The 242,555-nt window shown below is 45.2% G+C and overlaps 2 protein-coding genes across 6 annotated transcripts; one reads left to right on the top strand and one right to left on the bottom strand.

Annotated features, from left to right (window-relative positions):
* Nucleotides 1-16,957: 16,957 nt before the first annotated feature.
* Nucleotides 16,958-162,398, bottom strand: GPC3 (glypican 3). 2 transcript variants are annotated; one of them, XM_032702407.1, is made up of 8 exons: nucleotides 162,239-162,398; nucleotides 153,183-153,344; nucleotides 97,586-98,280; nucleotides 76,339-76,472; nucleotides 73,412-73,537; nucleotides 62,229-62,349; nucleotides 43,540-43,693; nucleotides 16,958-18,130 (listed from the first exon to the last, which is right to left on the bottom strand). In XM_032702407.1, exons 1-8 carry the CDS (start codon nucleotides 162,396-162,398, stop codon nucleotides 17,955-17,957), a joined length of 1,728 nt encoding a protein of 575 aa, XP_032558298.1. In that variant the 3' UTR covers nucleotides 16,958-17,954. The 2 variants fall into 2 exon arrangements, with proteins under 2 accessions (XP_032558298.1, XP_032558299.1); XM_032702408.1 differs by lacking the exon at nucleotides 162,239-162,398 and adding an exon at nucleotides 153,440-153,472.
* A 52,849-nt stretch (nucleotides 162,399-215,247) lies between these two features.
* On the top strand, nucleotides 215,248-241,004 carry PHF6 (PHD finger protein 6). 4 transcript variants are annotated; one of them, XM_032701970.1, is made up of 11 exons: nucleotides 215,248-215,395; nucleotides 220,328-220,507; nucleotides 220,681-220,782; nucleotides 223,658-223,791; nucleotides 224,101-224,144; nucleotides 233,149-233,312; nucleotides 233,491-233,634; nucleotides 234,847-234,951; nucleotides 235,825-235,958; nucleotides 236,585-236,714; nucleotides 237,007-241,004. In XM_032701970.1, the coding sequence occupies exons 2-10, from the start codon at nucleotides 220,370-220,372 to the stop codon at nucleotides 236,712-236,714; spliced, it is 1,095 nt and encodes a 364-aa protein (XP_032557861.1). In that variant the 5' UTR covers nucleotides 215,248-215,395; nucleotides 220,328-220,369; the 3' UTR covers nucleotides 237,007-241,004. The 4 variants fall into 4 exon arrangements, with proteins under 4 accessions (XP_032557861.1, XP_032557860.1, XP_032557858.1 ...); XM_032701969.1 differs by having other exon boundaries at nucleotides 233,146-233,312; nucleotides 238,306-241,004; XM_032701967.1 differs by having other exon boundaries at nucleotides 233,146-233,312.
* The last annotated feature ends 1,551 nt before the right edge of the window (nucleotides 241,005-242,555 follow it).

Here is a 242,555-nt window from a genome sequence, read left to right as displayed (position 1 = left end):
GCCCCAGGTTTAATAGGTTCACTAAGCTGATGAATTTTGACATCGTTGTGACAGGTTTGAACTATGTGCGCAAAAGACTTGTCAAAACCAACTTTTTTTTTCACCAATCTTCTGTTTCCAAGACTTTAGCAGGACAGAGGCCTCACAAGCACATACACCAAGGTCCTCCAGTCACTCTGCTTTGTACCCCAGGCCCTGTACACAGACATGTGCATAGATGTAAACAAGCCCTGCTGAACCCTTGAACCCTTGGACCAGAGTCCAACAATTGCTCCTTGCTTCTGTTTACTGAAAATCACAGAAATCGTACTGCAAGAATGACAGGCACCATCATAATTTCAGGGACTGCAATGTCACTTAGTGGGGCTTTCTCCTTGTCTGGCATGGTCAGGTCTCGGTGTCCTTGTCCCCTGGGTGCGGGTGGTGTGCAGGGAGCTCTGCCCTGCTGCAGCATCCATGTCTGTGCCCAGTGCTGTGTCTCAACCCAGAGACATTTGCCCCAGGACAATGTAGTGGCCTGATGATAGCATCATTTAAGAAACAGAAATGTGCAGTGGTTTACGATACAATATGCTCCTTTGTTGTCCTCATTTCTCTCATTGCTGCACTGGGGAAGGACAGGCTGAAACAAGAGCAAAGGAAGTTGCCAGCTTCATCCCCTTGCTCCCAGGCTTTTGCCACCGAAACTCCAGGTGGGTTGAGAGGAAAAGCCCCTTTGTTCAATTCCCCAGTGAGAGCAAAGCTCAGCCATGCTGTCCTGCCAAGCACTTCTCCTGGGAACAAGATGCTCATCCAGTTCTGAGCTTTCCAGAGGTGACGCTGGCAGCTCACCACAGCCCTGGGGCAGCACAGGCTGCTGCAGTTGAGGAATCACACCAAAAGCAGGGGAAAACCACATTACCACAGCCTGGCCTGCACCAGCCACGATGGAAAGGCTGCTGCTGTGGCAGGACTTCCCTCTGCAGGGAGCATCCCCTGACTGCACAGCAAATGGGCCACACCATCCCCATGGCAAAAAAATTGAGTTTGCCTTATCATGGTTTAAAATGTCTCCAAAGACAAATCCAGCCATCCCAGTGGAAAGGGGTGTGGGGACCTCAGTCACCTTACCATCCGCTGGGGCCACTCACACTAAGCTGGTGAGACAAGCCAGGCCAGAAGTTCTCATGAAGTTATAAAGTGTCCTGAGAGAGAATAATCCTCTAGGATCTGGCCCTGCAATGTATGACTGAGTTCTGGTTTTCAAAGCACTACCTCACCCTCCCAGCCTTTATTTGAAGAGACAATGTGAATTTTAAAGAGAACTCAGCAGGGAGCACTGCATTTTTTATTCCAAAGTGAGAGAGAAAACGAGAGTGAGAATGTCTGTGGGGTTAGAGACAGCTTGCCATTTGTTGTTTCTCATAATCCCATACCTCGGCGGGATTTAAGAAACCTCCTGAAAAACACGAAGGGTTTTGTCAAATACTTGCTCAAGTAGTTAAATCAAAGGCTGCAGCAAAACAATGGAACTGCCTGAAATTTTTCATGAAAAACTTTTTCTTTTTTCTTTTTTTTTTTTAAGGAACAGAAAAGTAGCCTCTCTCAAAAGAGAAATTTTTCTCTGAGTTTTTTGCTTTCTCCAGCATTTTCACACATCTGGCAGACCCTCCCCAGCCCCCTCATCCCAAACCGCTCAAGCGATTTCCCTTCTCCACTTCTCTCCATTTCCCAGGAGAGAAAGACAGAGAAAAGCAAAGGGAAAAACTTGTCATTTAGTTTTAAAAAGACTGAAAACTTCTGACTTCCCACGACCCCCAAAACCCTCTTTTCTCTCCATTAGTTTCTGCCCCCAGACTGTTTCTTTTCCAGCCCTAGAAGATATTTCAAGGCCTGCTGTGGTGACGCAGGATGCTCCTCGATCCTAAGGATCACGTCCCCATTCCTACCTGGCAGAGGGCCCTTCTCATTCTGCCTGCAAGGCTCTCAGAGCCATTTTGGGTGTGCCCACTCACAATCAGCTGTGAGTCTCCTCTGTTGTTTGGGGGATCCCAATGTGTCACTAAGAGCAGTGTGGGCACCCCTGGCTGGGCAGAGCAGCAGCAGCGAGGACCTGCTGGCACAGCCATCACTGGCCCTGGTGCAGGAGACAGAGACAAGGTGACATCACCTGCATTGCATCTGCCCAGAGCCTCTTCCAGCGTATGCCACGGGCCTTGCACAACTTGGCATTTCAAATTTCTGTCATCTCATCCAGTGGAAAAGTTGCAGTGCTGCCAGCTTTTTGGAGAGAAGGAAGGGCAGAGAAGGAGAAGCCAGAGGAGACACATTTCTCCACAGTTGCTCTTCACCTTCCTCCAATGTGCCGCCTCTCCTCTCCAGCTCAGACCTCCAGTTGTACTGCTGCTGCCTGAGCCTTCATCCACACAGCAAAGACTACTTTGAATGTGCTCTAGAGGGATCAGCACAAACCCTTCCTGGGGGTGTGGTTAAAATACTACAAATCTAATTGGTATCAACTGAGTCCACATCAGTGATATACCAGCTTGCATTAAAAACTAATACAAATAATTGCCATCTGCACAGGATTCCCTGGATCAATTGTAACTTAAAGTTGGTGGGAATGGGGCAGTCCTCTAGCACTGGCAAATCTTGGCAGCAGAAAGGAATCCCAAGCCCAGCCACAGCACCAATTACATTCAAAAATCCCTCTGAGGTCCTATGAGTGCTTAAACTTTTGGTTTGATTTAATTCTGGTCCTGGCCAGAGGCCTGCCACAGCCCTGCAATGTTTCCAGTTGTCTGTCAGGGAGTTTACTAGGGGGCTGTACTTGGATAAAGATTTCAGATGTAGCCCTTTAGGAAAACCTGGCTGAATGCTATCCGTGGCCTGGCTATCATTAAGGATGATTAAGTCCTACTCTCTGGTAGGAAAGTCTGAGCCACAGGAAGGTTAGAAAGTGTTGAAAGGGAACTGGACAGGCACGTCTTCCCAGCTCAATCTCATCAGCAGGAGATGGCTTGTTGTAAACCTGAACCAGGCGTGTTTCTGCAGTGGAGCAGCCGGGCTGGAACGAGGGACGCTCGAGTGGAAACAGTCTCCTTTGATAAAACCCCAGATACCACAAATTTGGGGGTGTTTAATCCAGGGCATCTGTCACGAGGATGGGGGATTCCACTAGTTGCAAACTGAATCTGATTTTTGAATGTCAACAGCCAGATATTTTAGGGTGAGCGGATCCAGTGTTTCAGCATGGGCTGATGTCTCCATTTATTTTTATCACTTATTTTTATCCAAGGGCTCCTTGACCCCATCCAGTGAACAGAAAACTCCCACAGTAACTGCTTGGCTCTGGGGTAAGGGGTGGGTTAGCTCCTTATTGCCTTCTGCAGGTGGGCCGATGCCAGCAGAGTTCGAGGTGCCGTGCACACTGAGGTGAGATGGAAAAGTGCTAAACGGACATGGAGGATCAGGCCAGGAATGCAGTGAGGCTACTGCCAGGGTGTCACTCACCTTCCCGTGTCCAAACCAGCATGCAGTGCACTGGGCTTGCTGTGCAGAGTTCAACACCACCTCCATTTTACGGAACGCAAGAGTTTGTCTTTCCCCCAGCAGGACAAGAAGTCATCCCAGCTCTGTCCCCAGGTACCACAGGAGGAGACCTGGGGACGTACAGCTTTGAAGGGCACAGGAATGCACACACTTTCACAGATTTTCATGCCTGCACTTCCTAGCTCTCCCAAAAATGAATGTGTGGCAGATGGCTCTGACGTGTAGCACACTCACACCCAGCAGATAAAAATATTCCCCAACAGATTCCTGGTAAATGAATGTCAGTCACCATTGCTCCAGAGCTGGCCATGGCTTTCTCTCCTCCCCATTCTCCTATTTGGGGGTGCAGAGAGGGTCCCCAGGCCACTGTCTCCCCAGTGGCCACTACATGGCTCACTAGACTGATGCTGACAGCTGGGCTGGCATCCTGGATCCACACTGACTCACCTGCACCCCTTCCACAGTCCAGCATTCCTGGGGACACATCCTCATCCTACCTGACCCTGGTGGCCTTATGTCTGGCTGCCACCAAGGAGTATGGGAGGTGAGAGGGCAGGGGCAAGGGTGGAGGGGAAGCAGTGGTTCAGGGCAGGGGAGAAGATGAATAGCACAATTCAAGGATGACAGAGGAAAAAAGCCCACAGCTCATTCTTGCATTTCCATCCAGTCCAAACAGCATCCCATCCCTGCTCAGCCCTCCCTTGGACACTTTGGCTGTATTTACAGCAGGTATCACTGCCTGGGCTGATTTTTTTTGCTTTTATTCCCCTTTTAAGAGTTGGTTCAATGCCAGTGTAATCCTGGGACAGGGTGGGTGCTGGCAGAGCAGGGGCAGAGCAAGGTTTGTGGGTGCTGTGAGCAGTGGCCAGCCCACATGCTCCAGAATGTGCAGCCTCCTGGTCCACAGATAAGCTTGTCACCCACCTGCGGGGGGGTCACAAAACCCCAGAGCTGCAGAGATTAGAACTGGAAAAAGCTTCATACAACTGATGCCTCTCTCCTTGGCCCAGCAGGACCGACCTCAAGCTGTCCTCTCCCTGTCTGTTCTAAAAATCCCTCCTCAATCAAGCCTGCACAGTCTGTCCTAGCTACCAACACAGGATCTTATTGCACAAAAGCATTTCTTAATGGCTAACCTGAACCTCCCTGGCCACAATTCAAGCCAGCTATCTTTTCCTCCTATCTCCTGTACTGGAGAAACATACCCTCCTCTCATCAGAGCCCAGAGCTCTTGGCACGTGCAGCTGGCACAGCATGGCATGGCTGGAGATGGCCCCCTGTTGCTGTTGTTGGCCCTGCCGGCTGTGTGGCCTCAGTCCCTGCAGACCTGGGACAGAGGAAACAACCCCAAGCACTGTTTGGACCAGGAGGAAGTACTCTCCACCATGGAAAGGAGAGAGAGGGAGAGAGGCATGTTCAGAGCAGCAGATAACCCAGCCAGTTGGCACCACTTAGAAATGAGTAATAGTTGTGTATCACCTGAGCTCCTTTGTGCCAGCTAAAACACCATGGAGCCAAGCCAGGAGGAGAGGGAGCCGGTTGCTCCACAGTTGTCAGCAAGACTGTCCTGGTCCCCTCTGACACCAGGCATCACCAGTCATGGCAGCTGCTACCTCTGGGCAGGAGGCTGGTTTCCACCAGCAGTGCTGGTTTCCGTGATGCTCCAGGTCAAGCTGTGCTTGTCCAGGGATGGAGCTGCACCACGATGGTCAGCAGGGAGGTCAGAGTTTGTGTCTGAGAACTTGAAAAATCAGTGTGAGCTTGCCAGGGGGAGCTCCAGAGATCCTAATTACTGCAGCCAGCACTTCATCTGGGGCCTTTCATTCTCCTCAAAGCGCTTCCACCTGGGCACTGGTCCAGCAAGCGCTTCGTTTGTAGACATCTGCTTGTTCCAGCAGGGATGCACGTCACTGGCTTTGAGGTTTTTGTTAGTGGAGGGGAACAGAAGTGGCCAACCCCTTTAATATCACCTGGGACATGGGAGGCAAAACAGGTCAAAAGAGAGCAAGGGGAGCACCAGCTCTGAGCAGGACACATCCCATTCAGTACCGGGCTTCAGTATCAATAAAATAATTATATATAAAAATAAATAATGATTAAACAAATATTTTTTTTACCCTCAGGCACTCTTAATTCTGTTTAAAGGCTATTTCAAAAGAATTTGTAAACACAGAGTGGAAAATGGATATGTTTACAAAGGTGAAAGGAAACAAAACCTCCTTAAAATGCAGAAGGTACTGGCGGCACACAGCCTGCTTGCCCTCCAGAGCACCAGGCTGGCTGTCCAGTGTGAAGTGGCTTCTCTCCCAACAATGCCATGCTGAAGCAAAACCCGTGAAGGAGTAGCCCTGGGGGACAGGATGCAGGGTGAGTGTCAGCTGAAGTCCATTGCTTGAGGAGGATGACCAGAGTTTGCCTTGGACCAAAGTGGTCACAGCTTGTGTCCCCATTCCAGGTTTGATGCCAGGGTGCAATGTGGTTTCTAGAGGGTGCAACCTTCCCCACCATCCCACCCTAAAATGGATCAAGTACCATCCATACCACAGCAGGAATGTGCATCCCTTGCCCGTGTCCCCCCTAAATGGCAAATGCTTTGCCTTTGGCTCCATCCTCCTTGTCCAGCAGGGCTGGGGCAGCACATGGGCTGACAGACATTCATGGTTGTACCACTGCTCCTTGAGATCCTTCTTTTTTAATCTTTTTTCATTCCCCTCCACTCTTGCCTCTCACCCCCCATGGTTTAAAGTTTTCAAATGAAAATATGCGAGTTGTGACTTGCGGGTAGTAAGTTGGGGCTTGCAAAGAAAGCAGGAGGGAGGAGGGAGGAAAAGAAAGAGTGATCTGCTCAGAGTGCCAGCAATTGTTTTTATCCTTTCCAGATGAAGGAAAAAGATCATGTTATTTGTTCGGCATAAAGTTCCAGATTTTCAGGAATGAAATCTGAGAGCAACATGTCAACAGTCTGTCTTGAGAGCTGGGGTGGATGGCGGCCTTTGTGCTCCCAAACACCAGCCGGGCCAGTACGCTCTGCTGCGGAAAAAAAAGGCTCCATTCTCACACTCTGAAGTGGTGGCATTAGATATCAGCAAGATAATGGGCCCAGGGCCTGGCCCTATTTCTTCTCCCAACCCAACGGCCCCAGGCTGCTGGCTTTGATGTGCTCATTTATTTGCCTTTTCCTCTCACACATGATATTTTTAACCGATATTGTGGTTTGGGCACAGACTGTGCAGAAAAAAGGGGGAAAAAATGAAAGTAATTTTATTGCACTAGCTGATCAGGAGGGAAGAAAGAAAAGAAAAAAAAAATATCAGCCCGCAGGTCGATGTTTCCTGCTGTAAATCAGCCAGGACATGTGGTCTCGCAGCTGGAGGAGATCCCACATCAGCCCGGGCAGACCTTGAGGGCCGAGGCCAGTGGTAGGGGCTGTACAGCCCACGGCCTGAGGCATTTGCACTTGAATCCCAGGGGAAAAGGAGGGAGATAGTGGGGTCAGGGAGGTGGCCAGTGGCAGGATTCAGCCGGGGCTGATTGATGTGCAGGCGGTGTGGGTGGTCCCGCGCCACGGGGCCAGGAGCGTGTGCCCCACACGGGATGGGGATGGCGGGAGCACCACTGTCCCTTTGATGTGCTGCCCTGGCCGTCCTGCCATGGAGGTGTGGAGGGCTGTCTGGCAAGACTGCCCGTCCTGTGCCCTCCCATTCCCTGGAAATCCGGCAGGTGGGTTGGGAAAGCCCTTGGCCTCCAGACAAATCCAGGGCAGGATGGGGGAAGAAAAAAGAGAGGGAGAGAGAAAAAAAAAATAAAGGAGAAGAAGAAAGGATTTTCCTTGCTACCTTTTCCCTTCCCAGAGCCCATATGGAAGCAGTGCACAATACCCCCAGGTGTGGAAGAACCTCCCAGGATGACCAGTGCAAGGCTGTGTATCAGGGAAGGGTGACTTAAAGGAGGTGATGGGTCTGCAAAACACCAACTTCACTGGGGGACCTGGTGTCCTGCTGGCTGTTACGTCCACAGTTTGTACCCTGTTGGCTCCACCTTGGTCTGAAACAGCAGCTCCAGGGATGTCCCCTCTGTGCCATACTCATGTCTCGCTTCCAAAACTGCCTGTGTACAAAATTGCCATCTCTCCTCTTTGTAGCACTCTCACCACCCTGTCCCACCCAAAACAACCCTCAAAACAACCATTCCCCGTGGAGCCCGTGGTGCAGATTCTCACCACAGAATCATGGACATGGGGGGAAAAAAGCCAGTCAGCAGTTTTTTGTAATAACAGACAAAAAAATGTTCCTTGTGGAAAATTTCATTGTGACTCACATCTTTGTTTCGGTCGAGAAAGCAAACCATCAGGTAGCTGTGTGCCTGCTCCTCTTCTGCGACACGGGTCTGAAAGTAACCGTAAGCAATGCTGAGCTCCTGCAATTTAAGTTTCACAATACTCGGTGTAAGTGCCCGGCACTTGAAAGTGTTGTCTCAGCTCTTTAAAGAGATCGCTTTTTTTTTCCCAAGTCCCATGGCTGCAATGGGAAAACTGAAAACTCACACCCAAATCATGCAAAACCAGATGGCAGGAATGGAAATCCAAATTAATTATTTCTTAATTTAAAAATTCCTTTAAATTTAATTCGGTTTCTAAGGCAGGCCTGGCTCGTTCACCAGCTTGAACACTGCTGGGATGACATTTACGATGACACCAGCTCCTATGCGTGGTTTTTTCCAGAGCCCATAAGCTGGCACACATGTCCCAGAGGCACAGACATGCTCCCAAGTCACTTAAGCCACATCTCAACTGCAGGACTAGCACAGGATGGGCTCCTCCATTGCTGGGACGTGGTGCAGCTGCTGTCTGTGTCTTGCCAGAGGTGGGTTGTACAGACAAGAGGCTTGGCTTGGACCTTATGGGCAAGTTGCCAGCCCCCACTGTGTCCACCTCTCCCTCTGGTTGTGTTCCTTCATCTCCATCCCTGGCCCCACAAGCTGTCCCTCCTCTCCAGAGCATGTCCACCTTGCAGCTGGATGAGCAGAGGGTGTGGGAAGCCAGCCTTGTCCCAAAATAGGCTCACCGAAGGTGCACGAGCTGCAGCCCACATGAGCCCCTGTCACCAAAGGGCCAGGGAGCTCTGGCAGAGCCTTCACTGGCCACCCCTCACAGAGGGCAGCTTCACCAGCCTCCCCTCCTGCCTCCACACCCTCCTGTTGTTTGGAGCAATGACCCATTTACCCAGGTAAGGTGCCCTCCTGCGATAGCAACGCTGGGGCTGGGGATGTTCTCAGCCCCCAAGAGAAGTGTGCTTCTAAAGCAAGAGCATCTGGCCTCTCTCAGAGGGACACTTTCAAGTAGAAAAAATACAAAACAAAGGGCTTAATTAGCCTGGACATAAACGTTGGTGTGTACCTGCCCAGGACCCCATGGAAGGGAGGAGGCTGACAGGAAAAAGAGCATGGGAACATGATGGAAGTTGAAGCATCAGCACCTTTCCACACTGCGAACACCTCAGGGCTCATCACACAGTAACATCGAGCAAATTATTTTTTACTTAACACTTTGTCTAACTGTGACTCCTTTGGGATGGAGCACCACAAACTGCTCAAATCCCTTGGCCAAACATTACCTAGGGAGAAGCAGCTTTGGTGGACACCCCTTGAAAGAGGTAGAGCAAGTTTGGCCAGACTGACATGCACAGCATCCCCTTATCCCTCCTGCGTGTTCCAGACACCCTCTGAAAAACATGCTGGCCGTGCCTTGCTCTGACCTTCCTTTGCACCTCCGGCAGCAGTGATTTTATTGCCTGAGCCGCGGCTGCCCCTGCTCACGCAGCAAGCTCTTCCCTTGGGTTTCACAGCAGTAACGGGAACAAGCCAGGGGGGGCTCAGGATCCCAGAGCCTATCCAGGCACTCCCAGCAGCCCTGCAAACCATCCCCACGCCCATCCACACTGTCAGGAACAAGATCAAGAACCAAAATACCATGTGAGGCTGTGTAAAAGAGGTGGTAAAAGCCCTCTAAACAGCGGTCAGGGAATCCACTTATCCCACTGTCAGCAGACAGGAACATCAGGACCTTGAGTTACTACTTTAGGAATTGGATTAGCAGGTCAAGACCACAATGACCAGGAGCTTCTGCCAGACAGTCGCCAGAGCTGGAGTCTGGCAGCCCATCAGGCAGTGGGATCAATCAGTCTCCTTAAAAATAATTAAATGATCTGTCTATATCTTGCTTAAAATGATCATTCTTCAAAGGCTGTAAAAAAAGTTTCAGGCAAGAAGCACAGAAACCAGACAGAGGTTTGAGTAAGCATGCAGGATGAGCTAAAGAGCACCGCTTGTTGTTATTATTATTACCATTGTTATTATTATGGTTATTATTCCTGTTATGGTTATTATTATCATGCCCTCACATACAAGGGGTCTCTCCAAGGGTGAGTGACTGTTTTGGAGGTCTCTGCAGAGGGATGTGACACTAAGACAGTCCAACAGCCACATACAGAGCAGTTCGGGGTCCCCTCCTTCCCTCAGTGCTCACAGCCTATCTGCACCCAGTTCTGAGACCTCCCAGTGCTCCTGCCTCTCCTTCACCCCTTGCTTGGCCCTCCAAAACTGAGGACATTGGCTCATACCACCTTTGGCAGCTGCTGCCATCTCCCCCTGTGCCTGTCACCTGCACCCCACTAAGCAGAGGGACGACTTAGTCCCCAACTTCAGTAGGTTTGTTTGTCTGTCCTGAGAAAAGACATAAATTAACAGTAGTGAAATCCTTCAACCTCGTCACGCAGCAACAGCATGAGGGGAAGCAATAGGTTCACCTCGAGCAATGCCCCAGAGCAGGATGGGGCACTGGTGATGAGAGTTTTTTCTCCACTTCTCTGCTTTTTTTTTTTAAACTTTTTTTTTTTTTGTGGTCACACATTTGGTGTTTGCAGGGTGGTTTCCATAAGCACGGCACAGCTTTTACAATACCAAATAAAGCAGCATGCAAATCCCATCTCCGCTTTTGCAGTCCGCAGACTTGGAGTGTTTAAAAGGTGCAAGACCCACGTCTCTAGTTATTCTTTCACCAGCAAATATGCTGCTGCTAAACATTTGCCTCCAAGCTGTGGGATGCAGCCACCCTGTGCAGCCCAGCTCATTTCCCTGTCCGACCTTTCTGCTGGATCACCCCTAGTTTGAAGGCAATCCCTGTTCTGCTGATGGAATTTCTCCCTCCCAGAGCAGCCTTGCATTAGGGACCCCTGGACTTGCCCAGGCCCCAGCAGCATTGCTACTGGCCAGAGCACAGCCTGGAGCCATGGCTTTCCTTTCTGTTGTGCCTCTCAGAAAGGTGCTATCTCTGCCATGCTTGAAAAGGGGGTCACCATTTCCTAGCCCAGGCCTCGGTCTCCCTCGCTCTCTGCAGGAGCATCCTAAGGTAGTGAGAGGACAAAAACCTGAGTCCACGCAGCAGCTGTTGCCCCTCACCCCAGTGCCATGTGGAAACAAGACAGGGCTGCCCTGTACCCCAGCCTTGGGCACTGAAATGCATCTAGCTCAGAGCAAAGCACCCACTGGCTCCCCAAAAGCAGGCAGGCTGGCTGGTGGGAGCTCAGGGCAGCACCACCCCAAATCCTTTCAGAGCTGTGCCTTGTTAAGAGGCAGCAATTAAGGAAAGAGCTGCTGGTTACAGGAACAGAGCAGCCCCCTTGCTGCCATCGGTCCTTCATTAACAAACCAGTGTCCACCTGCAGACCTGATCTGACCCTCTCTGCAATCACCCAGGCCAATTAGCACCTCTGCTCCTCCATGAGACAGCAACTCCCAGCTCTGTGGTGCCCAGTCTGGCCCTCCTAGCCACCAGCATTTGCTGGAAGCACTGACAAAGGCAACAGTATCCCTCTCCTCTGATATGGTCACAGGAAGCCAAGCACAGCAAAGCCATCCCCGATGCCTGTGTGGCACCAGCACGGCAAAGTGTCTGTGCTGACTACCACACCCAGGACGTGTTTATCCCACACACACTGACAGGCAATAGCAGTAACTTATGCCACGGGTCTGGCACCTTGGGCCAAATCCTGGATCATTCCACAAGTTTCAGCTCAACATCATGAGTCACTAATGCCACCATCCTCCCTTTACTTGTTTTTTTTCCATAAAACTTTGTTTTTCCATCAAATGGGAACAAATACACCCAATACCAGGAATTTTGCTAGATAGAGTCCAGATGACAAGTTCTCAGAAAATGCTGTCAGCTGCTGAGATTCAGATTCAAGAGACATCATCCAACATTAACCATAAACAACAGGGGCAACAAAATGTCTGGCAGATCTTGAACTGACATGAGATGCCTGTGCTCCACAACAAACCCGTTTCACACCACGGGAAAGGTCACCACTTTAATCCACTTCTGGATGGAATGTACACAAACGTCATTCTTCTTCACATCTGTAATTAAACAGCCTCTTGCTTTGCTATCCAGCCCATGTTTATTTTCCCATTTGCTAACATGGTGGATGGTAATATAATATGACACTGAAGGGATACAGGCTGCTACAGGCAGGCTTTTCGACTTCTTTATGGTGATTTCCCTGCAGAGAGCTGGGTGCGAAGGGTGGTTGTGCTGCTTGGATCCAGCAGTGATTTCCTTTCTGGATGTGCAGCATCTTTGCATGCTGAAATAATAACAGCAAAGAAGACATGAAAGCAAACAAAAACCACTGGCAGAGATCCCCAAATGTGTTGACTCGTTGCAAGAAGTTGTTGAGGTCTCTGCTGGGCTCCTACAAGGGAGGAGACAGCCACTAAACTGGGAGGTTGAGGCTAAATCCGTACTTCTGCTATGAAAAATCTGGTTTTCAACACTGGTAATGTCCTGGATCATTTGGGAGAAGTCTTCTGTGTCCCTGTGGCCTCCAAGGAACATCTGAAATAACCCTGAATAGTCCCTAACGGGGCCCTTCCTTCCCCACAAAGTGCTCCTGGGTACTAGCGCCAGCTCCCACCACACCACACGGCGCCCAGCAGGAAAAACCCCACAGCAACAAGCATGTTTTCTCCTTTCCAAACCTTTTGGGCTGGAGGGCTGGCACATGCTCCATTGGGAGCCTCTCCAGGAGCCGGACACAGCAGCTTTCAAGGGAATGGCATTAGCCATTGGGAAGGACTGTGGGACACTTAGCTTTGCAAGCCCCAAGGCATGGATGTGTACTTCAGATCCTAGCATGCTCTCAGCAAAACAACACCAAGATGTTTATTTTCAAAAGGATGCAGTGTTTGACAAAATAAACTATATTTGATTAATACCGACTGCTTTTCTGTTTGGTTTTTTTGGGTTTTTTTTTTTTTTTTGACAGCAGTAAATTTGCTGACTCTATAAACAGCCCATGGCTGCTTCATCTGCCTATACCAAAATTTTAGTTACCTCATTTCCAGGGAATGTCCTTAGTAACATTTTGACAAGCTTATTTAGGGGGTTGTTTGTGGGTTTAGGTTGTTTTTTTCTTCTACTTCTTAGGGAGGTCTCCCATGAGCAAGCCACAGAATGGAGCTGAACAAAACCCACTGCTTCTCTTCATATGAAGAGTTTCACCACATCTCACACCATAACAGAAAAACCAAATTCCCATGCTGAAGACCAGCGAGCATCCTCCAGCAAGATGATTTCACTTCATTCTCCTCCAGCTGCAGATTCCATCCTCCTGATACCTCCATACCTAGCTCCTCGCTAAGGGAACAAATAACATACCGGGAGGATGACCAGCTGAGTCACCCCCAGCTGTGGAGCTCAAACTGAAAAATCCCTGGGTTTCTGGGAATAGACACCTGTTTCTAAGGTGTGTGGTGTATGATCTGGTAAAGCTTTAGCAGCATTTGTCAATCATTAAGCTGCAGTGCTGCTGGAAAGGTCAAGGAAATTCCCACCAAGGCACCCAAATGTTTGGGAACCAAATGATATTTCTGGGCTGCTTTCGTTCAGGTGAGCTGGAGTGCCTGCAGGGCAGGACTAGTCCGGTGGGCTTGGCCAGTCCCACCTCTGAGCTATGTGCTCCAATACTGGAAGGAGGTGTCTCAGCAGAATACTTGGCTGTTTTGAGCCTTTTGTGGCCTTTGTGTGGTTTCATATATTTTAGACACTTACGCAACATCCCACATGTGGTCCCCGACAGCAGCCTGCTCATCTCCCTGCTCCCTGTGCTCTTGGTGGGAACTGACCACCAGCACCATCTCCTGTGAGGCTGTGAGGATCTCACCAAGGACCAGCAGCTGTGAGAAAGCAGAGCAGGAGGCAGTGCAAGGCAGTCATCTCCTCCCCTCCCAATACAACAGTCCCCAGCATGCCACCCCACCAGGACCTGACCTGTGCACTAACTGAGCACCCTCCAAGGCTGGGGAATGTCCCCCCTATGCAGACCTACAGGAACACCTCTGTGTCCAGCTGCCATGTTTGCAGGCATGGCTGGTGCTCTCTGCATCCGCCTTGCAAGGGAGATTTTGTTTCCATTGGAAACCCCAGTGAATCCAGTCCCACATCCATGCTGAGTCCGTGCTCCAGAGTGCTTGAAGGCTTTGCTCATGGAGATGAACGAGCAATTCTGAAAATCGTCCTGAAAAATGAAACTGAGACACTCTAGATTTCACTTCCCCAAACAGCATGAGCCGTAAGCACCAGCTGTTTCTAGCAGCTGTTCAGTGAGTTAGATTTTGCCATTCCAGCACTAAACTATTAGTCAATTGATTAATGAACTAGGACTTCCCATCCAACAAAAATATTTTGGTTTTAAATTATAATTTGATGCATGGTTAGTGCAGAAATACGTTACACATGCTAAGCACATGTTTGCATCTCATCATCACTCTCAGACACAGGGAAAGGTGCTGGCTTCACCACCTTTCCAAGGCTGCTTGCAACCCCCCCCAGGGATGCAGTGCCTTCACATGCAGCATGATGCTGCTCACTCCTGCCTGCACATGTGATGTGCACAGGGCTGCAGGCTCCTGCCACCCCACTGCTGCCACCAGAACTTAGCAGAGGCTGCAGAACTGGCTGGGAAGCATTAAGGTTAACTGGCAGGGGTGACAGCTCAATCACCTGAGACTGGAAACCTTCCCAAGGTTGCTGGGCCTTTGGTTGGCACCAGCACAGGGTGCTGAGTCCACGATGCACCATTGGGACAAAGTGCTGGCAGACAGAGGGCAGGTGCAGAGCACAAGGAGACCGTGGTTCTGCAGAGGGAATCTGACTGGCTCTGGATTTCACTACAGAGCTAGAAATTCTCTCCAAAAGGACATTTTCCATTGTTTTGGTTTGTTGTTGGTTTTTTGGGTTTTTTTTGCAAAAGCACCTCCATGCCATAAACTCCTCTGTTCAGCTGTGTTTCCCACAGGTAGAAAACCAGGTATTTACTCTGGTGACACACCTTGCTGGCCAGATGCAGCCACTGCCAGTGCTGATCACTGTGTTATCACGGTGCTGCAAGCACAGCTGAGCTGGCTGCCCTGGCACCTGCCATCAGCTCAAGCCCCGCACCTCCTTGACTCAGATAAATATATTAACATATCTATGACATGTATACTCATTAATAATATATAATAATAATTATAAAAATAAAAATTGAAATAATCTCAACGGTGTATTAGCAGTTAAACCTGTGAGCCCTGGGACAAGGTGTGAAGGTCCAGGTACACATGCACAGGGGGAGGCGACAGTGCCCATCTCCTGATGCAGGGGTCCCATTCCATGGCAACACAGGTCACAGTACACAGAGTTGGTGTGGAGAAAAAAACAGGGAACAATTGTTCCTTATTTCTCATGACACGGGAATGAAACACTGCCTGATATTAAACACCAGCTTTAGTCCCCTTGGTGGCCATGGCATCCCTTGCAAACCCCTGGTTAAAACGTGCACAAACTTACAGCAGGGGAAAATTCAACAGCTGCTTTTTCAAGTTATAATCTGTTCTTTTATAAACTTGGCAGGTAGTGGGCTCAAAGGCTGGTTTTTGTGATCTCTGATCATAACAACATCTCCAAGAAGCACAGGTTTGCTAAACAGCGTGTCTGTGCAATGGGAAACCAGGCTCAGCGTGCCTCAGAGGGGTCTTCTGCTGAGAAGCGTCAGCATCATGCTGTGGTGATGCAGAGTGTGAGAACCCATCAGGCTTTGCGAGACACACAGCAAGGCACAGCCTGTGCCAGCTCCCTCAGAGAGAAAATACACTGGACTTGTACTGAAAAGCTGGTGCCATCATCCCATCCTGCTGCTTATCTAAGGAAGTAGCAGCACACAGAATATTTCTGACACAATATTAGAGGAGAGGATGTCCCTGTGCTGGTACCAGCGATACCTGGCAAGGCAGAGGCAGCACATCACCTCCGAATAAACCCAGCGGCCTGCTCCCACCCCCAGCACTCCCAGGGGATGAAAGGAAAAGGATCAGAAGGGAAGAAGTGATGGAAATTCAAGTGGCACTAATAAAATATTCCCTTTGGTGGAGCAGAGGCTCATGGGCTCAGCCAGCTGCAGCACAGAGAGCTGGGGTGATGGGGAGGGCTGGGCCAGAATGAGAACAAAGCAGCAGGAGGGTGAAGAAATACCTCTGCCAGCACTGCCAATGGCTGTCCCCTGCATCACCCTGTGCACTGGGACCCCTTCGACCTGAGGGCTCCCCAGCAAGTGTGATCCCAAGAGATGGAGAGGATTACAGTTTGGTTTGTGAACATGTAAAATACAAAACCTCATCACACCGCGTGCATGTAGAAATTCAGCCCTTACAGGAGTACTGCGTGTCACCAGCGCTGCCCAAACATCCCCAGCACTTACCCCAGTGCAGATGGGACATGAGGATTCTGAAACCCACTAACCAGCAGGTCATGCTGAGGCTCAGCCAAGATCTGCTCCTTTCCATCAGGAGTGGTGAATTGGGACTTAACATCTTCAGGCAGAGGAGTGGGTGAGCAACCTTCCTCTTCCACAATCCCAAAGCACTTCACGCAGTCCCAAGGCTTCAAATCAGGGTCAGCCAGATAAGCCCCACCACTCAGACTGAGCAAAGTTTCCACTCTCCAAAGCATATGACTGCATGGTTCAGATTTATCTACTTTCTCCTAAACACAAAGTTGCTGTAAAAAAAGGTCTGAGGCACACAAATATTCAGAGCATTCACATGCATGTGAGGGTGTGCGTGCACACGTACATGCACACACTGAGGCTTAAGATACTGTGGATATAATCACTCTAGTAAAGGCAGCCTGTTAAACAGAAATATGTAACCATCCTGGCCAGGAACCAAACCAAACCAAACACTCCCTGGCCCCAGCCCTTCCATTTAATCAGACCAAGCCAAGTCTTTCCATGGTGGCCCTGAGCCGGGCACAGTTGGCCTTCCCAGGCTGCCCACTCCAGTACAAGACTGAGTATCATCTCAAACCCATGTGAGATGACTTCCACTGCACCACTTATAGAGCAACCAATCTTTATTTTAGAGATAGCTTACGTAAAGTAACATGCAAAGAAACACATGAGTAAGAGTCTCATCTGCCTCAGGCTCTTACAAATCCTTTTCTTTTCCTCCTTCATAGCACAACACGTTGGACGCCCGTTATTCATCCCTGTAAAGCACAGCGTGTACATCCATGCCGTCTGTCCTTTGGCTGGAGCTGTGTTAGCAGATTTCCCGTGGGAAAGGAGGTGCTTCACTTCTGAAGAATAAAACCAGGGCATTGCATGGGCCACGAGGATGCTGGTAGGGACCAGCCACCTGAACTGACAAGCTTCAGGACCCTGCTGGGATGTGAGCAGCAAAGTCACCTGCAACTTGCCACGATGCAAGAGGGTTTTGTGCCCAGGGAAGCATGTCTCCATGATAATCCCAGTGCATGGCAACTTCTCATCCATAGCATCTTTCCTCCTGCTGTGTGTCTGATCTTCTCTCTTCCTTGTCTTCACATGCCCTCAGTATTTTGTCCTGGCCAGATTCCTAGGGGTGAGACTCGAATTTGGACTAAGTACAAAAACCGCTTGAACTACAGAAAAAATCTGTATTAAGTCACGTAGGATCAGGGGTCTGATATTTGCTGAGAGTATTTCATAAACCGTAGGTGTTCTGTACCCCATGCATGTTCGAACAACTCAAGATGAAATATGGTCTTCACCTTAACAGCAAGAGAGAATTCAGTCTTCAAAAACTGCGAGAAACACAGTTTAATATGAACCCACTCAGAGTAAATAGGATTATCTTTAAAAAGCACTGTTACCTATTTCATAGTCTGCCATGAAGCAACACTTTTTTAGTTTGGTTTTTTTTGTGTGAAGATACCATATTCTCATATAGAAGCGACTCAGGTCATTTGTCCTGTCTTCAGAAATGTGCATATATTTCAGAAGAAGTTCCAAATGTCTTCCTCATTAAAAAAAAAGGCATGGAGAGACACAAAGCAATGCCTCCAGCACCGCTCACAGCCAGTGGCCCAGCAATAGCAGCGGGACCAGGGCAATGGCAGAGGCAGGACTGGGGCAGGCAGCTGCACTCCCAGGGTCACTGCTGGGCACTGTGGCACCGTCTTTGTTTTGCTGATTTAGAAGCTGCTTATTTGCAGAGATGTCGTCCATATCCAGGTCATACGCCAGCTCTGAAAGCAGAAGGAGAGGGGTGGTTAGTAACAGGTGGTGTGTGTTAACATTCTGACACATGGCACCTCCAGCCTCCCCCAAAACTGGGGTCCTGGGGGCAGCCCGTGACACAGCTGAGGACAGCTGGGTCCAAGTACAGCCAAAGACATCATAGCAGGGCTGGATGGGCCAGAAGAGCTTAGCAAACATCTTGTCAGTCCTGCACCCACTGGTCCCAGAGTACCTCCCAGTATCCTATGTTTGGAGAGACCAAAACATCATAACTGTGCCCCTGTAAGAAAAAAAAAGAGATAAGGGGATCTGCCTTACTGGAGAGCTACTCCTAAAGAAAACCAGCTGAGCTTTGGAGCAGGTGTTTAGCAATGCAAATCATGTCTGCTCCCCAGGCACCACAAGAATGTGTGCAGGAGTGAGGAAATCCTGGCGAGCACAAACAGTTCCCCAAACCCAGAGTCAGCAAAAGGCTTTGCTCACCAAAACCTCCTGGTTGTAGGACCTGAGGAGCTCTGCATTTCTGCAATCTTACGTAAGAGTGTGTAAAATATGCTCCTTATAGCACAAAGAACACATCCCATTCCAGTTCCACCTCCTCAAAGCACTGGAGAGGAAGGAATGTGAATGGATCATGCACTCTGGGCATTCTGGTGTTGCAACATGTGGACTTTGAGATGAAGCACGTGTGGGTTCCAACCCAAGAAAATGTCCAGTACGAAAGTTTTGATAGTCCTGACAGAGGAGTGTGACATTAATAGGGGAAAAGCTTGTGGCAACCCATCACTGGCTGTGAGGGACCTGCTGAGCAGTAAGTCACAGTCACCCTTGTCTTCCTGCGACAGGGAAGAATAAAGTCCAAATAAACAATGTGGAAAGACTAACATCAGCAATCCTCAGGGCCAAGAACAAAAAGGAAAAGTTGCTTTAAGATGCCTTTAGCCAGATCCACCTGGGGCGATTGTCCCTGTCAATCAGCTGGACTGAGTGGGTGCACCCATGCTTGACTCAGGGCAATAGGTCCCTTGCTCCCCTGGGGTCCAGGTTTCTCACCCAGACAGGAATCACTTAAGCCTTTTCATCTTATCCCCAGACCCTGGCCTTTGGAAGTGGAGGAAACTGTTGGTTTCCATCAGAAGAGTCCCTGGCTCAAGCCTTTTACAAGCCTCCTGGATCACCAGCATGTTGACAGGTTTGGATCATCCCACCGCACCCCTGAGAAAGAATCCAAGAGGCTGAATAAACACTCTATCTAAAAAATGCCACATCAATCCAATGAACACCACTGCCAAGGCAAACAGGGAGTATTTCTTAATCAAAAAATACCCAAACATTGCAAAACAAAAGCAGAACAATATTAGCATGACAAGTGAGTCAGCCCAGGCCATCAAAGGGGGTCAGAAATGGCTCAAAGGAAGTAGTTTTCCATGCACACTAAGGGCCAGGTGCAAGCAAAACCCACTTGGTAAAAAGAAAGGTGCCACCTGGAAAGGAATGTCCTGGGAGGCCATCTCTGCCCACATTGGGCTGCTTTCCAAGCACAGACAGAACAAGTCCCTCTGGCACGAGGGATGCTCAGGCTTCAGGGCAGTTTGGGAGCAGCCTAGCTGCACCACCTTATTTTCCCAAGCTCATTTTTGCAAAATAAGTTAAGAGATTTGGAATTAATTAAATCCCAGCAGATTATTTCACAGTCTGTTGTTTTACACAAGACTCCTCAGCTGCCACAATGTTGGATCAGGGCAACGACGACCTGCCCTGTTGTGTTTTGGAAAGCATTTCCCCACATTCCAAAGGCTCCTAAAACCTAAAGGATGCTCTGTGGGGTCACAGTACCATCAGGCACCCACACGGCTCCAGGCCAGTGATCATCAGAGCTTTTGAGGCGGAATATTCTCATTGGACATCCTAGCAAAACTAAAAAAGATCCCCAGGAACTGAGTAACTACTCTTGCCTTCCATTTAGAAAAGAAATTTGAAACAAAAGAGTGTTTCAGCAAGGTCCTTAACAGCACAATGCGTTTTGACATCCCCATTTACAGTCTCATTCTGGGATGTAATTTATGAGATGAGAGTTCCTGCAGCAGCTGAATTGTGTTGGAAACGTTCAGCCAGAATGTACCAAAATGAACATTTCAGACATATTCTTCTCTGTGGGAAAATTTCAAATTCTGGGATTTCACCTCAGTTTGAGCAAGGTAGTTTTTTTAAATCATGGCATTTCACCCAAATGGAGATGATGATTCTCTCACTCATCCATTTTGACCAAATTAAAGAGAAGAGAACAGAAACCCTTTTGTCATCAGAGATTAGAGTGCTACTTTCTTTGTCTTGTTTAAATGCTTCAGCAGTTTAGCACCTGGGTGTGCCATTTGTTTTGACTGTTCTTTCCATTGTTTCCTACTCTGGGCTTATTTGTGCCCAACTGTATTTTTAGGCTTGATGGATTTAGCCAAACATCTTTTATTTTGTATTAATAATGGATCTGTAACTCTTGCAAATCCCTTTCACTTAACTTCTAATGAACTTTGGTACATCAGAGTAGAAGAAAGTAAAAAGTATGAGCCTCTAACAGACCTCAGACAGCTGATAACCAGGTCCAGGCAATAAGGACACCAAAAATACACATCACAGAAACACAGAATGAGTACAGTCAGAAGGGACCACAGTGGGTCATCTGGTCCAACATCCCTGCTCAAGTAGGGTTGTCCTAGAGCACATTGCACAGGATTGTGTCCAGACAGTTCTTGAGTATCTCCAGTGAGGGAGACTCCACATGCTCTCTGGGCAACCTGTTCCAGTGCAGAGTCATGAGCAGAGTAAAGTAGTTCTTCCTCGTATTGAGGTGGAACTTCCTGTTTATCAGCTTCTGCCTGTTGCCTCTGGTCTTATTGCTTATATTATTGATAATAATCATATTTCAAATCCTGGAATCCAAATATTCCTAACCTGGTACTTTTTGAGAGGGCTCCATTACAATTTCCAGCCTTTGCTAGGATCTCCAGTTAGTCCAGGTCACCACCACATCTCTGCACCTCCTCCTCCCACAGCTGCTGGGAGCGAAGGACCCCGGCAGCAGGGATGGGGCTGCAGGATGGCTGGTGGGGTAACAGAAACTAACCTTCCACATATTGTTCTGGTCACTTCCACCCAAAACTCTGCCCTTACACTGCAAAATAACCCAAGAGAAGTTGGTCCTCTGTCTCCCCTCTTGCCCAGCCACCTTCTTCATTAAACATCTCCACAGCCCCAGCTCTGATCACCCAATTCAATGGCATCAGTTTCTTAGTTTCTTTGGCCTGCAAAGACTTTTTTTGAGGGGCAGGAAACTAGAAAAATCTGTTTCTGTTTATAATCAGTTGGAGTCCAGGGGGTATTACCAACAATCTGCGCTAATTACAAATTCAGTCTTCACTCATTTTGCCCCCTCTTGTCCTCTGGACCGCAGATTAGATAATCCCCTTAAAATAATAGTCAATCATTAGCTCTGCTTTTTTATTCCCCCCTCACGCAAGCCGAGCGTGCTGTGCCGTTTCCCGGAATCCTCACACAGCTGGTGAAAGGTCTCCAGCCGCACACAAGCCGGTCCCTCCGGAAGCATCCTTTGTAACCAAAGCCCCTCTAACACAAAGCTGCTGCGCTGTGCTCCCAGGACTGCAACAGCTTCAATGGTCTCGCAGCGTGGATGACAAAACCTGGCGCCAGCTCTACAACACGCACTTTCCGCATCCACAGAATAAAGCGGCAGCATTTTTCCATGGATTAGGAATAGAATTGGGCATACTGACTCTGCACAAGCTTATTGGGCAGGAATCATTAAAAAGCTCTTCTTGCTGAACCACACCAGCTTTGGAGACAGCTACAAAAGACGGCTGTTTTGAGTTGGGATAATAAGTCCCATGGCAGCTGGCACAGAAGGAGCCGGGAGGATGAGTGGCACACAGGCCACTTAGAGCAGGCTTTCCTCTGCCAAATTCACTGCTGCCTACCAGAACACCCCTTTTCCCCCCTAAAAGGACAACACACCGCCTTTAGCAAAGAACCACTAGCAAATGCCACTCTGGCAAATGACCTCCAAGAGAACAGTCCCGCAGGCTGGTCTCGGCTGCTGCCCAGAGCCAGGGAATGTCATCTCGCAGGCAGGCATCTGGGCTGCCTGCCTGCCAAGCCTGCCCCGGCACATGGTTCCAGTGACAGCCCTAATATAGTAACAGAGCCATGATAGATGGCCATGCATGAAAACCCCCTCGCCGTGTCATCTGATAGCTCTGCCAGCACCCTGTGCAGCCATGATGGGTGCAAGGGGATCCCATCACAGGAGAAACCATCGTGCCCAATGCAGCGTGTTCACCAAACAGGGCTGCTGAGTGGGCCAAAGCACCTGTGGGGACGTGGTGATGGCCCTTGTTTGCAGATGATGGAAACTTGTGGCAGGAAGGGAATGGATTGTGGCCATGTGTTTCCAGTGAGTGCAAAACACATCAAGTAGAAATGTCAGTTTGGCAAGCTCCTGCATCTGCCAATGTCTGCCTGCATCTTTCCTTCAGGACTGGTTTAGGAAAGCACATGCTACCATTGCCAATGAGAATGACACTCTCCAGGGTGCGCTGCTCGGTTTAATTTTTTTAAGCAGCAAGCATCTTCATTGTGGGCAACAGTTTGCCAATAGATACGTTAGACTTGCTGTCTCCAAAACAGGACTGGACTTCTCAAAGAGAGAGATGTTTGAGTCAAGCCCAAACTGTTGACTCATTACAAGGTGAAGCATAAAACCCTGTGATTCCATAGACCAGGCTGCCTGAACCTGGCTCCCGACTCTTTCCATCTCTACAGTACCAACTGCTTCACTCTCACAGGTGTTTGCACCTGAAATTCAGAAGAACAGTCCAATTTCATCTCAAACTCTTCCTGTTGGAACACCAAAAGCTCTGCTCACCTCAACCTCCAGTTATCTGGCTTTCTCATGCAAACAGCTCATACTACAAACACACCTGTCTACAAAGGCAACACCTGAACCCATCCGTGGGGTCACATGGCACAAACAGCTGCAACTGCACAGATACAGCTGAGAACCCCAACCCTCTGCTTCTCCAAAATACCTTAAACTCTTCCAAACACCTAGCCAAGCATGGTTTCATCTCAACAGGGAGGTTTTGCCCTCTGGCTTATTACCGCTAAAATCCTGGAGCACCAACAGGTTTGCCAGTTGTCTTCTTGCACAACGAGCTGCAACAGCCCAGCCATAGGTGCGGCCGTGCCGGGGTGTAATTAAAGCGCTGAGCCAGGGCTGGCTGTGGTGCTTGTGTTGGCACAGCCACGAGATCACCGAGATGGATGTGCAGCATGTGCATGGTCTTGTGCCTCTGCTTTTCCACCTCCTCCACAGCAATTTAGGAGGTGCGGCTCTTGGCAATACAGATTTGGGGGAAAAAAAAAGAAAGAAGAAAAAAAGCTCAACACCATCCCGCTGCAACGTGGCTGAGAGAGCCTGGCGTGGCTCAGCAGCAAGTGGTAAAACCAACTTCCCAGGCAGAAAACCAAGGGAATCGGGTTTGGGATTGCTGATTTGCAAACCAAGACTTTTCTCCCTCACCTTGCCTCTTTGACAGCTCTTGGCTCCTGGTGTGCCACCGATGGCCCCCAGCCTGCAGCGTGTGTTCCCCAGTGACCCAGAGACTGCAGGCACCACCACAAAAACCACCACTGATTGGGGGTGAAGTTCCCCTAGGATCAAAGCTCCCTAGGAGGCAGTAAATAAATTGACTTGGGGGGATGAAGGGGTGAGAAAGGTCCATCTCACTCCCACACCAGGTGTGCAACCAGGTGCTGTTCAGGGTACACCAGGCAATGAGCTCTGCAAGGCAACCAGTATGCATGTCCTGGCTCCCTAACACCCAGTACTACTACGAAAGTGTCTCCACAGACGTCCTCAGGCTTTTGATGGGGTGAAGGGGCAAAACATCCTCAAAAACCGAATACATCATATGGTACAGGCAGAGGGGCTGCACCATGACCTCAATTCAAGCAATTGCTCCTCCACCCCACCTTGGCCAGAGGCTTGGGGTGAGGAAGGGCTATCATTTATGACCTGGGCCTATGTTTACTTCAAAAACATACTCATTAAATTCCTCTTTGCTCCTTGGTTTGTTCTAGATTTACCCCGAAGAGAATCTGGCGTCTGCAATTGCATTAATCATTTTCCCTTTGGCAGAGTGTGAAAGAGTTTCTGAACTACACTCACAGAGAGGAGCCACAAAAACGTGTTTAGCAAAATGCGCTCATGTAATCTATTAAAAATTAACAAATCTCATTAGCATTATTAATTGGAAGTGCCAGACTCCTTGTGTTTTGCTGATGAGGCAGCATGCCCTGGTCTCATATCCAGCTATAAGGTCCAGAAGAAGAGCTGCTACCTAAAAAAACCAAGGAGAGAAGCACTGAAAAATAAGGAGCTAAACATGTACAGCCGAAAACATTGACAAAGGCAGGAGTCAAGACAGAAAAAGACAAATAGTTGGAAACAGAAGAGTATGAATGGAAGTGAAGTGATTTATGTGGCAGCAATATAGGACTGGGTCAACCAATGCTCCTGCAGATCTCCCATGTACATCAGCCCAGCCAGATGTGGAGTCATCTTCTTCCTCTTTGTAGACCTTCAAGATCTAAACCACGAAGCGATCCCTTCTGAACACTCTGCTATCACCTGAGACATCTCAGGAACAGAACTGATTTTGGGAGGAATGGTTCCCACTGATAGAAGAGCAAAATGAAATGTTTCATATTCTAATAACTGAAAACAATATAATCACATCAAACTGAAATTTTGTCCTTCATCTTTTATCTCTCAAAAGCTCTTTGGATATGACCAGGACAGGTGGTTCTTGCTTGCTGCATGCTGGCCTTCAACTCTTCAAGCTCAGGACACTTAGTGACATTCAGGTGCTGGCTAAATGCAGTTCTAAGGGGAATGTGAATGGTTCCTGCCTTCCAGATGCTAGCCACTAAAACTAGCCCTCAAGGCAGAAGGGTATTTCTCAATGCTTGATTAGAAAAGTCATGGTGGTGTTACAGCACCCAGGAACATCTGACATTGTCCTTTGTGACTCACTGTGTGCAGAAACCAGACATGAACAGTGCCCAAGCCATGGAGACCAGGGGTTCGTGGCATTCATGCTCCAAGTGGGAATCCAGGCATGTGCCTCTTCAATCAAAAAGGACCAGGATTTTGTGCAACGTCTACATTCAGTCAAAAATCCCTGGACATCCATCAGGCCTTACTTACCTTTTAAGGAAAAAGAAAAAAAATCCAAGGCAGATGGTGTTTTGCTCCTTGAACACACATGTAAAGAAAGTGCTGAGCAGCACTCTCAGCTGGGGATCAAACTGACAGACTCCACCAGGCTCATGATACCAAGGGAAATATCTGGAGTGAGATTTCAGGTCATAACACTAGAATTTGGGTTGTGCATGGACAGACCTGCTCAGCACACAGGTAGAGCTGGCAGGTAGGCTCAGGCATGGTGGTACACCGTGCTCTTCTGCTCAGCCTGCCTCTGTTCCTGGAGAAACTCCCTGAGGTTCTGTGCTCTGACATTGCCTGGGATCACTGGCATGGATGGAGAGCAAGCTCCCCCTGTCCATGCTGGGGGAATGTTTGCATAGAGCATAGGCTGAGGTGAGAGAGCTGCCAAGAGAAGGGAGCCAAGAGGCTACAGCATCTCCTGGCTTTTCTAATTGTGTTAAGCTGCTAAAATAAATAAATAAATAAATAAATAAATAATAAATAAATAAAAACAAACCTGGACCTGCATTGAAACAACATAAAAGTGACTTCAGCCTATAAAAATGGGGTAATGCAGATGGCCCTGGGAAACATCACCATACCCAACTTTCCTAGTTTATATAGAAGAAGGTTTGGGTTCATAGGCTGGAACTCTTTAACAGCTTCAGGTCATGTTCCCTGTGCTGGAAGAAGCCCCAGAAACAGCCAGTGTAGTCTGAAAACAGGACCTGGCTTTGCACTGCCTTCTGCATGGCTGCAGAGAAAGACCCAAATTAAACCCAGCTGCTTACTGGGTGTGTGTAACATCTGATACAAATCCAGGCTGAGTCCTGCTCCCTGCCTCCGTCCCAGGCCAAGAGCAAACCCTAGTCCCAAAACACCAGTGGAATGATGGTGCTGAAAGCTGGATCCGGATGGTGGTCGCAGTTCCAATTGGAAACCCAGTGTCATCCCTGCTGAGCACCAGGACACTGTGGCAGCAGAGCTTGGGCTGTGTTGGACCCATGCCATGATACTTGCTCCTTCTGGAGGCCAAGGGTCTCCCTGTTATGCTTGGGGACCTACAGCTGGGAACATGTCGGAGCTCAAGGAGACCACCTTGACTGCCCCCACTCCAGCAGGAGGGAGCAAGGGATGGAGGGGATTGGGCCTGGACTTTTACTTGGCATCTCCCCCAGTCAGTCTGTATGGTGCAGCCACAAGAAGGTACTAGGGACAAGGACTCACTGCTCATTTGGTGGGAGCAAGCAAATTGCTCTGGAGACACCTCTATTGACCCAGCAAGCAGTGTAGGAAGGAGGTGACAACTCAGTAGGGCTCCAAGGTCCACAAATGCCTCCTTCTCCATGCTATCTGTAGCAATCATGGCTCACTCTCAGGAATGTCACAATCACAGTGGAAAATCAACATAAAAAGGCTACATAATCCAGTTTGAAAATCCCTTCAAAAACCACAAAATCTTCTCTAAAATGGATTACAGAGATTAGAGATAAGAGTTTCCTGGAAATCAAGAATTGTGTTTCAGCCTCCCCCCTCCACCCTCTCAGAAAAAAGAATCAGGCTCATGCCCCCCAACACCTCACCACACTCCTCCCCAGCCATCACTCCAGCCTTGGGGAGCAATAGCAGCTGCCTCCAGCCCCTAAAAACAGCAGAACTGTGTCTACCTGATTTTGCCCTAAGCACTATTTTGGGGCACAATCTGATGCATGTACCTGAGCCTATGGACAACATGCATCAGTGGGAAGAAATCTGCCAGGGAGAGGAGGGGATGACTGCCAGTCTCCTGCAAGCTTTTTGGTCCATCCCTTCTCCAAACAGGCTCCATGGGACTGTAAAATGTGCTGCCATGGTTTTGTGAGCTGCAGGAGGCTGCACCCAACCCTGTAGGTACCCAGCAGAAAAACATCCTCTTAAATCAAGGTGGTCTTGTAAAAAATCACGGATGTGCCAATGGTCACGATGATAGCAAGAGGAGAAAGGTCAAACACTCATGAGCCAATGATAAAAAAATATTTAGCAGCCACACCATTATTATTCTGATAGATTAAAATCAGCTTTTTGTTTAATATTTTGACTCAAGCATCTACAGTTGATGGTGGCAGGACAATCTTCTGTTGGGAATTTTTATTTTGTGAGAGTATTTGTGCTTGCTTTCTTATTTGGAACAACAACAACAAAAAAGGATTGCAATATTAGCATTCCCGGCAGAGCACACATTCAAGTTCCTGACCTGTTATTGCTCAAGGACTTCTGCAGCTGCAGATGCCTGTTTGGAGCTACAGTTAGGTCACTTTGAATGATGCTCACAGAATAAGGATCAAAACACTCACAGCTTGATCAAAAGGACATTTTATGAACATTGCAGCCCAAGTGCTGATGTGAATACTTACGTTCGCCCTTATATTACCTCAGCTCAGTTCTAATAAAATTAACACCCTTCTAAATAATGCACTCAATTTTTATATGTTTCATGTTTTTCTGCCTTATGGCTTTGAAAGCATGTTCTCAAAACCTTTACATCACTCGGGGAATGTTCAGTTGTGTTGGGATCTGAAAATCAACTTCTTGTCCAGAGGAATAACAGGGGTTGCAGCTTTGTATCATTGTTCCACCTGCTCTAACCTGAATTTATCCACTAAAGGCTGGGGGGGTTTCCCCCACAAAAGAGGGTAAGACAGTCAGACTCTTTCTTTTCCCAGTAGGAATTACCACCTGTAAATAAACAACCAAAAACTGAACTACAACCTCCAGCAGCATAAATGCTCCTTTGAAAAGAGACAACAGAAAAAACAAAGCAGGGAAAAATCCAGTCTCTTTCCTGCATTTCCCTTGCACATTAGAGGCAAAATGAACTTACCAGTCCAGGACAGGGGATGTCTTATTGGTGCAATACAGCTGCTTAACTGTTCTTTAGAGATATTCATCTCAAAAGCCAGAACAGAAAGAGCATTTTCCCCCCTTTTATTTATTTATCTTTTTTTGTGCCAACTCACCTTAGCTGAAAAGCGCATTGAGATTGTAATTGTGGGAAGGCCTCATCTAGTAGATTTGTAAACTCAGCTATCGGCTTGAATTACTGGAATTAGCAAGGCTAATTTAATGTCACTGTTCAAAATAGCTCAGATTTGGAATTTCTTAATGGCCTTAGGAAAAGGAGTCTTTATGCATACTGCAATCTAGGCTTCATTCTTAGACTAAATTCCTTCTCATAGATTTTGTGAATGCCCTGTTTTGTAGCCAACACAAACTCTGTCCAGTAAAATAATGTAAGGACTCAGAATGAAAAGAGATTAGCTGTTCCCTGCTCCTGTTATTTTAAAGCAGAAATAACTTTGGCTTCTACTGATTCATAGACAAAGCTTGAAATGCAAAGCATGCTCAACTCCAGATTCAGCATGAAAAGGACCTTAAAATATTCCCGAGTGCAAGTAATGGACTTATTAGAGGGATGAAAAGAGGCACTTTTCACAGAATCCCAAGCCCTTTAGTCCTGTCATATCAATAATCTTGCTTAAGAATTTCATTCTATTTACATTTCTTTCCCTTCCAAATATCCTGCCTGACTTCTGTGAAATACAACGTTTACACTTTTAAAGCGTTAATTTATTTCTGTTAATGCTTGGTGCTGAGTGGTGTAAAATGTCTGTGGATCACCCAGAGCGGGAGCAGCGTGTCACAATGGGGTGCAACAGGGAACAATTCTGTCCAACGTGCAGTTTTACACCTGACAACTGATAAATGGGGAGGGAATTTTAAAGACTTGCTAAAAGCATCTTCTTTAAATAGTGGCCAACAATTGAGCTAGAACTCAATATATCTGCAGTCTGTTATCCTCTCCTTCATGTTTAACACCCACAAAAACAATGCTAAAAGGAAAAAAAAAAAAAAGCTTTATAGGTATCAGGAAGGAAATTCACCTGGCTGTCCTTAAGTTGCCAAAATATATCAAATTTTTAATCCAGTTTGCTTAGTCTTTGCAAGATGGTTTAATCTAAAACCAGCACTAAGCAATTAGTGACAATTTTCCCCCTTTGTTTGAGGAAATGGCTGAAAAACAAAGGGATTTCAGGAACAAATCACAAAAGCCTGTGTGGGAATACCAGTAAAACAGATGGAGATGTCCCCTTTTTTAAGGAGTGAGGGGAAGCTTTTTCTCCATTCGGTTCCATGTCCCCAGGACAATTAGTACTGACTGGGGAGCATCATAGCATGGAGGGGACAGAAGATATTTTGGGCTACATTTGCCCATGGCCCTCCCTGAGACAGCACCAGCAGGGACCAAAAGACCCCCAAACACTGTGATAGGATGAGTGGGTGAGTGGCCACACTGGGATGGCCGTGCACAGCACGTGGTACCAGCCAGTGATGATTTCCACAGACCAAACCAGATTTCTCGCTGCCTTTCACCTAAGGGTCTCAAAGCTCAGCACAGGCATTAATTATGCCCTCTGCTTCACAGAGATTAATTAAGCACTGAAGCCTCACAGTCCCTGAGAGCCAAGCACAAGCCTCCATTCACCAACAGCTAAAACTGAGCCGAGGTTGTGATGAGGCTTCAGGAGCACTGATGGAAGAGCTGATAAAAGCACCTCTGAGTGCCCCAAGCTGCTCTGAAGTGGCAGCATCCTCCTCCCAGGATACTTCTAATTCCTCTGGACACATCCCAGCAAGTCCCCCTGAGAAGGCAGCCTTTCGAGGTTTGGCTCTGAAAACACTCTTTATGGCAAGACATGAAAAGCTGACACACCAGGGAGCCAGGAGGGCAAGGAGCAGTCCCATCCCACAGCCATCCTTCTGTGCATCCCCTCAGTTCCTATTCCTAAGGACACCCCAAGAGTCTCTGACATTAGCGGTCATTTTTCCTAATGATGAACTGGACAGCCCTGATAAGACATCCCATATCCATGTGCCAAGAAGTAATAGCAGCTCCTCACATCATCCTTGTTGCCTCCTCCTGTGCTGCTGGCTGCTGGGCTGCTGTGTCACCCCTCCCTGGGTGGGACAGGCTGCAGAGGATGAGCAGGCTGCCTTTTCCTGCCCCATCCTCCCAGCTCCTCCAGCTGCAAGAGGCATCCCCAGCAGTTCTGACAGCAGAGCCATGGGAAGGCACCACAACATGCCCAGGTGCTCTGAGATGCTCCAGAAACCACCCTGACTGCAGCACATGCAGAGCCATTATCCTTCACTGGGAAAAACCAACACAGATCACACAGGACTTGTGCAGCCTTGGTCACTCTGGAGGCAATGCTCTAGCAAAGAAGCAAAATCCTCTCTGCCTCCTGATCCCCGTTTTGCTCCATTCAGGCTTGCTGGATGCCTCCCTGTCTTTCCATCTGCCTGGATGACTTCATGTCCTCTCAGATGTTGATCGAGCCATTTGCCCAGGGCACACACAAGGGATTTAGATGAGCAGTCTGCCAACCCACAAACATCTGCTATCACTGTTTCTTTAGCAACAAATGCCTGGATGAAATAGGTGGCAAGTGCATTAAAAAAATATGATACCTGTGCTGCAAAGAGCTGGAAGGTAAAGGGGGATTGCCAGCCCCTGCAGCTAACAAAAAGTGGTGGCTGTGCTGTAGCTGCAGCCTGGGAAACCCATTAAGACCACATGGGGTGTCAAATTGTATGGAACGTGAGCGCTGGCCTTGCAGGGCAAGCAACGGAACCGGGTGGGAAGCTGGTCCAAAGAGACCAGAGGTAACATGAGCTTCTAAGAACACACCTGCCTTTGCCTCCCAAAAACTGAGAGGAACAGGTGAACAGGCGCAGCCTGAGCTGCCGGTCAAGACAGAGGCAGACAAAGTATCCCTTGTGCATCCCATCCTGCTGTGGGATGTAGCAGGGAAGATGCCCATGGAGGGACCCCTGGGAGCGAGGCTTGCTGTAGGAACTGCATCTTTTTGCTCTGCTTTAGGGGTTAGTGCCATCCTGCAGCCATCCAGTTCCCCAGTGTAGGTTTCAGTGGAAAACCTGGATTTAGGAACCTCCAGGTAATCCCACACAGTGATCCCAGTTACTCTGTATCCTACATAACAGGAGCTGGTTAAGTATTTTTACAGACAGGTTTCTGCTCCTTAATGTATGCAGCTGGTCAGGTGAACCTTACTGTTAATAGCAACCGAAATCACGTTCTAACCTCTTGCTTTCCGACCCAAGCACAGCAGTTCTTTTCATTCAGTGAGTAGCAATACCTCCTTGCTAAGTCCTTATTTTTGGATTTTTTTCTTTGGTACGCAGATCCATTTTTCTTTTTTCCACATTTTTAATGAGTTCTGGCAGTAGGAAGTTGTTTGTAAATCACACAAGTATTTGTTTTACTGGAAACATCTGCTTTAACACATTTGTCTTTTAAAAAAACATTTTTTTTTTAAACAAAGGTATTAAGCTGCAATGTAAATTGGGCACATCTGTTTATGAGTCACTGCAATAGCACTGCCTCTAATGCACCAGATCACATAGATCTCCAGGGGCCTGATCCAGCAGAAATTGGAAACTCACAGCTCGTTCTGCTCCCTTTTCCAGCACTCCTCTTCCAACAGCACTTTTGCCTGATTTAATAAATTAAGGCCACTAAATAAGAAAGACCTCTTTAGCATCTGCTAATAACATTAGGTGTCTGGCCCAGCAGTCACTTAAGTATCAACAAGATACTCAAGCTGGTGCCCAAGTCCACGGGCAACTGAGGACTAAGTTCAGTGGAATTATTTTTACCTGGGGGACACTCATAGCTGTGAACTCCAGGCTGCACCAGACCCACCTCTGCCCACGGTGCCATACTATCTCTGCTGCCTTCAGATATTCAGGGCTGCCGTAAAAAGAAATGTTTAGAGAAGCAAAGTAGAGGGAAAGACATCAGCTGAACCTCCAAGATCAAAACCTGACTCACCAGCTGGCATTTGTTCACTGGAAATGCAAGGGTTAGCAGACCTGGAGTGCTGGTCTGGGGCCCAGGACAAACCATTCAGCTTTTTTTACTGCAGTGGCTGGTAAGCATCCCTGATGCCTCTTGGGTAAATAAAGCTAATGAGGGGTGTGAAGGGGGAATCAAAACCAGCAAGGAGATGCTTGGAGCAGGCAGATTCAGGACCTCCATGTCCACAAGAGTTGCCCGACTCCAATTGTCCCAGGCACATGCACCTCACCCCACCAGGGCAAAGCTTTCTTACTGCCACCAAAGCCCACAGCCAGGCAGGAACATCCCACCAGAGCCCAGGAGGGGAATGCAGTGCGTGCAAAACCTTTGCTCCCTGCACCTGGCCGCAGTCCACCTATCTGGGACAAATGCCTACTCAAAACCATCAGACTGCCACCGTGACCCCCACACATCTGATATCTGCCACTGGCCCCACATTTGGAAAAACTGGTCCATTGGTGAAAGCACTCATAGACAAATGGCACAGCAGTCATGGTGGCTGTGCACTGCCTCATCTTAGCTACAAGGTGCTGGGCACAGCTGATAGAATCATAGAATGGTTTGGAATTATTTTGGGTTGGAGAGGACCTTGAAGCTCATTTTGTTCCAAACCCCCTGCCATGGGCAGGGACACCTTCCACTACACCAGGTTGCTCAAAGCCCCATCCAGCCTGGCCTTGAACACTTCCAGAGATGGGGCAGCCACAACTTCTCAGGGCAACCTGTGCCAGTGCCTCACCACCCTCACAGTCAAGAATTTCTTCCTAACATCGAATCTGTCAGTTTAAAGTCATTCCCCCTCATCCTGTCACTCCATACCCTTGCCAAAAGTCCCTCTCCAGCTCTCTTGTAGCCCCCTTAGGTACTGGAAGGCTGCAATAAGGTCTCCCTGGAGCCTTCTTTTCTCCAGGCTGAACAATCCCAACTTTCTCAGCCTGCCTCCACAGCAGAGGTGTTCCAGCCCTCAGAGCATCTTTGTGGCCTCCTCTGGACCTTGACCCTCTTTTAGTCTTTGCAATGGCAGAAATAAAGCCACAAGTGTCAGGAAGGGACATGGAAGGCAACAGTGAATCAGATGCTTCCTGACAACAGAAAATGGAGCACGAGTGGGTAAGTTTGCCTATAGAAGGAAGGGGAGAGGAGAGCGTTTTTGTGTCTAAACACATTCTTTCACATTCTCTGCACGTGCCTTAGCAGATTATTTATGTGGACAAAGGAAGAGGAAGAGATATTGCAGGCTGTGTTCTGCGATGACTTTGGGGAGCACACAAGTTTTTTTTTTTATTTACTTTTTACTGGAATGATCTACACAGAACCAGAAAAGGACAAGCAAATGTACCGAAGCTGCAGAGCAGCCGGTGGAGAGTTATCAAGGAGGCAGAGGATATTAGTCAGATTCTGATAATAACCACCGTCTCCCACCTGCCAACTGCAGTCTGCCTGACACAAAAAACTCCAAAAACAGGCTGCAGCAGATGTCTGCCTCCCCATGCAGGAAGCGTCTCCAGTATCCATGAGACACAAGCAGCTCCAAAATAGCTTCAAGTCGAACAATTTTACAGAGACTCAAGACACTAAATTCAAACAGGAAGGAGGGAGGAAAAAAAAAGTAAAGAAAAAGGATGTGTATCACATTGCAGTTGTAATTTACATTTTAGAAATCCTGCTGGGACTCCTGTGCTGGACTGAGGCAGTGACAGATGCCCCGGCAGTCTGTCCAGCTGCCAAACCTGATGCTCAGCAGCCAGCAGTACCTGCCACCACAAAACATCCGTCCCCACACATCACAGCACAGAACCACCAAGGGAGTTGCCAGCTAAGGGATGCAGCAGCATCCTGGGCACACAGGGACCCTCAGCATCCAGCAAAGTCTGCCCCAAGGCAGCACTTCAGGCACCAGCTCCTGGCTGCTTGGAGATGGGATATGCAGAAAGGGCCCTCCAAGGAAGGAAGGTGTGAGAAAGGAAAGGCGCTGCTGGGTTGGCATTCAAGATCCAGCTGGGCACAGACCCAGCCTCCTGCAGGAGGGAAGGGCAGAACATCGTCCCAGATCCCACGGGTAGCAAAGAGAGAACGAAAAGCAGGAACAGACAGTAAGATGTCATCAAGAGCCCCAAATACCACTGAAGACATTTTCTGAAACAACAGAAGCTGGTCAAAATGCCAGATTTCCATTCCCATAGAAAAGGGAGAATGTGCTACTGCTCCAAAGCAGAACAAAGGCAAAATGCTTCCAAATTTTCTGTTGCTTAAATAAAAAAATTTCTAAAAAGGCAAGTTTACATACCACTCCAACAAAGTCCAACCAATTCATTTTAATTTTATTTTTTTCTGTGTGTAATTATAAACATAATCTCAAGCAGACTTTTAGACAAGAAGCTGCTCTGGAGTGAAACCTAACAGGATTACCTTGCAGTACAGGCAAGCAGGCTGCTGCTGCTTCATTTCCCTGCTGCAAGAGCTGAGAAAGATGTTTCAGTTTATTCCAAAACAAGAAAATCCCATCCAAAACTCCAGCATGCTTCACTGGAGAGGCAGTTTGCAACACAGTCTCCCAGTCAGAAAGCTTCTGACCTGCCCTAAAAGCAACACAAGGGGAGGTTAAATTTTGAAGCCAGGGCACTTTTGCCCCAAGGAAGTTGCACCACAGACCCAGAAAAGCTGGCAAAGTCAGGAAACTTCAAAAGCACTTGGCTGCCTGAAATTTGTTCCTACAGAAAAAACCCATCTGGGCTCACTTTCAAGTTGTGAGACCCCCAGGGCCAGGAATGGAGGGAGAAGGCAGAGCACAGTCCGTGGCAGTCACTGCGTGGGAAGGAGGACATCTCTCCTCCAGTTCACAGCTCATCCATCCCAGCACGAGAGGGGTCGGGATCTGCTGGAAATACACCTGGGAACGAGGGGAGCCTGCGCTCAGGCAAACACACCTGGTTCAGTTCATGTTACTCCTGGTGTCAGCCCCGGCAGATGTGTGTGCACAGCTTGGGGCTAATGCACAACAGTCGAGGAGAGCTCCCGCCTGACGGATGATGGATCCCCCGTTTCTGGAGCGCACGGAGCAGTGTTGACTCAGTAATTGATCGTGTCCTGGTTATGCACAAACTGATGAGTGATTTGCAGGCCAGACCCGAATGCACACTATTTTCACTTGCAAAACAAGGCGTGAGAAGAGAGAAAGAAATGAGGATTAAACCCCTGGAATCCTAAGAGGTTTCTCTGGAGGAGCATCCTTCTTCCCCTTTCCAATATCTTTCTGGCAAGGACTTAAAAAACAGGCTGCTTTCAGGGCAGGTCTGTGCTTCCTTCTGCTGGAGACCAACAGCCACCAGCAACAGGCTCCATGATCAGGCCTGTGCACAAGTCCAGCATCGGCTGTCCACTGATTTAATCTCAAGCAATGCCTCTTCCTCCATCCAGGCTACATCCAGACATCTTCCAGATATTTAAGTCACAGCTTCATTTAATGAGGCTTGATTACATCATGGATACATACATTTATATTTATGGAAAGATGTAAAAACTAATTTTCAAGAATGCAATGCTGCTGTCTGCAGCAAGTAGGAACCTGTTGGATCCCAGAGATCGATGCCATGTGGACTCTCACTCAACCACATCTAAGCAAACACCAGCTCTAGAGAGCCATTGATTACTCACACAATGCGATGCCACAACTCTCACTGCCAGGTCATTGCCACAATAACCTGCATAAAAACAAACACATTTGTTCAAATTTGAAAGAGGGGAACTGAGAGGTCAAGCTTTTTAAGGCAGTCTGGAGAATTTTAGCATTTCCCATCTTCTTCCCTTTAGGGCTCAAAACTGCTCTGAAAGTTGCACCCACAATGTTTCCAGTAAGTAGTGGCTTCCATGGTCCACCTGAAACATCATCTGTTCTCTTGGACACCTCCTTCAGGGCAAGATGGACAGCAAAATGTAGCAGCCACAGCTGAGAGCCCAGGGCCCTCTCCCAGACACTTCCAATGAGACATGGCCACCTGCCTCAATGTTAACTGTGTCTCCAGTTATTGACATAGTTGTATTTCCCCAAGACACCTTTTGGGCAGACGCGTGTCAAGCTTATCTCGAGCCAAGCCGTGTTTTATAGTTCTTGATGGATGTTAGTTGTGTGAATTTGTCTAATTGTGCCTTTGACTGCACACAACCTTAGGGTGTCCCCACTGTGTGACACCCCTCCTGTTCATCCCTGTGATGTTTTACAGCTGAGTGCTGGCACACAAACACGAGTGCCAGGCACACACATCATCCCGTACGGCTGGGACACACTCCAGGGCCGGAGCCCTCTCCCACAGTGCCAAGCAGGGCTGTGCCCTACAGCCTCATTTATTACATCCCCATAATCACTCTTATCAGCTTACCTGCAGTAAGGCATTAGTAAAAGCCAAGCCACTCATGAAAGGGGCACCCTCTCCTATGTGAAAAGTCAATCAACATGTTATATTGTTATCGGGCTGGCAGACAAACCTCCCTTTGTATGACAGACTGTGCAGATATGATGCCTTGACTATCAGTGTAAGGTTATCTTGTCGGTCCTTTAGCAAGTAGCACCTGATCTGCTCCTGTCTGAAATATGCCTTTAGTGTTGTCCCTTAAAAAGAAAACCAGTTAAACTATTTTGTCTCTCCAAAACAAAAAATGACAAAAAAAGAAAACCAGGTTTGTATCCAAGTCAGGAATTGTGTTTCCCAACTTCATCAGCATTCATGTGTTTCAGCCACAAAAAACAGATTCATCATCCTTTAAAGATAAATATGGCCATCACTATTGCAACTGGGCAGATTTTTGCATACTTGAAATTGTTTTGATGTGTTCAGTCATGTAAAATGCTGCACTCAGTAACAATTTAAAGATACATTAGCTCCCAAATTACACTGCTGAAAAGCATCTCCTTACACACCCTGGCATAATACAAACTGTTATTCAAACTTGCAGCCTAACTAGAGGGTAAGCCTTTTGCCAGCAGACTGGCATTATAAACATCTGGGACTGATGAGCAATCATAGATTTCCAAAGACCTCCGTGCATTTGTACGGGTAACAGCAGAAGCATCATCTCATCTGACCATCAGTGTGTCTCCAGCCCTTCAGCCTCACCAAATCACCTTATGCTGAGCCCATGGACCAGCCCCATCTGCACTGATCTGGACTTCCAAAAGAAGGATTCAGACCAATGTCTGCTCACATTGGGAATGCAATGCATCGTGTGATTTATGATGCATCCACTGATTCTGCCTTAAAAAAACTGGTACATCATTCTTTGCTTTGAATCAGAATGGACTGAGGCAGTGGAAGTCAGGTCATAAAAATACAAGATACAAATTGCCCAGACTTGAATCTGTAAGCACAACACTGAAAAAGTTAAAAAACATTTAAAAATCGAAGTAAAATTGAAACCAGAAAAATAGGAGCATGGGATTAATATATCCAGTGGATTTACTTGCTGATTTCACAGATGTTTTTTGCAGATATGTGGCTTTTCTCAAAGTACAAATTCTGATAGATGACTTATTGGTTCTTCAGTGGCAGAACTTAGTGTTTCTTTGGAAGAACTCACAGCACAGAGGTTACAAGAACTCTTCAAAACATACACACTGTATACAGTGTGAGACCTGGAAGAGTCACAGCAGCAGAAACAGTTTATAGGACGCTATAAACAAACTCATCTCTGAACACCACCAATAATTTTCCCAGTCTGTCAATTAAAAAAAAATCATTTTTTGCTGACGTCAGAAGTTAATGAACTTGCCACTCAATTAGAGAATCAGCCAACTGCTACATGTGACTCCCATCTTTCAGCTTGTATTTGGACAGTGACAAAGAATTCTTGACTTTCAACCAAATCTTCATTAAAAGAAAAACTCAACAAACACAAACACTTGAAATATAAAAGCAATAATCAAGCTATTGCACTGTTTTAGTTGGTACAATTCCAGCTCTTCCATCAGGATAATCTAGCTGACACTTGGCCTTGTCATTTTTTCACCCTGTGACAGGATGTCTTGTAAAACAGCATGTTTCTGTTATCCTTGTTTCAGTCGAGCATTCAACAGCACCCTCTTTGGAAAAAAAAAGAAGTCAATAAAAAAAGTAAATTGCTGCTACAGAAAATTTTAGTTAAAAGTCTTCAAGCTTTTAGCAGAATAGAAAAACCCATCAGAAGGATGCTGTGTCAATCTGACCCAGCTCACCCCACTGCCTGAGCCAAGAACAGGGCACCTCTGCTGAAGGCTGAGCAGAACAACACACAGTAAATATTGATACTGTACACATGATATTTGTCAGTAGGACAATCCAAGCCTGCAGGCTGTACAGCAGGAAGGGACAACAGCCACGTGGCCCTGCACTGTCAGCAAAACCCACACAGATGGAGACATCTCTCACCTGTGGAAGGAGTATTTTTAGAAGTCAATCGGGTATTTCAAAACGTCTGTCTCAGCAGAGGGGTGAACATCCCAAGACCCAGCACTAAATGGAGCAGAGCAGCAGATACAGGTGCTGGGATAAGGACACACTGGAGGCATTGGCAAAGCAGCAATCACTATGATAAAGGATGGGAATACATGATCTTGTAAATATTTTAACAAATGTTGGTCTGTCTCTCAGCACGTGCATGGTGTGAGCCCCAGCAGACTCTCATCACTCCTCCCAGGTTGGGAGTGTCCCCTTTTTCAACACAAATACTCACTCGCACGGGGGTCCAACTCTGTGCCCACACAGGGCACAGCCAGCACACAAACACAGCAGCCCCTTCTCTCTGGAAAGGTGGCTGCTGGAGACCTCACCTGTTCTACAAGGTGCCTATGTTCCCATTTGGAAGCATCAACACCTTTGTAACGTATATAAAGGGGTTACAAACAAACAGCTTTTCCACCTGGGAAGAGGCCATGCTCGGCCAGCCCACAGGTGATACTCAAACCAGCCATTTGATGAGAGCACTCGAAAAAACCCTGCCAAGAGGATAAATCAGAGGCAAAGCAAGCCAGAACTTACTAAAGAGTTACAGACCTGGGTAAATCAAGGGGGACACCGTGCTGATCTTTCACAAAGCACCTGGGTGCTGTGTGAATCGCTGCAAACCCACACAGGAGTCCCACCCAGCCAGTGGGTCTGGCAGCAAATGGGCAGGGTGCAGGAAAACTCAGGGCTTCCTTCTCCCCCTTAGGAATAGCCAAGGGAGAGCAGAGAGGAAAAACTACCTGCAGGTTATGCAGCAGGAGCAGCCAGGCAGGAGAGCTCTTTTACACACACAAACTTCCAGAGCCATCTTTATATATCTTTATTGCACACATCTATCCTTACATATCTCATGGGATGGGGCCAACTTCCCTTCCCAGGACAAACTATTTCTACTTAATTCTGCCAAATCCATCTGTTCCCAAGACAACTTTTGTTACTGCCTAACACAGATATTTTGGAAGGGTAAATCTTCCCCTCAGCCTCCCAAACCCTTCCCCCACAGTTGCTGGTTTGTTCAGAACATTCCCTGGGTGCTTCAGCTACTAAAAGAGATATTTTCCTCCCAGAAAATCTTGTGAGATGCCCAGAGCACAGCCTACACGCATAGCTGAGCTGGACCACACCAGCTTAGTAAACCCCCCAAAAAGCCTGCACCTTCTCTCTCCCAGCACTTGATAAAGCTGCCCACATGGCACAGGAGCCTCTCCAGCACCCACATTTTATATCCAGGCTTCCTGGCAACGACCTTGTTGGTTGTAAGTAGCATCTGGAGTGAGCACACCAGAGGTGAGCTAATTAATGGGTGGCTGGCTGGAGCATCAGCAAAGCACCAGCCACCCTGGGCTCTGTTTGCTTTGGGTGCCCCAAAGGATGCAGGATGACTGATCCCAGTGGGCTGTGAGCACATGTTTGTGTCGTAGAGCCTGGAAGACATTTGCACTGACTCATAATTTGGGGGAAAATACTATAATTAATTCGCAGACATGATCTGCCATTGGTGTGGCAAAAATACATGTGTGTGTATGTACACAGCTCTATTTTTATAGCTGCATGGCCAGGGTGCCGGCTCCATCGGTACTCCATTGACAAACAGGATGCACTCTTCTCTGAGCTGGGAGGTTTTCAGTCCTCCCCCTTATTGTAAACATCATCTGCCTTCAAAACCCTTAATGTGTTGCAGATGTGACAAACAATAAAAGACCTATCATAAAAAAAAGCCTGCCATCTCCATGTTTCCCACTGGGGCAACATAATAATGAATTTATTAGCATATAGGGCTCACCAACATATGTTTATAGTCACTCACAAAGTTTTGACTTGACAGTTTACAAGTATGTTTAAATCATTAAAGTTCAAGTTGACTGTCCAGTTATTACAGGCTCATTATAAATAGGAAACAAAGGTTACATTTTATACAACAGGCGATAAATCAAAACTAGTCTGTATTTGAGACTGACTCTTTTTTTTCCTTTTGCTCTTTTTTTCATCTCCTTATTTCCAAGACCTTCTGAGGGGACATCTCAGTGAGGCCAGGACTCAGCAGATGTTTGTAGTGAGCTGGCAGGACCAGCAGCACCCACACTGGGGAGCAGGAGAAATTCCCACTGCATCCAAGAGATGCAAAGACCTGAGAGCTTTGCTAATGTTTTCACTCAACCGAGAGCCAAATTTGGTGCCAGCCCAAGGCATTCACCTCTCCTCCTCCCCAAGGCATCACCAAGCCCATCTGCAAGGCTTAGGAAACCCTTTGGAAGGCAGGAGTTCTCCACTGCCCTCATGGGGCCAAGGAAATTTCCTCCTAAGCTGAACAAAGCATCTAAGAAAAGGAAAGCAAAACCCCAAACTGCATTCCCTGACTGCAAACCTCTGAGGGTCAGCAGAGGCACTCAAACATGACCAGAGAGGGGGTTTGGGTTTGACCACTGCACTGACACAGACTCCCCCAGCCAGCCAGCCACGTTCCTGCCTTAACACTGCAGAGCATCCAGCACGGGATAAAACCACAGCCACTCCCAGTTCTGTCTGCCTCTATTACAGGGTAACTACCTTGGGAAGGAGAGAGATAAAGCCACATTAAATGTAAAAGTTCATTTTGCAAACTATTTCCAGATTCAAAGCCTGGCATCATTTCAAATAGGCATGCTACCCTAAAATTTAGAAATTGTGGAAAGGGGGGGAATGTGGAATGGTTTCTGGTCCCTTTTATTTCTTGCTATGTACATGTGGTATGATGGGAAAAAAATTTAATTGAAAAATATTCTTTCAAAGTAAAAAGAAATATCATTCTCAAAAATGTTGAAAGTGAGTATTTCCACACCATCAGCAACTTTTCCTGGGCTGGTTTCCAACATAAAACTTGAACAGAGTCACAGTTTATATCCAATACCAACCAAACAGGATTCTGTCACTGTCAGATCAGCTTCACCTTTCTGCTCTAAAGCAAAACACAAGAAAAGAGGATTATGGCATGGGCAAGCAAGAAGAAACCAGAAGGTCTCCCTGATGGCACAGCTCATGCCCTCTGAGCTCAGTCAGTGCCTTCAAGCTGTGCTGGACAAACCTCACACTCAGCAACCTGAAAGACTTAACTTGCCAGGAACACCATGCCCCAAAGACACTGCTGCCCTAAAGTTAATATTTACCCATCCTGTAGCAAAGGCAGCAACAAACACTCTCCAGCAGAGCAGCACAGGGAAGAAGGGAGGACTAGTCCTCTTTTCCTACTACCTGTTCGTGCACCACAGCGACAAGAGGGAGGGGTCTAAGTTGCCAGACAGGCAAGTTGTCAGGGAGATCAATACAGTGATTAAACTAGCCTAGAGAGACAGAAAAAGGCAGAAAGGATTATATATCCGGCTTCAGAGATCACTGATGATATTATGGGGAAGGTTTTAAGAGGAAATTAGAAACACATTAAAAAATAGCATCAAGGTGTGACACAAAGATCACGGAAAATGAAACACTTATCTCTGCTCTCGACACAGGACACTGTGAATCACCTGTATTTCTTTAACCTACACTTTGATATTTAGTTCTTGGATGAAATAAAGTATATTTTATTCTTCTCTGAATTCTGTATTTCTCTTTCAGACTTGGACTGGAGGACTTAAAAAGTCTTTTATTTCCCTTAGTCAATATTTGAATATATGTATTTTATGCACTTTACATAATGTGTCAATAATCTTTGATATAAGACTGGCATTTAATATTTCAGCTCTCACTTCATTAAGGATATTTTAATTATCCCAGACCAATGGAAGGGAATTTATAAACATCTGTGCTTCGTTTAGGAGCCCAAATTTGCCTCTTAAACTTCAAAGCTGTAAAGCTGATTTTATCCAGGTTCAGTTGTCTGGTCTCTCGAAGTGCACCACATAGCACAGCATTAATTGGGCCAAGCCTCCAGCCCACAGACCCGTGTCCAGCACAGTCATCCACCTTGGACACAGCCTCTATCAGCCTGGTTTTGCTCACACAACCAAACCAGATGATGCTGCTGAGCTCCACAGAGCCAGGAGCAGGATGACAGTGGTTAGTGGGTTGAGGTGAAGGCACACACCAACAAGCACGTGTGACTGCCCAAGTCTCAACTGGTCCTTTTCTTTCTCCTCCCGATGTGTGACCAGGGACTACTCATTAATAACACAGCCTCAAAGCACCAGGAGTGCCTCAGGGCCATTTTCAAAGCAACCAAAGACATGACTCATAGTGGCAAGCAATGCAATTTCAGGCTCCTGAGTACCTAAATCACTTCTCCAAAATGAGCCCGAGTTATTTGCAAAAAATTACCACAGTTTTCTAAAGCCTAGATCAGAAATACCCATCATTTGCTGCAGTCAAGCAAGCCTTCCCAACTTTCTGATGCCCTCCAGAAAGCTGAAAGGCTCGTCTCAAAGCTCATGACTGCAGGCTTGCATGAAGGAGAGAAGAAGGTGAGACTGGGACCTACATCAAGTTTGCAACTTGCCTCAAATCCTCTCCGATGGGTTGCCTGCAACACACCCCTGCAAAACCAACCTGGAAAAACAGCAGCATTCCTTCTCCAGCTGCTGCCTCGGCTGCCACCGAGGTCAGCTGGCACAATGCTGGGCATCATCAGCCTCTGGGCTGTGGCTGTGGAGGGCATCGGGGGTGTCTGCAGCAAGCAGACCTGCGCAGACCCCAGGGAGCAGCTCCCCACACCATCACCAAAACCTACAACACACAGAGGGGCAGCTGCTGTGGTACCACCATCCCCATCACCTGCTAAGAACCGGAGCTGGTTCCTCACTCGCAGCTCTCCATCCCCAGAGCCTCTGCCACAGTCATCTTCGTCGTCGCAGTCTCCGCTCTCCTCCTCCTCCTCCGAGGTTTTGCCTGGAGCTTTTCGGTGGGGCAAAGCCATCCCTCTGAGCAGCTGAAAGACAGGAGGTGCCACAGTCATTCAGCTGCTTCCCTCCACCCTTCCTGCTGCTCCACCCTATGCTTGCAGGGGGACAGGGTGACAAGAGGGGCACGGGGCTCAGTGGAGTCAGAACAGTGGGACAAGACCCCAGTGCACTCTTTGTGCCAAAGCACTGATGAGCTCAGGTTCATTCACAGACAAAGGTGCACACAGAACCTCAATGAAAGAAATAAAAGGAGGAGGAAAATCCACATTGAGTCATTTTATGCCCTTCAGCTTCTGCCCCATGAGCATTGAATGAGCTGCAGAGCATCAACCAGCCCTGAGAGACCCCAGTGTCATCAAAGTTCTGGGGTCACTACAAAACACGTGTCCAAAATTAGGCCAGATGCAGCAAAAAAACAGTAGCAAGAGGAGCCTTTGTTCAGGGGATTCTCACTGCTTTCAGGGACTATCTCCCATATGACAAGTAACACACATGGAAGGAAATGGCAGATCTCTTGGGTCTTTATGGCACCCCACAAACATAACCTAAAAAATCTCATTCCTCACTCTTGAAGCACAGAGTGTGCTAATCAAAGTTTTTGGGATAGCCAAGAGACACAACTGAAAGCATCTTTTAAATGATGTTTTAAAGCTGAGTCCTAAGTAAGGGTAAGAGGTTGCACATCCCTGAGATGGGGACTCGGATGCCTCCCCTGAGCACAGGGTCAGGACTACTTTCCAAACATGGGTGGGAGCTCCCCACACTCCCATCATGGCACATGGAGGGATTAGACACATTTTAAGCTACTGGCTTCCTCTTCCTGCTGACTTTTCTGATTTTGCTGTTGCTGAAAGCAACCAGCTATTTCATCATAAACCCAGATCCCCTTTGAAAAAGTGTGAGTCAGCCAGTTAATATATGCTGAAAATTTCTATCACTGCCACTCTGCTGTTAAAAGCCTTCTTGAATTTAATCTCAGCGCTAAAAAAAAAAATAATGAAAAGGATAAGTAACAGAGAAGATATTGCGAAATGGGAGCTTTCTGCATACTTCAGGGGTTCAGTTAGTTCCATCTCTTGCAGCAATATGCATGCCTTGCAAGGCATTTTTTAATATCTGGAATCTAGGTTATATTTTTAAACTATTAAGCTAGCCTTAGAAAACAGTTTCTAAAATATTTATCTGCTGAAGTTTATACAGCCTTGGAGGAATGCTTTTGGCATCTGGCTCGCCCTGTCCACAGCACTGTCCACATACCTTAGTGTTTATATTACAGGAGCATAACCTAATGAAAAACAAATGGCTCCATGTGAGACCCCTTTGGGTTCCCCAGCTGCATCAAGCAATACAGCAAACCTCTCCTTGGCACGTGCCAAAGCCTGCCCAGCGTGAGAACCATGCTGGGTCAGTCCCACACCCATGGTGGGCAGCAAAAGGCAGCTCATCGCCCCACAGATCACGGGGATGTGCTTCCATGTCCTTCAACAGGCTTTGACTCAGGCTGTTTAAGTTCACTTTTCAGGAATTTTGTTTTATTTAGACCTTTACAGGCCTCTCCAGAATCTAGTGTAATCACAAAAAAATGACAAACAAATGAAAGGGCAAGTGCAGTGCTGGGGTAGCAGGAGAAAGGCCTCGCACAGGAAGAGAACATGCCCAGTGCTTGAGCCTTTACACCATCCCCTGGACTTCTCTAAAGGAAGCCCAATATAGCAGCAGTCCTCAGCACAGAGTACCTCAGCTCAAGGTGAAATGAGGGTCTCCCTCACGCAGCAGCTAATTACCACACACACCAATTCAAATCCATTGCTAAAAAACCAAGCCCATCACTAAAACCCCAAGCCCATCATGGTGGAAGGGACCACAGCCACTCAGCAGCAGGATGCTCACTCCTCTGCAGGATGCTTGTTCCTCCACATCCAAGGCACAGAGCAAGCCAGACGGGACCCCACCACGCAGCCCAGCGGCACAACTTTCATGACTTACCCAAAAAAGCAGAGGAACTTTCTGGCGGAGAGAATTAAGCTTTGGGATATTTTCAGATTTAATAAGCTCAGCAGGGGGCAGGGGAAAATCAGGATTTTTCAATTGTGTCTTTTCAAACATTAAAATAACTGAGCATTTCTTGTATAACTACTTTTTTTCCTTGGCATGCCATAAATTAGCAGCTTAATTTCTCTGCCTTCGCAGGCACAATAAAAGAGGAACTTTCTGAGAAATGTCACGCAGGCCCTGACTTTGGATCGAGTGAACGTGACATCCCTGTGCCACGCTGCTCTTTCCTGTTCCAGGAGAAAACTCCATCCTCAGCCACGTACTCCCCAACTGCTGACAACCACAGGGAGGTTCGATTAGTCAAACTTCACAGCTGGCTCTGGGAGAAACAAAGCCTATGACACAAAACTACTGTAACAGTTAGCAGGAGACCAGGCAGGGGGTGGGAATCTCACCTCGCTCCCTTGGCGCATCCAGGCCCAGGAATGTTGCTGAATGTCTCAGCTTCGTCCGGAGCAGCAGCCATAGTCCCGCTCATCAACCATTCCACAACCTCCCTGATGGTCTGCACGTTTTATGAAATTATATTTGGTGGGCTGAACATAGATTCCCCATCCTTAAATAGCAAGCAGAGCTGACTGTACCCTAACATTACGGTTTATTCATGTCCTGTGGTTTAAAGTCCATGGTAAAAGGCAGGAAAATACACAGTCTGGTGATCACTAAAGTAGTATGTAACAGTGAGATAGTTTTAACTTAATCATAATTCACCCAGCTGTAAGAGTTTACTGTCATATCTACTCTTCTTTGCTAAACCGTAATGGCAAAACTACAGGGTAACGTACCCACTGTAAACTAGAGCTCTCATTGTGGGAGTCTGGGCACACGCACCTCCGAGGGGTCTGCAGGGCATTCATCTTCCATCTGTACAACCACCACAGCAAGAAACTTCCTTTGCTCCTGACTACAAGTTCTAATGGATAAGATGTCCCTCAGCTTTATTTATATTTATATTTTATTTATATTTATAAGCCTTTGGAAACCATGACCCTCTGGATGGGTAGGGCGGGCAGTGCCAGGGCACTGGCATGAGGGGCTCCAAGGGACACTGGGCAGCCACATCTGGTCTCCATACACATCTTTGTTGCTCGTCTTGTCTTGTGGTCTCCCCACAGCTTAAAAAACAAGGCAGACGGGAACGGTGTGCTGAGCCTTCCTGCAAGGAAAGCTCCCCAGGGCATCCCAGCGTGATTTACACAATTATTCATAACTGTACAGTGACCAGACAAAAACAGATGCAGCAACGCAGGGTAATGACTCAGCTGGACTTGGATGGGCCACCGTATGTTGAAATCTTTTTAACTCCTCATTCTTTACAACTGCTTTACTCAGAGCTCACCAGCCCACCAGCCCACTAAGCCACCTGGTCTTGTTTTTCCAATTTTAACACAAACAGTGGGAGCTGCAACATACTTTTTATCATTAATCTCCCATCTCAGAAAAGAACTCAGCATCGTGTTTCTTGGACTGCAGTTTAATAGCTGTTTTCTCTGTTCAGAAAGTAAGCCTGTGGTATTGCAAATATCAATTTGAGCAATACCCAAAATTGTGCCCACAAATTCAGATTAAATACTGTCAGCAAGCTACAAGCACTGTGCTCCTTTAGGGCAAAAATCATCCCTTTCAACACACTTCAAAAATATGTAAAGTAAAGAGAACAGCCAAAGAGATTATTATGGGGAAATAGAAGACTTTTAGAAAAACATTTAATTCCTTCATGAGTTTAGGGGAGAAGCCTGATTGATATTTGTAATCTTTTGGTGGACAGAGCTGTCATTTAATTTAGCTTGCATGACTGAAAGAATTTAACAAAAAGTGTTCCATAGAGTTTTGCTGAAATTCTTTGCATGTTTTTAGTAAGCCTCTGGAATATGATCAAACCTAAAAAGCTGGAGAGGATGGAGACTGAACTTGCAGCTAAAATAATATTAAAATTGTAATATATGCTTAATAATCAAGTATTCACATACAGCAGAAAAAGTGCCTCAGTGCAGAAATTACATTGGATCCCCAGCCGTGTTATCCATGTGCTGCTTGGCATCAAGAAAGGAATCCTGGGAACTGAACCCAGCAGTGAAAACCAACCCCTGGCTCTGCTAGAAACCTTCCAAAACTCAACCAAACCCACCAACTCATGACTACCTGCAAGATCTGGGATGCCTTCCTACAGAAGCCTCGTAAGGAAGAGTTTTTGTCACTCCAGCCCCACACTTCGGCCGCACACTTACAGGTACAGGACACAGATCCCGTGGTACTTCCCACACAACTCCCAAGATTCCCAACAGGTCAGGTTTTTCTATTTTAAATTCCAGCCTGCTGAAAACATGGGGTTCTGGGGGAGAAAAACTAGATCTTACGGCCAATGCTGACCTTGAAATCTGCAATACCAAATAATTTACGTGTGGCTTTTAAATCAGGGCAGCATCATGGGAAACGTGCAGATTTTCACACGATACTGTTCCCTGTTAACAGCTCATTACAATCTACAGAAGTATATTCCCATTATGAAATACAGCTGGGGTTGTTTTGCTTACGAAGGTCATTATCTGATCACAGGCAAGAATCGGGGAAAGGAACCCATTTTATAAGGCTGAAGTTGTGGACTTTTTGAAAACTCATGTGTTTTGAATTTGGTGGCCTGATCATACACAACCATGCACCAGCAGAATTGATTCTCTCCACTTCCTCTGCTTATTAGCCCTGGAAATAGCATGGAAAAAATTATCTTTTATTAGCAAATACTTTCTTTATTATTGAACCAACCCTCATGAGATTTGTTGGTGCCCTTCACACCACTTTCCTATTTCGCAGCTCTGTTCGGTTTATCCATTCTATGGACAGGGGCCTTGGTGGCACAGAAGCACGCACCAACACAAACCCAATGCAACATCAACAGCATCAATTTTTTGATTGCTTCTTTCCAAGCTACAGAGACCTTTCCCCCTCTTGGGTGGCAATGAAGTGCAACACATATTACAGAAAAACTCAATGTTCCCTGGCACCAAGCACCAAACTCCGTTTAAAAATAAGGATATTTAAAACTTTAAAAGTGTCTGTAAATAGCAGGATCTGTACTTCTGTCTTGCACGAGCAAACACATGTGCCTGTGCTCACAGGCAGGCATCACTGCCCTTCTGTACACAATGTTAGCCCATGGACAGAAGAGCCTGTTTTGTTAGGAGAACTGTGGTTTCTTTATGGCCCTTCCAGCTGGATGCACCTTTGCAGCAGAGACGTGGCAGAGAAGAAACCTGTTCCTATTTGAACTCCTATTTCAAGCTCAGCAGAACAAAGCGTGATCACTAATCAAATGTTAATAAAGTGGAAGCAGGCTCTGGAGCTGCAAAAGTATTTTTCCAAGCACTGAAAATTTATGAGTTGGACATGTTGGCTGTTTTATCAGCTGCTCTAAAAGACAATCCTGCATTTTCCCATGCTGCTTCCTTGGAGTCATCACAGGTTTTGTGCTGCTGGAGCTGAACTCAGCAGACCAAGCCCCAGGCAGCACACTTCCTGCCTGCTCTGGGCAAGGGACAGCCCTGGGATTCCCTCCCCACACATTGCTCTTGGGACATTATTGTTCTTGGGCTCCACACCAACCCATGGCAATGAGTGCCAAAAGTTGTGAACCATAGCTCTGAATTTATACTGGGGCTCCTTAGCCATAAAAATGTTTTAAGTCTTTAATTCTAGCACTCAAAACACCATCTCCTGGAACAGGAAAAATCCCTACCATGCATCACTTGGGGTCTGTCAGCACAGCAGGACCCACTTTACTGTCTTCACAGGCTGCAGAGGAGATGCTCTCAGCTGCCAGTAAATCAGTTTTCCTGGTCACTCTCCTGATAGCAAAAAGAAGCTGGTGACAGCAGTGAATTATTGACCAAAGGGTGGCCCTACTTTATGGATCATCAGCTTAATTCCAGATTAGCTATCCAAACTGACAACATCCCTATGGGTAAAGGAAGACAGATAAAGACGCCTAAGAGGTGGCAGTAATTAACACGAGTCAGCACCGGACAGTAAATCTCTTTCAGCAGCAGAAGGGGCTGCCAAGGCATTATGGATTGCTCTGGTTTGGTGAGGGCAGGCTGATGCCCGGGACAAGATGTTCCTGCAGGCTCAGAGGTTAAGCCCTGGCTGGCACCACGGCAGAGCAACGGGCTCCTGCCTGCTGTCCCCCAGGCAGGGGAGGTGTCACTTCCCCGGCCTGAACAAACGCTCATTCATCACCGGGCACATGTGAAAAAGAGATTACTCAGGCTTTATGATCAGCTCATTCACCTTATATCCAGTTCCTTCCCCTTCCACCCCCAGCTATTTATGGCTTGTTTTTACGCAGCAGTAGGAAGCAACAGGATAGTGTGGGTGCCAAGCAGGGCTGAGGGGTCCAGCCCAGCCTGATGGGCACCTGGGTAGTCCCCATCTGCTTCTGGCTCATCCCCTGAGTCCCACATCGATGGCAATGCTGGAGAAATGCTGCTTTCTTCTTTGAGCTGCTACAACCCCTTCTGTTCCTTTGCATTTTCAAGCCCAAGCTATCACCAGCCCTTCAGCATTCCCTTCCTACATCTACCTCCATCAAACACAGACATCTCTGAAACTCCAAAAACCCAACCATTAGACCAATCATCTAACATGTGGTTGGAGTAGGTAGTAGATAACACTTTCAGGACCTTGCTGGAGTCTGCCTGGACCTTTTACTGTCGGAATTAGAAAGACTTCCATGAGCTACCACTTCACTGGAAGCAACATGGGAATGCATCCATTTACTGCAAACACCCTTTGCCAGCTCTTCACTTTGCCTGAGCTGATCTGTATCATTTCCTCAGTCCTAGTCTCTTCCACAGGGCTCATAACTGCTCCAGATATGGTGTTACTCCTGCCAGAGCACCTCCTGAGGACATCTGGTGCACAACCCAGGAAACCTGTAGCTTGATAAAGGGGAGCAGAATGCCAAGTTAAAATCGTGGGTGCACTTTCAAACCTGCACCAGGGAAAGAGCTGGTATTTTAAGACCACTTGGGCTTTCAGATTGCATGGAAAAATTACATAAGGAAAGAAAGTCACCAACAGAGCAGTCCCCACCAGGCGCATTAACAACTCATGCCTGTCAGTGGTGGAAAAGGCATTGCAAAGATGCTTCCTTCCTTGCTACCTGCAAGGGCTATCTGCCTTGTCCCCTTTTCCACACCTTCCTTTCTCTGGCATCACAGCCCTGCTCCTTCTCCCCACAAAGTTTCTCAGTCTCCCTCCAGTAGCCCCAGCTGCCTTCCCCTCTCCTTTCCACCTGCTCTGTGTCGCTAGACATGAAAACCTGGACCAATTCCTCCACCTCTCCAAGCAGCCACCCCTCGGGGGCTTGGCAACTGAGTGAAGGAGGGGTGTGGGAACCTAAGTGGGCCAGGGCCCATCACTGCTATTATCCATATTTTCCGTATGTTTAGTTACATTGGAGCAGAGCCCTGCTCTGCCATCCAAACACCACTCAGGAAGGCCCAAAGCGCACGTCACCAGAAGACAGAACATGAGACAACAAGCAAAGTAAGAGCACAAGGAACAAGAAGACAACATGGCTAGAGGTGGAGCAATCAACCACCTCATTGCCATCACGTCCTTCAGGCATCTGAGCAGGGGTGGCCTGGGCAGAAAGTGCCCTAGATGCAAGAGCATCCAGAAGGACATGTAGGTATCACACCACCTCGAGCCATCTGCTAAAACAGCCCCAGGTTTCTGTAGAGGGAGATCAGTGTGACCCAGGCAGGGAGTGCAGCAGCCAGTGGGTCCTGCAGCCTCTTCCCTGCCCAGCTCAGCCCAGCCCAGTCAGAACGGCTGGGAGATTTCCTCTTGGCTCAGGCTCCGGCACACGTGGCGGCTTCCAGTTGTCAGCAACGTCTGCTGGGAGACAAACATCTCGTCCTTGGCACCAGGTAGGAAACAGCAAGCTGAGAGCTGTGCCGGGAGGATTTTTTTCCTCCTCTTCACCTTCTGCAACACAAACGAGAGGCAAATCCCTGCCCCAGCCACTTCCCTTTTCCCCTAAAAGCTCCCAGTGGAGAGGGACTTCTCAAATCATGTATTTTTGTGCATAGTGTTGTGTTGCAAAGAGATTTCTGCCAGAACAGCAGCCCAAGTCACGCTGGCTGCGCCCTGCCCTCACAGGGGCTTTCCAACCTTTACTTTTGCATTTGCTTCACCCCAAGGCACTGGAAGCCCAAAAAGCAACTGCAAGCAGTTCTGATGGATGTCCCCAGGTCTGCAGAGCTGTCACAGGGAACTGAACAGCCGCCTCACAAGCCACTTACCTCCCATCAGACAAGACAACCCCAGTGCGGGGTTAATTACTGAGCTATTGATTTCAGCAGAGACTTAAATCAGACAGGAGGAGGAAAACTCCATGGCAGACACCCCCAAACCTGTTAGCTAGAGAGGATCGAGCAGCTGGTCTCTAATTAATGGCTGATGGCTGGGCTGGCTCCTGGGTCAGGTCTCAGCTCTCCTCTGCATTCAGAGCATGGATGCTGCTTGCTAAAACCCAAAAAATGTCACAGACACAGCTTTTCCTGTGTCAATATTGTCACTTAGGATAGATCTACCAACAGGATAAGGAACCAATCATCCAGGCTCAGGCACTGCTGATATACTAGGGTGCAACTCATCACTGATACTGAATGTACCCAACAGCAACTGACCCTGCAAGGCTCAGGCCTCTGGAGCTGCAGGCAGGAGGTAAGGGGAGCCCTGCCCAGGATGGTTCTCCCACACACAGATGCACAGACGCCAACGGAGCAGCTGAAGCAACTCAGTGTTTAAATTAGGTTCAAAGCTGGTGACTTTATACCCTCCCCCAGTGAGACTCAACACTCATAGAGGAAGCCCAGAAAAGCACCTATATGAGTCTCACCCTCAGCAATTAGATGCTTATGAAAAGGTCAGTAAACTCCTTCCCCACTCACAGGCAGGAGGCATTCAAGTGATCCTGCCAAAAATAAAAAGTAACTTCCTGCCCATCACAATATTTGTTGATGGCTCGAACACCCACCCTGTGCCAGCTGCCTCCCATCCCCCTGCTAACTGTGCTGCACAGACCAGCATCTTCTTACATGTGTCCCCAGAAAGGCCAACCAAGCACATTTCCTTCTCTTAAATATCTCTCCCTAGCAATACAGCCAAGTGAGACCATAGGCAACAAATCCTGCTGCAACCTAAAGTTCCCACTTTGCTCTCAGTTTGATGGGCTGCAAGGGCCATTTCTCATCACATGGGCTCTAACAGCACGAGCACTAAAATGCAACCCAGCCTCTGCAGCCAGTTACATGTCAAAACCAAGGTAAGAAGTTTAATGAGCAACAGCATCAACTGAGAGTCCTCCTGAGCCATGAGGGGTATCAGACCTGCCCCAACACAGACAGGTCAATGTCTGACTGGGGATCGGGTTTGCCAGCACAGAAACCTGCCTCATTACAGACATCTGCTTCATCAGCAGGATAACAAAAGGAGCAAGATCAAAAATTATTCATTATTTAAAATGAATGAAACCTCTTGCACTTTCTGACAGCAGCACAGTTTGCACGAAAGCTGCAGTGTTCTGTGCCAGCCACTGCCTCCCGTGGCCACTGAGGTGGGATAGAGCATAAGGAGAAGTCCCAGGAGAAGCCAAACCAATGCTATAAAAAAAGGGACCACCCTGTCCTAGAGCAGGATGAAACAGCATGAAGTTGTGTCAGGGGAGGTTTAGGTTAGATATTAGAAAAAGGTTCTTCACCCAGAGGGTGGTTGGGCACTGGAACAGGCTCCCCAGGCAAGTAGTCACAGCACCAAGCCTGACAGAGCTCAAGAAGCATTTGGACAATGCTCTCAGGCACATGGTGTGATTCTTGGGATTGTCCTGTGAAGGGCCAGCAGTTGGATTCCATAAGCCTGCTGGGCCCCTTCCAACTCAGGATATCCTGAAATTCTGTTCAAGGATTGCTGAATGAGGTGTAGGTCCGATGTATCTCCTACTTCAGACCAGGGAAACTCTGGTGACACTTGTTGCAAGAACAAAGCTGCTGAGAGCATAAGATGAACTGTTTCAGCCAGCTAAATGCCTTGCTGCACACAGTAGTAAGACACCTTGCAATGCCATTCCCACCCAAAAGATGCCAAACCAACAAATGCTTTTGGTTCTTTCAATATACAACACACACAAACCCAGAGCAGTCTGAACAGGCAGGATCTAAAAGGACTCTCCCACTACCCATCCACAGCTGGTGGTGTGGACCAGATACAAATTAAGACCTCTGGGAATAAAAACATGCCACAAGTCTCCTTTGTTCCCACTACAGACATAGTCCTTTGGTGGAGTGGCAGAATTGCACTGGGGAAATCCCCAGCTCTAACCTTCTCAGCACGTGAAGCAGCTTGGGATGGAGTGGGAATCTCACAGGCATTCGGGCTCACAGCTGCACTGCCTGCACACCATGCCACAGCTGGGCACCACACTCCCACAGCACAGCCCAGGGGGTTGCAGAGGGGACTTCCCGCTGGAGCTGGCCCTCTCTGCCCACAGTGGGTCTGACAGCACTGCCTTTCTCCCCTGAGAACATCATGGCTAAGCAATCTTACACGACCTCAGTCTAGAATCAAAAGTAGCATTATTGCTAATGAGGCTTTCTCATGGGAACAAAAGCAGTTGGATTTGTTTTTTGGCCAAGAAGACAACAGGTTACCTTCTGGACAATGAAGATTAGCTCTCTGAATCCCAATCCCTTCTCAGTCTGGACCACATTATAAAAACCTTGATGTTAAGTCAAATTTTGGAGAAAAACATGAGAAAACTACCAATCAACCAACTAACACCAGAGAGCTGCATCCTTTACTAATGGGACCATCAGGGAGGACACCTACCTCAGACATCTACTGATTAAATTACAGCCTGAGTTACAGCACAGGTGACACTTGATACAATTAATGTGGCCCAGAATAACTGTAATTAACTGCTAATCTGGTATCAACAGCTCCACTTACACTGGGTTTTGCTGCACAAGGACTCCTTCAGATTTGTTTCCTTCAAAACAGGATAAACTCCAGCACTGGTACAGGATATCTGGTGTTTGTTTTAAGGCATCGCTGTGCATCAGCTGTATGTTTTGGACACAAAAGCAAATGAATCCCCTTTAAAGGTGTTAATTTGGTTTTTTCCCCAGCTGATTTCCACAGCATTGTTTGGAGGCTGGTCCCTGCAGGACACACCTGAGGCACCTGCCTGCCTGCAGAAGCTGAAGCCACAGGGACAAAGTTGAATCCCTTCTCATGCATAAGACCAGGGCAACCAGGGAATTTCACGGAAGGAGAGTGATAAAATGCTATTTATGTTACCCAAAGGTTACGGATGCCAGACAATAAACTGGTGTGGAAACCAGCCAAAACTGCTACCCATCTAAGTTCAGCCCCAGCAGCTTCCTGGTCTTGCAGAGAAAAGTCAAGGAGATGGATGTTAGGCACTGGAATAAGTTCCCCAGGAAAGCAGTGGAGTCACCATGCCTGGAAGAGTTCAAAAGGTGTGTGGATGTGGCACTTGAGGTCATGGTTTAGCAGTGAACACGGCAGTGATTGGTTAATTCTCTGGAATTGGGGTAGGTGGGATTAGCAAAAAGGAAGCACAGCTGAGATATTCCTTTCCATACTGATAAAGGAGATACATGGCTTCACAGAGGAATGCACCTTTCCCAGTCCTCCCATGTGTGTTCCTGAAATTCACTGCCAGGAAAAGCCAAATGAAAGTAAGGACAAGAAAACAGTGAATCTTGTCTCAAGAATGGCAGCTCTGGAGTCCCATTATTTAAACACCCCCCCCCCCCAAAAAGGATTGTATGGCTGTGGACCAAAGGATTTGGGTGTGCTGAGGAAAAGCCTACAATAAATTACTGAACTGTCTGATGTGAGGACTTTTGATATTGCCAGATGTTTTGGCACCAACATCAGCAAAACCAACAGGTCAGTAACAGACAGGGTTTGCTGGGTTTCCACAGCACACAGGAGGTGCTCAGGCCCTCAGCACACATTCACTGTCACTTGAGCAGTACCTGAAAAGTGCCTATTTACTGCCCTTTCCTTACTGACAATAGAAAATACCTCACATTCCACAGAAAATGTCACTGTACAGCGTGGATCTTAACTGTGCGCCCCTCACACTCCCTCTGTGTCGGGCAAGACCATGGTTAAAACAGGCAACAAACTCCAGCAAACACAGCCCAGGATACAACTCTGTTTGAAAACAGGCATGCAAACACAGCAGGTCCAAAAAAATCTCTGGCTGTTAGAGAAAACTCTTTTGGGTGACCTGTGGATACAGCATTCCCACAACAACCCTGATAAAGCCCGGAGGTTTGCGACAGGTCCCGGGCAATATATGGTGTGGGCAGGCACCGGCTCTTCCTGAAGAGGGGAAGGAGGGGTTTGGGTTTGAAAAGCCACCCTACAGTCAGATACCTCCAAATTTAATTATGTTCTCATTACCAAGGGTCACACATCCCCTGATTTAACTGCCCTGGCGAAATCCTGTCAATACCACTTGCACAGAGTGGGAGAGCATTTACCCAGCACGTTAATGGGAGCTGGGGCACAGCTAAAAGGATGATGGAATTAGTATTTAAATACCAGGCCTAGACTTGGTGGAGCTGTAGATTACTTTGTGTAGTAAAGAAGAATTAACTGATCCATTCCAAAATGCATTTATCATTAAAATAAAAATCTTCTGCCATTTTATTTAATAGCCTTAGTAAGAAATAATTGCAATGTCTGGTTGCTTTTCAACAACATGTGGTTTTAATATTTTAATTGTTACAAACTGTTTAATAATGGTGAACAAAAGGCATGTCCAAGTAATTATTGTATTTATTAACATTTCTTTTGAGGACTTGATAGATTATATTGCACACATAGAGCACTTCAGACATTGTAGTGTTAACTTATTAAATTTAAAGGTGGAAAAGGAGCCAAAAGTGACTTGCTTTGGTGCAATTTAAATATTGTGTTTTCAAGTGATTAGTGTTGTGCATCACATTATTCAACAATCTGGAAGTGTGCACATTCTTCTAATTATTATGCAGCTTCATCTGATCAGGGAATTAAAATACAGTGGGAATAATAAACCTCAGAGAGCCTAGCAGGCAGAGGGAAACGCTGTTCCACCAAATCCGTCAAAGTCGTGGATTTTTCTGACGGGGAAATATATTCCTGAAAAGTCCCCACCTCACCAGGCTCTCCCATAATAAACTTCATAGTTTTCCCTACTTCGAGCCACCCAGGTCAGGGTCTGGTGAGGTGGGTTCCCAGGACCTCATGTCTCCCCTGAGAGCCCCCACTGCACCACTGGGCAGCCTGTTTGCAGGTTTCCTGTATGCCCCGAGCAGGGTCTGAGTCCCTTTGCCTCCCCAAGCATCATTCCCCCATGGCGGGGTGAGACCCTCCTCTCTGGTCCCCAGTGCCCCACCACACTCTGTATTTTAAGCAGAGGGGTTGCAAGGGACTCTCAGGCACAAGGGCACCACACCGTTCCCAGGCCTATTTTGTTTACATTTGATTCAATCAAGTTGTGGCCTTTTGGCCTCTTTCCAAATTAACTTCTGGGTGACCTCCACCATGCCCTCTCCCAGCAGCCAGGCCGCCGGGAAACAGCCCATTAAACCTACAAACAAATACGGGACATATTGGTTGATCAAATCAGCTTCAAACACAGCTCTGGAAACGCCTGGTCTGTGCTTTTAATGCGAACTTCAAGTCTATTTTATCTTCGGTCATTCACACCTCTGAGCCTCCTGGCTTTTTTTTTGTTCTTCCCTTCCAGCTATAGCTCTGTGTTTTACTGCCTCATAAAATTTCTAAATTTTGTTCTCATCCTCCTGCAAACCCTGAGAAGAGCAATGTGAGGGTCTCTCACATGGGGCTCACCACAGGGCCCGAGTCTTTACACCAAGCACACAAAAAAAGGCAGTAAGGCCCTGCTTGGGGGAACAGCTGCAATATTCCAAGAAATTGTGTCTTCCCCTTATTTCCAAGGAAATAAATCAAAGGGAGTTTCTCAGGGTCTGTGAAAGCATATTGCCTGGATTCCCATCCCCAAAGGGTTTATTTTTTCAAGAGCTTATATGGTAGTTAGATTTCTGGCTAGCGAATATGCAATATGATAAAAACACAGTCCCTATATGGGGCAATAAATTACAGATTGTTTGATGTGGAAACCAAAGAACTGTCAAACTCCAGTATATCTGAAAAATTCTAAATGAACCCTTAACTCGAGTGTCTGGAAATGTACAGTATGTTTCCAGGCCATTCAATTTTGTAAAGACGTATCTCCCTCATTTAAGTTTCCTTTTATGGATTTTAGTATTAATTTTTGGTGTGGTCGTTCCCTCCTTTTGTTAAAAAATTGTGCTCTTCCTCCTCGAGACAGTACTATGATAAACACCAGGATTTAACTAAATATAAACAGGGATTGGAACTGGGCACAAGCTAAAAGAGGTAACTGCACTAAGGATGGGGTAAAGCATCTGCTGCAGTGGTGTCAGAGCCCCATAGGCACTGCAGAGGGCACAAAAGCCACCTCAGAACAGACAGGCACAGAAGGGAAGACCAAGAGTGTCATATCAGCTAATTTGGTACTGCAGATCCCTGCTCTGTCCTCACACCAGCATCACTCAGGTCCGCTCTCTGGAGCCTTTCATGGAGGAGGATGATCAATAGGAGGTCACCAGTGTGGCAGAGCTCCCAGGCTGTGGGGCATGGGACACCACAGCCCCCACACCTCCATGTTTATCTCTTAAAACTTGAAGCTCTTACCCATCTGTCAGCCATCCAAATGTCTCCCTGTGGTGGGAGGAAAATTGCATGACCAGAGGAAATAGCTCACCTCGCACACAGCTTTCTGCCTAGGGATGGTACCGAGTCACAAAAAAACTGAGCAAGACCTTGCGCTGACACCGAACAACCTTTCAGTTTCAATATACTTTTACGTGTGGGATGAGTGAAAACCCTTCTAGCTAGAAACAGACCCCATCCACTCTGGGAAATAAAAGTTAGGAACCAATTCCAACTCATTTTCCTGAAGGTGACCCTTAGCCTCCCAGCTGAGATAACAATGCTAATATTTATGGATGGGCTGTTCATGCCTCTGGGCACACAACAAAAATAACTCAAATCAAAACTTGGTAGACATCTAACAGAACTGGGGGAAAAAAAATTCTACTTCCAATATGGCAATAATAAACCATCTCAACCACCAATACACGAAAAATAGCATCAGTCACAATCACACATTTGGGTGAAACAAAAATGGTCTGATGTAATGAATTGGCATCACTGAAGGGGACTCATCCAGAAAGGGCTGACTTGAGACAGCACACTACTCAGGCACTGTGCTTTATTCATTTATTTAGTTCAGCTTGATAGAAGGTGCTCAAACCAAAAAAAAAAAAAAAAAAAAAATCAATCTGGGAAACCTTCACTTCCCTTTCTCTCTCAGTTAAGTTTTCTATACTCCTTTCAGTTCCCACAGGTTTAATTCTAATGCACAAACCCCATTCTCCTTTCAAACTGCAAATGTTTGATGAGAATTTCTCATGTGTATGTGTGCACATTTACCCAGATTTGGTTTGAGGAGACGTGAACTAAAGAACAAGCATGATTTCTACACACACCATATTCGCCAAACTCAAGCAAGCTCGAAAACGTGGCAAACTGCTGAAAGCAGACATTTTCAGCAGTGTGAGCAGCCTGGAATAAAGCAAAGCCAAGTCATCAGCAAATTACAGACATTTTAGCAAAAATCTACAAGTAAAAGCAAAAGCTCTGGGACTCTACGAAAATTGCACCAACTAGCATGGTTCCTGAGTCTGCCCACACCCACAAAATCCAGGCTGCATCTCTAACAACACACTGAGAGGAAGCCACAACATTGTACTATATTCCCAATTTATGGGTAGTCACATGGAGAATCCAGTTTACAGCTCTGAGCACTACAAAGACACTCTTTTCCCCAAAAAATCCTGAATATTGGAAAATCCTTAAAAGCCACTGTTGGCTTGAGCTTGGTGGATAAGGAGATTTTCACCCCACCCCAGCTCAGGAGTCCCCACTGCTTCGCAAATCTGAAGCCAACACCTGAAAAACAGAACTGTAATTCATCCAGACCTGCGGCTCCTTCCACATTTCCTACTCTTTGGCATTCAAGATGCATTCCACATATGAAAGAGAGCTCAAAACTTCCTTAGGTCAAGAAAATAAGTGTGATGGTGAGCTCTGGCACCCCAAATCCCAAATTTAAGTAACCTCTGCAGTTTCACGGTTTATAAGCTACTTATCATAGACTACAGACCCTCCACAGGAACAGAGTCATATCATAGAGTTACAGAATGGTTTGGGTTGGAAGGGATCTTATAGATAATATAGTTCCAGGGACATTTTCCTTACACCACTCAAAACCCTGTACAACCTGGCCTTGAACTTCCAGGGATGGGGCATCCACAGCTTCTCTGGGCAAGCTTCATAACTAATTTTCACAAATCACTTCCCATTTTCTCCTGATTTTATTCTCAATTCCTCCTCTTTCTCAAACACAACTTTACAAGAGTGTTCAACATTTTTCAGATTCTTAATTTACGCCATTCAAACCAAAAGACTTTATCTGCCCCCATAACATGTTCCAAACTGATCCTACAAGCCAAGAAGGGGAAGCACTGAAAGAGATCACAACTAAAGGTGACCATATTCACCCCCTTAACACTATTTTTCTCTGAGCAGCAGCTGACAAGAGACACTCTGCTGCTGCAAACAGCTGAATAGGGCTCAGCAGTGTTTACCCAGGGTCTCCCACTCCACAGATCTCCAGTCCTCAGCAGCCTGAGCTGTTCAGCAAAGACCTAACTTGACCCAGTCTGGCAGCCAGCATTTCACAACCACTTTATGTCAGCAGTTTCAAGTACACTAATAACCATGTTTTGTTCAGTGCGACTTTCTCACTGTGAACGGCAAAATATCATTATCACCTGCAGGTTGAAGCCTGCCCTCTACCCCATTTAATAGGGAGCTGATTATGCTATTCCCCCCCCTTTCCCCTTTTAATAATTATGGGCTGTTGGCAGATGGCACCGCTCGGCACGGGGAGGGTGCGGGAAGGCAGAGCAGGCTGCAGGGCCACTGCCCACATTGGCTCCCACATGGTGGGGCACTCCTGGGGACCCCGAATCCCTCCCTGCATCCCACTCCCAGACAGCACCTAATGAGGCGTGCCTGCATCGGAGGGCACTGGGGTTAAACCGGGAATGGCTATGAAAACAGTCCCTGGCAGTGGCAGGAGCAGGAAAGCAGAGGTTTGCAGAAAAGTTGCTAAGCCAGCAAGTCCAAACAGAGCCGCCCTCACAGCCCACCCAGCTGGGAAGCAAAGCTGGGCTTAACCCCAGGAACCCGCTGCTGCCCTAAGGCTCATGCCAGAGCGACCCTGGACAAGGTCCCCCACTGGTAAGAGCTCTCTCAGGAGAGACTGGGCAGCTCAGCTGCATTAACTGTGTTACCACCTGAGTGTGTGCCCTGTGAGTTCCCAGTAAAGTAGCAAGTCCAAGGTATCCACCTCCTGAAAAACACTGCCCCTTTGGGTTACTGCAACATCCCATACTCAGTGACAGAGAGGGGGGAGAGCAGTGTCCAGAGCTGAACCCCAGCCCACTGGCCAAAGGCAGTGCTGTGGGAGAGCTCTGGGAGGTGAACAGCCACAAGCTGAACGCTGTGCAGAGGTGCCACCTAACTTCCTGGCAGCAGTGAGGCTTGTTCACAGACCTAATCTGGCATGGCATGATGGGTAGAGACAAGATACTGCTTGTCCCAGTAAGAATGCCAGGTCTGAGGCAGTGGGAAGGAAGCTTCCTCCCCAGCAGAAAGGATCTCATCCAGCCCTGCCACTTCCCCCTTCAACAGTAACTAACTTGCCCCAGCAGTTGCTGGGAGTGGATGTCCAGGGAGATACAGCAAAGAAACAGGTGATCCTTTCTGCCAGCCACAAGCAATACCAAAGGGGATTTCTCTGACCAGAGGGGACATCAGGCACATGCCACACCAGCCCCTGCCAGCACCTTGTGCTCGGGGGGACCACAGCAGCTCCACCTTTCCTGGTCCTCCACTGCGCAGGGGACATATGCCCAGCAGAAGCACACTGCAGGGATGCATCCACACATTGGCCAGGCACAGGCTGAGCCCTGGAAGGCTGAAGTGCACGTACCCCACAGCTCCCACTGACCCACAGAGAACCATACCAGCATGTATCCAACAGGACCTGCCATGTGTGCCCTGTGAGCCTGATACCCTGCAGGGCTGAGGTGGCACTGGCTGCACACACAGGGCTCTGCACAGAGCTGCTGAAGATGGAGACACTCTGGGTTGTCTGGCTGAGCCCAAAGAAAGTGTGGGGGAGGCCAAACTGATTTGGAAACTACCCACTCCAGAGCCATCCCTGCTGGCACGTCTGCAACAAACCTGGTTGATGTGTTTCAGCTTGTCAATAATCTGGCTGATCACTGGCTCCAGACCTTTCATCTTCACCTCATGGTTGCCAGACTGAGCTTTTGCTCCATTCCTTGTGATCTGGGGACTGTACCTATAGGAGAGAGAACAGAAAAGACCATGATGTGATGGGCTAATACAGAGGAGATCTTTAAAGTTCAATACAAACAAAAGAAATCCCAAGATAAGCATAATCCCTTTCCAAAACAGAGAGCACAAGACAGTTAATAATGACAAAGAAAAGGCAGAAGATTCCTATAAAAATTTTTGCTTTGACTTTGCAAAGCAGCAAGATGATGTAGTTGTATCACTTGAGGACAATGAACTCCTTTCCAGTCCATTAGTAACCAAGGAAGACGTTAAACAGTATACAACAGGGATAAATATTTTCACATAACTTGCACCCAAGAGTCCTAAAAAAGCTGGCTCAGAAATTCTGGCTTGCTCATGTTTGTTTAAAATAAATCTTGGCAGACCACAGAGACTCCAGTACAAGAGTGGTAGTGTTGTGCCCATAGCCAAAAAAAATGAGTGGGATGACCCAGTTAACTGCAAGCTGATTAGCATAACATCAACCCCCTTGCAAAATAATGACTATCACTGATGTGTGATTTCAATAATAAAGAATTAAAGCACCAGAATATAATTAATGCTGTCAACATTGCTAATGGAAAATAGGTGTTGTCAAACAATCCTGATTTCAGTCTTTGATGAGATCCAGCCTTGGGGATCAAAGTAACTACTCAGACAGAACGTACCTTGACTTTGGTAAGGTGCTGGGCTCTGCACCATGGGGTATCTTGATTTACACAGGTACCATGCAAGTCAGCAAAGCCCCCATAAAGCAGATTAAGCTGCCAGGGCAACTCCGCAGAGGAGGGCAGCCAACCCCCAACTCAGCTTTTTCACTGGCAATTTGGAAAGAAATATACGTTCACTTGCTGCAAGATTTATGGAATGGCCAAGTTTATCAGAGTAATAAAAGTGAGGGGAAGAGGGACAGAGGGGTTGCTGTTCACTTGCCTGTGGAGGAACACATTCCTACACTCGGGACCTGGGTAACAGCTCGTGATGCTCCGGACATGAGACAAGCACGTCCGCGCCAACCTCAAACTCGGCTTCAGGACCAGAGCAATCGGCTGCCACCACTGCCTGCTGCAGACACAGCAGTGGCACAGAGCACACGGGTGCCTTCTCGAGCTGTGGGTTGTTGGTACTCATCACAGCCCCAGTGACAGGCCATGGTACTCTTCAAGCACAAAACAAGTCCTTGTCTCCAAGAACTGGCAGCCAGAACAGGCACTGCCAAACCCCGGCACAGCCTACGAAAGTGAGATCACTGAGACAACACCAGCACCAGTCTGCTTTACTGTACATCTGTTTTTCCGTGGGTAAACAGGATGAATATTCCTTTCTCCGTTCATCTCCTACACATCACATCTTTTACCAGCTCCCAGAACCAGCCCTAGTGGCTGCCTCCTTGTCTGTCAGCTCCCTGCTCCCCTGCCCAGCTAATCCTTCATCCCCACACTGCCAGGCAAGCTTGGGCAATGACAGTCAGCCCATTTCACATGTTTTGGGTTGAAAGTGGGACTTCAGCAGGCATTTAAAGAAGGGGAGGGAGACAGGAGGGATGGTGGGGCCAACTCAGGGAGAATGCCTTGCTAGGCGAGAAAGCAAGAGGCATGGGGACATTTGGCCACAAGAGCTGTCAGGGCACACTAAGGGTTTCAAGGATACACAGAGGCTTGGTTTAAGCTCTACTTAAACACTAAATTAGGAATGAGATTGACTCAGACATGTAGGAATGCAAAGGCAACCTCAAATCTACAGTGGTGCAGCAGGAATCTGCCCCTGACCTGAAATATTCACATAATGTAAAATAGAGAACTGAGGCTGATTTCCACTCCAAGGCAGTTCTATGTTCAGGAGCTCTCTGCATCTCCAGCCAGATCCCCAATGCTGGGCATTCCCCATACACAGCTCTGCTGATGGCTGACAAGCCTGTGAGGTGCTGCACTGAAAGAGATGACAGATGAAAAAGAGTGGGAGAAGGAGGTGTGTGTGCCTACAAGAGAGGAACACATGCCTGTGTTTATTCTTGTTTCCAGGCATAAACAGCTTGTCCAGGTACAAGTGTCACTGCAAAGCAGAGACATCAACTTGGGTCTCCCCAAGCCCCACCAGCTCCTCAACATGGGAGCAGCTGCCTGCACAGTCAGCCCCCTACCCTGCACTTTAGCACCAGCACCATAGTCAGAGCTCTGCTCTCTACACCTGTCCCCGTGCTGGGGCTTCCTGGTAGGACTCAGTATTTTGCAAAACACTTTTTTTTTTTTTTAATAGTTGCATTATCCTGTGAGGCACAAAACACAGTTTTACCTGAGACACAACAGCTCCCCGTTCAGAAAAGCCCTCACACGTGCAATGAGGTGGCTTGTTGTAGGCTGAAAGCTTAGTGACTGGGAGAAGTGGGGCCAGAGCAAGCCAGGCTGGGTGCCAGCCTGCAGAAGCCCATGCCCAGGACCGGGGCTGTGCTCCTGGCACAGCCGGGCCGCATGCTCCGAGCACCATCTCGTGGGAAGAGGCTGCTGCTGCCGCAAGCACAGACCTGCCCGGCTCTGCTAACACTTAGGCTGAACTTTTTGCAGGGGAACAAAGCACTGGGAGCAGCAAACCATTAATCCTGCTGCTTGTTTTTCACACAGTCACTTAATGCCACCGTGCCCACCTGACAAACACATCTGGAGACTGGATGTAAACATCCAAAAGGCACGTGACTTTTTAGATGCCGAAGAAATTACCGCCTTTGGTGTCACTGTAAATTTAATTTAAAACGCTAATGGAACTCAAAAGTGCATTGCTCAAAAGTCTCCTGTGGTTTCAGAAATTTAACAAGCAAACTCACACGGGTTTTAGCATGAGCAGAACCAAGCTCATTTGGTGCATACCTAAATTAATACAACCTTTCTCCTAAACAGTTTTATGTAAAGAAATACAATAGCTTGGGTCTGAGTGGGTGAAATCCCTTCTGAAATCCACGCAACGGCTGCCAGAGACAATTTCTGTAGCCTACGCATTGTTATACAGGAAGGAGGAACACAGTACTACAACAGTACTATACTGTAACTTCATGTCCAAAAACTGAAATTGTTCTCCAGAAAGTTCTACTGGGTGAGGACCTCAGATCACTCTTCCCAGGGGATTAAGTCTACTAGAGAAGGAAGCAACCCGAAAACATTTGCAGAAGGATCTGTCTCTAAAACACCGATGCTGGAGAAACAAAGTGTCACCACCTGGTACTTCCCACCTGGCCAGGTACAAGGGTATGTACTAGACCCAAAATGAACCATTTGCATCATTACACAGTTATCATTTGAAGCAGCAAGGCAGTGGGCAGTATAAGCTGCACATCTTTGAGCACGAATCACAAAAAAAGGAGATGCACAGGAACATGCTACATCCCAACAGCCAGAGACATGGTCCTGTGTGGCATGGATGCTTTGGGACACACTGCCTCTTTATGGCCAAGCTGAGACCTCCTGGCATGTTCAGGCATGAGGGGGGCACCAGCTGTGCCCCTCTCTGGGGTGGCCACACTCAGGCATGCAGGATGAAGCCAATGAAGGGTTAAAGGCTTTGAAATGTAGCTTCAGCCAGCGACCTGCATTCCTGAAATGCCAGAAAAGCTGGAAAAGGCAGCTGGCACCCCTCCCTGCAGCCTGGGCCAAGCAGCCAGGCCTTAATATGGCAGAGAGATGCCTTTCCAGCCCCCAACAAGCTGGAGAATGGGGGTCCCAGTACAGGCCCCACGCAGGCTCCTCGGCACCCCCACCACTCCAACCTGCTGCAGGGCTGGTGGGCTCGCAGGCAAAACAAAGCCAAAGCATCACCTTCCTCCCATGTTCTCCAGTCACAGTGCAGAAAAGGAAAAGTCTCAGAGCCATCTCAAGCTGCTTTCAACTTATGCCAATAAAACAGCCCTTCTGCAGGACACTTGTGCCACTCTACTATACCCATCACATACCCCTGCCACGGTCACTGATATCAGCATGGAACAGCAAATATGCACAGTGGATAAAGTCCACCCCACGGTCCCCGGGGGTCCCTGCGCCAAAGGGGTATCAGTGTTGCAACATGAGCATGGTTTGGCTTCCACTTCATAAGCAAAGCCCAAAATACTTTCCTCTTTGACGTGTCTCGACGTCAGTCAGCAGCATCTCCTTGCCTGGGCTCCCTGGGTATGGGCTCTTGCTGGGGCTGTGGTATTTTCCAAGGACAAATGTCACGTTTTAAAACGTGCTGATAAGTAGCCCTCATTAAAAACTACTTTAAAGACAACCATTTAATGAAAACACCAACAATCTGAAGTCTTCTGTGGGGATGGCACAACTACATACCCCTCCTCCTCCTTCTCATCCACCAGCCATAAATGCCCAAGTATGCTGTCAAATAAAGGGATTTTCCCCTCCTTTTCTCCCCACCATCCACAAAAGTCTCCTGTGAATGTTTGGTCTTTCCAGTCCAAATGCAGCTTGTTCCAAGCTTTCATTTCAGAGCAAAGAAGGCAAGATGACAAACGCTATTTAAATATATGGCAATGAATTTAAAACGTGTGTTCATCCTACTCTGCCATGTTAGGCTTTGAGATGAGTTACTGCAATGCCTGAAGTGTGATTTAGAGAAAGTAATCATGGAAGTCAAACATAAAGAATTACACCTTTTAGAAAAAGGAAAGTAAGTATGTCATTCAAATAACAATTAATTTATGCCTGCCGTCCAGTTGCAAATTATTTATTCAAACGCAGCTCCACGATTTAAACAGCACACTATCCCCTGCAGGCTCTTCCTCTACTATGTTCACTGGATCATACTTGTTTGAGAGAGTGCATGGGGGACAAACACAACAAAGACTGCTACAAGACAGGATTACAATGCTAGAGAAGAAGTTTCACTGCACAGGAGGTAATAGCTGAGCTCCAAGCTTGCCAGAGCAGCACTCCCAGCACCCACAATCCCACAAGGCTGCTCTGCATTTCAAGACATGACTTACTATAGACCATGTGGACTGGTGACACCGAGTCCTCAACACACAGAAGGCAAAAAGATATGAAAAAGGGGAGAAAGGAAAGAAAAGTTTCTCCCCCCACACTCCTGACAGGAACCCAGGTCTTATCTCCAGCTGGTTTTCATGGGTCAGTAAAGGTTGCAGTGGTGAAGTCAACATTTTACTCTCTGGCCCTGATAATTTTTGCTTTAGTGAGACAACCTTCATGTCACATCAGCAGTGCAAGCAGTGGGGCCCAAAAGGCTTGAAAAGCTGTTTCCAACCCACTCATCCTGCCCTGCAGCCAGGGTGTAACTCCTAGATGTGCCCATAAGCTGCCAAGAAGAGGTGAAAACATCTTCCCCTGATAGTTTCCTCTCTAAAGAGAGACTGTCCAGAGGTAACCTGGTCAGTCATACCAATTACCCCACCCCCAGCTGTCCTCTTCCATATGGGGTGCATGTTCCCTTGACAATATGCAGGCATCTGTTACACTGGGGTGCAAGTGGCAGGAGAGAGGTGGGGTGTATGGCTCTTGGGTGCCTTCCTGGCCTTCAACATGCACTCATTTGCTTGCTTACAGTGATTCCTTGCAGTCCCTGCAGAGCTCAAAATGCCACAGTCAATTTACACCACCAGCAGCTCCAAACAAGCTGCTTCAAAAGCAACCAGGAGGATCCAACACTCTCAGTGGGGAGTGTTCTCACCTAACTAAAAAGGAGCCATTTTCTGCTGGATTTCCAAATATCAACACCTTGAAGCCTGGTCCATGACAGCCCTCTCAGATCCTGCTGTATCTGTTCTCTGGCAAGGGAAGCGTCCTTCAGCTGACAGCTTGGTTATAAACATGAGGCATCAGGTAATCACCTGGTTCTAGGACACAGGACTTCAGAGGGGACAGCAAAAACTGTAATATTCATAGGAAAACAATGGGAGTTTGTACACAACCTGAAGTCTCCTTCCATTCTTATTTCAGTTGAAGTCAAGACAAACAGATTATGGAAAAATGGGCAACACCTGAGACGAAGCAGCAGGCTTAACAGAGGAAGATTCATGATCTTCATTTCTGAAATATTCTGGAAACAATTATGGCCACTCAATAACCCACAGAATTTGCCTACTATCCTTTCACTGCAGCTTACATTTGCTACAAAGCTGTGTTTTATGAGCTCGAAAAGTTATACAGCCCCCCTCTTTGGGGACTCCATTGTATCAGATATTTTGCAGTACTGCCAGAAATAACCAAACCCTTCATGAACTAAAGGGTTATTGCTGGCATGGAATTTCCTTTGTTCCAATTACAGAATCTCATTTTTCTGTCTTGCTTCCAATTGTGCTTTCATTGTTTATGATTTGTATGATTAAAACAAACCACAGTACGTTGGCAACAGCAGGGAAATTCGAGACTTCCAGCTTGAAGAAGAGATTTGGCAAGGTGCTAAAAATATATTAATTTTGAATTGGTACAAAGAGAACAAGAGTTATGCTGGTGATTTAGATTAATGTACACATTTGTCTTGAGAAATTTGAAAATGGCAATATCTAACAGTAATGCTTAATGTGCTTACAAGTTTTGCAGTGGGCAGATGTTGCTGTCATTCTATTCAGAACAGCTTGAAAGGAACATACTCGTGTAAGCAGATTATTAAACTCTGAGAATCTAGATTTTAATAGGCTTTTAGTATTAAATGCTGCAAAACCCTGATACTGTATATAAGGCTCAAATCACCTTTGAGATTCCGATGCCTAGCTCCCATAGGAACTGAGGTGAGTTTTATATCTTAGCACCTACTTGATCTAAGCTGAAGGCTTTAAATGAGCTAATTATTCAGTCGGGACTCCAGTGATAAGAATCACTCTCTGGTTTTTCTCTACACTGGATGGAGATAAGGGTAAGAGAGGCTGGACAACATCTCACCACCTCACCCCACCAGCATGAGGTGAGAGGATGGGGGATGAAGACAAACAGAGGCAAGGAGGGGCATTACAGAAACCCTCGTTTAGACAGCTTTAAGTAGTTGCACACCCACCCTGTCTACACGTCTGTCTCGGGGAATTGCCTGGAACTGAGCCCAGGAAAGCTGCAAAGAGGTGTACAGGGATGCAAAGAGACAGAAGAAGATCCAGCAGGTCTGGGCCCCAGCTACCACCAACACTCAAGTGCTGTGACCCCTCAATAAGCTCTTTGCAAGTGGTAAAATGTGCCATGTGTGGCATTTGCTGTGACTCTTTGTGGCATCCCATAAAAGCACAGTGTGTTTTTGCACACTTTGAAAAGTGTGAAAAGCAAGGATGTGCTGCCTTTTATTTTTTCTTCCCTCTTTGGCTTATCTTCTTCAACCACACAGCAACAGCACAGCAAAAGACACAGGTATTTCTCTGCCCAACCAGAAAAATTAACCTCCCTTGTACAATTCTTGCTGTTTGCAAGCCATTATTTCAAGGCACCATGTCCTAAATCCACAATAGGGATGGCAATCAAACTCTTAACCCAAAGATGAAACCTCAGGAAAGAGGATAAATTCTTGCCATTACACTGTCCAACGTGGAGAAGTAAGTGACCACAAAGGATCACAACATAAGACTCAGTAAAAGAAAATGAGGGATGAATCATATTAAAAAGGCTGGAATACACAAAGCAGGATGAGTGACCCATCAGCAGAGCACATTGCATGGCAGCCCCACCACAAGCCAAGGTGTAGGAAGTTCTCAGTCAAGTGGGTTCTCAGAGCTCTTCATCTCAGGGGGCTTGCAAGGGGCTGCACCAGGCAAGGAGTACAACCAGTGCATCATAAACTTTCTCCATCCGTGGGAAATCTCAGAGCCAGGGATGAAACGAGAACATAACTCTACAAGTAGAGTTGGACCTACTCTGCACAGGACTGCACAAAAATGGTTCTCTGTGTCAGGAGGAAAGCAGGATTAAATACTCCAGCCAGCTGCGTTGCACTGGAGCCCCAGACAAACATGGCACCTTCAATCAGGGCAGAGGGAGTTAAGGGCAAGGAGGAAACAGAGGACAGTTCAAGGCTCTAATTGGGAAATGAGACCCAGTGGAAAGGCATTGAGCGTGTCCGGCCTGTGGGGAGGAGGGACATTCTTACTGTCTGCGGATAACAAAGCACTGGCATAAACAGGATAGAGTAAATACTGATTCAGAAAAACCACAAGAGGAGGAGCACAGGGTGCAGAAGGGGCTGTTTGCGTCAAATAACAGGATACACATTGTCGGTATTATTTAGTACTTGAGAGCATTGGCAAGGGGCTGTGAAGTTGCTGTTCCAGGCATGACTTAATATGTTATTGGAAAAGGGCTTTGAATAACTAGCAAATTTTATTGTGACAGAGAGATCAGAAAACAGACAAACCAGTAGGGCTCCTCTTTAACTTAATGAACGCTCGGGTACCGCATTAAAGATTTAAGAGGTAAATAACCACAAACCCTTCAGGAACACCACCAAATACTAGACATGTCCATATGGATGCTCACACCAACACTGCAACGCTCAAGCAGTTTTATCCATCATCTGCACAGCACAAGACATTGAAACACATGGAAACACGTCATCCAGCCAAAACATCGCTCTCCCCTGGTCTTCACCTGATGCTGCAAAACTTTCAGCAGCTTTGGCAGGTGCTTTCTAATCAATCCAGGAACCTCCTACCCTGCTGTGTTGTCCCTCCAACATGCATCAGGTTGGCTGAAGCCCTCCATGAGGACCAGGGCTTGTGAACATGAGGCTGCTCCTGTCTGTCCATAGAGGGAGGGCCTCATCCACTCAAGTCTTCCAGGTCTGGTGGCCTGAAGCAGAGCCCGACTATATCACCACTGTCCCTGCCCTCCTTTTAATCCTGACTCAGTCAGCCCCTCATCCATTCCCAGGAACTCCATGTGCTCTAGCTGGTCACTCACATAGAGGGTGACACCCCCTCGTCATCTACCCTTCCTGTCCTTCCTAAAAAACTTGTATCCCTCCCTTCCAACACTCCAGTCATAGGAGCCATCCTACCACACCTCTGCCACCCTTCTTTCTGGGAACCACTACACATGTGGGGCAACTAGCGGCCCAGCACCCTGAAATTAATACTAGATATTCAAAACACAACAGATTTCTTGCAAAAAGTGGTAACGTGGAGTCTGGTGACCAACAAGCCCTCACCAGTCCAGCAGGAGAATTGCTGCAGCCAAGCCAGAAACGCTCCAGCACGTAACACACATTCTCAGAGCTGCTTGCATGAGAGCTCCCATGCCATGAACAGCTGCTTGGCTCCCTCTTGGGGAAAACACTGAAATAAAGGAACTGGCAGTTTGGGGTACTCGAGCACCGTTACCTTAAGTGCTCCTGATTTTCAGGAATCCTCCCAGACTCTCAGAAACAGATGCTAGGCTGGGAAGTCCAAGCACTCAAAGCAGACAGTTTTGACTCAGCATGAAGCAATGCAATTGGCTTTAGAGATCATTTTAACTACGTGTTTGCTTCTATTTGAAACGTTCCACAAATAGGTCCTGGGAGAGGAGCTCCCTGGACCATTACCTTAGCTCAGCTTTATTTAGCTGAGTTCTCCCAGTAGTTTCAGTGGCAAAAACACCAGCAGGTATGAGACACTTTCTCAGCCCATGGAGCAGAGGGAACACTTCCACCCTGGGAAGTGTTACAGTTGCAGATGCTAAAAACACAAGGTGGGAACTTATATTTGAGGGAGGATCTGGACTCAACACCTTTCCATTGCTACCATTTCACCCAGCTGTGGCATCAGCAGGACCTGGACCAGGGCCACTGGCCATGGCCCCAGCGAACTGTCGTAAGAAAAGATCTCACCCTAGGTCTTCCTCTCCAGAGCTGCAGTGTTTATAGCTCTGCTTGAGAAGTTCTAATTAACAGTCAGTGAGACAATATTGAAATAATCTTTTTTTTTCCAACTGAACTTCTCAGTTAGGCATGGAAACACGAGATTTTCCAGAAATAGGTACCAACAGAGGACACATTTTTCCTTAGGTAACGTAAGTACATTTTATTAAGCGTGTGATCTTAGATGCTTGAGTCATTTTTTTTCAAAATAGAGTTTGATGCTATTTTGGTCTATTCTGTGTTTCAGGTCAGTATTGCAAGTACAGGCTAATTACCACCTGAGGTTACTGATCAAGTAGTCATAATTAATATCTCAACATTTCACCACTTCTTGATTTTATTTCTATTTCTTCCCTTATGCAAACTACTTAATAGCGAAGGATGCTTTGCAAAGTAAGGTGATTAGAGGAGATTTATGTATAATTACAAAAAACATTTCCAAGTTCTATTTCCACATTATTTAACATTCCCGAGGGGCATTTTTTGCAAGAGAAATTTCCATTTCTGTTAACACTTCCTTCCCCTTTATGCTACGAATTCTGCATTTGCCTGTCTCCATTAATCTCACAGCTACCAGTAGAACATCCTCAGAACCAGTGAGTGGGGCAGGGAAAAGTGGCCAGGGCATGAGCTGGACCTTGGTGTGAATGGCTCAGTCCAGAGAGGACAGCCAGGACTTGGTGGTGGGAAGACAGTCAGATGGCAGCAGCTGCACCACCAGAGCTCAGTGGTCCTGACCTCCTCCAGCACTGAGACATGGCAAGGAGAAACTCAACAAGGTGGTCTTCCTTGTCCCTCTCTGGGTGGGGCAGGGGATGCCAAACATGCTGTGCTGCTACCACTGCATGGAACCAGGTTGGAGACACCCCTACCCCAGGCTGTGCATGGTGGCAATGCCCTCATTGGCTGCTCCAGAGGAGCCATCCCTGGCACTGTGGTGCACTTTCCCACGGGAGCATGGCTGTGTCAAGCTGCTGTTGCTCTCCTGTCTCTGGCCCACCACTGCCAACCCACCCTGACCTAAACCAGTCAAGGATGCAGGGTTTTCACTGAGCAGAAAACTCAGCGGAGGGCAGCACACAACCACTTCTCTCCATGAAGACTTTGCACATCCATCTGAGCTGCAGCACAGCTGGACACTTGCTCTGCACAAGGTTCTTAAGGGAGTGAGTAGTGTCCTGGTCACAGACTGCTCAGGCACCTGGTTAGGAAAAGATAAGCAGTGATGGGGAGAGGGAGGAAAGGGAGATGTGACTCACCTCTCCACGACTTCTTGTCCATTCCAGCAAAAGGTGTCATTCTGAACAGCAGAGCTGTGGTTGCAGATGTACTCTGGCAAGCTGCTGTAAAAACTGCTGTGAGACTTCAGCTTCGCAATGAGTTCCCTGGAAGAAAGGAGGGGAAAATGATGCTCAGTTAAAAGAGGAAGAGAAGATGGAGTTGGTGCATTTTAACCAGTGAAAGTAATCACACAAACGCAACAAGAAAGCAGCTGAGTGAAAATAAAGCATTAGGCATCAATTTTATTTCTGACCTCAAGTAGCTCTTTGCACTGTCCCCTCATGTTAGTCAGTCAAAGGCTGAATCTCTGTTTTCTAGGGCAAAATCTGCTGGTAATGGGGAGGGATACTGGGGCAGCAGAACCTCGGAGCAACCATGCTGCAGGCAAAAGCCAGACACAGTCTCTGCACTCTTCTGGTTCCTAAGGAAAGGTGCCACTGGCTGAGGCCATGAATATATGGGGTGCATCTGAGCAGCAAGTGCTCAGACTGCCAGCAGTCCTCTCCACTTTGCAGAAGGCAAGAGAGGTCCTTTAGGGACTTTGCCTGATGTTGGCCATCCAGCATCCCTGCAAAGGCAAGTAGCATTTCTGATGGCAGAGCAGGCACTCTCAGTACAAACCTGTACACACAGGTAACGCTGTGTCTCATGTTGCACCACCAAAAGTACACGATTTCAAGGTGTACACTGGGTTGGACATGGGGTCACAGTTGACATTCAAAGGGGCAGGTTACACTCACCAACATGGCTCTGCCCCAGGAAGGCAGAAAGAGCCACAGGAGCAGTGCTTGCACCAGACTGAGGGGATCTGAATCAGGCTGCACCCTGACCCTGCACCCTTCCTTCCCAGCACCAAGGACCTTTGTCCCCAGCCAGTCACCTTCAGCAGTGGTCCAGAGATGCCAGGACACAGGCTGACCCCAGGCACTCTGACAGTTGCCAGAAAGGGGACAGGGGCTGTGGTAGTGGGATGTAACATCCCCCCAGCCCAGTGTCCCCCTTAGGGACACTCAGCAGCTGTCACAAGGAAACACCAGCAGATTTAATTAGATAAACGGCACCAAAAGTATGATAATATGAATAGCAGGGACTGGAGGCAGTAAGACTTGGCCTCACAGTCTCCTTGCTTGGTTTCAGCATGTTTTCTCCTTTGGCAAAAGTTTATTTCTCACTCTCCTTCCTCTCTGGGGGGAGGATGAGGAATCAGCACCTGGAGCGCTCTTAGGGCCATCCCCCAGGTGCCGCAGTGGGGGGACCTCCATGCCCTGCCAGCTGGGGGGAGCTGCCCTGCAAGCTTAGGCAGTTTGGTGTGCAAAGGGAGTGCCCAGCTCCCTCTGTCCCTCTTTGCTTTGGGATTCCCTCTCCAGCTGAAGCCCTCGACAGCCAGCTGGGGGCAGGCGACACAAGGAGAAGCCGCGAAGAAGCCTGTGCTCTGTGCTGCCTTTTCACGGCCAAGGAGCCTGTTCCTGCCCTGGTGAGACCAGCACAGCCCCCACAGGCAAAGCTGCAGCCCATGGAGGCCAAAGGCCAGCCAAGGTCTCCCTCTGGCCACCACAGCACATCCTGCACGGGAATTGCAAACACTGACCAGTCTGTCACCGTCCATCACAACGAATAAGGGTTTGTCTGTTGAGTTGAAGCCCCTCCAAAGGGTGGGGCCCACAGCCTCCTGCACAGATCGGAGGGGTGCTTCAGATAGTCACCTCCTGCGTGAATCACCTCTGACATCCATCTCCTGCACTGGCCTTACAGCTGGGCAGGAGGTCCAACCAACACCATTTGGCAAGCCAGAATGAGGCAAGACGTGGGTCTTCAGTTAGGCCAAACCCTAAGCAGGACAAGCCTCACTGCCCATTGCACCCAGCTCCTTACATCCCAGGCACTGCCTTGCTCCCCTTCCACAAACCTCGGCAGCACTGTGGAGAGCAGATGGAACAGAACTTTCCTGGGGAGCAGAGTTTCCTGCTGGGCAGGGAGGGGGAGGGAAGGGAGAAACTCCTCTGTATCTGCAGGTATGAGCCCATGTAATTCATCTCAGCAGATTTCATTAGTCTTCAGATCCTCAAAAGACATCTCCATCAGAGCCTGGGCTATGTAACCTTCCAACATGTTGAGACAACAGAGGAATGCAAGCCCTGGTGTTGCATCTCCTGGGAACCATATCAAGAATGTGGCCCTGTAAGTTTTCAAAGAGAAATCCATCCAACTTACTCTATATCCTCAGTTTCAAAAATTGCCAAGCTTGCCTGTTTCTCTTCCACAGGGATTTTTCTTGTATTCAAGACAGCAGTAAAGGCACTGCTTATCTTCGGGTGTGCTTTCAGATGCAGTGGATAGATGCTGCTCCCTAACACACCAGCATGAGCCCACCTAATTACAGCTTCTGTGTACGGGGGGAAGGAAGCACAAGGTGCAGTGTCAGCATTGGAAGCACCTGCTTCACTTACAAAATACTCAGTAAAAGGCTGTTAACATTTCTGAACTGCCATAAAACACTACACAAAAAACCATGAAATGCACCCCCTTTACCTACACACACAGTGTAACATGCAACATTTCAGGTTGGAGAGACCATTTCCACCTGTAACTGTGAGTGTTTCTGGCACTATAGCAGTACCCAAGAAACCCAGACGAGGCATTTGGTGTATGAACCTGGGTGCCTGGTGGATTGCAAAAAGGAAAACGAAGATGGAAAACAGGAGGCAGTTTTATAGGTTAAAAAAGAATGCACTAGGTGAGAAAACCCATGTAGACACCTCACTGCACTTCAGAGCCAAAACCCATACCAGGTTTATGGGTAAGGGAAATAAGGAGCTCTCCCATCCACTTCCACAGGGCCATCCCATATGGTGACCACTCCTGCAGCCCATCCAGCAGGCACCACACTCAGCCTGAGTGTTCTCACCTCCTCCTGCTTGACAAAGTTTCTTCTTGCTCAATGTGAGTCACCTTCAGAACTTTCTTGTCAATGAAAAGGTCTTCAGGGTAATTAGCTGATCGAACCTGTCTCTGCTGAGCGTGGCCGCATAACCGGCTGATCTGGAAAACACAAACACAGCAGTGTGAGGAAGTGTTGAGACTCAAAGAACTCCAGGAAAATAGCCAAGATGCACCCTGGCACCTGCACAGGAGCTGGTCTGTCGTCCTGTCATCCCCATCTCGCCCACAGCTCACACACACATCTGAAAGCAAACTGCTGCCCTAAGGATACAACCTGGTTTTTGTACAAATACCTGTCCTGTGGGAAGGAATGCAGGAAGTTTCAGGAGAAATTTTTGGGCATCAAAATGCCCCTGTGGCTATCAAAACTCCTGAGCTGCCTCTGTGACCAGCAAGTCTTCCTGTGTCAGGTTAAACTCATGCTGGCAGGAGGGGTCTAGAGATGTTGCCTGCTCCTTCCTCGCAGAAAGCTGCAGCATCTCAACTCTACGCTCCATCTCTCCTATCAGACTTTTAGGAAACACTTCCCCTCTGAAGGTAAATCCTAAGACTCTGGTTCTGCATCTTGTGGCAGCTTGTCATCTGCACGGGCTGCACTGCAAATACCCAGGGATAAGCATCACACGCATCGTTACTAATTAAAAGACCCAGGGCCTAAAATACAGCAAGCATTGTGGCCACAGCCCAGTCATACCGTGGGAGGTCTTGATTAACAGGGCTCTGCTAATGGCACAAATTAGCTCATTAGCATACAGATGATTTGGTAAGTGGCTGCAGCAGGGAGGGAAGGAATCCCAACCACCTCGTTAAAGCTCTCTCGCATGGCCACCATCCCGAGACTCGTCCAGCAGCGCTGCGGCCGCCTCTGCAGTCCTTGCTGCAGGTGGATTTGCAGTCATCTCCCTCTCTGGGACACCACCAAGGGACAACTGTCCCCCCATGGCACCACTTGCCACTGTGATACTCACTTTTTGACTCACCCTGTGATGTTCTGTAGGACTCATCCATGTTGGGTTTTGAAGGGAGTTTGGCTGATTATTGGGACCACAAAGGCACCGCAGCTGACACCAACTTCTCTTTCTGTGAGCCTCATCCTACCTTATACATTCAGATTTGGGACCAAACATATACCCATAAAATGCCCGTTCCTTGCAGAACCTCATTTATCTCCATGCCACACTGAATCAAGGCAGTCAGCTAAACTCCCAGTTAGCTGCACACTGGAGGTTAAAAGCACACCCGCTGCCCAAAGCTACAGGCATCTGATGTGTAAAGAGAAGAGATTAATTCTGTTCTATTACATCCTGCATTTGGGTGGGCAAATAAATTAGTAATGTCACCTCTTTCATTATCAAGAGCAGCACAGTTTGTTTGCTCAGGCTGCCATACAACAAAGTAAAATAGAAACCTCCTGGGAGATGGGCACTGCAGTTTCTGGTTCACAGCACGGTGGGAATAGATGCTGCCACCAGTCCTTTTGCACCTGCAGTTCCCTCTGCCAAAGCAGCCCCTCCTGCAGCCGCCAAGTGAGCAGTTTCTGCAGCATCCTACCTGCGTTTTTCTCCTCTTCCCTCCCTTGGCTGTGTCTCCTCTCCACCATGCCAAACCCAAGTCTTGCAGAAGAATGTATCAGCCCTACTGCACTCCCTAAATCATGTAACAGGCTTCAAACACAGAGGGAGGGAGTCAGAAAAATGACCACATTTTGGCCTTCCTTTAGCACTCATCCCCCTCTCATAGGATTTGCAGGTAGTCCTCTGAAGCAAGCAGACAGGAATAGGAGGAAAACATGGGACAGCAGGAGACCTTGAAAAGGGCATTTGAGACCTGAGACTCCACCGCTGTGGAATGGGTCTGGACATCCCGTGCCCTCTGTGCTGGCTGGTGCCAATATCCCTGCAAAGGGCAGGTCAGCAGGAGAGTGTGAGGATGCACAGGGGGAGTCTGTGGACTTTTCCCCTCCAGACGTCAGAGTTGAGACTGGCCATGAAACCTCTCCAGGGAAACACAAGGTACACAAAAGCTCCAGGACAGCAGATAAAGAGGGAGCAATGCCACAAAGCAGCATCTTTGCACCCACACTCTGGATGGGCACGTAAAGTAGAGGAGAGAACTGGGAAAAGGTTGGATATTTAAGCTGCCGTTTGTGATCACTCCCTTTGATTCTTCCCAGCTCTTTCAAAGGCCCCTCCTTCCCCTTCCAAAGCCTGGCTTTCAGCTGGCAAAGCCTATTGAACTCCGAGAGAAGAGCAAGTCCAGGATCAAGGCTTTTTCCCAAGAATGCAGAGAGGTACTGAATGGGAGGGGAGGATTGGAGCGCAGTGCGAACAATGGCACCACCCCAGAGTGTGTTCAAATGGCAAAGCAGCCAGGCAGACCAGGGCTGCCTCATCTCCCACCCAGTACCAAAGGAACCTCAGCCCCTCTGCTCCCAACTCCTGCACAGGAGCTGCAGCTCAGCTGCATCCTCACAGCCCCACATGGCATCTGGATACCATGGGCTCCTAGAATTATGGGATCATTAAGGTTGGAAAAGACCTGCACAATCATCAAGTCCAACTGTTGATCATCAAGTCCAAGCATTGGTCACTGAATCCAACCATCCTTCCTGTGAGGGATGAAATCACAAACAGGATTGCGTTAGCTGTGGCATGGGACAGCAGATGAAATATTCATGGATAAAAGGTAGAAAGTTTGAGCAGTGCATCCAAGTTTTTACTTATTTATTTATTCAAGCACCAACTAACCTTTTCAGGAAAAAAAACCAACCTTGCAGCCCATCTTGTGAAGTCACAGTGAAATGGTTGTCACCTTTTAGTCAAACAAAAACCCGGCTGAGATTTGAACTTAAAATAAAGTGAGTGAATGTATAAGTAACAGATTGCCTGCTCATTTGCAGGGGCGGCATCCTGTGCACTTTTGGGGGGAGGGAAGGATTTCACAAACCATCTGCCAGAGTCTGCTGGGCCACAAGCGGTCCTAGGACAGCAGCTCAGAAATCCTATTTCCATCTTTCCCTCTTTTTGAGTCCCCACTGCAAGCTCAGGAACACATGAACACTGCTTCCCAGTCTCTTCCTAACCGTGGCTATTTTCAAGCAAGCTCCAAAAAGTCCAGAAAAATGCCACTGCAGAACAGTCAGAGAAGGGACAACACAAGCTCAGGCCTTGGAGAGAAAAAAAGTGTGATGCTTCAGCTCTGGAGGTATCACCTGCTCTGGCAGGAGCAAGGACAGTCAGCTCCACAGCACGGTGGTGTGCCTGCAAGAGGGGCAGCAATAGGAAGGCAGCATATCTGATGGCATGTCCCAAACCAATGTCAAGCCACAGTGGTTAATACGTGGTTTCCTCCCTTTTTATATTTTGCCATGCAAATATAAAATGCAAAATTCAAAGCCAATTGACAGAACGGAACTGCTGGCTCTTCTCCTCAGGCTCTGCACACTATCAGGGGCATTGTAAATATACACCAGCCCTTATCTAAAGTATAGTCACTGTGAGAGCTGTACAGTCTCTTAAGCCATGTCACAGATCAGGTTGAAGTTGACACACCAGACCACAAAAAAAATTGCATAAGTAAATCAAAGGGTAGTGTGTTTTTTAGGCAACAGGAGTTGGACTTTTTGTTTGTTTTTAAAAGAATCTGCCAGTCCATCGAAAAACTGCAGCAAGGGGACACCAGGCAAGCAAAACCCTCCCAAAGACCTGAGCTTTCACAAGCCCCCAAAGCCACCCATACCGTAACAGCCAAAGCAACATTTCCCTACCCCAGCTCATTAACAAACTCACTAATTACCCAATTTAATTAGCGTCCTCCATGCGAGTGTGACCCAGGCCACAAGGGGAACACTTTGCCTTCTGACAACCACTACCCAGTGCTCCATTTCTTTTATTCCAGCCACAGGGAGGGACCATCCTCACGTCAGGCACAGCTCCTCGGGCACTGCCTGTGGCCAAGGTCCCCGTGCCCGATGGGGAAGCAGCTGGCTCCCAACACCCTGGGGAGTCACACGCCGTGTAATGGCTCTGCTTTAGAGGGAACATTGATTTGAGAGGAGCACAGGGACAAAGCTAATGGAGTAGCACTATCAGCCCATTTTAACGCTTCCACATTAATTTAAGATAAGAGGTGCCTGAGGACTGCAGGGAACCTGAGGCTGTGCGGGAACAATGCGCGGGGAGCAGCCAGGGACCAGGTCTGCCACTGCAGCTGCTTCCAGCTGAGTTGAACCACATGGGTGTAAAGCACAATACTGATCCACTGGATACCTGCAAGCACTCGAAAACTGGGATGACTGAGATAAACTTAATTTATATTGAAGAAATAGTGCCCACAGTACCAGGTTCTGTGCAAGGATCAGAACTTCGGTGCAGTTGATAGAGGGCAGAACCCCCACAGGCACCTCCAGCCTGGCTATGGCAGGATGGCATCACTGATACCACTAAGGCTACAGATGGAACCTGCTCTGCTGCCCAGGCAGGAGGGAGTGGGTCCACACGGGGCAAAAACATCTTGCCCTGCCCAAAAGCAAGTAAATCCATGGGGGCAAAGGATTGGAAAGCAGCACATGTGATCCTCCTGCCAATCTGAGCATCGCTTTTAAGAATAAGAATGTTTTAAAGGTAATTTTCTAGATGATTAAAAAAAAAAGCTAATCAGCTTCCCCTTAGACAAGAAGAGAGTACATCAGACACTGCTGGATACCTGCTGCTGCCACTTTTCATTCAGCCCAGGAGCTCCACTCTGCTCTAAAGGAGAGCTTGCTGTATTTGACCTTTGCTTAAACTTTATATGGAGTTTCCATTTGTCTTGTCTATGAACTCTTCTACTTATAGATTCATTCTCCAGGAACAGACAGTATTTTTTTCCCCTCAAGGGGATGGCCTCATTTTTGAAGATTTCCTCCTGCAATCTCCTCTGCTCTCTGGAGTTCACATAAGTCATTTTATACCTATTCACAAGTTTCCTTTGGGAGAAGCCACACATTACACTGAAAAACGATTAACTGTTATAATTGATTTGAACACAGCCTCTAAAAGGGTGATTTGCTACAGTATGCACAGAACATCAAGAGACCATAGAAATCAAGAAAACATGCTGTCTTCAGAGGAACCAACTGGTGCCCACTAAATGCTGAGCATCCTTGAGTGATATATCCCAGTTTGACCAGTGAGGCTGAAAGCCTCAATACTGCAGCTACCTACATTGGTGCTTCTTCTCCAATTCTTTTAACAACCTACTCCGCTACACATCACAAGTATTATTAGCATTATAAAGATCACATTTGTGCCCTGTTTATCTTCAAAGTCACCATAAAAGTGATCCTGAAGTCTATTACTCAAGTGCTACTATAGAATTCCGCTTAATTAAATTCTAAAGGGCTTAAACCAAAAATATACATTGCGATGATGTGGGATAGAACATAAACTTTTTAATAGTAGTAACCAAGCCGATTTACCATTTCTACAGGTGTAATAAAAATGCTAATATATGTTAATGTTTAGTCTGTGGTTAATGTTTTGTCTTGTTAATTTCCCCAGGGCTTTTATTACTGATTTAAATCTGCCACACTGCCCCAGTGATTGCATCGCCTTCCACAAACGGCACCACGCTCTCAAACGAATGCTGATTAACAGGAGCGAAGAAACATTTGGCTAGGACAAACACTCTTATTATATGCTCCTAATCATTATATACATTTTGTCAGGAAGATGGGAAAGAGATAATTCCCAGCTCCCTCACTCTTCTCACAGCAGAAAAATATGATTATGGGCATAAAAATGAATTTACAAGCCTTTATTCTAAGAAGCACATCATTATTAACTAAGTAATGATTGTTCTTCTGGTTTCAGGCACTCAAGCAGAAAGAACAAACTGAGTATGGTAACACAGATGTCTTCTATGAGCACTTCACTAAAATTCCTCATTAATGGAGTACTAAATGTTATTAATCAGCTCTGTAGTATTACGATCGCCACTATTCAGACTGCAAGGATTACATAAGAGACAGCACCCTAACTCACTCATGCAGAGCAGCAGGAATCGTGGGAAGTGACCTACTCTCCACGCTGAGGAGAAGAGCGTTTAATAATGCATCACCCTTAAATAATGCAATGCTATAATGTGTAAAATGCACACAAACACTAATGCTTAAAATAACAGAGTGCCTGTCACACCAGTGCCCGCGGTGACGCCCAATACATGCTGCAAACACGCGCTACAAATGCTCAGAGACCCCTGCAGCCACCAGTCCAGGTTACACCAAAGGCCATCACCACCTGGTTTGAAGATCAGGTCTTCCAATTCTTGCAGACCTCGAAGGCATTATGGAGGCATTTTTAAAAGGAAGTATAAGTTCATATTTCAGAGAATCATAGAACAGTTTGTGTTGGAAGGGACCTTTAAGATCATCTAGTTCCAAATCACGATTCCCATCCTTCATGTAGAGCATCACAAGACATTTTGCAGAGGTTCAGTGTCACAGCAGGAACACAGGGCCCAGGGAGGACGGATAAGTGCTCCCTCCCTGGTCTCATTTCTTGTCTGCAAAGACAGCTGTGACCACCAAAGGAGAGAAAAACAAGAGATGGATCAAGATGCAATGGAAGAGGAGCTAACAGCCCAGCTGCCCTTGTACACCCCAGCTGCTGCTCAAGGCCCTCCCCATGCCCCAGTGTGACCCAAGGGATAACTGGGGCTGGTTCTCAGGCCAATGAACAGGATGTGCTCCCCATGCAGCCATGTGTATTGATGTGACAGAGGTGACACAGGAGCTGGAAGGTCTGACGCATCGCATGGTTACACAGTCACTCTACCCCAGAGCCTGCATAAGGGCAGCCCAGCAGGGCAGTGGGGAGCACGGGGGACTTTTAAAAGATTTCAGTTGATGAAGGTGCCAATTGCTGAAACTGAATGATTCCCATCTGCACTTTGCTCTGCTGTGCCAGGGTTCAAATGGCTTAAATCAGACAGAGACAAGCGCTGTGTTTCCAGTGGCTGCTCCCGCTAGGACACACCAGCCTGTCCCCAGGAGAACGTGATGCCCAGTGTACTGTTCATGTGCTGCAGCACACAAGGCACCTCCACACTGTCCCACCACCTCCACTGACTCAGCTTCTCCCAGTGCAGGATGCCCTTTCTCTCAAAGGAACCATGACCTCAGCTTGAGTCGAGCCCTTTCAAACCTACACAAAATAATGCAAACAAGATGTTTCTTCTTTCTGGCATCCCCAGCATGGAGCATTTAATCCACCAAAGAAAGCTGCTTTGTGTTTAAGCAAAAGGCTGTTTATTGTTATTTATAGGTAGAGAGGAAGTCAGACTAAATGATCACAGTTGTTCTTTCTGCCTTTATAATCCATGACATGTAATTAAAGCACAACTTTTCAAGTTAGCGTTTCCCTCCAGCATTTTGTTAATTCCATATTTAACAAAAAATTTGGTATTTCAGTTCGGATGGTTAGACTAGGCAGCTGGAGCCCCAGCTAGGGCTCAGACCCACCCAGCCAACCAACTGGGAGAGCCAAGAAAAAAAGCATTTTTTGCTTAATTTTCAGCATACACTTAAGCAGTTTTCCCAAGTGGAGATATTTCCTGGAACAAAGCCCCATGGCATACTAATGCACCATTATGGTTTCAAGTTGGATCTGTGCAATCTGATGTTTCTTAGACAACCAAACTAAGACTTTTCTTGGAAGGTGAAGTCAGCCTTGCCTGGAAAGTGACAACAGAGCAAAAGGGAAGATGTGGGAGCAAAATCCAGAGAAAAACAGGGCATGTTAGACTGACCAAAGCCAGTTCAGGAGCAAATAGTGACAGCACCCAGAGCCAAGCTCCTGGTGAAGTCCTGAGCCCCCAACACATTTCATGGCTAATGAGGTGGCATGGTTGCTTCTGACCCTGGGTTGCTGCTCTGCCTTTGGGACTGATTCCCCAAGGAGGCTGAAGATGCTCCAAACTCCAACAGCCAATTTCTACATTAGCACTGATTCATCTAACCTGACAGAAAATTTGGACTCAAGGCAATGAAGCCCATTTCTGCTAAGGGTGCTGAACACATTGCAATTATACAACTGCGTTTTGTGCACACTATAACACACAATTGCTACTACAGGTCCCTAGAAGACCTTCCTATTGCAGGCAATTAAATCTGCTCCATCCCAACAGACTGAGAAGCAGGGAATGGGCTTGAGGGATTACCAGCTCCAACCAAGACCTTAAAAAAAACCATCACTGGGCAAAGCCAGGCAGTACAACAGCTCCAGGCAATCGCCATGCGCTTGTTATTTTCCTGCCATGGGTTAATCGGTTTCCTTGGCAGATTTCTGTGGGTTTTAATATTGCGCCGTGTTTGTGCCTACGGCACTACAGAAAGGAGCAATCCAAGAGAAATAAATTCCTAGCAGCTTCATTTAGAGAGGAAAAACAGATACCTGCCATCAGTCTGGAATGTGAGCCAGCAAGCCGGAATCAGAGCCTATAACGGGGTATTTAACAGCAGCTGTGTCAGCTGGGTTGCAAATGTGGTCAATACCGACCAGTCCCTCTTCCCCCCTCCAGCCATGAGCACAGATTCAATTATACTTTGAGAAATACTTCATTAAATAATTAAAAAGCTACTGCATTACTTTTTCCCTTTTTTTTTTTTCTTAAACCAGACCGATTCAATTTTGGAAGTACAAAGCCATTATAATGTGTCAGCTAGCAATTAGCTACTGTACACTGTTTATTCTTTAATATAATCTTTGAGTAGAAGGACAATATTCTTAGAAACGCAGCATTAACTTGTTCCTCAATGACTTTAATATGGCTCTTTTCAAATTACTGCTCATAAAATCTCAGGGAAGAAAAATTTACTGATGATATCCCATCTCCTTAATTAGTTCTCTCTCTCTCTCAGCAATCCAATAGCAAGTGTAATATTTATTTAAAATAGAGCACACGGGGCTTACTGCTAAATCTGCTTTAACTGGTGATGTCAAAACAAGCAGGTAAATGCAGTGCCTGCTTTGCAATCTGCACAGACCGTGCTCACAGGTATACACAGCTTTTTAGATTTATATTTCAATAACTGCTTGCACTGAAACCATCCCAAAGGTTTTTACACCAAGTGGTTTTTTGCTATAAAATGCCCTTCTCCCTTCCTATGCTGAATGGAAAACTCTTCCAACCCCAAAGGATTTGGTACTCACCATTCCTTCCCACTCACCCATCCCTTACAAAGGATCATCACCCTACTTATTTCAACCTCCCCATAGGAATAAACCCCCCAGCAGCCACCTTTTGTTCCCTCCATCCACCCTTCTCTTTCCAAACACCTCTCTGCTAAAACAACAAAGCTAGAGTCACCAAAGCTCACCAAATCATTTGAACAGTTAAGCTGTTGAATTTCTTCAGCAGAAAAATTACAAGAATTTATTTTCCACCGAAGCCCAAAGCAACCCCACAGCACATTATCCAGCTCCAGGCAAGGGGGGCACGAGGCTCTCCCCATGGCCATGCTATGGACCTTCCCAAACAAAGCCAAAAATAGAAATGTAACAATTGTCATTAACGGAAAGCGGTAAAAGTATCTCTGCACAGCAGAGATTAGCTGCTGGTAACATTAATCTAGTCAAGGCCAACAAACAGCTTGGGAAGGCCTTGTTCTTTTTTCATTGTGTTTTTTCCTTCATCTGTTGAATTTTTCTTAGTTTTGAAGATGCCAGATGCATAGGAAGGTTTTTTTCCCTGACAGTCAGGCCTAACTTAATCCAATTAAGGGTCAACACCAAGATAATACACTAAAAACATGGCAAACAAGGTTAAAAGGCTCCCATTAGATTTTTGCCCAAGATCAAGGAATTACATTTTTCCCAAAGACAAATCAGGCTTATTGAAAATGTAAATCATTCTTTTCTATAAAGATATAAATATCTGCAGGGTTTTTATGAGATTTTGTTGTAAGACATCTTGTTTTCACATGTACTGCAGTTAGAACAATTGAATTACAGAATGACTTACAACGTTAGATTAGTTTCTGCTTGATTGAGAATATCTTTATAATGGAAATCGGTGTGCACTTTTAACCTCGTTACAATGCTACATGTCTGATTAATGTATTAAAGTGACACATTCGACAATAGGCTGTTTTCAGACAGAAATGAAATTAATTTGACTTTATCACAACACCTTTATCAACGTCATCGAACTGAGGATTAATATTTGATTATGAGAAGAGAATTCCAATAAATTGACATACAACAATTCCAAAATGAGGTGGGGAAAGCATTGGACGGGGAAAAAAAAATAAAACAGACTAAACACTTGTAATGCATTTTGTTCATCTTCGTTACTTTCCACACACCTTGGAAGTTGTAAGCTGGGCATTTCCACAACTCACTGAAAAGATAAACATCATGCACCAAAATCTACAGGTAGTGTTACTGAAGTTCTTTCTGGCTCCCAACAATGGGAATTGCATGAAGCAAGGCTCAGAGATGTCCTTCCTGGACATTTTTCAGCATCTGCTGGTCAAATCCTTTGGGGCCCATCTGCTCTGAGCTACTGGTGCCGTTTTGCTGGTCAGGGCCATCCCAGAATCACCTCATGCAGTTCTCACTGTCCTCAAGTGTCCTCTATTGCATGGGTTTTGGGCTGTCCCTCAGGGAGGAGACAGACAATGGATAACTTAAACACCAGCACAGGCAGTGGAGGTATCTACAGAAATACCTGCACTCTGGCTCTCTGGAGAGCAGCAGCATGAAGTTTATCTGTACAATGATACAGATCAATATGTGCAATCCAAGAGTTAATAAGCTTTAGAAAGACATTTCTAAATAAGCATTTAGAAAGACAGTCACCCCAAAATTATCCTCAGTAACCACCCAGATCACTTTTCTCTCCAGGTCAGTGGCTGAGAGTATCATCTCTGCCGTTGCCAATAGCGTGGAGGAGAATTGGGTGTGAAAATTGATTAGGTTAAAAAGATACACCTGCATAAAGAATTGCAAAATTCTCTAACAGCTGCCTTACTTTTTCTTTCCTTTTTCTTTTTAAACATTAATAACTCTGCCAAAGTAGCTGTAGGCTGTCGGCGCAGCTTTCTGCAGCCACCCTGCGCTTCCTTAAACAGATCTTTGGAAAAATAATGCAGTTAGCAGCAAACCTCACCTTCTGAAAGTAGGCTTCATGCCCTTGGGGGCCTATTAGAGGGCAACAACACAACAGGCAGGGATGGAAAAGGCCACCAGTTCATTTTGCAGTAGCCTGACAAGGCATGAGGACACAGCAATGAGGGGTGCACTGCTGCAGCAGACAGACAAAAAATCCGCCTGAATTGTTTGTTGGAATTTTTCTCCCAGCTAAATGTATTCGTAGATGGCATCTTTCATGCCTGGTACCTCAAAGCCACTTTACAATAAGATGTAAAAAAGATATAATTCACAGCACCACACACAGGCAGAGAATTCAAAATGAAGCAAACCACTCATTGTAACCCAGCCCTTCATCCTCTCCAGCGCAAAACAAAACGCCACTGCTCCACCCAGGCAGCTCTGGGCACTATTTCTGCTTTGCAGAGGGTCGCTTTTAAGTTTCTGGTTTGTTCTTGGCTCATTCATCAGCATTGCTAATGGGAGAGATAGTTCTAGTTTTAAGACAGCAACACTCACGGGGGTTACTGTCACTGGAAGTAAACTCAGCACGGTTAAGATGAAGGATGCCCGGCGAATGACCCCGGATGGAGGTCTTAGTGGAAACTGCAGTCATGGATAATGAGGCCAAAAGAGGGTTTAGCGTAAAAAGCACAGAGAGATGGATATTGGTGAGCACAAGTGTGGTGTTGCAAAGCTGCAGGTCTAAGCAAGGATAAAAATCTTCAGGAAAGGAAATGGGCCAGAATGTATTTTGCTAATAAAGCATCTATGTTAATAGAGGTTGCAGGAGGCAGCAGCAATCTGGGCAGCAAGCGAGGGAGCTGTGTCCACTGGGCTGATACTCAGGGGGTTTATCTCTCTGATAAAAGGAAGATATGGGGGCAGTTTTGAGAGAGAATCCCAGAGGCAGTTCCACCATTCAGCAGTAAGCGCACAGGGCAATGGCTTTTCTGGAGGGACAGTCTGGACGAAGCTAAATAAGAATAAACGCAGTTAATACCATGGATATCACTTCTCTGTGAGCTCCTCAGAAGCCAGATGGGTCAGCTCAGACCTCAAAGTCTACTGTTTCTGTCATGCTTCAGCTTGCAGCATCCTTCAGGTAAACCAAATCTAAATCTTAGCAAGGACCTAGAGCCTAAGGCTGGTTTAACTCTGAAGGAAATTCAGCTGTAAAGCTCATCCGCTAATACAGCCCCAACCCTCCCCGTTCAGAGGGGCAGCTCCTCCCCAGGCAGCACCTCTCCCACAGCTTTTGAAGCAGCAGAAGCCTCAAGACACCTGGAGGGAACTTTCTGACACTGTGATCTTCGGTTCAGACTGAAACTCAGGTTTTTTCTGCTTAAATCCAATCTACTTCAAGACCTCACATTATGTCCTTGACCATTACAATTTATTACAAAATGAGACAGTTTGAAATTTCAAAGTGTAAAGCTCAGAGCCCAAGGACCAGGCACCCCCACACATCCTCTCCTGCAGTGTGCACAGCTTGCTTTGGATGACATGGTCACCAGCTCCTTCCTCTCCTACATCCCAAAGCATCCCGGGTCCAGCTGCCCAATCCAGCTGTGATAAGGGATGAGAAAAGAAGATGCTGCTCTGTGTAGTGAAGAAAGCTGCAAAACATTGCAAAGCTGTGTACCCTCATTTTCATCTGTTAAGACCATATTCTGCCCCACTACCTCTCTGTGCTCTTTGTACTGATGTCAGGGCATCTCAGAACCAAGTATCTTTTTAAATGCTCAGGAGCCAGTTGCAAAACAACAAATTAGCTCCTCCACTAAAACAAGGAACAGGCCAAGCCACGGTACATGCAGACAGCTACACAGAGCCAGCAATTAATCTGCATGAGATCTTTAGGCTTGTTCTGACTCCAGCTTGGAGAAAATGCAAGACATCCCATCACATGCAACCTGTGTGCATCTCACTCACACTGCAGCCAACACATGATCTGAAGCGAGAGCGAGCCAGGCTCAGTGGGTGCTGTGTGATATTCCCACCCATAAAATGCAGCAGCCTTAAAAAGCTCCTTTTCAGCTGCAGAGTAGTGGGGATGAAGTTGCCACCAGCCGAGAGATCTGCCTCAGACTGAAGTCAATGAACAGACTCATGTGAGCTTCAGTGCAAAGTTGGGTTGGACATCAAATGTGCTGTCAAAGGATGCTCCATGTGCTGCCATGTGTGCATGCAGGGAGGAAGGGGCACTGTCAGCAGCTACCTTCTACTTTTAATTATAAAAAAAAAAAAGGCATTACTGCAAATTCCCTTGAAATGGCACAACATGCCAGAGGCTAGAACACATCCAGTTAAAAGGACAGAGGAAGAGCAAAAAAGGATAATGCAATATAAAAGTTTACAAACTGAAACAAAATCAAATGCTATTTTTAAATTATACCTGTGTTGATGTTCAATGCCACCTTCTCTGGCTTTGCAGTGACAGGTTTGAGCATCACTGGCCACTGCTTCCACCCAGCAGCTCTGCACAGTGCCACACACTCAGTCTGCTTCATCTGGACCCAATTCAGTGACAAATTGACTCAGAGCCTCGCCATGCCACCAGGGCAAGCAGAGGGCAGACCAGTATGCCACTCTGCCCACACTGGACCCCAGCAGGAAAAGGGCAAGGCTGACCAAAGTCCATGACAGCATGCTACCTGTGTCCTCCAGAGGCAAAGCACTTGTTAGTAGTGAATTAATTAATCGTGACACCAATGGCCTCCCTCCCCAGGCCAGACAAGAGGTAAAGCTTTCACTAGGCTGAGAATAACCTCTGAGTCTCACTCCCTTAGAGAGGCAAGTGACGGTCAAGAGCATTCATGCCAAAGTCCCTTCCAAAAATGAGATGCAGACCCTTAATTTGCTACTGTGTCTTTGATTACTAAACCAGAGACTGAAGCCCAGCATGCCAAAGTAGCTGGATCAACATTGCTGATACTGGGTTATGAAAGTGCAGGCATGAATAATTTTTGCCCTTACTCATTCAGCACCAGCCAAGCCACCAACACCATGGGAATTTCTAGCTCAAAATCAACACCTGGAAGTTCAGCACCTTGCCATACACTTCCACAAGTATCAGAAAATCTTTATTACCTGAAACCTCTTCAGACAATCATAATCATAGTACTCCCAAGGTCTTTTCACAGGAATGGGAATGCTGCTGATACTGCCCTCAGTAATAAGGTTTATTTTCATCCTGCAGGGGGAACAGATGCTTACTTTACCACATCTTATCAGGCGCCTTACACTGCTATCACAAAATGGATAACAAAAGTACATTATACACACACCTTGGGACAGCTATAAGGGGGTCTGAGATCACTGAAAACCAAAACCTCACCTGTATTTCCAGCTTTAAGTGAAAAATGGAGCTAGCTACCAGTGAGCATTAGAGAATAGCCTGAGGATTAAACTTCGCCAATAAAGAACCTGAAAATACAGAGGCTGTACATCCAGCTGACTATCCCAGGAGTAATGCCAACAGAAAGCAACTCGCATTAAAAGTACAAAGAAACCAATCCCTGCATCTCAAAGGGAAGGACTTTGCGAACACCACTGTAATTTCAAAGCTTTCCTCACAAGTCTCTTGCCAGCTCTAGCTCAGAAAGAAAAATCCATTAGCAGATATGAAAACTCACTGGAGCTCCCTGCTGCTGCATCCCACCGAGCAAAGTAGCTTCCAGCAAGTTACCAGGTGAGACAGCTCCAAAAGCAGATCCCAGAGAAAACAGCCCCGGCATCACCGTGCTGACAAATGCATTAAATCACTGTGCATGGCAACAGGTGATATTTTCAACTCTGCATGCCAAAAGTCTCTCTATTTTTGATCTATTTTTGATTTTCATCCCTGTGTATTTGCTGGTAGTGCTAACCTGTACACCAACTGCAGCAGAGCAATGCTCCTCTCCATGGTGCTACAACCAACCAAAGTACCTGGTTATCTTCACAGCACGCTCAGGGACTCCCTGCCAGGATTCCCTAAAAATCTAGGCCAAACAAGCGTCCAGCTTGCCTCACTCTGCTCCTGCCTGGGGCTCCCCTGGCAGCTTCCCAAGGCCAGCATCAGAGCTAGGTTCACACCAGGCACTCTACCTGAGCCAGGTAAGGTGAGCATTCCAGCTTTGGGATAACAGCAAACTCAGCCTGCACTGTGGCATCACCTCCACAGCACCTCAGCAGAATGGCTGTATAACCTACTTAACCCAGACCTCAGCAGTCTTTTAAAGGTGTTTATGGGGAAGTAAAACAGCAAGGATCCTCTCACAGGACAAGCACATGGGGAATTACATGCTGTTCTTGTATGGCACTGGCACCCTTCCTCCAACCTGCTCCCCTCAGCACAGATGCGTGCGAGTGGTTGAACAAAGGTCTGGTTAATTTTGCAATAGGATTTTCTAGAAACTCAGCCATCAATTCTAGGTGGAAAAAAAAAAAGGCTTTGCTGAGCTTCCTGCTCTTTTCTTTCTAGGCAATGCTCTGCAGGTAGAGCTGCACACTTCATCCAACTGCAAGGGGAGCAGCAGGGGCTGGGCAGCTCTCTCTCAGCCCCTCTGTCTCTGCCTCTGTCCCTTTGGATGCAGATGCCCAGGCTGGGACACATCTGCCTCACAAGCCTCAACTAACTAAAATCCCTTGATTTTTTTTTTTTTTGATGGTGAGTTGCCAGTGTTTTTCATAATGTACTTTTTCTATGAAACTTTTAAGACTAATCTTGTATTCCTTTGCAACCTGTTCTCATTCCCAGATTTGGTCAATGTTACAGAGACATCAGCTCCACAGTGTCTTCTGTACCCAACCATAATTACACAAAGACATAAATGTCCTGCCAAGCAGGGAGTCCCGCTGTGTGAGGCAGGGATTGGCAATTGCAGCTCCATGTCCAGACAGAGAGGCTCCACACGACAGCCAAAGGGCAGGAGAAGTCCTGACACCACCATCCAAAGGGTTGGGAGGGGACACATGCCCTGCTGGGCACGTAGGAGCAGCCAAATTCCTCATCCCTTTCACACCTACAGGGCATCCTCCTCCTCAAATGCAATACATGGCTACAGCCTCACCCCAAGACCCCTCCACACCTTTTTTGGTTTGTGTCTCACTGTGCTATGAGTTGCCTGTTGATTCCCACTCTCTTGGAATGGATTCAAAACCCTGATGAGTTATGGGGTGGAAAAAAGCATTACGAAAAATATTTCTGTAGATAAATTAATATCCATGTCAAATCAGCAGCCTCCACACTTCAGCCTTGTAACCTTTCAAAATGATTTTACAGTGCTGGCTTAAGGTAGGGAACCCTGTCTTTTCAGTGGGTGAAATTAGCTGGATGGTCACACTCAAACAGTCACAATCAATGCCTCAGTGTACAAGTGACAAATGCCATTCCTCAGGGGTTGGCATTGGGACCAGCAATTTTTAACATCTTTGTCAGTGACATGGACAGTGGGATCAAGTGCACCCTCAGCAAGTTTGTCAATGACACTGAGCTGAGTGGCACAGTTGATGTGCTGGAGAGAAGGGATGTCATCCAGAGGGACCTGGACAGGCTTGAGAGGTGGGTCGGGGCAGTCCCAGGCACAAATACAGGCTGGGCAGAGAATGGATTGAGAGCAGCCCTGAAGAGAAGGACTTGGGAGTGCTCGTGGATGAGAAGCTCAGCCTGACCCAGTAATGTGTGCTTGCAGCCCAAAAAGCCAACTGTGTCCTGGGTTGCATCAAAACCAGTGTGGGCAGCAGGTAAAGGAGGTGATTCTACCCCTCTGCTGAGACCCATCTGGAGCACTGCATCCAGCTCTGAGGAAGGACATGGACCTGTTTGGAGCAAGGGTGAAAAAGGTGATCAGAGGGCTGGAGCACCTCTGCTATGGAGACAGGTTGAGAGAGTTGGGGTTGTCCAGTCTGAAGAAGAGAAGGCTCTAGGGAGACCTTACTGCACCTTCCAGTACTCAAAGGGGCTACAAGAGAGCTGGAGAAGGACTTTTGACAAGGGCATGGAGACAAGACGAGAAGGAATAGCTTTAAATTAACAGAGGGCAGGTTTAGATTAGAAATTCTTGACTGTGAGGGTGGTGAGCCCTGGCACAGGTTGCCTTGAGAAGCTGTGGCTGCCCCATCAAGGCCAGACTTCACAAGCCTTTGAGCAATCTGGTTTAGTGAAATGTGTCCCTGCCCACGGCAGGGAATGTTGGGACTTGATGATCTTTAAGATCTGCTCCAACATAAACCATTCTATGACTGTAACCCCAGAGGAGATCAACTATTAGCTATGCAAGACACAGACAGATTGTTTCTCTTGTAATTCCAACAACAGTGAAAGCATTAACTTTTAGAAGTGCTGGGATTGAATACTCCATTAAGCTTTTTTGTACTGCATCTCTCCCAGTTGTCTTGGTTTGTGGTAAAAAGCACAAACAGACGGACTAAAATTGCTCTTCCCTACACTGAAGATTAAAATATCTACAAGAGGTGGACATACTAGGCAGATTTTCAACCAGGGAAAAAGTGGAAGATTGGAAAATTAATATAGATATAGCCCTAGACAGCAAATTTTTTTCCCAATGTGCCCTGAGAGTCAGCCTCCTTGATAAAGTATTTTAATAGCATGGTTTAGGGGTGACGTTTTTAAACAGACAAATTGTAGAAATAATAAAGCCCTAACACACACTACCACTGACAAATTAGCTACTAAAGCAAGGCTTGGGATGGGAACTGTTTACTGCCATATTACTGAATTCACTGCTCTGCATTGCTGTTTACAGACCAGGAACACACAGGCTCACATTTAAATGCATGCCTGGAGGCACACAGTCCCCAAAAGCAGATTAACAGCAGTATGACTTCCTCATCTTGGGAACTGCAGAGCTGCTCAGAAACCTACGTGGAGGCTCTGCAACACCTCTGGAGCTCAAGTTCACATGCCCTTTGTAGCCAGGTCTGCTGCAAGCTATAAAAGGGTCCAGGTCTTCATGTGAATGCCCATACCCAGCCTAGGGGAAGGTGGCAAGGGGGAATGAGGAACAACCACATGCAGGAAGGATGCTCAGTCAGGTAACACACCCAAGGATCTGAAACACCAGGAGGAAAAACTACTGTTGCAGAAATGCCACCAATGCTGTGAAAGACAAAAGAAGCCCAAAGGTGAGGCAAGGGCAGTAGTGTTGTCAGTCAGGCTATAATCGCTATGGGCATGGAAGATAAGTTTTCCATAATTCCAGGGGATTTTAATGACAATTAAATAACCTATCATTCTTAATACCACACAAGTGAATAGAAAGGAAGCAAAGGTAGCCAAGGCCAGTAATAAAAGAGGTCAATATGAGGAACCAGGCCAGAACTACACCCTCACATTTTCAAAGACAACCTCTGTGGCATTTCATTCTTTGATATGACCACAGTGTCTAAAATCAATCATATTTGCAGGATAACAGTAAATGCAACTGTTTGTGGGTATATTCTTTGAAACTCAATATGTGCTGATAAGTTTAACCAAGGAATTTTCATTCTAGCACAGCTAAATAAAAAATTCTATCACATACAGAGTGATATCTTACAGAGAGATTTACCCCAGATTACCCCAGATGCAGCCCAGCTATCAGAGTCAGGCCATCTGCAACACTCTAGTTAAGACTGTTAGTGCTTCCATTACTGCCTTATTTCTCTACTGAACAGCTCATACATTCATTCATTAAAAAAAAAGGTTGCTCTAGGCTCAGGTTTGATATCAGAGCCTTAGCTGAGCAACATCAGTGTTTTAAAAACAAACTTCAAGAACCCAGTGGCCATTCTATTTTAGTACAATTGCCAGGCAACTAGGCTTGCTTGGCTTGGGTTTTTTTCCTCTGCACTCCTATAACTCAAAAATGTCTCTAGAGCAAATAAAAGAATCACTCAAGTATTAAATAATCAAGAGGAGTTATGTTTAAATAAGTACCTAACTACATATGGCACTAATGAATTCAAACAGCTCTATCAAGTACGAAAGCACAATGGTTTTGCAATGCCCACTAATTTTTTATTGTAAAGGAAGTCAGTGTATGTTCTGGTTTGGCAGAGGATGAGCAGATTGTAGCTCTACTGCTTTGGCTTGTGCTTTTAGTGGCGCTTCATCTACTTGTTCTCTGTAGACAGATCAAGGTGTCAATATTCAGCAATAAAAGTGACAGTCAAGTTCATTAACTGCATACATGGACATCTTCAAGAAAAAGTGCATTTTTGTTGTCGTGCCAATAAAAGAAGGACACAGGAGGACAAACACTGATCCTTTTAGGATCGTACAGTGATGCACACGTTGTCTGTGCTCATGAAACCTGGTATACAGCCTGCAAGGGCAGTGTTCTTGTTCTGCCTTAGTACCTACAAGCACAGCAGGCTTGCTGGTGCAAAACATGTTGGAAGCTCTTGCTCAAAACTGAATATGTCAACTATTTTGAGATCAAATAGGCTCACACTAGAAGTGGAAGTAAGTTTTGTTTCTAACTGCCTTGGAAATGCCAACTGGGCTTAAAGTTGAGCTGGGTTTTCTCTCATTATCACCTGTAACGTGACTTCTCCATCTCACCTGACCTCAAGCTAAACCTACAGCTACATCTCTGCTCCTTTGCTGTTCCAGAGAGGATCGACAGAATTAAGTGAAGGGAGAAGAAACCACCCTGACTCCATGGCAACAGAGCTGCTGCTCCTGGGCCGCCAGCTGAAACCTCCCTGCACAGGAAGTGCTTGGCAGGATGCTATAAAACTGGGATTTTCTGCAAAAAGGGCCTAAGGCAGGTTGAAAGGCAATGTCCTGAACTGTACTCTGGAGGCTAAAATGCTGCCCATGAGTCCTGCCTGCACTCATCTGCCCAAGTGACCAACATTCAGCCCAGCCACAGCCTCCTCCTGGTCACTGCAACACAAGAGTAATCCACCTTACTGTAGTGTGGTCCCTTCTAAGCAACAGAGAGAGCTCTCTCCATGTGTGCCAAACTACCCAGGTGGTGTGACACCACACGAGTGCCACCTCATTATTTCACAGCCTGCATAAGTGTGGTGGCATGTCTTGGGCAAACAGCGAGCAAAGGCGGCACAGCAAACGGCAGGGAAGAGTGCTGCTGGCTGAGTGCCACATAGCTCAAAATCCATAAGCTGATACATTTCCACGGTGCCCCAAAAAAAGATAAGAGTTACTCCCGGTGCAAGTAGTACAGTGACCTACATAAACACAGCCCTTTTGTAAACAGGAATCAAGAATGGCAGGAACAAGCAGCTAACAGGGAAACAAGTGTCAGATTTTAATCATCGTTGGCTTTAAGCAAACTGTTACAACACTCCTGCACCTTTGCCCCATTCCCAACTCTACCCTACCTACATGGAGCAGCTCAGTTGTGTCTTAAGAAAAATCTACTCTGCAGAACAAGCATTGTATTACCACAGTACATTTGTCTTTGGTGTTCAAACAGAGCAGCAGGATTTTTGGAACAAGAAAGCCTCCATTTTTCAGGAGGTTCAGAAATTCACAATGTTTTTTTTAAAGAGTCAAGTCACTTCTAATAAATAAGAAATGATCTCATCCCTGCGATTAAATGCAGCCCAAAACTGGAATGAGTTACCAAGAGATGGAGAATCAGATTTCCTTTGGTAAATCAGGGGATGCATGCCACAGCATGTGCCTCTACTTGGCATCTCTTTGGATGTACATTTTAGTGATGTTAAAGGAGGAAGAGAACACCTGGAAAGCAGGACCAGCCTTTCATAACTACTCAAGGTAAGCACAGCACTCAGGAAGAACTGAAAATGCTGGGACACCTCAGCTTCCAACCTCCCACCCCAGCTACAAAGCTGATGCCAGGGTAAGTCCAGACCCTTCTGCTCTGACCAACCTGAAAAGAGGAACAGCCCTTAACTGAAACACAGGCCCTGCAAACACCAGTTTCAAATGCCACCAAAAGTTTTTTTTAAAAATCAGAATGGGAGAGAAGGAGCTGGTAATTGAGGCATCTGGGGTTTGTTGAGTGGAGGAAAGGGACAGGATGGCTTCAGCACGTAGAGTTTCTGGTACATGAGCCCTGCCACAGCAGCGAGCTTGGGGAACTACAGAGATCTACTCACAGTTGTCGAGAGCTTTCCTTCGCTCCTCTGCACGTGGACGATCGCATCCCGCACCAAGGAGAACAGGTTCAGGAGGACGTGCTCCATGTCATAGATGCCGTGCATGCCTTTGGTCAGCCCCTCCAGAGACCCGATGTACTCTCTCCAGTGGTTATGGATCTCCACGACGCCCGCCAGGCAGCCCTGCATCACCACGCTGCAGTAGCCGGCACAGGGCTTGGCCAGGAGCAGCCCCTGGCAGTGCGAGCAGTACCACATCTTCAGCAGCGCCCGCCCGCAGTCCTTGCTGAACTTCAGGTGGTCCGTGGTGTTTATCACCTCAATCCCCAGGTTCAGCGCCTGCAGGAAGACCCGCGTGGCCTGCAGTGACTTGGACACCTGCGTCATCATCACCTTCGGGTAGTTACCAAAGACTCTGAGGTCTCTCCTGGCTGCCCGCAGGCATTCTGCCATTTCCAAGGAAGGATCGGGGGAGCCGGGATGAATCAAGTGGGAGTAAACCAAAGGGAACAAACTGTCAAAGAATTCATTTATCATGTCATTAACACTGATGTCAGAGCCCAATATGTACAGAGAGACATCAGTAAAAAGTTCTCCAACGAATTTAAGAGCTCTGGGCCCCATGCTCTTGTAGTGGGTCCTAAACATGCTGTTGGTGAAGTTTCTTGCATGCCGTACTACAATTTCAAAGGCTTCTGCAAAACAGAACAAAAAAAAAAAAGGGTTAAGAGACAATGAGCTCAGAAACAAGGAGGATAATGTTTAATGTTCTACCACATCCCCGCTGCCAGAGCTGGCCCCATCCTGCCTGCCTTGGGTCAAACACCTGCTGGCAGCTGTGCCTGCTGCAAAACTTACCAGCATCAGCGATTTTCAGGGGAAATGCATAAATTCTTTAAACAGAAGCTACATTTCAAAATGGCAAAAAAACTATGATCTAGTTAACATTTCAGCTTTTAAAGAAAATATTGATTCAAGAAAACGGCTAGACTGCAATTTCTTTCTCTCCCCCTTTTATATTGATTTGAAATTAACAGGAATTCTATCTCCAGACTTAATTTAAGGCAGAGATAAATGTTTGACAAACTGTACAATGCTTAAAATCAGGAAACAGTAAATGCTGACATTCCATTACGAAAAGGAAAATATTTATAGACGCTTAATAACAGAGGATATTTTGACTCAACCCCCAGCACTAAGTGTCCTCCAAGCCATTGGAAAAGCCCCCACAGTGCTGTAGTTTTCCCAAATGCACCTGGCTCACTTCAGCTGCAGATCCAATGTTTCATCTGCCCTGGATGAGAGCTGTTCCAAGGTCCAGTTCAATGTTGAGAGCCTGTGACGTCGTGTCTATCTGTGGGTGCCCAGCCAGGACCACTCTCACACACATCAGGTTGTGCCAAACTGTCCCGTGAAACTCAAGTTTTAGACAGAGATTGTTGTTTTGCCAGGAAAAACCATGGTGCATTTACCCCTTCAAAAGACTTGAGGACTTTCTGTCCACACCTCCTCCATGAGGTGACCAGGGGAGCTCCCAGCAGCACAGCCACTGCACAGTTATTCCTTTAATTATAGCCCTCCTCATCAGGAGACTTCCAAAATATCCATACCCCACTATGTAAAAACAACATACCTACGCACACACACACACCAGTTAGCATGTTGAAGCATTAGAAGGGGATGGCACTGGTGCAAACTAAAGTCTTTCTCTTTGGCCAACTCTCTCTACCAGCCTGAGTCCCACCCTCCAGGGTACTGTTCATAAAATGCTAAAAATAATGAACAGCCTCTCAGTTCACAGGTCACTGACACCCTACAATGTAACTGCTCTCAGCTGTGTCACTCTGGAAACACACATCCAGGCTCAATTTGCATGAAAATTATTCATGTTCAATAATTAAAGGGAATGTTTAATTTTTAAAGCCATAAGTGTTATTTTCCCCATTTGTTAAGGCTGGGATGCAGCTGAGCGTGGCCTGACACATCTCCACAGGGGTTCAGTATCAACACTATCACAAGCAATGTCAGGCCTTGCTGCTCGCCCTGCATAACCTCTCACCTTGCTCAAGAGCTTTTAAGACCATCACATCTCCAGGACTTCCAGCTCTTTCTTCCCAGGTGCATCCTATGCAGGAACCCCTGGTGGGACAGGGACCAAGTGCTGTTTGCTGCCCTCCACCACAGCATGCAGAAAGCTGTGGTGTAAGCAGAGACCAAAGCAGAAATTACTGATATACTTCTGCAAACACTGTCTTCATCCCATCTGGTGCCTGCACACACCCCAGGCATGCTGCTGAAGCATTTTGTCCACAGCTCCTGATGCTCACACCAAGACTGTCCCAGCAAGCCCAGAACAACCATCTGCATTCCCAGGAGACAGCAATCCTTCCTAACAGCAAAGATTGAGGGATGCAGCGGTGCAAGGACACAGGACCCCTCTTTCCCCCAGTGCCTCCTTCTCCATGACAGCTGGCATCCTGCCTCTCACCCCAATACAGAGCATGGCAAAGCTCTCCAGCACAAGGGTGAGTCTGACACAGAGTGGGCTGTGCAAGCAGAGCAAATTCTGGTAGCACTGTTATTAGAAGTTTTAAAACAAAGACCATCTCTTTAAAGAGGGCACATGGATTACAAAATTTTTTTTTCCCCCCTTCTTTATCCTCAAGAGCACCAGAATAGCTTTTTCCTCTAAGAGCACAAAGAACTTTTTGGACCAGCGTTTTTTTGACAGCACTGGAGACGGCGCCAGGATTTTCATGCTGTGCCTCACCATCCGCCTTTAACCTCTTCTCTGTTAGTTCCTTTAGAAAAAGTCATCCCTCTTCCCTTTTCTCGCTCCTCTGTGCTTTTCCAGTTATCATCAGAGCCAAAAGACTCTTCGCTGATTACAAAAATATTCCAAGTTCCTGTGCAAACCTCCTACAGCGAGAAACGCTTCAGAAAGGAATGGAGAACAGTGGCATATCAACAGAGTATGCACACACAGTCCCACTGCTCTAAAGGTCATGACATGCACATAATTTTTATCATAATAACTGGCTGAGAGTGTCTATTTTACGCGCCTTGGAGCTTTTGCATATATCCATTAGAAAGCGCAACAGGGACTATAAAAGCGTATGGAGATTCCTGCTGCCCTATTAATAGATGCAAGAAATAATAAAACTTCATGAAAAAGGAGTCTTGCACATCCAAAATCTCTCCCACCCAACTGCTGTAGTAGGTGCTTATTCTGAAATATCCCTCACAAAGCACTGGCTTCAGGAACAGCAAATCCCCAGCTGCCAGCAGCTGCGGTGACCCACGGCCAGGCTCTGAGCACTTCACAGAGGAGGAAACTTTGCAGGTCAGTCCCCTGTGCTCCCACGAGGGAGCCTCACAAGGAAACAGAGCGAACAGCGCATTACAGAAGCGACATGGGCTTTTGATCCCCCCAAAAATCCCACAGCCTGGATTTACTGCTGGTAAAATCTGCCCTGCTTATGACATGGCATTATTGAAACTCCCATTGCTGGAGGATAATTCAATCTTTTCTTTCTTCTTTTTTTTTTTTTAGGGATATTTTCAAAAGCTGCCACTGAGAGCAATCAGTTTGCAGGTCTAGCTGAAGCAGAGTGAATACCCTGACAAAGCAAAGCATCAGAATTGCTCCCAACTTCAGGAGGCAAAGGTACTGCACAGCCAACCAGGGCTTACATTTTAAAATCTCCATCACTGTACTGTGCACACACAGCACAGAATAAGAAGTGTTCCTGTAAATACATTAACAAAAAAAGAAGGGTTCAGGAGGATCTTCCTCCTTTACTGGATGCAGGGGAAAGCACAGTGACAAAGGCCAAGGAAAAGGCAGGTGTACTTAACGCCATGGTGGCCTCAGTCTTTAATAGTAAGACCAGGTGTTCTTCAGATACCTGGTCCCCTGAGCTGGAAGACAGGGATGGGAAGTAGAATGAAGACCCCATAATCCAGGAGAAAATTGCCAGGAACTTGCTATACCACCTCAGTCAAGGGCAGGTTATCAGATCTCCCAAAGGATGCACGAAACAGTTGAATCTACCGTAGATCACAGGTATCAGGCACCAGTTGAACAGCATGGGCTATTACTTATTTTTCAGGCAGGACTCTTGCTGAAGCACCTGGAGAGGAATTGCTGCCCAGTTCCAGCAGCCAGAACAGTAGGACTAAGCTCCTTTCAAAGTGTAAAAGCTTCCCAGAACGCAGCCCAGGGAGAGCTGCATGACCACTGCAAACTGGCAATTAGAGAAAATAAATCGTAAAAGAGCATAACAGTGCCTTGAGTGGGGATTACTGGCAGGAGAAGGAAATCACTGCCTTCTCAGCTCAGATAATAAGAGTCTGCTGCTTAGTAAAAATGCCAGCTTTCCTGAGAAAGCACGTTCACTCCTAAGCTGCAGCAACTTCAAAGGGGTCGATGGCGGGGCCAGAGGAGCTCCGGATTAACCTACTGGCTGCCCCAGGCTGCAGGAGGCTCCAGCCACGTCTGCAACTTGATGGGTTTATTTAAGAGATTATGCGATGCAGTTGCCTGAACTGCAAGGAGCCGGCACAAGCGACCCCAGTGAGCCATTCCCATACAGCATCCCACTGGAGAGGAAAGAGCCAAAATCTGATGGCAGCTGCAGAGCTGGGGCAGCTCCAGAGATGGCACCTCCAGGTCCAAGCTCAGCAAGTGCAGCTTCACAAGCAGCAGAAGGTGTTTGGAAAGGTGCTGCTGCTGGGAACAGGGAGGTCTAAGGTCCCTCTGCCCCCCATGCCTGCTCACCAAAAAACAGCACCACAGCAGCCACATGGAACCACCTCCCACTGGGAGAAGGTGTGAGGTGGCACACAGCAGGGAGGAGGGAACAGCAGGATCCACCATGGCTGTCAGGCACCACAACATGCCACGGGCTTCATGCTTGCCCCGCCAGTACTGTGCTGCTCTGGTTTTGCTGCAAAGACAATCTTCCAACATAGCAGCTGCCCTTCTTTGGGTATCACACGCCATACCATGCAAGTCCTCTTTGGCAAAGGCACAGGAAACGGTGAGGGAGCTGCACAGCAAAATGTGCTGCATCAGCAGCAGGTCCATGGGGCACCACAGAAGGGAACAAAGAGGGGTGAGATGCAGGACTGTGTAACTTGCGCACCCCTGATTGTGTGACACAAGCACCCCTCAGCACATGGACACCAAGGCATTAAAACTGCACCTACAACCTCGATTTTCCTACTTCTTGATATCCAGCCACAGAAACCCGGCAACCATAAAGCTCTCTCTGAGCAGGGGAACTCCTACCGTGGCTGCTTCCACTTCCTATCAGGAGCTGAGCTCCCAACTCTCATTTGCACTTCTGCAAAGGACTGTTTGCTCAAAAACTTGTCTTCCCACACTTAATGTCTTATCCTGACCATCTTCACAGTGCAGGAACTACAACATGTTTGTTATTCCACTATCAAGAGCCAGTAACAGCAAGGTTCAGTTTTATTTTCTGGGAGACAATCAGGCAAGTAATCCTAGACAAGGTCATGTTGTCACCATCATATCCTTACACCCCTTAAAAGCTTCAGGGCCATCTCCTTCAAGACTCTGTGGAAGAGTGGTGAATCCTCATGCACTGTCCCAAACTGTAAAACAAACAAGGAACTGATTTCCGTGCAGCAGAAACCTCCCTTGAGATCAACACGGATCACTGGCATTCAGCTGAATTTCCCTCTGCAGATGATAATGCATTTGGTGATTCACTGCCCCTTCCCCAGAACACTGCTGCTTGGAAGCACCCCACGCTACAGGCTGCAAATGTGGCATGCAGTGATTCCCTGTCTTGCACGTGGGACCATTTTCAAATCTCACCAGATCCACATCCCAAAATGCACTTTAATGCCTTTTAGGGATGAACATGCATCTTCTCCCCCAGTGAACCTCGTTTGTGGATGCAACTGTTCCAGGGATGCAAGTGGCCCAATTCCTGAAGCTCAGTGGATTTGCTGAAGTCCCTCTTTCAGGCTTCAGTGGCTCTCCTCGTGTCTCTGGAGGGTCCCTGCTCACAGGGCCTGACTCTCTGAACAAGGTACAGCAATAACTGCAGGGGTCAGAGAGCCTCCAGTCTGGTCAGACTTCACCTGCCAAGCTGCCTTGGTTCTTCCTGCTCTACGGCACTTCTCTGCTGATGGCAAAACCTCTCCCTTCACTCCTCAGGACACAAATCATATCAGGAGACAACTAGGTACCGGAATCCCTCAGCCCATGAGAATCACTTCCATCCTGAGGCAAAAACATGGCTGTCCAGGCAGGATGGTGGAAAATTCCTCAGTTAATTAATATGTTACTAATGCAATCGCTGCATCCCCTGCAGGCCCAGGGTTCCCAAACCTTTAAAAGTCCCATATATCTAAAAGCCAAAAGTGCTCAGCCACTCAAAAACACCACCAATGTTCATGGATTGGAATTCAAATGTTCATCAAGGAAATGCAAAAAGTTTTGGGGTTTGTAAGTTCGACCAAATATTATCTGACCTGGCAATTGCCACGGTACTGCTTGGAAAGGGTGAAAGGAGCCAGAGGCATCCACATGTGAGTGAGCTCTAAGAAGGAAACACTTCTTTAATATCTCCAATGAATCAGACAACTTTAGGTCGATTGCAACAGCCTGTGTTCCCAAAACACACACAACAGAGCTCACCAAGAGAGGAACAACTGTTTGCAATAACAGCCTGGCTGCCACAGGCACTGCTGGTGAGATGAACCCCAAGTCATTTTTCAAACAGCAGGTAATATTTATTTACCAACTTGCAAAAGGTTTGCAATATATTGAGCAGCAAGAAAACAAAATCTAAGAGAATTTCCCCTGGCAGCAATAAGAGCAGCCTCCAGATTTGTTCCGTTATGATTTACACTACACTGCAAGTTTTTAACAACATTATCTGGAGACAAAAGCTCTTCTAAGCAGCATAATTACTTTTGTCTGTGGCATTACAAAACCCATCAGATGGAGCCACTGCTGCTCTTACAGGGTTTGTTTCTCTGAGAGCATTTGGGTTTAAAGCTTAGAAAATGCATTTTCCCCAACTATGACACAGCCTTTGGACTGCTTTTACAATATTGTCACCATAAAAATTTTCACCGAGCTCCCAAATTTATGAGATTAGCTTCAAAGCATTAGTAATAAAAATTAGAACAATTCAGTTATTCTGTCTTCTAAATTTTAAGCTACCAAGGTCTGCACTTTCTGCCTTTGCTCCATCACCACCAGACCAAGAGAGCGAATATCTCAGTCCAGTCTTTAAATGAGAGTGGGCTCCTTCCAGCTCTGTGCCCACCCTCTTCACTCCCACAGGAGCCAAATTACAAGTTTCCAAGCCAGCGCTGCTCACACCAGCCAACACCAAATCATTATGCTCTTGTCGGAAAAGCATCTTCTCCTAATTATCTGTTTTTATCAAAACACCAAGCTCCAAAGCCATTTATTTTTAATTGTTCAGCTTATCTAACTGCCCTGGCAGTTTGAAATACACTGCCCGAAGTTTCTAATAAAAATACTGTATGATACCATCTCATTATACCCACTCAAACGGTCCTGAAAATGCGCTCCCTATTACAGTCTAGGTAATAGTCTGACTGTTAGACAATTAGTCACACTGTGGTTCACCCATTTAATATTTATATCCCACACACAGAACCTTTGTTAATGCAGACAGCAGAGCTCACCAACACAAGGTGCTACAAGCCCAGAAACAAGGAGATGAGAAATGCTGGTGTCCACAGCTCCCCACCTCCAACCAGCCCCTCACCTGAAGGGAGTGCAGTGCAGAACTCTGTACCCCACGCTGCCATCCGGATCTCATGAAAGCAAAAAACAGGGTTAGGGATGCTGGAGGGGACCACAGAAAAGCAGTGTTTTCTTGAGAGGCACTAGGATGCCTTTAGAGATCCCTGGAGACTCTTGGGAGTACCCACTTCAACACAGGAAAGCTACGCTCCAAGTGAAAATTCAAAAAAAAAATCAGACCAATCACCTCACACAAATGACCCTGCAGCAAAATCTTTTCTGGGGTTCGTGCTTCAACACGTGGCTTTGGTGTTTTTCATTAAATATGGGTTTCACATCCATCATATAATTTGTTTTCCCGAGCATCAAGAAAGATAATGCTTTGTGCCTTGACAGATGTGTGAATGCTTAACAGATTCCTGAAAATTTAATAAAGACAAAGTTAAAAATGCAAACAGTCAGGGCCGGCACAAGTGGTGGGTGAACATGATTCTTTATCAAAAGGAAAAGGGAAGAATAAGAGCCCGGAGAAGCAGGCTCAAACTGAGCCCTGGGAGCACAAACAGGAAAAGTGGAGACAGAGGAATGTAAGAGGCTTCTGCAGGTTCTGTTGTGGTGGCAACCTGTCAGACCCAAGAAAGATAAACCTCTCTCCACATACTCCACGCCTCCCTCCTGGTGCTTCAGGCTCCTCTCCATTCTTGGAGACTAATTTAGGGATGCACCACACAGCAGGACCACTGGGAAGAGCTGAGCCCAGATGTGGGACTGCCCAAGGATGGAGGGAACCATTTGGCTTGGAAAGCATCAAACTCTGCACTTGTGTGGGGTGAAGGCTGCTCCTGCTGAAGGGACTTACTGGTGTTTTCGTCCTCATCCAGCGCTCTCTGAGAAGCTGGGAATTTGCAACAGCAGAAGCAGGAAACAACCTGCTGATCCAGTGGGCAGAGACCACTGGGGAGAGAGCAGTCCCACCAAACCCAGTCCTGTGGGAAGGCAGTGGGAGAGCCCAGGGTCAGCAAACGAGGTCTGCACTTTCAGACACACACAGAAAAATGTACACTCCAAACATTTCATATTTTTCTCTTTCCCTCCAAAAGGGAAAAGTTAATTAAACCAATCCCACAGAACAGAAGGTGAAACACTGAAAACCACACCACCAGGTTTTTGTTACAATAGAATTGTATCAATAACATGCCCCGAACTAATGTCACATCACTGGGGAACTTTCACTTTCCCAGTTTTTTTTATCACAAATATTTACATTCTGCACTTCTGGTCTCTCTTAACTCTCTAATTTGCTGCAGAGATGACAGTCTCCACCTAGAACTCCTATTTCAAGCCAGCTGCTCAGCCAGGAAGCACAGCCCAAGTGCAGCAGGAATAGCTTCAAAAACCCTGGGAAAAGGGCATCTCTGCCCTGGGTAACTGAGCAGCCAAAGATATCACAGACCCAGGGATTTTACCATAGCAAAGACACATCTGGGATTGTTTTGGTTTTATTTTTAAACACAAAGTGCATTTCCAAAAAAAAAGAGAGGAGACACAAGAAAAACAGCACTTAGTCACCCACCCAGCCATATTTTACTAATTGGAGGCTCCAACATCCACTTAATGGGGTTACAAAGATATCAAAAATGCAGCATGTCTCTTAAAAGATGAATGACAAGCCACATATCAAACAGAGGGCAAGTGACTCCATGCACTTCCTCCCAAATTTACAAGCCAAGCATTTCTAAAGACCAGGACACCAGTTTGTGTAGTTCCTCCATTTATTTTAAACTAAAAGTTATAAGCAACTCCCGAAAAAATGCAAACCTAGCAAATTCCTTTATTCATCAGAATAAATGAAGATAAAGCAAGCCACTAGGTCAAGTTGAGCTTGTATTCAGAAAGTTGAAAAAAAGTCTTTGGAAGTGTATTGGTCTCAGTAACTTTAGAGCAAGGCAGATCTGAGACGGGTTTTCCAGGCTCCCTTTCATTCCAGCAGGCTTTTATCAGCCTGTTAAGTCTCCAACAATGGAGAGCAGACTATTTATTTAAGAAGCAAATTCCTTCCTTAATAATCTCTCCTGGCCAAATTCTCTTTAAAGTTATCTCAACTGTGTGATGAAAAGCAAATGGCAGAAGATCAGTTCTTGATCCCCATAGTAACACAAAGGACTTGCACTTATTTAAGGGCACCTGTTGACCGTTTTTTAGTCACTCCAGTCCCTTTAGTTCTGTTATCAGCTTCCTACCTGTGCTGGCAGAATCTGGGAAAGGCATTTGCTCAGTAACATACACCAACCAACAGGGGTATAACTCTTCCCCTGAGTGACTGTTTCTAAGACACAGAACAATGCCCAGGCTCTCAAAAGCAATTTAGTGATTTTCAAGCTGGTTTTGTCTCAAGGCACCTCAGAGAAAGACAAAGGTTTCCAACATGGAAATAAGACCATGGATCACCTTGGTAGCACAAGTGCAACCAGCCCCTCCAGTGCTCCCTGGCAGCATCTGAGTCACTGAGCACATGCACAGTATTTTAGCAACATCTTACTCGACACAGAGCAGGGTACCCAAACCCCCCTTCCTGTTTGAGACAGCACAGGGATTGACAGAGGTCATCATACCTACAGCAGCACCACTGTAACAGGACTCAGGGCATCCCAGGCACACAAATCCCAGAGGTAACATCTCCATCCTTAAAAAAAAAAAAAAAAAAAAAAGGAGGACCTACCCATGGCCCCACTTTCCAGCCTCAGCACTTTTCAAAAACTAGACTCACTTCTTCCCATCCTTCCTCTGTGGTACCCTTAACAAAGCCCCCCAAAACACTGGTGGCTTTGCTGTGGGGAGGTTGGGTGTTATGTTCATTTCTTTGTGGGGAAGGGTGGTTTGGTGGGTTTTTTTGGTTGGGTTTTTTACAGGTCTTCTTTGTTTGGGGGCAGGGGGGGTGTTTTGCTGGTTTTTTCAGAGTGCTATTGGGGTTTATTTCTTTGGTGGGGGGGTTTGGTTGATTAGGTTTTCTGTTTGGTTGTTGTTGATTTGGGGTTTTTTTGTGTGTTCTCTTTGGTTGGTTTTGACTTTGTTTTTTAAGTTGATGCATGGGCAGGTCCCTGCCAAGGGAAGAAACAGAAGGTGAGACATCATACCTGGTGGCACCAGTTGAGCCCATGGCTGGGCCATACCCAGCATTCCACATGGCTCCTGCATCCCACTTGTTCTGGCTCAAAGCCCTGGTTTGATTAACAGTCATTTTAAAAGGAAGATGTTTTATCATCTCCTTACTCCCCCTGTGAGAGCAAGGCAGCTGCTGTAACAGGAGCACAAGATGATAATTTGGCTCTCAAGAGCAAGGCTCACAACCACAGCTGCCAGGAATCGATCCGAGGCTCCACTGCCCGCTCCAGAGAGGCTTTCCTTCAGGAACATGAATAATCCTCTGCAAAGTAATGGCACTATTCATCTCTCCGAAGTTCCTCGCAGGCTTAAATCCCTTGCTGAACAAGGGGGCCACGTGTTCAGCTGCGTTCCCAGTAAATGAAAATTCAGCTTGTTCTTTTTCTGAAGAGAAACATGGAGAGTATCGATCGATAAATTTACCAAAAGTTTAATGGCAGCTGGTTTTCTCAGTAATAGAGCAACCACTGCTCAGACATTGTTTAACACATAATCTCCAGATCAATATAACTTTTGATTTACAAATAACGATAACAAAAGGAGCAAGGACAAATATGCTTGGGAAAAAAAAAACCCACAATTTTTTCCAAAAGATACTTTCAGTACAGTCCTCCCAAAATAAAGATCACATATTTCAAAGGCTGCATGTGGAGAACAACACAGAATATATTATCTACAAAGCTGAAGATTCATCTTCATCATTAGACCCTCCTGACTCATCTATTCTGCAACTCGTGGCACATGTGACCCTCCTGCTGGCATTTGCTAAGTATTATCTGCTCGTAACTCCAAAATCCCTTTTTTTCCCAAGGAAAAGTTACCACCCAGAGACACCTCCCATCTGAACACTTCCACACAAATTATATGTTCTTACTGCAAACCTTATGTTTTTTATGGAGTCCTTCCTAGGTGTGAAAAACACAGGTAAAAGAGGATTACAAATCTTATCATTTGGCAATTTTTTCAATTACTGTGCATGTTAAAATGATGCCACCACAAACAGGTTGGAAGAGATATGCTGGAAAATCTATTAACTCACAGTAAATCTATTCAAGTTGCGAATTCATGCCTTGCAGAATTTTACCATTAGTCCTGAGAATTAGTTTACTGCTGGACAGGGAGAGCAGAGCCCATGAGGGTCATTTCAAAAACATGCTGCACCACAGCCTGTCTAAAAAAAGGACTCAGGTATTCAATGTGTTAGTGAGTCTTTTGAGTAAGTGCTTGCACACTTGCCTCTACAGAGATACTCTGCTGGGTAAGAAAAGGCATCACCTTTTTCTAAACCTTCATGTTGCTTCTCCTCCCATCCACAGTCTCCTCTTCCAGTGGAAGCACCGATATATTTGAGAGGTTACAGGTACCATTATTCAGTTGCTTTGGGAATAAACACCTGATTTTTTTATATCCTTGTCCTCAAGTTGTGCCAGGGGAGGTTTAGATTAGACATTAGTAAAAAATTTTTCACCAACAGAGTGGTCAGGCATTGCAACAGACTGCCCAGGGAAGTGGTGGAGTCACCATCCCTGAGGTGCTCAAAAGGCACACGGATGTGACACTTGGGGACGTGATTTAGTGGTGGTGCTGGGCTAACGATTGGATTTGATGATCTTAGAGATCTTTTCCAACCTTAATGATTTTGTGGTTCTATGATCTGGGTTCAAACCAAGTCACAGCAGAGCTATGCAGCATCATGGCATGGAAAAGAGCCTTGGAAAGAGAGAAGGGGAGACCTGTATGCCTGTGTCTGGCACTAAGAAAAAATTTTGTTCTCAACATGGATGAAGAGGGGCGAGCATCCTCTCTGCAGACAGTATCTCCGTCCCTGGAGGTTTTTAAGATGAGGCTGGATGTGGCACTTAGTGCCATGGTCTAGTAACCATGGTGGTAGTGGATCAAGGGTTGGACTTGATGATCTCAGAGGTCCCTTCCAAGCCGGCTGATTCTATGATCCCATATTTATATCATAACACATTTTCCTATTTGAAGTATTGAAGCATTCTTCTACTCACATCCTCACATTTCTCCAAAGGTTCCAGCTTTTCACACAAGACCCAAGGGTGGCCCCTTTCCTTAGGACCATCCTGAAAGTCCCTTAGAACAGCCTCACTCTGAGCCAGGACAAAAAGGACAAAGTACCAGGGCAGTTTAACCCCAGTTGATGGATAGTCTAACCCCCTTCATTCAGGGATGCCCCAAGCCCCTGTGGTTAAACCCACATCCTTCACCCACTGGCTAACGGGACCTTTGCAGGCAGGGCCAGCAGAGGAGCAACAATGCCCTACGACATCCCCGCACCCCTAAAAGCCTTCCTGGAAAACTCTTGACCACAGTCACGTAGAATCATAGAATCAGCCAGGTTGGAAAAGACCTCTGAGATCATCAAGTCCAACCCTTGATCCACCACCACCGTGGTTACTAGACCACGGCACTAAGTGCCACATCCAGCCTCATCTTAAAAACCTCCAGGGATGGAGAATCCACCACTTCCCTGGGCAGCCCATTCCAATGCCTGATTACCCTCTCTGTGAAGAGTTTCTTCTTAATATCCAACCTAAACCTCCCCTGGCAGAGCTTAAGGCCATGCCTCTTGTCTTACTAATAGTTGCCTTGCAACATTGTGGCCACCCTCCCCATGTGCTTTTCCATTACAAACACTTCACAAATTCCCTATGACTTCAGGGCAGCTGAGGAAAGCAGGTGAACAAAGCCAACAGCACTGCCAGCACCAAGACAGGCTCTCTGTGGGCTCAGGGAGTCTGAGTCAGTGGCTGAGTGAAAATGCTCTCAGCGATCAGACGGGACAGACTCGCTCTGCTGTGGACACTTCTCCCCAGACATGGTCCATTCACTGTGAGAGACTTTGGAAAAGCTCCTCCTGATGCCCAGAAGCAGCAGCTCAAAGCAGGCCCATGCAGACGTGGACCCAGCCCTTCTCTAAAGCCTGTGGAGCCAGGCACAAAGCACTCCTTTCATTTCCCCTCGCACGCAGCAGCCTGTTCCACTACTGCTAAGCCCGAGGCTGCGCTGCAAACCTCCCTCCTCCTTCTGTTACCAATTTGATGGCATTTTACACGCCCAAGAAACCTAAAGTGTAATAAAACCACAGTGACAAAACCCAAACTGGCAATGGAAAAAGCAGTTCCTGCCCAGGGTGGCTGTGCAGGGAGTGTGTTAAAAGCTGTCTGGAGCAAGAGCCATTAAAATCTGCAAACATGCAGCTCTTTGCTAACTGCCCCCAGACACCACCAACCCCCCTCGGCTCAGACAAAGAGCCCACGGACCCCAGGGCTGCAGAATCTCCCCCATAAACACTTTCATTTTAAGCCAGTTTAACTGGAAAAAGGTCAACACCAGGAAGAGCACAACATGTGTTATCAGTTAAACAAAGTTAGCAGCTATCAGTTAAACAAAGACCACTTAGACACAAACCAAACCAAAGATCCTCTGTATTCCAGGCACCCAGATGAATCCCTAATACCCTACTAAGCCTCTGTGTTTTATGTGCAGTCTCCATGAAGTCTGCATTGTGCGTTTTTAATTGCACATGAATTAATTAACTATCCAGGTAAATAGGCCACAACTTAAAAATCAGGTAACAATATAAAATGCTGGAAGTATCATCTACACCTCTGCTGCCCAGAGCCAGTGCTTGTGCTTCTGATTTCCCATCATCAAGCACTATCTAAATTATCACCTAATTTGTATGTACAGTCAATAGAGTATTTTTCTCCACCAAAAAGATCAAACAGAGATACATATTAAACAGATCTTTAACAAGAAAGTTTGCTTCTTTGCAAGGTGAATGTTTTCATACCATATCATCTTAGGGATGTAAATACCATCTGGATTGCAACTGGCATACTCCCCACTTCAATAAGTGATATTTGTAGCAAAGTTTCACCTTCAACAAAGGCTGAATCTATTCCCAAACGCTGGAATTGCTCTCACAGCTTGCACAATCTGTTGTTTTCCTGAAGTCCCAGCTTTGGACAGAGCAGATTACATAAAAACCTCAGTTTACAATTAAAAACCAAAACAACCCAGCCCTTGCTGCTGTGGGAAAATGCTTGAAACTACGACCTGTAGTGCTGGAAGACAAGAAAAGCAAATTAAGGAAAACCTCAAAATGTATCATTTTCCAAACTTACCAATTTTAATGCCGATCTCATTGTTCTTAGGGCTTTAATCATGATTTCGTAATGCCTTGAGGTTATGGGAACTGAAAACCACATGCTTCCACTCAAGTGAGACAGCAAAACATTTTGCAAATTCATCTTTCCTATGAAGACACTCAAATTCCATCCTAACCTTCACTTCCCCACTAAAACAAAAATTTACCCAAATCTCCCAAAGACTGACTAGATTGAAATATGGTACCATAAAACCCTGAACATTTGTTCTCCTTTTCTTTCTAGAACATCAGTGTAACCCTACCCTGATTTGAGGGAGGCCCAGCCTTTACCCTTATATATTAACAAAACCAACCAGTTTCAAAACGTGGGCATCTTCCCCTTCCCCACTTCCCAGGCTGACATGCAATTCCCCGGACCTAACAAGCAGCACATAAGCACAAGATGCGATTTCAAACAGCCACAAACCACAAATAATTCCTCCCAGATGCAGCACTGGAAATTCAGACACATTTTCCCTGTGGGCTGAGCGGCACAGGAGCTGGGAGGGCACAGCCCCGGCACCCTGCAGGGAGCTGGGGCTCCCACCCTCCCCAACACCGGGGTGTGATGGCACCCCCTGAACCAGCCACATTCCAGTGTTCACCTCCCTAGCTGGGAAAGGAAAATTAGGGAGAAAAAGCTAATTTCCTTTGCTCCTGAATGAATTATTAGCTACAGTTCCTGTCCTAAACAAAGCGTTTCTGTTGGCTTTAGAAGCATGAAAGAGATGCAAACTAGACAGGACAAAAAAAGAAGAGTTAGCAAGTGGCAGGTTCACGTTTAGCAATGCCAGTATATCAACCTTCATATAGCAGGAAAAAAAGAGAAGAAAAAGAGATTTGTAGGAAATGTTGAGGGCTCCTCTCTGAGCTTTGCCACCTTCACTTAAAAAAACAGAACATCACTTCCATTCCTCACTGGTTTTTGTGAAAGGTGACTGGGAGCCCCCAGAGCTGTTTTCTTAGCACATGCATCTGCTCTCCAGGTTTTTCTGTCCATCAAGAAAGTGAAGCAGACAGTAACACCAACTAGACTGTAGAAAAAAAAAGTAAAGAAGCAGAGGCTAAATTGCTTCTTGCCCTTCACATTCCTGTGCAAAACCACTCCTCCATCAGTCCACTCTTCTTCCAGCCCAGGCCTGAAGTCTTAAAACCCTGTCTGCAAAGAGAATTAGGTTGGATTTATTGCAAACACTTCCTCTGGACACTTGTAAAGCAATCTGAAAGCATCTAATGGATTTAGGATTTAGCTAAATTGGTGAAACACAATAAAGAGATTAAGAACACAGTCAATCACAGGCAATTGAGTTAGTGCATCCTTAAAAAACTACTGGCCATCAGCAGGGTCCAAGAGGAACAACTGAGCAAGGAAAAAGGGGAGCAGAAATGCAGAGCAGACGATGGGGTTTCCTCCAGCACATTCTGGGGAAAGTCTCTAAGGAGCTGCACAGGCCAGCTGACATCTCAGGGACACAGAGCTGCTCTCACCCTCCTGTAAACTGGCACCCACCCTCTCAGCTGACACCCCTGCCCACCCAATGCCTCCCTTATGAATGCTGCAAGACTGCATTTTCCACACATGTACCACCACCATCAGTGTGTCTCTGCAACAGTCAAGGAGTGCTCCCTCCATTTCCAACACAGGAAACCTTTGGCACCATGAAGCATTTGGCACAAGCTCATCTGTACAGCAAAGAAAACTCACTACATTACTACTGGCAATCTAATTTTGGAAAAGGTATTCAAAGAAAATAAATTTAAATAAAACATCACTGGATGCAGACTATTCCCATGAGTGACCATCTACATGGATAACTACAGGATCCAGCCAAGACCTCGTAGGATTGTCTTAGTCTCACCTGACCTCATTACATTTCACCAAACGGTGTGACAAAAAAAAAAAAACAAACACCACATGGGGCTGTGTCCAAGAGTTTCACGTGCTCTGAATGTGAAGAGTCCTTCTGGAGCTTGGCAAGGTACATTTTTTTTTCTAGCTTTCATTATGTACTTCCATGTTTCCTTGAGTCTTCTTCCCCCCATCTCCACTCCAGCACACACTGCTGGGGGATGCAGGGGAGCAGATCATATACCAGCCTCTCAGCTGGTTCTGCCAGCAGTTCTCCTCCAGCTGGTCAGAGACATGGTCCAGTGGGGTCTTTGGATAGTAGAAAGTTATCTGACTCAGGGAAGTTACAGCAGCAAAGTCCACCAGCACCTAAACAGCTCTGTACCACCTTGCACTGGCTGCAGCACTTCCCAGCCTAATTCCCAAAAAAAAGGTTCACGAACAGGTTTATCATAAAACAGTCTTTTTTTGCAGTCCAGGAAAAAAACATGAACCATATTCTGGCTTCATGCTCATGGAGACTCCACACAAGAGCAGAGCCAATCTGTTCTTAGCGTCCTATCAATCACACTCTTCCCTGTATCATTTGTTTCTGAGCAAACAGAGACACTGATAACCTTCCTCCTAATGCACTGAAACTGCACATCTTCACTTCAAACAAGTCCTGCACTATTTATATTAGTCCTCACTGACATATCTTCATTTCAGAAGCCACCCATGCTCCTCAGTCTCAGAATAATTCTTTTTCAAACAAGTTGCAATAAAAGGCTTCCCCCCATCCAGCTCCAGCATGAGAACACAAGTATCCAAATATTTTGGCTGTTGGAATTATATAATAGCCTAGCTTATTGCCTCATTTTGTATCAAACTTAGCGAGGCTTCCAGGCATTTACACCACCAGCAGTCCTTCCCTTACTGTAAAATCTTTTTTATTGACAATTCAATCATGTCAGGTTCGGAACAGCAGACGCACTGATTTGATCAGCTATCATTGGATTTACAATATATAAATGACAGCACCATATCTGCCCAACGTCGCAAGCAGCTGCCTTTTATCGATTTATATTCTACTAGCAAGGAAGAAAAATTGCAGCACAATGTAGTGGCACAGTCGCAGATCAATACCAATTTTTTTCTTAATGACATGAAGGCCAAGATAAGGACAGCATAAGTCAAAGCCAGACAGATCAAATTTGCCCGATATCCCTTTCAATTACTGAGGAACATACGCAGGGATATGTAACATTAAAGCCAAGGGGAACATTATCAAAACACTTTAAAATTACAACAGGCTTACAAGGTTGCCTAACATCCCCACAGTCCCTGGGAATCATGATGGAGATCCCAGGACTGCCCAGCTCCATCAGCTGATGTGCTGCCTTGGCAGTCCTTGAAGCCTCAAGGCTGAGGTTTCCCCGGAGAGCAGGCAAGACCAACTCCACTGCAGTGAGACAAGGGACTCAGGTTTGGTACTAACAAAATCAGCAACAGTCACAGTTCCTCATATTAGCTCCATGGCCACAGCTCCAGCAGTGCCCAGTGCACCAGGGTGCTGGCACAGGGGCCCTGGTGTGCTGGGTATCACCAACATATCACCAAAGAATGGGGCAAAAAAAGCAGCAAATGGCATTTGCAGGTCCCTCCAGCCTCTTGTCCTCAGGTTTAACCCTTCTCTGGATAGCCCAGAGGCAGCAGTGATGTTGGGCAGTGCCCCCTCCCCATCCCTGTGGGTCCCCACGCCCTTGGCATCACCCCCAGGTAACCGAGGAGAAAGGAATACAGACACACACTTGTTTAGATCCTGCCTCCCACTCTGTACCATCCAGCCTGGTCCTGCATTCCTTATGGGACCGTAGCCTGGCAGCAGGAGAAGCCCACCTGAGGATGTGCTCCTCTTTCCAGCACCCTGCACAGCCCAGGCAGGATCCATGAGGTCCAGGCAATTTCTACCCACTGCACCAAGCACCAGCACACGTTTCAGGACTGGGGCTCTTTGAGATAAGGCATCTCTCTTTAAAAAAAGTCCAACTCATCAATAATAGAAAACTCCTAATTATTCCAGTAGTGCTAGCATTTCATAAATCCAGTCATTGCTTAATGAGGAGTTATGAGCAAGCACTTTCTTCATTAACTCTTCTGCGAGACACAGAAACAGAAACTTCCCAAGCTAAACCCTCCACGCTCAGGCAGCTTAAATTCCCATTCTTAATTGGCAGCTGGAAAGCAGCACTGTCATGATTTATACCTCTTCTGTACTCCCAGTTTTGATAATTACAAGTTCTGCATGGCTTGTGATTAATCTATTTGCACTGTACGAATTACAAATCCAAACACATTTGGAAATGAAAATTCACGCGCTAGCTCAAGTACAGGCAACGTGACAGTGAAGTGACGAAGTAAAATCGGCCCAAGGCTGTGGCTGAAACAACACTGTCTGGGATCAGCCTTGAAAACTAGTTTGGGAGATTTAAAATAAAGAACGTCAAAAAACGCAGTTTAAAGTTTTCTCCCTCCTCACTTCTTTTCTGGAGGCATAAAAGGGCAAAAGAGCTTAGATAATTATTAATTTATATGACCTTGCTGCGTGTGCATTCCTCAGCTCTTTAAAATGCATCCAGAGCAGTCAGTGTAAAATCTCCATTGAGTCAATTGTGTGCACAGGCACAGAGTTTGCAAGGCAACACAAATTTAAAAAGGTAAGGGGGAGGAAATCAAACCATTTCTGCTGATAATTCCTGCAAAATTAAATGCCCCTCTCTAAGTGGTGTGGTCTTTTGGGCAGTGAGCTTGCACACAGTGCTGATGACTGCAGGAAGGCAGGATCAACTTCTGGCCACAGAAGTGACCAGCCCTGGGGCACTGGGGTGACATGATCAGGACCCCCAGAGAGGGACAGGGACCACTCACTGCACCGACAGCCAGCACAGCAGGGTCCCCTCAGGCACAAAAGACCTCGTAGCCCCACTACACAATATTCCCACCCAAGCACATGCACAACAGGTCAATCCCAGTCTTTCACAGCTCAGCATGGTCATAGTTGTTCTGCTCCTTGTCCCATTTCACATGCCACAGTGAGCAACACTTGAGATTTCCAAAGACAAATAGGAAACTGGGGCCAGCTTCAGCCAGGCACCAACAAGCTTCCCCAAAACCCAGAAACACAGGGATTGGCCATGTCCCTAAATTCTTGTGACAGGAGCACCCACTCCGACAGGGATGGAGCTCTCCAGCCAGTGATCCTTAATCCAGTCATGTAGTGACCAACTCCACTTGAGATCACAAATCTGTATTCACATGTTGACAGAGCTTTAATTGGTTTATCTGGTTTAAATGGTCCATAAAGGAATCCCATTTGAATATATTATTTGTCTCAATTTCATGAGCCTCCATGACAATTCCCTACCTTGGGCAGATGTGACACAGCCACAGAGCTCACCATCAGACCAACCTGGAGATTACAGACCAGCATTTATAAGTTCTTTTTCAGAGAACAATTTCACTATAACTTACTAACTTTGGGCTAACACGGTGGGTTTTTTTCCTCCCTTTCATTTCAAGATCATTATAATCCATCCTATAAATCAGCCTGTCGTTTTAGTGCAATTACTCTGAAAAAAATGCAATGTAGCGGTGAAACTTTTCACTCAACAGTGGCCACGCTCCAAAAGAGAGTGGAAAAATGTTACTTCCACTCTGAAAAACAAACATTGATTTTTAACTGCCTAAAAGAACAAGACAATTTCCAATTCTGTTGAGAGATTACTTCTTTGGAATACATCTTTATTGATACCTACATCTCACCTACTTAGTCATTTACTTTTTTTAAAATATGCACATTTTAAAACAGGTTTACTTTTTCCTCCATCATAAAAAATGCAGGCTGCATTTCTCATTCATGAGGGTTTCATTTTTAATCTGCCATCTCAGACACGTTTGGGCTCCATTTGTGGTGAGGACAGGCATGAGAAAAATAAAACAACTTTTAGAAGAAAGACTTTACTTCTAGAAGAACGAAAAAAAAATGAAATAAACTCTAAATCTCTCCACTGTGTTTGCCTCAGAGAATCCCACAAGTCCTTGTGGCAGCAGATGCAATTTGATGTTCATACCGGGTCCTTGAGTCACACTGTTCCCAGAGCACATTAACTTGACATATAGAAATACTGGTTTTGAAACCTATTTGAACATTAAGAAGTTCCTGACTATTTCTGATCTGCAGGGCAGTAAGAAGAACAAGGGTGGTAATTAATTTATCCCCCATTAGGGAAAAATAAATAAAAAAAAAAAAGTCAACCTCAAATAAAAGCTTTCCCTGGAACATGGCAAAACATATCCCACAAACGCAGCAGCAGAGACACACAGCAAGTGCTGCAGCTGTGCCAACTACAACAAATAGCATGGATGGAGCCTGCCCCAGGTTTTGGGGATGCACCTTGCATGCACAGCACACTGGCTTGGGCTTCCCTACTAGCAAATTCACTTCAGCTGGTTGTTAAATCTCTGCTAAGAGGCACAAGAGCCAAGTGTGCACACACCAGCAACACAGGGCATCTCAGCCCAGCGTGAGCAGGAGCTCTGGCATCATCTGCCTGGACAAGGAGGCAGTACCATGGAAGTGTTTAATGACAGGCTTGAGCCCATTATTTTTACAGGATTTGTCCAGAATTTGTCCAGCTTCTGGAACTGCTGCCCCCAACATCAAGAAAAGGAGTTAAGCCCCATTTGCTATGTTCAAGACAGCAGTCAAGCATCCACTGTGCCAACTGAAGGCAAAACAATGCCACCCACAGAAGACTGAGGGAGCATTCACTCGTTCACAGAGCAGTTATTTCCCATGGGACTGCACTGCAGGAAGGGTTGCTGGTTTATTAAAAGCTTTCACATGATTTCTGGATTCTTTCTTTCCTCCCCAGGCACCCCCATGCCAAAGCATTACAGATTAGAGTTACAGCTAAAAGAATTCATTAACTAATAAAACAGCATTAACAAAACTAATAGCATATTGCAAGAATCCTGGCTACCTCATGATAATATAAAAACCCCCTGGTGTGGAAGGCACAAAGTGCAAGTTGGGACAGTTGCCTGGGGCTGAGCCAGGTCCCACATACATCCTTGATCTCTCCTCCAGGACAGCAGCCCATTAAACTCAGAGCCCAATTCCCAACGTAAGAAGCCACCACATCAATTGTAGGGCATCTTTGACTGCTCACATTAGCAGGAGATGACAGAAATCATCCTTCCTGCTTCCTCTCCACACTCTGCTTGTCCCTTGCTGGTAGAGGAAACATCCACCTGGCCCATGGCTGAGATCACCCACCTTTATGCCTATCCCTGCCTCATGCTGTTTCTGTACCTCTCCCAAAGCTCAATTCAGAAGCAACAGAGAAGACTCTACCATGGGGAATAAAAAGGCAGGATGTCTTTTAAACTCTGGCAAGAAAAAAAGGAGGAAAAGAAGTCTGGCTCCTACATTGACACAGGTCTGAGGCATCACTCACCCAGTTTGCTTCAACTGCATCATTGTCAGGACCTTCTGAACAAGATGGTGACCCAAAACTGCAGGTGGCAACTGCAGATCTATTGCATTGAAAAATAAATGTTTTGTAGCCTTGCAGGAGAGATACTGGGATGATTTTATCACCTACATGCCAAAGAATGCTCAGGGCTAACAAGCTGCTAAGAGAAATGCTGGAAACTTGCCTTGGCAGGAATCTCTTCCTCATCTCTCCACAAGAAGTTCATGGATCAAATGATAGTGCAGCAGTGTCACACAAAAAGGTCTTTAATACCCTTCTGGCTGCAAAAGGGACCTTCAAGCAGATAAGCTCCCCATCCAGCACTGCCATAGGGATGTGGAAGCCATCCCAGCTCCAGGGGCAGGGGCTGTGCTCAAAGCCCTCTGTGCTGCAGTTGGTAGGAGCAACAGAAATGGGGCACAACCCCAGAGCAGCCCCCAGGCTGCCTGAGAGCACACAAGGGGCTGAACAGAGCTGGGCAAAGCAGCAAGCCAGCAATCATTAGCCAGTTATGGTTTGCACTGGGGCAATGTTTTATCTTTTTAAAACAATTTCTGTACTCTATTTTGCTGTGGAGCACATCTGTCCTCCTGTGGTACCCACACTCCAGCCCCAGCTCTGGTTAGCAAAGGACCAGGAACCAAGCTGGGCTGAGATGCCTTCAAAAAAGAGATGAAGACAACAGAAGAGGAAAATAGCAATGCCTACAGCTGGGTATAGGTCAGAGGAGAGCAAGGGGAAGGACCAGCAGCAGAACTCTGTGACCTGCAATTGAAACTGATAATTGTTTCCTCTGCTTTGAGCTGGAGTTGTACCAGAAACTTTTATATGAGGGTTACTAATTTCTAGCTTGTAGTCCCATGTGACAGCTGAGCCCAAAAAGCCTAACAAAGCAACAGGCACATCTCTGCTGAGTCCATCCAGCTGTGCCTGGGGAGAAGGAACTTTCCTCCCTTTGCATCCTTTGCAGAATAGGGCATGAACAGCCTTCACTCCTGTCTGCACACACCACTCTGCTCACAGCTAGTTTAATAGCATAATTCTTAATTCAGGCACATGCATGAAGTGTGAAACAGATCCTGTGTGCAGAAAGTGGTATTTACTAACGGAGATCATTTTTGCAGCTGATGGACTGGAACTGTTCCCACTATGTGCTCTAATGCTATACAGAGCAGGCATTTTCCTGCTTTTCCTCTATTTCCTCTATATCCCAAACAGATGGGTTTGTTGGACAGTTAGTCACCTGAATCTGCCACATTAGGAGCAACAGGAATTTCAATCCAGCCCAAAAATCCACCTTGTCCTTTATAAGGCTTCTTTCAACAGACCCCCAGGATCCACCTCTAATACTGATAGGTAAGCAAGGTAAGACAGAACAGCTGTCCCAGACATCCACAGGGAAGAGTTATTCAGAAAGAAAACATGTTTTCTTCAGTTAAAAAATAAAATAATGCACAAAACAGGAGTACAGCTCATTCAGTCCAATAAACCCCATGTGCTGAGTTACATCAGTACCTGCGAGTTCCCACCAACAGATCCTCTATAAGGTATTTCCACACTTCAGATTTGTTTTCTTTTCAGGAAACAAAGGATTTAGGGCTAAAGCAAACATTTGGTTGCCAGCATTGCCTCTGTGTTCTCCACTATCAGATTCAGACACATTTTTTTCTCACTGAGCTAATGTTGAACAGACTAGCTGTGATTGCCAGTACCCCATCAACTGCTCCTTGCTGTATACAGAGATCCAGAGCCACCCTCCGAAGGAATATGCTAATATCTGTCATTCAGCTGAGAAGAAAGAGGATCTAAAATGTTATTAAAGATGAACAAACCCAGCTCTTTGGAGGGGGGCTGAAGCTGATGACTGACAAACAGCCGGCTACAAAAATGCATCGAACTTATCAAGACAAAACGTGTAATTGTGCACACACGATGCCACATATGGGGCATTCCAGCACAGCCAGCCATCTGCAGGAAGGGAATATTTTAAAGTCACTCAGAAAAGGAAAAAGAGGGGGGGAAAAAGGGGGCATTTTGTCGTTTCCCCTCTCTAATTTTCATCTCTTGCATCAATTTTTACCAACAATTCCAAGAGGGATGACATGTGCTCTGGTTTGAAAAGCTTTCTTCTTCTCATGTTACTGAAATAAGCGGTTTTTAAAAAGGGGAGATGTGTATTTTGGCCAGCACAACCACACCACTAAGCAGCACAGGGCACAGGACAGAAGCTGTGAAGCAAAGTATAAGCAACAATTTTCAGACAAATACTCTATTTGAAGCTCCTGATTAGTGGGGCAGGTTCTCCCTTCTCAACAGTTATTACTCAAGCAAGTCCAATACAGACATTTCTGTACTGCAAGAGATAAACAGAGTAAGAGGAGGACGCTGATTTGGCTAGCATCTGGCTAGTGGATCAGTGTGTTGCCTTTGTGAATAGCTGCAGCCCAAATTACAGGCTACATTCTGTTCTCTTACACCAGCCACATCAACACCAGCATGAGTGGTATTTTGGGTATAAAACCAGGCAAAGTTTGAGGCAAGTTTCACAAGAATTATTCCCCTTTAAAGTAACTTTCCCCTCTTTCTAGTCTGACCAACCTCAATGCTCCAGTGAGATCCAATTCCATTTCATACCCCCCAGTCAAAAAAAAATTTCAAACAGACTTGAACAGAACCGCTGTAATTAAGCATCCTGCTCAGGAAGCACGACTCCAACAGCAGAAGCAGCAAAGTAAGTGCCTGCAGTCCCTGTTAAAATTAGTAATGGCTATCCAGAGAGAAAATGCTGCCCAGGACTGCCAGTTCCTTTCCCTACCTCCCCAAGTCCTACCGACCCTGGCAGGCTGTGCTATTGGGATTTTCCTATTATTTTAATTCCTTTTATGTGATACCTCAGAAAAAAGGTAACCAGCAAAGTCCCTTCAGTCTGTGAAGTGCAAGTATCTGTCAAACTGACAGCAGAAGCAGCACAATCCCCTTCAGCCTGGATAAACCCTGTTACAGAGCACGTGTCTCCAACCTCTGCCAGCTCCGGTGTGTCAGCTCTGAGCCAGAGCTCCCACGTGGGGATGCTGGAGCCAGCGGGTGGGAAGGGAGGGCTGCAGTGCTCCCAGGAGCTGTCAGAGCACTTGAAGGGGCACATAGTGATACACATCTGGCCATCCATCCACTCTCCAAATGCCATCATATCCCACAACACAAGGAAATTTGGCAACAGACTCAGCAAGCTGTGATGGAAAGGCAGGGGAGAGTCTGGGGTCCTCCTCAGAGCAGAGCCCCCCACCAGAACACCTTGAGCCCCCTCACCAGAAGCACACACAGTAGATGCTCCTCGAGGCAGGAAAGGTGCAGGCGAGACAGGCTGAAACCTCGCTCAGCAGTGACAAGATCAACACAAACAGATCTTGTCAAACGGATCAGCAGGAAAAGCAGCACAGGGAGTGGGTCTGGGACAGACAGGCACATTGTTCTGCAGCAGAGGGTTTATGATCACTGAAGCTGGTGCTCACCGTGTGCCCACTCAAAACAGTAAAAAAAAAAAAAGTCATTATGCTAAAAATTGAGGCCATTTAATAAAAAAGGCAGACTCGTTTTATTTGTCTCCTGACATCTTAGACTGTAAGACAAGACTGGGTTGGGTTTTCAAGCCTCTCCCTGCATTTACACAGGCTAAGCTTTTGTTTGGGGGAGGAAAAATTTAAAAAATAAGAAATCCAACCCTCTTCCTTGATTAATTGTATAAAACTGTGAGCAAGGATTTTCCTTTAACAGCATACTAAGTGTTGTAAGAAAGCTACCACTCCTTTTAACCAATAAGCTCTCAAGTGCCTAAATGGAATTAAACAATCTTTTTAACAGCTAAATTCACAAGAGCTTCTGACTTCATGAATGTTTCACTAATTTCAGGAGAAATGCTCAAACTTCTGTGCAGGCTAGAAAAAGCTTCAGCACTGTTAGGAGGCCATTTGGGACTTGGTATGCAATCTGCATTTTAAGACATGGGAATGACAAGCTTTGCTAAACCCTGACCTTGACAGCCGTTGTGTGTTCATAAGGGATTTTATCTCAAATGTCACTTAATGCTCTGTAATTATCACAGCATTCAACAGCACCCAACTAGTTGCTGTGCTTATTTGCAGCCTTTATGTTAGAGAACATAACTTTTGGGGGGTTTAATCCTTCAACATGGATAAAGAACAACCATACCTTCACCTACCTGCAAACCTGGACAAAACACAAGGGGGGACAGAAATATCAGCAAGCAAAGCCTCAGACTACCAAATAGAGGCATTGCATTATTAACAGAATTTCATTCATATACTGGTCTACATCCCTTAACTTAGAAGCTTTTCTTTTCATTGCAGAAAACTATAATGAAAACTCACAACCTTGTGTAGCCAACTCACTGGTGTGCCACACACACGGCACCCAGGACTCTGAGATCAACGTTACCTTCTTGTGCTTCACGTACTTCTCTGCAGCTCCTCCTTCCCTCACACAAAACCACACAGAGCCCCCGAAGCACTGACTGCAGTCACACCAGCAGGAGAGGAGAGGCACTGAACCCACAGATTTTAGGAGCTCAGAGCCACACCCACGGCCAGCCACCACTCCCTCCATCCAGCACCAGCAATTGTTTCACATAATTAGGTTTAAGTGATATTTATGGGTGGAGGTTTTGGGAGCCACCTCCTCACATCCACAGATCACACACAGAGCTGGGCACCAGCTCGCTGGTTCTTGCCAGGGGCCATCCAGGGGCTCGTTCAAGGACAGGAATGGGACGTCTGCCCAAACAAGGAGATCATACAATCACAGAATACATTTGTTTGGAAAAGAACTTTCAGATCACTCAGTGCCACTATTAACACAGCACTGCCACGGTCACCACTAAACCATGTCCCCAAATGCCACAGTGACACGACTTTTGAACACTTCTAGAGATGGTGATTCCACTACTTCCCTGGGCAGCCTATTCTAATGCCTGACTCCACTTTCAGTGAAGAAATTGTTCCTAATACCCAATCTAAACTTCCCCTGGTGCAATCTGAGGCCATTTCTTCTGGTCCTGTCAGTTGTCACCTGGGAGAAGAGACCGACCCCCACCTGGCTCCAACCTCCTCTTGGGGAGTTGTACAGAGCAATAAGGTCACTCCTCAGCCTCTTTTTCTCCAAACACCCTGAGCTTCCTCAGCCATTCCCCATCAGACTTGTGCTCCAGCCTCTTCCCCAACTCCACTGCCCTTCTCTGAACCCACTTCAGCACCTCAAAGTCTTCCTTGTAGGGAGGGGCCCAGAACTGAACCCCATAGTCAAGGTGCAACCTCACCAGTGCCGAGTACAGGGGGACAATTGCACATGCTTTACTTGCACCTTATTAGTTCCTTTACGGCAAAAGATATGTTTTAACATATTTCTTGCAGTGCAACTGAAAGAGACAAATCAAGTTGCTGTTGACTTGTCACTTTTCCCCAGCAAAACACAAATACTCAAGAAATAAAATTCATGACATGGATTCCAAGCTGTGCCAGGTGACAACTACAAGTCCAGGTTTTACTCCTGGCTGTGATCAAAATCCCTCCAGTGATGAGCCAAGACAGACCCACAGTCATTCTGCGAGAGCTGACTTGGGGCTGGGAGTGGACATGAGCTGTGAGGCACTGGAGTCTGAGATCAAGACAAGTGGCAGCATTGGGAAGCTGGGTGGGTTTTGTTACTGTTATGCATACTGAGCTAAAAAGGGAGACAAATATGAACACTAATATATTTTGATCATGAATTAAACAGAAGAGAAGTGTACTCTTCAGAAGGGAGTACTACAGGAAAGTAAATAATGAGGCACATAGCCAGAAACAGGCTCAGATCAAAGAGAGGTTTACAGACAAACCAGACAGTTCAGTGCAGATAACTGTGGAGTAATGAGGACTTTGATGAGTCTTTATCACACATGCCTCTGTGTCAATGACTGTAAGAAATAACAAACAACAGAGGAAGGTTCTGCTGACACTTGTGAACATCATTAATGAAGAATGAGGAACTGAAAACACAAACACCCCAATGCTGAGAACAAACACAAGGAAGCTGCATTTGAGGAAACTCGGGGCAGCCCCAAGGTAGGAAATGCACTCCACAAAGTAGACAGCATTCAAAATGTTCATATGTCACTTCAAATATCAAACCCTTCTGCATTAGAATCATGCCTGTTCAAGGCATTGCTCACTGGAGGGTGGTGTCAGAAGCAGAGATTCATCACATTTAACGATGCCAGGACAAAGTTTAATATTTCACAGTTATGTGCAGTTGGACATTACTATACCCCATGAGCCCTATATGCCCTAAATCATCTCTGTTAACTCATGTATTCTGCACGTGGCATTGGGTAATCATTTCAAGCTGGTTCTATTGGTTTAACTGGTGCCCCTTGTAAACTTACTGACCCAAGTTAATTCAATAAATTGAACAGAAAAATTCATGCACATGAACGGCCCTGGAACAGCAAATCACCTCTTCATATCAATCCTGCAACTCTGTGTGTAAATCAGAATTTAGGGAGAAGGTGTCTCTGAAAACAGCAACACACCAAGGCAGAACAACAGCAGGACTGATAAAGAGAGAGAACGAGAGAGGTGAGAGGGAGCCAAGTACAGGAGGGACATGCTGTGAGGCAAAGCTCAATATAATGGGAGGTGCCAGTCCCAGGGCTGGGGCAGTGATCCGACCTGCAGAGGCAACTTGGAAACTGCAATCTATGCCTCAAGAAGGCAGCTGAACCAGATGAGCTCCAGACATCCTTAACAGTTTAAATTATTCAGTGAACAGACTGGAGAGGTCAGACCTAGACAGGAGGCTCCTAAGGGGCAGATTTTTTTCCTCTTACACCTCTGTTGAATGCTCAGTGGGGATTAGAGCACTCTCCAACTCCGTACTCCTCCAGCAATTCAGCACACCGAATTTCGTGTGCCATCTCCCACATTTCACATTGCATATTCACCATATGAATATTTTAGTCTCTCCCATCCCTGAATCACAAAGTCCAGTCCAGGCTGGGCCACTCCGAATCACAAGTTTTATTTGTACGTGCAAACACGTGGTCTGCCAAGGCACAGTCACTCCTGAGACCAAGCACAGCATCAGGCCTCAGCATCCCACATAATTCAGTTTTCTGCATTTTAAAAATAAAAAAAAAATAATTACACACACAGGCACCTGGTCAGCAAAACTATGCCAAGTGACAATCCAGTGGTTTTAGTTTCACAGCTCCTTCAGAGGCATACCCAGGACCCAGCAGGAGGTCCACAGATTAAAACCCCTGGCAGGGACATTTTTGCAGACTGACCACTATTTCCTTGTGCACCAAGAGACAAAGGAAGCCTCAGAAAGAGGCAGCAAGATTCACATTGTCCCATGAGAGCGGAGCAGGGAGTAAGCACACCAAGGGTGCTGCTGGCATGGGACACACAACATCCCACATAGCATTCCTGAGTCCCAGTGGGCAGACAGGGGTGGGGAGGACAGCACAAAACCTGTGGGTCATTATCCTCTACAATAAAAATGCCATCCTTGGTTAACAGCATTTAAGGAAGGAAAGAAAGCAGCCTGGGCATAAAACTGGATTTAGCTGACTTTTGCAAATCCTCTCTCTGGTCTTATTGCTTAATGCATAGCAGACACCCAAAGTATGTGTGGTTGTAAGGAACACTGGTACTTAGAGGGGCCAGGGAGTGGCACAGCACCCCAGGCTGACTGGGGGCACTCCTACTTCCCACTCCTTACTCTGATGGAATAGGGAATTCTCCTAGGACCTCGCTGAGGAGGGAGATTAAAAAAAAAACCACACACAACTCAGATTTCTGGAAAACAAAACTAGAATTCAAGATCATCTGACAAACTGGAGAGGCAATTAAATTAGCTCAACCAAGAACCCAGAGATATCATCCACCAGGAGCCACATGGATCAACACACACCAGGATAGGCAGGAGCACAGCAGAAAATGCACCCAAGGCTGTTCGAGTGGCAAAAACAGGCAGGCATGAGTGGTGATGCCAAGTGCCACAGATAAGATAGGAGAAATTTGCCCTTCTCTGCATCATCGAAGGGTAAATATTAACTGGATATCAAATCCACTCTGCTGTGCCAAATGCTAAGGAGTCATCCATGAGTATAGACCTACAAGAAATAATCCTAATATTTAGCCTACAAGACACACGATGCAAAGTCAAAAGATGGTTTAAGTGAAAAAGGTGATCTCTGTTGCATCTCTTCTTTCCCCTCCTCCCTGGAAAAGCATAGTAAGGAGCAGGTTGAAGTACAGAAACTTCCATCTCCTGGGAACTGCCAGCACAATGCTTAACAGCTGTATTTGCTGACCAGTCTATGGTAGCGTGGGACTCCTGGGACTAAGATGCTGATCAGTCAGCCCAACTGCTGCCTGGCAGCCCCCAGGGAACACATCATTCAGTGCAAGAAAGTCACCAGAACATCCTGGCTGTGTTCCTGGAGATCACTCCTCTTGAAAAAAAAAAAAAAAAAAGGCAGAAAGGTCAACATGTAAAAATACACCTCAACATAGACAACACCTTGGGGTCTCAGAAATGAAAACTTACTAGAAAGCTGTCACGTGAGCCACACCAACACAATGTTTGCAGTTTTTATACACTGACAGCTGCCTCCTGGGATTTTTTTTTCCTTGTATGACACAAAAAAACCAAAACCCTATCACCACTTCAGAGCTGAACTCTATATAGCTTCTCCAAACACTGTGGTCCATCCACACTGCTGAGTGACCTGAGCCAAAGAACCAGTCCTGGTCCTTGTGCTGAGTGGTGCAGGCTGCCTTCCACAGAGATCCCTGATCAAGTGCCACCCCTGCTCCAGGAACTCTGATCCACTCCAGTCCAGGGACTGGGGACAAATGAGGGCACTGAGGCACCACCAGACTTGTGCAAAAGTAATACAGGGAAGAGTTAAAAAATAACACATCAGAATAGGAGCACCCAGAGCTGCATTTCACAGAACAGGAACCCACTGATGAGCACTAAAGGGCACATCCAAAAGCCCAAAGTCAGCTGCAGAGCTCACATTTAGAAATATTATGCAATTTAGGACATTGCAACAACACAGTCCCGCTCCCATAGCCACAAGGAGAAGGTCAGGCAGTCTCTGCCTCATTGGTTTTACCCTCTTTCTGGTGGAAAATGTTGTTACATGAAAGTGGTGGTTTCCAGTGCAATGTCAGTAGTTGTTTAAAGTAATTGTTACTTGTCATACAAATTTTATCTGAACAGCAGCAGAGTAACATTTACCAGCAACAGAGACCCCTGGAGACCCACACACAGGTACAAGGCATGGTAGAGTGGCACCTGTGATCTGAGCTGCATGTTCTTTCTTATGAACATGAACATCTTGGTTACAACTCATCTGTCTTCCTTATTGCCCAAGCTACACTGGACAAACAAAAATGTGACCTCATGCCATGTTAATGTAATCAATATTTCATGCAAGGTAGATACAGGTTTAGATGGTCTGTCCAAATGCAAATCTGAAATATAAAGCAAAGCTCCCTTTAGAGCCTGGCATTAGCAAGCCATTTCACAAGGAAGGGAATTTTCAGTAAATTGCACATTTAATTTCCACGTTATGGGAAGTGGCTTCCCTTAGTTCTTACAACAGTCACCTCTTGCTATTAATGACCACAAGCAATGCAGTGACCCTTATAACATCTGATTTCACAGCAAATATTTTAATTTCTGAAGGTGAAATGTGAGACATACTCTCCTATAACACTTATCTTTATGGCTCTCTTAATTCTTTAGGATTTATCGTCTCCACTAAAAGCACACAGAACATAATTGAAATAGATTTTTCAAGATATATCTGAAGTATTTTAACCCACCTTTCCTTGTTAGCCCTTTATATCATATTATTCTAACACAGGAAAAAAGTATTTTCACACTAAGAGTTCACCAGCAGCTTTTTAAACTTAAAAAAATATAATGGCTTTAAAAAAAACAAAATTGGTTCTGGCAGCTAAGATTTTGAGAAATCAGAACTTGAGGGAGGGCTTTACAGCCAAGATTCTCCTATCCAAATGGATCAGTCTCTCAAATACAGGCATTACATTTCTTGAAATTATGTCTCAGAAGAAAATGTACAATTTCAGGCATCTTAGAAAGGTATAAATGTGACACTGAATGAGTCTCCAATGCACAGAAAAAAACCTGTGGTCCGAACCAGCCCTGAGGATAGGAAAACAGCATTTTCCAGAAATTTTTCCTGCTTATAGGAGTCCCAGTGTGCTCTGGGAGAGGCTGTCACACCTCCAAGTTTGAGAACATCACCAAGACTGGCTTTGCAGCCCACTAAACTTCTGTTTTTCATTGTTGTTTTATGTGAGTTTTTTCCTCCAGAAAAACAATATTGAGACAAAAAGCACAGTTTGAGGAATTAATGCCTTTTCCAGTGTTATCACTGCAGCAATAGGGACATACATGAACTTCAAGCAAGCTCAGTTCTGATTTATGTTTGATATTTCATTTAATTGAATTTTTGCAAGAAAACTGTTTTCATTATTGAGAAATGGACCTCCCATCATGCAAAGAGGGGGGGAATCAAATGCTTAAAGTCTGTCTCATTTAGCAGTGACACTTCAGGAATGAACAATAGCTTCGTACATAAATTTGCTTGTTTGGCTGCCACAGATATGAATTGTCAGGGCATTCTAGAACAAAAGAAATGACATGTCAAAGCAAATCTATAGTTTAGCTAATCAAAACGCCATGTTTTAAATATTCAGATTGTTTTACACCAAAAGGCAACATTTATCTGAAAGCATATAAATTGACAGGAAATCCAAGATGAAAGTGGAACGCAGACAAAATAAAGATTTTCAAGTAAATACAAGAAATTTATTTCTCTGTGCACTTTATCAACCACCACTTCTCCCCCTCAAAAACAAAACCCAGACCAGCACATCAAAAAGCATATCCCCTTCCACCTTTAAGCAATGAAAACATTAAAGCCACCTAAAGCAATTCAGCTAACAAAGCTGGTTCAGCATTTTGCATTGCTCTGACTTGGTTACAGCACTTTGTAAAGAGTGCTTGCAAGACCAAGGGCTGAGCTTCTTCCCAGTCTTTCCACTATGTTTTATCCAGGTACTGGTTTCCAGCTTCCAGAGCTCAGAGTGCTACGGCTGATAGGAAAGGGAAACGTCGGGTATCTCTGGAAAGCTTTAACTTGCTTTCTGCAGGCAGTCTGGGGAGAACAAGCACGAGGGGATGCTTGTTGACTGACATACACTGATGCTTTGGTGACTGACATACACACACACTCTTTACCTGTAAGCAGGTAAAGGCATATAGACACTTCTAAGGGTACTGCAGCAGAAACTTAGTTATGAAAAAAAAAAAAAAAGGAATCAGGCACAAATTGCTCATTTTGTGAGTCCCCTGCAGGACTCGTGCTGATTACAGCCAGTCTCCTTGCACCCCCTCAGCACAGAATTCATCAAGCCCCTTTTCCCCCCTAGACCTCTCTGCTCCTGCCAGCCTGCTCTGAAGTTACAGTAAAACTTGTCAGATCCGAAACCTCATTATGCAGGCACAACAGCTCGCTGTGCTTTGCTGTTCCCAGCACAATGCCCAGTTGTGGAAGCTTAACATTATCTCTTAAAAGTTAAGCCCCGTTCGTTTATCATCTATTGCCAGAACTGTTACTGGGTTGCTAAAAAAACACTCCAGAGGAAGACTTTTACAGCAGTTGGTCTGTTTCCTGCTTCTCTGTGCTTGGGAGGTTAAGTCCATTGCCAGAGCTTTCCCTTCACAACATAAACATGTTTCAGAGCCTGTAAAATCCCCCTAAGCCCACTGAAGGTGTCAGTGCTGTTGTGAATCTCACCACTGCCCATGTTCCACAGCCTACAAACCTGCAGATAAGTTTCCTGGAAAAACATCTACTCTCTTCTAGTCTGCCACAGCACAGAGAGCTGCTACATCCTAGAGGCACACAGTAAAAGCCACGAAAGGTCAAACCCAGACTTTAGGAGAATTTCAGGAGCTGGGCTTCACAGTTCATTAATGAGCTGGGAAACTCAACAGATTAACCAGAGTTCAGGAAAGTGCAGCTGGGGCCCATCTCCACAGAGAATGGAGCAGCATTAACTGGCTGCAGTGCTGTTTGCCATAAGGAAAGCATACCATGCCATCAGGTACTGTGATTATCATAACATTCTTCTGCACCTGTCACTTTTAGCCCATCTTCCATCAGGTCCCAAAATCATCACCTGCCTCCCAATTGACTCTTTATCCCACGTGAAAAAATAATTCAGTTTACCGAAGTCCCTGCATAAAACAGGTTTTTGCATACCCATCCAGCATTTCTGTCCCACTGATTCTGGAAGGAGGGGATTTGCACAGATCACAGTCCCCAGCCCAGGAACCAGCAGATGTGCAAGAGCTGCAGAATGAAGCTTCAGAAGAGACAGCACCTGCTTACAGAAAAGACACTTTTTTGTTAGGCTAAAAGATCTGGGTATTTTCTACAGGAGGCTTTAGGATCACTGCATTCTCGACTCAGCAACAATAATTTATGGCAGTCTAAAGTCACAGACAGCAAAGTGACTTCATCGCCAGAAGGGTCTTGCTGAGTCTGCAGAGAGCAGGGTGGGATCAGCGTGCCCATCACCGTGCAAATGCCAAGCTCTATCAGCAGCACTGAGAGTTGCTGCTGATTTCCTGAGAGATGTTGCTCCTGTGGCCCTTCCAGTAAGTGGCTGCAATGGTAAACAAGAAACCCATAGATATTGCTGCATTTAGTGCTGCTGGGTAGTGACGCCAACTGGAGTTGAAAACAAATGGCACTGGGAGCTGTGTATGAGCGTCTTATTTCTCCGATTCCCCAAGAAGCTGCCCCTTAGCAATCTGACAAACCTGGCAATTCCAAATGACTAAACACTTCTTGATCCCTCCAAGTGACAGCTAAAAGGCAGCATCTAGCACTTTGGGGCTTTACTTTGGCTATAGCTGCAAGAAAAACCATTCATAAGATCTTTAACCACAGCTATGAAACAAAGAACCTTTTAAATGTTTCTTCTCACCAGTTTGAATAACCAACATTTCTCAGAGAAAAGCATCTCTCCAGCCTCTCCAGCAAGGGCTCAGGCAGATGGTATGCCTGCTCAGGAGTTTTCTGTACTTTGAAGAAGGGCACAGGACTGACTAAAGCTCTGTTCGCTGCATGCCCAGGGCTCTCCTACCCCAAACCCACCCTGCCCAGTCTTCCAGAAACCAAACCAGGCACCTCTGAGCACTATCACCAGATGCATTTCACTGGGGTTCTTGGTCTTCCGTTTTAAAGGACTAAAAGTTCTGTGTTACTGGGAACCACACCATTTTTTAAATTCTGAACCTGTCTCCCACAGAAGTAGTTCAGTAACAAAGGCACTGTTGCAAGTCACCGTGTAGCTGTGATACAGTCACACCACCCAGACTGGACCAGGGTAGGGACAAAAGATTGCCCTCTCCTAAAGCAGTGAAGCCATGCTACATTTGGAAGCATTATTAGACTATTTAGCTCTTTATTAATAGAGCCATTGAGATTTATAGCCTACAGAAAAGGGTTGTTCAATCAACAAGGAGCAACCAAAGTGAAAAAGCATTAATGTTAACACTGAGGCAATTACTGTAACATGATCACAATTCCTACCCATCTTTAATTTTTTTGCCAACACAACAGATTCTGTAATACAAAGATCCCTGTTTCATTAAAATAATATGATTTGTAGTAATAATACGAGGTGGATGAAACAGAATCCAGTCTCTTAACACTTGAGCATTGCTTTCCCTTGGGGGATATCAGTGCACAAAATGGGGGTTCCAGCAAAGTGCTTGTAATCCCAGAAGCCAGTGCACCTATTAAACACTTAGCAGGGCTCCAGCAGAAAGACAATCCCAGAGACAACAGTCTCAACCAAGACAAAAATCCCAGTCCTGGCTCTCAGGAGAGGAATGCTGGTTTAGCTCCATTTAACATCTTATCTACCTGGAAATCCAAACAGGTAAGAAAATGTCATCACCCTCCAAAGACCAGAGCAGTGATTCTCCTGCCTCACATAGCTCCAGCAATGCAGTCTTGGGCAGGTGACCAGTTTGTCACAAGAAAACCAATTCCCTGGGGCCAGCTCTCCTTCTGCATCTCTTCTATTCCAGGGTGATATTTTCCTTCAGCAGTCTTGAAACTCAAACCCAAAGGGATGGGAATGCCTTGATTCAAGAAACTGATCCGAACTACTGCTTCAAAATTTTATGGGGTTTTTTTCTTCCTTCTTCCTTTTTTGGGGGAAGGAAGGGAAAGATGGGAGCAGGCAACAAGAGAACAAGCTGTTCTAACTAGAACATAAAAAAAGAGGAAGATGAAGGAGATTTCTATTAATGGAAAAAGTTTACTACACTGCAATCATCACTTTACTGAAGGATCAGATCTTATCAGGACACTGAATATCTCCATTCATCTCCCATTGAAATTTTATCTGAGACTATGGAAGAGCTGCTCATGGGCCATAGTCCTACCACAACACAGGGTTTTTGATGAACTTTACAACTCATAACATTCTTCATTTAATACTTCACCAAGACTGCATAAGGGACCCAATCTTGTCAGGAAGAGACAGCTGCAGCAGGGAGAGGAATGTCTGTGCTGTGTAGAGTCAGAGGTGTGCAAGCCACATGGTCAGTCTGAGTTTCAGAGCCATGTAAAAGAGAAGGGAAAAGTGACTCCCTTTCAGGACCAGTGCTCATCTCTGGATGAGGACAAAGAGGGAAGAAAGAGGGATGAAAAAATTCCCAGAGGGGAGAAAAAAACCCAATCTCAAAGAACAATTTGCTCATTATGCTTAGGACTTGAGAGTGAACCTATGCTTTTCTTGCACCAAGGTAGCAGAGAGCTGCTGACCCTGTCCATGCCAACAGACCCCCTGCTGTAGCACCCCCCCAGTGAACACAGTCCTGTCTCGTGCCTCTCCAGGTCCTCTCTTTGACAGCCAGTTTTTGGCTACATGCAGACCTCTGACATGATGCTGTTCTTGTACAAAGCCACAATTCCCCCCCTTAAAACTCACACCAGTGCCCTGGCACCTGCTTAGGCCTCCAAAGAAGAGAGCAATCAGAGGGACAACAGTGCTGTGCAACCGACTGACTGGTATCATATCATCCACACGCGCTTCCAGAGGGTGTCACGAAATAAAGCAAGAAAGGAAAACAAGAAGCATGCACAAAGCTCAGCCCTTCCCATGGAACCCCCCCGTTGGATGCCCCGTGGGAAGCCCCAGCTCTATTCATGAGCCAGGGACCCAGGCAAGAGCAGCTCCACAGACCTCCTTGGTCATGTTCGCTGGAAGGCAACAGCTTGGGTTTATGAAAAATGGAGGCTGTGACATTTGGTTTTTTGCTGAAACAGATGTTTTTAGCTGGCAGGCATTTTTCTGTCCAGTCCTCAAATTGATTTTTTCCTGGATGTTCTACACAGTGCCACTGTTGCTGTGTTATGCACTGAAAATATTTACAAAGGCATCAAAATTAACTCTTGGTAGGACTTTGGTAAGCAGGGGAGGGAGGCCAAAAGAAGGCAATTCTACATGTGGAAGAGAAGTTGTTTCCTTTCACTGCAATCAAAGAAAGAGAGAAACTGGAGGACCAGCTCTGAAGTCAAATAAGATGAATGGCAACTACAGCAAGAGCCATAAAAACACCAATAAAAAGTAAGTTGCCATAAGGGAAATACCCGGCTCAACACCTCTCCAACAAGGTAAGCATAATAAACTCACTCCTAACACGGACACCAGTTTATTTTTTCAGGTGCAACCCAAATACAAAACCAGGGAGAGATGCAGGAGAAGCAGCACTTAAATTAAATTCCATCTGCTATGTGAATAGTCTTGCTTGTTGACGGAATTAGTTGCGTGATTTAGATCAACAAAATCTGACCTTAAACAATGAAATTAACATCCAAAAGCCACTGCTCCTCCTTCCCTGGGGGCTGCAGCAGTTTCTCTGCAAACCCCTTTCTCAGACCCTCGGAGAAGTGATTCCTGCTACACTTGACTTGGCACCTGTCAGAGACCGTGTTTTATTTTACTTTGCACCAATGCAAAGAGGTTCTAAACATTCTGGAATTAAAACGATCACAAAACATGAAAGTGCTTATAAGGCATTTCCACTTTCTCATCTGGCAAGTGAGTGGCTGATTTACAAGCCAGCTGTCAATACAGAACAATTGCTCACCTCATTTTACAGGAAAGCAAAAAAATACTAAAAAAAAAAAACAACAACAAAAAAACCCCAAAAAACTTGCAGTGCAGAATACTATGTAAAATTGCTTTTTTCCAACATGGCAATCAGCAGTGTGTGTTCATCTGTGACCTGTCAAGGAGAGATGCTTGTTTAGCTTTCAGATGAGCACCCAAGAGCTGGGACCTGCTAAGCAAATAACCAGAGACCACCCCAAAGTTTCCCATCCTGCAAAGCAATGACCAGCACATCCCTAGAGCTGAAGACCAGCCTCTCCTCTGAGTATCTGCAACTGTGCACTTACTTGTGTCAACACAAAGCGAGATCCCACAGGCTCCACAAACCCTAAACCTCAAAGGAAAGATAATCCTTGCAGTTAATGTTTATCTAGGCCAGAACAGTTACAGCTCTCAAAGGAAGACTCCAGTTTGGAAGTGTGAAATGTTAATGTCTGCAGAGGATGGATGACAAATGCTTCACTCCATTTGGATGAAGCCCTTACTAAAATGGAAGGGGAATACAAAAAGCTGTCCCATGCACCCAGGGACACCTCTGCAGCTTTCCTGGAAGAAGGAACTCAAGGAAAGCACAAGGAAGCATCAGTTATATCTGCTTACAATGCAACAGCAGATGGTGTTGCTCTTTCCTTAAAGAAAACATTCATGCTTTAGGGAACTGTGTGCAAGAGTATTAAGAAGGGCAAATCAAGTCTTCTGAGAGACAGGAAGCTGACTCTTAAGTCAGTATTTTCAAGCTTGAAGAATCTGGCACTTTTCTGTACAAGGAATCCTCAGAAGTGCCTCCTCACCATTCACTACACTGTGCTGTGTCTGCAGTACAGCCATCTTGGTGCTAGTCTGGGCAGTGCCCCAGGGCAGCCACAAATACCCATAAAATGTCCTGATGCAGTGACACACCAGCAGCAGGAGATGGATGACAAAGGTGTAACACACTGCTCTGGAAAACAAACAGCTCCCAGTTACAGCTACATTCCCCTACCACATCCACTGGAGGTACCTGCACAGGGTCTTCCCCTCCAGCTGGCCCATGGGGACACACCAGACAAAACCTGTCCTCATTCCTAACCAAGCACCAGCCCCACTGCTGCTCTCACTGGTGCCAAAGCTTCCCATTTTGGAGACCCCATTCCCCAGTGCAGTGTTTTGTACTTTCTTAACTGCTGCCTGAAGGGGGTTTTGACAAGCCCCCGACTCAGATCTACACCTCCACCATTTGTTCTTATTAAAATCCTGGCATAAAACTCTGTACAACAGTATCATAATGCATTAAAATCACAATTATGTAATTGTAAGGATAAGGCAAGTGTATTTTGAAAGAGCAAGTATGACTTAGTCTAAAATGTCATCACTACTAGGAAAATAAACAAACCAAGGACACTTCATTCCATACCATCCATTAAGCATTTCAAAGTATCTGGGTGACACCACTGTACTAAGTAACAGACTACTCACTTTCCCATACAATTTGTTTAATAGGCAGCTGAAAACATTAGAAAGACAAAAGGGAGTTTTTTATATTCTGATCATTTACATTTTATCTACATTAACAATCAAAAGCATCATAAGCAGTGAAGGGACTGTTGTCAGATATCATTTTGATGACATGCATCCTTTTAAGTGTATCAAGTGTTCCTCGTATCATTAGAAGCAGGGGAAAAATTAATAGAATACTAATGGCCAAGCAAGCTCTGAGTACAATAACTATCCCTTTTTTCTGTTCATTTTATCAGCCCATATTTTAGCTCCATTTCTTCTTGAAGACCATTTGAAGAAATAAAATTGAAATTCGAATATGCTGTCTGAGTACTTAATTTTCTCCCATGCTCCACTACACCTGAAGGGCTACCAAAAACATGGGCAAAGCTACTTATCTGTGTACCTCTGGATTCTTCCTTCCCCCCCTCCCTTTTTTTTTTTTCTGCTGTGATGCCGAGACCTCAGCTCTTTGCACACTCATCATTACACCTGTTTCTTTACATCACCTTTTTTGTCCATACTCAACTGCTGTCACCAGTTTACACTTGGACTGCAAACCTCAGGGAGAAGCAAGACCAGACACAACAGCACCACTGCCCTGGATAGGGACTGGGTAGAAACACTTGTGTGTATTTATAACCCAATGCTACCTCATTGCAATTCAGGCAGACAAGCTGCCCCCTAATCCCAGATTTCAGCAAGAACCTGCATCATCCTTTCCTTAGTCCTAAACCAAGGCTCCCTGATGATCCCTTCCTTTCAAAGGACAAAAGGAAAACCAACATTGAAAAAGTCAGAAAGGACCAACAGCTCAACCCTTTGGTATTTTGCCTCCCCTTGTACTTTTTACTGGATCTCTGACTCTTCACAAGTGCACATTTGCACCATACCCAGCTGGTTTTCCCTGCCCTGTATCTCCACACCCTCCCCTGAGCAGAAGGTGAGGAGCAGGATGTGCTTTGCTGTACGAGGTGTATCTCTGTATTGAGGGGAGCAGAGTAAACACAGAATATCACTGAAGAGCAGAGAAAGTCACAGTCCATTAACTGTAATTAGAAGAAAGACTAATTTATGAAGTAAATAAACTTGGATGCATGTTAGCTCTGTACAGTAAGTGCACAGAAGGTAATGTCTTCTGAAGAGTTTCCATCATTCCCTGGTAATCCATGCTTAATTAGATATTTTTACTTTAATGCAGATTTCCTCTCTCTAATGTTCCTGCTGTCCCTTCCCCACCTCACCCTTTCCCCTAATGTTCGTGGCTTTGTCCTCTGACAAAAGCCCACTGCAATGGGCAAAGTGCCAAGATAATTAATTTTTCAGTAAAAGCCAAGTTGTTGTTTCCTCAGAAACATTTTACACTTCAGAAAACGTCAGAAATGTCAGAGTCCATAAGCAGAAACAAAATCAGAGATCTGCTTCCCTATTAATACTGCATGACCTCCTCAACCATCTCACTCCGGGAGAGGAAGACAGGGCACTCAACAGGGAGCAGAGGAGCCAGCAAAGAGGGGAGGGGGGCCAGAAAGCTAAACAGTGTTAGCCACTGACAGGTTAGAAAAGCAAGCAAGGATAAAATATAAGAGCACAGAACCAAGCGCCTCTGCCTTGAGAGCAGGCTGAGAAGCTGGATGCTGTTCAGAACAAGGGGTGTGCAAAGCCCAGAGGAGAGCAGAGAGGCAAGACTTGGTCCTCAGTGCTCAATCAGCCTTAAATATCTCCTCCAACACCTCTGCATGCAGAGGTGGCAACAAAAAATTATGGTTGCCTACAGAGAGGATGGAAGAAAAGCGCTGTGTTGACTCTACTTGTGTCTCACAGGGATCCCTTAGGCCTCCCCTCAGTGCATCACCCAAGACAAGGCAGGGGGTCATCGTCAGAAATAACCTTGTTTTCTGTCCCCTTTCACCCTTGATCTCAGCTGCTGCTGTTTTACTGTGACCTCAGCTCCAACACATGCACAAACACCCTTCCTGAAGCCTGCAAATATATCACAGTGAGTTATGTGCACTTTCAGACCTCTACAAAAACACAACAGGAGATATATCTCTGCTTCCCCAGGAGAGCCTCGGACACAACAGGCACTGGCCATGGAAGACACCAATCCCACTTCCACAAGAGTTTTATAGCCCTAAAGATCTAAGGGCTCAGGTCACCACCCGATTTCATCACCATCTGGTGTAGCTGATAGCTAATAGTATCAAAACCTGGTATGAACAGGGCAGATTAGCTCTTACCCAGAGTAACTCAAAAACATTTTGGTACAACTTAAAAATCATAGAATCATAGAATTGTTTAGGTTGAGAAAGCCCTCTAAGATCATCGAGTCCAACCATCCAGCACTGCCAAGTTCACCACTAAACCATGTCCCTAAGTGCCACATCTACATGTTTTTTAAATCCCTCTGTGTATCGTGGCTCAGTCTCTTGGGTAGTCTACTGCAAATGAAGTTTTGCTCCCACCTGCTTGGGGCGTTTTTGCTTTTTATTGCCCCATGAACCATGGTCAGCAATGTTACTGACAGAGTTGAACAGTGATTTGTCCACAAAAGGGTGACATCAGGCTCAGTTTGGGCTCCTGCCACCTAAGAGAGGTTCAATTCTTTTTAAAAATATAGTTGCATCTTTCCTTCATTCTCTTATTCCATTTCTTCTCCTCTCCTCTGAGCATGTTAAAGAACTCTAAACATTTTCTGGCACATTCATAATAGTCAGGTCCTTGAACAGGTGATCATTTCTCAGCCCCCAAACTAAATTCTCTTGCTGGATTAGTCCCCAAAGAATTTAAAAAATGGTACTGATATGCCTTCCAAGGAAAAATATCCACACTTGCCTTAATTTGCTCACACTGACTCCTGCAGCATAATAAACATGAATAAAGGAGAGGCATAGCCATTTACAGGATTGGAGCAAAAATTTTCATTATAAATGCAGCAGCAAATAAGTAATAAAGTCAAACTTATGAAAGATTAGTTTATGACTATGGTTTCTTTTGTTCATCTGTTACACAGACTGATTACAGGAAGAATAAAACAGCAACGTGGGCACTTGAGAAAGTGTGCAGGACCACAGCAGATATTGCTCACACAGATCCAGCTGAGAGGAGGTGACACATTCCTAACATCATACATACAGAGGATAAAAAACCCTCTCACATTCCACAAGAAAACTCACTTTAACTACAGCTTTGAGTCGCTTCCAAATCTCTGAATGAATGATCACACTTCAGAACAGCACAAGAGCTTTCTGCAAGAGACATTTAGATTAAACATTATAACAGATTACAGGTAGAGTTGGTAGCCCTGCATATTACAGTTGCCTAATGCTTCTGATCTTTAGGCCCTATTCCTACTTACCTATAATTTTGCCAAGCTCCAGCCATCTGGACTGCAACTTCACATGCCTTTTGTCTGCCTCAGGCAAATTTTAATTTCAGCCAAAATGGTTCGACTGCTTCTGAGAACAAGGCAGAGAGGAAAGATTTATCTTTTCTTTTTTTGCCTACAGTAAGAAATCCCGCTGACCTTTTCTTTAATTAGCTAAAGCATTTCCCAGATTTTGAAACAGAACTCGACTTTTGACAGGATTTTGTTCAAGTCTGTATAAACATGAACACTTTGGTCACAGTTTAAGGGTTTGGTTAAGTTTGGGGTTTTTTTGCTCTATCTGCAGGAACATACCCAGATCCCACCCACTTTTGCTTCGAGGGGAGGGGGAGAGAATATGAGTTGAATTTTTTTTTTTATAGTTTCAACCTTGAAACCTGCTTTTTAAAACAGAGCCCAGGTTTTGGTACATTATTGCTCTTTCTTTATTAAGTTGAAGACAAAGTGGAAATACATGGAAGCTGGACACTGGTCCTCCAGCTCCTTTCCTTGCCAGCTCCAAAAGTCAAAAGATGTAGAATGTACGAAGTCAATGTTAACCAAAGAGTCTGTACCCAAACCCAAGACCTACAACTTGAATATCTATTGCTACATGCTGTGAACACAAACTAAAAAGGTCTTAATTAGGCTCCTTCTGAATTCCAGTTTTTCTATCTGTAGAAAAAATCATGCTACTTACTCAGCTGAGCTTGATGAAACAGCATTAAAATATTCACATGTAATTGAAAATGTTGAAGAGTTTTGTCTTTAAGTGGCATTTTAAAGTATTAAAAAACAGACATCAAACAACAAGGAGGAACTCATTAAGGGAAATTCATTCAGTGCCCTAACACAAGGGAAGAAGCTTGTGGAAAAACACACATGATGCTATAATTAAAGGTTGTATTCTAATGCACAGGACACGAGAAACTGAACTGAGGTTGCAGAGATCGCCTGGTTTGTTCATAACCTTCATAAACTTTTCACCCTCAATTATGTCCTCCTGATGTAGTTTTCTGAACACAATTTTGTGATCTAGCTGTTGGTGTGGGACAAATCCAGGAGAACCAATGCGCATCTGAAGAGGTTATTTTCTCCCAGATCTGTATCTTCAAGATGCATTTCAGGACCAAATATTTACTTACTAGTGAGTTTAATTATTTTTCATGCTTAGGGCACAGTGAAGCATCACAAGCTAGACAAAGAAATGGGTTTCAAGCTCTCTCCAGTTCAAACTCTGCCTTCTCATTTGATGTGAAGCATTTACTTTTATTTAACAGTAGTAATGCAGTGCACTTTAGAGAGCATCTTCAAGGTAAAAATCTATGCAACCTAGTAAAAAAATAGCATTATACTGTCCATTAGTTAAGGAAGTAGATTCTGAACCACATCCCTTAGAAAATGAACCATTTCCTCAAATGTCAAATGCACTGTTTACTCCTCAGTGATAGCAAAATGTGATGTACAGGGTTACTAATATAATTTCCAGGTCGTTATCTAAACAAACAGCCTATGAACAAAGGAAGAGAGGAGAAAAAGCAGCTTATCACCTCCAGTTTTAAAGTTGCTGCAAATTCCAACACAGAAGTGCCGTCTCTCAGCAAACACAGAGGAGTTACTCAGTATGGAAACATACCTTTAATCTTCCTCCAGAAATCAAAAGCTCATTCCCAAGGACAATGAAGGCTCCAGCAGCACAAGTGCTCTTCAAGGCAGACCTTTCCCCCTTTTCAAGGCTACCCATTTAAAAGCAGGCACTCTCTTCATTTATTACAGTGCTGCAGCTCACACAAGTTGCAGTAAGCCTGTGACCTGCTGGTCCCTGCAATGTGTGGTTTCCTCTCCGTGTAAGATGACAGAAGCATCTCAGCTCAATCTTGGGTCCCACCCTCAGTGGGCTATAGGAACCCAGCACAGTTGAGCAGATGTGACCTACAGCAAGCCAGGTGCTGGACTGTTCCTGTAGGCACCTGCAGAGTCTCCAGTGTTAAGCCCACAGGCATCCTCCTCCTCCTCTTGTCCCCCATTTCTACAGAGGGTAAAGCCCAGCACACAGCTCACCAAGCAGCCACGCCGTCCTCCTGCAGGACCACAGGCAAGAGTAACCACCCCTCCTCCTAATCTCACCTAAAACCAGCCCCTGGGACAGCCACAGATCAGTCTCACACGTGCTGCTCCCGTGTATCCGTGTCAGTGCTTTGGCAGATCCAGTCGTGGTTTCCTACACGTGAGAACTGCCCCTGCACAGTCTGATGGCCAAACACCATCATCCCCCTCCAAACAGCACACAGAGCTCCTCTGCAAAGACAGGGAGGAGCACTAGTCACCACCCTGCCCTCCACAGGACGCTGAACAGAAGACCACCATCCACTGCTGGGCTCTTGCTATTCCCTCAACCAAAAAAAAAGTCTCTGTTTTCAACGTTCCTTACTGACATACCAACAGCAGAGGCCAACTCCTTATGACTGAAGTGCTTACTGTGAGCAGAAATGCTGTGCAAGAGATTCAGCACTCTTCTGGTCATTTTTCTCTTTAGACAACACTTTAATTTTAATTTTTTTTTAATGTCTTATCTACACAAGAGGATGCTTAACTGCAGAACCACCCACCAGCTGTGCACCCCAACCCCAGTTCCACCCAGGTGAGGGGGGCAATGCCTTACACCACGCATGAAAATCCTTCTCAGGCCACCTCAGAGGCCTCCATCCAGCTCTCACTGAGTACATAATAATTCCCAAAGGTCTCATAAGAAGGTCAATCATGGCTGTGCAGTCGGACATCAGAGACCGAGCACTCCCCTGACAAATGATAGCATAAATAACAGTCTTAAAAGCCTTGTCCAGAGGAAGTTGTGCACCTAAATCAGCCAGTGCAGATTTCCCCAGTACAAATGGTAGCTCTCACCCTGCTGTGATCTTGGCTGGCACTCTCAGCTGAAGGACATGGGATACTATTTTCTTCCATTTAAAGAACTATTTGGAATTTATGAGCCAATGTTTAAGAACAGTTGATAGCTCACTTACATGGGAGACTCAAGCAGATTGAAATAATATCATAATTAAAAGGCAGTAAAACCATGTGTGTCATTTCAATATAATTCCTTGGAAATTCAGTAGCAATTTGATTTTATTTTTTTAATGAGATAGATTTGAGAGCATGCATTGATCTGATTAGCCTTCACATTCTTTTCTCCTTTTAGTCTGAGCCAACCTCCTTACATGGATTACTAGGCCTATTTAATTTCCTTTCCCTAAAAAAAGGAACATCATTTTTCACTGTGATCATAATAGGAATTTGACCAATACAAATATGCTGCATTACTGCAATCTGTTAGTCACCAATTTCCTTCAAAGAGAGTGAATTCCAAAGCTGTGAGCTGTAATCCTAGAGGCAGCCTTAGTGTTCTCTGCTGCTTTTAAAATTGCTTATTTATGACACTCAATCATAGATTTTCTGACATGAAGATGACAAATTTGGGAAGAGCTAATCAGCAACAGAATTCATTTGCAATTGATCTACACAACTCTTTGTTTTGCCTTATCTCAGAGGGTTGGGTTTTTTAATCTTCACTTTCTAACCAACAGGTTTATGTGATTTTTTTTTTTCCCCCAAGCACACATTTAGATGATTTTTTTCCAATTAAGTTTGGGTGCCTTTTTTTTTTTCTATTAGCAGATTAAATATGCAGTGCTTCCTACATCTAATCTGTCATAGAAGATGCATTAATTCCTAGATGCAATACTTCATGGAAATGGATTTACTTTCACACATCAGAATTTTCTCTCATCTCCTGTGCAGCTCTGGCTGCCACGTGCAAACCCACGTGTCCACCTCTGACCCACCAGCGTGACATGGGACAAATGGGCTCAGTCCAGCACCCATCAAAAACACCCAAAGAGGTCCAGCTGCAGTGCACACTGCAGCAACTGCAGATTCAATCTAACACTGCTAAATACAGTGTCAAAAGTTATTGAGCTCATTGCATAAATACACCCTGAAGTATTTTCCTTTGCTGGTCAAGGTATCACCATCCTGCTAACATCACTTTCTGGCCCTAAAACAAAGAGAAGGGGGAAAAAAAAGTAATTTCATCACATTGGTGAATAATTTCTATTTTGTAGCAGTTTTGAACTAATCTACAACACAAAGCAGAGCTGAAAACATTCTCAGGTGTGCTGCAACTATTGCACTGTTGTTCTCTGCTGGGATGAGCGCTGCCCGCCCTGGGCACCAGTGAAGCAAATGCCATCCCTTCCCAAACATCAATAAGTTGGAGATCTTTCCAGTTGCTTATTGGGATCTGTCTCCAAGATGCACTTGGGTCATATTCCTCTGCAGCCAACATGCAAGAGCTTAAATTTCTAAAGCGAAGTTTCTCATACATCCACATGAATCACCATCCATTGGAATCACTATCCCTGGAAGTATTAAAAACCGTGTAGATGTGGCACTTGGGGACATGGTTTAATGGTGGGCTGGGCAGTGCTGGGGTAATGGTTGAACTCAATGAACTTAAAAGATCTTTTCCAACCTAAATGATTCTGTGATTCTTATAACACCTGCACTCCGAGGGCTGCAAGTAGACACAGCACCACGTACAGCATCCCAGTGTACCTGGATGAAAGGGGTTTTCCAGGTAACATCTCTCCGAGGCACATCAGTCTCCAACAGGCACAGTCCAGCCTACATCCCCTTCACAGCAGGAGAAAAACCTAAACCCAAACATTTAGATACTGTTGCCACAGAAACAAAACACAAGGAAGATCCCACATCCCCCAGCGTCTCTGCACCATCCCTGCCAGATGTATCTGCCTTACTTTCTAATGAGCAGTACACACCACAAACCTGCCACGCTCATTTCGTTGATATCAAAAGGGATGCAGAAAGCTGTGACTCCTCTGGGCTGAGGGAATAAAGCCAATTTCAAACTACTGCAGTTGAGTAATGAAAAATTAGACCAAGATGCTACTACGGCTTTTTGAACATTTTAGGGATAAAGTCCGAAGCTTGAAAACTGGATTGTCAGTGCCTCCAGCATGTCCAAAAGTTACACAGGCTTCTACATACCAGATAATCCAAGAGGCACTGCCAGCTATACATGCTCGTGAGGAAAGCTGTCATCTGCCCTCACTGTTTGAGTGGTGTTTTTCACAGATTAATATACTTTCATAGTAGAATGAAAGATTATAAATTGCTAAAATTGATTTCACATCAGCAGTGAAGTCAGAGTGAGTAACACACCTGAGGTGACCCAGTCCGCTCAGGGGAACGTGAAACCACAGTGTATTGACAGTTTAATTGGCTCAGCAAGAGTTCATTTCCCTCAGATGAAATGCGCCATTGGCCATTTTATCGCTATATCTTATTGCTGCTTTAAAAGTGAAGCAGATGACAATCTAGCAAAATGTTTTCATTACAGAGACAGCCCCTGTCTTTATTGCTTGGTGCTGGCTTCCTTCCCCCTTTCCTCCCCGGCAACTGCAAACTAGCTCTTGTTTGCATTTTAAGCGCTTTGCAGGATGAGAATGCCTCTATATATCCTTTCAGGACAAGTGATGGAAGATGCTGCCGTGCCCATTTCTGTACTGGAACTACAAAGGAGAAAACACAAAAATTCAGTGGCATCAAGTGGTTCTATAAATACCACATTCAAGGGTAACATGACATTTATATCACCTTACTGCAAGCTAAAAAGATGTCATTTGACTGCTTTATAGCATTAGGAGGCATTTAAAGAATGTTAGTACTTGAACTATCAAAAGACGATAACTTAGAGCTCAAAAGGTAATTACAAAAAACAGCCCACTTGTGGAAGCAGGAGACTCAAAGAAACACCAGAGCCCTCATTCCCTGGTTATCTCACAACTCACACTCTGACAGGGAATGCAGGCAGAGGATCCTGTTTTCCCAGCGTGGCTCAGAGCAGATGGGACAGAGGCACAACCACCACGCGGACAACGAGGAGCTACAGGAGATGCCACAGGCATCCCAGCAAGGCCACAGTGCTCCTGCAGATGCCTAGTCCAGACACTTCCCCATCCAAAAGGTCCACATCCCCTGCCCTTCCCAGGGAGCAGCCCCAGGGTGCCCACAGTCAATGCCTCCCTTGCCCCGCAGAAGCAGGAAAGCACCATCAGCAGAAAAGCAGCATCAGAGCTGGCAGGGAACAGTACCCTGGCAGCAGAACACACAGGAATTCAGGAATTCCTCTGCACACTTTGAACTGGGGACCCCTAAGCCCAGACACCAAGTGCAGTGCTTAAAAACTGCTGAAGCAGCACACAGGCAGTTACAAAAAGCCCCTCATTAACCTCCAAGCCTCATTTCATTGATGAGAGAAGGGCATCAGCAGTGTTTAACTGGAGGGGAAAAACACACAGGCAGAACACACAGGGAGGGACCTCAACCACACATGACTCCCCCAAGGCTGCACCCTTCAAGCCATAAAGGCCCCAAAAGCAGAGAGTGGGGGGCCAGAGACATCTCCTACCACGCACTTGACTCTCCCATGGACATGCCAGAGAGTTGCTGCTACCCCTCTGCAAAGGGCATAATGAAGAACCTTCCCACAGCAGTCAACCAATGGGATATCCACCACGGGGTCTCTCTGCAGGAATGCAGGTGGGAGCACAAGAGGCTGTCAGTGTGGGGATGTACTGCAAGTGAGGATGCAGGGAAACAGCAGCAAGAGCCAACGAGCTCCCTCCTGCAAGGAGGAACCCCAGAGACACACGGCAGGCGCTCCATCAGCTGTGAGCAAGGGCTGTGCAAAACACACCGGGATGTTGGAAGACGAAGGGAAGTGGGAATATCTCAGGGTCAGCATCACAAGGAGCATTGAGAGGCTCCTCGCATGCCAGCACTGTGCTGGCATTGAAACTTCAGGCAGTGAGAGGAAGAAACAAAAGCAAAACTAAACATATTTCAAAATCTCCCTTCCCGGTAGCATGCACTGTCATGCAATACTTCCAAAGCCATGGTTTATGTGGCTCAGGAGGGCAGTTTCATGCCCTAACTCCTGCATGATGGATTTTACAATTTGTTAAAGAAACTCATCAATCCTCAGCAGTCATTTTTAATGCCCAGAGCCTCCACAAACTCCTGCATTTTGCTGATCCCCCAATTTCAAATCATTTGAAATTGCTGCTACTATTACAGCTCTGCTCCTAAAGCTAAGCATTATGGCACACTCCAGACTTCCAGCTTCGTATGCTGGTGTAATAAACAGATTAACTGTGATTTATGAACAATAAGTTCTAGTTATTTGAAAGGAAACATTACCTCCCTAGACCAATTCTGACAACCAGAGATCTCTCATTATGCAGACAGCTCTTTCCACCTACCTGTAATCATCGGTTTAGCACATCGTTATCAACCTGGGAAATGGATCGCCATAGTTTTTCACTACAAACTTTGTGCATCCAAAGCATCTGGCAGGAAGCACCACCAAAGGCAGAGTACCAGCCTGAATTGACCCAGTGAGACAATTCCTATTTTAAATACACATAAATAATTTTAAAAAAAAAAGATTAAAGCGTCAACAAAACAAGAAGCTGTCAGAGAGAAGGGCCATCACAGGCACCTGGAGATAGGTGCATCACAGAAGGATGCAGCAAGACTTCAGTTAGCAGAGGACTAATTAGGAAGAGGAATGATAAAATGATACAGAGATCTGTTTGTAGTGCTTATTTACTTGTAAAGTCTAATAAGATATTTAATATTCTTTTCCAAAAAATGGGTTCTTTATTTGAGTCCACTCTAAAATGTCAGTTTAATATTTTACAAGCCCACAAGCAGGAGTTCACATTTTCACATGCACTTTTCACCTGCAGCTACTAAACTGACTACCCCATTTACGATGCTTTTGAGTACTGCTGGGAATCATTTTATACACTTATTCAGTTCATCATAATCACATTCCTCCTGTTTAGAAAAGCTGTGAAACCCTGATCACTGGTTAGACACCTAAGCTCATGCACACACCACAGCTGTGACCTGTTGGTGCCCAGGGCACCTCTCCCCTCTGCAGGGCTGGTTCACCTCCAAGACCTCCTGAGTCCCAGTACCTCTCACCTTCACATCCAGAAATAGTTATTAACTCTCCAAGCCAGAGACTTCTCCCACTTGCCCCATACCACGTCCTCTCTCCCCCACACTGCAAGGGCAACGGTCTGCAGAACAATGCAGTGCTGAAGTCCATGCAAGGCTCACCTGAAAGACCTTCCTGAATTATCACACTTAATTGGCTTAAAGACGCTGTCCCAAAAGATAAGAGCTGAGCTCAGCAGCACAGATATCAATGGACCCTTCTCGGTGATTAATGTGCAACAGCTCCCAACACACAGCCCATCTCTTCTCACCTAACTGCCGCATGCATCTTGGACTTACCCGTGGCAAGGCATAATTAGCAAGGATAAAATTCTTTATATGCTTAAACCTCTTTAACAGAATAAAAGAAATCTCAGCTGCCTCACCTTGACTCTAAAGTAGTAACAGCCACTTGTGAAAAATGGAAAGCCTTGAAGGATTTGGAATAAGAAACTTGGAGAGACAATCGCTAATCTTTTATCTTCCAGACTTCAAGCAGAATCAAGTTCTTCAAAGAAAACCCAATAAAGCCCAGACATTTTCATCATAACAAAATAAATAATTCAGTCATACTTTAGAGGACTCAAACATTAGGATTGGCTATTTGATATATTTGTGGCTTAGGTGCCTCTAAACTGATTAAAGATAACCTGATAGAAGCTTGCAATGTCAAAACTGCCTTCAATCCTGACAGATATAAATGGATAGTGTAAATAACTATAAATAACCAAAATGGCTGCATTTATGCCTAATGGAGGATTTACAGCCTCCCGAGCTGCCTGGTAGGACTGAGAGTTACAGCTCTGCCTTTATCCAACTGCAGCACACAAGGGGAGGTGAATTGATATCCTCCCCACACCACCTGCCCTGCCAGAACCACCCAGGGCTCAGCTCCAAAAGGGACAAGGAACAGGATTCTCCCACAAATAAGAGAATACCATACATATACAGGCAAGTTTGTCGGTATTGATTTATCATGGTCTTCCTAGAAACTACTCTGGAACACATCCCAAACACACCTCAAATCTCTGTAGCCCCTGCAAGTTTCTCCCAACACAGCTGTTGTTATCTTCCAGCTGCCATTTGCAGAAAGTATGGTATGAAGCTGCTGGTTGCTGAGAGCCCAAACAGGGAGGTGCACATGTGGGCAGATGTATCCACCAGCATGGATACACCACATGAAAGTGAAAAAACTGCCTGCAAAATAATCCTAGAGTAAGATTTAACTGCAGTTGAGGCAGCCACAATCCATTTTAGCACTGTCAAACGCAGCAAGTTACCAAAAAATTAAATCACTACTTAAATCATCTTCATAATTTTAAAAAGTGCCTGCAAGATAAGACCAGGAGCTAATTGTTGCATTTAAATTTAGTGAAGGGAGGACTTTTTTGGTTGGGATTTTTCCTTCTTAACTGCAATAAAAAAAAGCCCAAGGGTCTAAAACTAATAATCTAATAAACTTTGCTAAGTGAACATTGTAACAGATAGGCCTGGATGAGATTTCCTGTAAATGCCAGACAATTTCCCTTGATCTTTATCAGGAGAGATGCTGCTCTAGCTTCAGCAGGAAGAAATTAAATTTGGTGCAAAATAATAACATCTGGGTGAGATTCTGTTTGTCAGACTAGCAGTTCCTTTAGATGCCAGGCTAAAAAGGTCGAAATTAACTCTGAAGGATTTCACATTTGTGTTTTTTATATGAGTGGTTTGGCTGTGTTTCCATACCAACACTCTTCCCCACTCTCCAGAGTGGTGCAATTATCCATCCTCTGTGCTGGGTCCCCAGATTGGTACCAGGGTCTGATCCAATGCAAGACACAGAGAGAGCTCTCTGCCCTGCCAGAGCACATCTCCAAGCTGGCATTCCTTGGAGATATCCCACTCCTGCAGTCCCAATTCCCAAAGCAACAGCATATCTGTCCCCAGCTTCGAGCAGGGCCTGCAGGAGGTGCTCAGGCACCACAAGCTCCTCTTCCCTGGCCACTCCAGTATTCCTGACAGTATTCCAGGCAGCTGTCCCAGCACATACCTTGGAAACAGGGGAGGATGCAAACAGCATGTGGGGTTTGATTTGGGACACTACACACCTCAGCACCAGCTCCTTTAGAGATGCCTTGAGATAGAAGCCTGTCCCCTACAGTGCCAAGAACAACTCAGACCACCGTGTGTTGGGTGAAAGCACAAGTTCTATAGCTGGAACAGCCTCTGGCACTGCAGCCATCAAAATACTCTTAAGCAGCAATCAAAAGATCAACCTATTTTAAAAAGAGTTCTTCTACAGATTTTCAGACTAATTTTAAAGATAACAATGGTAAACAATGTTCAAAGCCTAATGAATTCTCCTTCCAAGTCCAAAACACTTTATACAAGATAATTAAAGTAAGCTTCTCAATGGTTCCAGCTAGCATTCCTCTTCTTCAATGGGATTGCAAACGATTTTTAGTCACAAGCTTTTTTATAAGCAGAAGTGGTCAGAAACTGTTCAATTGAAGGCTTTCTTCCCCCACCATCAAGAATGGCAATTCTGCATATCAAGGCTTCTCAGAATAACATCAGTTTCCAAATCCCTGCACAGGTCTCTGGGCCAGGATGGAAATACAAAAAACAGGAAGAAAAAAACAAACAAACAACAAACCAAACAAACAAATAAAAAAACCCGCAAGGGATTCAGCTCTCTCCAGAAGAGGCAGAAAGTTCAGAGCCAGAGCACCCCACTGCTATGCACAACCTGCAGTACCACAGGGTGTCATTCCCACACACAATAAAAACTAATGTTGCAGGTTTTGTCAAATGGGAGGGAGGCAGACACTTTGTATTCCAGCCAAGTTATTCACCATTTCTGAAGCTGGTCTGCATTTCCAATGCCTAGGAAACCAATCTCTCATTAGTTTTACTCCATTCTGGTTCTTAGAATTGGAACTTAATGGTCACTACATTAAGAAGTACTGGGGGAAAAAATACGCCCTTATCTCTTCAGCAATTTATTTGATCTTACATTGAGAAAAACAACACATTAGACTTCATCAGTTGTGGCCCAGAACAGAGCTCTGCAGGCTTCAGCAGGCCTTGAGTCCTGCTATTAGTGAGACATAAACAGAAATAAATCAATTATTCTGCAAAAATATCATCATGAAGGAAAAAACGCTTGATTGCCCATGATTTCCTCTTTAAATACAGGCAAAAGCACCATGAATACAGAATGACAGAACCTCAACAGGCCACCACTCAACAAACAAGCCATCATTTCACCACACATAAACCATGGAGGGAATAAGTTTTGCTTGTGTGAAGGCCTTAAAAAGAATGATTGCAGATTTAAGTGGTACAAACTAGTGTGTATCCACACTAAAAAAATATTCAAAGACCCATTTTGCAAACAAAAAGAAAAAAGTCCTAACAAAAACATCACATTATCATTAGAAAGAGAGATGCCACAGACAGCAGGGCATCAGGTCACCAAGCACTCAAGTTTGTGAATAAGGCAACCTCTGCCCACCTTTCCATGGAATAACCAACTTTGTTGTGTGATGGGTAATAAACCCTACACACAGTTCAATCAGATCTTACCAAGCAGACAACTTCAACCTGTATTTTGGGACTGTCAGAATCAAGATGGTACTTGCACAGAGATTTTAATTCTTGGAGGATTGAGTTTTTCATTCATTTTTAAATTTGCACTTCAAGATGTTTAGTCTTTAAATTTACATTTGCTGTTGCAGCTGCAGGAATATTTAGGACAAGCCCTGCAGAGCAGCCATATACCAAACCAGGTGTATTGTTAATCTTAACCAAGGATATATACAAAAATATGAAAACAAGTGAACAGAAAGCTTCTGGCCACCTGTGCTTCCAATTGCCAGGTGCTGAGGAAGAGGAGGAGAAGCACTGGCTCCCCCAGCACTCACCCTGGAAGACAGCAGCGTTCTGGATGACGAGGAACTTCAGCTCCATGCTGGCAGACTGCAGGAGCTGCTCCATGTTCAGACGGGCTGCTGCCTGGTACTTCTCCTCCATCTTCCTCGAGCAGCATGTGGAGCCCTTTGGGATACATACCTGCAGATCAGTCCCTGCAGAGACATAAGAGCAGAAAATTTGCATTAGGACGTGGATAGCTGGGAGTGAAGAGGAAACCAATTCCATACATCAGTATTGCTGCAATTACTGCTTGGGCAAACTGATGACATTTCTGCCATTTGTCCTGAGCAAGCAGCCTGGCCAAAGGAGAGGACTGATAAGGCAGAGCCAGGATTGCTGAGCAATAGCCCCTAAGAGCTGTGTTTGCCTGCCAGCACGCTGCTTGCTTTAGCTCCCACACACTCCACCCATTGATGGGCTGGTGCCGAGCAGAGCGATCCTGGGCATTGCCCTGCTGTCTCCCAGGCACTCCGGTAAGAGCCACGGGCAGACAGAAAAGACGGGAGGTGGAAAACGGATTTGAGGCTGCAGATTTGCAATGAATAGAGCAACAAACATAGTACATCAAGGAGGGTACGACTGTAATTTGCATAAAGACTTAAAACTAGTTTAAAACATAATAGTGTGATTTGCCTGCAATTTCCATCCTTTTGCAACCCCAGCAACAATAACAACAGGAGGACACAACAATAATGATTTACTTGGCTTTTTACTGCTGCGTTTTAAATTGTACATATCTGAGTCCTCCCACCAATTCCCCCATCCCATCCTTCCTCCACTGCAACAGGCAAAGCCCAAGGTCCACCACTTCAGTTGTGGAATCCCGCTGCAGAGAGACAGATCCTGAGGGATGCACAGAGCACTGCACAAGGGAAAAGCCTCCTCAGCAGATGTGCTACTGCACGGGCAGCACCTTCACCCATTCACCAGGATGGGACAAAAGCCAGCGGACAAAGGCCAGGAGGACATCACTTGCTCTGATACCTGCAGCTGTAACTCTTAGCACTGATCAGTGAAGTTAAATGTTTTTTGACATTCCCAGAGCACTTACTCATGGAGGAAGTGGGCAATTTTAGGAAAGGTGTTGTTAGCTAAAAATAAATAAAATCTAGAAAAATAATTAGAAATCTTTCTGGGCTCAGACAACAAAAGATGAACCAGAAGAGATGGAAGTAGCAGAAACTAAGTCTCATTTTTTATCAACTTTCAAGAGCAAACTGAGGTCCCACAAGTACAAGCAGAGCAACAAGCTCATATCAAAGTAAATAGCCTTCCCCATGCAAAAGATGTCTAATCTGATGTTGCTGTTAGAAACTCAAACAGCAAGCAACAACTCCTTTAAAAACAGCTATCCAGGGTCAGAGAGCAGCCAGGACCTCACATTTCAGTGTCTGCCACCCAAACTGCATTGTGCCCAGAGCAGGAGTAGCTCCCTGCTAGGTTCAGCCCTGTCCAGAAATGGGATTAGGAAGCAGTCTCCAAGCCAGTGACCAACAGCCCGGAGTGAAGGCTCCTCACACCTCTCAGCCCTCACTCTGCCTTCCTGTTTGCTATAGAGGTTTTTTCCTTAATAGAAGCAAGTGTGGTGATTTACATTTTTGCTCTCAAAGGGTTACACATCCTTCTAGGTTCCCCTCTTCTCTCCTCTCCTTCTTAAGAGTCTTTTACCACATCCACTCTCTCCCTAATTACTAGAAAGTGTCAAAAGTCACTTCTGCAAGTGTAATCTAGAAGAACAGGATTAATATTAATGTCAGTTCAATCGTGTACCTCCTGAAGAAGAGTCATGCACAGTGCCAAGGGAAAACCAGCTGTCAGGGCTCAGAAGCAGCGACAGCAGAAACCTCCTCCCTCCAGTCCCATCCCTTCCACCAGCACAGCCTTGGAAAAGAAACATGAAATGCTTCATCTGCAACATGAAGCATCACACGTGGGGAAAGGAGATTTAACCAGTGCAGGTCCTGCTGTCACTGAAAAAAAAAAAAAAAACAAACCCAAAACACATGGCAAAGGGGGGAGAGGGATCCGCACCCCCATCCTGGCTCCATTGCTCCCTGCTGCCTCAGTTTCTCCTTCTGCAAAGCAGGATGCACAGCAAAAATTCCATCCTCGAGCCCTCTGACACAGAGCCAGCACCACTGACATCTAAAACTCAAGTCTCAGCAGTTATTGAACTCACCCACTCCAGAGGAGCACAGCGACAGGTATTTCATGCATTGAAAAAATAACAGGGACCAAAAAGCCACGTAACAGCAGGACACTGCGTTAATGAGAGGAGCAGTTGTGTAACACCAAGTTCCAGAGGTTTTTTAAAGTCAAATCCAAGTCAATTTACGCCACAAAAAGGCTTAGCATGGTCCTTTTAACACTACAATACGGCCATAAATTTCTTTTTAATATAAAGCTTATTTCCTCCTACATTTATTATATTAGGACACATTTCAAATTATCTAAAAAAAAAAAAAAAAAGCCTTCAGTGATTAATGGAAATACCAGTGTAGAAAATCTGAGAGTTGGCAATTAAGAGGCCTGTGCAAGTTAAAGCCAGGGATAGGAAGCAGCAAAGGTCACCTACTCATGTCCCATCTTTCTTTTTAGCAATTAAGGCAATTTCTCCCCTTAAATGGATTTTTATTTTTATGCAGTAAAAAGACACATGCTGTACCAGAGCAATCACAGAGGAGGAGGAGGAGAAAGCCTAGGAATTAACTCTGACAGCTTAAAACATTTTACAGAGATAGCAAACTAACACCAGTGACCAGAAACCACGGTAAATGCAACAGGTCAACACAGGCAGGACAGGCTCTTACAAGGTACCAGGGACAAGGTCCTTCTTGGCACAGTGTTGCTACAGAGGGACAGGGGATGGGGGCCAGACTCCCATCTGCCAGTTATTTTCTGTGTGTGGCTCTCCCAGATGGTGAGCTGGCTCAAATAGTCCCATCTGCAAGTCCCCAAAGTAAGGGCAGGTTTTAATGTCAGTCCCCCAGGAGCCATTAACCCACCCCGCTGACCCCAGCCCCAGCAGATGCTGATGAAACAGGGATAGAGCTTTTTGACCTGCAAATGTGTTGGGGGTTCATTCATCCCATTGCTTGAAGGAGCCTTTTCTGCCCTGTCCAAGGTGCAGCACCCCCCAAGAGACCCAGACCCTACACCCCAGGGGCTGAGGGCTGTGCAAACCAGGGGTGCTGCAGAAATGTGGTGGATGCAAAGACACGAACGCCTGGAAACGGCAAGCCCACGGACCAGACATGAGCAATAAATGAATTAAAGTGCCACACGTTTCTGGTCCAAAAAAATGCCTGGAAAAGGTCCTGTGACTCATCAAATCCTACCCCTGACTCCCAATCCACCCCCTCTCAGCATTTTATCTAACACAAACACCTCCGGCTTGTGAGATAGCAGAGCCCATTCCGCTGCCTAATGGCCCTTACTGTTAAGACTGTTTTTATCTCCCAACCTACACAACCCCTTTTTCTTAAAGTTTCAAGTCATTACACCTCATAATGCCAGTCTCAGCCCTTGCAAACAACCTTCTCCTTTTGCTATAAATCATTACAAACTCATTTTCAGAAAGAAAGTGTCCCACGAATTACTGCAACGGTTTTATTAAATTGTATTTGGATGCTCACAAACCAATTTTTGCAAGATTAGTGAGACAATGAGAAGCTAAGCACAGGAGCCTGACCCTCTGACACCCACCTCCCATGGATGAGAAGGTGCTGGATGCAGCCTCTTCCATGGGTGCAGGAACGCCAGGCACTGTCAGAGCTGTGCCATTTATGCCATCTTGGGGAACAGCAGTGTAAATGCTCCAATAATTTCGCATATACTCCCAGCTGACAGAAATAAACTCTAGAGCTGCAGTAATTTCAGTAGCACCCTGCCTCTTCCTCCTCCTGACACAGGGAATTTGTACTGAAGACTGGGCAGCAGTGAATTTAAAGCATTACATTGGACTTTTATGTACAATTATCCCCGCAGATAGGTGGTTAGCACAGCAGAAGTGAAAATAATTTCAGTGGATTAAACGTCAAAGAAAAAAATCCCCGAGAACATCTATGGGCAGTTGTGAACTCCTTCACGAGGCTGAAGGATTTTCCTTTGATTTTAAGCATCCCAGGATAGCTTCAACCCTGTCATCAGACACAGGCAGACAAGTCGTGCTTTCCACTGGGCACATAAGCCTTCCCACCCAGATCCAATGGCAACTTAAATCAGATTAACATTCCCCTCGAATTTACCCCAGGCATCGCCAAAATAAGAACCCACCCCTGCTTAACATTACATTCCTGCAGCCTCCTCCCCATGAGGGGTGGGCTCTGCTACCCTGTGCAGCAGCACCTTCGCCTTCTGCAGTCTGGAAATGTCAGAGGGCCTCCTCCCACCCTCTTAGCTCAACAATTTGTTAATATCACCGACAAGAAAGGTGCTGTTTTGGGTCAGTTTTCCTCCTCCAATTGTTTTACAGTCAGTATCATGCTTTAAGTAGATAAAAGCAGTGATTCAACATTTAAATATAGTGGATTTCCCCCCAGCTATTTCAATAGTTTTTATTAAAAACCTTCTTTTAAATTATGTTGTGCATCTGTCAGTGGCTTTTAATGCTCAGCACTTGGGGGGGGGAAGCAAATGCAACTGTTTAGAACCCAGGTTAAGTGCTGATCTTTTAAAACCTAATTAAAGAGATATAAATTATAAACCAACCTCATTCAATAGGTGATTAAAGTTGGAACAGTATGGGTACTACATGGGTATTTATTACTGCTTAATTATCCTTTATTTTCTATTCCATTTTGTGTTTCACAAGGCCATCTGACTCTCTATTCCTCCCCAGGTCTTGCAATGTCAGCCAGATGATTCTCATGCAAATCTAATACTCTATAAAACCACATCTTTTAAAAGAAGTTAGAGAAAAATAGGGTTTACAGAGTAAAAGTTTCCTCCTAACAAATGTACAAATGTATTAACAATACTGTCATCAAAAGCAGGGAGTTAATTTGTGGGCACCCACTCACTAAACACACTTGTTACAGTCACATGCACACAAATCCTACAGCCATTCCAGAGACTGGGAAGAACACTGTTCAGGATGTTGTTAAAGTTAACCCCTGGGAAAAAAAAATAAAATTAATGATCTCACTATAAAACCACTGCCTGGGGAGGTTACTAAATTTTAGGGTTCTGCTCTTGCTCTCTTAACTATCAAGAGAGCAACTTGCAGGCCTGAAATAATTAAGAACAGAAAACTCAATTATCTAGTAAACTAAGCTCTTAAACCACTGTGCTAAGCTAAATGGAAAGGCTGCACAGGGAGGAGCATCATTAGTCCCACTCAGGAAAAACAGAATAAAAGAGCAGGAGTACAAAGGGAACCAGCTCACAAGCAAAGGCGCATTGAGACCAGTGGGAAGAGTTGGGATTTTTAATTTTTAAACTGTACGTTGGCACACACCAGCTGCCAGAAATAAAAGAGAGAAGAAAGCTTGACACGCTCAGCCAGCCAGTTGTAAAGCTTTACACCTCAAGTCCAAAAGCAAAAGGCTAATCTCCTACTTTCTTAGGGTGAATCCATATTTGCTTCCATCAAAGAAAATTAGCAAAAAGCTGGAAATTGCATCTTGCCATGGGAGAAGGAAAACAGAGCCACCAGCAGATATTTCTGTCAAGATAAATATTCCTCAGCTTTCCTTCATCCCAGGGCAGACATCCATCCCCTCTACCCACATGCACCAGCACAATTACCTGGAACATGACCACCACAAAGAAACCCAAATGGCAAAGAGGAGAGAAAAAACAGACATGGAAATTCAAGCTACTGTTTATATATGAGAAATTATGCAGGGAAAAGAACAAATGGAGGGAAAAAAACCAACATGGGCAACATATGAAAGAAAGAACGTGAAGCAACCCCAGGGCAGAACCACAGGCTGACTCAGGAGCTGGCATGAAGTCTCACCTTCAGAAAACCCTAAGAAAACCACTCTCCTACCACCCTGCCTTCGCTTTTCTCCAGCAACAACCTCTGATCCAGCTCCAGTCAAGCTGTTGCAGAATTACATCCTCCCACCCCTCCAAACACTCAGACACAGCTGACAGTAGTTAGGTCATGATACTGCCCACCTCCAAGTATTCCACAGCTGCTCCAGAACTCAAAAAGGAATGAAGGAGACCAAGCTTCTCACTGCCTGATGCACGCCTTCAGCAAGAATTACTCCCAGAACATCAATACTGCTCATGAAACAGCATGACACTTCCCTTATATTTATGAGAATTGCCCTTTTTTTGTTGTTGTTTTTTAATTAGAAGTATGGTCTCTGGCTCCTTCAGAGCTCTCCTACAGAGAGTGCTGTGACAATGTCCCCCCAGCCCACGCACCACTGATCCAGTAAAACGGAGCCATGGGACATTTCTCCTGCATGTGTTGCAACTCAGCAGTGTTTCCTCTACTTACTCCTTCAGCCACAACTGCTCACAATGCAAAATGGGGGCTTCCAGAAGGCATTGTTTTCTGTTCATGTCAAGAAAAAAAAAAATCAACATTTTACATAAAATGTTTAACCCTCCGTTTCTCCTGGGAGGTATGATCCATAGGCAAAGGTTCTCAGAATTGATTCCATGGTGATTTGTGGCTGGAAACTCCAAATTTTTTTTTTAATTGACAGATGTATGAAAGGAAGAAAAGCAATAAACAGATGCATGGAAAATAGTCCTTGAGTGATGCTCCCCTATTACAGAGATTTATGCAGCTGCTACTAGGAGAAGCAAGTGCTCTGAAGTGTAATTACTACACAGAGTCATGTAAGATGGGCCAGATCCAAGGTATAAGCAAGCAGTCGTTGCTTTAATTATGATCAAGTTTATGTACTTAGGCAAATGTAAAATCCACTTTCGATTTGATATGTGGGAACTTTATCATCATAACAAGCTGGAAGCATTCACTTGAAACACCAGCCCTACTACAAGATATTGATCCAGCTACCCACAGGCTCTGTAGAGTGGCAAAGGGCTCCTCACTCCTCCTGATTATCACGGATGCAGCTGGGGCTCCCAGGGGAGAAAGAGCACAACTGAGCAACTCCAGCAACCCAAACCCTGCCAGGAAGGGAAGATAGCAGGACAAAACACACACTGCAATCACAGCCAGGCCAGGATGGAGGATGCTATCAGTTTCTGGAGCAGGACCCAACACAGCAGCCTCAGCAGCCCCTCAACACTCACAGCACAGCCTCCAATGGGAGTCATCCTACAGGGACCTGCCTACCCATCCATCACCTCCCTGGAGTGTGTAAAAACATACTCCAACCAAGTTACCTAGGAATCAAAGGAAGGATTTCACTGACTTTAAAAGAAATGTCTTCCCTTGCTTCTGTGATTACAAACAAACTACAGAATTTGTAATTTCAATGGTGGTAAGAGTAGCTCTTTCCGTCCCCTGCAACTCTCCATGCAAACATTTCACTGGAAAGTGTTACCAGTGCCACTCCCTCACTGACTAGGAGACCAAGGTCTTGCAGAATGGAGAGAGAAGATAAGCTGCTCCTGCAGCTGGTCTGAAGGGTGCATTAAGTGTCAAAAATTATATGGGAAGGGCACATAAGGAAAGGAAGGGATAGGGAAGGTACACTCTCACTAGGACTTACACCTAAACTCTCCTTCGAGCTCTCACAGCTGTTGGTAAGATGAGGCGTTGCTACAGTCCTACAGACCAAAAGACTTGGGGTTTGCACCAGCAGCCACAAGACCTTGCAGTCCTAGCCCTGGGCATTCTGCTTCCCCCCCTTTCCTCTCCAGCGCTACAGCAGTTCACTGCTGAAGCAACTCTTGTGTTTCTGATCTGTGCGACAACAAATGCAAAAAACGTAACTCAACACGTCGTTATTAAAAGCAGCTACTGCTGGCGATGATCTCATTGCACCTCCCCTGCCTGTCACGTTTGCCTGTTATCTTTTCCTTCTCATACTTTGATCATAAGGTTTTCAGAGCAGGCGTTCTCCTGTGTATTGAACCCAGCGCAGGAGCACCCGAGCTCTCCAGGCAGCTCCATAACGCAGCCATCAAAACTGATCGGTTTGTGTACACACACTCCCAGCACACAGCCACCCACCTGGAGCAGCCGACGCTCCCTAGCTCCCAAAAAGCTGCAAAAGAACCCTTTAAACGACAGGGAATTCAAGTGTTTCACTTGCATTTTATACCAAAAGCAGCCTTGCAGGGCGTTGGTGGGGAGGTTTGGTGCGGTACCACCCAGGCAGCCACCTGTAACGGGAACTGCAGAGCAGAGTAACACCTCGCCCAGATCCTTCACAGCCTCCCACTGTGCCCTCGCACCCCGCACGGCACCCGCACAGCTCAGGGAACGCCGCGCTCCCTCCTTCCAGCCCCATCCTCAAGAGCTGCGGCAGCCCCCGGGCTCAGGCTGGGATGAGGGTTTGGATGCTCTTGGAATGGCTTTACAGAGCGGGATTGCCCTAGGACCCTGGCACACCGCGACACACTGTGGAAAACGGCTCTGGCGGAGAGGAAAACGGGACCTGCGGAGACACGACGGGTGCGTGGAGCCTCTGCTCACCGGCAGGGACACCGCGGTCTCCCGAGGACCTCGCACCGGACCCCCCGACAGCAGCGAGGACGGGGACAAGGGGCGGCTGGTTCTGCCGGCAGCGCTGCAGCTCTGCCCGACAGCCCGAGCTCGCCTCAGTGGAAGACCCAACCCCTAAGCAAACCGAGTGCAATAAAGACCCGCTCATTCAGCGGGTTCCCACTCCACACGTAACCGGAGCCTCCGTGTTATCCCCGCGCCCGAGGCGCGGAGCCCGGCGGCCGCCGGCACCGAGCAACTCCCCGCGGGCGGCGGGAGAGCGAGTAGCCCGCACGCCGCTCCGCAGCGTCCCGCAGCCGCGCAGCGACCCTCCCCCGCGGCCCCGGCTCGCTTCGCCCCGCACCCGAGCGGCCCCGGGCACCAGCGGGCACCGGCGGGCTCCGGCGAGCCCCTGCGGGAGGATGGCGGCCGGCCGGACGCCACGGGGCAGAGCGGTCTCACCTGGCACGGGGCTCTCGGGCACCCACTTGGCTCCGGGCTGCAGCACCTGGAAGGCGGCGCGGACCGGGCGGCAGGCGGCTTCCCCCGCCGGCTGCGCGGCTCCCAGGGCACCGAGCAGCGCCGCCGCCAGCAGCAGCAGCGCCCCGCCGCTCCCAGACATCCTCCCGGGGTACCGGGACTCTCCTCTACGCGCTTCCAGCGGGCATTCCCGCCGTGCCGGGATGCGCCGGGAGCAGCCGGAGCTCAGCCCCGCGCCTCGCGCGGCGCTCCCGGGGCGCCCGTCCCGGCTCCGCGCGCGCCGTCCCGCCCCGCCCACCGCGCCCCGATTGGCCCCCGCCCCGCCCGGCCCCGAACGTGATTGGTGCTCGCCCCCCTTCTCCCGCCAAACTCGCCCCGCGCGCGGCACCGCCCCGGCGCTGATTGGCCCCCGCGGGGAGGCCCCGCCCCCGGCACGCGCCACACCTGTCCCGCGCCGCACCTGTGCGGGCACCGGCAATTGGGAGCCCCAATCCCGATCCTCATCCTCATCCTCATCCTCATCCCCGTCCCCATCCCCATGCCGGCACTGCTGCTGGCGGGTGCGCAGCCCCGCGCCGCTGCTCCCTCGCTCGCTGCCCGCGCGGTGCAGCCCCCGCGCCGCCCCACGCGCGCACCTGGTGTGGGATGCGGGATGCGCGGTCCCTCGTTTGCACATGTTTGCACGAGTGCGTAGTGCTGCACTGTGAGTGAACAGAGCGTCTCTTAAGACCTCAGCATCTCCCGTTTGAGCTGCAAGGAAGAGCGAAGTTCCGCACGCCACACCACCCCCTTTTCTTAAGGCCAAAGGACGGAGCAGGATTCACCTGGAAACTCTGCGTGACAGCAGAGTAGTGCTGAGTGCAGGGCCCCCGGGGCAGCACTGAAGCCTGAATATCCGGTCTCTGAGGGGTCCAGGGGTGCCACGGGTCTGGGATGCAGTTGGGTGAACACTGGACAAATCACAGCTGTACATGAGCAGATTGTATTTTTCCAGCAAGACCATTTCTGCACCAATTTCCAGATGGAGCTGTTGGAAATGCCTCACTCACTGAGCTAGAGTTCCCCCAGGGTCCCACAGTCCTGGCAGCAAGGACACAGGGACCCTCACTGCTGCATGTCAGGACCAAGACATGCCAGCTCCATCCCACCAGAAAAAGACCTTAAATACCAGCACTTCATGCTCAGCTGGAAGGGGCCCACACTGCTCATCACTCAGCAAGCAGCTGTACAAAGTGGGAAGCAAGCAGGTGGGGCGAGGGAAGGCTTTATTTAAAACAGCAAGGGCTACATATGAAAAACTGCCAAAACAATATTTGCTCAGGCAGTCTCCTCACTGCTCACCCCCAGCCTGCACAATGCACGGGAAAAACAATGAGGCAGCAAGCACAAGCAGAAGAACAGAAGAAAAATCTATTTTAAAATTTCCAGTGCAAATGCAGGATCAAATTATTGCTAATGGCTTGTACCATCTCTTTTTCACTCTGAAATTTTGAAGAGAGATAAAAAATGAAAGTCCAGCCTGTGTATTTGTTCTAAGAAAATGCCTGCCAGGGAGCAATTGTTAGAATATATTATGGATATGAGTCTAATAAGCTGGAATGTGCAACATGTCTCGTTGGTTAATGGATTGTTGGAGCCTGTTGCTGTCCACAGACTGTGCTATTTATTATCTGTTTATTGTGTCTGGTAAGCACGACTGACAAAATTCCCATTAACTGGGCAGCAAAAAGTCCTGCTTTGCAGGAATTCAGAGAAATCCAGAAATTTCATTTTACTTAGAGGTGGAGGTGCTCCACAGTGCAAATCGTGCCTGGTTTCAGCAGAGCTAAGAGCAGGCATGTGCTCAGTGATACAGATGGAGTCATCCTTTACCCATTTTCATTCCTCTTGGTTCCTTACATGGAATACCAGCAGCACATGTGCTGCAGCTCATGTGAGCTGTGTCACACTGGATAGTTAAAATATCTTTTCTGCATCTCCTTCATTGATTCAGTGATGGATTTGTTATGTTTATGGAAGTCTGGGTTTCAGGCACAGCCTTGCATTAGGTCAGGAATGAGCTGGACTGAATTGCAAAACACAAAGGCAGATATTTGAAGCACTCCTTTACATACACTATTGCAATCTATATTATGTTTATGACCTGAATTACAGTTCTCTAAAAAGCATTCAGGCATCTCCTGTGTTTATCTTCAAACCTGCTGTGTGTATTTCATTTAAGTACAGGAGGCTTTTGCTGCTCCAGGTAAGTACACAGATATTGTCAAGCATGCCATTAGAGCAAAGAATTACATGCCGTGCCAAATAGGTGCCATTTAGGTATCTCTGCTCAGATGAGGAAGTGTTTTAAGATTTCAAACAAATTAGGAAACAACATTACTGCTCTTTACTGGATCTGGCTTCACAGTGGGATCTGACATTATCTTAACAACAACTCTCTGCAAAACAAAGTTTATTTACTAACAAGGAGATGTGTCAAAAGCAAGTTAAAACAGAAATGTACAACAAAACCAAGTGGCAGCCCTTTCTTTCAGTCACTATTTTGGCTTATATCCAAAGTTCACTGGCTGTCAGGGAAAAAAAAGAATTCACATTTTAACTGGAGAATTTCCCTGATGGAGTCAGTGATTTTCACTCATTTACCCCAGTTTTCACCCCAGCATTACTGACTTTCCTTGGAGTAATAAACTCTAGGATGCAGCTAGATGGAGATAACAGGTGAATCCCATCTGATCCATGGACTAACACTACTGGTATGTCCTGTAGCACCTCCAGCCCCGAGCCTAAAGGACACTCTTCACCCCAGTCCCTGCAGAAGCATTCCCAAGGTGACAATTGCAGACTCTGACTTCCATCAGGACTGCAACAGCACCAAGAAGGCCTGAAGCTATTTTCCTGGGCACTGCACATCCATATGACTTGTCCTTTTAATGTGTGAGGATAGCAAATGCAGATTTGTCCTGGAGGAGAAAGCAGACAACTTGCTCCAAGATCAGAGGCAAAGTCACTGGGTTAGTTGTCTGCCAGCAGATGTAGTAAGAGCCAAGTCATTGTCTCATATCCAGGATGATAATTTCCCTTGTTACAACTGCTCGCACCGTAAAAAATTCACTTAATCATCTACCTGCCTCAAGCCTGTAAGTAATGAGAGGCAGGATTGTGTGTAGCTGATTTTATCAAATGCTCTTATGAAGTTCTCCACTGGGAAAACCCTGAATCAATTAAAACACCAAGGAGAGATGTAGGAGAGGGATTCATACGTGCAAGTAGATGCTCACCAGGTTATAAACACATTTCACTTACTCTGTGGATGGGATGGATGAGCTCCATGGGGACAAGGTCAGCTGAGCCATGCCTATAACAGAGGAAATCACCGTGAGGCAGGGCAGGAAAGGAAAAACTTGGAGCATCTGTTGACACATCTGCATGTTTTTGGCACAAGCCTGACAGTCTGCATGGGCATATTTGGCCTGGATTTCTCATCCCTGATGTGATCATGTTGTGCTGTCTATGGCCCAGCTGCATCACTTGAGATCTCACGTGTCCTGCTGGAATCAGGAGCCTGCTGGAAGCAGGCAATGATGGCTTCACCCTGTCAAAATGACCCTTCCCATCTTATTCTGCACCCTGCAGAAGTTACATTTTCAGGCTTTCATAACCATTTGTGGAGGAGGAGAAGGGAGAAGCTCTTCACTATATAACAGTACTTGCACATAGCCTGATGGAAAAAAGAAAAGTCCATTTGCCATGGGGCACTGGGAGAAATGATGGATTGCCAGGTAGCAGACATCCCTCCTCTCTTTGGCAGGATATTGTATTCTGTGTGCCATACAGGAATGCTGATAGATCCATAAAGCATTAACCTTTTCCTCACCCTAAAAAGCAGTGGCTGATAAATCACTTGCTCTCTGGAGTTTGTTGGGAGCAGATCACACAGCAGAAGCAGTGAAGCCTTCAGAGAGATACATCACTTAAAGACACTGCAGATGCCAATAGGGCTGTACATCAAGAATGCACAGACAAATCACTTTCCCTGCTCAAAAATGAGACACTTCAGAACTGGAACTTTTTTTGCAAGTATGTACCAGCTTCTGCTGGTACTTACATCACACTTATATCAGAAATGTCTCCCAGAGCCTTGGAAAATCTCTGCACTCCAGTCCTAGGGATCTCCCCATTTTTTACAAAGAGTTTGAAGAGTCTTCTCTTCCCATAAAGGACACAAAACTTCATGAAATTGCAGAATATTTCATGGCATAAAATCCCAGCCAGATTCAAACTTTTCCAAACCAGCTCTTAACTGTGGATAAGACTAAGGTTTTGCAGGGGGCAGCTGGCTGAACAGCTAGCCATGCAGTTATTTGAAGGGGTTTGCACCCTTTGGAAAATTAAAAATGCACAGACACAGCTGATGTGGCTCAAAAGCTCCTCTGCACACACCCCATCTCTGGAGGACCCAAAGCTCAGCGTGAAAGGATAAAACACGCAGTGTGTTGGAGTTTGGGCCATGTTGGTCATGAGATGCAGCTGTCAGAGAGGAAGGATGCTCAAAGCACTCCTCACCACTGCCCAAGCTGCAATACCCGTCTCCAGTGAGTGGAGCTGAACACCGGCAAAGCTCATGAGTGCAAGATAATCACTTGAGGTGCAGCTCTGCAGAGGGAATCAAAGCAGAAGAGCTGGCAGAAAACTATTCACCATGCACTGCTGCCTCTGCTGGGAGCACAGAGCAGACATTTCTCAAGCTGATATTTTCATTTATCATCTCCTGGTGATTAATTAACAGAAGAGACACTGCCAGGAGCCAGCCCGGAAGGGATCAGCCCAGAGCATTCACCTATGGAAATAAAGCGCTGTCGGCAATTACCAGCCCAGGGCTGTCACACCGTGGGCATCCCACTCTCATAGAGAGGGCACTGCTGTGGACCAGCTCTGCACAGTGTGAGCAGACTGACAGCTTTGGGGCAGGCACGGGAGGCACTCTGGATTTAACTCTGGAGAGATGCTGTGCCCCCAATTCCCCGCACAGGCTCAACAGCACAGCGCAAACTGTGAGTGCTGGAGCAACAGGTGACGTGGTGCACAGTGCACAGTCAAAGGGCAGAGCAAGACTGCACCTTTGCAGAGCTGGCAGTCCAAGTAGGAGTCATGGGGCTGCACACATTGATGAAATCCCACTGTACCATGTGGAGAGCACACAGGCTTTGAGATGGGATTTACAGCAAAACCAACAGAAATTTTATTGAATACATAAATTGCTCCCACTCTAAAGGAGGCCACGATGTATTCAGGTACCTTTCCAGGAGTGCTTTTTTTCCTGTGCAGTGGCACCACAGTAAAACTTGATTTATGCCTTAATAAATTACTGTAATGCTTAATATTATATGCAAAAACCCTGGGAAGAGATATAATAGGGGACTGTTTCTGCTGGGCTTATGCAGAAGCTGTCTCCAGTCGCATGGTAATGAGGCAGTTCCAAAGGTATCAGAAGTTAGACTGGTCCTCAAATGCCACTTTGTGGGTAAAACAGCAGATGGGTTACCCAGTGTCAGCTTTTATACCCAATAATTCAAGAAATTGAATGGACACAGCCTTCCTCTCCCTCACTGACACAGATCAGGAGTCTTTGTTGGAGCCAGTGGACTTGGAGCAGCCCCAGCAAGCACCAAGCCCTGGCAAGGGAGGAGACTTGGAACAAAGGAATGTGAAGCAGCATGAAGGATCTCCATCAAGGGCAAGATGTGGCTCTGTGGCTGGCAATGTGCTACTGCAGTGTTCAGCCACTGTGCAGCAGGACAGAAGCACCTCTGCTACTTGCCATGTCCCTACCAGCACCTTCTTTCTCCCCCTCCCTCACTCTCGAGCTTCTTCTGTCTCATTAAGGAAAGGTCACTGCACACGATGGCAAGGAGAAAAAATTGCAAACCAAAGAGTTTCTGGTCTTACAGCTGCTTTCTCACAGTCCTCACCAGGCCCCTGGTGTTGTTGTGAGCCTCATCCTGCAGGAGGGAAGTGCCATGACATTCCTCAGTTGCATGTTCTGCTCACGGTAGGGCACAGCACAGATCTGCCCCTCTGCTGCAGACACCTGTTCCCAGAGGCTCTCTTGGCCTATTTGGGCTTTTCCTGCTGCAGGTCTCCCAGCACAGGCACGATGTCTGCACTGAGTATGGCTGGCTGTGTCCTAGAGCACTTCTCTGCCCACGAGGTGAGAGTCCCATAAGGTGTGCAGAGCTGCCCCTTGCCATCAGCAGCTCCTTCAACATTTGTCCCTGCTCCAGCCCATCACATTGGGAGACCATGACCTTCCCCTGGTTATTTTTTTTCAGCTGCATTCATTGCCTGACCCTTCCAGAGGTGATGCCAGCAGCAGCTGCACAAGAAGCCATCTGAGCACTCCTCTTGGCTGGCTGGAATAAGAGCTCAGCACACCTTGGGCTTCTCATAGCAGCAGAGGACATTAATAGATCTCAGAGGGCTTGGCTATTAAGATTCCATCCTTCTTGCATGAGCCAAATAATTTAATAAAAGAACCCAGTAAGATTTAACACTTGTGCATTTGAAGGCATTTCCCAAACAACAACTAATTATCCTGCTGGAAGCTCAGCCAGGTTTCACCCCTCTGTGGAGAAGAACAGCTTATTGACAGAAGGGAAGTTTATTTTTTAAAGGAGCCTCATCAGACATTCACATTTTTCTCATTTCCGATCAGTTAGAATAATGAACCACCTTACACAGAGGGATTTATTTTGTTTTTAAATGCTAAATCATTCCTGCATGCAATGCATAAATGTCAGACCTCTCAAGCAGTTCTTTGGGGGGTTGGTTTATCTTATTGCTATTAAATGCGAAGCAGAAATTGAGAAGCAGGTAAGTGTGAACCAAAGATAGTTTCTCCTGATTCCCCCTGTCCTTTAAATAAGGCTGAAAAATGCACCTGAGCTACAGATTTCTCAAGTAGAAATTCTCCTCAAATGCAGAAATCTCTGTATGTGCATGTGTCAGGGACTGGATGGGAAAGGAAGAACAAATCACTGTACTCCATCCACTGCTCCATGTTGTGACTCTGATGTAGGGCACTTCAAAGGTTTTCCATAAACTCGGGGATTAGTGCAATTAGGTCAAAAATTCTTGTTAATGAAGAAGGAATAAAGCTGTTGACAAATTACTTCAGAGGGCTTGGCCAGCGATGGAAAAAGCAAATAGAAACAAGCCCAAGCTTGTTATTTTTAGTCCTTTGGGGTTGAAATCAGTCTCCTGCTACAGGAGATGTGGGACTGGGCAGCATTTGGAGCTGGCTCTGCCCAAACACATGACCCAGAAATGGAAAACCTGGGGGAGAAAAGCTGCTGGGACGAGGCCCTGCTTGGAGGGCATCTTGAGTACAAATGGCATTTTAGGATATCATTTTAACCTCAGTCTAAGTGCAAGCATTTAGAAATAAAAGTGACCACAATGTATTATTCAATGAGCTGTTTTAGAAGAAAGTGAATAATTTAAACAATACACGCTTAGAGCTGAGTGACTTTTCCTCCTCTTGCTCTGCTTTCTCTCACTGCACCTTCTCTGAGGCCAGCAGTAAATGTCCTGCAGATTTTGGCAGAGTGGAGAGAGCAGCGTTCAGGTCTTACCTGTGGCCTTTCAAGGATTTGTCCCCATTAGTGACCTTGGCAAGAGTAAGAAGGAAGATCTTAGGGAGAAAGAGGTTTGGCTCTGCTAGAAACTGCTCTCACAATAAGAATTGCTGTTGGTCAGCAGCATTTAGTACTCACAAGTGTGTGTGGGTGGCTTTGGTTTGCCTTCCCCTGGAAAACAAGACCCTGATTCAGCAAGAAAGCGTATTCAGTTTAAGAGCAAAGATACCTCATTTCTGATGATACAAAGCATTGAAACAACACAAGCATCTTGTAAATGTAGAAAAAGTTCACTCTGTTCTGCAGACTTTCTGCCAGACAAGGCATTACTGAGGGCTGAGGGAACACAGACCAATCCTCACTCACAGGACATGGTGCTGGACAGAAGTCCTGCCACAGAGAGGTCCCAGGCCCCACCACCGGCACTAATACCCTGCACGTGGGCCAGGAACATCTGAACATTTGGGACCCCCTCCACAAAATGACTTAACTCCAAACTGCAAAGCAACCCCATTAAAAGCAGCCCTGTGTGCAAACCCTTGGCTGAATCCGGGCAGGAGTCTCAGAAAATAAAAATTCCAGTACAAGAGGAGTCACTGATGGTCTTGTGCCAGTTTGTTAAGCATCAGTCATGCAGCGTTACAGGAGGGAAGACCAAGCAGAGGTGAATGTTTAAGTGTTGGGATTTAGAGTATGGAAGCTCCATTCAAATGCCTTCAGACCAGACAACCTTGAAAGCTCCTTCGCTGCCTCGCTCCCACACCTCTCCATTTGCAACACAGGGATAATGGTTTTACTCTGCTTTACTGGGACAGCGAGAAGATAAATTCATAAGTACTCTGAAGAGGATCAGCAATTACAGCACCGAGGTCACCCTCACACCTACCTTGATGACAGCCCAAATGGACCGTGCGAGAGATGTCCCTGCATCTTCCCAGGATTAGCATCGATTAAATACCATTTAAAGAACTGCATTCTTTAGCAACTTGTGACAATTATGAAGATGGTCAGGTTCATACCTTGGAAAAAGGGTTTGACAGAGCTGCCAACAGGAAAGCAGCTAATTCCCGCTGGCTGTGCTCAGGCTGCAGCTGCAACACCAGAAATCTCCGAGGTCCCGAGAATATGAAGATGCTGTCTTCATTTCCAAATGGATTTCCACATTTATTAGATATTCCTGATAGAAATGTACGAGTAAGACAGATCCAATTAGTTCGTCTAATAGTCTTGCATGATGAGATTGGCCTAACCATCTGAGCGCAGGATTTTGCACAAATGAAAGAGCATTTCCATAAAATAGAAAATGTAATTTAGCAATTTGGAAAGAAAATCGACAATCTTTTGAGAAAACTAATAGCTTTTTACTGTGTAATATAAGCTCACATATCTAGTGTGGAAAAAACATATAAAGCATTAGAGAGACAACTCTACTACTAAATGTAATAATAATAAAACCTCCTCAAATTATTTCTTATTACCTTTCTTTGTTCCTTTTCAGACTATCCAGAAATAAGGACTCTCTGTGCTTCTGACTGATGATCTCAACAATTCCTCATAGAGCTGAAAGTGGCACACTCCCTGAAAGCTACCACATAATAAAAAAGGGTCATTTTCTGCTTTATCACTTAAAAGGCAGCTCTGGAGCCCAGATCATGGCAGATGTGAGCTGCCCAAGCTGCAATTTTGTGGTACTGCTGGGCTGAGACCAGGTAAGGAAGTTTCTGGAAACACTTGCAATCACCTGAGGCCCTTTTTTGAGGAGACATTAATCCATAACCTCTCAGATCAGAAGCACTGCGTGGATTATCTGTTCTCCTGTGCACCACAGTTTCAAATTGCCACCCATTACCCCTGCCCTTCACCCCTCCACGTTGATCTGGGGGCGTCTGGATTCAATCTGAAACTGTTACGAGATAGAGATCCTGTGGTTTGCCTTCCTTCCTTCCCTCTGCATCATCTGCTCCAAAACACAACCCTCCTTCCTCTGCTGTACATGTCCTGCAAATCAGTGGCTCCAGCTATGCTTCTGCTGCCTCTCTGCCCCAAGGGTTTCTCTCCAGAGAGGCACAGGATGCACAGATAATGCTGATAATCCTGGCAGAATATTCCTTTGTCTTTTAGGCTGTCAAACCACAGGCTATGCACACCGACAGCAGCTAAAGCTATCAAGCATGGTACCAACATCACCTGCATCTTGGGTTCCCCTGAATCCTCAGCTTTGCCTTTGCTGGGGACACCAGAATCCACCCAGCATAGCTCCTCAGCCAAGCAGCAGGACAATATGCTTAGAAACAATATTCCACAGCTGAGCAAAGAAGAGTTTGCCTCTGATGAGATGGTTTGTGGCACTCGGCATCAGAGGGCGAATGCTGAGCACGTGGCACATGGATCGGCTCAGCGATGCATGGAGGTATTTACCTGACCCCTCAAATGAAGGTAAAGGGCTTCAGTAGCTGCCAAGAGCACAGAAAGCAGTTTCAGAGACATATCTGAGATTAAAACAACGCAAGCAGTGAGAAGCGCAAGATTAAAAGCTGTGCCAGTGTTTCTGCACTGGATTTTTTGTTATGAATTGCCACAGATTAATCATGGTTCTGTCCTGTTTGGACCATCTGCATCACCCAACAGCTCATTCTTGAATGCTCCTTCTGGTTTCCAGGTTGCAACAACAGCAGAAATCCAAAAGTTGGTCCCACAACATGCAAAATTACTGATTTCTTCAAAGAAAACCTCTCCCTCCAGCTGCCCTCCTTCTATAGGTTATAATGTGTGGAAAGGGAATTAATTAGCCCAGGTAGCTCTCTAGTACATGTGTGAATTCACCGCAGCCTATAGACAAACCTGCTTGGAAATGCTGGCTTAGCAGGCAGACAGGCTCTAAATACAGCTGCAGATGGAATCCCTGAACCTTCCCACGGTAGTTTTGAACAGGAATAACTTGACATTTAATTCTGGGACAATAGTGAAATGTCAACATCTGTTGTGGAAATACAGAATAATGATTAAATTAACACCACTTGCAGCTTTTAAGAATGTGGTGGGGTAACACCACACTGGGATGCACTTGGGCAAAACCATATTGAGTTTTATGGTTTGAGTTAAAGAGAGCAACTGTCCAGGCTGGAGCACAACAGGATCATGACCTGGTCTGGGCAGATGTATTTCAAGGATGGAGAGCCCATCACCACAGCCCTCCAGCTTCAGGGTGGCCATATCTATATCCATCAGATTGCTACAGTCTGCAAATGTATCACTCACAGCCTTTACAGAGGAAGAGTCTGTAACTACCATGGAGGTCTCAGATCATCCCTTATGACCTGCAAGAGCCTCACTGTGATATAGCAAAACAAATCGAGGCTCGCTCAGTATTTAATTATAGATCTGAAGTCTTTTACAAAGATTTATTCAAGGATTTCACCATTTGCTTCCTCTGATTACGAAGCAAGCTGATGTCCTTGCCTGAAAACTGTTGTGATCTTAGTCTGAGACTTTCTAAGTGAAAATCTCCCCATATCACAAGTGTATGATGGTGAAAACAAGGTGAGACCCCACAGAAGGTGACAGAGCTAGAAAGCAAGAGTCTTCCAAGGCTCAGCACACAGATGGGGATCCCAGCAGGAGCTTTGCCATTCACGGCTTCTCCACACCAACACACAAACAGCCACAGGCAGGCAGCAAGTGCAGCAGCCAAAAACAGCCTGGAAAACACACAAATAGCAGTGCATTTTGGGCAAGACACCAAAAGCCCTGCACCGTTCAGTCCCAGCCAGGAGCAGGGCTGGGCAGCTCACCCCATTTGCAGGACTGAGTCTAAGAGTCACCCGGGGCTCCCCCTGTGTCACCCACAATCCCGAGGCAGCAGCTCACCCAAGCTCATCCAGGCAACACGGTGTTGCAAGAAGTTGTCAAATCACTTCTACCCATCTTGGCTAAAACAGAATCACAGAACAAGCTGAACCACCACGGACTTGGCACTGAGCGATCTTGTGAGCTGTGTTTTATGAATTGGTCTGAACGCAGGCCAAATCCCAAAGTACTCAAGGACGTCAGTGCCATAGATTTTTTTGATCTGAAGGGAAGTTACTGTATTTAACTATTATGGGGTGATGTTAAAAAATGGTCACGAAAGCCAGTCATCAATGGAGCAGCTTGTTAGCAATCCTGGCCTGCTTGGAAAGCAATAAATTAAGAAACTGGCCTTGTTTTCCCCTCCTCATGGTCATGTATCTATAGATTTTTTTAAAAAATGCCTAGATCTGGTGATTTGTCTCCTTGGACATTTTACACTACTCTGGAGGAGGTTTTTGTGTTCCCAGGGTCAGATGCAGAGAAGTGCTGAGTCTTGAAATTTAATTCTGGGTATTTTAAGGGTGAATTGAATGGCAGGAGAGCATTGCATGCAACACAGCAGATCCTGGTTCTTGTCATCGGGCTGAGCATCCTAAGCTGAGCCCACAGTCAGGCTGGTGCCAGAGCCACAGAGGCAGACCCAGAGAGGTCAACAGTGATCCAAAACTAGGAAAAAGAAATGCAGGTTTGTTTCCATACCTGAGTTCTTGGTTGTGCAGGGAGCTGGGGTGGGAAATCCAGCATGTTACCTGTTAGCTACCACTTAGAGGAAGGGGGAAGTGGCTGTGAGCTGGGAAAACCTGTGCCAAGAGCGTGGCTCAAACATCCTGTGCAGCATCCGATGGTACTTCAGCTCCTGTGGCAACCACGGCAGCAGAACTGGCAGGCAACAAAACTAGTAGGCTAAACTCTACTAAAATAAGGGTTAGTCCTCACGTTCCAGTGCTGGAAATGGGGCAGTGGAGCTGGACTCAGCACAAACACTTCGAGCTTTTAATCCCAACCCAAATCCTGGCCCAGCTGCAGTCAGTGGGAATTTTCTCATATGCATTCAGCCCCTGCATTTTCCAGAGGGCTAGACTGCCCTGCAGAGCAGCTGGAAAGCTTTCCTTCACTTCTACCAACCTCATACAGCTCTGCAAAGAGATTTGCTCTGGATTTCCTTGGATTTGAGCTTGGCATTAGGTCAGAGACCCTGACAGAGTAGCATCAAAGGACTGCAGGAAAGCAGCCCACAGGGCCAGTACCAAGAAACAGTGGAAATGCTGTTATTCCATAAACTCTGGGACCAGTACAATATCAGCTGCAAGCCAGGGGCTAATACTCACTTGTCCTTGTTTTTTTTTAATCCAACTAGCTCATTTCTGTGCCTGCTAGTACATATTTAGCAGAAAAGTCTGTTCACTGTGAGAATAGTTTTTCAAATTAGTGCTCCATGTTTTCTAGGTGGTGGGGTGGCCAGGATTTGGGGACAGACAGAGTTTTCCTTTGAAGTGCTGTTTTAACCCATTATATCATTAGCAGCCAGAAAGAAAAAGGAATTTCCTGCAGGCAGCTCCACTCCTGCCAGCAGACACTGGTAGCAAACGAACTACACGTTCACACACCACTTCCCAGGTCCTGGTCCAGGCCCTGGGACCACCAAGAACACTCTGGGACATGACCTGAAATGGAGTCAAGGCTTCACTTCAACAGCTGATAACACCCCACAGAACATTGCCTTTTCTTCCCTGCTCGTTATAAGCAGGATAACAACATCTGTGGAGGGGGTGGTTTTCCAAATTCCATCCTTAAACTCCATCATTATCTGTCTGCCGTTTACTCCTGTAAATCCACAGGAGAGTGATAGCAGAGGAGAAGCACCACTTCCAAAGATAAATAACATTTCTGCCCCCACTGGGGCCGAGTGGCCACATCCAGGAGGCAACAATCACCTACACAGCCATCTTCCTCACCAGCTGCTGTTCTGCATTTCAACTCATCACACACAACAGAGAGAACAAAACAACCAAGGAAACCACCTCTTTCCATTCCGGAAAAAGCCCAACAGTCCAGCAGCAATCTTTATGTCACCCTAGATGGAAAAAAAAAATCCATTTTTAAAAAATGCAGAAAGAGAGAAGAAATTTGTCAGTGGTCAGGGCAAGAGACCAGCATTCCCTCTGGCTCTGGCAGCCTCAGCTGCCTTACATCAGCAGTCACGTTGGCCTAACTGTGGAGAGAACCAGGCTAGAGAAGGTCAGACTAAGTGAGGATGAGCAAGAGCAGGGGATGCCAGGAGTGCAGGTTGTGTTTGCCTGCCTGATCCTCCACCCATGATATCGCTGTGGCTGGGGACATGTTCCTCCCACAGAGCTGCAACAGCTCAACCAGATTGAAGACACTAATAAAAACTTTAAATGGAGCCAAAGTGTCCTCCCAAATGCTTTACACAGGAGGATGTGAAAAATTATTTGAGAGAGCAAGCAAACCAGGAGCATATCTAGGAGTTGACTGGAACAATCTGCATTGATTTAAATCCACTGGCGCCTGCAGCTCTGCGGGTACAGCCCTAAGGGCAGGCAGGGTTTGGGCAGAAATTGGGTTTCAAATAGCAGGAGGGCACAAATTTACTCATAGTGGAGGTCAGTCAGGGCTCCAAAACAGCAACATCTTGGACACTTCCCCCAGCAGCCACCTCTAGGTTTTTGGGGTTTTCTGGCTTTGTTTTTTTGTTGGTTTTTTTGGTTGGTTGGTTGGTTTGGTTTTTTTTCCCAACTGAAGTTTTGAAAAACCTGTAAAAGGCAAGAGATTTTTTAGAGCCCCTGGTGAGCAGGACACAGCCACACTGAGGGGATTTCCCATCATGTCTCCCGACTGTATCGTTCTCAAGATAACTGAGACCTGTGTTTTATTGCAGTCACTATGACATGTCTGACACTTAAAGATTAATAATATCTGGTAGGCTTTTCCCCACCAGCAATCACATTGCTTCGCTGTGGGGCTTGGGCTTTTTTCTCATTTCTTGTTGTTCTGTCACTTCTAATAACATGTTAACAGACATTTGCTACACTAACACTGGATTGCGAGCAGGAGGATTTCCTCAGATCCATAAATTGCAGCTGCCTGCTCATGCTGCCCATGAGAGGGAAGAATTTTTGTTAGTGCAGCTGAAGAGGGGTTTGGAGAGGAACATCTCAGAGGACTTTCCTTGGAGTTACTCCCGGGGTTGCCTCTGTCCCACTCTCCTGTCCATGGTACCCACCACAAAGCCTTCAGCATCCTTCTTTATCACTCCAAGTGTCCTTGCTTTGGTTTTAAGTCCATGGCTCATAAACCCACAAGTATTATTTGCTACACTGACAAATCCATATTGCTTTTTTCTTAAAATCCTATATTCCCACGGGGCATTTACTGCTACATGTCCATACTAACAAAAAAAAGTAAAGGAGATGCATAAACTCGAGTCAGAGGCAGCACTAACAACTGTCAGACAGACTTCAGCTAACTCTGAACTTTTTTTAAACCGCTATAAGCTGTGTTAACTTACATTGTAGCCAGCAGGCAGAAGCTGTGAAGTCAGGTGAGACCACGGTGGTAAATCCCCACAGAGCTGGATGAAAGCACCGTGATGCTGCTGAGAGCATCCCTGCACTCAGAGGGATGCCGGTACCAGGACGAGCAAACACCACTAACCTGCGGCTGGGGGGGCAGCAGCATGATGAGAAGACATCTATTATGCAGAGCTAATAGTGCCATTAGAGTAAATGGAGTTTGCCCAGAGGAATAACAAAGAAGTGAGATAGTTACAGCAGACGCTGGAGGGTTCTCCTGGGCACAGGGGATGATGGTGCTCAGGTTGACTCTGCACACCCAGGCTGTGGGCAGGTACATCCTCATTCACTGCATCCCCCTTGATTTTTGGTGTCAAAATCTGGAGGGGGCTGCAGCAGCCAACCCTCCCCGAGCCAGGGAGATCCTTGGGCTGGAGAATTTATCGACTGAGTTGAAGATTTCTCGCTGTATTTTATTTAGAAACAGCCTGCCCTCGTGTGGTGAACGGAAAACCAGGAGACTGATGATTTTGGACTAAAACTGTCCAGCAATGTGCCATGGCAGAGACCAGGAGAAAAATCTCTCACAGGTAGGTCGCACACAGCTTTTACTCATTTCCCTTCCCATCTGCACAGCACCCACTTCTACTGGCCTGGTAATTCCCAGATAGCCACAAGTGCCCAACAGAACCCCTGGGTGCCTGGCACAGCACTGGGGCTGCAACACCTGCTCACATGGCCAAGCTGATCCCACAGCACTGGCATGAGGGATGGCAGCACAAAGTCAGGGCAAGCCCTTGGTGGGGGCAGAGCACTGGGGCTCCAGCAGCTGAAACAAGGAAAATCCCCATTTGCTTCAAAATTTTCTTGAACAGCTCGAATAACACTTTCCACAAGGGTGTAAGCTTGGCTCAGAAAGGCAATTGCACTCACATCACATACAGTGCTTTCTGGGCAGCTAATCACGGCAGGGAATAAAAGCTTTACCCAGAATCAACATGATCCAGAATAAATAAACCCAAGCTGAGTAACAGAGACGAGAAAGCCATATCTTCCCCACCCAACCAACTCTTTTTTTAAAATCAGCGATATGCTCAAATCTTCCAAATTGGCACTGAAAAACCAGCCATGATGCAAGACCAGGCTCATCAAGGAGCAGAGTGCACTGGCTGCATTTTGACAGCCAGGACAGTAACTCAAGGGGCAGTGGGTGATGCTGTGGGCCAGGAGCCAAGGCAGTCCATAGCCAGCCCAGATGTGAGCACCGGGACACAGCTGCAGCTCGTGGCTCAGGCACGATCCCTCGACATGCAAACAGGACACAGCACAGTGGCTCCTACCTGAGGCTTTCAGGAACCCAAAACCCAGCGAGAGAACACACCTGCACATCACACTGCCAGCCTGCACATCCACAGTGCCAGCAGCCCCAGCTCCTGACGGGACACAAGCAATGCAGATCTGATTGTCATCACCAACAGCTTCTTAACAGCACAGAAAAAGCAGAACAGTGGGAAGCTGAAGCGAGGCAAATCCTGCCCAACACAGATGCAGTTTTTCTGACCTCGGGACTAGCAAAGACAGGAGAGTCCCTGAGGTCCCTGAGGCCCTGTGCCATCACTCCACGCCGTGCCAGGGGACAGCTGGTGCCCAGCTGAGCACCACAGGCTGATGCGGAGCCACAGGGGAGGCATCTTCCCACTTTTTCCAAACATCTTCATTTAATGCTTCTGTTTGCAAAGCTCCTCAATTGCAGATGGCACAGCCAAGCACCAACAACTCATCCCATCCCTGTCTCACTCATGCAGCTTCAAAGCCTCCCCCAGGCACTGGCTTCTGACAGCCCGATAGAAAATGAGGGGAAATGCAATGAAAGGCATCAGTCTATATGATGCTCATGGACTTTTTACAGCCTGGATAAGCAGCAGCAGCAGTTTCACCCCAACACCCACTTCCTACCCTGGTTTCTTGCAGCAGGAGGTCCCACAGGTATTGCTTTCTGGGGCACCTCAGGCAGAGCAGCTGCTCAAGGAGGTGCAAGTCCACAGAGCAGGATGCTCATACAAGTCCAAGTCCACATCTCCAAAGTTCTGAGACTTGCTAATTGCAGTCTTCTGCCAACAACCTTCCAGCAGCTGGAGCGTCAGTGCTGCAACACAAACTGCCCGAGTGAGAAACTACGAAAGGCAGCCCTGCAGCTCTGCCCGCAGCGAGTGGAGGCTCTAATTCCACTTTATCTGCTTGTCATCACCTCCTAAAACAAGCCAGGCCCATGTTTTCGTTGGAGAGTGAGGCGTAACTGGGTAAAAGAGATTTTTGGTACATAAAAATAATTCTGAGCAGGTCTGTTTACGACACGGCTGCCTCAGGAACAGCCCGTCAGCAGAGCCAAGGCAATGCAGTGATCAGGGTTAATACAAAGGTATTTTACTCTATTTACTGCACTAAGAGAATTGCATAGGAAAGAGCAATGACAAGCAACATTCCTTCCATCCCTGCTGCTCACACACAGGACTGGTGGTGGAAGAACCGCACTCTGCAGTCCTAATTATGTCAGCTTTAAATTTATTTTCTTCAAGACTAACCACAGTTTTTATAGCAGATGAAGCACTGACCACAAAGTCTCCCCAAAACAGAGGGTGAGCAGCCATCTCGTACTTCTTTCCATATTGTATCATGACAAAGAGAACTAAAACATTTCTAATCAATCAATTAAGCTCTGTCATATGCTTATCTGAGATTGGAGGATAGGGCTAAACGTTCTTTGCCATAGGGTTGATTCATAAAGTTTTATAAGGTTTTCATCATCATCACCATTTTGTTTTAGTAGAAATTGCTCCTTTGAAGAAACAAGGATTTGGGGTTTTGCATAAGCTCAGAGAGAGAGTAAAGACTACATTCTTTTCCCATCTTTCTGTATCCTTTTTACTCCATATCAGTGCAAATCCATATTTTTCATCTGTGAAAACAATACACTCCTGTCAGTACAAAAGACTCTTTTTAGTAAGAAAAAAAGAACAGGAAAATTAGAAAGTGAGAAGCCACACTGGCCAGTCCTACAGCCTCTCTGAGGAACAGCAGCGTCCACAGAGCATGGGCAGGACAAACCTCCTGTCTCCTGGGACAGTACTTCCCTATCAGTCCCCAATTTCTCCCACATCCCAGAAGGAAAGCTGCAAACGCAGCTACAAGCCACACCAGTTTGCTGCTGAAGGTCCATCAACACCAGCAGCAGCAAACCTCAGCACACGGATACCAGCTGGGATTTTCAAGCCACTTTCAGGGATTTAAGTGCCCACCTCAGAGTACTAAAAATTAATACGAGTGGATGTTCTGGGATCCAGTGCTACTTCAAAAACCTGTTTGTTAAAGCACTAATGGGCATCTGCAGCACTGCTGGGTGCGGGAAGGAACGAGCGCTCCAGGCTGTGCTGATAACGTGTGGAGGAGTGGTCTGGCTCTGGGGGGAAGGGGACTGTGGGTTTAGGGCAGGAAGATCTTAATTTTCTTTTCATTGCTGCAACGAAGCTCTGAGCAGGCAGGCAGGCTGGCTGACAAAGAGTGGCCTTTGAAGTCCCAAGAGATTTGTTACTTCTTTGAAGCTTTCAATCTGTCCTGCCAGCCATTTGCTGTTGCTGCAGGGTACCTACCAGGGAACCAGGCTCGGTGCTTCCTCCAGCAGAGAACAGCACAAGAATGGCACTTCACACCAAAGAACCCATTTCCATTAAAAAAAAAAAAAATTAAATCATTTACTTTACTCCAGCTCTGTATTACCAAAATGACGAAATGATAATTTCCAATTTTCTCTTCTATATCTTTTTTAATATATGTAAATATGTAAAACAAGCATTGATGATTTCCCCTTTGATTCATATAGCAATTACTTACATTTTACAAAATCCTTCAGCAAATGAAACTTAACCTTTACTAAGCAACACTTTCAAAGGGAAAGGTAATAAGGCCAATTACCTTTTGGTGACTTCTGATCTGGCTGCAGCAGCCAGCACACTGACTGCAGAAGTACAGCAACTTATATCCATAGGTAGATGTAATAAAGGTAAAATGAAGAGGTATGTTATTCTGGTGTATCACCACAGGAATCTGATAAAACAGGGAAGTGCAACCAGGGAGATGAGGACGGATGCAGCACATAATCACTTTCTCAGCCAGCAGGTCCAAGTCAAGAGCTGTTTTGGACCTGGACTACACTTGGTTCCATAACCAACATAAGCAAATCAGACATAGTTACTTTTCTGTCAGTTATGGTTTAAACCTAGTGACATATGGAAACAAAAAAAACGAGATTTTTTGTGCATGCACTGTGATTAGTGGATGGGAGCAACCACAGATGAAGGGCAGTGAGCACACAGGCCGTGTGCTGTTAGAAATGCTTATCTGGGTGTAATGCACTGATTTACACATGAACATGGTATAAAAAAACCCACCCATAAGACCACCAACAGCAGAAGATACTTTTTTTAAAAAAATATATAGTTCAGAAGTATTAAGAATTATCTTAACAAGCTTCCTTTAAGAGAAAAGGAAAGCACCCACTGGATGCTCCCACAGGATAAACACTGATTACAGCTGGGAATAACCACACACAGATTAAATAATGAAGTGTTGTGTGGCAGGAAGGAGACTGAAATAATATGAAATATTCCCACTTTATAAAAATAGCCCAGACACTCCAATGTTAGAAGCCCTCTGGAGTTTCTAGCAAGAGTTGTCTCTTTCCACGAGCAGCCCTCACGTCTGCATATGCTTGTACCTATTTACATACTTCCAGTAAAAAATTACCAGTGCCAACTCCTTTCTGATGTCCCACTCCCAGAAATAGCCACTGCAAGAGCTCCTGGAACAGCCCCAGCCCCTCGGCACCGATGTCCAATGGCCACAGGGCTGCAACACTTCTCATAGATTAAAAAAACCTTCCTTGTTTAAGAAGCAGCACAACCACCCCCTCACCAGCACAGGGATAGCAGCAGTGCACGTGTGGCCAGGGAGATCTCATCCTTTTTCTCCTTCACTGTAGCACCCAGATTCCCATCCCTGCATTCCTGGTGCTTCCCTGGGAAAAGGAGCTGCAAAGACAAATGGGGGAACCAACCCCCCAGCTTTCCAAAGGCAGGGTCAGAGCAAGACAAAAGGTACATCAGAGAAGCCCAAGATCCTGTGGATTCCCTCCTCACAGGGAGCTGGAGGTAAACTCCATAGCTCTGCTCTGCAGGCAGACACCCCACCACAGAGCTCTGCACACCCATCTCTGCATCCACCCTGAGTTCAGATATCTAAAATACCCAAACCCACCATCCTCGGGCTGGTTTCTTTTGGAGTTGAACTTGTATATGGGGTTTTTCAGAGCCATTTTTTCTGTCCTCCTGGTGCTTCACCTGATTATACAGTGCACTCAAAACCTCAGAAAGCAAGGGCACCTCCTGAAAAAGCTGCCAAAGTGATGGTCTGGGCTTAAGACAAGGCAATTCTGTGCAGTGCTCCTACTATAGAAACAGGTCATTTGTTACTTCAAAACAGCAGGTTCAGCATTTTTAAACCTTTGGAAACATAAGAAATGACAAAGAGATTGCAGCAGTGTAAAACAGTTGGGCACAGCTGTGAGCAAGGCTGGGTGACCTGTTCAGAAAGGGGGTTCTGCAATCTATGCAAGCTAGCAGTTTATCTTCAGGTACAAGAGGAAAGGACAGCAGAGCTCACAGATAAAACAGGTGCCTTAGTGAGAGATGCAGAATGAATGAAAGTTCGGAGCCAGAAGATTCTGCTGTCACATGAAGTCTCTGCAATCTCTAATCACACCATACTCCTCCTCATCAGCCTTAGAGACTCATTCAGGTGGTAGCAGGAGCAAGTTTCACTTCCAAACCCTGTGGCTTAGCCCCTCCTCACCATTTCACCATCACCCCGGAGAACAACAGCACACCAGTCCTGGAGAGGCACCACCTGCCCCGCTGTGCTCAAGTACCAGAGCCTGACAATAAAACCAACTTACTACACAAGCACGAAGCACACCCAGAGCACCGGCTTGCAGAAACTTCTCCCAGAGAGCTTCCTTCGATGCCTGAGCTGGTTTACAACTGCAGGAACATTTAGCTTGCTTCCATACTTCAGCACTTTGAGCAAAGTCAGTAAATTCCACGTAAACCACCCAAACTGCAAACTGCAGGCTTTTCACTCGGAACAGATTGTGTAGATACTCACCAGCACAGCACACACCTACGCTGTTAATAGATAGCTTTCACTCACGGGAACAGACAATCCCCCTCACCCGGGTAACTCAAACACAACCCCCACTTACTGCTGAACCTGTCGGTTACCTGTGAACAGCTCAGCCTGGATGGGGTGGTTTTGGGGTACCCTTTTCAAGCTGTGGCCCACCTACAGTCCTCAGAAGCTCTCACTAGAGACATCCTGGGATGACCATGCCAGCATCTCGCACCAAACACTGGCTGTGCTGAACTGATGGGCACCCTCCAGCACCTATCCCATCAACACAAGCTTAAATCACCCAAAAAATACCATAAGACCCCCTTCGAGGGCTGGGTACAGCTCCAGTATTAGCAATACAAAGCCAGACTTGGAGCATCTCCCAAGAGTGCACTAACACAGTAGCAAACTTGCTTTTTGTTCCTGGCATGAACACATCCTGATGCCTTCCACCCAGATGGGGTATGATGCAGTACTCTAAATCACAATTAGCACATAATCCAACCCATTTTTCCTCACTGTCAACAAGTGGTACAGCCAGAAGGGTACATCTTTGCCTTTTGTTTGCACAGGGATTTGAAATCCAGATTACAGCTCTCTAAGGACGAGGAAGATTACAACTCAGCCTCAGATTAGACGCTGGGGTAGAAAACCATCCAGAGCCACCAGCTGAAGGGATGCCCTCGCAGCTCTGTGGTTGCACTTGAACCAAGCAAGGACTGCTCTGCTGGGTGTGTTGCCTTCCCTGCTGAGCACAACCATCCCCAAACCACATCTGGGAACAGGACCCACTGTGGCATCAGCCCAGCTGCACTGGCCATCATAAGCCAGACCACCAAAGTGATCCTTTTAGACCTCACAATATTTTAGCTGGGGCAAGTAGGGTGTTGAAAACTCATTGGTGCTGCCCACCAACATCTGCTTGTGCCAAGGCAACTGCAGTGACCACACAATGCAGTTCTGGGGCAAGATCCAAACAGTTCAGCCACACAATGGGTAACCATAGCTTTAGAAGGGCAAGACTAGAAAAGCACCCAGCACCCAAGCAACCCTCTCCCCAGGACACTCAAGAGGTGCCCTGTAGCAGGTAAACCACCCAAAAAAACCCAAAGCCAACCCAACATTTGGCACACAGCAGCAATGCAAGAGCAGTCTCAGCAACATGGCTCTCCTGAAGTACATCAACCCTTGCACACCCACAGCCCAGGCTCAGCTCCCTCCCTTGCCAGAGCACAGAGCACCCAGACCCCATCACTGCTCTGTCAGCACAGACTCTCCCAGCTGCAATGCCCAACTGCAGGGAACAAAATTTCAGGCTCTTACATTCAGCTTCTACAACAACCTCAGCTCCAGCCCTGCTCCCGCAGCAGAGCTGGTCATACCATTTTGCCAGTTTCTGAAGCTGGGACAAATCAAAGTGTTCCCACTCCCAGGGGTAGCAATTCAAAACCAAACTGCAGCTCATGACTATGGCTTAAGGCAAGCATTGAGCACTGGCACTTAAGGACATCCTTCTCCTGGCCTGGGGAAGAAACACTGCCCTTCCCAGCAAAGACCCTCCTTGAAAGGACAGCAGTAAGAGGTTTGTAGCAGATCCACTTTCTTCAAAATCGAGGGGGTGGAGGTTGTTGGAGGCTGTAACAGCAAAAAAGGGCCTCCCACATTTCTTACTTCTCTACTGCAACCACACTTAGTGAGATTCATTAAACACAAATTTTACTTTAAAATGTTTTTATTGATAAGTCCACCACAGTTGTTTAAATGTTATTACAGAAACAAACCCCCCCTCAAGTGTGCTTTCCTGGACCACTCCAAGTATTCCAGAAGTTTGCTTTTCAGGTTGCATTTTGGTTTTTGTTTTTTTTTTCTTTTTAAACGGTAGACAAACCTTAGCATCCAAGTTTTCTTTCTTGCCATTCCCTTCACGCTGTGGAGTCACCAGCAAGCCACTGTCCCCACCACTGGGCTGTGAGCAGTGATTACTGACACAACTACGCTGTCAGCGATGAAGGTCTTGCGGTTTACAGATGGATACCGTGCAATTTTTCTCCTACTAAACTAATCAAAATTGCATCGTGATCCACCCGACAACAGCAAAACAAAGCTTACCAAACTGGCACATTTGGGGCAGTGCAGCCTGAAGACAAGTCCTCCTTTCCTCCACAGGCCGGGACAAGTGCAATACTCTACACATAGCTACAAGTAATGCAACAAATCCCCACCCATGGAGAAACCAGCGCAAGGCATCTTCAGATCTTTCATTGAAAAAAAAAATAGAGAGGAATAAAAAAAACCCAACCAAGTAACAAACTTGAAAACCCCTTATTCACCAGATTCACCACCACCACAGTCAGTTTTGCATGGATTTGCACAGCAATTTTAGTAAGCTGGGATGCAAACCTGCAAAACTGACTGTAATCAGCACCATCTTCTCCAGCAACTGGCACTAGCTAGGATGCACTTTATCTAGCAGTACTGTAAGTGCCCACATTACAGTAGGTTCAATTCAAAGCTACCTGCACTATGAGCACTTTGATACTGCTAGGACAAAACTACTTCCCGAGCAATTGCCTTCAATGGAAAAAAAGCTTTAACTAAAATGATAATTGCTGAGCTAAAGCCAGATGGATGCAGGTTTTTTTGGACGTGCAGGCAGCAGCTTGTGCCAGAAGGAGCATTTAGGGCAGTAGATTCTACGCTACTTCACTAACTGCACTAGATGCACCTTAACACAAGAACCATTTGTAACGTGGCTCTAATGCAGCAGAACAACAATCCTGGTCCTGTCCGTGCCCTGCCAGTCATGGAATCGCCACAGTAATGCCAGAAGTGCTTAAACTGCAGTAGATCCTAAACTCTACCTGCACTGTAAGCACTTTTGCACAACTCAAGGCCGGTCACCAGATACAAATTCTTCTATTTAAAGGTCTTGTTTCAGCGCAGCTAAAGCAGCACAGAAGTGTCTTGACTGAAGCACAGGAGCCAACAATACCTGCCAAGAGAGAAAACCAATATTAATGTTGCATAACACAGATATGGATTTGCTACTTTACACTTTTACTACTTAAGAAAGATTTTTCTTGTTAAAGTATAGAGCAGAAATAGGTTCAGAGTTTTGAGAAGGCAGCTTAACTGAGAGTATGCCACACAAGGAAGAGTTTGCAGCTCATTTTCACTTGAATTAAGGTAAAAATGGCTTCCTCCAGTGTTTAATGGCAGTTACAAAGCACCGCAGAAGGTATCAAAACATCCCAGTTTCCTGCCCTCGTGCGTTACTACAGCACGAGAGACATTTTAGTTGACCTTTCGCCCGGAGCTTCACTGAGAATCTTGCATCACCCAACCACCAAACATTCGCTCCCCCCCCCCCCCCCCAGTAGCGCAAGAAAAGTTCTGACACATGATCCCGCACCCTCCACATCAGATAATGGAGTATCTGTACTCCAGATGATGCCACGAGCTGCGGCGCTGCACAAAAGCCACGGACCCTCCACATGAAGGGAGGGAGAAAATAACCTGTATATTAACAAATTTAAATTTCCCTCCGCAGCCACGCTGCCAGGACCCGGCCTTACAAACCTGCGGGGGTGGGAAGGCTCTGGCCGGGGATGCCCGGGGGCAGCGGGGCCGGGCCCCCCGAGGAGCTCCCACCGGAGCGGAGCCGCTCCGCGTGCTGGTGGCGGGGGCTCTGCCGGGGAGGGCCCCCACCCCCGCGGGCCATTATCACCCCCGGGCCGCCGTTATCTCCCGGCACTGACCATCTGCTCGGGGGGGCGGGCACGGGGATTAGTCGGCCCCGCTCGCCACGTGCGCGGCGCCCCCCCATCCCCGGGCGCCATCGGAGCATCCCCGGGGGCAGCGCTCGGCACTGGGCACCGGCGCTCTCACGGGGGGGGAATGTGCCCCGGTGCGGGCTCGGCCCGGTCCCGCCCCGGGAGGGGGTTCGGGGCTCCCCGCCACGTGCTGCCCGCCCCGTCCGGGGGGCGCGCGCGGCCGGAACAAAGCACGGTGGGAAATGCAGTCCTCCATTCAAAGCCCCAAAAACGCGCCAACCCGCCCGCCCGCCCCCCCCTACGGACCCGCCGCCGCCGCGACGGACCCCGGCCCGCCCCGCACTCCCGGGGCAGGGGGGAGCTGCGAGCGCCGCGCCAAGGTTCGCCGAGGGCGGCTCCGCGCGGCCGCGGGCGGCCCCTTTGTCCCGGACCGACGGGGCCAGCGCGGCCGCCTCCCGCCGCCGTGTCCCGCCGCTGCCCGTCCCCTCTCCCGTCCCGTTCCCCCCCTCCCGGTCCTGCCTGCGCGGGGCCCCCGCGGGTGCGCGCGCGGCTCTCGTGGGTCCCCCCGACGGCGGCGGCTCCGCCGAGCGCGTGGTGCGGCTCGCGCCCGACCGCCCCCTCCGCGCGCGCGGGCGGGCGGGCGGGCGGGCGAGGGCGCGCGCGCACCGCCGGCCCGGCCCCCCCCGCCGCACTACAACCCCCAGCACGCACCGCGCCCGCCGCGCGTGCGCGCCGCGCACCTACACTACTACACCGCCCCCCCCTTTCGCCACCGCCGCCATGTGCTCGCCGCGCGCGCGCCCCCTCCCCCTCCGCACACACCCCCCGCCCCCGCGCACCGGCCACGCGGGGGCGGCGCGAGACACCCCCGCACACACCCCCCACACCGTGCGCGGGGGGAAACACGCGGGGACCTCCCCCCCCCCAAAAAAAACCCCTTCTCCGACACCCTCCCACCCTCCTCCAAATCACCCCGCTCCGCAGCCCTGAGTTTCGGCCTCTCCCGCCGCCGCCCCCCCCCCCCCCCCCCCACCGCGGGCCATTGTTGGAGCCGCCGGTTGGGGAGGAGGGCCGCCCTGGGGGGCAGCGTGGTGCGGGGGAGCCGCGGGCCCACGCGGGACGCGGAGCGAGCCCCGCGCACTCCTACAGGTGGGTGGCGGCCCCCGCGCCCCGCACGGCGCTGCCGCCCCCCCCCCCCGTCCCCCCTGCACGCCCCGCACCGAGCCGGGGGTCGCGGGTGCCCGCCACGGTGCGCGTCCCCCCGCCGCGGGCAGCGCGGGCAGCACGGCACAGATTGCGGCGGGGCGCGGGAGGGATCGGGGGAAGAGCGAGAGAGAGAGAGGGGGGAAAAAAAGAAAAACAATAAAATAAATAAAATAATTAAAAAGGTGCAAAGCGGGGAGCGCTCTTGGGCTCGCACCGGCTTTGGAGAGGGAAAACAAAAAAAAAAAAAAGGGAGCGCGAAGGAGAAGGCAGGGAAAGGGGGAAGATAAACACGGTACCTTGGAGCCGAGCTGAGCCCTGGAATAAAAAGGGTTTTACGAAAGTGGCGCGAAGACAATATCATGTGATCGGGCCAGGGCGGCTCCTCCCGCCCGGCCAGCCAAAAACGGGGAGAGGGCTCGGGGGAAGCGAGCACATCCGCTCCCCGCGCCATTAGCATAATTAATTGTGTCCTGCAGCTGCGGCCGCCGCTGCCCGGCCAATGGCAGCCGCCCCCGGGCGCCCCTTCCTCCCGCCGGGGGGGGACGGCCATGGAGGAGACCCTGGGAAGGGCCGGGACGGGCGGGCCGCGGGGCTCGGAGGGATGAGCAGTGCGGGGTTTTGGGGCGCTCCGCCGGTGCGGGGGCTGCCCCGGGGGGCCCGGGCACGGCGGGGGCTGCGCCCTTCGCTCCTGGAACGCGAAACACGTGGCCGCGGTCACTCAGGGCCACCGGTGCAGCGATGGGTGGAAACTTCGGCCGTTTTGGGGCGAAAAGCCCCGAAATGATGTGGCGTGTTCTGCCCTGGCCCAGTTTGGCTTACACGGTGCTCCCCACGCCTGCCCTCCAATGGCCTTCCAGCACCTGGGCACCCCAAAGGTGCATTCCGAGGGTCTCGTTACACCTGAACCCCCCCCAAGGCGCGCCCCGAGGGGTCTCACCGCACCCCGGGCACTGTTGGGGACCCCAGCGCAGGGCGGCTGTCCCGCCTCGGCCGGCGGCCCTCGCAGGAATGCTAAAAATGTGCTAATTGTGCCCTGCCAGCGGCTCCTCGAGGATTAGGAGTAATGATCTTTAGTAAAAAAAAAAAAAAAAAAAATCGATCGATAACAAAGTTTTGCCCCTCTCCCTCCGGCCGCTCTGTGGGAAAGCCCGAGGTGCCTCGTTTCACCCCGATCATCGGTATCTGGAGTGGGAACAAAATGTCCCCATGGAAACCGGGCAATAATCTATCAGGGCTGCGTTCCTCATGCAACGAGAAAAGGGGCTTCTGTCCCGCCTGTATTTACTACTGTTTGATTTCTTTTTTTTTTTTTCTTTCATTTTTTTCTTTTTTTCTTTTTTTTTCCTGAAATTCTGCAACCCCGGTTCTTGCAGGTTGGAAGGGGCGAGTCGTGCCGGGCTCCTGCGTCTGGGCGTGTGTGAGGCCTCAGACAAAGCCACCATGTCAGGACGGGAGGGCTGAACCGCTCCGAGGGCTCCTTCATCATCTGCTGCAGAAAAACTGCAATTTGTTTCTTCGTTATCAGTGGGAAATCCTCGGCCCGGGGTTGCTCCTTGCAAACTTTCTGTTGTAGTGCCCGGGATGGATATGGAATTTACTGATTTGGAGCTTCAGGGAGGTTGTGTGTAATGGAGGACGGAGGTAAAATTCGAAATTTAAATTTTCTCCCGGATTAGGCAAAGTACGTTTCTGAGATCCCGAGCCACGAATGCTAAAAGAGAGCAAAATGCTCAACGCTGAAGTCAGTAGTTTAGCATGGGGGTGTGAATTTATCCCCAACACCCCTGCAGAAACAGAACAGAAATTGACAGAACAATGAAAAACACAAAAGTGTCCCAGTAACTCATTTAGGCACAACAGGATAGAAAACATTCCCAAATAAAAGATACTTCGTGTCTAACTCTGTAAAACAAAACTTTCTAAAACTAGCAGCAAATAAACACTAAACGTGACACAGTGCTAGAAAGCTTTCTTCTCTATATAAAAAAATTCATATGCTGTGCATTAATTTTTAATTATTTAATATAAAAATTTGCGTCATAAGCATATTGAAATCTTATATGTCAATAAAGTTACATGTAAGTGTAGCAGCTTTTACTCAGTGCACACTGCAAATTGATTGTCTCTTTTCTGTGAGTTCAGAAATAAATTAGTCTTTCAACAAAGAGAGCCTGAAGATGGTGAAATAAGTCTACGTGAAGTGTTGCACAGATAAGATTAAATGGTATTTTTACATCCTCCTGCTGACCTTTGACTTGTGTTTTTGTGTATCTTGGAAGAGAGTCTCGGTGTCTGCAAATACATCAGTTGCTAAAAAAAGTAATGGTCAAAAAAAAAAAAGTGCTGGAACTTTTCTTAATGTTTTAAAGGGTATTGTCTAGCGAAAGCAGTCACCTGCCACATCAGCTGGGCAGAGAGTTTTGATGGCCTTTTTCAAGCACACTGTGATTTATAGATTGCAAGGTGGTGCTTGTAAAACACATTACTTAACTGTGGGAAGGTTATGTTCCAGGTTGAGAGGACTGTTAGGAAAACTAAGTGAGGTGCAATCTCTCTACAGAGATGAGATAAATTTTTTTTAAAAAATTACTGAAAATCACTTTCAGAATGTATTGTGAAAATATATACCTCATCCTTATAACAAATATGCAGAAATTTGTATTTTTTTTCCTGTAATGGAATCAGGAGCATGCATAATGCTGAGAGGATATTTTAGTTTCTTTCACTACGCTTCTCAGAGCTACAGATAATTCTGCTCTATCTCTTCTTGGTTACTGATTCGTTCATACTATGACAACTACGGTCAGGGCTTGTCTTAGACTGTCTCCTCCACTTCTGTTCCCTTCCAGAATGAGAACTATTATGTGACCTTTTATACACCAGAGAAAGCACAGTGGATTGTGCTGAACTATCCAAATGCATAAAAGGAAACCAGAAACAACCAAGAGGGATGAATCTTTGTGAAACAAAAAATTATTTTTCAAAACAAACTATCCAAAGACGTATATCAGTTGCTGTATGGAAAGATTTCTCTCAGGTTACTAAAATCTAAGTTAGTTCTCAAAGCTTTGAGAATAGTTGTAAGTCTGAAGAAGATCTTCTACTAAACTTGTAGAACACCAGCATGAAATCAGTGTCCAAAACCCTATTTTATAACCAGGTCTGGAGTCTTTCTATGCTTTTGGAAGAAAATGTATTGAGAGATCAGGTAATCTTAAGAAAGAAACAAAAAACCAAAGGAATATTTAAGAGAAAACATTTTAATCGTTAACTGCAGAGTCCTGATAAGACAGAGGCTGCAAACTCTTTCTGTGAATTCTCACACAGTCACAACTCTGGTAAATCTTTGCAGCAGTGGAATTCCTTAAAGATCTGTCTTCATTTGTCTTCTGCACACTTTGGATTTTTCATGTAACTTTGGATTACCTGTCATTTGCTGCTGAACTGTCTTTGTTTTAAAGCACTCAGCTGAAAAAGATGTAGAATGAAAATTATTTTCCTCTTATGAGGACAGAATGGAAAGAGATATTTTGAGATTACAGTGCCATTTTTTCCTCACTGTCAGTGAAAAATTTAATTCAATATTAGTTTTCTGAATCGTTACTGTGTTTGCACTTGTCATGAAAAATGACTGATAGAAGAGGTTTTATTAAAAAAGATTTCACACTTTTGTCATTGTATTAGTAAAACAGTTGAAACTGGCGTTTACTTTTAATTCCTATTTGCTTCTTTTGTAAAACTATCTAACATAGAGAAATAAGATACAAATAAGCTATGTTACCTTGCATTTTACTTAAGTGAAATATGCTTATAAAAACACTAAACTCTCTTCTAAATAAGACCAATCTACATGTAAAATAAGAAATACTAATGGCATGGACTTCATATCTAATTTTAGCTATTTTTATAGTATTGATTGCTGTGATAAATAATGCAACATTTGCTGTATCTCTGCTACACTGTAAAGAACTTCTGCATGCTAATGTCTTAAACTTATCCTTTTAGGATAAGTTGACAATTTATTATAAACATGTTTATTAAAACAAAATTTTAATGTAAAAAATGAAAGCTCTGTCTCATTTATCTTCACAGCTTGATAGCTAAGTATATTAAATTATGCATTTAGCTTTCTAATCCTTTTAATTTATTTTGTGTTCATATTACTGTATAGCGGGCTGAAACTGCATTTCTGTGCAGCTCTTTTATGCAGTTTCTATAGGGTTTTATTCTGTGAGTTGCTTCCACCTTCACTGACATCATGGGAAGTTAAATGAACTCATCCTTCACAGCGCTGATTCCTTCATCTGTTGCTTTCCCATTTCAGGTGGATTAAATCCTGAAATCTGGATATAAATTGTCAAATTGAAAGGCAGCTACTTGCATGACTAAATGACCCTCGTGGTACAGGATAGGGCCCTATACCACATGGGTATAGGGACATGAGGGATCCTGCTGAAGGTGCAGCCCATCCATAGGTGCAGGGCAGGAAGAATTGGTCCCATCTCTCTGCACACTCTGAACTCCTCCTTCGGGGCAGTACAGAAAACAGGACTGATTAAACCTCTTCTCTATGTGTAAACTTAAAAATAAGCTCAAGTCATTTCTAGATGAGACATCGCCTTCCAAAATATACTTCCCTTGCACCACGTGTCATTTTAGAAATGAGTCAATAAATTACTGTTTGACTACAGGTTACACAGAAAATTCATATTTTGTTGAGCTCAGTAACCCTGTTACTGCAGGATGCAGTACAGCATTGGCAACATTTTTGTCTGCAATCCACGTATATTATCAATATTTGATGTAAGGACCTGATGAGAAGACCCAGAGACCAGAGCTTGTCCTCGTGCTTCCATTGTGTCCTGTGGTCTGTGTGTTGCTCTCTGTCCAAATATTCCTTCTCAGGTAAGGGAACACATGTACCTCTCCCCTATTGATCAGCTCATATGGACTCAAGGGGGTCAAGCAGGTATGAGATTTTGAGAGCTGTTTCTGTCAGGCAGCCTCTAAGGAGAGGCAGAGGTTTGGGAATTGTACATGTGAGAAGTCTGACAGTTTACATAGACATTGTATCACCATGAACAGCAAAAAAACCAGCCGGTCCGTTTTGCCACTGTTGAATTCCAACAGTTGCAGGCAATAGGAAATGCTAAGATTCCTCTTTTTTTTTTTTTTTTTTTTTAGAAGAAACATAAGCAAGTTACAGACAGATGCTCTCAGGGTGCCTGTTAAATGTACAAAACTTTGTGGCTTTATAAACCACCTGCAATTGGCAGGATGATTGTGCTTCACCCAGCACCCAGAGCATTCCTGAGGCCCTTTTCTTCTGTGCAACATCAGACAGTGCTTCAAGAGCAGCAATGTTCAGCACGAATTCAAGAGCATTGACTGCATGGAAGCAGATGTCCTAGACAGAAATCAGTGTATGTGACCATTAAATTCAAAATCCTGCCAGCTAGGATGAGCTCCTTGAATCAGGACAGTGTGAAGTAGTTTTTACATCCATTTGGGGGAGGTATTTCATTATGCAGCTTGTCAAAGTTTCCATTCAGTGATTTCCCTTCCAAATAATTGTGCAGGAGCTGAACAACACTGGAAGGAGCATCTCAGAGGCTGTTGTCTCTCACAGTAGCATTCTGGAAATTCAGGGGACAGCTGAGTTCACAGGGCAGTTAAAACACATTGAGACCTCAGGCTGACTAAACACTAGGATGTCTGCTCCAGCCTGCAGAGCAGCTCAGGATTAGAAGGGCATAAAAACAGCTTAAACCTGCTATATGTTCCCAGCTCTGTGTCTAGAGGCATAACACAGAATCTCACTTCTCATCCCGAGGCAATGCTTTTCTCCAGTGCATGTGTCGTGTGTGCTCCAGGTCCCTACTAAGAAGATAAAATATATAGCAGTAGTTTAACACAATTTGGGCTATGCACACTAAAAGGATGATCCTGTTACCACAAGCTCAAAATATTCTGCTGGAAAAGAACAGCATGACAGGAGGTAAGCAAACCTTAACAGAAGGATCTCAGCATAGTGGGAAAATGTGCTTTTTTGGAGTAATAAAGTCCACAGATCCAGCCCAGCCAGGAAATAAGGCAAAGGATGGATATAGGCTGGAGTTCACATACAAAGATACAAAGGTGGGGTTTGGGGGCAAAAATAGTTTCATTTCTGGGAGGGAAGCTCCTTTCTGCCCCAGAGTGTGGTAACTAAATGTCTAACCTAATGAAGGGGGTGTTATTCCCCCTCCAGAACCTGTCCCAGCTGCGAAACCCTCCGGAAAGCGGCTTTTCCCGGCTGCCAGCACCAGCCGGTGTGGCTCTGCCCCCAGGCTGCAAACAGGATGAAGTACAGCCCTGAGAAAGAAAACAAAACTATCCCCAAAGCCTGAATCACATCCCCTCGCTTTAGTAACAGAGAGAGAGCGGGACGTTTGGGGCGAAGCCAGAGGCGCTGGGGAAGCGGCTGGATGGGGGGACCGCTGTCAGCCGGGATGCGCAGCAGCATCTCTGCAGCGGCGATGGCAGCCGGGGATGCGATGGCAGCACAGGATGCGATGGAGACCAGGATCCGATAGCAGTCCAGGATCCGGCACCGCAGGAAAAGCTCCTCTGCACAGCTAATGAGATTGGCTTCCAGCCCTGGCGATCCGCAGGCAGACACAGCGCCTTCCGTTCGTTCTGCCACGGCTGCCTCCCGCCGCTTTCCAGCAAGAGCAGACCAACTCCTGCCTCATGGGATGTGCAAAAAATCATCCCTCCCGGCATAATCTTTTCCTCGAAATTAGGGCTGTGTGCTCTGGGAAGATCCCTCTTCCCCATATTTGCATAAATCCTGCTGTATTAATGAACCTATTAAGTCTATTTTAAAAGCAACGTTTCTGTGCCGTAATTTCATTAACCCACAAAGAACATGGAACTGATGTGGACAAAAGGTATTTTTCCATGTAAATCACGTATCTCAGGACACCAGGTTCTGTTAATGTTTAAGAACTGTTACACAACTCGTTACATGAAATTATTTTCTGGTTAAACGTGAGCCATATACAACCAGCTGAGGCAGATTTGCAGTTTACATCACAGAGTTGTCAGCTTTGGAAAAATTAGTGAAAACACTCTGATTATTATGATTCAGCCCTTGAAACTCATTACATTTTACCTTTAATAATATTCCCCACCAGTTATTTGCAGGAATAAAATTTGAAATTACAACAAAAGGGTAGAAATTCTTGGAGGCAGTAACTCCTAAGGATTTCTACTGAGCTGAGTTAATAAGTGGATCATCTTGTTCTCACATCCCCCCATTACATATGCATTTTTATCAACTCTTAGAGAAAAATCGTGCATTGTTTTCTTTATGGAAATTATAGGTCAGTTCTGCAAACACCTAAACATACAAGTAGGTTTATTTATGTGAGCAAATTTACTCATGCATCTAAATATTTACAGGATGAGCCTTTCAAAAGTAATATCAACCAAAAAAATCGATATGTGTAACTTTCCCTGTTCAATTAATTCTTGCAAGTGCTGACTAGCAAAACTGAGGCATTTGATAGCAAAAACGCCTTCAAACACCATAAAATGGTGAAAGATTTGTTGGATTCTGCCTCCTACAGGATTAAGATAGAACCAGGTGAACTTGGTGCTACAGGCAGGGCTCAACCTAAAACCAGATATTCTGAAAACGACATAGTCACTTTATTTGTTACAAGGTTAGAATCTATCACAAGTGGGTTTTTTCTCCCTTGCAATCATTAGAAGAAACTGAAGAGAATCAAGTCCAAAAAAAAGTAATTGAAAGATTAGGAGTCTTAATACAGGATTATACAGCAAAATGCAAAACATAAAGCAAAATGCATTTACTATTGATTTTTAAAGTCTCAAAATGGATTAATTGAAAAATTTGGGGATAAAAATCCCCAAAATGCACAAAATTTAAGGGCAGACAGCAAGAAAGCAACTAGCATGCTGGGGGTTCTTTCAGATCAGCATGTGTTCACATGGAAACTGAAATCCTTAAGAGATAACAGCAGCGATCATTATTAACCCTGAAATCACATCTATCAGCGAGGAGACAGTTGTAGGAGTTTTATGAGCTCTGCAAGGAGTGAAACTCTTACTGATATATATGTTATGCAAAACAAATTCCCTGCAATTTCAGCTCAGAAATGCTTTTGAGGTACCTTGTGACAAGGCACTGGGTCATGACCTGAGTCTTGAGAAGCCTGAGTTAGGAGATGTTAGTTTTCGTTGGGGCTTTGTTTACCATGGACTTAGACATTTTGTATTATTAAGAATCTGTGGCTTATGAGGACATTCTATTTATCTTACCAGTCTTTTTTGATGGAAATGCCTGAATTTTCTTGGAAACAGGGATTTTATTGTGGATTCCTGGTGCCCCTTGGAGAGGCTTATTTTTCTGGACAATAGTTTTCCTTAGTGTCACTACCCTTTTGATTTCCCAATGGTCACAGGCTCTCAAGGTCGTGCAAAGTGCATCCTTTTGTTATAACGGACCCAGAATTTTGTATAAAAAGGCAGAAAAAAGATCTCTGTTTAGTGATTTAAAGTATATTTTCTGCTATCTACCTCTGTGTTAGATTTTGGCTGTTCTGCTTTAAAAAAGATAAGATAAAATATTTGAAGGCAAAATACAAGAGTATGCTCAGTACATATGTATTTTACTTTATGTGTTCCCATGTAAAACTGAAATGCAGATTCTGAAGCAGTGTTTTCCACACAAACCTTTGTATAATTTAAACATTGAATGTGTCAAATGTATTGTACCTTACACATATTGTAGTGTAAGGCATTAAGACAATATGCCTTTCTATTTTGTTTATTTTGATTTAGCTTGACTTTTCCTTTCTACATTACTCATTTGGACAGATCCTCTTCTCTTAAATTCCGCCTGATGAGCATTGCATTGAAAAATGCCCATGACTGCCATGGTTTGTGGCATCACTGCAGTTTGTGATGGTGCTTTGCCTGCCCAGAAGGTAAATAGTTCTTCTCTGTACTAACCAGAAAGCAGAAAACTTTATGAAGGGAGAATAATGTGAATTCTAATATAGTTTTCCCGTTTGAGACTTGTCTGTGTTTGCTGTCTCCTTTCAACCCCTGTAACAGCAAGTTTTGATTAAATGTGAAAAAAAATGCATCAACCTTTAAGAGTCTTTCACTTCTTTACTTTCGGTTACAAGATTACACAGAATTACAGATAAATTTATTTTCTGTTCTGTAGGAAATATAGTCAATCACTTCACAAACTGTTTGAAAACCTGACTAGGGATAAGTACAGTTTGTCTCCAAAGTGCTGCAGGCGGCATGAGGTGCCCCAGGGCTCCAGAGGTCACTGGTAGGTTTGGGCTCTTGGTGAGGGTTTCAACATGTCTGGCAGGCTGTGGCTTTGTCCTGCTGTTTCTCCCAGCTTGTGCATGCTCAGTTTTAGGAGGATCGTATCCTGCATCCTCACTATAAAACCTACAACCAAAAATCATTGTTGAAAAGATCACATTCATTAGCAACCTAAAATTTATTGCTCTCAGGACAGTTTGATTTTCTTTTTCAAAAGTGATTGTTTTACATGTTTCTGCAGAGATGGCAAGGAGTTGCAACATAAAATGTGTCTACTTTTAGCATAATTCCCTACAAATAAATTCTCACAGTCAATTTAATTGTTAAATCATACAATTTAAAAAAACCTTTTTCACTTTCCTGATATAATTTCAAACTGTTAAAGTTACAGCCTTTTGAACTGCCTTTTTTTTTTTTTTTTGAAAGTTTCTAAGGAGAAATGAGGAAAATCAGTTGATTTCACTTTTGCTTACAAGCAGTATCTGACCATTTTCATTGCCCAAACTTGCTCCAGTCACACATCATTTTCACTTTGCTCTGCAAATCCCTGAGTAACATTTAAACACAAACAAAAGTGTGGTAACTGCGTATTTTAGACATTTTTATTAAACAATTTTATCAGAAGAAAATTTAATTATAATGTTCTGCATAAATTACCAGGCAATTTCCTGACAAAGCTTATAAAAGTCAATGGAATTTTTTCTCTTCACTGATTTCAAGTTGAATTAGAAAAAATCTTTAAATAAGACTGTAACAAAAATAACTTTAAAAATTTTTGTATAACAAAATCTGACACAATAAATTATTTTCAGAGAGTAAAACATGAGGCTCACACATAATTTTATTTTCTATATTATTTGTATGCTAGTTTTCCATGTTTTTCAGTCTTCTGGGGAAAAAAAAGGCTACTATCTTCACTTGCTTAATTAAGAATTTAAGACCAGTCCTTTTTTTTTTTCCTTTTACTTGAAATGTTTTCAGGTCAAAGTAGAGCTCATTCTCTAATTAAGCTCTTACATGCTGCTACATTCTAGTAAAGATAGAAGGCAACAAATTCACTAAATCTTCCAGTCCTGACAAATCAGGTTATTTTCCCATCTGCTTCTACTTGCTGGAATCACTTTTTAAATCTATCTCTCTGATTCCCACAGAGCAGGCTGGAGGATTTTCATTACCTCAGAGTTACATATTTTATTGTGAAGAGATGATGAATTCTTAAAAGATTCTTTTTCACATAGTTTGGTGGGCTTTTTTTCAGAAGAATATGGATTTTTCTTAGAAACCTGAATTCCTTTTTAGTTTAAATCTTTTCTTGAGCTCTGGATGATGCAAGCCATAGGCATAAACAGCTACACAAAGGAAACTGGGATTTTATTGTGCATTCCTGGTGCCCCTTGAAGAGCTTATTTTTGTGGACAATAGTTTTCCTTCGTGTCACCACCCTTTTGATTTCCCAGTGGTCACAGGGTTCCAGGGTCGTGAAAAGTGCATCCTTTTGTTCCTCCTAGCCTAAAATTCTGTATAAAAAGGCAGTTAAAGGACCCTAAAGTTGGTTAAGGGATGGAGGGTATTTTGTGTAGCAGAACTCAAGTTGCAGGATTTGTTAAATTACAATTAAGATTGCAGTTCAAGACAAAAGGTACTATTAAACGCACTGTTTAATATCCAAAGATTAATAAATATCTATTTATAAAGTCACAGCATTAGTCCTGCAGTATCTCTTAGCATTCAAACAGTGATCACCAAACAACAAAAATTCAACATTATTTTGATAGCTACCTAAAATTAAACTGGTTAATTAATTTTGTACTGTCTTTTTAAAAGGGCTTCACTGTATATTTGTAACAACTGAGAAACACTAACGAATTATTATCTTTATCATCTAATTATTATCTTATTATCTCTTTCAGTTTAATCATGGTTCATTTAAGGTCCCTTTACCCTTTCAAAAAGACTAATGAAAACTGAATTTCAGACAGGAAACTTAATAGCCCACCTTTGAAATTCATCAAGAAAAGAACAAATAGCCTTAAATATGCCTACTTCCTTCTTAAAATAAAATTAGTTATACTAAATACATTTTGTTACATGCAATAGTCTACTCCTTTAACATCCCCACAGCACACTCCCATCCCTGCTTCAGTTTTTGTGTGTTTCTGATACAAGAGAGCTCTTAAGGAGATGCAGCCCAGCACCTAATTGTTGGAATTTGGGGCTTGACAGTGTCATGCCCTGGATAAAGTCAGCTCTGTACGAGAGGAACACAGGCAGTTGCTCTTCCTCCTCTGTGCACATCTACACAGCCTGACGTGGCTTCCAAGGTCCTGGCAAGAGCAATAGAAGCTGCAGGGTGGAGAAAGTGGAAAAAGCTGGAGAAAAGCTGGAGCAGGGCTGTAAGGGATGGTGAAGTGATCAAACATGAGGTTGCATACTGGGGGGGAAACGAGCTGGAAGAGTGGAGAGTCATTCCCCAGCACTGGAGACTGAGATAAGACACCAGATTTATTTATTGATGCCAAGCGCTGGAGACTGCGGTGTCAGACTCCTCTGGGCTTGAGGAGCCAGGCTGACCCCACCCTTTAAAGACAGAAAATTAGTTATTTCCCAAAGAAAGGTGTTCCATGAAAAGTCTATTATCTTTGAGCAAGTGTTGCTCTATTTAGTTTCCTAATTAAAAACATTTTTAAAAAAGATGTTTGCGAAACTTAAAATAGTTAATTTAGACAAGCTCATGGTGTGGATTGCCACACATTCTCATCTTCCCTTTTCAGCCAAATTCCCATGAGGCAGGCAGTCTTCTATGATTCCATTCACTTTTTTTGGAAAAGAATCTTCAAGATAAAAAAATTCTGCTTACAGAAGAGCAAGATGCATTTTCCCACATAAACACTGCAGTTTGTAAATTAATGGGTTTTGTACTGAAATGTATACCCAAGCCTCCCATTTCTTGCCTGAAAAACAAAATAAGAGAATATTTTTAAAGATATTTTCTGAATCTCCTGTAGTCCCTCCCCTTTCCAAGAATTCAACCCTGTATTCTCAAGGTGCAGCACTGATTTTTCTGAGAGCAGATGGAGGGCACCTGGAAATTGGAAGAATAGACCCTGTCAAGTATTCCATGTCCAGAACACATTTTTATTCATGTTGTTCAGATACGTTGTTACCTTGGAAATAGAAGGTATTTCCAATTTACCAGAATTATATTAAACCAGTTTATCTATCAGCCACTGGAATGCTCAAATTGGCTGCATCTAATCCAGTCTGGAGAGTCACTACTAGATAAGTAGACCAGATTTGCTGATGTTTAATACTGGATGTATTTTCTCTGGTTGAATGTACAGATCACACTCATTTATGCTATGAGAAGATAATTTCCTTTGCAGCTGGGGGCTCTGACATTTGGTGAGCGAAGGTTTAACTTTCAGTGAAGCAGCAGTTCATGGCTGCTCCAACCTGTCCTGTCCTGTTTGACCACTCAGTTTTCCTAAACTCAGCTTGCCATGTCCACGTGCCCATCTCAGCCCAGTGCCTCCAGCAGCCTGAAAAATAATTTAAAGCGAGATTTTGTAAAACAAACAGAAGCTAATATGAGACAAAAAAATATGTTTGGGGGCTAAAAATGGTACCTTTTTGTTTTGTTCAGTGCCTCCATTTAATAATTAATTAATTCAATTAATCTGTCCGTCCATGGACAGATCCTGAAAGACTTGAGAGGGAAGGCTTATTCCAATAAAGGTTTGGCCCTTGCTCAAGTCACCTGCTGGTGACTAATATCTACAGTGAAATTCACCATAATTTGTGTACTTTAATATTGAAATATATTTGGTCTCAGATGAAATTTCAATAGAACTAGTTAGGTTATAATGCTTAAAAAAGATTTCTAACTGTGTTTCAAAAGACTGTGACTTGATAATTCGTAACCTCTTGCATTTTATCTGGGAAGAGCCCGTGCCTTTGTGCTACCTGAAACTCCAAGAGAAAGTGGTTGTGATTCACATAATTTTTACTAGCTTTACTGACAGCCAGGTGCATCACTTGCAATATCTGAGCACCTTCCGGAAGGGTCTTGTACATGGGTCATGGTGCAGAGAGAAATTGTGCATTACAGAAGAGTTAACAGAAGGAAGATGAAAACAATTGGAAATTTTTTCTATGTCCTCAGGCAGTTCCTCCTCCTCCTGCAATAAGATTTTTTTCTTCTGGGGTTTTTGTGGGTGGTTTTGTTGCAGGTGCAAATGCATAAGACAGTCTCTCACTTCATGAAATCCAGAAACTGAAATGATGAACAACTAACTCTTTTCTAAAGCTTTAAAAGTAAATTGATGATGATCTGCTCTGCGTTTTCACACCACACAACCATCGGTCTGGGTACTGGTGGATTCTTTCTGACTGGAAGAATGCCAACCCCCCTCCTCCTGTGGGACTCTGTGGTTTCAGTCCTGAGGTCACTCTTTCTTGCTGACCTCATTGCCATCTTTTACCTGGTCCCTTGGAAACCAGGCTGTTACCCTCCTCAAATTGTAACATGATGTATTCATTACTACTGTGTGTTTGGAAGTCTTGTGCCATTTACAAAGACTCTTTTCCAGATCCAGGAAGGGTGTTTGAAGACAATGCTGCCACCAGATTGTTATCTCAGTCCCCTGCCAAAGATTGCTGACCCTATAGATCTGAGGACAGAATCGCACACTCTCTAGTCCTCGTTAAGAAAAATTATGTAAATAATGTACATGGATGTGCAGGACAAACTTACCCAGGTCTCAAAGAGTTACTGGTTGTTGGAGGGGTCTAGATCCTCTTCATTCCCTTCCACACTGTGCTTGGCATTAGGCTGGAAGAGGAGATCCCACAAATACAGGGCTTGACTGTGGGTGCACCGTGTTCTTGTAAGGTGATGATGAGATTGTCTGTCCTGAGACCATACAGGTAAATGCCACTATGTAGCAGTGGTAGATCTGGTGTCTTCTGGTTTTTTTGTCAGGACTGCCCCTTTCCATGGCAGGGATGTTGGATCATTAGTGTTTCTTCCAGCCCAAATCATTCTATGATTCTGTGACTGGTGGTGTTCTTTCCAGCCTTGTTTGGCACTGCTCTTTGCTTGCTCCTACCCAGCTTTTGACTCATCTAAATAGATGCTTCTTGAAGCAAATCTCCATCTAGCTTGTAGGGCTCCCTTACCAGAGCTGCAGGAAACAACAGCTTCCTCTGAGATCCGGCTGCAGCAGGAAACTTGATGAATTTCTCCTTCCCTCCTCTCCTGTGCCCCTTAGTTCCCAGTTTAGCTCAGAGGTCTAATACATACCATGTAAGAAAGCCCACTTTTAGGGCAAGATGAACAAAACAGGTTGCCAGTCCCAAAGATTAAGGTTGTGACCAAAACTGTTGCAATTACAGAGCTTTCTCATCAGCATGTGGCTGGAGAACTGCTGCTTGAATGTGGGCAGCTCCAAAGGTAGTTTTAAGTCATGTCTGTTGCTTTGAATTTGTATAATTTACCTCTGTAATAGAAGAGGAGCAACCTGCACAGGGTATCTGTACTCCTCTGGGAGTAGTGTTTTGATAACTCCTTCTGTTACTATTTAATTTTTAATTGATTTATCAGGCAATTACATTGGCACAAATCATTTCATAGATCACATTATACTCTGTCTCACCTACATGCTCAAGAGTGATTTTTGTGACAGGTATCCAATGTTTTGAGTCCCAGAGTTACTATCCTGCTGAGGTTTCTGGGGCAAATCAGCTTGGCAGAGCTGAGTGGGTGCCCAGGGCAATTCCCTGTGTGCCCAGATTGGTGTTGAAGCAGGATGGAGGTACAAAGGGAGCTCTCCTTCAGTCTCTCTTGCAGCTGCTTATCCCTGCCACTGGTGCTCACACAGATACGGGGAAGTTGGTTCATCCTGCTGACCCCTTAAAAAACAACACACCTCCAAAATACAGTTTTTCAGTGGACCAGTGAGCTGCACTGGCTCATTGCAGCATAAAGCAATGGATGGACTCTGAACAAGGATGCAGAAAAGTTCAGCTGAGGATGGTGTGAGGAAATTAGAAGTGCTCCTTTTGCTCACACTATGCTGCAACCACATTTGAAAATTCAAACTTTCAGTGTTTGACTCAATGCAAATTGGTTGTTTTCTTTTACTTTATTTGCTGCATTAGACCTCATCCTACTTTTATTGTGAAACAAATGTGTCATGGCTAATTGTGTTCATTGGTAATGTGATCAGAAATCCTATGTTTCCAAAGTTTGGAGCTACGTTTTGGCATACACAGTTGGAATGATTCTAAACTTAACATTATAACGGAAAAATAATAGTATTTACATTCTCTTTTTCCTTCCTTCCTTCCTTCTTTCCTTCCTTCCTTCCTTCTTTCCTTCCTTCCTTCCTTCCTTCTTTCCTTCCTTCTTTCCTTCCTTCCTTCCTTCCTCTTGCTGTCTTTTCTTTCTCTTTCATCCCGTCTTGCTCCTTTTCTTCTTTTTCCCTTTTTCTTTATCCAGATGTGGTTTTGTTTCTAACCTGTTCCATGAATGCTCCACTTTTGCAAATTCCCTTATAGGAGCCCTGGACTGCTCCTCAGAGCAGAACAGGCTGCAGGTTTCTGTCATGTGCACTAGTAGTGCACATCACTCGTGTTCCAGGACAGCTTCAGGGGAAGTTGCCATTCTCTTATCATCAATCAGATCCTTGCCTGTATGACTTCAGACTCCTCTCCAGATTAATTTAGTCTCTGACGCCAGCGTGGTGCTGACCTCTGAGATGAAGGTACCTGCTTGTTAGAACCTAGGCTGAAACAACTGCACTGCTGGATCAGGAGGATCAAAATCCCACAGAGGAGGAAGACATCCTTGCTTATTAATCCTCAGTCAACTGAGACAGAAATTCAGGACTTCAAACTGCCTCCAATTTACACTGGTCCTCCTCTCACATCAGGGAGAAGTTTATATGGAAACTGAAGTAGAAGACATCCTTTCTGCAGCATTTGTATTTCAATTTACTCATACCTATACCATGTAGGAGTACCTCAACATGTAATAAAGCATCTCTGAACTCACTACTGTACAATTGTTTGGTTTTGGTTAAGTGAAATATTACTGCTATTATTTAGTTATTACCTTTCTTCATCCAGAAATATAAAGCCTGTGTCAAAAATTTTGTTCATAACTCATTTATACTTCTTAAAATACTTATATATTTTTAATTATAGGCTATCCAATTCTGAGAACAAACATTTGCCATGATCTTTTCTCAATATATTTCACCTCTTGCAGTTGTCCTTATGAGATTTTAATGTAAATCCAGATAAAATTTGTTACTTTTCTGTTTTTAATAGTAAGTAATCTGGGTTTTGTTTCCTCAGTTCAGCAATTCACATATCTGAACAAATAACTGAGTAAATAGGATAATAATATATTCCAAATTTTTTACTCCTGGAAGTTTTGGTTCATTCCTTGATTTAATTTTAGTTGATAGGGATTTGGAGAAATGCTTGCAGTTCCTACAGGAGTTTGTTTCTGTTTAAATGTGTCCCTGCTCAGTATGCAAAGAGTGGACTATGACTGGAATATCAGGAATCTTGTAGGTCAGGATTAAAGGGCAATTGTCAGGGTTACCAGAGGCAGCCTATATTGCCTGTCTATACTCTGCAAAGCTTTCTAGCAATTCAGTGTAATGAGGTCTGACACCTCCACAGTTCTCAAATAACACTTAGTGCCTAAACCGCAGCCGTGTTTCATATATTCAGATCCCAATGCAAATGCTAAAACAAAGTAAGGACCTCTGAGGAGTTTGAGTGGTGATGCGATTAAATGAAGTGAGTTTACAACAAATATAGTTTGTAATCCGTAAATGTGAACATCTCAAACATAGGTCCTGTAAAACTCACTTTATTTTAAAAATAAGTTTTGCTAAATGCAGGAACTATACACATTTATTTGGATTTAAAAAGTATATGTTTCCTCCAACAAACTAGTAGAGCAAAAACTTTAATATCACACCAGCAGCTAAAATACAGCCGAGCCCCCGTATGTTTAGTTGGTGTAAGACCCCTACTCATGCTGAATAAAACTACCTGGGTGTGTGTTTGCTTGTGTGAGAACTGCTAAGGAAAGGTATTCAAAGTTTTAAGCCTTTCTACAATAAAAACAATCAGCATTTACATCAAAGTGAAATTATATTGTTCAAACCTTTTTTTTTTTTCCACCACGTGATAGGAAACAAACCTTACGAATGGAGAGAAAACACTGGGAGGAGTTACTTTCTCCTCGTTTCAGTGCTCAGGACTTTTTTTAGTCAAGCCAATCAATCTGAATCGCTGATGTTTGAAAAATTAGCTTTAAAGAGAGCAAAGAGACGGCGGGGAAAAAAAGCCCTAAACCTCTACAATGCGGCAATTGCAAAAATTCCAGAGGGAAAAGGGTTCAAAATGAAAAGATGAGGTTCCCAAACAACTTGCTGGAGCATATGAACCTGAGTTAGGAGGTGCAAAAATAAACATTTCGAAGGAGGAAAGACCCGGGGATTCTGCCTGCTGTGGGGCTGGTGATTTAGATGTTGGAGCTGAAGAAAGCTTCTAGGGAACAGAGGGTCATTGTGCCTGGAATGCAAAGGCATCCGCAGCTTTGCGGCGAGAAATGCCCGGGAGCCGCCGGAGCTCGCTCCCAGCCCCGCGTGGAACCCCGGGAAGGGGGAGCAGGAACGGGAAAAGGAAAAATGGGGTTCACTGCGGAACCCCCCGATTACAGCAGAGTCAAAGGGCAAGATTCGGGAAAGATTTCGAGCTTGATGTTTTAAAACAAGGCTTAAGGGAAAAATCAGGAAACTTCAGAAGATGAAGAATTGCTCCAGGCAAGAGAAGCAGCACTTAACTATGAACTGAAATTTAAAGAGCCAAGATTGACAGCGAGAGTCCGAGCAAAGTGAAAACAGCAGCCGGGGCTCGGGAGTTGGGTTTGCATAGAGAGATGAGAAAGCAGCAACACTCGGGAAAACAAGGAGCGAGTTGGAAGCTGTTAGAAATTATTTAAAGGTTGAAAAATCTTGCCTGCCTAGAATATTAAAGCTTTAGAAATAGTTATAAAACCATGTTTTGGCCCAACCAGTAAGTGATGCACTTGGTGACTTCAGCGTGAATGTTTTCTGAGACACACAAGTGGAAGGAAGTCCTGAACTGCAGTGGGATGGAAAGAGGCGGAGGGAGGGGGGAATCAGCAGCCGTGCCGGCCACTCGGCTGCGTTCTGAACCGTCCTGGATCCGAGGGGTTTTCCCGGGGAGCGGGCGCGGGGGGTTCGGGCGGGGCCCCCAGAGCCGCCCCGATGCCCTGCGGAGGCTCCGCACCTCCCACGGCCGGGGCTGAGGGTGATTCCCGCTGGGAAGGGAGCAAGGAAAGGCTCGCACAAGACCGGGACTGGCGGCACTCGGGTCTCACACCAGCTCACGGCGGCTCCTCCCGCCGGGAACGGGAACCAACGCGCCCTCGGCGGCACCGCGGGGGGGAACTTTCGTTTGTAATTGCGGACACCCCGCTAATGAAATGGCACATCGGGAGGGTGGAGCAATTCCAGGTGCTGTCACACAGGGCGAGGGGACCGTCTCTGCCCGGGGCAGCGGATTCCCCAGGTTTCTGCGGACCGTGCCCCTGCAGACGCGGGGGGAGCCGGTGGCTCCGCTGCCCTTGCGGGAACATCCCCGCATTCAGCCGCGGCGGGACAGAGCCGGCAGCAGAGCGCTTCTGGGCTAATTCATCCAACCACCCTAAGTTTAGTCATCAAGGAGTCATGTGCTTGTCTTTACTTCCCCCGCCTCCCCGCATGCTGTGAGTGGTTTAAAAGTCTACCAGGGAGCTCCGAGCCCCAGCAATTCATATTTACATGGGGGGCAAAGAGGGGTGGGATGCACTTAAAAATTACTCAGTTCAAAGGTAGTGGCTGGTCTTTGCCTGTCTGTCAGATCTAAGAGGAGTGAGTGGATTTTCATGGAGGAATTTCATGGAAATTAAATCTCTACTGGAGTGATCCATTCAGCTCCTAAAGCTTCAGCCCAGTTTTGTATCCTGGATGAATGCCCTGCTGAATAGCTTGGTGGGGATGCAAAAAGCCACCTTAAACTAGGGATTTTTCCTCTGCTAAATTGACTTCAAAGTAGTTATTAAACAATAGCCAGCTTAAAAAAAAAATCAAGTTATAAGAAGCAATAAGATGAAATTACCCTATAACTAGAAGTTGTATTTTATGGGAGGAAGGCAGGGGGATGGGATATTCAAACTAGAAAATCAACTGGGTAAAGGCAAATTGAGAGAACCAACAATGGGTGCAAGAAAGTAAAACGAATTGCACTGGTTCAAAGTTTTAGTTTGTTCGTTTGGTTTTGTTACAGCTGTACTACAGTCTGGAGCTGGGTAAGTGTAGATGAGGGAGATATTGTAGAATTGTTTGGGATATTTTAAGCAGAAGCATCCAGTTCAGAGGCTGAAGCAGCTTTCTTTGGCCTTTGTCCTGTCCTGCGTTTGAGGCTTGTCTTTTCCGGGCTGCTCTGCATAGGGCTGAGCGCTGCACAGCTCAGTATTCATCTCTGCTTTTGTAAAGCAAAACGGCGTTTGTGGCCAAGGGCAATCTTGCTGCCAATCTTCTCCCTCTTCCTCTGCCTCCCAAACCCACAATCACAACTGCATTCATCTCCCTCTGTGATGATTTAGAAGCACGTTTGACTTGAAGCTAAAACAAATGAAAACTAATCTGCCAGACTCTCGTCGTGAACTCGCCGATTTCTCCCCTCCCCTGCAGTAAAACTCCCTCATTGCCATTTGCTGATTTCAGTCCTTGGGGTCCTTGCTCCCAAATGCAGAATGTTCCGCAGTATTGCACCTTCTTCCTGTTCTGGAAGGAGAAACCTGAAGGTTTATGACCGAATTTCATTTAAAGTCTCTTTGGAGTGATTGATTTGGGGGCTTTCTGGGGTTTAAATGTTTTTGGGGATTTATTCCCACTATTTTGTAGTGTAGAGGATGTCAACAAGTGAGCTACAGAAAAAAGGGGAGATAAACACAATTTCAGCATTATAGCATTTTTAGTGAGTTTAAGGTAAGGTTTACATTTTAAAGTGAAATGTCCAACACTGCACTTAATCTGATTAGCAGATTTTTTTTCATAATCCTGGGTTATTTCTGAGAATTCATGCTCAGCTTCAATCCATGGAAGCAGGCAGTGTACACTGGCAAAATCTGATGGGTTTTTAAAATACTATCCATTTCTTGACTTCTGACAAGTGAAACCATGGTAAATGGTACTCCAGGTAATGACTTTATGTAGTCTTATTAGAGCTTACTGAAGTCTGTAGGCTAGAAATATTCCCAGTGTCCCAAATGTGGTATTGTTAGTGTCATAGTCACTGCTAAAACAAAGCTCTTAAAATGTAATTGGCAATTGTTACATTGCTCTTCAAATATAGACTTCACAGTCTATTTGCACTGAGAATTGCTTTTTGTTTTTTAACAAAAATGTAATAGGTTGCTGCTAACTGCAGTGCATTTCCATGAAGTGATGAGCTAAAAACTGGCAAGAACTGTTTGATGGGATATGTAAAATCCTGGTGAGTTTTAGTCCCCACACAGATCCTCTTATTTTTACAGCCTTTGCTACACCTGTGAGAGGGCTGGATTCCTGTCAGGTAGTTCTTGTGATAACTAAATTTTATCCTCTCCAAAATGATACAAGAGTATGAAGGCAATACACATTGTCAATTGACAACTCTTCATAAGTACTGGAAATGGGAAAGCACTTTGGACAACAGTGAGATGCCTCCGTGCTGCTGGCCAGGTATCTAACAGCAATCCACAAAGACTTGGCAGCAGTGCTAATGTAATTCGCTGGAAAGTCCACAATTTTTGTTCAGAAAACCATGAAAATTGCAATAAAACACAATGACAGAGCATATGTTTTGTTTACAGCTTTTCTGCCTGTCTGCTCCACACCATTCAAACAGACAGTGTTGCTGGGGTGTGAAGCAATGAGAGCTCTGCAGGGTGGTTTGTCTCAGCTGAGCTCGAAGCCAGCAGCTCTGGGACAAGGTCTGGCAACAAGTCAGTCGTGTGGGTGTTGTGTGGGAGGTAGTGGGGTGTTGATCACTGATATTTTGTGAATAATCAGGCATCTCACCTTTCTCACAGGGAATGCTTGGGGCTCCCGAAAGTTGCCTTGTGTGGCCAGGTGGGTTTCCAGACAACAGATTGTCCTGGACTGTCATATACCAAAATTGTCCTATTGTGCTTTAAAAAGTAGCCTGAAAAAATACCTTCCCTCAGTCCTGTCAATCCCAGCCAGTACTGTGCTGCCAGTGGAAGTGAGTTCCCTCCCCAATCATGCATTGTCATTCCCTGAAATCAGTCAGACCAAATTGCTGAGCTAATTGAAAACTAAAATCTGTCCCCTCACAACCACCCTCCCCGTTAATAAAGGTACAGGTGATCACTCCCATCTCCTCTGGGAGTCAGAAGAACCCAAATTCTTCATGATAAAGGACATAAACTACACAGACAAGAGGGAAGTCCCAAATCACACACATAGAATATTCACCTCTTTTGATGGTGTTTGACCAAAACTGTGGGCTGTTCTCTGAATGTCTTCACTCTGAATGTCACTCTAACACCCATGTTATACACATACTTTGCAGTTTGCCTTGTCTCATGCAGGTATTTCCAGAGGACAGTGTACAAAGCTCTTGCTGGTACTCACAAGCCAGTGCTTTTAGATACATCTGACAGTGATCTCTAACATATTAAGAAGTGAACAGTGTTTATTCATCCAGAAACTTCAGGGACTGCTGGTCTAAGGTATCTTTTTTGTCTAACTAAAAGAACATATTCTGCATCATTCTAGCACTTAAAAAACCCTCAAGGGTGTATTAAAGCCATAGCTGAGAAATCCTTTCCTAAATAGAAAACTGAGGTGTACAAGCTGAAATTGATTTATTTTTAAGGAAGTGCTGATGGTTTTAACAATATATTGAATTCAAATGAGGAGAAGATGTTTTCCATAAGCCACAGATGGCTCGAAACAATAGCTCTGACAATGGTCCCCAGAACACCCAGTGCTTCTGACTGGTTTAATTCAGAAACTTAGAGATAGTTATTTAAGTGAGAGTAGCATTAGCTATTGCTATCTCAGCAGAAAAAAAAAATCTTATTAAAATACTAGAACTCAAACAGTTCTAGTGAACTTCACTGATCTTTAAATTTATCTTCTTTATACCTCTAGCCTCAATGCTTTCCATGTTCCAGTTACTGACTGTAACCACAAACATCTGTTGTGTATTTAAAATGAGAGTGCAGTCTGCATTAACTACATCATAAATCCAAACAAGTATGATTTGTATTAATCCTCTTCAGATTTGTTTGAAATTGTTCTATTACTTTTGGAAATAAAAGAATACAAAATCCAATGTTCTTGATATTAGCAGTGAAGTCCACCTGGTTCAGCCATATGCACAGCATTCATGTTTATTATAGTTCTCTCCTTTTCCAAAAGAAGAAAGAATCTGAACAATGATTTATATTTCCCACCTCATAAATGGTGGAAAACTCTTACTTCTTGTTGGCATTTTATCTTTGTAATTGTAACATAACTGATTTGTAATGCTTATCTCATTTAAGAATTAGTTTGTGAATTCTGCAGAAGCAGGACCAACTTAGTTCTTTGTATAAGCTTTAACTCTGCAAGACACCATAGTACATGTGGTAAGAAATAGTACAGGTAAGAAATCTAGTAATTGAAAATATTATCTCTAAATACTTGTGTAACATAGCAGCTAGAGGCCCTAGGAGATATCAGGATTGTCTGACACTGTGCTTTTACCTCAATTAATATGAATTATAGTGAAGAACCTCTGTATTTTGTAATTGTGGAAGATGAAAGAGCTGCTTCAGGATTGGGAATATTGTACCTTATACACATCTTTATGCTAAAATAATCAGTAGTAAAATAATCAAGGTTTCCATCACCATTGGCAACATTTGTTCTTTTGAAGCGGATTTATGGGGGCTTGTTTTGCTCCACGTTAGATTTAACATCTGGACATTTTGTAGCTGCTTTGAGAATGAAAAGAAATAACATCAACAATGTTGTACAAAACCCAAGCAAATGAATTAAGTATCTAATACATATTTGGCTGAGAATTATTCCACAGCTTAAATCTGAGCTGCTGAGAATTAAAGCAGAGATGAGATTTGTTTGCCTGTGGTGTTTTGGGGTAGAGCTCAAACCTTGAGGGACACAAATTCCCTTGGCACAGGCCTTTGATGTCCATATTTGGTTCCAACTAGGACACACACTCAACATAATTCATTATAATTTTTAAACTACATTTGAAAGGCCATTCACAAAATTATGAGAACTTTTGTTGGCTTGGTTTCTTTTGTTGTTTTCCTCCTGATAAGCTTCAGGATGGTCATTCTGTGCACTCTTTTCCCAAGACACTTTCCGTTCATTATCAGTTTTCTTACTGTTTTGATTTCTCTCCTGAACCCTTGCAATCAGTTTTTTGTGAATCTCCTTAAAGCCAAGTTGTCAGTGCTTGTCTTGGAATCTTATCCTGTGCCCACGTTTCATTTTTTCATAAGGTGTGAAGCACTGTCCAAATAAAGGGAATGTGAGGGATATTTGAGTGAGTAGCTGGGGTTTGGCTGAGCTGTTTGTCTGCTCTTGGCTCCTGCACAGCTGGTGTGGGTCTCACCTTATTTAATTTCAGCTACATCTTGTACCTAAACCAAGACTGTAGAAAAGGCAAGATTTGACTGACTGCATCTGTTTGGATTGTGCTTAAATCATATAGCCGAAATACAGTAGCTATAAACTTTTTTTTTTTTTTTTAGGATTCAACCTGTTTCTAAAATGGCTTTTCTTAATTAGCTCCCTGCAGTTTGTTCTTACAGACCTCATATAATGTTTGCGGGTTTGTTTTAATCAGGCACTGCTTTGTGAGAAATAAATGAGGTTCTATTTCCCAGCATTTTAACTAAAAAAAAATTAGCTGCACACACTGAAGTCACTGTAAATTGGACTGCACTACAGCTGGGCTGCAGAAAATTGACAAAGCTGATCATGTCTCTGATGAAAGGGGAGTGGTTTCTGTAAAAGTTTGAGGTCTATAAAGCAACTGGGTTATTGCTGTGTCTGTGAACAAATGACAATCTCTACTTTGTAACTTTGGTCTTTTTAGATTCTTGATTATGACATTTCTTGTTCTCTTGAAATGGAAGAAAGTAAATAATTGAGATGGTGGGTGATGAGCTCAACAAGCCCAAGGCACTGAGGAGTTCTGAAAGCTCCTGCAGTGGTTAATGCCTGTGGGCTACTTGCCAACAGGGTCAAAATATTTTAGCATAAAGTGAGAACATCCTTGTGTTGTCATTTGCCCACTGCAACCAACTGGCTCGTCATAACCCAGCATTAGGAATTCAAACCAAATCTGTGATACTGCTGCACATGACCATCACTCCTGGGATCTCTGGCGGTAAAACATCATGATGACAAAACATGAAGTCAGCTGGATGTGCTGTTTCTAAAACTCATTAATTCCTCTGCCTTGCTGAGCCTCTCATTGACACTGAGTATGTTAGAACTCAGTATTCCTGTGGGGTGCAGCATCCCCAGAGTACTCTTAGATGCTGTGAAGCAAGAGGATTAAGCTACTGGCTATGTTAATTTTAAGTTCCTTTAAAGAAAGGAAAATACATTTGTGCTTGGAAAATCAGGAATAACATAGGACCAAAAATCATTATCTGATAATACACACAAAGTGTTGCAGCCACTTCTATCCCATGCTCCACACCTTTGGTTCTTAGCCTTGTACTTGAGCATGAAATCAACTGGATTCTCCCCAGAGAGCTTTTCCTCCCACCTCTGCGGGTGCCTGAGCTATTCAGCAACACACTGCACTGCACTGACTTCAATCTCAGCCAAATCAAACAACCATCACCATTATCTTTACCACTGTATTTTCTCTAAAGCTCCTTGTGCCAAAGGAAGATAAAGAAATTGTGAGAGGGAAACAAAAATTATTGTCTTGGGAAGGAAGCACAACCACCGGAAAAAGTTTTTTTTAAGGCAAAACCCAAAGCAATTGTTTTGTGGCTTTATTGCCCCCTTCCCAATAGCTGATATTCAATAAATATTCACTGATAAGTAAAAACTGACGAACACCAAAGAGCAAGGAGAGATTTTCCCCAAGACACAGTGATTTCTGGAATTAAATGAAGCTACGACTTTTTATTAAATAAGTGCAAAATATAAAGGACAAGGCTCATGGAAGGATTAAAGAACAAGTCTGATGAGGAGCGACTGAGGGAGCTGAGGGAGTTTAGTCTCGAGGAGGCTCCGGGGGCACCTCATCACTACCTACAACTCCCTGACAGGAGGGTGAGGTGAGCTGGGTTCGGTCTCTCCTGCCGTCCCTGCAGTGAGAGGACCAGGGACCGGAGGAAATGGCCTTAAGCTGAGACAGGGGAGATTAGATATCGGAAAAATATTTTCACTGTTCGGGTGGTCACGCCGTGGAATGGGCTGCCCAGGGACGTGGTGGAGTCACCACCCCTGGAGGTGTTTGAGAGGCATCTGAATCTGGCGTTGGGTGATGTGGTTTAGAACCACAGAATCGTCAAGGTTGGAAGAGACCTTCGAGGTCATCAAGCCGAACCACCCACCCAATACTGCCACTGTAACCCCAAAATCGCTAAATCGGAGGTGTTTTTAAAAGTCATCTGGATCTGGCACTGGGTGATGTGGTTTGGTGCTTTAGGGGTTACGGTGGCAGTGTCGGGTGGATGGTTGGACTGGATGATCTTAAAAGGTGCCTTCCGACCTTGATTCTTCGTCTTCTTTTCTGTGGCAGGTAGACCCCTTGCCCGACCCGCCGTGAGGGGCCCTGTGTGTGTCTCTGGGGGGGGGGGGTGAGGTTCTCTCTGGGGGCGCGCGCCCTACCCCGCGGTGCCGCAGCACCGCCCACCCCGCGCGCCCCGCGCACGCGCGCGCAGCGCCGCGGGACTACGGCTGCGCGTGTGTCCGTCCGTCCCCGCTCCAACGGCCGCGGGCCGGCGCTACGCATGCGCAGAACCCGTTGGGGGGGGGGGGCCTGCCCGGGCTCGCGGAGAAGCGGCGGCGGCGCTGCTGAGGCGGTTGCGCATGCGCAGAGCCGCCGCTCCCCATACACCACACCCCCCCAGCTTCCGTTTCCCGGCTTGGCGGAGAAGCGGCGGGAGCGGAGCGGGAAACGGGGAGCGGAGCGGGAAACCGGGAGCGGGAAAGGCGCGCGCGTGCGCACACAGCAGGCCGCTCGCAGCGCCCCGGCCGCGCTCCCGCCAATCGGGCGCCGCGCCGGCCCGCGCGCGCCGTGCGTGCGTGCGTCCGCCCGTGCGTGCCGTGCGTGCGTGCGTGCGCTCGGCGGCGGCGGCGGCGCGTCCCGAGCCCCGAGCCCCGAATGAAGGCGCCGGTCCCGGCGGGCGAGCGGCCCTGAGCGACCCCTCCGCGGGCACGGGCCGTGCCGAGCGGCGCCTCCGCCCGCGCCGCGCCCGCCGCACGGGTGAGTGACCGACCCACCGCCCGCCCGCCCCGCCGCCGTGCCGCGCGCCCGGGGCAGGCGCGGCGCCCCCGGCCCGCCCGCAGCCCCCCGGCCCGCGGCCCTGCCCGCCCGCGGCCGCCGCTCCTCCCCGGGCCTCGGCCAGTCCTTGCGCCTCGCGGAGGGTCGCGGCGGTCGGTAGCGCCTCCCCGGGGCTGCCCCCGGTGCCGCCCCCCTGCGCCGCCGGTGCCGCTCGCTCCACCCGCCCCGGCCCGGGCCCCCCCGCCCGGGGGGATCCGCCCCCCCGTGTCTCGCAGCCCCGTTTCCCGATGGTGGCATCGAGAGGGGGGTCGCCCTCCCCGCGCCCCCGGTGCTCCCCCGGCCGGGGGGGGTCAGGCCCCGGCGGTGCCGGGTGGGCCCGCGGGGGGGTCGCCGGTGCCGCCCCGGGAGGTGCCGTCCTATCCTGCCCCGTCCGTCCTCCGAGGAGTCGGCGGAGGTGCCGCTATCGGCCCGCTCCCCGTGGGAGGATGGAAACTTTCCTGGAGATCTCTCGGTGCTCCCTGCCAGATCTCCGACCGCGGGCTCTCTCTGTCATCTTTAGTCACCTGTTCTGCTCTCATTGTTTGGGCTTTCGAGGATTTGTCCTCCTTCCCCTGCTTTTACCCCCTCTTTGGTTTCTCTTTTCTTTTTTTTTTTATTTTTTTAAGGAAGTTTCATGGATAAATTCCCATTCTTGCTTTTTATAGTGGCTGTAGGATGCTGTGGTAATGTAACTCTTGGATAAAGATTTTTGTGGGGCCTGTGGTTTGGGTTCTCAGCCACAGACCCCTACAGGATACCTCCCCTCTCCCTTGATTCAACCTGCCTTCTCCACAATAAACCCCTCAACAAGGAGTGATTGACCCTGGAAGTGCAAAGCACTTGGAAGTTTATGGAACAGTGTCTCCAGCGAGCATCTTGAAAAAAATCAAGGCAAATATTTTCTGTAGCTTTTCCTGAGGAAACCACTTCAGTATCTTCAATGGCATTTTTTATGAAGCTTGTTTAGGTCTCATAGGTTTTCCTTATGTGTCTGAAATTTTCTTCAAAGATAGAAATTCTAATTTTTAGAAATAATAATTTGGGAATCCTGCAGGTTACACTGCAAAACAAACTATAAGTGCAGCGTGTAGGTCACTGTCCTTTGTAGGAAATACAGGTGGGGCCTAAACTCCTGTAAACAGGCTCTTGAAACATTTTTGGGCAATTAATGGAAATTAGAGTCCAGGTTACTTTCCGTTCCTCGGTGCTGAACAAAGTCTGGAGCACCGAGGGCGTCCTGTGCCTGAGAGTCATTGAACTTGCACTTTTATGTTGGGAAATCTGTTTTCTGGAAGTCAGTAAAACAGCACAGAAGCCACAGGAGGGCTTAAAACCTGCTGCTTTAAAGACAAAATAAAGGTACTGCGAGGGGAAGCACCACACTGAACACTTCAGTGGGCATAGGAAATGTGGATGCAAATGAATCCAAATTTTTGAGTCCAGAATGGCTGAATGAATTTCTTCTTTTGTGGTTCTAGGGTAGATGTAACTTCTCTTTCTTTAGACCAAGCCCATGGAAAACTGATCTATATGGAATAATCTGTGTGTTTGTAGCACGTGTGTTCCATTTTGGTGGAGATAGTGCAAAATCTCCCAGTCAGTGATTCCACAGGACATCACTCTCTGTGATCCAGTCTGTAGGACTTTCTCTGACAAAGCCAACAAGCAAGATTATGTCAACAGTAGATTTAATCACCTTTTTTTTTTTTTTTAAATTCTTACTCATTTGTTGGTCTTTTAAACGTGGAACACCAAAACACTGAGCTGTTTTTAAGTTGCATTTTTTTTTTCATTCCAGTGAAACATAGCTTGATACTTGGCAAACTGGATTAGTTGCTTCTGAGTGATTTAACCTGAGAGATGAACAGAACTGAGTGTTTGCATTCAGAATTTTGTGGCTGTAGCTGCATAACTTGGTTCATCTTTTTTAGAATTTTTTTTTTTAAATGGGCAGGATGAGAAGTGAATTTTGACACAAAGAGATGTGATCCCAGGATAGCGTTTTCTCACGTTTATGAGAAAGCAGGTATAATTTAGGGAGAGGTCTACAGGTATTTCTCATGCTCAGTTTTTTTTCTACAGCCTTTAAAAATATATAAATAGTGTAAATGCCCAATGGTACAGAAAAAAATAAATGCAAAGAATGCAGGGTTGGAAAGAAAACTTTTAGATATCCTTGTAAAATGCTTTCAGAGTAATATAATCTGATAGTGAAAAGAATGTGAATTTCCTTTTTGGCATACCCTGATGCTTCTTGGTGTGTTTGAGTTTTGAATAATTTTTCAAGTGTTAAATTATTTATAATTGAAAAGTATTTCCAAACATGTTTTTTTGTTGGTTTTTTTTTTAACATCAGCATCCATGCATCAGGTAAAGATTGGCATTATTTTTAACTTCACTATGAGCATTAAAAAAGTAAAACTGTGCAGAAGTACTTGAAGAAGTCAGGCTGTGTCAGGTTCTAGTGCTGCTGCAGTGATGTGCCTGTTGGTGCACTGGGAGGTGTAAAGCAGCAGCTGTGAGAAGGTTCTTTATACTCCCTTTCTTGGAAAGTTACTATTCTTACAAATTGAATATCATGAGAGCCACTTAATAAATTTTTGTGTGTTCTATAGATTATATTCATTTTCTGAAATACTGCTTGTTAAATTGAAGGGTAGCTTTCTTTAAGTAGTCATTCTTATTTCTGAAAGTCTGTAGACCATGTACACGTGTTCAAGGAAATTCCTGATCTTCCTTTTAAGAACTACTGTCATTGCTGTCAATATTTTAATAATATAGTCTGAATATAAAAGGAAACAGGTAGACCCTAATGACTCTGTGTGTGGATACCACACTATTTATACCAAAGCAGAACTTGTTGCATTTTACATGCTTTTCTTGGTATATTTCTAGTGCATCCCGGGGTGATTTATATTGAGCTATTGAATGTGAGCTGTAAACAAGAAATCCTTGTGACATTATTTCCTACTTGTCTTTTGTAGGTCTTTTTCTGCTCCCAAGTATTATATAAGTTTAAAAAATTACACGAAGTTTTACTATTGTTTTTTATCTATCTATCTATCTATCTATCTATCTATCTATCTATCTATCTATCTATCTATCTATCCATCTATCTATCCATCCATCCATCCATCCATCCATCTGTCTATCTCTGTCCTTCAGGACCCATTTCTTCTTTCTCCTCAGAAGGGATTACAGAATGGTCTTGTTTTATTTTTATTTCGGAAGAATATAGTATAGTAATTCTTTTGTGCTTAACACTTAAGGACTCTCTATTGCCACTGCAGAAGGGTGTGACTAGTTTATCCAGATTGGCACCTTTTTTGTGCAAATCAGCAAGATCTGAAATCTTTGCATTCTTCCCCCGGTGTGCGTCACTGGCCGGTGAAGGGCTCTGCAGTTGGAACAGAAAGCAAATGAAGCTGTTGGGAAAGCAGAGGCAGTGGGGACAGGACAGGCACCTTTTGATGCAGGAGATTTGCAGTAAATATTGCAAGGCCAACCATTAAAACTCAGTGTGTGAAAATCTGTTGAAGCACAAGAGTGAGAACGTAGCAGGAGTGTCTGTCAGCAGTCGGACACGGCGGAAACTTAATGACGCTCCTCTGCTTTCAGTTCGAGAAGGAGTGAGTGATACCAGCATTATGAGCTTCTGACAGCACCGGGGAGCACCAGCTCTGCCCATGCAAATTCCAGAGACCAGTCCTGCATTTTCATGCAGATCTGTACCATTGTGGCCCAGTCCAGATGTTTGTTCTTATGACTGGGTTTTATTTTTTTTTCCCCAACAGAAATATCAAACCATACAGTGGCTTTTCTTATTTAGCTGAGTCTAACGAGGACAAAGGCTGAGGAGGATTTTATTGCAGTTGTGGCCAATTCTGATAAGTAAGGCTCAAATCTCCAAAGTAAAAGTCTATTTGAAGAACATGATATTTTATTTCTTGGGAGATATAGAAGCACATGAACACAAACTTCCTAATACTGGGCCAAGAAACTTCTTAATACTGGGCCAAGCAGCTCATGCACTTGTTGGGTGTTTTCACTTTTGAATGTGCAGTGTCTGCCTGATTTGGGTATTGGGACCTCAGGGTTGTATTTTAAAACATATTGTTGGTAGCACATGAAAAGTTGGTGATTCATTTTTGAGTTTGATTTTAAGAACAGCAGCTCTCATGTGCTCACTGAAACCTGGTGTGGTACTGCCAAACTAACTGTGGGTCACGGAAGGGTTTCCACTGCAGCACCTTAGTCATACAGGCTTCTAAAATTTTGTTCCTAATGCTGTTTGAGTGGCCACAACGTATCTCTGATTCTGAAAATGGTAACGTTTTATCGGCTCATCTCCACTCGTTACTCATCTGCCCTGAGACTCTGTGAGCCTTTAACACCCAAAACCTGTTCTGAGGCCGTGCTGGACTTGTGGGTTTTTCTTTGCTTCTGTTTTTGAAGCAGTCCAGGGCATGAATTTCATTGCACGCAGAAAAATATATATTTTATATATAGAGAAATATATATATTTTCTACAAATTCCTTTCCTGTAATAAATAACTATAAAAATGAGTTGCAGTAGCTTTTTTCCATAATGATTCCCTTGTTGTATTTTCCACTTATTTCTTCTCTTCCCTGTAAGTTTTATATTAATATCCAAGGTTTTATATTTAAGCTCAAACTTTTTTTTTTTTGCCTAAAGAACTGTTTTTTCCTTGCTGATACAATTTCATAAAAACTTGGCAAAATACTACCTCTGAAAGTTGCATATTCATCTGGATATATTGATGTAGCATAAAGGAAAACGACAAATCACTTCCAAGCAATTTAGAAAACTGAGTTGGTTTGTTCACAATCTGATCGCACTTCTTTTTCCTGTAGCATTGAGAGGATTGCAGTGGCATTGTAAGGTCATTTAAAATCATGACAAGCTCAGTCGGACAGAAGAAAGTCTCCTCCAGACAAAGGAAGTGTGGGTTCTGTCGGTCGAATAAAGATAACGAATGCGGGCAGTTGCTGATGTCGGAGAACCAGAAGGTGGCGGCACATCACAAGTGTATGGTGAGTGACCGGGACAGGGATGGAGCCGGGAAAATCCGTGGAAAACCCAGCCACATCGGGGCTGGCACACACGGTTAACCACTGCAGTTTGAAATTTTTGTGGGTCTCATATGTATAAGTGTTCTCTGTGGCTTGCACCCTTGAAAGCAGAAGTTCTGTCTTTGCCATTTTAGCTCTTCTCGTCCGCACTGGTTTCCTCACACACTGATAATGAGAGTCTTGGTGGATTCTCTATTGAAGATATTCAGAAAGAAATAAAGAGAGGCACTAAACTGGTAAGTGTTTTTGGCCCTTGAAAATGGAAGGTAATATCTTTATACCTTCCTTAAAGTTTGCGATGAAGTTGTTCAGTGTATTAGATCTGTGTGTTTATTTTTTAGAAGTGCTACCTTTGTGTGAGCTCTAAAACAGCTTACAGAAGATGTTGAAATGAAATTGGTCTCAGATTTACGAACAGACATGATTATCCTTACATTGAAATGAAATTTAAATGGCAGTTAACCAACCTTTGAAGTGTCTTTAGGAAAGGATAAAAAAGGACTTTGTTTATTTCGGTCAAGTTCTGCTCTCATGTAAACAGGTTGTTTTAAGAATTGTAGCTTAGTCATGTAATTATTAAAAAATACATATTCCATCCATTGCTTCTTTGATTTGAATTTTTTCCAATGCACGGAACCTTATTTGCTGTAGTGAGCTGAAGCATAGAGAAATAACTGTTCACAAGTCATTCATGTTGTGATTAGGAATTTCCAGAGAATGTGGCAGTAGATGGAACTACAGATCATGAAGAAACTTCTTCATTCTTCATTCTCTTAAAGGTTTTTCAAAGGTTGTTTCTTTTTCTGTCTGTGGTGTTTTCTGTCTGTTTTGCTTCTGAATCTCTTTATGTTCCTTCTCTGATGCAACAGCTGGATAGATCATTGGAACTCAGTAGCTGTATGAACCAGGCACTGTGTTCAGCTTTTTGCAGAAAACCTGGATCTAGTTAAATCTAGTACATTCACAACCCTGAGATGTTTCCTATTTGGAGAAAATGTACAAGATAATTTTAGTTCCTAGGTGCCTTATCTCTGTCTGTGGCTGTCAGAAAGCTGCAGCTCTGAATCACTCTCTGGAGGAGCTTGGCTTTATTGACATTGTGTAGGAAGCTCAAAGGTAAATGTTTTTAGTAACCCAAATGCCCCCTCTCAGGTCTGCTTCTGGTCTAGCCTGGTATCTTATGGGGGAACACACTTGGCAAAAATGTCTTAGTGAACTGGGTTAAGTAAATATATCGATAGCTTGGACTGAATTTGTCTTCTGACAGAATTTCCACGGTCACCCTCCTTCAGGAGGTGCTGCTGGCCAGGTGTGGAAATGGAGACCTGTTCATCATCAGAGTGACAGTGACTGACACGTGGAGCCCTTCTGAGGGTGGTCTAGATCTGTCTGAGAAAGGGTTGTAGGTTCTATCCTTAATAAACCAGTTACAATAACTTAGGAAGTCTGAATTTTTTGGGTTTATAAGGCACTAATATCTTCATTATTTCTGGTACCTGTGCATAGGAGGATTGATTTTTTTGAAGAATGGACTTGTTTTGCAGCTTATCAAACTTCACACGTACCTGATATAACTTGGAAATTAATGACAGTGACCATTTGAACAGCACAACTTGTACCAATGGAATAAATGCTTTATTACTGTCAGGAAACATAGACCAGTAAATGAGTATAAAAATTTCTGTTTTGTTCATACAGATACATTGTAAATGTATCTGTACACACATTTGTATACATTGTAAATGTATCACAAAAAAAATATTTATTTTAGTCACTTCTGGCTTTCAAAAAACCGAGATGCTGACTAAAACTGATTGGATGGATATAATTTCAGCCTAGGTTTTTATAAAGGACTTTGATCAGCAATTATTATGTGTTAAACCATAATGTATAACAGATTTATGCAATAAAATACCCATACAAATTAGGGAACAACCAGGGAACAGTATATAACTGTACCATTTCAGAGCTTGCAGAGGAGTAAATGGAGATGATCCAAGGCTTTGACATTTTTACTGTTCAGTTGACTTTGTTAAAATTGAAAAGCAGGCTGGTGGTATATTTGGTAACTTTGGTGGTATTTTTTTGGGGCATATTTGAGACTTAAGGAGAAGAACTTGACTGAGTGAGTGCTGTGGACAGAAAATGTAACTGCAAAGATATATGTAGCAGGTATCTTACATTGCTCACTTAGGCTTTATTGGAATGAATTGTAACCTTTTGGGGGCATGGGCAACATGCAGGATACAAAGAAAAAGCTCCAGTTGTCTTGGGAGGTGAATTTAATGGAAACTTCTGACGTTTTGGGGCAATATTACGTCAGTAAAAAATAATACAGAAAAATACTGTGATGCTGTCAATGACTTCCTTACCTACCACAGTAGAAGGAGCATGAGCAATTGTACCAGGACCAGGATAGCTGGTATATCCTAAGCAATGATGTGTCTGATATGAGAAAAATTAATTATTTGGAAAGAAGAGTCAAGCATCGGACTCACTTTTAATCTTCTCTGCAATACAAATAGCAAAAATTAGGCTAATGAAAATAAAGTCATTGTATTTGACAAATATTTCGCCAAATTCAGTGTTTTGGAAAGGGCTTAAGGAAATAACTATAGAAAAAAAGGGTAAAGTTAGCTGCTGATGCTGAGGTAAGTTTACAGGTCATCAGTATTTCTGACTGCAGGATTCACTGCCAAATGGTGTCTTTTTTTTTTTTTCCTCCTACCTTCGTAATGTAATTCAGAATTCAACAAGTACAGTTTATGATTTTAAATTTCCTGAAATGGTTGGTACAAACAGCTAATCCTTGGGAGGAGGATACTTAGGTGAATAGATGCGTCACGTTCATCAGACACATTCCACAAAAACAGATTACTTATTTTCTTCATTGAATTGATAATCAGCATATGACGTATATTGTACTGCTGCATAATTGCAACAGATTTCTTGATTTTAAAATAAATTATGAGAAACACTTGAGAGCAGGAAGAGTAATGTTAAGTGCGTAAGTCCATTTATTTTGTCACCAGGAGTGGTAATGGTGTTATTTTTGAACTCCAAAGTACTAAATCAACAGTAACATGAATTGTGCTTCTTTTTTCTTTCCAGATGTGCTCTTTATGCCACTGTCCCGGAGCAACCATTGGCTGTGATGTGAAAACGTGTCACAAGACATATCACTACTACTGTGCTTTGCATGATAAAGCTCAGATAAGAGAGAAACCTTCACAAGGCATTTACATGTAACTATTCTTTATTTGTTATGTCTGATTTTGTATTTAATAATTTTACAGTCTTTGTTTAAAAACAAACAAACAACAAAGCAAAACAACCCACTTTGGAATCTAAACAAAACTGTTGCAAAAATTTCTAATGATGATTGTGGCATTCAAAACAGTGATGTGCTAGAAAAGCATATTTTCACTGCAAGATTTGTATATCAGTGAGTTTTACAAGTGGGAGAAAAATGTACTGGCATTTAAATTTAAAAGATGAGTAAATAATCTGTGAATCGTGACTGACTTGACAGTTTTCAACTACTTTGTTTATAGGATTTTATGTCGAAAACACAAGAAAACTACGCATAACTCTGAAGGTAAAATTATTCAATATAAATTTTTCCCATTGTAGAAAGATATTTGGTTAAATTTAATTTTTCTGGAGAATATAAATGTTTTCAGTAAAAATTAGAACTACATTTTTTTGAGAAACAGTGAGTTTGGAAGCCCATCTGATTTCTGTATTTTCTCTAAAAACTAGTGGTTGAGGTTGGAGAAAAACCAAACCCATAAATTTTAGGATGTTCAAAAGATATGATGGTCCATAAAAATGAAGTTTGGGTAGAAGTTATTCATTCCTTTCTGGGAAGAAGCTGACTTATATTTATAGTTAAATATTCACAATATTACTATCTGAAATATTTTATCAGGTAACAGCTGATTTTTGTTATTGCTAGTGTTCCTAAATATTCACTATTTTTTTAACTATTAAATAGAGTTTAACTCTTTAAATAAGGACCCAATAGTAAATGAGAAGACCTGTGATCAGTTCACTTACAGATGTGTTTTGGAGTCATTTTGATAAAAAAGGTTGTATGGATGCATTCATAAAAGCTGTGGATCTTTGCAGAGAAGAGTAGTGAAATGCCACAAATGTAGATAAATGTGTGGTCTATTAAAATTCCAATCTAGTTGTGCTACTGTGTATTTATTAAGGTATTTTTCCTTTTTTTCTACTGTGTGTGAGTTTGGGTAAGAGAACAGTTGGTGGTTTACTTCTTACATTGCTTTTGCCTGAAATGTCATCAGATTTAACTAATGAGCAGTACATGACTGTTTAGTGCACATGAAATTTCATTAATTACTTCAGTCTCTGTGCCAAATGTATTTTTAAGGTAATTTACTGCTTTTATGCTATGGGTAGTAGATCTATTAATGGTAAGGTTTGGATGCTACCTCAGTGTTCAGAAAATACTGAAAGCAGTAGAAAATCGCAAATTAAAATTAATATTTTTTTAGTCTACTTAAATAATTATTATCATGTGCTTTGTATATAAACCTCTCTTGATTTTGTTATTACTAGGTTTAAACAAGAAAAATAATATATGTGTTTTATTAGTTCTCCAAAGACATGGGACCATGTTATCTTGTAGTTTGTGACTTTGTTTCTTTGTTTTGGGAGTTGTTTTGTGTGTTACCAGAAACAGGATATGAAAAACATATGAGTCCAAAGAGATTAATCTCTTTAACTGATATTTAAACATAATCTTTCATACTTGCTCTGTTCTTGATGTGTATTGAAAAATGCCTCCAATTCTGCATGGAGCCCAAAGCCAACGGATGACTTTTTCTGCTTGGAATTCCTTGCAGGATCTGAACTTGTGCTTTCCTCTAAGAGTTTTCAGATACCATTATCTCCAGTTTTATCATGTCATTTTAAATTTTATATGGATATTTTGTCTGGGATGACCTGGGAAAAATTACTAGAGGCATAGTGGCTTTTCTTTCTTAAATGTTGACGATGGCAGTTTTTTAAAATGTTAAAATAAACTCATCCCAAGAGACTCAGATTGAGGGTGGGAGAGGAGGAATAAACAACATCACTCAGAAACACTGAGGATGTAGAACCCGATAGTATCTTATTTAGCATTTAACTTTGTGTATTTTTTTTGTTTAAAATATTTAGTTCTGTTATGCTTTACACTTCTAGAAATATGTTTAGCTATACTTCACATTTTTGTTTTCTGTTTTTTATTTAATATTTGACTGAAATTCCAGCCAGTGCTCTTTCCCAAAGAATATGTTCTGGTTTTAGTCCATACAGTTTATGATAAACTATACCCATAAAATAGTTATTATTTGTGGTTAGGGATTTGATAATGCCAGAAGCTGGGGCTTTTTCCTGATAAACTTCCTTTAAATCAAAGAAAGTAGAAATACATATTGCATCTGCTGATACAATGCTAGAAGTTATTTCCATAGCAATGGTATTTTGCTACGTTGAAAACTAATTGCCTTTAGCAGACAGAAAAATACAGAGTGGTTTTCAGAATTTCAGAAGGGACTTCAGAGGTTTTGTGTCTTAATATTTAAATGCTGAAGTTTGCTCAGTGAAATGACAACTGGAAGGTGTTGGATGGTGAGATTAAGCTTTATATATGTATTTTGTTTGTTTCTCAGTAAAAATGTGAATGTCAAGGAGGCATTTAAATGTGAAAGAATGGTGGTGTGTGAAACCAGAAAGAACTTGGCAGAGAAGAGTGACTAGAGTAGGCAGGGAAACTAGATTCTAATGTAATGGCTTTTTTTTAATCTTGTTTTAGTTTCGTTTTCGTTAATCTTTGCTCTTAGGACTGTTTTCATAACAGAACAGTCAAAGCTCTTCCGTGGTTCTGTCACTCAGTGTAGGTGCACAGAGGCCCTGGAACTATCAGTCCTTTTTAATGGAAACTTACTGCTCCTGCTCTGGGGTGCAGTGTGGTTGGGGTTTTTTTACTGTTATTATTTTGTTGGGTTTTTTTTTCCCTTGGTCAGTTTAGAGTGTCTCTGGGTTCTTATTCTTTTTTCTCTGTATCCCGATTGAATTGTTGCAGTCCAAGTATTTTTATTATGTCACTTATGTTAGTGGATGTTCGAAGAGTTTTTAGGAGTGTTTGGTTTGGTGCAGCCCAGTTTATTTTCTGTAGGCAGCACTGCTGCATAGCAGTGAGATTTTTCTCTCACTTCCCCTCCCTTCCCTAGCAAATAGATGCTTTGGGGTCATACTTGTTCAAGTTTGAGATCTGCCTTGTGTACTAAATTCTAGTTTAAAAAGACTATCTGTTAACCATTTAATAACAGTTAAAGAAAATTCCTGGAGGCTGCATGGAAATGTAGTTGAAGGACCTATGTTGGAATTAAGTTACCCACTAAAACCTAAGAAAAAAGACCTCTTAGGTGTTATTCATTGCTGTCATGAAATTCAAGTGGGGTGAGGATTTATCAGACTTGGTATCTACTCATCAAGACAAAATTCATGAGTGATGGGAGTTAATTTTCCCTTAATTGAGAGGAGTTGCTGACTTACCTTCTGCTTTTGTTGAATATAAAAATGTGAAACGTGGCAGCAGAGTGTTGTGCTCTTAAATTCATTATCTGTTTCAGGAGATTGTTGGGTTTTTCTGATTTATCTGTATGGCCTGACCTTCAGGTGACATAAAATAGGAAAATTGTATTTCTCCTATATTTCCTTTGTGTGTTTCAGAGTGATTCTTTTGTGCTGTGTTCCCATGAACTGGAAAAAGGACATTTAGATTTTTGCCTTACTGTTTACAAATCTAACAGTATAACTTTTCCTGAACTTGAGATAATACCTTAATTCATAATTTTAGGCAAGCTGTCTATATTTTCAGTACCTAATAGATTACACGGGTTGGTGCCAGCGCTTTCAAAAGATCACAGCTAACTATTAGTTGAATTACTGTTCAGTTTGATACAATTGCATTTATTCTTTTTGAAGAATAGGGTATTGTTGAACGAAGGTTTTGGAACTGTTTGTTGGAATTTATTCCAATGTACTGGAAATAATTGTTGAAAAATGAAAAAACTGGTCTCTCTCATTTCCCTGCAGGTGGGGTTGCCCTGGCCCATGTGTTGAATTAAAAACAAATTCAGCTGATCAGGAATAGTTTGATATAAGCTAAGATAAGAATGTAATTTGATTCTTATGTAATGGTAAAACAAAGACTAACAAAGACAGCCATGTGACTTCTGCTCATAACATTTAAAGCAGATGCTTGAGAACTGTGGGGTCAGAATATAAAATGTCCATAATTCCTGTTGTAGCTGTGCTCAAAGCCTCAGAGAATGATGTTTCCACAGTGGAAATAAGGACATTCCCTGTCTCAGCATCCCTTTCATGTTATTCTGATGATCAAACATGGAATCTGTGCTTCTCATACTGCTCAGTAAGTTTGAGTCAGGGTAATATTTCTCTGTCAGACCTATTTAGAGATGTTGCAATCTGTAGTGAACCGAGCACTTTTTGAAAGCACTGTGTAAGCCACAGTTTGGCAGGTAAAACATCTGAAACCTTTTGGCATTACAGTTTGGTAACATTCTGATTCATCTCTGGATTCTTAAAGCAGTGTTTGTTCCCTGTTGCATTTTCTGTAGCACTGGTCCCAGCATAAGCTTTCCTCACATTGATGCAGTCGGGTGTAACAGTTTCTGTAATGTTGCAGTTTGGAGTCATTTCATTTCTCCTGGTGGATGGTGACATATCCTTCCCTGGCTCTGCTCGTTGTCTGCCTTCTGGAGAATGCTCTGGATATGGCATCAAATGTATATTTGGTGTTCCCACAAAAACACTTGGTCCAGGCAGCAAATCAGTGGTGTCCCATGAGAGACTAACAGAGGTTTGTGCAGAAGCATCACAACTGTGTTTTCTTATGGAAAAACACACAGCTAAAGGAAAAGGAAAGGCATCATCATGTAGTGAATGCTTTGTCCTGTCTGAGGAGCTGTCCTGTGGTGTTACAATTCTCCTTCCCAGGTGTTACACAAACAGAAACTCGGTCAGCTACTCACACTGAACAGGTTTATCATACCAGGGGTCAGAAGCTTTGTGATGTTGCAGAAAAGCCAAGTGTGTAGTCTGTCTTCAGTCTTTGCCACCATTTGTTTGCTTGAGAAAGCATTTAGATTGTGTTGTCATGAAGGACTATTTCATGCATTTTCTATCTTAAATGTACTTAAAGAAATAATCTCAAGTACCTCATATAACATAGGTACTATTCAGTCAGAAATAACTTTTGGACAAGAGTCATCAGTTCCTTGGAAGTATTTGGTGCTTTTGGAAAACACTGGCAGAATGTAAGGGATAATTTAATTTTTTTCCTCTTCACTCTTGCTTTAGTTTAGATGCATTTCATGTAACTTAGTCTTTTTCCATTGAAAAAGAAAATCCAAAAATTATATTCAGCATTTTGATTGTTAATTTCACATCACTTGCTGATAAAAACTTCTGTTATTTCATGATCACTTTGCTTGATTTTGTATTTGCTTGCAAGGGTTTTTATGCAAATCTCTGGTTCTTATTAATGCTTATAGATGCATTCACATTTTTGGTATTGATTACTGGGCCAATAAAGCTCTCTGGGTTTTTTTGACATTTCTTTTCAATTTAAAATAATTGTGTTGGCACATATGGTTCATTGGGTTTCAGCCATATTTTAAGGAAATCTGACTTTAACATGCTGAAGTAGTTTTTTCTTCATTATATTCAATTTCTCTTCTACAAATCTAATAAGGTTGATTTTGTTCCTTGAATTTTTAGTTTCTCTTTTAACCCAAATGCACTGTAAAACTTTAACTACACATATGATTTCAGATTTACATAGCAGCGTGTCTAACTAAGCCACTTCCACATTCTACGGTTTGGCTTCTTTTTATGTCCAGTCCGACTTGCAAATTTTGCCAGTCAGTTTTGTTTATTATCTTCCTCATGCAAACTCGGCCCCCTTTGCTTCTGCCTTGCTTAGTCTGTTGTTAGGTAATGTAGGAGGTGATAGAGCAGTATTTATTGTTCTCATCCTCTTTTTATTTGTTCTTTCACAACCTTTAAATCACTTAATTCTTTTATTACTTTTCTTTAACCCGGCTTTTGTAAAGGGGTGATTCCACGTGTATTTCAAGCTGATGCAATATAGATCAGTGATATCTCAAGCTCTTCTCTGCCAAGCCTTATTTTAAACAGCAAAACATCTCGATCCTTTTTCTTTCTAGTCATGATCAAAGGAGAATTTTTAGATTTCTCTCTGAAGCTGAATCTCCCTGTTAACAGTTTATGTAATACAGCGTTTTGCCAGGCTTCTTCCTTTGGTACTTTGTACTGCTCATGGATTTCTAAAATGCAAACTGGGGGCTCATTGCTGCTCATCTTTTTTCTCATCTGAATTTACAATATCATATTCTTAAGTGCCTTTTAAAATGTAGATTGTTTCCTCTTGTTTTCTACCCTTACCTCCCCTTCTCAGGCCATATTGTATATTGAGCTCATTTTTTTCAGATCTAGCATTTAGGGTCTTCAAAGGGAAGCTCATAGGAACCTCCTTTGAAGACTTTAGATAAGCTATATTGAGAATATTGTGATGATTTTAAAAATCAATGCAGTAGTGGGATATGGGATGGGGGGCAGTTGAAGAATATCTAGGGAATCTCAGGGGATCCAGAGGATGGGTGATACCCGTGATAAAACAACGCCTGGTCAGGGAGGAGTTGAACAACTGTTTGTGTTTTCCTTAGTTCAAGCTGACATGAGAAGTTGGAAACACCCAACCATCAGATGCCAGGGACACAGGGTAAGCTGGCAGTGGGCTTGAGGGGAGGGGTAGGGCACCAACCACGTTGTATAACTAAGACCATCCGAAGCAGGTGTGTTTGACATCTGGTTACAGTCCCTTCCTGGTCTGTTGTGTGAGTGCATAGTGCCATAAAACCCAGAGAAACTAATGTTTTGAGGTATCAGTCTTGCAGGATAGATGTGATAGAGCAGATCCTCCCATTTTGGTGGTGTTAATCTATAGGTCCATGTCACTTGTAGTTGGAGACACAGATCTGCAAGGAATTGTATTTTTAGTGAAGAGGTCGTGTAGCATCTGGATTTCAATGAAGTCTGAACTTTTCTGGAAGTCCTAGTTTTGAGCACAGAAGGGATTCTCCTTTGAGGAAAGCTGTGCAATCTTGATGTTTTTTTATCTTACACTGAAACCATCTTTTAAAAAAACAGCATTTTTACTTTTCAAATCTTAAATATACTAATAATTGTAGACTAAAAACATAGCACTTAAGAACTTATTCTATTTGGAGGCTGTGACATTTCTTATAAAAAGGTGTGGTTTGGTTTTTAGCAATTATGATTCACTTCCATTTTTGTAAACGTGGCTGCTCAGGACATGCTTTAATGCTGTGTAGAAAAAAGGGTGACCTGAAAGCATTTTGGGTGACAGAATTGATAAGGAGCTTTGGAAAAAATAAGGACTGTTGGTGCATGGACTGCACTTTGCTTTATCCGATACAGTAGGGAAATCCATGGATTTATTTTGGAAGGAATATTTTTAACTTCTTACTTATGTTATTTAAAGGGTACTGAATTCAACAGTCATATTTTTGTAAGAGGTTTTTTTCTAGAATAACCATCTCTGATTTCTGTACATGTAAAAATATTCTCTTTGAAAGAGGGTTTCAGGTTGCAATAAAATTTGCTATACGCAGTCTGAGAGGTTGATATCTAAATTGCATAATCTTGCTTGGGGAATTTAACAAGTGATTATAGATGAGAAACGTTAGTTAGGAAATTCTGAGAAGAAAATGTAAAATGTGTTGTTTCATTAGAATAGTCTATGTCATCGTGTATTAAATTTTTTCAGAGTAAAATAAATGGTGGTTTTGACAACTAATTAGAAAAGAATAGTCTGTATATACTAAACCATAGGAACGTTGTAGACAGACTGATATATTTTAGTAGCAACGTGGGCATATCTGTGTATAGGTGAATAATCTGTCAATCTAAACCAAAATAATTTGCAGTATAGCCTGTTCAGTATTATATATTTCAGTATAAATTTCAGTATAGCCTGTTGTGCTGCATTTGGATTCATCTTCTTTCCTTCCTTAATAAGCGAGCTGAATCTGTAGCTTTCTCGGGGATTAGCAACAGATTCCGTAGACAGAGCTGAACGGGATGTTCTTGTGTGCCAGGCTGGGGCCAGGCCTTCAGTTGTCTTCTGCTCCCAGCTGGTGGCTGTGGAATATGTTCAAGACTTTGACTTCGAACTCTTGTGCGGTTGAGTTGCTGTTACCATGAGATAGAAACATGATCTGGTTTTTATGTGATAATAGATAAGAAAGACGAGTTCTGGCAAGGCAGCATCTCAAAATAAGATGTCCTGTCTGGATACTAAAACCATATGGCAGTGTCCATAAAGTGGATGTTCCAAACCTGATGATTACTGTTTCCTTCTGTTTGAGAGCTCATACTGATATTTGTGGTTTGGATTTTGAGAAGAAAAGTCCTTCAGCGGGGTCTGTACATGTTTCTCTATAAATAAATCTGCTGAAATATCTTTGCATTTGGAGCAGGGTGGGTGTTAGATATTGAAAAAAAAAAAAAAGAGGAGGATGCTCCTGCAAGCAGGAAAGTTGTTAGTGACTGAATTGAGCTGGTTATTAGATATAGTTATCAGATATAACTTAACTAGATCATACTGGAAGCAGTCTTAAGCTTCCAGAATTGATCTGTATTATCCATAGAGCCTTGAGTTCTCCAAAGGACAGTCTGCTGGAATGCTGGATTACAGCTCTGTAGCATTCACAGCTGAGCTGACATTTTCAAAGGAACTTGTCAGACCTCTTTGGTACGTCTCTTTTAAAAACATACATTCTTATATTCTTAATGGTCTGTAAATTCTTAATCTGGGATGTTGTCAGTGTGGATAGTTTCCTGTAAACTGGCAGCTGCTTTTAGCTGCAGATGTAAAAATATACTGTAACAAAATGAAATTGTAGGTTTGTTTCGTGAAGGCAAAATATGTTTCCATTTTAAAACTTAATGTTATAGCCAAATGGGTGAATATTTTTTTCTTGAGTCAGCAGGCATCAATTAATAAAGCAAGGACAGTGGTGTTTGGGTACACTGGCATAATATCAAGAGCAATTTACATTGGGGTATGGATCTTAAAATAATAAATTAAAACCTTATCTCGAGGGTGAAAACGTTTTCTGGTTTCAGTCTCATTTAAACAGTCTTATTTTCAGTAGAGGTGAAGATATGTGTCTGAGGATACATTTTGAGTCTGAAAGTATAAGCTGTAAGAAATGCTAAACCTTCATGTTTTACGTTATATAAGATGCAAAACTGAGTTGTTACAAAGAAATAAATCATGTTTTCAGGATCTGCTGTTGCATGTTTGTAATACAGAAAATACAGGTTATGTTTTTTTCTTGCCTAATTTTGGTGGGTTGTGGGTTTGTTTGGTTTGGGTTGGGTTTTTTTTCCTTGATTTGTTTTGTGTAAAATTTTTAAGAATCCTATTTGATGATGTTTTCTGACTTCTAAAGCAGATTTAGAAGAAAGTATCAATGAACACGAGTTGGAGCCTTCACCTCCCAAAGGAAAAAGGAGGGGTCGTAAGGGAAAGCCAAGGAAAACAAATTTAAAAGGGCAATCAGAAGACACTAGATCTACGTCCTCACATGGCACAGACGAAATAGAAAGCAGTTCCTATGTAAGCAGTAAATATGCTAAACTTCTTAGAAGACAGAATTGCATATTTCTTCTCTGCAAATATAATTTTTATTAAAATTTGCAATTGTCTGAGCCTCCAGCTGGTGGCCACAGGCTTTTGAAATTGCAGCCTTATTTGTAACCCAGCAGTATATTTTAGTAAAATGTTTTTCTTTCAGAGAGACAGGTCTCCCCACAGAAGCAGCCCCAGTGATACAAAACCTAAATGTGGATTCTGTCATGCAGGTGAAGAAGAAAATGAAGCTAGAGGAAAGCTTCATATATTTAATGCCAAAAAGGCTGCAGCACACTATAAGTGCATGGTGAGTAAGTGTTGTTGTTACCAGTCTATTCTGTGAATTTTGTCTGAATTGCTATTTTAGATTTTAATACAGTGCCCTCACATGTAATTATGCTCGAGTATTGTCTGTGTGCTGATGATCTCTTTAAGCACTGAAGTGTTGCAAAGTGAGCAATTCATTTATTTTCACTGCAGGCAATATGGATAAAAGTTGGCTTCATGCTAAGAGATGGAATTAGCTCAGGGAGACTCTTTAGCTTATTAAAAATGCTCCCTTAGCGTCTAAATGCATATAAGTTTTTAAAAAGGAAAACAGAGAACAGTTTTAACTAAAAGAACCCACTCCAAAAATAAAATAATTTTACTCCACAGGCATTCAGACACAATCTGGGAAGAAATTCATTAGTTTTCTGACCTGTGGATTCAGGCTGTGAGGCTCAAGTTAGAGTGGGATATGGAAGTTCTAGAAAACCCTTGATCTTAGATGGTCATGTTTATAGAGCTGTCAGCCTGAATAGAACCTAATTTCAATGAACGTGAGCAGTCAGTGCAATCTTTCTTGTAACTTGTTGTATGAATGATGTAGGGCTTTGGGTAACAAACCTCAGTGGTTCCTGTTATACCTCAAAATGAATAAATAATACAGGCAATCTGTGGAGTATTAATTGTCTTCCTATCCCCAGGCTCACTAAACAGAGAGCTGGTGTGTGCCAGCAGCCTTGAGTCTTACAGGCTTCTTTGCTGCTTTGTGTACCTGAACTTTAGTTTTAAGACAGTTTAAGCTGAATATGCCAGGGTGATGATAGAAGGGGTGGTGCTTCTGTGCTCCATTGTCATCCCTCAGGGCTTTTCGATATTGACGGTTATGTTGTCATCAGCGTGTCATGGTGCTCAATTATCAATGTGTCACGGGGAAGGAAATGGAATATTCCTAGGAAGTTGAGTAGTGTAATTGGTAATATTGCCCATTTATTACTTTGTGTTTTTATCCTGTCATTATTGCTTGTCTACTTCTTTGTCTTTTAAAATACATTTCTCCAAGGCAAATTAAAGCAGTCAGGCGGGGATCGGAAGGAATCCTCATCACATTAATTACTCAGCATGGGCTTTTTCCTACTTTGTTGGTAAAGCACATACTGTCTGAGGTCATGGAACAGGATGTTACTCCAGCACAGAAAAAAAATTTCCAGCCATGTTGGTGACCTGAAATTATTTTGACTTGCTTGTTTTACAGTTGTTCTCTTCTGGCACTGTCCAGCTGACAACAACTTCACGGGCAGAGTTTGGTGATTTTGATATCAAAACTGTACTTCAAGAAATCAAGAGAGGAAAAAGAATGGTATGTATCTGCAGAACGTGATGAACGTGTTAGTGATTCTGCTAAGGTGTGTGTAACTGTTCCACAAAAGGAAGGAGGCAGTCTTCTCCATCTGCTTATTTATAAAAATATATTTAAATATATTTTTACTTGTGGGATGAGCAACCAGATAGGAATCACCTTAAAATTAGTGGTGTTTGGGCATGTGGTATTTGGGGTTCTTTAATACAATGTACATTGTAATTATTATCGTATGATTCATGTTAGCCTTACTGTAATTATAAGAAAGTAATGGCTTTGTACCTGTGTTAATGAAAACACGCCTTGTGAAGCTACAAATAAACTTAGAGAATATGCAGTTCTCGCAGTGAACATATTCTCTAACATACTGGAACCAAAACAGTGTTTCCAGTTGTTTGAGTGTTTTAATAGGAAAACTTATTAAGGTCTTACAGGTGGGGATGTTGGTAAAATGTCACATTGTATATTATTAAAATTCAGGGTGTTTTTAAAGTGCTAAGAAATTTGTGGGGTGTCAGGGAGAAAAACAACAATGTTGTTCCTTGAAAAAGATAATTTAAGACTCTTCATGTATGAATATATTAACTTCAGTGGCAATAAAATGATCTTGGAAATGCAAAAACATGTGCAATCATGTAGCAATTTTCAGTGCAATGAACAGGTAAATCCTGCTGTTCATATTTTAATGGGTTGGTATTTTATAGTTTCTGGTTTACAATGTCTTTGATTAACTTTTCGTTGGAAGGATGATCTGCCAGAGGTATTACTCTGTTTCCAAATGGTAGCCATAAATATGAAGAACACTAAACTGAATGCTAAGAGTCAAGAGACTGAGGGGCTGAACAGTGCTGTTCTCTTCTTTCCCCTGCACAGAAATGCACACTCTGCAGCCAGCCTGGTGCTACTATCGGGTGTGAAATCAAAGCCTGCATAAAAACATACCATTACCACTGTGGAGTAGAAGACAAAGCTAAATACATTGAGAATATGTCACGAGGAATTTATAAGTAAGAACCTATGTAATTCTTGACTCTATGAGAGTAAAGATATGTCACGGCACTTTTTATACCTAACTTGGCTAGTCAATTATCTCATTAAAAAAGAGGATATTATTTCATTTAAAATGGTGTTTTTAAGTAATTGTTGACTTTGCAGAATATTTCAGTTACTCTGCTAATTTAAAATTTCAGTAGTAGGGTTGTAATATGAAAATTGACCTGTAGTATGTTTTCCTCCTTGATTAATCTGTAATTTGTATCAAGGAAATTTATGGCATGATTCCTCCATATTGATATGTTTGTAGCTTACTTTTGGGGGTTTTTTGGACCCCCTAACTTCCCCTACTTTCTGAAGTGCTGTGAGTTGACTGCAGCTGAGTTGTCATGCTGTGCCCACGAGAGGGCATTCGTTGAGCAGTGCAGTGGCAGTCCTGGAAAACTAGGATTGATCACAGTTTTATTGGCTGGTCTTGAACCTTGTTTTCGTTCTGTTTAACTGATGCTTGACTGAAAACCATGAATGACGTAAGACTTAGCAACTGACTTGTAGCACATCTCAAAACTAATTGAGAGGAAAGTCAGGTTTTGATGGATATTTTCAGTGAAAGTCCTCACTGTTTCTTTTATTGTGCCAGACTCTATTGTAAAAACCATAGTGGAAATGATGAAAGAGACGAAGAGGATGAAGAAAGAGAAAGCAAAAGCCGTGGCAAATCAGGCACTGACCATAATGACATTCCTCAGCAGCAGCTCAATGGAAACTAGGTATGGAAGTTACTCCTGACAGATCTGTTACCAAGACTAAAACGCAATATACATTTAATGTAGTTTATTGCAGTGCAGTATTTAAATCTAGTGTATGCAAAGAAGTACTTTTTATTGACATACTGTAGAAGAATGGGGAGGATTTGTTGTTTTTTAAATCCAGCTGACTTTGTAACAGTGTAAGAAGGGAGGCCCTCATTTCTATTGCTAAATGTAGATGTATTGTCAGAGCTGCTAAATGCTTTTCTGTACGATTTTAAATTTACTATTGTTTTCATCATTTTTTAAACAGGTTCAAGGGACAGAGTTATAGAACTGGGAATGGCTAAGACATCATAACTACTAATTCTTTTAAATTGTTTTCTAAAATCAGAAAAGGGTTAGTAACTTTTTACTACCCGACTCTGTTAGAAATTTCATTGAACTGCCTGAAACGTTCATGTGTGTGAGCCTTCAGTAAGTGGCAGAGTTTTACATGTCAATATTATGTAGTTTGTAGTCTGCAGTGTCTGGAAAAAAATGAAACACTATATAAATGATATGTAACATGTACAGTGTCAAAAGTTAAGGCAGACATTGAAATGAAGTAAGATCTATATTTCTGGACTGAATAAAAACCTTAAGATTTGGAATGTGTAAGTTGTTTAGTGGATTCACGCAATGAGGGAAGGTCTTAGCTAGTTTAATTAACAACACGGACGAGTTCGTGGTGGCAACGAGCTGGTACTTTGTGATTTTGCATTTTCTTCCTGCACAAGTTACGGAGGCCGTACCTGGGGAAGCCGCGCTCTGTTTTTGCTTGCGAAGCACAGTAGGAAAGGACTCGGTGTACACGAGGCACCCTTGAACATTTCAGGTTGTTCCTGTTGGGATTGCTCATTCCGCCCGGCGTTGCTTGCGGGAGATTTACTTGAGCAGCTGTTGGTTCTGAGCTGTGAGCTTTAGAACTCATGCCAAAGGGCTGTAGTTCGTTCTTTCCCCAACGACCCACCTCTTTCTGTGTCCTGATTTACAAAGAACACTTCACCAAGTGTGATTAAAACCTTACAAATGTTTGGACTTTGCAGCCCAATCTCTACCATTTCAGAGAGTTACAACTCTTAACTCACTATGGAATTTAGCCACCATATCTGACGTCCATACCTCAGGTGTTCTCTGTTGTGTGGAACACTTCATGTTTTGTCAAGAATATGCATAAAGGTCCCATATTCTGTAAGAAGATTGAGGAAACAACCTTTTTTGCTAGATTGGTATTTATTTTTTAATCTTATGACCACTATATGAGAAACTTTGCGTATCATCCTTATTGTTTTAGTCATTATTTTTCCTTTCTCTGTCAAGTCAACAATCACATCATGGAATTCTACTTGCTAGAATTTGATGTTCCTTTAGGGAACGATCAGATCTAGGCTATACCAAACCTAACAGAACAGTCCTCTGACTGCTTTCAAAACACCTTGTCATTTCTAATGGGTACTGGCTTCTTCAATTGGTCTGGTAAAGCACATCCTCAGACTTAAATAAAACCAAAAAGCTGAATCTAGTCCACATGTTTGTCTGTTACTACCGCATCACCTTATTGTTTGTTTAGGGGTTTGACTTGTTTCACTCTGAACTCCCAACAAAACTTCTGGATTTGAAGGAAGGAAACAAGCAAAAGACACTGATTTGACTATAAACTGCTACAGTTCTTCTGTGATTGGTATTGCAAAAACAGTTTATTTGTAACATGAGTTTCTGTAGCATTTTTTACTTGTATTTTTAAAAGATTTAACGTGTGTCATTTGTCTTCTTATGCATTCCCTTAATGTCTTGAGGGACTCAATTACTGTATATTGGAATTTCTAACATTTTACCTGTTAGAATTCAATCAATTCTGTTTGCTTTCCTGGAGAATAATGCCATTTGGAAAGAAATATTGCTGTGTACAGAAAATATTCAGTTACTGCTCTAAACATGATGCCATTGATCATTTTTATTTTGTATTTGTAACTTTCAAAATTAAAAGCGTGACTTGAATTGCAATGACAGATCGATTATTGAAATTGTCTATCAAGGCGTTTTGTTTCTCCTGGAATATGAACATTTTTCAGCCACTCAGAACAGTTTTAGAATGCAAAATAGCATCCTTCAATATTTAAATTACTTCAATTTGTGCCTCGGACATGGCCCTTCCATGGAAAAAAGGCACTTTGTTTGCAGCTACTGTATTTAACTAAGTTTGCATGGGGTAGATCTGCCAGCATACTGACTGTACTTGAGACTGAGCTCTAATTCATTGTGTGTCAGTGGCTTAGTATAATATTCAGTCCAATAACTCATCTGTTATGAAATAAATGACCCCATTCCATGCCTGGAAGAACCAGAACAGCACTTTACCTTTGGGTAGCAGAAAAGCGAGTGGCTGGTTTCCCTGTTACCTCTGTGTGCTGAGGTGGCCTGACTGAACTGTCATCAATTCAGAATTCGTGGAAACAAAGTCAAAAGCAAAAACCTTTTCTTACAAGCCTCAATTTTGTCATAACTGACTTCAACTCATGTATGCTGGGTAAAAGTGCCTTACAATGTAAAAATTGTATTTATATGTTCCCAAGTAGCATCACCTGCTGGGGAGTAATTCTGTCGTGGTGTTAATATTTAGAAGAAATGTACCTCAGCAGTGTATTTACTGTACATCTCTTACGTCCTTAATTGTAGTTTTAAAAAGCATGACAATGTATGATAGTATACAACATTTACATCATTTTTTAAAAAGACAAAATACTGCCATTACTGTCTTTTTATGTGTATTTTAGCTTGGAATTTCAGACAGTCTGTCTGAATTTTTTGGGGTTTGGTTTTTTTTTTTGGTAAAGCAATGTAATCTTTGCAGGCATATATTGAAGATTATTCTGGAGCATCTACTGCCTTCCCAGAAATGTTAGAAGTAATGAAAGTGCTCTATAGGTGAACTAGGTATGTTTAAATTAGCTAGTTAAATTAATACAGTTAATTAATTACTGAGAATTTTTTTAATAGGCACCTTCTGCTTTCATCTCACAATCAGAGAACTCATAAATTCAACAAAACTTGTCTTACGAAACTGGTTTCACTTTATTTAATTTTTTTTATTATTATTATTAATTTTTGCCTTTGGGCATTTCTTTTGCTCACAAGAGGAGTGTGTGCTGTTTAAAATACCTGGAACCCTCTGAGAAGGGAGGTTTCTCCCCAGCTCCCTGTATCTCTACATTAGGAGATCTCCCCAGCTCACTGTGTCTCTGTTAACAGATCTGTGGTTGTGCTATTCCAGGAAAGGATTGTACCAAGGAAGGACAGGCCTCACAAGGATATTGTCCAAGTAACTTAAGGATACAGCTGGTGTAATGCCAGAGTCCCAAGGCATCCCAACCCCTGTAGCAGTGGGCTGTGCTGTCACTCCAGGGAAGGGTGAGAGGCTGGTTCAGTGTCAATGCAGCTCAGTTGGATGTAATCGATCAGGTGATCAAAACATCTGCTCCTTCAGCAGGTGTTGATCCACAGGAGGTTCAGTGATAAGGCTCTAGTAGGAGTCACACCTACACTCCACAGAGTCTGATCTTTAGGCAGAAAGAGCTGTGCTGATCTACAGTGGTTTGAATCTGCCAGATCTGGCCCTAAAGTATAATAGAAGAGAGTTTGCCTCTTACTGCTGCCTTATAGGAAAAATAACTTCATGCTAAACCAGAGTGAAAAACGAAGAGGTGATAATCTATTTGAAATATCAGACTTATCTGTCAGGTGATAATCAGTGCATTCCAGAAATATTAATATGCTGAATCAGATTGACAAGAAAATTATTCCTCATTAGATGAAATTAATCTGAAGAGAACTGAAAGTACATGATAGCAATTAGTAGCTCTTCTTCCATGTCACCAGAATCAGATTCCACTGTATTAATGATGGAGGTGAAAAAACAGAACACGGCCCTTGATTTATATACTTGGTGAAGCAGTTCCTGTACATGCATATGTATGCACAGCCATTAGTCAGCAGTGACATCTCAGCCCTTAACGAATCCTGGAGAGCTGTTGCTTGTCAGAAAGCACTCAGGTTAGGCCAACGTTTGCAGATTTTGCTCTAGCATACATTTACAGTAGGTGTAAGGACAAGGAATGTATGGAAGAGGGTAAATGCATTCCTATCTACAATGTTATGTATATTTTGTTCCTGTTATATTGGCTTTACTTCCAAAGTTGTAGTTTGCAGTATTAGTTTCTTTTTATTGGTATCCTTGCATATATATATTCAATAAATGAGTTATGAATTTCATATTTGCATATCTGTCCTTTTTCCGAAAGTACAATTTTTTAAAACTGTCACTTTAATGCATAAATGCAGCGTTTCCTATTGAAGTTACAGGCCCAGGAAGATGTTACCAGGAGAGAGGTGAGAAGGCATCATATTTGCAGTATGGAACTTAGAGGTAACTGCTGTTTGTGTTCCTGACTCTGTGCCCTGGGGAAACTGCTTTGGATTTACCACTGGTTAATAATGCAAAGTGACTGACTCACTGAAGGTTCCTTTTCTTACCTTTCAAGAACTCTTTTCTTTTTTCTTTTTTTTTTTTCTTTTTTTTTTTTTCTTTTTCAAGAGTGAATTAATTTAGCCTAAGGCACCAAGGGAATGCAGGATATATCATATGTCCTGGTTTCAGCTGGGATAGAGTTAATTTTCTTCTAGTAGCTGGCACAGTGCTGTGCTTTGGATTCAGTAGAAGAATACAGTCGATAACGCTGATGGTTTAGTTGTTGCTAAGTAGTGTTTAGACTAAGTCAAGGACTTTTCAGCTGGAGGATACAAGGAGTTGGGAGGGCAAGGAGCCAGGACAGCTGACCCAAAGGGTATTCCATACTATATGGCACATGCTCAGTGCATAAACTGGGGGGAAAGGTGGCCAGGGCACTGCTCGGGACGGGCTGGGCATCCATCAGCGAGTGGTTAGAGTTGCATTGTGCATCACTTGTTTTGTATATTGTAATTATTTTATCATTATAATCACCATCATTATTATTTTCTTCCTTTTCTGCCCCATCGAACTGTCCTTATCTCAACCCATGAGTTTGCTCACTTTAACTCTTCCAGTTCTCTCCTCCATCCCACCAGGAAAAGGAGTGAGTGAGCAGCTGTGTGGGGCTGAGCTGCTGGCTGGGGTTCAACGACAGTGTAAATAGTCACACTGCAGACAAACAGCTGCATCCAGATGCACTTTAGAACCACAGAAATGTAGCATAAGAGATTAACAAAACAAAGGATCACTTGGAAATTGCTGGATTTTTCCAAGTATGTAACTGCCTTGAGTAGAGAGCAATACTTTTCAGTGATTTTAAAGTATCAAGAAATGAGCTGGGGAAACCCCAAAGGAGGAAAGGTGCTATTGGCCTATCAATGAATATTTTGTTATTATGTCATCACCTGAAACAAGGATTTGATTTAATGAACATAGTAGGTAATTACTCTGACCTGAGAACAATCATCTCCCCAGTCAGCACAGACTTAGGTGTCAGGAAAAAATTGTCAGTTATCGTGTTCAGTTAGGAAGTTGCCAAATGATCAGGTCTTATTGATTAAGTTAGAGAATTACAGAATATCCTGAGTTGGAAAGGACCCACAAGGATCACTGAGTCCAGCTCCTGGCCTTGCACAGAACAACCCCAGAGTGTAATTACTGATGCTGTGATTCCACAGCCATCTTTGCAAACATTTCCTGAAGAGGTTAATTTAAGACTTTTATTATCAAAGTTGATGCTGGGAGTAATTTGACCAAATGACTTTTGGTGCCATGAAAATCATTACACATACTTACTTTATGTGCTGAATGTT

The sequence above is a fragment of the Chiroxiphia lanceolata genome, chromosome 14, assembly GCF_009829145.1.
Source record: "Chiroxiphia lanceolata isolate bChiLan1 chromosome 14, bChiLan1.pri, whole genome shotgun sequence".
Taxonomy (NCBI): Eukaryota; Metazoa; Chordata; class Aves; order Passeriformes; family Pipridae; genus Chiroxiphia; species Chiroxiphia lanceolata.
This window is presented reverse-complemented; position numbering and strand designations above follow the sequence as displayed.

Excerpts from the sequence above, each read along its gene's own strand:
- PHF6 (XM_032701969.1), top strand. The coding sequence starts at position 220,370 with ATGACAAGCTCAGTCGGACAGAAGAAAGTCTCCTCCAGACAAAGGAAG. Across the intron at positions 223,792-224,100 it reads CCTTCACAAGGCATTTACAT|GATTTTATGTCGAAAACACA; the intron begins GTAACTATTCTT and ends CTTTGTTTATAG. Across the intron at positions 234,952-235,824 it reads TCAAGAGAGGAAAAAGAATG|AAATGCACACTCTGCAGCCA; the intron begins GTATGTATCTGC and ends TCCCCTGCACAG.
- GPC3 (XM_032702407.1), bottom strand. The coding sequence starts at position 162,398 with ATGTCTGGGAGCGGCGGGGCGCTGCTGCTGCTGGCGGCGGCGCTGCTC. Across the intron at positions 153,345-162,238 it reads GCCCGAGAGCCCCGTGCCAG|GGACTGATCTGCAGGTATGT; the intron begins GTGAGACCGCTC and ends ATGTCTCTGCAG. Across the intron at positions 73,538-76,338 it reads ACTTTGTCAAGCAGGAGGAG|GGAACTCATTGCGAAGCTGA; the intron begins GTGAGAACACTC and ends CCTTTCTTCCAG.